Consider the following 288358-nt stretch of genomic DNA (forward strand, 5'->3'; position numbering starts at 1 on the left):
ACTAAGCTAATATTAGACATTAAACCAGGCTAGAATCAACATATAGGTCTAGTGAACGACAGTCTTCACATATAAATCCCTCAGGACCATATGGGTGTGCTCCTATGCGATTGAAAGTCCAAGTTTCCAGGACCTAAAATCTACTCAGCTTAAATTAAACATTAAAACAGGCTAGAATCAACATATAAATCGAGTGAAAAACAGTCTTCGCATAAATTCCCTCAGGAGCGGCAGTCATTGGCTTCCAGCAGTATCAAAACAGGTCACCTCCACCAGCACCCTTTGTGTGCCACTCACCCCTGTCCTAGACCAACCAATGGTCTATATGAGCCTTGGGACCGTTCCCGGGTCGTCCCCCACCACTCCAGCAACACAGTGTCCACCAATAGATGATAGATGATAATCTTCATATGATGAGTACCTCAGTAAGAAAAAGCTCCCATAGCATAATACTGTTAAAAACTATTTATTTATAAAAAGCAATTGCACTCACATGGTCTTCAGTTAAAATCAGCGTTTGAGTAATTTATAACACGGGCTCTCCCCCGTATGGTGGCCAGGCTGGCAGGCTTCTATCAGTGTTCCCCCTCCGTTTCCGCCGCGCGCACGGAAAAACGCTGGGATGGATACCACATGTGCCTCCTCGCCTCTGCTCACACTCAGGCTAGTTCCCACTTCCACATCAGGCTCCGCCCGATCGATTTCGTCACTCAGTGACTCATCAGGGGCATGGAGCCTGATGCCTATCGTGGGATTATATAGGCCAAAACCGGCCCCACTATACACACCCCCCTCCTCACATGCAAACTATCCATACTGCATTATTTCCCTTCCTGCTTCCTCACATGCAAACTATCCAAACTCCATTGCTTCCCTTTCTACTGCCATCTAGAGGTTTCAAGTGGCATAAGCTCCCAAAAAAAACTCCATACATAGCCGCATTATCCAGCCTGCAAGTCTGCCGCCATCTAGGGGTTACATTTAACATTGCATCCCACAAACATTCAACATTGAGAAAAAAATTATTACTCATCTATTGACCTATTTTTACACATAACCCATTTCCTTCCTCTGCAAGGTTACCAATTGTATGCATATTAACAATACCCATGTGCGTCCATTCATCCCCGCTCCACCTCCCCATAAATCTCCCTAACTTAATTTTCAATCCTCACCTCCCTAAACTAGGTCCCTCAGATCAATTCGACCCATTAGTTTTACCCACTTCCAGATTTAATTTTGTGGAGCAGGAGTAAATGGACACACATTTACAGATAGGTTATAGTTTCCATACCCTATACACCCCCCACCATCAGAAATTCCCTCCATGGCTTTTGTATATATGTAAATCCCACATTCCTTACCCAAATACATGGGAGTCCATGTTGGCCATACCAGCCTGGTGCTAGTCCAGGTTTCTGTCGGGATGCATGCACACACATCACACCCCTACTCCCCTAGAAAACATACCAGGTCTATGTCTATATTAAGACCGTCCGGTCTCAAGGTGCCCATCCTATGTATCCATCGGGTCTCCTCCTGTGAGACTCTCTTTACTTTATTACATCCCCTCCAGTTGGGAATAATTTTTTGGAGCCCACAAAAAGATAAATCATTGGGATTACAATCATGGTGGCTCCCAAAATGGGCTGAGACACCATGATTGGGGTATCCCTTTTTGATATTACGCACGTGCTCCCCCATCCTCTCCTTGAGAGTACGGGTAGTCCTACCTACATACTGCCATCCACATTTACACCAGGCAAGGTATATGACAAACCTATCATTGCATAATAATATATGTCTTAATATATGTCTATGTCTTAATATAGACATAGACCTGGTATGTTTTCTAGGGGAGTAGGGGTGTGATGTGTGTGCATGCATCCCGACAGAAACCTGGACTAGCACCAGGCTGGTATGGCCAACATGGACTCCCATGTATTTGGGTAAGGAATGTGGGATTTACATATATACAAAAGCCATGGAGGGAATTTCTGATGGTGGGGGGTGTATAGGGCATGGAAACTATAACCTATCTGTAAATGTGTGTCCATTTACTCCTGCTCCACAAAATTAAATCTGGAAGTGGGTAAAACTAATGGGTCGAATTGATCTGAGGGACCTAGTTTAGGGAGGTGAGGATTGAAAATTAAGTTAGGGAGATTTATGGGGAGGTGGAGCGGGGATGAATGGACGCACATGGGTATTGTTAATATGCATACAATTGGTAACCTTGCAGAGGAAGGAAATGGGTTATGTGTAAAAATAGGTCAATAGATGAGTAATAATTTTTTTCTCAATGTTGAATGTTTGTGGGATGCAATGTTAAATGTAACCCCTAGATGGCGGCAGACTTGCAGGCTGGATAATGCGGCTATGTATGGAGTTTTTTTTGGGAGCTTATGCCACTTGAAACCTCTAGATGGCAGTAGAAAGGGAAGCAATGGAGTTTGGATAGTTTGCATGTGAGGAAGCAGGAAGGGAAATAATGCAGTATGGATAGTTTGCATGTGAGGAGGGGGGTGTGTATAGTGGGGCCGGTTTTGGCCTATATAATCCCACGATAGGCATCAGGCTCCATGCCCCTGATGAGTCACTGAGTGACGAAATCGATCGGGCGGAGCCTGATGTGGAAGTGGGAACTAGCCTGAGTGTGAGCAGAGGCGAGGAGGCACATGTGGTATCCATCCCAGCGTTTTTCCGTGCGCGCGGCGGAAACGGAGGGGGAACACTGATAGAAGCCTGCCAGCCTGGCCACCATACGGGGGAGAGCCCGTGTTATAAATTACTCAAACGCTGATTTTAACTGAAGACCATGTGAGTGCAATTGCTTTTTATAAATAAATAGTTTTTAACAGTATTATGCTATGGGAGCTTTTTCTTACTGAGGTACTCATCATATGAAGATTATCATCTATCATCTATTGGTGGACACTGTGTTGCTGGAGTGGTGGGGGACGACCCGGGAACGGTCCCAAGGCTCATATAGACCATTGGTTGGTCTAGGACAGGGGTGAGTGGCACACAAAGGGTGCTGGTGGAGGTGACCTGTTTTGATACTGCTGGAAGCCAATGACTGCCGCTCCTGAGGGAATTTATGCGAAGACTGTTTTTCACTCGATTTATATGTTGATTCTAGCCTGTTTTAATGTTTAATTTAAGCTGAGTAGATTTTAGGTCCTGGAAACTTGGACTTTCAATCGCATAGGAGCACACCCATATGGTCCTGAGGGATTTATATGTGAAGACTGTCGTTCACTAGACCTATATGTTGATTCTAGCCTGGTTTAATGTCTAATATTAGCTTAGTAGATTTTAGGTCCTGAAAACTTGGACTTTCAACTGCATAGGATCATATTCATATGGTCCAGTTTTTTAGCATATCAAGGAATATATTGGACATTAATGATATCTACTGAGACCTAAGAGGACTTAATTGGTCTCTTTGCATTTGAGAGGATTGTAATTTTTATGGTTGTAATGTTCTTAATCCTGGTTTGCATGTAAGGGTATTCTGTCGAGTCCCTAATTTATCAGGGTGGGTTGATCGCATACCGTGAGCGCTACCTCTTGTGACACACATTTTTTACTCTTAAGAGGAGGCGAACAGGTGATAGAGGGTTGGGGGTTAAACTGTGAGCGCTGACCTCTTGTTTGAAATGAAGCCTATGACAGCTGATCACGGGGATTGGCTGGCGGGGAGAGGGAGGGAGGGGGGTGTAGAACAGTTAAGAAAAAACAATTTAAAAAAAAAAAAAAAAACACAAATAAACAAACATCTGGGGGGCGATTAGACCCAACAAAGAGCTCTGTTGGTGGGGAGAAAAAAAAAGGGGGGGGGGGGGGATCACTTGTGTGCTGAGTTGTGCGGTCCTGCAGCTTGGCCTTAAAGCTGCAGTGGCCAATTTAATGAAAAATGGCCTGGTCTTTAGGGGGGTTTAACCATGCGGTCCTCAAGTGGTTAAAGGGAAAGGGTGGGGGGGGAGGTCAAGGGTCAGGGGACTCAGGTAAGAACAACAAAAATCCGGATATTCAGATTCTTGCTTCACTGTGAGATATTCTGCGCCAGATTAGACACGTGAATGTTCTGCACATATCTAATATAGTGACATGTTGTTATATGCAATTGTATAGGTGTGTGTTGAAAAATAAACATGAACTGCACGACCTGAATACTCATTATTCATCGGTAATCCTCACTGTTATATTACACAATGCACCGGCTGATAATCCGGGCTGGGAGAGCAGTCTGTGGTGTGTGTGATTGTTTTCCTGTAAGAGAGAGCGAGAAGTGACATCACAGGGCTCACTGACACCTAAACCTGGTCCACAGAGTTCACCTGCATCATCCCAGCCTGACTCATCTACACAGCAATATACACATCATATAATAACATCACTGTATAGGAAGACACGTCACACCCAGAGACTGTCCCGCTGTGAACCCAAATCCCTCAGTCCCTCTGCTCTCTACCGATCTCCCGCTCTTAAAGGACCATTATCGCAAAAAATTGTAAAACTTAAAGAAAACCTGTAACGAGAAAAAGTTCCCCTGGAGGGTACTCACCTCAGGTGGGGGAAACCTCCGGATCCTATCGAGACTACCCCCGTCCTCCTGTGTCCCACGGCGGCGGGGAAAAAGCTCCTGGAACGGCGAGGATGTAAATATTTACCTTCCCGACTCCAGCGCAGGCGCAGTATCGGCTCTCCGCTCGGAGATAGAAGTCTCCTGCGCTTGTGTAGTAGAGCGGACCCGACAGAGATCGGCTATTTCTGCCTATCTCTGTGCTGAGAGCAGCAACAGCGCCACCCGCTGGAGCCAGGGAAGGTAAATAAATTCATCTTGTCAGGCTTGTCGAGCCAGGATTGCCGGAGACTTCGGGGAGCCAGTGCTGGATTGTCTGCAGCTACAGGGGAGGGGGAAGCCTCATTGGGACCCTAAGGCTTCCCCCTTCCAAGGTAAGTACCCCCCAGGGGACAATTTTTTTTTCAGTACAGGGTCTCTTTAAAAGACATAAGAACACATAAATAAAAAGTACATTTCTCCCAGAGTAAAAAGAGGTAGAAATTACTTTTCTCCTATGTTGCTGTCACTTACAGTAGGTCCATCTACTCATGGGGGATTCTCAGGGTTCTCCTAATCTTCCAAAATACTTCATGAACGGCAGTTTCTCGGTCGGTCCAACTGCCAAAATAGTGTGCAAACTGGTAGGAGGGATGGCCTGCATCTTTGTATAGATCACCTCCAGGCAGAGCAGGGACAAGGTCCTCCAGCACCCAAGGCTGAGACACCAAAGTGCGCCCCTCCATCCCTCCCACCTCAGCTGTCACACACTGATTACTATTAGACTAAGAGGGCCACAGGGCCCACAACCTCCCCAACACCTTAATCTCTAGTTATCTGGCTTGCAGTCACTGCCATGTATCCCCTTTTCTTATTTCTTTCTGCTTCATACACAATTAGAAATGACAGCTGAATGAATTGTGCGCCCCTCCTACACTGCGCCCTGAGGCTGGAGCCTCTCCAGCCTATGCCTCGGCCCGGCCCTGCCTCCAGGGAGTGCTTTTGTAAAGAATAAAGGAAATACTGAGAATCCCCCATGGGAAATGGAATCGTCAAAAATCTGTCCATTCCGTCAAATTTGTACTAACTACTGTGAGTGACAGCAAGATAGGAAAAAAGTAATTTATAGCGCATTTTACTCTGGAAGAAACATACAATACTTCTTATGTTTATGTATTTACATGATATTTTTTGTGATAGTGGTCCTTTAACCTCCTTGCCGGTTATCCCGAGCTCAGCTCGGGGTAACCTGCGCAGGAGGATTTCTCAGGCCCCGCTGGGCCGATTTGCATAATTTTTTTTCCCTACACGCAACTAGCACTTTGCTAGCTGCGTGTAGTACGCGATCGCCGCCGATTCGCCGCTACCCGCCGCGCCGAGCCGCCCCCCCCCGCCCCAGACCCCTGCGCAGCCTGGCCAATCAGTGCCAGGCAGCGCTAAGGGGCGGATCGGGGTTCCCTCTGACGTCACGACGTCTATGACGTCGGTGACGTCATCCCGCCCGGTCGCCATGGCGACCGGGGAAGCCCTGCAGGAAATCCCGTTCTCAACGGGATTCCCTGCATACTCTGATCGCCGAAGGCGATCGGAGTGGGTGGGGGGATGCCGCCGCTTAGCGGCTATCATGTAGCGAGCCCTGGGCTCGCTACATGATTTAGAAGAAAAAAAATTAAAAAAAAGTGCGGCGCTGCCTCCTTGCCGGATTTTTTAGACCGGCAAGGAGGTTAAGAGTGCATACACATGCAATTTTGATTGGAAGATCATTTGCTAATTTTACCATCTCCATATAGTATGAGGTCTAACAGATGTTGAACACTATAAACAGAATGTGTAGGTAAGCTCTCCTACTACATGGAGGTAAAATTAGCCATTTATAATTGGATGCCTGTACCAAGCTTCTTTTCAATCCAATTTAGCAATCCCCCACATCGGAGCCTCCATTGCAAGTGCAGCAGCATAATTCCATAATTACGCAGCACTGCGTGGTGCTGGAGGGCATTATATTGTCGGACTTTCTCTGGCGCTTTGACCCATATAGGTTGACATCGAGCCAGACTACATCCGGCAATGGCGCCCCTAGTGACAAGCCCAAATGCACCAACATATTAATGTTGCGCAGCGGCGGAGGATGGGACTGGCAGCAATAAAAGTGTCAGACTTATTCCAAAGCTTTGATCTAAATAGGCTAACACTGTGCTGCATGTCCGACATTGGGCCTGTGCTGGAAAAGGCCAACATAGAATTGTATGGATGTGTGTGCCAGGCTAAAAGCCTGGTGCTTACCTTCAATTTTGATTGGTCAATCACTGAGCAATTTTACCACTGCCGTGTAGTAGAAGAGCCTACCTACACAATCTGTTCATAACATTAAAAATCTGTTGACCTTCATGGTGGTAAAATTGGTCAGTGATTGTCTAATCAAAATTGAAAGTGTGTACCAGGCTTATGCTCTGTGGGTGTGGCTGCAGTTAGAACTTGGATTACATCAACCCTCTATTCAGACTGCAAGGGGGCTCTGCACAGACTGAATCTCTCAGAAAATTGCAGCATATAGCAATCCTCCATCCATTTCCTGTTCCAGTGACCACTAGACTTTATATTTACAGCACAGTGGCACTTGGACCAGGAAGAGAGGGTGCACAGACAGCTACATGATAGATGGTGTAACCCATCCCCATCCTATCCTTCGTTTTAGTTGAAAATGACAACAGAATGATCACCCTGACAGCAATAGGGGCAACAAGTAAAATCTAAGGCCTAGTGCACACCGAGCGGTTTCTGGAGCGATCCGCCGGCCGCATCCGCCTGGAAAAACGCTTGGCTAATGTATTGCAATGAGATGGTGCACACCGGCGGTTTGAGGTTTTTGCCAAGCCGCAAACGCGCCTCCTGCTGCATGTTTGCGGATTTCGGAAGCGTTTCGTCCTCAATGTAAAGTATAGGAAAAACGCAAACCACTCTGGAAAACGCTAGATCAGAGCGGTTTGCCAGGCATTTTTGTTACAGAAGCTGTTCAGTAACAGCTTTTACTGTAACAATATGTGTAATCTGCTACACAAAAACACTCCAAAAACCGATAGGTATGTTTAGAAAACCTCTCTAAACATGCCTAGAATCACTCTGAAATCAGCTCCCAAAACCGCTAGCGTATTGCGGATCTGCTAGCGGTTTTGGTGTGCACTGGGCCTAACAGAGGATCTTCTACTCTCAGGGCCGTTTTTAGGTATAGGCAAAACAAGCAGATGCCTGGGGTGACAGCTGTAGAAGGAGGCACCACATAGGTAGTCTTAGCACACTCTACTTAATGGAATTTGCAGTTGGCCATAATAATTCCATAACGTAAGGGATAGATGGTAATTTTAACCCCTGAAAGTGCACTGCCTTGTCAATTGTTGCAACTCTTTGATTTTCAGGAAAGACCCAGGCAGTACATGAACAGCATAATGTTTATAGTGAATACACACCCCTCAGAATCATTATTGAAAGGGTTTGTTATATGAGTTCAGCCGGGCGTTTGGGCCAGTGCAATGTATATGGCCTGTTATTAATTTGTAGCTCATATGCAATCCACTTTTTCACCTGAGTTTTCTCCTAGTTGATATTTTCGAAACTTGTTAATAAAATGCCTTTTAAGCCACCAGCAAGCAAGAAAATACTCAAAATAATTTTGACAGTATGTTTTTACCTACATTTTGGTACTTTTTCCATTGCAAAGTGGTAAGAGTTCATTTGAATTGAAGATGAAAAAATATATGTATCCTTTACAAATTTATTTTTGAGAAACGACAATATTTCTCTGAAAATTATCAATTTCTTGGCAACCAAGCCAGACTTGTACTTTTTACCGCCCAAGGCCACTGTCACCAGCCGCCCCCCCCCTTTCAGTATAGATACAGTGGGTTGCAAAAGTATTCGGCCCCCTTGAAGTTTTCCACATTTTGTCATATTACTGCCACAGACGTGAATCAATTTTATTGGAATTCCACATGAAAGACCAATACAAAGAGGTGTACACATGAGAAGTGGATCGAAAATCATACATCATTCCAAACATTTTTTACAAATAAATAACTTCAAAGTGGGGTGTGCGTAATTATTCAGCAGCCTTTGATCTGAGTGCAGTCAGTTGCCTATAGACATTGGCCTCAATTCACTAAGCTTATCTCCTGTCTTTAATAATGTTTCTAGAGTTGTTACCATGGTGATGAGGCATGTAGTATTCAGGAAACATTTTACCTCAGAAAAACCTAAAGTTAACTCTTCTGTCTTTAAGTTAACTCTCCAATCCTTAACATAACTCCAGAGTTAAAGACAGGCTGTTAATTAACTGCGTGTGAAAATAACTACAGAGGAGGTAAATTAACTACAGAGGAGGTAAATTAACTACAGAGGAGGTAACTTAAGGAATGAAGAGATAAGATAACTCTCTCACTGTGTGGTGGTAAGTTTTCTCTTGCCTTATTATCTCCAGCATGATCTTAGTGAATTGAGGCCATTGCCTGATGAGTGCTAATGACTAAATAGAGTGCACCTGTGTGTAATCTAATGTCAGTACAAATACAGCTGCTCTGTGACGGCCTCAGAGGTTGTCTAAGAGAATATTGGGAGCAACAACACCGTGAAGTCCAAAGAACACACAAGACAGGTCAGGGATAAAGTTATTGAGAAATTTAAGCAAGCTTAGGCTACAAAAAGATTTCCAAAGCCTTGAACATCCCACGGAGCACTGTTCAAGCGATCATTCAGAAATGGGATGAGTATGGCACAACTGTAAACCTACCAAGACAAGGCCGTCCACCTAAACTCACAGGCCGAACAAGGAGAGCGCTGATCAAAAATGCAGTCAAGAGGTCCATGGTGACTCTGGACGAGCTGCAGAGATCTACAGCTCAGGTGGGAGACTCTGTCCATAGGACAACTATTAGTCATGCACTGTACAGAGTTGGCCTTTATGGAAGAGTGGCAAGAAGAAAGCCATTGTTAACAGAAAAGCATAAGAAGTCCCGTTTGCAGTTTGCCACAAGCCATGTGGGGGACACAGCAACCGTGGGGAAGAAGGTGCTCTGGTCAGATGAGACCAAAATGGAACTTTTTGGCCAAAATGCAAATGCTATGTGTGGCAGAAAACTAACACTGCACATCACTCTGAACACACCATCCCGACTGTCAAATATGGTGGTGGCAGCATCATGCTCGGGGGTGCATCTCTTCAGCAGGGACAGGGAAGCTGGTCAGAGTTGATGGGAAACTTGGAAGAAAACCTCTTGGAGACTGCAAAAGACTTGAGACTGGGGCGGAGGTTCACTTTCCAGCAGGACAACGACCCTAAACATAAAGCCAGGGCAACAATGGAATGGTTTAAAACAAAACATATCTATGTGTTAGAATGGCCCAGTCAAAGTCCAGATCTAAATCCAATCGAGAATCCGTGGCAAGATCTGAAAACTGCTGTTCACAAACGCTGTCCATCTAATCTGACTGAGCTGGAGCTGTTTTGCAAAGAAGAATGGGCAAGGATTTCAGTCTCTAGATGTGCAAAGCTGGTAGAGACATACCCTAAAAGACTGGCAGCTGTAATTGCTGCAAAAGGTGGTTCTACAAAGTATTTACTCAGGGGGCCGAATAATTACCGAATAATTACGCACACCCCACTTTGCAGTTATTTATTTGTAAAAAATGTTTGGAATGATGTATGATTTTCGATCCACTTCTCACATGTACACCAATTTGTATTGGTCTTTCATGTGGAATTCCAATAAAATTGATGCATGTTTGTGGCAGTAATGTGACAAAATGTGGAAAACTTCAAGGGGGCCGAATACTTTTGCAACCCACTGTAGCTGGATGACCCCCCCCCCCCCCCAGTATAGGTAGGCAGATGACCCTTCCTCTACCCTCTAGTATAGATAGCCCGTTGACCCTCCCTCCACCCACCTCCAGTATAGGTAGCCACATAACCCTTCCCCCACCCACCTCCAGTATAGGTAGCCAGATGACCCTTCCCCCACCCAACTCCAGTATAGGTAGCCACATAACCCTTCCCCCACCCACCTCCAGTATAGGTAGCCAGATGACCCTTCCCCCACCCAACTCCAGTATAGGTAGCCAGATAACCCTCCCCCAGTTTACATTGCCTGATGATCCCCCCTTCCCTTTAGTATAAGAATCCAGATGACCCACCCCCCCTTTCCATGACCCCCCTTCTCCCTGTATATCCTGCTGCCCAACCACCCCCTTGATCCTGTGGTGCCCTAGGCCATGGCCTATGTGGCCTTGGCTTAAATCTAGCCCTGGTGGCAACAAAACTAAGTGATGTAGGTTATGATCTTCCTGTTGCCAAGGTTGGGGTAGGGAGACAGAGCCTTGCCTGGGGCGCCAACATGGCCAGAAACAGCCCCGTCTACCCGTTCCCACCTGTAACAAGAAGAAGCTTTCTCTAGAAACAGGTTTCAACAAAATGTTATTAAGCAAAACCACTTGAGTACCTCTGGCTGTTAAATACATTTTATTTATTTATTTTTATTAAAGACATCAGTGTTTTTTTTAATATTATTTATCAACAAGCAATATTTAAAAAGTACAAAAATAATTCACTGCTCATTTTTGTTGAACATTCAGGAGGTCAAACTTAAGGCTAGTTCACATGGCACCTCTCGCAGAGTGCTCTCCCATTGGCTGATGGGTTGTCCCGGCAGGAGGGCGACGGGAAGATGGCCGACGGGGGATTGTACTGCATAAGTCAATAGCCATAACCTAGCCGCTGCCTGACTGTGATGCGCGTCCCTCACAGAAGTCTGTGACAGCCGCTTTGCACAGTACTAACAGTCAAGTGCAAATAAAGGGATTTTAGCCAATCAGCTTAACATTTTCCTGCACTGGGAAGAGGGTGGGGGAACTATATGAGCAACAGAACCATCTCTATCAACTATCCATCTGAAGGAGGCCACACATTGAAAAATGAAGTGTTAGACTCAATATAAAAATCTATTAAAAAAAAAAAAAGGATATGTTGACCAATATTCTGTAATTGTATCAAGCAAACATTGATCTTGCATGTCCATTCCTTATCTAGTTTCTAGTGAGGGTAGGCGGAGTGGACAGCTGCTGTACAAGATTGAAATTCCTATAGTTTTGTGTGCTTTGGAAAGTAAGAATCCAGTGGCATTATTGGTATAAAAGGATACCAGAGGTGACATGTGACATGATGAGATAGACATGTGTATGAACAGTACATAGCACACAAATAACTGGGTTATGTTCCTTTTTTTCTTTCTCTGCCTGAAAGAGTTAAAAATCAGGTATGCAGTTTCTGTCTGGGTAGGACTATAGCATAACCCTCACTGATAAGGAATTACAGCCATAAAACACTTTCCTGTCAGAAAACGGCTTCTGAGAGAAGGAAAGAGATAAAAAAGGATCAATAGTTCATAGATTTTAGCTCTGGCATTCTTCAATGAATGTGTCATTGAGAAGAGGACATGAAACAGTAAAAAAAGAAAACCTTAAAAAGTAGGCTCATCAGATTATTTTCACCTCGTGTTTGCTTAAGGTGAGCCCATGGTGAAGAGGGAATCCTCTGGATCCTGCAGAGGCTCCCCGTGTCCTCCTCACCCTTCCCGCTGGGTCCCTCTGGGAGAGTCGGGCCTCGCCCCTCTTCATGCAAGAACGCAGCCATACAGCACGCTCACAAGCACAACCAGGCTTGCACAGTGGCACGGAACCTTTTGTACACAAGGGGCTCCGCCTCACTGTGCAGACGCGGCCGTACTCACGCAGGGGCAGTAAAGCCGCGCTTGTTCTTGTGGTCACGCTCAGAAATCCGACAAGCTCTTTTGGGGGTCAGCGAGTGTCAACGGTGGCCCCGAGGACGGTGTGGGAGGCCGATCCAGAGGTTGTCTTCTTCGTAGGTAAGTATTTGTTTATTGACAACCATCCCTCAAGTCCCCCCGGTCACAACGTGACGTTCATTTTACCAGCCAATTCGATGACTTTGATCGAGTTTGCAGGCCATCTGCTGCCCCCACCTATCAGCACAGTTTATTTTCGATTGATTGTGGGCTTTCAGTTAATTAATCAAAGTGTAATCAGATCTTTGGAAACTCTGCAAGCAGGCGGGAGAGGAACAGGCAGGGGATGGATGTTTGTATTGCATTGCACTGCATCGAGTTGTACAATGCTTGCCATCCAAACAGTGCTCAGTAGAGACCTGCAGCGGGTCGGGTACCCGCGGGTAACCCGAAATGCGGGTCGCGTTCCGGGTACCCGAATTAATTTAAGCTGCGGGTGCGAGTAGCGGTCTGCGGGTCACGGGTAGTGAAAGCAAGCTAAAAACCTTCTTTAGCTTTGGTTTGTGTATACAAATCGGTTTTATTAACTTTACAGCTCCACAATGTTACTTTAAATGTGCACTTTAGAAGAAAATGTAAAAAAGCGGGTCGCGGGCCTGCGGGTCGGGTGCGGGTAGCGGTTCTGCGGGTGCAGGTCGGGTATCAAATTCACCAGAAAGCGGGTCGCGGGTCGGGTGCGGGTATGAAAAAGGGGACCCGCGCAGGCCTCTAGTGCTCAGTAAATTTCTCCTGAAATCTATCATGTTTGACCTTTGCAGTCTGGTGTAGGAATCGATTACTATCCAATCAACTTCTGATCTGAGAGGGATCAGTTGGCTTGGCGTATCTGGTCGTAATCTGCCCACGTATGCCTAGCTTTAGTCAATACCTTGTGGTGCATTGATGGTAGACCAGTTAAATGTCAAGAGACATTAGGGCCAGGCCCGGATTTACCTTATAGGAGCCTATAGACACAGCTGTCCTGGCACCTCAGACTTCACCCTCTATGAACCTACAAACACCCGAACTGCACCGCAAGTGTGCTGGCTGTCCCAGCTGTCACTTTTCCCGTACTTCCCTTGCCTGTCAGAGGTAGCTACACGTGCCCCTTAGCATTAGGGGTCTAGAACGGTCCTCATCAGGACCCTGCATAGAGAATGAGGGAGGAAGGCACCCGGGGAGGGGAGTGAGCCGCCTTTCCATCATTAGGCACCTGTAGGCACATGCATATAGTGCCTTATGGTAAATCCAGCCCTAATTAGGGCCATCACTAACGAGGACCATGGCTCTATCCCACAGCTGGATCATCCACAAAACAATTCTAGGCAGTTGCCTAGGGCCTGGAGAGAGTCTAGGTGCCTAGTGGATGCTAGCTCCCACCAAATCTTACTAAAAAACAGTCAGGTGACCATCAGAGGTGGGTATAAACTGCTATCTTTCCTAGGGCACCATTTCATCTTAATCCATTTCTGCTCTTGCCTATCACAACTATGGAGTCTTCTCCATTCTTCCTGGCCTCAGTGTCCATACAGCTCCATCACTGCACAATACAGCATTAAATGTACAGCTATAACAACACGTCTGTACATCTCAGACAGATAATACTGTTCATGAATTAAAGGTAATTTTACAGATTCTTCCAGGCTTTGCATCATCACGATTCTGACTGCGATCATCTCAGTGCCAGAAGATCATAAATACAGATTTCCATCGTTGTGCGTTTACGGCGGCAAGGAACAGGTTCATTATACTCTGATAGACCACGGCTTAAAGGTTCCTGCTTCTGGAACTGGACACTGGTAAGCATGAAAAACAGAGAGTTATGTTATAATTTTCCTTCATTATCATCACTTTACCAGGTTAGGTAGCATAACGAGGCGGGTAGATGACAAACAAGAGTAGAACAATAACAAGAATGGTAGAGTAAGAATGGAAGAATAGGTACTTTCATGCTGCCCAGCCACACACGCTAAAATGATATTGGCCTCAATTCACTAAGCTTATCTCCTGTCTTTTATAACGTTTCTAGAGTTATCACCATGGTAATGAGGCATGTCGTATTCAGGAAACATTTTACCTCAGGTAAACCTAAAGTTAACTCTTCTGTCTTTAAGTTAACTCTTCAATCCTTAAAATAACTCCACAGTTAAAGACAGGCTGTTTATTAACTGCGTGAAAATAACTACAGAGGAGGTAAATTAACTACAGAGGAGGTAAATTAACTACAGAGGAGGTAACTTAAGGAATGAAGAGATAAGATAACTCTCTTACTGTGTGGTGGTAAGTTTTCTCCTGCGTTATTATCTCCAGCATGATCTTAGTGAATTGAGGCCATTGTGTAAGAAAGAAACTAGCAACGGTTATTTGGAATGCGCTAACACAACCTGAGCCATTTCCGTACCAGTTTGGTGAATTGGTCCACGCAGGCGTTACGTATCCTCTCCGGGGTGGCTGGACTGTCCAGCCTAAACCGGCCGGTAATACCGGACTCTGCCCTGGCCGCGGTGATGGCATCTTTGATGGCGTAGAATAAGGAGGCGGCCAAGAATAGCGGAGGCTCTCCAACGGCCTGGATCACAAACAGAAAAACAATGAGACTGGAAGGATTAAAGAGCATGGCTATTTGCTAAGGTTATTTACAAATGTGCCCATCTAGTTCCTGTACAGGGTAAATAGCGTATATGTACCAATGGTAAAGGACAACTGAAGTGAGAAGAATATGGAGGTTGCATTGAGTTCCTTTTGAACAATACCAGTTGCCTGGCAGCGCTGTTGATCTATTTGGCTGCAGAAGTGTCTGAATAACGCCAGAAACAAGCTGCATGCTTGTTCAGGGTCCGTGGCTAAAAGTATTGGAGGCAGAGGATCAGCAGGACAGCCAGGCAACTAGTATTGCTTAAAAGGAAATAAATATGGCAGCCTACATAGACCTTTCACTTCAGTTGTCCTTTAAGCTGAGATAACTGTATTTTTCCATCAAAACACAGGTCGTGGCTGGCTTTTCTTACACAGCTTCTATAGAAGTGCCTACCACACTGCAGTATGCAAACGCCTCCTCCTTCAGATATCTATTATGTAGTATAATTCCCTCCCCCAGCTGTCATGTGGGTCTTGTGGAGGAGGGGGGGGTGAATGGTGATGCAAGCTCAGTTCTCTTCACAAGGGTTTCTGTACACCCAAACAGATAAGGTAAGGTTATGATGTGTTCCACTGACCCGCTCATTTAGAGACTATGGAAGGAGTAGTTGGGGGTCAGAGACTGTAACATAGAACTTGTGTATAGTAGTCTTCAGAGAATAGTTGCAGGTTGTTTCGAAAACAACTGAATTTCATTATATGCTGTTTGATTTCAGAGTAGCCATACTTATTGCTGTACAGACTCTTTTCAGTTTATTCCACACCAATAGTATTCCGCTTATCAATAGTCCTGGAGACAAATATGAAGACAGCAAATGACGCAACCCACCAAACTCCACCAACCACTAAATCTCACTCTTATTTGGCCTGTCCTGATCGTTGAAAGGTGCCATCTCACCAGAGCTCACATACCTTGGAGGAGTAGATGGCTTTCTTGTTGGGACAATCCCGTAGAAGTGAGACGTTGAACTCTGCAGGGATGTCACCGAAGGCTGGGATTTTGTACATGCCAGGGCCTCGCGTGTAGAGGTTCCCTTCCGGGGAATACTTCAACTCTTCCAGGGTGAACAGTCCAAGGCCCTGCACAAAGGCTCCTTCCACCTGTCCAAATACGCAGACCATCACCATGAGGTCCATAATATCATAGGGGAGCATAAAACTTTTTTTTACTTCCAACTTAAAGGGACTCCGAGCAGTGCAGAAACTATGGAAAGTTGCATATCATTTTAAAGCTCTCTTTCTCCTCTTTCCAATGATATATAAATCACCGCCCTACGCCCTAGTTTTCGCTATTTTCACGATCGAAATTGCCGCGGCCGCAAATTTGAGCGCAAAAATAGAGAAAACTAAAAGGCGTAGGGCGACGATTTAGGAGTCGTCAGAAAGAGAGCTTTAAAATGATATCCATCTTCCCATAGTTACATTGTATTACACAGGGCGACTTTTCCCTGCTGAATGGAGCTGCTAACTTTGAGAAAAAGTCGCCCTGTGTAATACAATATAATTATGGAAAGATGGATATCATTTTAAAGCTCTCTTTCTCCTCTTTCTGACGACACCTAAATCGTCGCCCTACGCCTTTTAGTTTTCTCTACTTTCAAACGAAGTCGCGGCCGCGGCAATTTCGAAAACTAAAAGGCGTAGGGCGGCGGTTTATATATCATTGGAAAGAGGAGAAAGAGAGCTTTAAAATGATATGCATCTTTCCATACTTTCTGCACTGCTCGGAGTCCCTTTAAAGAGAACCCGAGGCGGGTATTTTAAATATTAAGAGAACACAGAGGCATGTTCTTTGCACAATGACATGCCTCTGTGTCTCGCTATTGCCGCCTCTATTCCCCCCCGGGGTCTGCTGTGTCCCCCTGTAAAAAGCGGCACGACAATCTGCTTGTCGCTAGCCTTGTACTTACCTGCAGCATGTCAATTAGTCAGCACTTCCCACCTCTGACCCCGCCGCTGCCCGCCTCCGTGACCTTCCTCCAATCCGAAGCTAAGCCACAACCTGGGAGGTACTTCTTGGGTCGCGGTTTAGCTTACAATTGGAGGAAGCTTACGAAGGCGGACAGAGGCGGGGGAGCACTGACTAATTGACAGGCTGCAGGTAAATACAAGGCTAGTGACAAGCAGTTTGTCACTAGCTTGGCGCTTGTCTGGAGGTGGCAATAGCGAGACACAGAGGCATGTCACTGTGCAAAGGACATGCCTGTGTTTTCTTAAAGAGAACCTGAACTGAAAATTAAAAGTCAAAATAAACATAAACACATCATACTTACCTCCTGTGTAGTCTACTCATCAATCTTCTTCTCCTCTCCTGCATCCTGTTTGTCCTCTGTGATCAATGGAATTCTCCGTCCTCCATTTTGAAAATGGCCATTACCCCCTAACAGCTTCCTAGTCAGCACACTGTTAAACTGTAATATCACCCACTTCAGCCATAGGGAAACATGGACATTACCTTGCACATTCAGTTGTAACTGACAGTTGCTGATATATAACTGACAGCAACTGGTATATTTCAGTTCTAACAAAATATTGTCACAACTGGAAGGGATCACTGTAGGAAGAAAATGATGAGCTTCTGAGAGGAACTGACGGCGAGGTTAGTATGTAATATTCATTTTCAGCTACATCATGTGTTTATTTTAAATAATTTTACTCAGTTCAGGTTCCCTTTAAGATTTAAAATACCCACCTCGGGTTCTCTATAAGGTTGATATGTACTGTCAGATATATTTTTATTTATATAGCGTCATCTTCCATAGCTCTGTACATAGTCAAAAAACAAACAGAGGGGAGCATAGATACATGATAGTTTAAAACGCTGTACAAGCAAGACATCCAGCAATACAAGTACAAATGCATACATAGTTGTTGTGGGATTTGAGATATAACCATTACTGGTACATGTTTGCATGATAACTAACAGCCGGATGAGAAACACTAGGAGGAGGTCCCAGCCCTTGCAACCTTGCATTCTAAAGCAGGCATGGGCAAATTTGGCCCTCCAGCTGTTACGGAACTACAAGTCCCACAATGCATTTGCCTTTATGAGTCATGACTGTGGCTGTCAGACTCCTGCAATGCATTGTGGGACTTGTAGTTCCATAACAGATGGAGGGCTAAGTTTGCCCATGCCTGTTCTAAAGTGTAGAGGGTTGAAGACATTAAAGAAGGAGACACAGGGGTTAGCGAATGAGACAGTGAATCGCTAAAGCTATTTATAGCCAACTAGCCAACCCGCGTCGTAGCATACGCCACATCTATCTATCTAATAGAGTATGTGCCTCAACCTTGAAGCAAGAAGAAGAAGTAGGCTTTCCATGATAAAATGTATGCGTGCTCAAACAGCAAGTTTAACCCTTTGCAAATCCGGCCTAATTGGCTATTCATGAGGCAATGCTCTTGCAAATATGCATTTGCCTTCGCATGCCAAACTATGCAGGGTCCAAAAACCAATACCGCAAAGCGATCGCCCTGCGGGAATTAGTTCATGCTACAATAGCACTACCCAGGAGCGCCACGGGGAGTCTTCCCAATGCCCCCATACAACCGGGGGGACCGCGGGGTCCCAGGCTCTCTCACTGCCTGGGAACCACAGCGGCACCCCGGAGGGGGAGGGCGCGCAGCCGACCCCCCCCCCAAGTGTGGTCAGCGCCGGGGAGAGCCGTCCGCACCCACCTCCCAATATTAAAACCAGGCACTTACCTTAACGTCCATTGCGTTCTGCTAATGCACATTAACTTGGGGGCACCACAGTAGAAAGGAGTGAAGCATGGGTCAGCCCAAGCTTTAGAGCTCAGGGCTGGCTCGCATACATACAACACTCCAGGGGGGGGGGGGGGCAGGGGAGAGGACAGGCGCAGACAACTGCAAAAAATGCTTTCCATGAGAAAATGTATGCGTGCTCAAACACCAAGTTTAACCCTAGCAAGTCTGGCTTTCCAAATCTGGCCTAATTGGCTATTCATGAAGCAATGCTCATGCAAATATGCGTTTGCTTTCGCACGCCAAACTATGCAGGGTCAAAAAACCAATACCGCGAAGCGGTCCCCTGCGGGGATTAGTTCATGCTACATTAGCACTATCCAGGAGCGCCACGGGGAGGATTCCCAATGCTCCCTTTTTATACAACCTGGGGGGACCGCGGGGTCCCAGGCTCTCCCGCCGCCTGGGAACCACAGCGGCACCCCGGAGGGGGAGGCTGGGTGGCGCAGCCGCCCCCCCCCCCCCCCCCCCCCAAGCGTGGCCAGCGCCGGGGAGAACCGTCCGCACCCACCTCCTAATATTAAAAACAGGCACTTACCTTAAAGGGAACCAGAGAGGAATGGTTTGATAAAATAGAAAAAAGATTTTATACATACCTGGGGCTTCTTCCAGCCCCATAAGCCTGGATCGCTCCCACACCGCCATCCTTCGCTTCCTGGATCCGCCGGTACCGGGCCGTCACTTCCGGCGGATGCGGCCAATTGTCCGCATCACAGGGGCTCCCTCCATACCCCTACGCATGCGACTGCGCAGTAAGCAGCCACATGCGTACCTGTATGGAGGGAGCCCCCTTTGATGCAGAGAATTGGCTGCGTCCGCCGGCCGACTCGCGGCAATGACGGGACCCGGTACCTGCGGATCCAGGCAGCAGAGGACGGCGGCGTGGGAGCGATCCAGGCGTATGGGGCTGGAGGAAGCCCCAGGTATGTATAAAAGCTTTTCGTCATCCTCTCTGGTTCCTTTTAACGTCCATTGCGTTCTTCTACATGCGCATTCATTTTCTCATGAAAAGCATTTTGTGCAGTTTGTATCCTTTGGAGGCAGGTGGTGGATGGCTTGCTCCGGTGGTGTGAACCCTGGAGTGAGTTGTCTGTGCCTGTCCTCCCCCTCCCCCTGGAGTATTGTATGTGAACCAGCCCTGAGCTCTAAAGCTTGGGGTGACCCATGCTTCTCTCCTTTCTCATGTGGTGCCCCCAAGTTAATGCGCATGTAGCAGAACGCAATGGACGTTAAGGTAAGTGCCTATTGGGAGGTGGGTGCGGACGGCTCTCCCCGGCGCTGGCCACACTTGGGGGGGGGGGTCGTCTGCGCCACCCAGCCTCCCCCTCCGGGGTGCCGCTGTGGTTCCCAGGCAGTGAGAGAGCGGTCCCCCCGGTTGTATAAAAAGGGGGCATTGGAATCCTCCCCGTGGCGCTCCTGGATAGTGCTAATGTAGCATGTAGCAGGGTGACCGCTTTGCGGTATTGGTTTGTGCATGCATTTGCAAGAGCATTGTCTCATGAATAGCCAATTAGGCCAGATTTGCAAAGCCAGACTTGCTAGGGTAAGGCCTCTTTTCCATGGACTGTTGATAGGCAGTGAAATGCCTCTCAAACTCTCACAACTGCTCAGTGCTGCCTGGTAACTGCTTGTTGCTGCCTGGTATCTGCTCACTGCTGCCTGGTAACTGCTTGCTGAGCACACAGCTCAACAGTCCATGGAAACGAGGCCTTAAACTTGGTGTTTGAGCACGCATAAATTTTCTCATGCAAAGTACTTCTTCGTCTGGCTTGAAGGTTGAGGCACGCCCTGGGGGCAGGGCACTACTTCTTCTTCTTGCTTGAAGGTTCAGGCACTTACTCTATTATATATATATAGATTATAGGCTAGTCTGAACAGGTGTGTTTTGAGAGCACATTTGAAGGTTTCCAGGCTCGGACTATGACGGACTGGCTGTGGGAGAGCATTCCAAAGGAGAGGTGATGCTCGTGAGAAGTCCTGGATGCAGGAGTGAGAGGAGATGACCAAGCTAGAGGACAAAACGTTCTCCTGGGAGGAGCAAATGTTCCCGGTCAGGGAGGCATCTGGAGATTAGTGAAGAAATGTATGAAGGTGACAACTTGTGTAGAGCTTTTGTATGATAGGGTGAGGCATTTAAACTGGATCATTTGGGTAATTGGTAACCAGTGGAGAGGTTGGCAGAGAAGAACTGCCTCAGAGGAGCGGTGGATGACATGGGCAACAGAGTTCAGTAGGGACTGGAGAGGTGCCAGTCTGGTTTTGTGACTCACCTGCCCTATATCAATGGCCGGATTCAGACTGGTGCCAACGTCCATCACGATATCTGTACGCAGGTTCTGGGTAGATAAAAGAATATTTCCTTACATAATCCATTGATTCTCCATAACACAAGCTTTTAGAACAAGTCACAGAGGGCGAGTCTGAGGCAGCTCGCTGTGCTAGGCCTCAACTGGGCCAAATAACAGATTCTCCGAGACAGAATCACTTTACCGGCAACAATCAGTAATTCTGCTACAGTTTATAAAGCAAGGACACATTTCATGCTTCACAACACAACAGAGAACACTGAATAACCCACATTGCTACATTCTCTTCCACATTCTGTGTGGGGGTGTTTTTTTTGTTTATTTCTGCGTTTTTTTATGGTCCAGAAACATGTTAAAACTGACAGCCCATGTAAATCAATTCACTTGTCAGATCTAAAGCCTGATACTTATATCCAAATTTGATTGGCCAATGTTACCTCTTCTGTGCAGTATGAGAGCTTATCTACACAATCAGTTCATAGTATTCAAAATCTGTTGGCCTTCATAGTACAGGGAGGTGGTAAAATTGGTTAGTGACTGGCCAATCATAACTGAAAGCGTGTTTCACCTTTACTGAACATAATACACTGAATGCATTAGGCTCTCAGAATTCGTATTCATGTCTAGTCTGTGACTGGAGATTTGCCCACCTCTCAGCACCAGGCTAAGCCTGCCCATTGGCGAGGATGAATTTATACTTTTTCTGTCCGTTGGCCAATTTTCTTGTTGCTTCATATTCAATTGCAACAGTGCCCATCCCTTTCCATGTGCAGCCCTCTATTCTCTAAGTAAAATACATGTACAGCAGCCCCTCCAATTCCACATGCTGTCCCCTCCTTCATGTGTATCATCCATGTACAGCAGCCCCTCTCATTCCATGTGCAGCCCCCTCTTCTATGTGTATCATCCATGTACAGCAGCCCCTCTCATTCCATGTGCCGCCCCCTCTTCTATGTGTATCATCCATGTACAGCAGCTCCCTCCCATTCCACGGGCAGCCTCCTCTTCCATGTGTAATATCCATGTACAGCAGCCCCCTCCCATTCCATGGGCAGCCTCCTCTTCCATGTGTATCATCCATGTGCAGCAGCCCCTCCCATTCCATGTGCAGCCCCCTATTCCACGTGTAACATCCATGTACAGCAGCCCCTCCCATTCCATGTGCAGCCCCCTCCTCCATGTGTAACATTCATGTACAGTAGTCCCCTCCCATTCCTGGTGCAGCCCCCTCTTCTCTGAGGAACATCCATGTACAGCAGCCCCTCCCATTCCATGTTCAGCCCCCTCTTCCATGTGTAACATCCATGTACAGCAGCCCCCTCCCATTCCAGGTGTAGCCCCCTCTTCTGTGTGTAACATCCATGTACAACAGCCCCCTCCCATTCCATGTGCAGCCCCCTCTTCCACATGTAACATCCATGTACAGCAGCTACCTCCCATTCCATGTGCAGCCCCCTCCTCCATGTGTAACATTCATGTACAGCAGTCCCCTCCCATTCCTGGTGCAGCCCCCTCTTCTCTGAGGAACATCCATGTACAGCAGCCCTTCTCTTTCATTTACAGCTCCATTGGGTAGCAGCCCCCCCCCCCCTTTCCATGAGTTGCTCCCAATTTGTAACCTTCCATTTCTATGCCCAGCCACCCCCTGGACAGATGCAGCCCAAGGCCTATGCTTTGTGGCCTTCCTAGAAATCCGTACAAGCCTATCAGTGCATTAATACAACTGCCTAATTTTACTAGTAAGGAATTTCAGGAGCATAACTCTTTTACTTTCATTTTATAGCCGGTATATGTGGATGTGGAGTTTCTGATCATTTTGACTCACAGAAGCCCCTGAAGATAAATTCTGATTCTGTATTGCACAATCACATTTTCAATTTCCATTGCCTATCATTAATTAGTCCACATTTCAAAACACTGGGAAGGTATTAAACTCCTGAATACGGCCGGCAGTGATACATCGCTCGGAGCTGCCGCCTGGGTGCTGCCGGCAGTGGAAAGAGCGGGCTGGTAGGAAATACCTTGTGGTCGCCTGTTAAGCAGTCAATCTCGACTTCGGAGCACGCCACCCCATAGCTGAAGTAGTTGCTGGGGTTGCCCTGATTCTTCTGAGGATCGTAGCCAATGCCGTCAATTCTGCAGGGAGTACAAATTGTTTAGTAGAAGCAAAATAATAAAAAAAAAATATTGTATTAGACGAACAATGAGATAACATGACAAAGTAATCTACCACCATCTAGTGGTGAGATATAGATGTTGCAACTCACAGAGCAGTGTTATCAATTAGTAGGGATAGTCAATGAGATGCAAATCATTCCGATTTGATGCCTATTTTATAAAAGAGGTGCTAATTTTTTTTTTTTTTGGGTGGGGGGGGGGGGTTGGCATATGAATAGATTTTTCACTTGATGAAGGTTGTTGTATTTACTTTAAACCCTATGAGAGAATGGGTAAGGGGTACTAACGCACTGAGGGGCAGATACCCCCCTAATTTTTAAAGGGGGCCTAGATAACACCCTAAGGCTGTGTACGTTTAGGTACACAGCCGATGAGCTGGGCGCCCCTGAACTGGGTGCATCATTTGGCTCTCCCTGCTGCCACTCAAATCAACGGCGACGTAAAATACTATTCCTCCTCCGAGCAGTAGCGACACAGAGGGAGAAATAAATTGGGGTCAGGCTATCGCTGGAACTCCGAATTACCCTTACGCACTCCCCCTCCCCCACACATTCCAGGGACATAACTAGAAATCACTGGCCCACTGAAAAACTTTGGATGCTCCCCCCCCCCAAAAAAAAAAGAACAGGCAGAATAGTAATAGCAATTAAAAAAAAAATCTTACAGTATAGGTGCCCCTAGTATAGCCAAGTATAAGTGCCCCCAGTATAGGTAGCCAGTTATAGGTGCCCCATATATAGATAGCCAGTTATTGGTGACCCCAGTATAGGTAGCCAGTTATAGGTGCCCCCTATATACATAGCCAGTTATTGGTGACCCCAGTAGAGGTAGCCAGCTTTAGGTGCCTCCAGTATAGGTAGTCTCTGCCCCCTCTACTGCATTGTGCCCCCTCCTGCACATGAAAAGCACCCTGGGTGGGCTCCCTTCCAGGCTCGGACCCACCTGCGACCACATCACTTGCAGGGGCTATTGCTACGCCCCCACCCCGCACTATAACATTACAGCTATAGCGGCGTCCAGAATTGTTGCACGGCGCTGAAACCACCTGTTTCTCTAAGGCTGCCCTCTCCCATTTTACGGTTACTCACTCCTCCTTTGTGAAGGTGAAACAATGGTGGGTAAAAGGTACTTGCCCAGCATTGGGAATGGTGTACTTTGTAAGGGGTAGTGGTCACTTTTGCTGACCTTCAGTGACAACGTACCCCCCTGCTAAATGTTGCAAGGCAGGTGGCCTAGTGTGTGACAAGAAGGTAAGTCTGCACACTCACTGTCCTCCCTCTTCTGGCCGTTAGTTAGTGCAGTTAGTACACAGGGTCTCTACTTTGAAGTGGTAAAATTGGCCAATCAAAATTGGATGTGTGTACCAGGCTTTACAATGGTCACATAAATTAACATACTTGTAAAATCCGGTTGCAGAGAGGCTGACTCTGTCCTGATAAGCCGATGTTATCTGTTACAAGAAAAAAAATAATTAACTGTATTGCTTTTGTGAGTCATTAAAAGCATGAAAAACACATAAGAAAGTAATTGCAGAAGTGATATACTCGGTACAAAGCATAAGCACTGTACTACACTGAATCTCCAGCAGATGGTGCACTCACCGTGTGTGTCTATGATATACAGTACAATTATATCCAGTAAAACAGTCATAGGGCTTGATTCACAAAAGGGTGCTAAGTTAGTTAGCACGCCTAAAAGCCTCTTAGCACGCCTAAAGCCCTTTAGGACGCGGAAACGTTGGACCGGGTGCGATCAAACCACTGCAACGGGTGCGCCCGAAACATCGCAGTTGCGATGCTTTGGGTGCACCCGGTGCAACGTTTTAGGTTTTGATCGCAGCCGGTGCGACATTTCGCGCGCACCGCTAAACGTAAAAGCTTTAATAAAAGCTTTGGGCGTGCTAACTGAGTTAGCACCCTTTTGTGAATTGAGCCCATAGTCTAACATTAGGCAGCCTTTACACTTGTCCCTGTAATATTCTGCCTTGTGTTTTTTCTATAGTTTTTCATATTTTTGATTCTGCTTGTTGTGATTTTTCTATTTCTGTGCATTGTTATGCTAAATTTTGGAACACAATGCTTGCATTGCCAATTTTTTCCTGCAGAAAATTGACACAACAATGCAAGTCAAATGCGATGCCATTGCATTGGGAATATAATATAGGTACTCACATATGTGCTATATTGCTTTTACAGGATTACCTCATGTACACCGTGCACAGGCACTTTTCTGATCACTTAAAGGGACACTTAAGTCAAACAAAAAAAATGAGTTTTACTCACCTGGGGCTTCCAATAGCCCCCTGAAGCTGTCCGGTGCCCTCGCTGTCTCCCTCCGATCCTCCTGGCCCCGCCGGCAGCCACTTCCTGTTTCGGTGACAGGAGCTGACAGGCTGGGGACGCGAGTGATTCTTCCCGTTCCTGGCCACAATAGCCTCTATGCTGCTATAACATATATCATATACCATATAGCAGCATAGAGGGTGCTAATGTGTCTGGGAACGGGAAGAATCACTCGCGTCCCCAGCCTGTCAGCTCCTGTCACCGAAACAGGAATTGGCTGCCGGCGGGGCCAGGAGGATCGGAGGGAGACGGCGAGGGTACCGGACAGCTGCAGGGGGCTATTGGACGCCCCAGGTGAGTAAAACTCATTTTTTTTGTTTGACTTAAGTGTCCCTTTAATCTTTATATCTTACTGTACTAAGTATATTATATATGTCACTACACTTGTGTTTTTAATTAATTGTATGCATACACCGCATGACTCGGGTTATACTCTTGCATGTGCTTTATTAGCACTTCCTGGAGAGGTTTGTTCTCTGTTTATTATATAATATATCTGTTGTCTGGATGATATGGGCCCTTGGTCCTTGTATCGTTTTTAATTGTTTTTATGGCTTGCTTATACCCTTTCTGGCTATGGTAAATAAACTTTTGCATTTTTGAATAGAAATGTATTGGTCTGGTCTGGATCATTCCTTTAATGATTTAGGATATGACAGTGGTGCCGTTTCCAGGGAATATTTTCTCTCTATTTGCATCTAACCTAATAGATATACATACAATAGACTGTTGTTGCTAAATAAACACTTTGTTTATACAGCAGATAAAACTGACGTTTGTTAGAAGGGATTTATCGGGGGCAGCCCTTATATTTCTAATAAGCTTCCTTTATTCAGTAAATGTTTAGGTTACGGAGTACAGTACACACAAGCAGAGAGCTTCCTTGTGAATGGAGGCCATAACCCCGATGCTGTCAGGCAAATCAGCTAAGGAGGATTCTGAAACCTAACGTACAGCAAAACAAGTCATGTGACATCTACCTACCCAGCTCTCCCATGAGCCCTTGGGGTTGGCTTTCTTGTATGGCTCCAGCCTCTCCAGCAGCGTCTGACAAGCGTTCTATAGAGAAACACCAGAATAAATCATCAGTACAGTTATCATGTAAGGAACCATTTACATAAAACAGGAACTCCGGGCTCAAAGTAAATCCCCTCCCCCATTCACAATATTGACCCTTATCTGATTAGGTTCACTTTAAATAAGATACTCACCTGAAGAGAGGGAAGCCTCAGGTTCCTATTGAGACTTTCTTTGGTGGTCCGGTGTCCCCCATTGCTCCGCATCGGGGCCGGGCAGCTTCTCTTCTTGCAGCATGGATGCACAGCAGACACGCGAGCACGACTGCGCATGCACAGCAGCACAGAGCCCGCTGCTCCGGCTTACTGCACATGTGTGGGCGGGCTTGCGCGGCCACGCTGCAAGAAGAGAAGCTGCGCGGCCCCGATGCCTTGTAGCTAATCTTCGCGCTCAGCGACGGGGGAGGGGGGGCATCAGAATACAGAGGGAAGCCTCAATAGGATTCTGAGGCTTTCCTTTCTTTAGGTAAGTATCTCAATTTGTACCTCAGCTTTGGCTCAGGTACACTTTACAATGGAAAAAGGCTGAGGATAACTTGAATAGTTCTGAATAATCTACAACATCATTCTTTTAGCCCCACTGCACTATCTTGGCAGCATGGCTATTGGGTTTATGCTGGATCAGGACATTTGGCAGGCACCTTATAGATGCCAGTGTAAATTATTGGTAATTGGGCGTACAAGCGATGAGTTGGCCGCCCAACACACATAGTAGCCAACCGGCTACTACATAGGAAATAATGGTTGAAGCCGATTGTAGATGATCAGGGATAGTTGGAAATGCCAATTTCCGATTCGGTGGAAATTCTTATTTCAGCAAATACCGATTTCCGTTACTGCGGATACTGCAGTGCTGCGTTTTCAGAATCTCCGATTTTCCACATTTTTGCGGTAAAACGGAAATACTATATAGTATTTGACTAATCGGAGAATGCAGTCAATTTCCCGTTTTCCATTTTACCACTAAAATTCAGAAAAATCGGAAATACATTGTAGTACTGAACCAATCAGAGATTGCGGTAATTTACTGCAAAAATCGATCAGAAGACTTGGTAGTATCCGAGTCGTTTGATTGGCCTATAATTACTATGGCAATCCGACTTCCGTTTTAAAAATTCTGCATTCTGTGATTGGTTGAATGATTCAGAGGGCTGTGATTGGTCTAAAATTACAGAGTTGCTGTAAATCGTATTTCCGCGGAAATCCAATTTCTGATTCTGTTTTCTGATTTTCCATCGGAACGAACATTTCCAGCCATCCTTATAGATGTTTGGTTAGAAGTGGTGGTAGCTGTTTTGAGTGTGGGGGGGTTAGTGTTGGGTATTAGGTGTGGGGTTGGATTTAGGCACTAGTAGGGAAGGGTTCATGTGAGAATGGGTGCCAGGTAAATGCATAGTAAAATATTGGTAATGTAAATGACAATGTTTTTTTCACATACTCCTTGATGCTGCCTCCTGTACCAAATGCCTGTTGGTCACAGGACTCCGTTTCCCATGATCCCTAGTGGTAAATGTAAACTGCTCATAACCCTCCCACAACACTGAACCTTTGCGGTTGGTGTGGTGTCAGTTTGCAGTTCTGTAGGCCGTCAGGTGGCATCAGTTGAATTGAGACTGTAGGTAACAAAAGCAGAAGCTTCACATTTGATCTTGGTAAGGGAGGGAGGGCAGCTGCATAGTGGACATCCAGGCCTCTGTGGGCACATCAGACCCTAGGCACCTGCCTGGGTTGCCTTGTAGATGATACGGCTCTGGTTTTAATCTCTTATTCTGAAATGTAATGAAGGCGTCTTACATAAATGGCCATGCCGTTGAGGTCGGAGCTGACGGAGGCGGCGGTCGGGGACGTGTTGGGGACAGTGTTGGTGCTCGTCTCACTGATGTGTATTTTGGAGGTTGGTATTCCCAGCGCTTTACTGGCCACCTGTAAAAAAGCAGAAAGTCACATTTATTCACAAGAGCACTGCGCTCATACGTTCAGCGTCCTGTATTACATAATGTGTATCTCTGGCTCAATCACAGGCAAGACTGCAATAACAGATTCAGCCCAATAACTCACTTCCAGGGGCGGGGACTCAATTTTGGGGGCGGAGACTCACTCAGAGCAGAGCTCAGTAAGCATGACTCCAGTGGACAGATCAGAAACCCAACTTAGACAGGGGTGTCCGGCACAGAAAGTACAGGAAATAGAGGAATATTGCCGTATATTTGTTAAAATATTTTTTTATGAAAGTGTTTTCAGTTCTTCAATAACTAAAATGTATTATTACTATTTTTGTTGTTGTTTTAATTATACAGCCCAACTTATAACATAGCGCCTAAAGGGATAGGATGAGTTGCCCAAAAAATGATAAAATGTTCTAAAAACATATTAATAACTTGTACTATCAGTCCTGCAAGTTTAGACATTTTTTTTTACCTACACTTAGTAGAAAATTATTTGAAATGAATTATATATCGTGTTTTTTTTTTTTGTTTTTGTTTTTTTTAATCCTCTGCAACCGTTGCAAAATAAAAAAAAGAGAACCAGTTTACAAATCCCAGTCAACTGGTAGCCCCAACTCAAAGCTAAGGACACTTATGATAGGTTATCAATCAGCAGGGAGGCGTGGCTTATACAGACAGATCAACCTCTACACCCCATTCCATGCATTACGGCTAAATGGGGAGTGCTTCAGACTAACTAGGAGTGAGAAGGAAGCTGTCACCGGCCAGGACATGAAAATCCAAGAACTGGTGCATCAGGTATTTAACTCTAATAATTTAGCAAAAACTACAATGTTTAAATACTATTTTAATGCATAATTAATTTTAAAAAGTTCCCTAAATGCATACAATTTATTGTTGGTTTGTTTTTTTGGGGGGAGGGGCAGTATGTAAACATGCAGCTATTTAAACTGCCCCCCCCCAACTCTTTTTAATATAAATGTAACAAATAAACAGATCATTTGATTGGCTCACTTCCGAGCTTCCAAGTGATTTGCATGCAAGCAGGATTTGTTAGCATCTCATTGGCTATCGTTAATAATAATAATTTATATTATTTATTACCTGAATCATCTTAGTGTGCAGCCCCTGACCCATCTCTGTCCCGCCGTGGGTCAGCAGAACCGAGCCGTCCGTGTAGACGTGGACCAGAGCCCCAGCCTGTGGCAATCACACAGAAATGGGGATGTTAAAATGCACAAAGAAACACAAAGTATCATTATTACAGATTTACAAAGAACCAAAATATTCTGCGGTGATGTGCAGAGTAAGGATGCGCACATCCTGACGAAGCTCGCAAGTGGGCGGGCGCAACACGTAGGTGGGCGGGTTCAAGTCCCGTGGCCTGCAAAAAAGATCGGAGTGCGTGTGTCTGCACTCGTGGCCGGACTGTCTGAGCTCCCTGTCTCTGTGCAACTGGCAGGGCGGGTTGAGCCGGCGACTGGGCCCGACGGCAAGGAACGGCCGCGACCGAAGATTAAGCTGCCAGCGTGAGAAGAGAGGATTTTCTGATGAACCAGGAGCACACTGTGATAGCGGAAGTGATGAGATCGTTCCTGACACGCATACTAATACGCAATCTGCATACCATAAGGGAAAACACCTCTCAATCTGCCAAAAATACAGTTTAAACCACTCTCCTCCTCTCTGAAGACCACTTTACCGATGGTACCGGAAGAGAGATGTGTATAGGGTGCAGTGTTCTCCCCAGAATTTTTTTCCAGCCGGGTGGCATGAAGTAGTAGCCGGGTGGCATGAAAAAGTAGCCGGGTGGGGAGAGATGAATATGCGGGGCAACTATGCTTACAGCATAGGAGGAGGTGAGGAGGTGAGCCGATGACAGCCGGGTGGTCACCAAATCTAGCCGGGTGGAGCACCCGGCTAAAAGAGTCTGGGGAGAACACTGGGGTGGCATGTATGGGCTATGTTAGAGTGTGTGTAAGTTCATTTATGGCCAATTTTAAATGTCTTTAATTGGTTGGTCTGTGTATGGCACAATTTTTTCATTAAAGCCAATATTTTTGTACTTTTCACTAAACCTATGAGCAACTTGCCTATTTATTTATTCATTATAGCCAATCAATTTTGTATATAGGGTTGCTCTCTCGTGTATACGAGATGAGGGCGGTGAAGATTAAGGTGGATGGTTGAGTCAGGCACGTTTTTGATCTATTTACGATGTGCAGAGTAAGAAACAAACATGGGGTACATCATCACACAGACAATGGTGTACACCATATAAAGACACTAATACATATTGCAATACAGAATTGGTAGACAGTAGGGATGATCATTGATCAATGAGATTCCAAGTTCATGCAGATTTATGTAAATTCTGGATGCAAATATATGTGGCTTGAAAGTGGACCTGAGACTAACATTTTCTCTGGTGTTATACCCACCTGGGGATTCCTCCAGCCCCCTTGAGGCCACTTGGTCCCTCACGTCTCCCCGGTCCCGCAGGTCGGTCCAGTACTCTGTCCCAGTCGCGCTTCGTCGTGCATGGGCACCCAGCCTGGCCGTGCGCCTACCTCGTCCCACGGACTGGATCGCTGTAATAGTTACTGCCCAGGTTCGACAAAGCGCGACTGGGACAGAGCACCAGGCCGTCCTGCGGGGGGCAAGTACCGCCCGAAGAGATGGTGAGGAACCAAGCGGCCCCGAGGTCTGGAGGAAGCCCTAGGTGAGAATAAAACCTGAGATGAAGTCTATCTCAAGTTCACTTTATTGGAGCGATGGTCGCCAACGGAATCTGTCATGATGGTCGCCAACGGGATCTGTCATGATGGTCGCCAACGGGATCTGTCATGATGGTCACAAATGCTGCACACTGTTAAAGGGGCACTATGACGAAAAATTGTAAAATTTAAAATACGTGCAAACATAGACAAATAAGAAGTATGTTTTTTCCAGAGAAAAATGAGCCATAAATTACTTTTCTCCTATGTTGCTGTCACTTACAGTAGGTAGTAGAAATCTCACAGAAGTGACAGGTTTTGGACTAGTCCATCTCTTTATAGGGGATTCTAAGCAAGGCTTTTATTCTTTATAAAGATATCCCCTCAAAAGGATTTAAACAATGATGCTGACCAGCTTCCCTGCTCGCTACACAATTTTTTGGTAATTGGACAGAGCAACCGCCATTCACTAAGTGCTTTTGAATATAAATAAATCCCTGAGAATCCCCCATGAAGAGATGGACTAGTCAAAAATCTTTCGCTTCTGTCAGATTTCTACTACTTACTGTAAGTGACAGCAACATAGGAGAAAAGTAATTTATGGCTCATTTTACTCTGTAAAAAAACATACTTCTTATTTGTATATGTTTGCACATATTTTAAATGTTAACATTTTTCGCCATAGTTCCCCTTTAAAGGTAGTTTAAGTTTAGTTACCGTACATGGTCATCATAAAAAAGTTGCCATGATATAATAATTTGTATGTGTAGTGCAGCTAAGAAATAGAACATTAGTAGCACAGATGGGGCTTGATTCACTAAGACAAATAGCATGTCTTATCCCGAGTTAACACGCCTTATCAGAGACAACTCGCCTTATCAAAGTTAACCGGCCTTATCAGAGTAGTATATTGAGTGCTATGAACCTGCAGGGGCTCAGGGCAGGACCAGTGGATTGCCAATTAACAGGCATAAGTTTGTAGCGCTTGCTATGGTATTCTGATAAGGCGTGTTAACTTGGATAAGGCGTGCTATTTGTCTTAGTGAATCAAGCCCATAGTCTCATATTGTTTCCAGTACAGAAAAAGGTTAAGAAACTTCAGTTGTTATCTATGCAAAAGAGCTTCTCTGAGCTCTCTGACTAAGCTTGGCGCTGTTTTCTGAAGCACTTATCTCAACTTGTCTTTCATTGTTTCTTGTTTGTTTAAGGTTTCACTGCAGGAAAGTTCAAAGGGTCATTAGCTCTGCTCTGTTTCATAGTTTAAAATACAGAGTGTAATTTGTAAACTGCAAATATTAGAGAATGATACAATGTTATCAAAATAAAGCTATATAACTGAAAATAAAACATGAGACTCTTTTCTTTGCTACTGATGTTCTATTAATTATCCGTACAATTCATTATACCATAAGGTTTTTTTTTTGCTTCAGTGTCACTTTAAATGGTAAGAAAACAGACTTATCTCAATACATGCTGTGAAGAGTATTGAAGTGCATACACGTTAATACTCTCCTGCACTGTATACTAGACCCTTGCTTGACACATTTTGGCAAGTTACAGGAAAAAAAAAATGTTATGAAAATTAATTGGATCACTTTGTGCACAGAAATCCTGGGGAAATTGAACACCAGGGAGGTTAGACACTGTTGTTTTTGATCTGAAGAAGCGGACTGTGATCAGCAAAACGCGTCCTCCTCAGTGATGAGCAGGAATTACGCCCATGCGTAATTACGCATCGTAATACGCAATTACGCATTGTAATCGTAATGCAAAATTTCGGAGGAATAGTGTAAGCAATTTCATAGTTAATTGTTCCCTTTCGTAATTACGCATTAATTTACGCGTAATTTATGCGTAATTTTGTCCGAGATTTGTCGGTGAATAGCAAAACCCCCACACATGCCATTGCTACCAAAATTGCTACACATGTTAAGAAGAATAGTGGGTACAAGTTACAAAAAGAATTGTTCAAAAAGACCTTGTAGTTTTTGAGAAAATCGATTTTAAAGCTACAAAAAAATGGTTTTTAATCTGATATTTTTCTAGGTTTAAAACCCATTTTTCTTTCCATTCTCTCAAAATGCTCAAGGTAAGGTCTTTTTGAAAAATTTTTATTTTTTGACTTGTACCCACTATTCTCCTTAACCTATGTAGTAATTTTGGTAGCAATAACATGTGTGGGGCTTTGCTATTCACCACCAAAGTCGGCACGAAATGATGCATAAATTACACGTCAATTCATGCGTAATTACAAATGATTACACAAAGTCAATTGAATTACGACTCTATAATTACGTGTATGCGTAACTGTGCAAATGTACGCGTAATTTCGCGTAATCGTAGTTAGCTGATTACAATCATCGCTAGTCATTCTACTGGTGTCTGGATTTGTTCATCTGAAGAAGCAGACTGTGATCCGGGAAACGCATTATCCTACTAGGGTCTGAACTGTATTATATTTTTTTACTATCTCATACAGGCTTTGTTCTTTTTTTGAGGTAAGCTTTTATAATTTGTTAACTTATTATTGGTTTAGCTACTATCACCATCAATTTTGGGGTGCCGCCTCCTCAGTTTTAGCTTTAACAGCCCTCCGGACTAAAAATCTACTCAGCAGAACTGCAAAGGCTTGGTGTTTCTTTAACAGTTTCACAGCATCAGAACTTTGTTTTTTTTACCAAAGCATCATTTTTAGCTAAGCTCCACCCATCAAAGAAAAAAAAGCCCGGGCTTTTTTTCCCTGATGCTGTGCAGAGCATGATGGGATTTCCTATGTTATTTACGTTGCCTAGCAACTGGGAGAGGTGCTCAGGACACAGGACAGTTGGAACTGTGTCTCATGCTCCCGGTCACCTCCTTCCAACTAAAAAGATGGCTGCCCTCATGAAATCAAACGTTTGCCTGTTCTTTTAAAACAGGGTGGGTAAGATATTATATTACCTATCTATTTTAATTAACATAACTAATGTAACTTAATGACAGTATGTTTGTCAGGGCCGGATTTGTGGGAAGGCCAATATAGGCCCGTTCCTAGGGCGGAGCTAAAGAAGGGGCGGGTTTACAAACAGGCAGTCAACCTGCCAACCAGTGTCCTCACAGCTGCCGACACCATTCCTCATAATAATGTAGTGCTGCCTTGTCTGCAGCCGCCCTCTGCTTAGCTCTTCACACAGGAGCATGTCTCTGTGTGTGCAGCAGCAGAGGCTACAGACAGGGTACAGAGCTGGCCGGGCAGCGAGCTTTACTAATCTGACTCTGAGTGTGACAGGAGCAGTGGCTGTATCACTGAAGCCATGCCCGCTGTCATTCTCTTAAGGCCCATACTCACGGGGGACGGCCGTCGCCGCAACCGCGTGGCACGCGCGTGTTGCGGCGACAGTTCCCCCGTGTGTATGATGCGCGCGCCCCGAACCGTCGCCCGTCGGAGCTGTCGCCAGGCGATTGACATGTTCAATCGCCGGCTACAGCCGTCGCCGCAACCTCGCCGGAACTGTCGCTAGCCCCGCATGTGTATGCGGGCTAGCGACAGCTACCCACACACACCACACGGAGCTTCCGGCGGGGGGGAGGAAACTCGGCGACAGCTTCCGCCGCATCGCTAATCCCTCTGCTGCCGTGTGGATGCAGAGGGATTTGGCGACGAGCTGTCGCCGAACTGCCGCCGAACTGTCGCGCACACGCTCCCGTGTGCGGCGACAGCTACAATTGTACCCCCGTGGGTACTTAGCTTTAGACATCAAATGTTAAGGCTGCCCCTCCCCTGCTTCCTCCCCCTTGCTTGTGTGCCCGGGCCATGTGAAGCATTCAGGAGCTCCTTGTTCAGCAGTTACGAAAGTGACAACAAGAGGCTCTACTCCTCAGCCTCTTTTCTACATGGCTGAACTGAAGGAATGTATGGCTGCCAGGGCACCTAGTCTCACATCCAGCGTTAAGGAAGTGAGAGAGCACGTCGTATTTCAGTGGAGAAGGGGACCAGGGCAGTGTGAGTTAATGAAGATGTACACGTTCCTGAGATTTCTTGCAGCTCCCCATAGTGTTCTTGTTCTTGCCACTTAGTTCCTTAGGACTCATATCTGTCATATTACTGTCACCCCTACTAAAAATCTGTGACACAGCTAAGCCACCTGCAAATGACCTGTGTGCACAACACCTCCTCAAGCTCTTCAGCATCTGTGCAAGACAGCCACAACCAGTAATGTTCTGTGCATGTGCGATTTAGATTATTTATGAACTACGCATGAGCAGAATACTCCGGGCCACAGCCGTCTTGCCGCTTGGAAGCATAATTTAGGAGATTGCATGCACCAATCACAGCTTTTTAGAGGACACATCCAGGCTAAAATCTAAATCCACTTACCTGGGGCTTCCTCCAGCCCCTGGCAGCTGTCCTGTGCCCTCACCGCAGCTCCGGTGGCTCCCGGTGTCTGCTGCAGAAGCCGACCTCACCAGATCGGCTTCTTTTGCGCTCCACGGCGTGTGTCACGTCAGTGTTTCTCAACATTTCATGGGTATGTACCCCTTTTGAAAGCCTGTGCTGGCCAAGTACCCCCTGATATGGTAAGAACTATCTCAAGTACCCCTTGATACAGATACACTGAATAGTAGTACTTGATGATTGTTTCTAAACCGTTTCCAAGCATTTGCTATTGTTTTTATATAGCTAAAATACTAGTTTGGCTGTTGTTTAAATAGGATTTGTTATTTTCTGAAACCAAACATTTTTTAAACTTAATTAAATACATCAAGCCCACGTACCCCCTGGACCCATCAGACGTACCCCCTGGGGTACGCGTACCGCATGTTGAGAACCTGAAGTCATCAGGTATGTACTGCGCAGGTGCAAAACTACTGCTCCTGCGCAGTACATAAATGATGACGTCGGCTAGACCACGTGACCCACGCCGTGGAGCGCAAAAGAAGCCGATCTGGTAAGGTCGGCTTCTGCAGCGGACACCGGGAGCCACCGGAGCTGCGGTGAGGGCACAGGACAGCTGCCAGGGGCTGGAGGAAGCCCCAGGTAAGTGGATTTAGATTTTGATTTTAGCCTGGAAGTGTCCTTTAAGTGTAGATGGAGAGGAGTCTAAAGGAACTGAGGGGCCAGAAGCAGTATCCTTCCCTGTGCCACTGGAAGACGTATGTGTAAATCCTGTTTTGTTTTTGCTTAGATCACATTTTTTTGGAATTGTCAGTTTTTTTTTAATTCTTTTAATCACACCTGAGCTGTGCTTTAAGTGATCCTAAGACAAATACTAATAAAAGATTTATACATACCTGGGGCTTCCTCCAGCCCCCTCCACACCGATCGCTCCCATACCATTTTCACCTACCTTCTTGTTCTCCCATTAGCAGCCCATAAGTTTGGCCAGTCAGCGCATGTGCTGTGTGGCTCCATGTGCCCAGCCCCATCTCGCAGTAGTACTGCGCAGGCTCAGAGTGCTTCCGGCCACAGAAGCATGGCAGGGTGCGCACAGAGCACCCCAATTCGCCAAGCTGTCAGGGCTGCTAACGGGAGAATAAGGAGGCGGAGGACGGTGGCGTGGAAGTGATCCGAATGGATGGGGCTGGAGGAAGCCCTGAGTATGTATACATTTTATTATTATTATTAATCTCGGGGTCATTTTAAAACTATACACTTTTACTTACCTGGGGCTTCTTCCAGCTCCCCGTAGTTTGTGTGGTCCCACAGCATTCTCTGGGCCCCCTTCATTCCCCCACTGGCAGCTCTGTAAGTTTGGCACTCTGACTGCACATGCAAATCCTATTTACACACCCTTCCCAAGTATGCCCCCATTCCATCCTGGTCTTTTAACCCACACTGTGGCCCCCAGTTCTGGTCCTCCCATCCCCTAATGCAGGGGTGGGAGGGGGTAATTTGGTTGCCTATACTAAGGGGAGGCAGTCATACTGCTGCCCAAGACCCTCTTCCTTCCCTGTGTGTACACGCATAACTGTACTGGGCATGTGCAAGTACATTCCCAGTAGCACAAAGCAGCTTGTGCAAAGAGGAAAAGGCCATGCACAAGTAGCTTTGTGCTACTGGGAATGTGCAGACCATACTAGTGCATGACCAGTACAATTAGGCTTATACACAAAGGGAAGTGCAGCCTCGAGGAAGAAGAGGGCGCCAAGCAGCAGTGGTGGGGTCTGAATATGCTCAGAGGGACCCAGCAATGGAACAGTGGGCCCCAGGAGGATCTACTATGGTGTTGTTCACTTTAAGGCTATATGTTTGGGGGACAAGTGTGTGTAAGTTGAGGGGTGGGGTTGGTTGAGATGATGTTGGTCAGATTAGTTAGGGGAGGGCGGCTGGTGACAGTGGGCCTTCGGCGGTAAAAAGTAGAAATCCGGCCCTGATGTTTGTTTAGGCTGAAGTTCCTCTTTAAAGTACTACGTTTGTTTTAGTTCTCCCACCTCTATTTTTCTTGTGCACGACACACCTGATCCAAGACCCAAGAACCCAAGTGAGGATGGGATTCCCTCGCTGGCGATTACACTGCGGTTGCTGATCTTGCAACCCTTGTTTGTGAGTATCACTCATATGTTTACTTTGCAAAGCATCATCCTAACATTCTACTCCATAAGGGGCTCCTGGTGTCTCTGTGTTTTTCTCATGTCTCTCTCAGAGGGTCCTCCTTGGATCCCCCAAAGCACAACACAACCCTTGATAGAAAAGTAAACTGTCACACCTGGTTGAGGAAGGAGAGGGTGAAACTGATGCCAAACTTGGTTGGTATGATGGCGATGCCTCTCTTCTTCCAGCGGTGCTGTCTGGGGGACGAGATACAGATACACGTCAGAGACACGAAGGATTAAAGCTATACAAGGACACAGGAGAGGCATGGTAGCTCAGTGGTCAGCAGGGCGTTACTAGGATCCGGGGCACCAACAGAGGGGCAACAGTGCGGGGCTCATAGAGTGCCACAGCAAAAAGGAGGCGAGGTCATGGGAGATTGTGGACATGACCTACCGTGTTTCCCTTAACCTCCCTGGCGGTAAGCCCGTGCTGAGCACGGGCTATGCCGCGCAGGGGGATTTCTCAGACCCTGCTGGGCCGATATTGATAATTTTTTTTTGCAGCACGCAGCTAGCACTTTGCTAGCTGCGTGTGCCCTCTGATCGCCGCCGCTCCGCACCGATCGCGCCGTGAGGCCCCCCCCCAGACCCCGTGCGCTGCCTGGCCAATCAGTGCCAGGCAGCGCTGAGTGGTAGATCGGGTCTCCCAATGACGTCGGTGACGTCATGCCGCCCGTCGCCATGGCGACGGGGGAAGCCCTCCAGGAGATTCTTTGAACGGGATCTCCTGATCTCCGATCGCCGGAGGCAATCGGAGGGCCTCTCATGTAGCGAGACTTTGTCTCGCTACATGAAAAAATAAAAAAAAAAATAAAAAAAAAATACTTTGCTGCCCCCTGGCGGATTTTTTATAAACCGTCAGGAGGGTTAAAATAAGACACCGTCTTATATAAATTTTTGCTCCAAAAGATGTGCTAGGGCTTATTTTCAGAGGATATCTTATTTTTTGGGGAAACACTGGTAGTTTTCCTATACAAAATGTATATACTGCATGCCATGCTGTAACACAAGCAGCATGCACAGAGCTTGTGGTTTGCAGATATTGGCTCTCACTTACAAGAAATTGATTCTGCTGATCATGCGGGTAAGAGTCTATTTCTTACAGGCAGAGAACTCTGTCAGGCTTCCCAGAGCTATGATAGGATAAGCTGTGTGTCCTGGGAAGAGGTGAAAGAGCTGAAGTGCTGCTGATGCTTATCACAGCAGATCAGGAGGGCTGGCTCCAACAAAAACACAAATTGCCAGACACACATATACAGTACAGGACTGTAGAACTCACATTATACTGCTGCTCTCCTGTATCCAGGCTTTGTATTGAGCGTGACTTGCTGGTGTCATGTGGGCTGCTGCTAGGGCTTACATTCGGGGGATGTCTTATATTTCAAGCATGCTAGGAATTCCTGCTAGGACTTATTCTCAGGGAATGTCTTACATTAGGGGAAACACGGTAATAATGTATGTGACCCTAGCAGGCAGGGATGCAACTACAAACCAGTGGCAACCCCACCCCCAGCAATGGTTTGGACAAAGCCACCTCTCCTCAAACAAAATATTTGGGCATAATTACTATAGAAACTGCCATACGAGGCATATTAAAATAGTGTTTGTACTATTTCTACCATAACCACCATAATGAAGCAGGCATATCCACAAAGCGACATAATTAGGCAGCATATCCCCCTAAACAACATAATTAGGCAGCACTAGTATTTAGTCAGGCAGTGCTGGACTCCCATGGCAGCAGCATTGTCTGTTATGGCTGTAACAAAGTCCTTCCCTGCGCCGCCCTCATCTCTTTCTGTATATGTACCATATTTTTTCACCTGTTGAACTTGTCGATGGCCAGCTTCCTCTCCTGGTAGTTGGAGCTCCTTAGACACTCCTCCCAGCACCTGTGCACGTTGAAGGCCTCCAGCTTCTGATTAAAGTGGGTCAGATCTCCCTCCTGATACATGTTCAGCTTCCTGACCTGAGCAGAAAAAGGCCATTTGTGACGACACAGAGGAAATACAAACATAAAACCAGGTATCTTTACAGAAACCAGTTACATCACAAAGAACACAGTAACTTTACATTACAGCTGCACAAAGGAGAATCTAGAAAACAGGATTGTGGATTAAACTTGAAATCCTATTCAGGGAACTACAGCCATAGCGCCTGCTATGAGGCCCAGGAGCCGGGGGGAGGGGGTGCGACTCCTGGGTGCCAGTGCTTATCAACTATCCCATAGACCGTAATGTTAACTGCAGCTATGGGGTACCGGAGAGGTAGTTTTTGGCGCAGGGACTCTGGTAGGTAGTGCGAATGTTCAGGAAGTGGCGCCAGCCATTGATGAGTGTTCGGCTAGAAATAGAAGTGATCGGTTAATGAAACCAGGCAACAAGCGTCAGGAGTATCGGTAGGAAGGTTAGTGTCAGGAGTATCGGTGGGAGGGTTAGTGTCAGGAGTATCGGAAGGAGGGTTAGTGTCAGGAGTATCGGTAGGAGGGTTAGTGTCAGAAGAATCGAAGGAGGGTTAGTGTCAGGAGTATCGCTTGGAGGGTTAGTGTCAGGAGTATCGGAAGGAGGGTTAGTGTCAGGAGTATCGGTAGGAGGGTTAGTGTCAGAAGAATCGAAGGAGGGTTAGTGTCAGGAGTATCGCTTGGAGGGTTAATGTCAGGAGTATCGGTAGGAGGTTTAGTGTCAGGAGTATCGGTAGGAAGGTTAGTGTTAGGTGTATCAGTAGGAGGGTTAGTGTTAGTAATATCGGTAGGAGGGTTAGTGTCAGGAGTATTGGTAGAAGGGTTAGTGTTAGATGTATCAGAAGGAGGGTTAGTGTCAGGAGTATCGGTAGAAGGGTTAGTGTCAGGAGTTTTGGTAGGAGGGTTAGTGTTAGGTGTATCAGTAGGAGGGTTAGTGTTAGTAGTATCGGTAGGAGGGTTAGTGTTAGGTTTATCAGTAGGAAGGTTAGTGTAAGACGTGTCGGTAGGAGGGTTAGTGTCAGAAGAATTGGTAGGAGGGTTAGTGTTAGGTGTATCAGTAGGAGGGTTAGTGTCAGTAGTATCTGTAGGAGGTTTAGTAATAGGTGTATCAGTAGGAAGGTTAGGTTAGTGTTAAGCCTATTGGTAGAAGAGTTAGTGTTAGGCATATCAGTAGGATAGTTACTGTTAGAGAATAGGGAAGGAATGGTTAGAAGGGTACTGTCAAGAACAAGAAGCACCACTTGGGATTAAAACAGATCAACACCAAATACAAATGTACACCTGATTTGCCTGCGACCTCCAGGCAAGTGTATTAAATCAGAGGAGCTCAGAGGAAGTGTTGTGTGTGATTCATGCATTATAGATATTGGGGAAATCTTAAATTACAGCAGACAAACACAACCTGCAGGAAATGTGTGCTGAATATTACAGAATCTCTTCTGATCATTCTAAGGCCTCTTGCACACTGCAAGTGATTCCGATTCAGATTCCGTTTTTTAATCAGTTTTTACATCCGATTCAGATTCCGATTTGCAGTTTGTTCCCTGCACACTGCAAATCGGAATCTGAATCGGATGTAAAAACTGATTAAAAAGCGGAATCTGAATCGGAATCACTTGCAGTGTGCAAGAGGCCTATTGCATGCAGGAAACTGGGAATTTCTAGGCATCCTATACTCCAAAGTGCTGTTGCCATGAAATGCAACAGTTCTAAAAATCCAAAGTCAGCTGTAAACTAAAATAAGACAGAAAATTTTAACAGAATTACATTCCAAAAAGAGCCCTACAGACAAAACAAAACTATATATATATATATATATATATATATATATATATATATATATATATATATATATGTATATGTATATATATATATATATATATATATATATATATATATATATATATTATTTTTTTTTAACAAAAGTGAAATTAACATTTAAAGGGAAGGTCCAAGCAAAATAAAAAAATGAGTTTCACTTATCTGGGGCTTCTACCAGCCCCATGCAGCCATCCTGTGCCCTCGTAGTCACTCACTGCTGCTCCAGTCCCCCGCTGGCAGCTTGCCGACCTCGGAGGTCGGCGGGCCGCATTGCGTACATTTTTACGCATTCCCACTAGTGCAGGAACATTAACACATACGTTTTTACGCATCACTGGTTCAATGCGTAAAAATGTATGTGTTAATGTTCCTGCACTAGCGGGAATGCGTAAAAACGTACGCAATGCGGCCCGCCGACCTCCGAGGTCGGAAAGCTGCCAGCAGGGGACTGGAGCAGCAGTGAGTGGCTACTAGGGCACACAGTGGCGTAGCTATGGAGCTCGGGGCCCCGGTGCGAGTTTTACATTGGGCCCCCCAAGCACTCTATACGTAACACTTGATACGGCGCAACAAGACCTGCCAAGGTCATCTACAGTGTTAGAGGTGCAATAAGGGGATGGGGAACAGTGTGTTAATGATTACTAACGTTCAAAGGATCTATAGAAGTGATTATTACCACCACAGGACCAATAAACAGCTTACACTTTGGTTTAGGAAAGGCCCCATGGGGCCCCTCTGCCTCAAGGGCCCCGATGCGGTCGCTACCTCTGCAACCCCTATTGCTACGCCCCTGAGGGCACAGGATGGCTGCATGGGGCTGGTAGAAGCCCCAGGTAAGTGAAACTCATTTTTTTATTTTGCTTGAACCTTCCCTTTAAGTATTGGGGTTTCAATATGGGCGGGGCTATGAGAAAAGTAACTACTCCCCCTACATACGTGTTCTGGTGGTAGCTGGCACACTTGGGCGATCTCGCTCATCCAGGCCTCGGCCACTATCATTCCCTGCGGACCCCCAAAGCCTCGGAATGCCGTATTGGAGGGCAGGTTGGTCTTGCACAGATATCCGCAACCCTTGATGTTTGGAATTTTGTAACAATTATCCATGTGGAATAAACATCTGTCAACTATCTGCAGGGATGAGATAACATCAGAAGATGGAAGAAAGAAATTAGAGTAGTTGGTTGTATAAGACAACTGTAGTGACACATAGTAGAATGCAGAAAATTATTTAGGACTAGGCGACCTAAGCCTGTTTAAAAATGGGCTCTAGGTCTGTCACCGGCGCAAGCGTCGCTTGCGCACACACCCACCCGCCCCTTGGCCCCGTCCTCCCCTGCAAGCCGCGTGTCACTCCCCCTCAGTGGGCCAGATTTATCAAGTGTGTCTGAGACAAAATATTAGTAGGTTTTTAGAAATCCATGCATAACTGTCTCAGGCATCTTAAGAAATCATTAGATAGTGCAGATTCCTTCTAAAACTTTTGTAAAATAGGAGGAGCTAGGAAGGTCTCTCAGACAGTGCAGTGTGTAAGGGGAATTGCTGTTGCTGAGGTAACCAACACACCTGCTGTACTGATAGCAGCAGGCTCTGAGGAGGAATTCAGCAGGGGGGAGGAGCACCTCACAAATCATGTATAGCCTACACTCTGCAATCATGTCTAGCCTGCAGTTCTACATTTGTAGAACTGCTATCAAGCACTTCCTAATCTGCACCAGTTTAGGGATGGATTTAAGAAGGTTCTTATTATCATGCAGGACTGTTCCACCTGCTGGTTAGAACAGATTAAGAAGAAAAAACTGTCGGTAATGCGTTGGTAAATCTCCCCTAGTGTCTCTACATCCCTGTACATGCGCACTACAGAAAAACACACACACACACACACAGGGACATGGGACGCAGAGACACCTTGGTTTTATTAGGTAGGATACTCACTTTTACGTCAGAAACACTTTCTATATCTATGTATTGCCAGAGCCGGTATTCTCATGAAGCAAGGAGAAACATTTGCTTTAGGCGCAGAGATTACAAGGACGGTATATTTGTACTGTGTGCAGTGGCGTAGCTAAGGAGCTATGGGTCCCAGTACAAGTTTAGCATTGCCCCCCCAAGCATGCTATCCATAACAATTGATACGGTACACCAAAACCAAAAACTGACAACCACAGTGTCAGAGGTGCAAGAAGGGGATGGGGAACAGCTTGTTAATGATTATTATCATTCAAATCATCTATAGAGGTGAATTTTTGACAGCACAGGACCTATAAAGAGCTAATACTGTGGTTGAGGGTGGGCCCCACGGGGCCCCTCTAGCCCAAGAGCCCCGATGCGATTGCTACCTCTGCACACCCTATTGCTATGCCACTGACTGTGTGTTTCCACTTACAGCATGCAGTCAGAGTAAGAGGAGAGTGAGATGAAGAGGTCATCATTGGGTAAAAGCAGCTTGTTGTGCTGTGTGAGGAGTCTGACAGTAAGTGAGGAGGCAGGAGAGCAGCAGTGTTTCATTTGACTTGCACAGCAGAAGGGTGGAAGTGGCACTGCTGTCCTGACTGGAATGGAGTGGCTGAGGGTGAGCAGTTTGTGTGTCACAGACTCGCAGCCAGCCAGTGTGCTGTGGTGTTGAGCTGCAGCATCTCATGTGAGAACATGAAATGAAGCAGAGTAAATTGCCGGGTGCTGTGCGATTATTCCAAATCTGGAGGGGGGGGGGGGGGTTCTCCCAGAGCATGGGAGATCAGACAATGCTTTCACTGGCTCCAGAATTCTCAGTAACTAAAATTCGGCAGAGATCACCTGAGAGACCTAAAGATGTCGCCACCTGTGATAAATTTCAGAATGTAAATTGGGGAGAGGAAAGACTTAACAATGGGTTAGGGCCTGTTTCCACTTGTGCCGCGCGCCGCGGCACTTCCTGGTCTGCGGGTCCCATTAGCCGTGCCATTCAGGACCCGTCGGCACCATTGTTTCCTAGGGCAGAGTTTCCCAGCACGATTTGCCTGCAGGGAAACTCTAAGGATTTGGCGCGGAAACCACGCTAGTGGAAACGGGCCCTAAATACTGACTAAATCATTTATAAATGAATATTTTTTCGCTACAGTTCCTCGTTTACCATACCTCCCAACTTTTTGAGATGAGAAAGAGGGACATGTAAGCCACGCCCCTGACACAACCCCGACCACGCCCCCATCACAACCCTCGTCACGCATACCATAAAGATTTCATAAGAAAAATATGTTGTTTTATAATACAAACCACACTGGTCCTTTCTAACCTGGTTCATTTTCCTTCATATTAACAATTTAAAATTAGTAATATGTCAATTTAAAGGATGGGAATAAAGTTTAGAGTCAAACACATTTTTAGTAGAGAAATATATATATTTACATAGAAAGAGGGACAAAGTCCTGAAAGAGGGACAAATGAGGGGGAAAGAGGGACAGAGGAACAGGGCTCCCAAAGAGGGACTGTCCCTCCAAAAGAGGGACAGTAGGGAGCTATGCTATGTATCTACTACACATTAGTTAGGCCCTTTCACAGTTCACACTAATATATTTTAGTTTTTGTTTAGACACGTTTCTACTCTTTCACACTATGGAGGGCATTCTGCTTTACATATTCATGCAATTTTGCAAAAAAATGTTTTTCATATGTTTTAATGTTACCAATAGGAGAAGAAATGCAAATGCTAACAAAAACGTGCACTAACATGGAAAGAAAAGTGTGACTTTTCTGCAAACATGAACGCACGTGCATTTGTGTCTGCTAATGTGAAATAAGCCTTGTAAAAAATCGCTCTCTCTTTTTTAAATTATGGATTTATGTTTTAAGTTAAATAGCTCACATTTACAAAAATAATAATAATGCCCAGTCATCTTTTTTCAGACTTCAAAAAATTGGTTACATGGCCCCTGTACCTGTTTCCAAAAAAGGAATTTGGATAACTATACAGGGGCCATACATCAGACTCTGATTAGAGAGGGATCTATGGCCTGATGAAACCTATTAGAAATCATCCTAGCTTTGAAACCCTCCCACCACCTTCAAAACTCCCTCCCCCACCACCATGTAAGGAACGTGTGTGTGTGTGTGTGTGTGTCTCATGGTGTTACATGGTACAGGTGCTTGTGGAGGCAATTCAACAAGACTCTGGACACATGAGGAGACCAGGAGTCGCACCAGGGTGACAGGTTATTATTATTATTTAGTATTTATATAGCGCCGACATCTTCCACTGCGCTATACAGAGTATGTATTGTCTTGTCACTAACTGTCCCTCAGAGGGGCTCACAATCTAATCCATGTGGACGATGTCAGTGCCACTGGCTAGACTGCCCTGCATTATTTATTAATTATTCTGATCAGGGTAGTCCAGGGCACTCTGGCTGCACATGGCTACTAATGACAGGCAACTTCTGAAGCACTAAACACATCCTGCCACCCAGAGCCGGGACAAGGTCCTCCAGCACCCAAGGCTGAGACACCAAAGTGCGCCCCTCCATCCCTGCCTCCCCAGCCGTCACACACTGATTGCTATTAGACTAAGAGGCGCCACAGGGCCCACAACCTCCCCAACACCTTAATATCTAGTTATCTGGCTTGCAGTCACTGCCATGTATCCCCTTTTCTTATTTCTTTCTGCTTCAAACACAATTAGGAATGACAGCTGAATGAATTCTGCGCCCCCTCCTACACTGCGCCCTGAGGCTGGAGCCTCTCCAGCCTATGCCTCGGCCCTGCTGCCACCTCTCCCTGCTAATGTCCCAGCTGCAGCACAGCAATCTTTCTCTCTACTCACCCTGCTGCTCTGCACATATACTCACTGCAGGCTGTGTGTAGCGAGCGAGGAGACCCATTGCCCACGGGACAGGAAGAGGGATGTGTGCTACATCTAGTGCAGGAAGTAGTACAGTCCCCTGCACTGCCTGCTGCTATTTTCCCGAATGTTGCTCAAACTATGAAAAAAGGTCCCAGGTGGAAGAACACAGTGACTGAGCACCACAGCGGCACCCATAGCCATGGCTACACCCGGTGCTGTGAGCACCTGCAGCCTTATGGTAGGTATGCCACTGCAGCCATCAGATTTGGCCCTCATGTGGTTTCCCACTTTGCATTATTTTGGCCCACTCTAGACCACCACAAGAAGCTATATTGGAGGGTAAGCCCTAGGTCCCCAGGGAAACCATATGGGAAGGATGAAAGCACTAGACACCAGGGAACTGTATAGGAGAGGGAAGGGGGCCACTAGACACCAACGAACTGGCCCACAGGCCACTTGTGGGGAGACTGTCTGGGCAGGGCCGGATTTAGGCCAAGGCCGCCTAGGCCATGCCCTAGGGCACAACAGGAGGAAAGGGCACCAAAGCAGCAGGCTAAACTGGTGTAGCATTTGCAAGCTTGCAAATGCTGCAATGCAGGGAGATCAGGCGAGCGCCTGACTATGGTACTCTGCTGTTAGCCACCTGTGCAACGGCCACCTCTGTGCACGTTTGCATTGTGGCTGGCGGCTATGGACTTGGGCAGCATTGGTGACGGAAAGGAAGAGGAAGCTTCTGCACTGGAGAAGAGCGGAGAAATGAGTGACACTGATGGATGCTGCGGTGTGAAGGCCAGCTGGCTACCTATACTGAAAGGGGGTGAGAAAAGGAGGGATTAAGGGAGTCATCTGGCTACCTATACTGGAAGGAAAGGGGAGGGAGGAGTCATCTGGCTACCTACACTAGAGGAACGGGGGAGGGGTCATCAGGCTACCTATACTGGAGGGAAAGGGGGAGGAGTCATCAGGCTACCTATACTAGAGGGAAGGGGTCATCTCGCTACCTTTACTGAAGGGGGGCAGATGGTGACAGTGGCCTAGGGCAGGAAAAAGTACAAATCTGGCCCTGTGTCTGGGGATCCCTCAGTTGTCAGGAACTCAAATGCAGTTGCCACTGTATTTTTCCAGCTTGCCAGATTGATTGTTTCGGCTAGAAATCGATCTCAACAATGGATCGGGTGGCCACATTACGGCATGGATCTCTGCCAGATTTGATCATTATGACTGAATCAGCCGGATATCAATGCTGAAAATCGAGTAATGTGCTGTGGCCTTCCCCCTCTAGTTAGAAGTTCTTTACTTCACCTATTTATGCATAGCAAAGCGAGTGAGGAGGAGGCAGCTCCAGTCTTCTCCCTCTATTTAAGAGGCGCATTTAATCAAATCCCATCTACAGAGCTAAGGGAGTAGAGGGGTTTTCTGACCCACTCTTTCAGCAGCTCTGCAAGCTATAATTTGGTGTCAGAGATCATAGCATGGGATGGGATGGGAGATGTTAGCAACACATTTCAGACAACATCTCAATAAACAAATAATGTAATAACAAGTCTACCTGGCTGTACTGAAGATTGCACAGCCTCCAATGTCTGATTATAATTATCATTATTTACTGTATATAGCATTGACATCTACCACAGCGCTTTACACAGTATATATAATCTTGTTACTGACTGTCCCTCACAGAGGCTCACAATCTAATTCCTACCATAGTCATGTGTCCAAGTCATGTAATGTCCATGTAATCTAGGGACAATTTTAAGGGGGAGCTAATGAATTTATCAGTATGTGTTTGGGATGTGGGAGGTTTGGTATGTGGGAGTGCCCGGAGGAAACCCGCGCAGACATGGGGACAACATACAGACTCCATGCAGATAGTGCACTGGCTAGGATTTGAACCGATGAGTGAAAATTCCCATATTCTTTTAACATGAATTTTCGCAAAAATAACTTAAAATTCAACATTCGAGCGAACATGTTATTGAAACTCCTTTTGTAATAGGTTTGGGATTATTTCCCCTTTTTTTCATGAATTTTCACGCTAAAATTCTTTGAGCTTTTCAAGAATCTTCAAATCGGAAAGAAACATTTGTTTGAAAATGACTTCACAATTCACAAGCAACACTGCAAGGCGAGACCGCGAGAGTGCTATCCACTGTGACTGCACCACTGTGCTGTGGTCTGATTGGACATACAATTCAAGTCACGGCCACTCAGGGGCGTAACTAGAAGTCCCTGGGCCCCCCTGCAAGAATTTGAGCGGGCCCCTGCCGCAGCGCGCGGGGGGGGGGGGGCGCTCATGGCCGTTTTGGGGTGGGCAGGAGGGCTCGCAGCATGAGGGGAGAACTTTGCACATCAGCGGAGAGGGGCAACAGTCCCCTCCCCCTCCCTCACCTCGGGCTTTCCCCTCTGCGCTCCCCCTCCTGCATCTGTGTAAGTGGCAGCAGCGGCGGCAGCAGCTATAATTGCCTCCATTCACCACGGAGGTTGCCGATCTGCAAGGGCTTCACATTACTTCCTGTTAAAACAGGAAGTAATGTAAAGCCCTTGCAGATCGGAGACCTCCGTGGTGAATGGAGGTAATTATAGCTGCCACCGCCGCTGCTGACACTTAGATATATGCAGGAGGGGAGCACAGAGGGGAGAGCCCGAGGTGAGGGAGGGGGGAGGGGGGGGACTGTTGCCCCTCCCCGCTGATGTGCAAAGCTCTCCCCTCATGCTGCGACCCCTCCTGTCACCCCAAAACGGCCATGAGCGGGCCCCCCCACAGCGGCAGGGGCTGCTTCCCCTATTGTTACGCTAGTGCGCCCACTAAAAGTTTGTTGAGAGGAGACTGAGCATTTAAAAACACTAGGGAGGTCTGTTTTATGAAAATGTAAGGAGTTCATTCCAGGGGGCATATTGCTGACATTTTCAACATATTCGCATTGCGTCATCTGTACGCAGTGCCCGGACAAGGTCCTCCAGCACCCAAGGCTGAAACACCAAAGAGCGCCCCTCCATCCCTCCCACCTCAAACATCACACACTGATTGCTATTACACTAAGAGGCTCCGCAGGGCCACCAACCCCTTAATCTCTAGTTATCTGGCTTGCAGCCACTGCCATGTATCTCCTTTTCTTATTTCTCTCTGTTTCAAACACAATAGGGGAATGATAGCTGAGTGAGTTGTGCGCCCCTCCTACACTGCGCCCTGAGGCTGGAGCCTCTCTTGCCTCTACCTCGGCCTGGCCCTGTCTGTAGGACTTTATCTGGTATTTTGTGGCATTCTTCTATAAATCAGAACATGCTACATATGAGTCATGTGATGCTGCTTACCGGATATGATAGGTCCGCAGAGTTCCCAGCGTTGGCATAGTAGGAAATGTCTAAGGCTGTTATGTGGCCACTTTTCTTGCACCCAACCTGCAATATTATGAATTGAGGCATTTAGTACAAATATTTCTAAAATAAACCATTAAAAGAGGCGAATTAAAGTGGGATTGTCACCATAAAAGTCAAATTTCAACAGCAACTGGTCTGAGTGTATTAAGTGATAAAGATGCTAATCCTGCATTCAAAACTTTTAAAACGTTTTCTGCTGTTATGGTTTGGAGTTATCACATACCTTAGGAGCACTGGCCCTTTAATAGCCATTGCCATTCAGTTGCATGCTGGGTGTTCTTTTTATCTATAATATATTTTTCCTCTTCTCTTTATTTCCCTGCCTAGCTGAAACATGATCCTCTGCTCACTTGCGTTTACAAGCAAGGCTGAGCGATTGGACTCAGCGATTGGAGGAGAAAAGAAAAAAACCTTAAGGGAAGAAATTACATCAGTATTTAGCCTCAAACTGAGGGTAAAAGACATGGTTCCCACCAGGAACAGGATTCTCTTTATTTACAATAAAAAAATTCACTGAAATCAAAACGTGGACAGTACAATACGTGTGTTATGTAAGTAGATCAATCTACTTATATATGTGGTTTTTTCCCTGACAAAGTATGGCTAATCCTACTGCTTTAAAGTCCAACCCTGCTTTACATCACAGCATATTATACACATGTAATGTAGAATTCATTTTAATTAACTAAAGATTAAAAATACATTTGTTAAAAAAACGTAAGCAAGGAAAAAATAAAAGGAGAATATCTGCAGCACCTGATCAGTCTCCTCATCTACGCCACAGCGACCTACATCCGCCTGCTTACTCCTAGTAGGTCTGAACTGTTCCCCATTTATCTACATGGACATTCTTGGGAAGAGAGATTGCTCTGTTACCAGAAGCCACGCCTCTATATAGATTGATGCAGCTCTTATATTTTGCAACAAATTTTACATTTTTATACATATTAAAAAATTGTCCCCAGCTCAGACTACAGCAGTGATGGGAGATTCCATTGGAGAGATGTTATATCATCAAGTTCATTTAGAAAGCCTTTCAGTGAGAGAAACTCTCTCTAATCTACTTACAGTCCCACTGAATCCCGCAGAGAAAAACCCTCTGCTGTGTTTGCTCAGTCTCATCTACTGCAATTTGTGATCAAACAACAGTCTGGAAAGCTTCTCCCAGTGGCAGCGTATCTGAAAAGACTTCCAGCAAACTGAAACACAGTCTATAAACCCTTTCAGTAACATTTTTTTAAATCAAATAATTATTTGTCCCTAGAGGCTCTTACAGTGTGGCCAATCTGCAGGTGTAAATTTTATTTCATCTGTAAGCCATGCAGTACATTGCAGGAATACCTAACCTTATATGTCCCCAGGAATGGGTGCCGCCCACCAGTGATCAGCATGTCCTCATCTCTGTCCAGCATACATCGTACCGGCCGACCCGTCCTATAGAAACAGGAATGTACTTCAAAGTCCTCAATCAGGTGTATATTTTAAATAAGCACTCATTAGACCTTAGGCTTTCAGAATGCAATACATGTAACCCAAAGGGCAAGTGTGTTATTATTATTATTTAGCATTTATATAGCGCCGACATATTACGCATGGCGGTACAGTGTATATATATATATATATATCTTGTCACTAACTGTCCCTCAAAGGCGCTCACAATCTAATCCCTACCATTGCCATATGTCTATATTATGTAGTGTAAGTACTGTAGTCTAGGGCCAATTTTTTTAGGGGGAGCCAATTAACTTATCCGTATGTTTTTGGAATGTGGGAGGAAACCGGAGGGCCCGGAGGAAACCCACGCAGACACGGAGAGAACATACAAACTCTTTGCAGATAGTGCTCTGGCTGGGATTCGAACCAGGGACCCAGCGCTGCAAGACGAGAGAGCTAACCACTACGCCTTCGTGCCACCGTGCCTGAGGTTAAACCTGCAAAAAAAAAACAGATACTTACCTAGGTAGTGGGAATCCTAGGTAGTGGAAATATGTAAACAAACCTAATTAAAGCTAGGTTCCTACTTGAGCCGTATCTCTAACCGCCAGCAGAAGTGGACAGTCTAGTGTCTGCTCTGAAGGTCCGTTGTGGTCTGGTTGGAGCAGATGCACTCTCACTATAGGTTATATGAGAAGCGCTTACGCTGGTCTAGGAAAAATCGCAGGCTGCACAAGAATGCATTTCGCTTACACCAACGGATCCGCTGCAGACTGATAAGTGTGAATGGATCCTACTAATAAACAGGATCCAGTCGACTTTGACACACAAAAAAATGACGGTTTTGCATTATAGTTGGAAACCAAGCCTAAGTTTTTTTGTCTATTTGCATAATGGAGGAATATCTTCTGAGCGAACCTTCTCATGAATAGGACATAATGATATAGGTATAATAAGATTTCTATTATACACAACGTGTTTCGCCAGTCGCCGCTTGCTTCATCAGGTGACAATCCTTAAAGCAAGTAGCAACATGTTCAGTGCCCTCTTGCTGCTACTTTGTATCTTACATGCTGTTACTTGCTTTATGGACTCCACCTTCTCCCCCTCTGTTATCCCATGTTATTATCTGAGGAGACATCATCTTTATGGGACGAGTGGGCTTTCTTTTCAGCATAGTAGAGCTGTATTACCAGCCTCGCTGTAGCGCTCATGCATAAAATCCATAACTTACACGTGGGCAGCCAGAGCCACAACCGTAGACAACACCGTGCTCCTGGATTCCTTCCCTCCGAACCCTCCGCCCATCCTCTTCACACGGGCCACAATCCTGTTGGATGGCACGCCGATTGCGTGGGCAGCGCTGACCTGAGGGGAGTGGAAAGAAGTTAATGGATTAAAGTTCTGTGTAGATTCTCATTACACTGCGACACACTAGATCCAAAGAAGAAATTCTTCTAATGAACACCTAGGGATGGTAAGGAATGACAATTTCCGATTTGGTGCAAAATCCAATTACCGCAAATGCCGATAAGTGATACCGCGGATTGCAAGGGAAAATGGAATTTCCAATTAGTGATTTCCGCTGCAAGGTTTTTTTTTTTGCCATTTTTGTTAATAAAGTTATGTTATTATAATTTTTTTTACGTTGTTTTTGTGGAATTCCCTACATCTTGCGGATGTTGGCTGCTATGCGGACATCCTTGATACACTACTGAATTTGATTGGCCAAATACTTCCAAGCATTGGTCCAATCACAGGATGCAGAATTTTTCCACAGAAATTTTAGACCAGATACTACCGAGTTTTAGGGCTTGTTCACACTGTGAGTGTTTTCGATTATTTTTAAGGGGATTTTAAAAATCGCTTTAAAAGTGCAATGTTGCTCTATGTGAGTGGTCTCACATGAGCGATGAGCTTTCTTTCCAATCGCAAACTTGGCTCCTGCACCATTTTCTGAGCATTTGAACTTCAGTACAAAGTATAAGGAAATCGCAAAGCGCTTGCAAAAAACACTTTGAAAAGCAATTTCCCAAGCGCTTTGTAGTGTCATCAGGAAGAAAAAATAATCGCTGGACAAAAGCGCATAGAAAAGTGCTTAAAGCACAAATCGCTCTAAAAACACAGGGAAAAGCACTTTAACCACCCTGGCGTTCTATTGATTGCGCCAGGGTGGCGGCGCAGCAGTATTTTTTGCATTTTTTTAAAAAATCATGTAGCTAGCCTAGCGCTTACTACATGATTCCCCCCTCCCTGCGGCATCCCTCCCACCCCTCCGATCGCCGCCGGCGATCAAGCCCATCCGGAAATCCCTTTCTAAACGGGATTTCCTTTAGGGCTTCCGCCGTCGCCATGGCGACGAACGGAATGATGTAATCGACGTTGTGACGCCACAGGGAGTTCCGATCGACCCGTCAGCGCTGCATGGCACTTAATGGCCAGGCTGAGCACAGGGTCTTGGGGGGGCCTGTTACACAGCGGGTAGCGATGGGACACTTAAGTCTCTGAAAAAAAAAAAGAGTTTTACTCACCCAGGGCTTCCAGCAGCACCCTGCAGCTGTATCGTGCCCACGCCGACTCCATCAGATGCTCCTGGCCCCGCCGGCAGCCACTTCCGGTTTCGGCGACAGGAGCCGACAGGCCGGGAACGCGAGTGATTCTTCGCGTTACTGGCCACAATAGCACCCTCTATGCTGCTATAGCATAAAGCATATAGCAGCATAGAGGGCGCTATTGTGGCTGGGAACGCGAAGAATCACTCGCGTTCCCGGCCTGTCGGCTCCTGTCGTCAAAACTGGAAGTGGCTGCCGGCGGGGCCAGGAGCATCTGATGGGAGTCGGCGTGGGCACTGGACAGCTGCAGGGGGCTGCTGGAAGCCCCAGGTGAGTAAAACTCATTTTTTTTCAGAGACTTAAAGAGAAACTCCGACCATGAATTGAACTTTATCCCAATCAGTAGCTGATACCCCCTTTTACATGAGAAATCTATTCCTTTTCACAAACAGACCATCAGGGGGCGCTGTATGACTGATATTGTGGTGACACCCCTCCCACAAGAAACTCTTGAGTACGTACTCCTGGCAGTTTCCTGTCTGTGAACCTTGCTGCATTGTGGAAAATAGCTGTTTACAGCTGATTCCAACTGCCAAAAAACCATGCAGCAGCTATATCACCTGCCAACAGTAAAAATGTCACCATGTAATAAATGTCAGAATGTAAATCAGGGATTTAAAAGATTATACAATGAGCAAACATTGACTAAATCATTTATACATAATGTAAAAATGAAGCACTTTTTTTATTACATTATTTTCACCGGAGTTCCACTTTAAGGGTCCCTTTAACATTTCCTATTTTAGGCCAATCACAAGACTAGGAATTTGGAAATACTCGGTAGTATTGGACCAATCAGAGAATTTTGAGGTTTACTGCAGGAATACCACAGAAATTTTAGGCCAATCACAAGACTCGATAAAACTCGGTATTATCCAAGTCTTGTGCTTGGCCTAAAATTTCTACAGTATTCAGATTTCCACAGAAAAATTCTGCAATCTTTGATTGGTCCAATGCTTCAGAGCTCTGGGATTGGGCTAAAATTTCCAAGATGCGGTGACGCAGCATTTCCGCTCAATACAGATTTCCAAGGCTGATTTCCAATTACTGCTCCAGAAGGACAATTTCTGAGAGATAAGCTTGATACTGTAGCAACAAAAATGCAACCAGACCAGGTAAGAAGGAAAAGAAGAGGGGGGGCCAAAAAGGGACCTATTTTAGGGGGACAAATGGGTTTACATATACTGTATTTGGGGGGCCCTAACTGTATTTTGGCAATATTTTATTTTTGGATGTTACAACCCCCTTTAAAGAGTAACTGTCAGGCTGCAGAAGCTAATTTAAACCTCTATTCTCCTGTGTTAAACAGTTTAGAAGGAAGCCATAAAGCAATTAGTGAAGATAAAAATCTCAGTTACCTTTGATGTGTGCTTATCAGAAAGGCTGTTATAGAACCATAAGGACGCAAGCCGCATACTAAACTGCAAAGCATTCTGGGGCCCTCCCCTCGGCTGCTAATGAGACGGTACAGGAGCTTCTAATCAGTCCAGCGCGTAGCACTGATAAATACCTGGGCAGAGTACACTGCAGGAGTCAGCTATTGTTCCTAGCCACATGGCTCATTAATATTCACTGCACACTGTGTTGTTCAAGTAGGAGCTTATCTGTGATCAGGAAGCAGGCAGGACATGACGACACATTTGACAGAAAAACATGGAGCCTGCCATGAGCTGTCAGGAGCATCTATCTCTGCATATACTATATACAAATTCTGTGAAATCCAAACGTGGACAGTGAAATGCATATGTAATGTAAGTACAGCCAATCTTTAGCTACTGATATATGTGTTTATTTTCTCTGAGACCTTATACCTAACAGCTCCTCTTTAAGCCATGATGACTTATCAGCTTTATCCTCCTGTAGGCCAGTCAGACTTGTGATGTAGGATTATTACCTGTGTCTCGGTCGTGTTTTGGGTGGAGGCAAACAGCTCCATCTCTCCATCCTCGCCTTTCGGCACCGCGATACAGCAGTTGGTTTCCAGGTAGAAGTGTTCCTGGCCCGCCATATACATGTCCCCTGTGAGGAGAAGCATTGCATGGACCTATGTTAGTGGAGATCTCATCTCATTACTTAAAGAGACACTTAAGCCAGGAAAAAAAAAAACGAGTTTTACTCACCTGGGGCTTCTACCAGCCCCCTGCAGCAGTCCTGTGCCCTCGCAGCCACTCACTAATCCTCTGGTCCCCCGCTGCCAGCTAGTTTCGTTTTTGCCGACAGGCCCGTCAGGACTGGCCACGCGTAGCTTTTTCCGCATTCCCGACTGTAATTAGCGCTATTGCCGTATACAAAAATACGCGTTGCCGCATTACACACGCATAGATATGCGGCAACGCGTATTTTTGTACGCGTTGCGGTCCGCAATAGCGCTAATGACAGTCGGGAATGCGGAAAAAGCTACGCGTGGCCAGTCCTGACGGGCCTGTCGGCAAAAACGAAACTAGCTGGCAGCGGGGGACCAGAGGATGAGTGAGTGGCTGCGAGGGCACAGGACTGCTGCAGGGGGCTGGTAGAAGCCCCAGGTGAGTAAAACTCATTTTTTTTTCTGGCTTAAGGTTCACTTTAAGTGTTCAGCGAAGCAATGTGCTACAAGGGGCCAGCCACCTTGTCAAATCTGGCTAAAATATGAATTACTGAGTTCCCAAAATAGGGGACATTCATTTCATTTTGGGGAACTTTACCCCATCAAATTCTGCTTCTTTTTAATAGCACAAAAAATGTGAGCAGAAATATAGATATTACATGTATACACTTAACATAATAAGTTTATAAACCATTACAGGTATACTGTACAGTCACATGACAAACATCACACCCATAGATGGATTAGGGTAATGTCAGATTAGGGTTTGGGATGGATTAGGGGAATTTCAGATTAGGGTGTGGGATGGATTAGGGAAATGTTAGATTAGGGTGAGATGTGCATTAGGGTAAGTGTTCGATTGCAGTATAGTTGGATTAGGGTGAAGTATGGATTAGGTTAAGGTTAGATTAGGGCAAGGGATGGATTAGGGTAAGTATTAGATTACAGTATAATTTGATTAGGGTGAGGGATGGATTAGGGTAATGATAGATCCCTAATCTATCATTACCCTAATCCATCCCTCACCCTAATCAAATTATACTGTAATCTAATACTTACCCTAATCCATCCCTTGCCCTAATCTAACCTTAACCTAATCCATACTAAGGGATGGATTAGGGTAAGGATAGATTAGGGTGAGGAATGGATTTGGGTAAGGTTTATATTATGGTATCGTTAGATTACGGTGAAGGATGGATTAGGGTAAAATTAGATTAGGGTGAGGTATGGATTAGTGTAAATATAGATTAGGGTAAGGATTAGCAAGGAGAACGCCAGCGCATACCACTAAGGCTGCATCTGAAATGACCACCAGCTCAGTGTGTAGCACCTATATAGACTTTCTGCACACTTCGCATTCAATTCAGATGCAAATCATATGCAAATCTGCTACTACTTATCATGCAAACAGGAAACTCAGGAGAAGGGGCTGGGAGCAGCTAACCTGACAGTTACATAGTTACAAAGTTAAGGAAAGGTGGGGGGGAAAGGCTGCGCATCCCTAAACACATGTTGCAATTGAATGGTTAATCGCACAGGCATTTTTTCAGTCTGGCAGAGGCGGTGTATGCCTGTGCGATTAACCATTCAATTGCAACATGTGTTTAGGGATGCGCAGCCTTTCCCCCCCACCTTTCCTTAACTAGGGTAAGGATTAGATTACAGTATAGTTAGATTAGGGTGAGAGGTGGATTATGGTAATGTTAGATTAGGGTGAGGAATGGATTAGGGTAAGGATTATTGTCACGGACGATTGCGGGGACGCAGGCGCGTCCTGGAACCGCCCGTGAAGAAAAGAACGATCGCACTCGATTCCTGCATCGATTGCGCTTCAAAACGGTACAATCTGGGTTGAGTGTGTAGGGACAGCTAAAGTCCTTTTCTTAGCAAAGAGAGTCCCTGGCTTCAAGCTGTGCTGATGGCCCATCCATCAGGTATAAGGTGACAAGCAGCTGGCAGGAAGACTGGCCCTGTGACTGCTGATCAAGCCAGAGGTGTAAACTCAAAGTTGTCTAAGCAGATTTCACATTCAGATGTTAATTGAAGGAGCCAACAGGGCCTTTCATAGACAAGAAGCAGACACAGCTGGACTCCAGTCAGGCTGACTCCGGCCTTAGCAGGAAGAAATGAATGTACAATATAATCTTTTGCCCATTTACAGAATACAATAAATAGGGTGGTTATGAGAGCGGTATCATTGGATCCGTAGGGTCATGCTGGATCTCTTGATACCAGTCGAGAGGGGCCCGGGGCCCCTACCACCCAGGTATGAATCTACTCAGGACCCTGATCTGATGCACTAGCCATGTCAGGTATCATATTAATCTGTATTTTCCTCCAAGTATGAAGCTGTTACCCCCCTAAATGTAACGTGTATGGTTCAGGAGTTACAGCAATTCATAAGATTAGCTCTAAAATCTCTCAGAGGGAATGAACTGTCATTTGCTGGTAGCTCAGAGGGGGCTGGCATTGCCACACCCCCAAACCAGCTTCATCAAAAGCACAGAGCCAGCAGGCGGGCGGGGTCCTCCACACTGAAACATCTTGCACTCATCAGATGCCAGCTTGAGGATATGCTGGCATCCACCTGGTCTGAACTCTGAACTCTGGACTTTGAAACCAAGGACTTTATGATTCTTCCCACAATAAGGACATCTTTCCAGGAACTAAGTATTTTTCTCCCTTCTTTTATTTTTCATACTGGCTATTACTGTTTTCATAATTGTTGATTTTCATAATTGTCTGTATATATTAATTATTTATATTGCGTGAATAAACGACTTTTCCCAAGTCATTCACTGTTTCGCTACCCTGCTTATCAGCACACACAGAAATGATCCCGGGTCTCTGAAGATACGCTACTGTTTGTTTGTTGTTGGCTAGACAGAATATCGTGTGTTTAACCGTTTTATTCGCAGGATTAGTCAGTCAGTTAGTGGGCCCCACGGTCCCATGATAACCGCGGTGGTGGCAGTTTACTCTGAACCAGTGGGTGAAGTGGTAATCACCCGTGTCTCACAGGCTCCCTTCTGAGTTGTCCGCGGCTAATTCTTAACGGTTCCTGCGCATTGACTGCGACCAGAGTTCGCACGATCTGTACGCTGGCACCGTTTAGAAGGCTAAGTGCGGTCAGCCACTGAGGGCTCCTGTGACAGTGGTGGCAGCGGTGGGATCTGTGTTGTGCTGAAAGTATCTGCGATAGCGCTAGCGCTATCGAGAAACGAACTAATTTGTTGGTGTAGCTGGAAGGCAATATATTTTTTATATATACAGAGAGACTGTGTAGCCAGTACCCCTTCCCCAAAGTTTTATTTTATTTGGCATGGAAATGTCCGGGAACTACCAGAACATGTGCCTAGCAGACCTGGAAAATCTTTGCGAAGAGAGGGGCATTGGCATCCTCCGCAAGACAAAACGGGACCTGATAGCAGACTTGTCCAGATGGGATGCCCAGCAACTGCGGGAGCCGGGAGTGTCCGCTGAGGTGGATACCAGCCCATCTGACAATCAAGGGGAACCAGAGGCTGAAGATCTTAGGCGTACAGAGGTTGAGCATCCTGCGGGCCCTGTTGCAACAGTTACGCCAGAGACTGTCAGTATGGACCCCAATCCCAGAGTTTCTGACATTACTCGCCCGGAACTGGCCAGTACTGGACTGTCCATGGGTGCTGACCCGGTAATGCAGCAGGCATTACAAAAGCTGATGGAGACTGACCTGGAAAAGTACATGCAGTACATGGAAGCACGAGAGGAACGGGAGCGCCAATCTGCAGAACGCAAGGCTGCTGCTGCTGAACGCCACGCAGAGAGGGAAGCCGCTGAGCCCCTCGCAGACGGGGCCGCTTTCAAGGTGTACTGGGAAGGTGGGAGACTGTACAGTGAGTCTGTACAGCCCCCTACAGGTAGATCCCACGCGAATACCAAATGGCTGGTGGTCCCGAGTGCGTTCAGGGGACATGTGCTGAAATCCGCACATGGTAATCCTCTGACAGGGCACTCAGGGGTCCGCAAGACACTTGCCGGTATTCGGAACCAGTTTTATTGGCCCCGGATGAACAGGGATGTAGCAAACTACTGCAGGGCATGTGCCGTCTGTCAGGAGCTGGGAAGGTCCAGGGATTCCCGCGGGGTTCCCTTAGGTCCACAGCCACTCAGCAGGGGAACCCTGCGTGGGCTGGCTGTTGACCTAACCAACCCACTGCCCGTTGTCAGCAGTCCCGGCAGGCACCACGTCCGACTGCAGTGGCGCAAACGCCCTGTCCAGAACGGTCCATGTTGGGTCAACCCTGCGGGTAGCAGACCGCGACCGGTCCAGGGGAACCGAGCCACAGGCTCCAATAGGTTTTCCCGCCGTACCGGCAACTCGAGGCCCGTCAGCCAGGTTAGCGGCGCCGCCACACATCTTGCGGATGAGTGGCTAAGCCACGGACAAGGGGGAGGGCTGTCACGGACGATTGCGGGGACGCAGGCGCGTCCTGGAACCGCCCGTGAAGAAAAGAACGATCGCACTCGATTCCTGCATCGATTGCGCTTCAAAACGGTACAATCTGGGTTGAGTGTGTAGGGACAGCTAAAGTCCTTTTCTTAGCAAAGAGAGTCCCTGGCTTCAAGCTGTGCTGATGGCCCATCCATCAGGTATAAGGTGACAAGCAGCTGGCAGGAAGACTGGCCCTGTGACTGCTGATCAAGCCAGAGGTGTAAACTCAAAGTTGTCTAAGCAGATTTCACATTCAGATGTTAATTGAAGGAGCCAACAGGGCCTTTCATAGACAAGAAGCAGACACAGCTGGACTCCAGTCAGGCTGACTCCGGCCTTAGCAGGAAGAAATGAATGTACAATATAATCTTTTGCCCATTTACAGAATACAATAAATAGGGTGGTTATGAGAGCGGTATCATTGGATCCGTAGGGTCATGCTGGATCTCTTGATACCAGTCGAGAGGGGCCCGGGGCCCCTACCACCCAGGTATGAATCTACTCAGGACCCTGATCTGATGCACTAGCCATGTCAGGTATCATATTAATCTGTATTTTCCTCCAAGTATGAAGCTGTTACCCCCCTAAATGTAACGTGTATGGTTCAGGAGTTACAGCAATTCATAAGTTTAGCTCTAAAATCTCTCAGAGGGAATGAACTGTCATTTGCTGGTAGCTCAGAGGGGGCTAGCATTGCCACACCCCCAAACCAGCTTCATCAAAAGCACAGAGCCAGCAGGCGGGCGGGGTCCTCCACACTGAAACATCTTGCACTCATCAGATGCCAGCTTGAGGATATGCTGGCATCCACCTGGTCTGAACTCTGAACTCTGGACTTTGAAACCAAGGACTTTATGATTCTTCCCACAATAAGGACATCTTTCCAGGAACTAAGTATTTTTCTCCCTTCTTTTATTTTTCATACTGGCTATTACTGTTTTCATAATTGTTGATTTTCATAATTGTCTGTATATATTAATTATTTATATTGCGTGAATAAACGACTTTTCCCAAGTCATTCACTGTTTCGCTACCCTGCTTATCAGCACACACAGAAATGATCCCGGGTCTCTGAAGATACGCTACTGTTTGTTTGTTGTTGGCTAGACAGAATATCGTGTGTTTAACCGTTTTATTCGCAGGATTAGTCAGTCAGTTAGTGGGCCCCACGGTCCCATGATAACCGCGGTGGTGGCAGTTTACTCTGAACCAGTGGGTGAAGTGGTAATCACCCGTGTCTCACAGGCTCCCTTCTGAGTTGTCCGCGGCTAATTCTTAACGGTTCCTGCGCATTGACTGCGACCAGAGTTCGCACGATCTGTGCGCTGGCACCGTTTAGAAGGCTAAGTGCGGTCAGCCACTGAGGGCTCCTGTGACAATTATATTATGGTATCGTTAGATTAGGGTGAGGGATGGATTAGGGTAAAAATAGATTAGGGTGAAGGGATGGATTAGGGTAAGGATTAGATTACAGTATAGTTAGATTAGGGTGAGGGATGGATTAGGGTAATGTTAGATTAGGGTCAGGGATGGATTAGGGTAAAGTTAAATTAGGGTGAGGCATGGATTAGGGTAAGGGTTAGATTACAGTATATTAGATTAGAGTGGGGTATGGATTAGGGTAAGATTAGGGTATAGCTAAATTAGGATGAGGGATGGATTAGTGTAATGCTAGATTACGGTTAGTGATGGATTAGGGTAAAGATTAGATTACAGTATAGTTAGATTAGAGCAAGGTATGGATTAGGGTAAGGATTAGAATATGATCAAATTAGATTAGGAAGAGGGATGGATTAGGGTAATGTTAGATTAGGGTCAGGGATGGATTAGGGTAAAGAGTAAGAGTAGTCAGATTAGAGTAAGGTATAGATTAGGGTATGTAACGATTGTGGAACTTTCTCCGTGATCAGCGCACAACGCGTGCGCTGACACGGCGGAAATCCTCCACAAGCGTATATTTGCAGGCACCCAGCAAAAGGTGCTACGCACCTGTAGAGGGAAATTCCTGTCGGCAGATGGCGCTGGGGAGTGCAGAGGAACCAATCCTCTGTACCTCCACAAGTGCCAGACAGGAATTGTACGAAGCGCAGAACGCAATCGAAAAGAGAGGCGATTGCGAATGAGATTGAGCAAAGGGACAGGTTGTATGTGTGTGCGCCAATCCAGTCGCCACCCCGCGACCGCGCACACACAACAGCAGATACGAAATAGGAACGCAATCGCGAGAGGTGCGATCGCCAGACGTGACACAAGGCAGAACAGAATAGAATACGAGGGTAGCAAAGGCACAGCAAATACTACAATAAGGAGATACGGAAAACAACAAACGCTAGCTAACCGCGAACACCGCACTCATTCGCAACAGTGCACGCGGTTATGCGCGATCTCCACGTGATAAGCACAATAGAGACAAGCACGCCTAACTAACCATTAACAGACAAACATGAAACAGAGGACACGAGCGCTTGCTCAACGGCTACCCCACCGAGCCTCCAGCAAGCGTAGCAGACGAGACAGACACACGAAAACAGGGACAAGCGAGAGATAGGATCCACAGCACTAGCGAAAAGTGGCTAGCGCAATCCAGGTACAGAGTAGCAGAACAGAAGGATCCCCAGCGCTAGCGAAAAGTAGCTAGCGCGATCCCAGAAGACAGAACAGAAGGATCCCCAGCGCTACCGAAAAGTAGCTAGCGTGATCCCAGGAGACAGAACAGAAGAGATAGCTGGTAGCAACCGCTGCACCAGCTACACTCCAAGAACAGAGATCAGAACCATTTCCTGTCGACCACCATTGGGACAGGACAATGGCAACAGGCAAGACAAGACAGAACAGGCAATACAGATAATACAACCTGACTGGGCTAGAAGGGGAGCCTAAAGCAACCCCCAGGAATTAACTATACGAGATAGCAATGGCTGACACTCCAGCAGTGTCAATAAGGAGCAGACCATGGAAGGGAAATGACCAGCAAAGCCTTCTGGGAAACATAAAGCTCTTATAGTGCCAGTCATCAAAGAAGGCAGGTAGGGGATTTGCATAACGAATGTATGCAAATTCCCCAGCAAGAGAACAAACCAGAAACTTGCAATGGAAAGACAGGTCTCTGTTCCAGAGACCTGCAGCCCACAGACTAGAGGAATGGACAAACAGCTGTCTGCCTGTGCAGCCAGCTGAGCGGATCATCACAGGGTAATGTTAGATTAGGGTGAGGTATGGATTAAGGTTAATAGTTAGATTATGGTATAGTCAGATTAGTGTGAGGTATGAATTAGGGTAATGTTAGATTAGGGTGAGGGATGGATTAGGGTAATGTTAGATTAGGGTGAGGGATGGATTAGGGTAATGTTAGATTAGGGTGAGGGATGGATTAGGGTAATGTTAGATTAGGGTGAGGGATGGATTAGGGTAATGTTAGATTAGGGTGAGGGATGGATTAGGGAAAGGGTTAGGGTGTAGTAGGGTTTGAGGTAGGGTGAAGGTTAGGCTACATTTTGGTTATAGCTAGGATAGACTTGAAGAAGGTTTTAGGTTATAGTGAAGATAAGAGTTAAACTAAGTATTGGGTTACATTTTGGGTAGGCTGAGGGGGAGGGTTTGGTGGGCGTGCCGCTGCATTTACCTTCAAAAATATGATCCGCCTCCTGGAAGCCTTTCTCAATGTTCCCCTTCTCAATCTTCTTGGTTGGTAGATAAAATGACTGCTTGTCTATAGCATCCTGAGAAGTCAGAGAGAGAAAAGACATAAATGAGTACGGTACCTTTGAGTGTTTGATACCTGCCAGTTCCACAGAGTATGAGAACAGTACTGGAAACAGCTGGACATGTAGCGCCATAGAAAGCATCCTCTTCCTGTGTCAGTTCCGCTACTCTCGACAATACAGGAAGTGATGATTATGCCACGTCCCTATTCCCGAGTTTACGGACCTGACAGGGACTCATTATGGATCACTTAGTATGTTAGAGCCACAAAGTCAGGGGGTAAAAAAAAAAATCTGAAGATACTTTTTGGTGCAGTTTTTTGAAGGGTAGAATTTACTTCCCCAACCATTTGCAATTTTCGCCCCCCCCCCCCCCCCAAAAAAACCCAGAAAATCTTCGGTTTTTCAACCGTGGCCCATTTTACGCACATGTATAGTAATAATGGGTTCCCGTTCTTCATATGCCACCTTCACAGCCTTCGCTGCCCGCTGTGCATTCTCCTGGGTGTCAGCAACTGCTGCGCCAACCACCTGACCAATACAAGTCACCTGTGGAGCAAAAGGACAGTGTAAAGCATTCCTCGACCTCACTGTTCATCGTCTAATATCAACAAACCATTATAGTGATATATAAATGGTTAATCACAGTATATGCAAAAGTTAGCAGAGAATCATCGTAAAAGCAGGAATCCTTTTCTATGTTATATTTCCGCCATAATGAGTAGATCTAATGGGTATGGACGCAGGATCACATTACTTTCAACAAACTGGCCCATCAGGGTCCTAAACTCTAAGGGCTCAATCACATTAGGGGCGTTTGTGACATTTTATAAGCGCTGGCGATTTTCACAAAGTGCTTGTGGAATGATTCTCAATGAGAAAGTTCACATCTGAGCGGTTTGTTTCCGATCCACTCAGAAAATCGGTGCATGGGCCATTTTTGAGGCGATTCTGCCTCAATGGAAGGTATAGGAAACCGCAAAAGGCTCACTAAATTGCTTTGTGCAGCGATTGCGTTAACGTTTTTAAGAATAAATACATTGTATTTATTATTTTCCGGATCAAAGAGTTCACTTCCTGACTGACGTCAGGAAGTAAAAAAATATAATCGCTCTGCAAAAGCGCATAGAAAAGCGTTTAACAAAAATGTCCAACGCACAGAAATAGAAAAAAAGCGTAAAAAAATGGCCAACACGGACGGCTATGCGAACGGAACGCAATGGGAACAAAGCCTACATAAAAATCCAATTTCCCATACTCGGAAATGATTATTCGGTTCCACTAACAGGGTAAAATGATAGGAATTCCAGTAAGACTAAAGGTGGCCACACATCAGACAACTTGGCGGCCAATCGACCATCTGATGCGGTTATTATAATATATCGATATTAGTCAATAAATGACCTTCCCCATTATAATCGAATTGGATGCCCGATCAATGAGGTGACCAATTTTGGCGGAAATTGGTCACATGTATCAATGAGACATGCTGCAAGATGTAGGGCCGACATGCTTGATCAGGTGTGCAGCCTCTAGATACGCCACTGCATCTCACTGACGTTCTCTGCGGTCAGGTGTTATGATCGTTTGCTTACCACCTTCTCAGCAAATATCTCCTCGTCATGCATGACCCCAGTGACGTTACTTCCCGGAATATCCTTGGCGAAGAGGAGGCGGACAAGTCCCGGGGTGTTCTGGGCGGCCGACACGTCAATGGAGCTGCAGAAATAGAAGTACAATGTTAAAAACCCTGTAAACATAGTTACCACTCTGGCTGTCTCTCTAACCCTAACTATGGTCATGCTAAACATACAGGCAGTTAGTTAAACTGGACTAAAACACAAAGGGGTTGGCTTACTGTAGCTTGTTTGCTTAGGAGAAGACTGAGAAATGAAGCAACCTTGGACTGGAGCTTTTAAAAAGCATCACCTGGTGCAAAGGATGTATGGGCAATTTCGACCAAGAGACAGATCTCTCTGATCACATCTGATTGGAGAGAGATCTGTTGCCTGCCCTGGGCTGCCCATACACTGCAGGCTAAACCTGGTAGATTTCAGCATGCAATATATGAGGAATTGGCCTAGGGATGCCACCTCCGCCACCTGCATCTACTTGCACACCTTTTTAGCAGAGCCTGGGACAAGGGCCTCCAGCACCCAAGGCTGAGACACTAAGGTACGCCCCTCCATCCCTCCCACCCCAGCCATCACACACTGATTGCTATTAGACTAAGAGGTGTCCCAAGGCCCCCAACACCTTCATCTCTAGCTATCTGGCTTGCAGTCACTGCCATGTATCCCCATTGGCAGCGCTTCAGTGTGGCATACTGGGGCACTGCACACTGCTAGGAATCACTTTGCCCCCCTGAGTGCCCGCCATGCTCAGTAACACATAGTTAACCAATTCCAGGCTCCAGCAGCATACAGTGAACCAGATTGTGTCTGTAAAAAACTCTCCATATCAGCCTGAGTCTATGTAGGCATCAAATAAACCAAGGCATGGCTCCCAACTGTCCCTCTTTTGGAGGGACAGCCCCTCTTTGGTAGCCAAGTCCCTCTTTCCTCCTCATTTGTCCCTCTTTCTATGTAAATATATATATATTATATATATATATATATATATATATATATATATATATATATATATTCATCTACTAAAAAATGTGTTTGATTGACTCTAAACTTTATTCCCATCCTTTAAATTGATATATTACTCATTTCAAAATGTTAATATGAAGGAAAATGAACCAAGATAGAAAGGACCAGTGTGGTTTGAATGATAAAACAACATATTTTTCTTATAAAATCTTTATGGTATGCGTGATCAGGGGTGTGGCTTAAGTGTCCCTCTTTCTCATCTCAAAAAGTTGGGAGGTATGCCAAGGGTCATAGTGGCTGGATGGTGTAATGGTTAAGGGCTCTGCCTCTGACATGGGAGACCAGGGTTCGAATCTTGGCTCTGCCTGTTCAGTAAGCCAGCACCTATTCAGTAGGAGACCTTTGGCAAGTCTCTCTAACACTGCTACTGCCTATAGAGCGCGTCCTAGTGGCTGCAGCTCTGGCGCTTTGAGTCCGCCAGGAGAAAAGCGCGATATAAATGTTCTGTGTTTGTTTGTTTGTTTGTTATCTATTTGACATAAATACTCCACAAACCTTGCAAGAACCCTTGTAATTAATGTATCTGGATGACACTAATAATTGCAAAAAAATAATTGCTAAACTAGTGAGCCTTAGTTTTATCACCTGAGTTAGGCAAAACATATCTAAAGCATGCCATACAAATATTGATTTTGATCACTCAAATGGGGCCCACCAGCCAGCCATTGTACGCCCCCCACCCCCCACAAATTTGAAGCTGGAGCCGCCACTGTGTATCCTTTTTCTTATTTCTTTCTGCTTCAAACACAATAGGGGAATGATAGCTAATTGAGTTGTGTGGCCCCTCCTACACTGCGCCCTGAGGCTGGAGCCTCTCTCACCTCTGCCTCGGCCCAGCCCTGCTTTTTAGAATCTAATTAATCTATTCCCTAGGCACCTCCACACATCCACCCGCTTCATACGTTCTATGTCAGCTGAACCCAGAAGCATGTAGTGTATACTGGGAAACTTGACATAATTAGTAGCTATAGGGTATTGTACCGTGTTAACCATCCCAAACGTTTTGTTTTGACATAATTAAACAATAACATCTCACTGCGGGTGCTTTGGCAGCCTTTAAGTTGTTCTGAAATGACCCAGGTGTGTACTGCAAACCTAATAACAGTTCGTTCACCTAATTCAGGCCAGATTTGCTGGCACACTTATGTCTGCCCATACTTAACCCTCCAATCCAATTTTTCTCATCACCCCCTCCCCAGCACTCATTTTTTTCCCACTGTGTGGGTGGACATGTGTGATCAGTGTGCGGTGTGGCAGGGATCTCAGAGGGTCTGTATCCCCTCACTCAAGTGAGCAAGGAGGGAACCAGACATCAGTGGTGGAGCCATTGCCAGCTACTGCACTGTAGCTCTGTCCCATTACACATGTGCCAGTGTAATTTCATAATTACGCAATGCAGCATGGTGCTGGAAGGGATGAAAGTGGCGGACCTTGGGTGACGGCGTGCCGAACTAGATCCAGCAATGGCCGGGCCCCACTAGCCTAAATGCGCCCCCATATTATCTCTATATTGCGTGGCGCAGCGGAGGCCCAGCAGCAATCAAAGTATCGGTCTTAGTCCAACACTTTAATCTAAAATGACTGACGCTTTGACAGAATGTATCAGGCAACAGCCCCCCCTAGTGACAGCCGCCATTTTCCTGTGCCCGACATAAAACTTATGCTGGAAAGGGCCAGTGTCGGACATAGTTAGACACAGCAGGGGCTTAACTAGGCCCCACCGGGCCCCCCTGCAGAAATTCTGAGCCCCCACCCCCCCCCCCCCCCGGGCCCGCTTGGGGGGGGGGGGGGGGGGGGCTGGAGGGGACGCAGCATGAGGGGAAAGCCATGGCCACAGTCCGCGGGGAGGGGGGACGTTCGCCCCCTCCCTCACCTCGGGGCTCTCCCCTCTGCGCTCCCCTCCAGCTAAAATGAGTGTCTGGGCAGCGGCGGCAGATACATACCTTCCGTGTGCTCCGGCGTGCATTCCTCTCTCTAGTCTCTGACGCGACTTCCTGTATAACAGGAAGTCGCATCAGAGACTAGCGAGAGGAACGCATGCTGGGGGGCACGGAGGGTATGTATCTGCCGCCGCTGCCCGCTGCTGCTCACGGACACTTAATGAAGCTGGAGGGGAGCGCATAGGGGAAAGCCCGAGGTGAGGGAGGGGCGGGACCGTCCCCCCTCCCCGTTGAACTGCAGCATAGCTTTCCCCTCATGCTGCGTCCCCTCCAGCCCCCCAAAACGGCCCCGAGCGGGACCCGGGGGGGGGGCAGCCGCCCCCCCCCCCCCCCCCCCCCCCGCGGGAGCAGGGGCTGCAGGCCCTATTGTTACGCCAGTGAGACACAGGATTGGAGAGGGTTGATAATTCTACCTCAGTGTAAGACTTTGAACATCGCTACTGCAGTGTCTCTGCTATATGCTGGAAGGATTTTTTCCCTTGATTTTAGTCTTGCTCCACTCCTATCAGTAGGAAAGCTGGTATTTGGCCAGAAGAAGACACATATATTCGTATTCCACGTGCCCATTGCGCTGCTTACGTTATTTTAGCGTGAGCCTTGGTGCTGGTTATCAGAGCCAGGTACAGCTCGTTCTCGTAATGCGGCACGTCGTCACAGTACACCGCCTCTCCTGTTGCTTGTTTCATGGCTGAGAGGTGCATGATGGGACGTCCCACATAGTCTTCCGGGTCCTGCCCTGCCGGAACTTCCTGCAAAACAAACAATTTTAGAAGGTGGGCATGGCATGGTTTACATAGCTTCACCAAGCACGTTATTAGGAACACTATAATTATAATGGGTAGGGCCTCCCTTTATTAGGGAGTTGTAAAAATCTGACAGGTACTGGACTAGTCCATCTCCTCATGTGGAAACCTCAATATCTCCATTATTCTTTACAAAAGCACTCCCTGAAAAGGATCTATACAAAGATGTCAGCAAACCCTCCCTTCTTGTTTGCACACTATTTGGGCAGTTTGACTGAACATCTACTTTTAAAAAATAAAGACAACTCTGAGAATCCCCCATGAGGAGATGGACTATGGACTATTCCAAAACCTGTCAGATATGTGAGATTTTTACTAACGACTGCAAGTGACAGTAACATAGGAAAAAAGTAATTTATAGTGCATTTTACAGTAGGGCAAATATACATTTTATACGTACAGTACAAATTTTACATTTTGAAGAATTGGGAAGCCTCTTGATAAGGGTGGAAGAGGAGACTGCAAAATTGGCCTAAGGTTCAACATTTAAAAAAAAAGTAAGATCTTGGCATCAGGACCAATCTCCTCCTGGCATATAGAGGGGGAAGACATGGACTGTGTTCTTGGGCTCAAACATCACTGCCAATGGAGAATTCAGTCATGAAATTAAGACGTTGATTCTTAGAAGGAAAGCAATGACAAACTTGGACAATGTAATAAAAAGCAGAGCAGTCACTCTGCCAACAAAAGGTTTGCCTAGTTAAAGCCATGTTTTTTTCAGTAGTAATGTATAGTTTGAGTTGGACCATAAGGAAGGCTAAGTGCAGAAGAATCAACGCCTTCGAATTGTGGTTCTGGAGAAGACTTTTGAGAGCCCCTTGGAATGCAAGCAGATCCAATTAGTCAATCTTTAAAGAAATGAGCCCTGACTGTTTACTGGAAGGAGCAATGCTGAAGATGAAACTACTGACATAAAAAGGTTGCGGCCTTAGAGGAGAAGGCGTGGAGCAGTGTGTTTTTCTCTCTGTTGGCTGGGGGCAGAGGGGGTGTGTGTATGGAGGCGGCGGTGAACTGCCTCGTCACCTGTACTGACAGGCTGGATTAACTGGCTCTCACACGTCCAGGTTTACCGTGGCGCCGCCCTCTAAATACAGACGCCGAGGGGACACGGTTCACCTTGTTGCATGTAAGATCCGGCACTTTAGATATTATTATGGAAGAAACAAACATGAGCTTGGACAAGCTTCGGGAGGCAGAAGAGGATAAAGGGGTCTGGCGTGCTGTGGTAAATAGGGTTTCAAAGAGTTGGACCAAAGGACCAAATAGTGACGAAATAACACATTTAAAATTGTTCAATTTTATGTGCTAGTGGTTCTTGAAATATAACATCATGTTTACACCTTCAAGGGAGGGACTCATGCAAAGGTTTAACCTTACCTGAAACAACTGCACACCGGTAGTCTCCGGTTTCTCAAACAGGTCTGTGGCACTCTCGTAATTCAGAGGTACTGTTTCATGGAGAGTGTTCTAAAACAGGAAAAAAACTGAAATGAAGTGAGAGTTATACTAATAACGGAGTAAGATCAAGTGAAACAATAAAAAGAAGGATTGATCATACTTTTTGGAGAATGGATTATTGATTGATTACTGGAGAGATAATCTCCCAGATAATACATAAAACAAACAAGAGCGCATCCTAGTGTCAAGTGCTGATTTGCTTGGGCTATACTGCAATGCCACACTCCACCTGCAGGTGGCTGTCTGTAGATTACTTGCATTTCTCGGTTTACCTTCAGGTGGTATCATGGACTCAGCATACTGTGGACTTGCACCTGTCACACACCCCCTAGTGGCCAGACCGCACAATGCCTTCCAATCGGTTTCAGCACACAGACCATGCAATCTCAAGGTCGCAATTGGTACGCAGAAACCACTGGAATTTGACATCAGGCCGGCTAGAAGGGAGCTTGTGTGGTACGGTAACACAAATTACACACTATTTCAGGGTAGGAAACTGCCACCATCCTGCAGAAGGGCAGGAGACCTAATCTCGCTGATACTAATACCTGCAAGTAAAACGGTTAAACACACTTTATTTTATCTACTTATCAACAGTAGTAGTGACTCTTCGGAACGCTAGGATTCTTTCTGTGTTGCTGAATAGTAGGTGTAGCTGAACAAATAAATGACTTTAGAGTCGTTTATTATAAATGCAATATAAATAATTATAATATACAGAAAATCATTAAAATCAACAATCATAGAGACAATAGTAGCGCAGTATGAAAATAAAAATAAGGGAAGAAATAAACGGATACTTTAGCTCAGAGTCAGACGACTCAGCGTCAAAGTCCAAACAAGCCTGATGCCAGCATGTCCTCAAGCTGGCAAGGATATAATCGGGATGATGTTTCACAGTGGAGGATATTGATTTTGGGTCCTCTGCTATTTTTATACCCCCCGACACAGTAAGGAGTGAGGGCGGGAACCACACATTCCCTTAGAACCTGAGATGAGCCCTCCTCCTTCTCCTGGGGACCAAAAATCATATCTAACCATATATTGGCTCTATCTCACAGAACCGTACAGGTCAGGGCAGATTTAATAACATTTTCAGGTCAGTCCAGATTTTTCGAGCACAATGATGCCAAACACGAGGGGTAGGACCCCTGTGGTATCACCAGGTTACTTTGGACCTGCCTAACTGACAGTGCATAACTCAGAATGTTGTGGAATCTTCTCAGTACCAGTGCCAGGCAAGGTCTGACACACTCTGTGAGTTTGAAGGGCCTGGCAGCTTTGCAACACAGGAAATATGACAAATATAGCAGTTTATAGATTATTTTTAGACATCTAAAGCTAAATCTACACGCAGCGATCCGGTGGCTCGATTAGCCGCCGGATCGCCTCTTCCGCGTCCCCGCTCGCCCGTGCGTGCACTGGATTCGATACCTGCTCGTCCTCGCGCAGCGCCGCTTATCTTCCGCTCGATTCCTTGCCATTGTCCACTCGCGGGGAACGAGCAGGGAATTAGCGGTAGCAAGATCCAACCTGTCGGATCTTATCAATCAAGCCGCATCAGCGGCTCGATTGATAACACACATCGGAGCCTCATCTACGCGTGTAGATGAGGATTAAGAGTTACAGCAGGTCAGTTCTAGCTGCTGGAGTTTATCAGATCAGATAAGGGTTTTTTTTTTAAGTCAGGCCACCAGGCTAAGTGTCAGACCCCCGCGGAGAGTCGGTGCCATGGGGTCTCAACTCTATCCTTGTTAAATTGGTTCTGTCAAGCTCCCATCTGATGGATGGGCCCTTAACACAGCTGTTTGCCTGGGAAACTTCCCTGAGAAGACTTCCTGCCATTTGGTGAAAGGAAAACAAGTTGTCTTTTAAAAGAAGAAATGTCATTCTGATCGCTGTAATGACTGTGCAGTCTAACCAGGAAGCGATCAAAAAAATCGACTGCGCGAATCGTCCTGATTCACCTGCGCTTCTCACGGATGCTCCCTGACAGCACCCCCATTTTTTTTTTCTTTTAATGTGGCCTGGGTGCCTTTGCCTAACTGCAGGAATTGTGCAGTGCTAGTGGGATCGTGGGAATATTTTTTTCTTTTTAGCTTCAGTAACAAGCTTTTCACAGCATGAAAATAACAGAAAGTTTCTTATTTCAGATAAGATAAGGACACTATGGCCAGAAGGTAGTTGAATTGTCCCCTCCTGGATAGTTTACAGTGATGTACCGTAAATGTAAGCCAGTTGTCTAGGTGATGTCTGCTGTGGGAGGGACAGTAAGCTGTGGCAGTAGGGAGCAGGTTTAAAAAGAGAAAAAAAAAGAAAAGGGCAGAAGTGATGTGACTTTTGGCATCACAGAGAAACAGTTTTTTTTTCTTTTTGTCCTTGAACACTAATAACAACAGCATAGGCAAGCTAAATAAGTAATTTCTTATTTTTTTTATCAGTTAATATGGAGTTTCATCACACTTTAAGTGTACCTGAGCCTTGTAAGGTTTTGGCAAATATAAGCTTTGGCTGTGCATTATCTTATATAGTGCTCAGCCACAGCCTGACCCTAATGCAGGGCCGGATCTTCCATAAGGCACTGTTGGCACGTGCCTACAGGCGCCTTATGTGGGAGAACCAGCCCCTCCTCCTCAGATCACTGACCTCACTGACGTCAGGAGCTTACATTCTAATCCCTGCCTCATATCACTGACCTCAGGCACTTACACTCAGGCACTTAATCCTTGTCTCATGTCATTAAAGGACCACTATCGTGAAAAAAGTAGGCAGTACAGAAGTGACAGAACCGACAGTCTTTGGACAGTCCATCTCCTCATGGGGGATTCTCAGGGTTTTCTTTGTTTTCAACAGTATTTCCTAAACAGCAGTTTAACTGCCTAAATAGTAAGATACCAGCCAGCCTCCATACTCCCTTGCACACTATTTTGTCAGTTAGACTTTGCAACTGCTGTTCAGGAAATGCTGTTGAGAACAAAGAAAACCCTGAGAATCCCCCATGAAGAGATGGACTGACCCAAAACCTGTCGGTTCGGTCAGATTTTAACTGCCTACTTTTTTCGCGATAGTGGTCCTTTAAGGATGACATCCGACGGTGATTGAGTGTAAGATTCTGAGGACAGTTAGTGACATAAGGCAGGAGCCCATCAGGCTCGCTCCCACCTTCAAAAAAGCACTCAAAACTCACTTCTTCAAGGAGGCCTACATCAACTCAACACTACCCTAATCCTTTCTGCCAATAACTTCTTGATGCACCCCCTCCTTTTGTGTTACCAGCCCCTCCCTCTAGATTGTAAGCCTTTGGCAGGGCCCTCTCCCCTTGTGTATTATACTTGACTGTGTGCACTTTACCCAGAATTTGGAACTGGTAATTTTTTACCACTACCATTCCAGTTTATGATCTGGCATTGTACTATTATCTGCATTGTGTTGTGTATCTTATTGCTATTACCTGTATTGTTGTATCTATGGTCTGTTACCTGTATAGTTCTGTCAACCCTGTTATCATTGTCTGTAATACTATTTATTGTACAGCGCTGCGTAATATGTTGGCGCTATATAAATCTAATAAATAATAATAATAATAATAATAATAATTACAGTTCAGAATATTTTTTTACTTGGGGGTGTGTCCTGTGTTCATGGACGGAGCATAGGAAGCCAGAATGCCTGTGCCTACAGGCCTCTGAGTTGTAAATCCAGCCCAGTCCTAGTGTCACCAAACTTTTGCACTCTACAAATATGTTTCAGAATTAAACTTTTTAGGTTAAAAACAAACATTTCGAGCCAATGTGACATGAATCTCGAGAGGTCGGTACTTACATTCCCATTAAAATCCCGTTCCATCTTCTTCAAGACGGTGAGATAAAATTTGAAGAAGAAGCTGAGGGTCAGCGTCTGCCGGAACTCCACCATACCGCCGGGAACGCCGGGATCCAGCGCCATCTCTGAGGACAGCGAGCGGCAGGCGTCTTGTAACAAACTGTCATTCCATTCCCTGTGCAGAGACAAGTGATTACACAAAAATAACTCTACCTCCCAACACCCTTCACCAGCTCCCAAGACCAAAGGGAAAAGGAATGTAGCAAGTGTGGTTATTCTGCATGGTATCAAAGGGGATCAACGTGCCGGACATCCACAAAAGCTGATACTGTGCCAGGCTAGATCCACCAACGGTGGAAATCCCAAATGCGCCCACTTAATATCGATATCGTAACACTGATAGTAGCTCCAGTTTAGTAAGGTAGTCCCTAGGTTGCGGCCAGTGTCGTAATTAAGGGGGAGTAGCACCTGCGATCACAGGGGGGCCCAGAGCTGTGGGAGGCCACAAATACTAACCTCCCTTTCTTGTGATACAGGGGTCAATCCTTCAGATCAGGTGTTTGTGTGGGTGGCTACACTTGTTATGGGTGTGACCATCATGATGGTGGGATGGGCCCCAAGGCCGTGACGGGCACGAAGGTGAGGCAAGGGAAGGGGTTTGAACATTGGGGGCCCCATCTAAGTTTTGCTGGGGAGCCCCATGATTTGTAGTTATGCCACTGAATAAGGCCATCTATCTCTAGCCGTTCAAGCCGAATTGATGGCCAGACTTGATGTTGCCTGATGGACCACATCTTACCTCACTCACTCCCAGTGGCGTAACAATAGGGGCTGCAAGCCATACAGTCATACCTCCATGTGTTCCACCGCGAAGGTTCGATCTCAAAGTACCACATGGAGTTCCTGCCCGCCGCAGCTGCCACCTATTAATGCTGAAGGGAGAGCACTGAGGGGAGCGCCCGAGGTGAGGGAGGGGGGGAGTGGCCTCCCTTCCCGCCGATGTAGGTGGCTAATGCTCTCCCCTCCTGCCCCCCAAAACAGCCCTGAGCGGGCCCCGGGGGGAGGCATCCACATTTTCGCAGGGGGGCCCAGTGATTTCTAGTTACGCCCATGTTCATTCCCATCTGTAAATTAGAGCTAAGATAAAACTATGTGCAGATTACGGCCCTCGAGGGCTGGATATTGGACAACCATGTTCTCTCTCATCTGATCAGCACTGTATTACCTCCCGACAAGCTCCTTGCAGGTCTCCATGGCCAAAACAGTGACGGGAGCCATTCCTCCGTAGCTAAGCCGGATCTTCTCCACCTGATGAGTGTCAGGCTTAAACTTCACCATCATCCCGCTGGTGACTATGGCGATATCATCCTCGCGCCGTGACGCTTGTTTGAAGGCAGAAAAGTATTCCCCCTATGATGACACCAACCAATCAGCTGTTACTCAGGTCTTACCACAGCAGTTAACTGTGTACAGTCAGTGACATGACTGTGTACTCTGTAAAGTGCTGCAGAAGATGTTAGTGTTATATAAATACATAGTAATAATATGGTAGGGCATCAGACTTTGACTAAGGTAGGATAAGATTGTGAGCTCCTCTGAGAACAGTCAGTGACATGATTATGTACTCTGTAAAGTGCTGCAGAAGATGTCAGTGCTATTTAAATAAATAAATAAATAAATAATATTAATATGGTAGAGACATTAACTATGACTATGATACTGTGAGCTACTCTGGGGACAGTCAGTGACATGCCTATGTAGTTTGTAAAGTGCTGCAGAAGATGGCAGTGCTATTTAAATACATAATTATAATAATAACTAGCCAACCCGCGTCGTAGCATACGCCGCATCTATCTATCTAATAGAGTACGTGCCTCAACCTTGAAGCAAGAAGAAGTAGGCTTTCCATGAGAAAATGTATGCGTGCAGCGTGCTCAAACACCAAGTTTAACCCTAGCAAGTCTGGCTTTGCAAATCCGGCCTAATTGGCTATTCATGAGGCAATGCTCATGCAAATATGCATTTGCTTTCGCATGCCAAACTATGCAGGGTCCAAAAACCAATACCGCAAAGCGATCGCCCTGCGGGTACTAGTTCATGCTACATTAGCACTATCCAGGAGCGCCACGGGGAGGATTCCGAATGCCCCCATACAACCGGGGGACTGCGGGGTCCCAGGCTCTCTTACTGCCTGGGAACCACAGCGGCACCCCGGAGGAGGAGGCTGGGTGGCGCAGCTGCCCCCCCCCCCCCCCAAGTGTGGTCAGCACCGGGGAGAGTCATCCGCACCCACCTCCCAATATTAAAAACAGGCACTTACCTTAACGTCCATTGCATTCTGCAACATGCACATTAACTTGGGGGCACCACATGAGAAAGGAGTGAAGCATGGGTCACCCCGAGCTTTAGAGCTCAGGGCTGGCTCACATACAACACTCCGGGGTGGGGGGAGGACAGGCGCAGACAACTCACTCTAGGGCTCACACCACCAGAGCAAGCCATCCACCACCTGCCTCCAAAGGATACAACTGCAAAAAATGCTTTCCATGAGAAAAATTTTGCGTGCTCAAACACCAAGTTTAACCCTAGCAAGTCTGGCTTTCCAAATCTGGCCTAATTGGCTATTCATGAGGCAATGCTCATGCAAATATGCATTTGCTTTCGCATGCCAAACTATGCAGGGTCAAAAAACCAATACTGCAAAGTGCTCTCTCGCTGCCTGGGAACCACAGCGGCACCCCGGAGTGGGAGGCTGGGTGGCGCAGCCGCCCCCCCCCCCCCCCCCAAGCGTGGCCAGCGCTGGGGAGAGCCGTCCGCACCCACCTCCTAATATTAAAAACAGCCACTTACCTTAACGTCCATTGGGTTCTGCTACATGCGCATTAATTTTCTCATGGAAAGCATTTTGTGCAGTTTGTATCCTTTGGAGGCAGGTGGTGGATGGCTTGCTCCGGTGGTGTGAACCCTGGAGTGAGTGCGCCTGTCCTCCCCCCCCCCCCCCTCTGGAGTGCTGTATGTGAGCCAGCCCTGAGCTCTAAAGCTCGGGGTGACCCATGCTTCTCTCCTTTCTCATGTGGTGCCCCCAAATTAATGCGCATGTAGCAGAACGCAATGGACGTTAAGGTAAGTGCCTGTTTTTAATATTGGGAGGTGGGTGCAGACGGCTCTCCCCGGCGCTGGCCACACTTGGGGGGGGGGGGTCGTCCACGCCACCCAGCCTCCCCCTCCGGGGTGCCGCTGTGGTTTCCAGGCAGTGAGAGAGCCTGGGACCCTGCGGTCCCCCCAGTTGTATAAAAAGGGGGCATTGGGAATCCTCCCCGTGGCGCTCCTGGAGGCCTGGAGCACACCAAAAACTGCTAGCAGATCCGCAAAATGCTAGCAGATTTTGAAACGCTTTTTCTTATTTTTCTGTAGCATTTCACCTAGCATTTTGCGGTTTTGTAAAGCGTTTTTGGTGTAGTAGATTTCATATATTGTTACAGTAAAGCTGTTACTGAACAGCTTCTGTAACAAAAACGCCTGCAAAACCGCTCTGAACTGCCGTTTTTCAGAGCGGTTTGCGTTTTTCCTATACTTTACATTGGAGGCAGAAACGCCTGCGCAATCCAAAAAATGCCTCACCTCGGGAGTATGCGTTTTAGAAAAAAACGCCTGCCGCTCTGGTGTGCACCAGCCCATTGAAATACATTACCCAAGCGTATCCGCAGCCGCAAGTGGATCGCAAAACGCTGCCAAACTGCTCTGGTGTGCACTAAGCCGGATAGTGCTAATGTAGCATGTAGCAGGGTGACTGCTTTGTGGTATTGGTTTGTGCATGCATTTGCATGAGCATTGCCTCATGAATAGCCAATTAGGCCAGATTTGCAATGTCAGACTTGCTAGGGTAAGGCCTCTTTTCCATGGACTGTGAATAGGCAGTGAAATGGCTCTCAAACTCTCACAACTGCTCACTGCTGCCTGGTAACTGCTCACTGCTGCCTGGTAACTGCTTGCTGCTGCCTGGTAACTGCTTGCTGCTGCCTGGTAACTGCTTGCTGCTGCCTGGTAACTGCTTGCTGCTGCCTGGTATCTGCTCACTGCTGCCTGGTAACTGCTTGTTGCTGCCTGGTAACTGCTTGTTGCTGCCTGGTATCTGCTCACTGCTGCCTGGTAACTGCTTGCTGCTGCCTGGTAACTGCTTGTTGCTGCCTGGTATCTGCTCACTGCTGCCTGGTAACTGCTTGCTGCTGCCTGGTAACTGCTTGTTGCTGCCTGGTATCTGCTCACTGCTGCCTGATAACTGCTTGCTGCTGCCTGGTAACTGCTTGTTGCTGCCTGGTATCTGCTCACTGCTGCCTGGTAACTGCTTGCTGAGCACACAGCTCAACAGTCCGTGGAAAAGAGGCCTTAAACTTGGTGTTTGAGCACGCATACATTTTCTCATGCAAAGTACTTCTTCTTCTTGTTTGAAGGTTGAGGCACTTAGTCTATTATATATATAGATAACGTAGAGACATTAGACTATGGGCATGATTCACAAAGCCGTGATAACTCTTATCACTGTTGCGCTACGCACGCGCTATAACGTGTGTAACGTTTTTTGCGCAAAATCACGTTTTAATATCACAGGAAATTAGACTATGACTATGGTAGGGATTAAATTGTGAGCTCCCTTTAGGACAGTCAGTGACATGACTATGTACTCTGTAAAGTGCTGCAGAAGATGTCAGTGCTATGTAAATACAAAATAATAATATAGTAGGCCATTTGACTATGACCAAGTTTGGATTAAAGGGATACTGTAGGGGGGTCGGGGGAAAATAAGCTGAACTTACCCGGGGCTTCTAATGGTCCCCCGTAGACATCCTGTGCCCGCGCAGCCACTCACCGATGCTCCGGCCCCGCCTCCGGTTCACTTCTGGAATTTCTGACTTTAAAGTCAGAAAACCACTGCGCCTGCGTTGCCGTGTCCTCGATCCTGCTGATGTCATCAAGAGCGCACAGCGCAGGCCCAGTATGGTCTGTGTCTGCACAGTACACTCCTGGTGACATCAGCGGGAGCGAGGACACTGCAACGCAGGAACAGTGGTTTTCTGACTTTAAAGTCAGAAATTCCAGAAGTGAACCGGAGGCGGGGCCGGAGCATTGGGGAGTGGCTGCGCCAACACAGGATGTCTGCGGGGGACCATTAGAAGCCCCGGGTAAGTTCAGCTCATTTTCCCCCGACCCCCCTACAGTATCCCTTTAAATTGTGAGGACAGTCAGTGACATGGCTATGTACTTTGTAAAGTGCTGCAGAAGATGCCAGTGTAGTTACAGTGGTATACAAGGGGCTTTAGTGGAAGCTATGCCGGTAGTATAAAGAACAGTTACAGAGCAATACACAGAACTAACCTCCTCTGAGAAGGGAATCTCTATGGACAGGAGAATCTCTTGCGGCTTTAATATTGTTTTTCTGTAACCCGTAAAGAAATGTTCATCCATCAGGACAGTGCGTCTGCTTTCTGCAAATGTTGCAAACATAATTCATAATTCAGAGATGTAAAAGCATGCTTGGAATCTGTATTCTGTAGCAGTTGCCCAGACATTCCCTTTATGCAGAGGCTTTCCCCACCCCCATCCTTGTCGCACTGCGCAGGAGCAGACAGCTTGCACCTCAGCATTAGAACGGAGCCGAACAGGCTCAACTTTTTCGAGCAAGCCCGAGCATCGACTCCGCGCTATTGTACGGGCATGAGCTGTCTTGCGTCTGGGTGGTGCGGCCATGCTCTCTCTCGTACAGGAGCGTGGCTGCGAACTACGGGGGTCCCAGTGCTGGAACAACAAGGTAGAGAGCATCAGGAAAAGCCTTTGGACGCGGACAGGATGTTATTTCCTCCCTTACTCTCCTCTGCCTGATTATGCATGCATTGCCCGCCCTCCACTATAGAAAGTACATTGTCTCAGCATGAGAAATATTGGCCAATCAGAGAGGAACAGAGGGGTGGGAGGGGAAACAGGAGGGAAACAGGCTTCAGCCAATCAGGCTGCATTAGTTAAGTCTGAGGGGAAGTAGAGAAGCAAAAAAAGACAACCCAGCATGCCCTGCAACTTCCTTTTAGTGTACCACATTTTGTGTGTACCAAATAAGAGTCAGGTAAACTGGGGAATGATCATTTATCAACAAGAAAAGTAATAATGATTTTAACTTTTGGATTGCCTGGTTAGCATCCTTATTACTTGTTTACCATGTAAAAATAAGGATTGATTTTTGATTTTATGCCCGACAGTTACACTTTAATATTTAATTATTTTGTGCACAATTTCATACCCACATGAACTCAGGCCCCCTGTGTCACACGCCCGCTGGTGGCTGGACCGCAAAAATGCCTTCCAATTGGCTTCAGCACACATCCAATCTCGGGATGCAATCAATGAGCTAAAACCGTTGGAATTTTGGCAGCAGATAGACTAGAAGGCGTGCGAACTATAAAACCAAAATATAGGGCATAGCGGAGTGGGATACATGCCAAAAGTCCGGGGGAAAAATACGGATTTGACGCACAGCAGCGTTTTAAGGGCAGAAATCACATTGCATTGCTAAATTCGAGGCCTAAAGTGCTTTAAAACATATTGCATGTGTATACATCAATCAGGTAGTGTAATTAGTGTACTGCTTCACACTGACACACCAAACTCACTGTGTAACGCATCGCAAAAAGCTGTTTGTGTAGTGACGGCCATGCTGGACTGGTGCGCACCATGGCCAGAGTGCAGGCCATGGCGGTTTTCAAGCCCATATGGTCGCCGGGCTGTGGTAGCTCAATGACAGAACAACATTGACTGTCCAGCTGATCGAATCTGGTCTGACCACAATGAAGCAACGACCTTATTATCTTTGGTGTGCCACCCCCCCCCCCCCCCCCCCCGAGGCACTCATATAGCCGGCAGTCATTGCTTCATTGTGGTACGCAAGCCACTTCACCGCGGCAAGGTAACCATCACGAAGGGGCATTAACACATGTACATGCCTATGTACATGCCACTAAAATTAGGCAGGCATGTACACACACCAGAAAAATTATTATAGCATCCTTCAAAATCTGGAGTCCTGGACCCTGTTGGTGGTGGCGGAGACGGCAGTCAAGCAGCCTGCAGGCAGAGATGCTGTGTGGGAACCGACTTAGTCTAATGCTGGATACACACCATGCATTTCCGCGTTCGATGCGTCTGCCGATACGCATTAATTCGATTATTTCCGACATGTCCGATTCAAGCTGCGATGGATCGTTAGGTCGATTTGCCATACTTTACATGGCAATCGACCTAAAAATCATCGAAATGCGTTCCGAAATGCTCGTAAATAATCGAATCGATGCGTATCGACGGACACATTCGACGCGGAAACGCATGGTGTGTATTCAGCATTAGGGCAGGCAGTCACACGGCGTGCAGGCAGAGATGCTGTGTGTGGGGACTGACTTAGTCTTCGGGCAGGCCTGACCGTGCTTTGCAGACCACGTGGTCAGATGGACCCTTGACCCAACGCTGTACCAGAGATGACACCACTTGCCTTTCAACATCACGGTACAGTTTGGGTATCTCCTTTTTTGAGAAATAATTGCGGCCTGGTATCTTACACTGTGGTGTGTGGCTTTGCTTTTTTGTGCTGCTTTTCCTCAGGTGGTCATCCCATTGCAGTTTGTGCTTTGCAATCATGTGCCTTCGTAAGGTAGTTGTCCCTACACGGGTCTTGGTCTTTCCACAGCTCAATTTTCGGTGGCAGAAAGTACAGATAGCACTGCTCTCATTTGGGGCAGACACACAAAAAATTTCCACACCGCTGAGCCCTGGGATGATGGCACTTTGGTGATGGCTGCCGACTGAGTGTTAAGTGGGGTGCCAGAATCAGAGCAGGAGAAGGAAGACATGTCACGCTTCCGTGCGGAAGCTGAGGAAGATAAGGTGTTCTGAGTTAAATAGTCAACTACGTCCTGACAATAATGGGGGTTGATGGCACGTGCCTTCTTCTGAACACTGTACTTTGGTCCAGGGCTGCACGAAATCACGACCTCGAACAGACCTGCCGGGTGGCCTGCCTCTGGCTCTGCCTCTTGTTTTGTCCATATTGAGGGGATGAAGTGAAAGGTATGCACTGACTTGACTAATACAATGTACAGTTACACAGGTGCAGTGAACAGGTTGCAGTGACTGCTGGTACAACAATGTGTGGTTACATAGGTGCAGTTAACAGGTATGCACGGACTGGTATATAAAACAGCGTGCGGTCACACAGGTGCAGTGAACAGGTATGCAGTAACTGGTATTACAAATGTGCAGCTGTCAAACACACACACACACACACAGGTACCGTGAACAGGTGCAGTGACTAGTATATAACACTGCGTGCGGTCACGTATGTAGGTGCACTTCACACAGGTATGCAGGGATTGGTATTGCAAATGTGCAGCTGTCACACACACACACACACACACACACACACACACACACACACACACGTACCGTGAACAGGTAGTCACTGAATGTGCTGGGCCTGGCAGTGGCACAGTAGGAATTAGCAAGGGGCCAAGGGCCAGCTGCGACTGACTGACAGGACTGTATATAATGCAGATGGGCCACACACAAAAAAAAAAATAGATCACAAGAACAACATTAGCTCTCAAAAGAGCTGTTGAGGGATGCTTTTTAGCAATAAAATCAGCAAGGAGCAAGCCAACAAGCCTAACTAAGCTTTCCCTATGTCTACAGCAAGTTCCTCTCCCTTCTCTAATTACTGCAGGTACACGAGTGAGTGAAATGGCTGACGCTGCCTGCCTTTTATAAGGGGGGGCTCGAGGAGGGAGTGTAGCCTGATTGGCTACCATGTGCCTGCTGACTGTGATGTAGAGGGTCAAAATTGACCCTAATGATGTAGTATAGGAGGAGGGTCGAACTCGCATAAAGTTCGCGGGTCGAACACGCGAACACTGAAGTTCGCGTGTTCGCGTTCACATGCGAACCATTCGGGCCATCTCTACTTCACAGGCGAACGGCTCAATGCGGAGCTGCAGCGAGGGACATGCTGGGAGCTTGGGCTGGGCGAAGCCCCGAATAAGTAGCACTTATTGTCCTCATATCCCCCTGATGGCTCCTTTAAGTCAGGTGAAAATGTCCCTTTTGGGGAAAAACGATAACAGCCATATTTGTGCGGATAACAGATTAATACACAGTGGATCCGGAGAGTGGATACAGAGATCATGAATCATCAGTCTAACCGAACTGGTTGCACTAAAATTAATAACTCGGCTTAGGAAAGAGCTAGGAACTCCCACGATATCTAAAAACGTGTTCAATTTCAACTGCGTCTAAATGTGTTATTTTCGTAGAGATAGTCAGTGGCATTCTGCTACAATCTTACCAAAAAAATGACTGGCTATATTTCCACTTTGTGCTGTGCATACTAGGGTGTCATGCTGGGCCGCTGCCGTGATGTCCGCAGTACTGTAGTTTTTGAATAGGCCCCACCTGCTGTGGGTTTTCTGGCTATTCCTGTGTAAGAGGCCCTGATGGTGTGTATGCTGTCTTTCACAGGTAACTGTGACGAGGTTAATTACCTGGTCTGAGTTGTCACAGGTACGTGTGAAAATGTCTTCTGGGCTACACAACTTGAATAGCCAAGCTTCAAAGACACAAGTTACCCAAAGCTCTGCTGCTTGCTGGGAACACACATACAATTCAGATAACCTTAACCGCAATCAGTGTAGAAAACCGATTGCAATTGCATTTTCTCACGGGTATTCCGTGACACCCTGTGCACTAGTGTGGCGGAGGCCTAACATGGGACTTCCTGTCCTCTGGCATCAGATGATCCAGTTCCATAATTCATCTCATGTGAAGTGTTGTATAACCTGCTGTTAATTTCACACAAGAGAATTAGGGGTGATAAAAGTGATTGAGACGTGTTGCATAAAGATAAGATCTGCTTACAAAACACACTCCTACCCTTTAAACCGAAGATAAGATTTAAAGCTTGACCAAATCCTAATCTGAGTAACTAAAGGAAAATAAGAGTTTCTCATGTGATTGAATGATCACACTGTCATGTGACTAAATAATCACACTGTCATGTGACTGAATGATCACACAGTCATGTGACTGAATAATCACACTGTCATGTGACTGAATAATCAGTGGTCCAGGCTCCCTGCTCTTTGATGCCCTTTCTATTTACCCTCTTAAAGCGAACCTGAACTCAGAATTTCCTCTCTGCTCTAAAAGATAAGCAACTGCATAATAACCTTTACAGAAAAACATTTCCTTGTTACAGCTTATAGAGCTCCTTCAGAAATGCTGCAGTGTGGTTACCTCCTGGTTCTCTTGGAGCCCAGAAAGGGTTAAACACCTGTGTTTACATATTAGTGCTCAACTCAACAGACTGGGCAGATAGCTGGGAGCTCAAATTACATTAGCTCATTACTTGCTGAGAAGGGAGAATTAAACACATGCAGGGTGGACACAGGGTGTATTTCTCTGTGTTCTCCTTCTCTGCTGTGTTAGGTCCGCTTTAAAAGAACAACATAGAGAAAAATCTCATTGTTTGCAACTCCTAAAGTCATACGTGTAACACAATTATTTCATATTTAGACATGTAAGTATAACATACTCTGTATGGGTACCTTGGGAGAGGAGGCGGAGTCTGCTTCCACTTGCCAAGAACACCGGATTCAGGTCTGAGATCGGACTGGCTGTCATGATATTCCCTCCGATAGCCTAAAATTAACCCCACCAATGCCAGTGAGTCAATACAAATACAACGTAACCAGCCATGACCTATTTTAAAATCATAAACTTTTAAAGGGCCACAATCACAAAAAAAATGTAATAATTAAACTACCGGTAGATACATTTACCATGTACATTTCTCCCAGAGTAAAATATACTATACATCTCTTTATTCCTATGTTGCTGTCACTTACAGTAGGAAGCAAAAATCCGACTAATCCATATCCCTCATGGAGGATTCTCAGGTATTTTTTTTTTATTTTCAAAAGTACTTACTGAACGTCAATAATTCAGTCCAGTTGCCTGAAAACTCTGCAGGGAGTAAGGAGGCATCTTTGTATAGATCCTGTCCAGTGAGTGCTTTTGTAAAGAATAAAGAAAATCCTGAGCACCCCCCTCCCCCCGAGAAGATGAACTAGTCCAAAACCTGTCAGATTTTTACTACCTATTCTTAGTGCCAGCGACATAGGAAAAAAAGGTGATTTATACTGCATTTTACTCCGGGAGAAATGGACAGTATGTCTTTTATGTGTGTGTTCACGTGTATTATAATTTAATAATTTTTTGCAATAGTGTCCCTTTAAGTGGCATCATACACAATTCAAGAATTACTCTAAGATGTCTACATTCAAAGTTATATCTCTCACTGCAATGAATCCCTGCTTAAAGGACTCACGAGTAGAGATGTACCGTTCGCCTGTGAATCTCTATGGGCCGTTACTACTTCCGGGCCGCTATGACTCGGAGTAGTACGGCTGCGCTGGACCAGCGGTGCGCGTCTTTGATCACGCGCCTGTTGCTGGGAGTCCCCGCATGGTGATTGGTTGGCTGCAGGACTTTCAAACTAAACAGGAAGTGGAGAGAAGACGGGATCGCCGGGACCAGGTAATGTATCACAGATGCCGGTAATTACATCTTATTGCTAAGGTTATTTAACGTTTTAGGACACTTATAAAATGTCAAATAACCTTAGTAGCAAGATGCCATTATCGTCATCAACCTGCGCCATTTTATCCCGGTGCCTCTTTGGTATGTACGCCCCAACAGGACCCCGGAGACGGTCGGAGCTGCGCCAAGGGATCAAAATGACTTCTAGGGGCTGGAAGACACCCCAGGTAAATAAAAAACCCTTTACTGTCTCTGTAATGTGTTATAATTCTGACTGATGCTTTGCACTATGCCAACGGTGGAAAGAAATTTCTCCTTGGCAGTTCCTACCCTTTCCACTGTCTATAAAGCTATGTCTGTTGTCTATGGAGCTACCACTCAAGCATTTGACTACATCCGCCTAATTCCCAGGGAACTAGTCAGAGAGGAGAACAGGGCGTATTTGTCAGATGATTTGGATACCTTTTCTACAATAAGACTGGGAAGGAGAAGGCGCCACAAAAATAATCATGGATGTAATAAATATAAAATGGCTTACCTCTAAGAAGAGGCAACGCCAAAATAAGAAAAAAACGTTAATATTTAGACACAAAAACGATAACACGTTTCGCGGAGCGCAATCCGCTTCCTCGGATCAAATAAAGCTAAAAGCTTTTAGGCACTCCAAGCTCTGCACCTTGGCTACCCAGACACTGCTTTATTTGATCCGAGGAAGTGGGCTGTGCTTTGCAAAATGCATTATCCTTTTTGTGTCTGCTAATTAAAATTTCTTTCTTATATTGGCGTTGCCCCTTCTTCTTAAGCCATTTTATATTTATTACATCCATCATGGTTATTTTTTGGGGCGCCTTCTCCTTCTCAGTGATATTGTTTACAGCCCCCTAGCTATTAGAGGTTTCTGTCAATTGTTTGTTTTGTGTAACCGAACAATCGCTTTTTCTGGAGTGTAACCACACATATGAAGACAAAGAACCAAAGTGGGGACGGGATTTCCTCACTGGTTTTTATACTGTGGTTGCTGGTCTTGCAACCCACCTTTGTGAATACCCTTTGTATTTATCCAGAACTTGACATTAATATACTACACCTTAAGGTGATCCTGGTCTCTCTCTGTGTTTTTCCTGTATCTGTAGGAAGTCTTGGGACCCCTCTGGACTACACACCTCCCCACATATCTACAATAAGGCTTCTTTTCCACAGACACCTCAGCTGCTCATTTGTTGAGCAGTGCAGCTGCCCGGTTGCCGGTCACAAGTGCCATTCGGCTGCAATTACATGACATCTTTTGTGTACAGTAGTTTTTGGACAATAATGCCCAGATCTAATCAAAACAATGACATAGAATAACAGCTATGAATTAGGCTATTGGATTTTAGCCTGGCCAGTCTGAGAGCTGGTTAGGCAGTTTAGTCCCTGCAGTTACACTTTAAGTTATGAACAGACTTCTTACAGCGACATTGCGGATCTGCTGTCCGGCGAACCATCTCAGCTGCTCCAGCACCGCTCGAAAAACGTCTGTTTTCTGTGATGGGAACTCCTCAACTGCTTTCTGGAGAACGTCGCCCATCATGGCCAACGTGCAGGACGCCCCAAAGCAAATGCCTGAAGAAGAAAAAAAGACTAATCAATATGCAATTACCATATTTCACAAGTTAGTACACCTCTCACATCTTTATGAATATTAAATGATATCTTTTCATGGGACAAGACTGAAGATATGACAATTTTATACCATGTAAATTAGTCAGTGTACAGCTTGTATAACAGTGTAAATTTATTGTCCATCAAAATAACTCAACACACAGCCATAAATGTCTGAATCACTGGAAACTAAAGTGAGTACACCCCTAAGTGAAGAAATAAAAAAATTCTGCCCAATTGGACATTTTCCCTCCTGGGGGTCATGTGACTCGTTAGTGTTACAAGGTCTCAGGTGTGATTGGGGAGCAGGTGTGGTAAATTTGGTGTTATCACTTTCACCCTCCTCTCATACCGGTCACTGGAAATTCAACATGGCATGGCACCTCACTTTTTTATTTTATGTATTTCTAATTATACACATCTACAGACAGAGAATGGGATGAATAAAAAAGGCATAAAAATTATGGACTTTTTAACATGTAGAATGTTTAGAATTATAATTTTCATGTTTTGTTTAAAATAAATTTTCAGCACTCTGCGATTCACAAAATCCAAGAAAGTAGGTAAAAAAAGTACTGTATATACTCGAGTATAAGTCTAGAAATTTAGGTCTGAGTCACTTCATAAAAGTATAGGGGTCGGCTTATACATGAGTCACGGGCAACACTTAGGACAGAGTAATGTGTATACTAGTAGCGATATTCCCATTTACAGCAATTAACCCTGTGGTAGGTGACACTTTCCTGATAAAGGAAATGCCAAGAAAACACAGGTTTGAAAGTCCTGGCCACAGCAATTAACAAGGAAAGGGGCGGGGGGGGGGGGGGGGACTTGAGCAGCATAAAAGGGAGTGAATAATTGCAGCACATTGGGGCCTGGAGGAGGTATTGGCTGAGCTTAGGGGACAGGAGGGGTTAATGGCTGTAATACTGTATGCAGTGCAGTCATTAACCCCTCCTGAGCCTCAAGTGCAGCCATTAACTTCGCTGGGTAGACTTATACTTGAGTCAATAAAAAATGTATTCGAGTATATAAGGGTAGTTTCTTGCTTCTGGTGGCTTAAAAAATCATTTTATCTATAAGGTGTAAAAATATCACCTAGGAGAAAGCTTAGGAGAAGAAGCAACTTGAATAAGGGCCAGAGTTTCCCTGAGCATGTTCTGAGTGTGGGAATATGTTTTATGGTTTACATTTTGGTCTACGTGCAGTTAACTTTTTCTCCTGAGTTGTCTCCTAGGAGATAGTTTTCCATATTCTCTTTAAAATCATTTAGCACTTTGCAATTGAAAATGCACCAAAAAGTAGGTGAAAAGGTACTATTGAAATTATATTGAGTATTTTCTTGTTTGCTGGTGGTTTAAAAGGCATTTAATTGACAAGTTGTGAAAATGTCATCGAGAAGAAAAGTCAGGAGAAAAAGTTTATTGCATATGGACCATATATGTGTAAAGTGTGGGAAATGTTTAGAAAACACAATTTAAAAAAAAAAAAAAAAATAGGTATATGTTCAGAGTGTGGGAAATGTATAGAAAACATCACTTTTTAAATAGGTATATGTTCAGAGTGTGGGAAATATTTAGAAAACATTGCTTTTTTTAAAATAGGCATGTGTTCAGGGTGTGGGAAATGATAATCCTTGTAAAGGTTTAAAGAGATTATTATCAACCTAAAGGTGGCCATACAAGATTCAACCAAATCGATCGAATTTCCCATTTTTAGTCAATAAAAATGATTGCTTGTGTTGAATAATTCAAAATATTTTATTTGGACATCTAGAATAAAAAGATTGACTTTTTCTATATTTTTAAAATTTGGGGAAAAATTGTGTATGGTATATTGGTTTCATTTTTCAAATTCTTCGTCCAAGCAGAAAAACTATTGGATTTCTCCTGTCAAATGAAAAAACAAAAACATGAATTGTATATGGTCACCTTTAAAGGGACCCTGAGACGGAGTGATAGAATAAATTTATACATGTTTTGGGCTACCTCCAGCCTCCTTCAGCCTGATTCGTCCCTCACTGCCGTCCTTCGTCTCCTGGATTCTCCATAAAGGCTCCCGTAAGTTCGGCCACTCTGGGCTTACATGCGCGGCCCCCCCATTGCACTCCCATGGCTGGGAGCGTTCCGCCCCTGCGCGGGCGTAGAATGCTCCCAGCATTTTGCGTATTCCAAGAATTTACAGCACAACGAGTTCTGTCGACTGTAATCAAAAGCCAAACACTTGCCTCAAATGAGATAACTATTAAAGGTTACGTCCAAGAACATTACAAATACAAAATTCACTTACTTGGGGCTTCCTCCAGCCCCTTGTAGCCATCCTGTTCCCTCGCCGCCGCTCTGCTCCTCACCAGTGGCCCGGGATCCCCTTCCCCGGTAAAAGGCCTAAGGCCTACTTGCGCTCCAACGTGCGTCTCACCTGGTCGTGCTGATGTCATCCGGACTGTACTGAACAGGCAGTCCAGATGACGTCAGTGAGACGCACACTGGAGCGCAAGTAGATGCCGACCTGGCGAGGTTGGCATCTGCACCAGAGGAAAGCGGGAGCCACTGGAGCTGTGGCAAGGAAACAGGGCGGCTGCCTGGGGCTGGAGGAAGCCCCAAGTGAGTGGATTTTTTATTTTTAGGCTCCTCGGACCTTCCCTTTAAGGTGGCCAAACACCATAATATTTTTTAAATATCTGTTCAATTCAAGAATTGTATTCAATTTTTCTGACTGATTGTAACATTTCAAAAGTATGACCAATGTATCACACACATATGGTCAACTTTTCCCCAATTATGATAAAAATGATTGAAAACTCTGAGAACATTTTTAGGGTGTGTGTATTAATAAATTGACAATCTAACACACACCATACAATCTTTAGAAAAATGTAAGAAAAATTTCCAGCATTCTGGATCGATAAAAATCGTAAAAAACTGGAAATCCGATCGGATATTTCAGTTGAATGAAAAAAAGCTTTCGATTTTTTCAGGAGATCCGATCATATTTATCGAATTGCCATAAAATCTGATCACTTTTTTGTATTGTGTGTGTGGCCATTACTTATGGGTTAGTACTCGTAAAATTGCTGTGTGCTGCCCCTTATCTGTTTATCTTATGAATTATCTCTCCTTATAGTTGAGATGTGAAATAACCAAGGTTGAGAAATTCCATGAGATAATTTTGGCAATTCTGCCATCCTGCAGGGAAGGAGATCCTGGCGTCTTACCCTCCTGGGTGTGCTCCACTGAGTTCAGCTCTGGAATCCAGCTGGGGGCGATGATGACCGGGTAACGCATGTTTTTAAACTTTGTCTCGATTCCTAAAAGAAGGAAAACAGACAAATTTTAAAGGAGTGCTCCAAGGTGCATTAAAGAAAGCTACAGTATATCATTCCCAGGGTTACATCACTTATTGGCATGAAACATTGAATATTGTGCTTCTGTTTACTCATCATCTACATTGAAAGATGGATAAAACCTGCATTTTAGCTCCGTCACATACTGTTGGTCATGTTCCTGAATAAAGGTGGCAGGAACTTTAAAGCAGATCCGAGATGAAAAACTAACTATAACAAATAACTCTTATCTAAAGTTTACACAGCAAATCTAGCTGCAAACAGCTTCAGCAGTATATGATTATTTCTTCATGTGAAACAATGAGAGCGGACATGTTCTGTTTGTAATCATTACACACAGGCAAAGCTGATCTGCATCTCCAGCCCTCAGCCTGTGAAAACTTCACTCCCCTCTCCTCCTCCCTCCTCCCCTCTGCCTATGAAATTTCTGGCTAGTAACACCTCCTCCTCTCCCTGCTCAGACTGAGCTCCCATAAGTCCTTGCTACTAAGGCTGAGAGTGCCAAGGCACTGGAGAAACTGTGGGCGAGGCTTGTTTAGTTTACAGGGAATTAGAGTATTAAAAAAAATGTATTTGGCTTGAGGAATGCCCTATAAACTATATGAAAAGAACACAATTATTGAATGAGTAAAAGTTTAGCTCGGATCCACTTTAAGGCCCCTTTTACACTAGGCCGTTTTTCATTGCATTGTGTTACCCTTTCTGCATGCAGGGTAACAGAACAGCAAATTAAAGTCTATGGGGCCTAGTACATTTCCCCCATCGCATTGCGCTGGAAGTGCTCGATTCGCGGCCAAGCTATCGCAAAGTCAACAGCGCGTTATCGTTGGACTTCCATGGCAACACAGCGGCAGAGGAAGTAATGTCAATGGGCGATGCATACATTTTAAACACTTGGTGGCAGTGGTGAGATGCGCATTAGCGGAACGACACAAATACGACGAACCCGGGAATCCCAGTGCCGTAATTTCTGTCCAGCAGGGAGCACGTCACTGGGTGAGAGGTGGCGAAATGCATATGACCCTGTTGGCACACTGTGCTGTAGGGTCATATGAATGGCGATTGGTGCGTTGCAGTGTGATGCTTGCGAGGCAGCCACTAGAGCGCACTCAGTAGGCACTAGCGGTGTTAGGGAGACTTGCCCAAGAAACTCCTTACTGAATAGGTGCTGGCTTACTGAACAGGCAGAGCCGAGATGCAGGAAACAAAGTCTTCTATGGTAGTGCCTAAGTGGGAATTTGGTACTGAGGAAGAAGGTTCAGCAAGAGGGGATGGACACATGCAACTGACAAGAACAAACTAGTGGTGACAACTGTTGAAGATCCACTACCGGTCCTACGCCCTGACAGTGTGGAGATGCTCAAGTTGCCTGGACACATAACCAGGTCACTATGGCAATATTTTAGGCTGGAAGCAGCAGTTAGCCAGACAGCATCGGGGAGATATAAAGTCTTATGAAAATATAAGACAACCCCATTAAATATTTGGTTCTTTAGAAATGTGCACATATCAGGTCTAATCATGATTAGACTGAGCAATTGCCCAGTTTGACCCTATGGAAGGACCAGCTCTGCATTCTGGGATCCAACAAAATCAATGAAAGACGGCAGCATAAGACACCCCCAACCCTTTCATGGAGATGCGCCCAAAGCTAGCGCCTATGTGGCCTCCACCTTGGCCTGGCCATGTTCACATTAACCATCCTGTAACCTCTGATTGGTGAAGAAGGCTTGGGCATCACTCACCCACTTCTGTGTTGCCCACCACCAGTTTGGCATCCGGGTACTGAGCTTTGAGGGTCAGCAGTTCATCCAGGCTGGAGGGCTGAATCCATGTCACGCCGTCCCCCCTAAAGCACAGCTGTTTCCGAGGGACGTCCTTGTGTAGCTGTGAACAGAATTCATAACATGCGTGTTCAGGGGGAGGAGACAAGCAGGTGCACAGGATCAGTTCCATGTGTTCATAAAAAATATTGTGGTAGAATTATATAGGAGTATTTAAAGCCCTTTTAAAGAGGAACCATAACCCAGGATTGAACTTCATCCCAATCAGTAGCTGATACCCCCTTTCCCATGAGAAAGCTTTACCTTTTCTCAAATAGATCATCAGGGGGGTCTGTATGGCTGATATTGTGGTGAAACTCCTCCCACAGTGTGATGTCATGACCATGGTCCTGACAGTTTCCTCTCTGTGAACCTCACTGCATTGTGGGAAATAATGGCTTTTTTCAACTTATTTTATTTGTTTTTCTATACTGACAGTAGGGGGCAGGGAACACACAACAACATTTCTGAGAACAGGGGTGTAACTACAGAGGAGAGGCTCCTGTGAAAGCATAGGAGCCCAGTGCTCTAAGGGGTCCCCAACTACTAATTCGCTCCCTCTGATAAAGGGGTCCATCCTTCAGATCAGGTGTTTTTGTGGCTACACTTGTTATAGGTGTGAAGATCACGATGTCCACACTTGTTTTATGACCCTAGTGAGATGGGCCCCCAGGCCGTGAGGGTCACCAAAATAGGGGGGGGGGACATGATTTGAAGCCACGCCCCTGCCTGAGAAGATCACAGCCTGCAGGTGTCTGTGCTGCACAGAGTGGCTGTACAAGGCCCTCTGCTCAGGTAATTTGAAGGGTTATTTCATTTTAGTACAAAATACAGCATCAACATCACTAAGAAAGTCATTTTTTTTTTCAACCGATTGAGAATGTAGATTCAGCGTAATGTAAATGCCTACATGTGACTTGTATATATCGCCCCCTCCCTTCCCCCGTCTCACCAGCAGCTCCGGAGGAAATATCGGCTCTTGTGTCGGGTCTAAAGGCTTGAATTCCGATGGGTCGAACAAGGCTGCCGGTGTGTGAACCTATACAGAACAAAGACGCGTCTTAGAGGGTAACGGCAGATTTTCCGCTCGCTGTGTCACACGGCTTTCTGCAACCAATAACATTTAATGGCAAAATGCTACAGTTAACTCTACGAATTACGTGCTACATAAAGTACACCTGACCCAACACAAAGGTACCTCAGTTAAGCACAGAGATGTGTTCGTGAGAGATCCACATCTTTCTTTGTGATGTCATTTCCTCTCCTCCCCTGGTCTCCATAAAAAAAAAAAAATGAACTTTTGGCTATGGTAAAATTTTCAGAAGAGAAGAGGCACGCTGGCTGTGGTGTTTCTTAATCTCCTGTCGATCCGTCCGTGAAGAAGATTTTCCTCAATCGCCGGTGGGTCGGGAGTGCGTCGATAGCGGCGTTCGAATGCCCGTCGACCGACGCAATACAGCGGGTATACATTACCTGTTCCGGCCGGCGCGAGTCCCCTGGTCCCCGCTGTCTTCTTTCCGCGCTGGGTTCCGGACCGGCTGCAGCTACACAGAACTTCCTGTCCCGGCAGGAAGTTTACACAGTAGAGCGCCCTCTACTGTTTAAACTTCCCCTGGACAGGAAGTTCAGTAGTTGCAGGAACGGTCTGAAGCCCGGAGCGGAAAAGAAGACAGTGGGGACCAGGGGACTCGCGCCGGCCGGAACAGGTAATGTATGCAGGGGGGGGGGGGGGTTCAGGCTGAAATCGATTCACAATCTGTTTGCAGTAAAGGTGGCCATACGATCCCTCTCTGATCAGATTCGATCAGAGAGGGATCTATCTGTTGGTCGAATCAGATGGCAAATCGACCAGTGTATGGCTACCTTAAGAAATAGAACATTAGTAGCAAATACATGAGAAGATGTTTCCAGTACAGGAAGAGTTAAGAAACTTCAGTTGTTATCTCTGCAAACGAGCTTCTCTGAGCTCTCAGACTAATTTAGTCGGAGAGCAGTGTTATTTTATGATATTTTACTACCGGGAAGTTCAAAGGGCATTAGCTCTGCTAGTTTAAAATGCAGAGTGTAGTTTGTAAACTGCAAATATTAGAGAATGATGCAATGTTATAAAAAAAAAGCTATATAGCTAAAAATAAAAATATGGGACTCTTTTCTTTGCTACTAATTTTCTATTAATTATCTGTACTACACATACGTCATAAGCTTTTTTCACTTTTCGCTTCAGTGTCACATTAAAGTGTAACAGAGACGAAGCACCCTCATGTCTTTTACCATATATATCAGTGGGAACATTAGAGAAAACACCTACCCTGCTCTCTGTTTCATTCCTCACTGCTCAACCTGCTCGTTATCAGCCCTGATAATATCACCGACTGAGCATTCGTCTGGCTTTGCTATAATGACTGAGCTATAATTATTCCTGAGCAGAGCCACAAGGGGGCAGACTTGGGTTTGAAAAGATATCAGAGAAGACAGACTCAGCAATAAAAAATTCCTGAGCAAAGCCAGACTGAATGCTCAGTCAGGGATTTTATCAGGGCTGATTAGAAGCAAGCTGTGCAGTGAAGAATGAAACAGAGAGCAGGGTAGGTGTTTTTTCTAATGTTCCCACTGATATATATGGTAAAATACATGAGGGTGCTTCGTCTCTGGTTCACTTTAAAGGACACATCCGAGCACTATAGAAGTAAAAAAATCCACTTACCTGGGGCTTCCTCCAGCCCCAGCCCACTGACATCATCCGGACTGTACTGCGCAGGCAAAGTAGTTCCGCCCCTGCGCAGTACAGTCCGGATGACGTCAGCGCGACCCTGAGAGCCGCTCCCGCAGGCGCAGTGGACATCCTGCACTGGAGGGGACACCGGGTCACAGGCGGGGAGCGGAGCTGCGGCGAGGGCACAGGACGGATGCAAGGGACTGAAGGAAGCCCCAGGTAAGTGGACTTTTATTTTTATAGTGCTCGGACACATAGGCGAAAAGTCTCAGGCCCCTTTCACATTGGCGCGTTTTTAGTGTGTTGCATTACTCAATTTTAATGCAGGGTGGCGCTAAAGCAATGAAAGTCTATGGGACATTTCAGATCAGATGCGGTGCAATGCGCCAGAAGTATCTAATTTGACGCTAGGTCAACAGCACGTTATGGGACAGTATCTGCGGTGATGCACGTTGCCTGGAAGTCATGTAAGTCAATGGTGAAAATCGAAAGAGGGATCCACGCACAGACTTATCTGGAACAATGTAGCTTTTATTGTTTCAATGCACACATAAATGGCATCTGACCTGCCAAGCCGATGATCGTTTTGGGGCCTATCCAGTCCCCTTTATCAAGGCATAGGCAGACAAAATATGTTCAAAACAAGTCTTATGCCTTGATAAAGTGGACCGGATAGGCCCTGAAACGATCATCGGCTTGGATGGTCAATGCCATTTATGTGTGCAATGAAACAATAAAGGCTACATTGTTCCAGATAAGTCTGTGTGCGGATCCCTCTTTTGATTTTCTGAATTACGTTGCTACAGGGTCCCAGCACCAGCAACTACTCTATGGCAGGTGTGCGGTTCTTTCTATTGAATGTAAGTCAATAGTGATGCAGATATTTTAATATTTTAAAGTGATTGGCATTAGCGTTGCGGTGCGCATCCACAGATGTCAATTTTATCTTGACGCGCATCCTGTTTGCGGAACATATTGATTGCAATGCGTATTTATGCCACAGGAAGTCAGCAGTAGAGATACCGCAGGTATCTACGAAGCTTGTTTTTTTGCGATGCGGCAGTCTAATCGCACCGCAATTAAAACGCTGGTTGCCGATGTGAAACCGGCCTCAGGGAAAAACAGAACACCAATAGGTCCCGTCACTTGCACAATCACATACCGCGTTGGTCGTTTTCTTCTGAGCGGCTCACTCAGCTGGTAATTTGGTCCAGTAAAGGCTGCGACCAGAGCAAAGTTGGTGACCTTTAAAGGTGCCTATTAACGGTACAATTTTTCACTAAATGCAATCTTTCGATGCGATTTGAACGATCGTAAGTAATCTGAAGGCAATTATCGAATGTTCACATTTACTGAATATTCTTTCTTCAAATGCGATCATACTTTTCAACTTTCAAGAGATCGATTTTATCCTATAAAGCAATCGACCAAAGAATCATTCACTATTGATTGCCCTCAAAAACTGCGAACTTTCTATATAACGTAAAAATCGGTTCAAAAGATCTAATTCAGTAAAAAAATTGTACTGTTAATAGGCACCTTTAACCAGATGTAACCAGATGTAATTGGCTGTGCATGCGCAGTAGCTCTCTCCGCACTCCCGGAGTCATATTGCGATCGCAAGAGAGCATTCTTTGCTTACCACATATTAAACTGTTTTTTCCCCCCCTGTTCACCACAATAAATCAAAAGGAAGGCCAGGAGCGGCCTGGGTCAGTGGCTATTGGGCCACCAGATCACTGAGGGTTGAAGGATATAGCAGTGTATGCAGCAGGGAAGTGTGCTGGAAGCAGGGGCGTAACTAGAAATAACTGGGCCCCCCTGCAAAACTTTGGATAAGGGCCCCCTCCCTCCAGACACCCTCCTCCCTCCCTAAACAGAGCTGTACACCCTGCTGAACAGTGAACACTGAATAAGGACTGTCTACGAAACTTTGTATGATTCCCTATCTGTGGCTGAGCAGATGCAGTCATTAGAACAATTGTGGGAAAGCAGAAAGTTTTTTCTCTCCTTGCTCTTAGTTGTCAGTCTCTCAGGACGGGGCCCCCTGTGGCTTCTGGGCCTCCCTGCAGCTGCATCCCTTGCAGGGTCTATTGTTACGCCCCTGGCTGGAAGGTAAAACTAACCTACAGGAAAATTCCTTCCTTCTCTGATCGGCGACCCCATCTCCATGGCTCCCCAGGCTGAAGCCATGTCACGCTACCCACCATGCGTGTGACATCAACTTGTTACATGCTGGCAAGAAGATGCCGGGGGAGAGAGGAGACTCGGGTGCCAATCAGAGGAGGTAGAAGTGCAGTAATGTGACACTTGATTTACTCCCTTGATCTGCTGCTACATACTCTGCATGGGGCGGACAGCTCTTTGCCATACCGCCACTTGCATCATTTAAAGTGGACCTGACCTCAGAACTTCTCTCTGCTCTAAAAGATACACAACAGCATAAAAACCTTTAAACAAAGGTTTAAAGGTTAACTGTAAACTGTTACAGCTGATACAAATCCTAAAATAAATCTGCAGTGCGTCTTACTTCCTGATTCATGGAAGCAGACATATTGTTAACAGCCTGTGCTTTCACATGAGCTTATCTGCTTATCTGCTATAGGCAGTCATGTGACACGGGGGAGGACAAATTACAACTTGTGATTAGCAGAGCCGGAACAAGGTCCTCCAGCACCCAAGGCTGAGACACCAAAGTCCTCCCCCCATCCCACCCACCTCAGCCGTCACACACTGATTGCTATTAGACTAAGATGCGCCCCAGGGCTCCCAAACCCCCCTAACACCTTACTCTCTAGTTATCTGGCTTGCAGTCACTGCCATGTACTCCCTTTTCTTATTTGTCTCTGCTTCAAACACAATAGGGGAATGATAGCTGAGTGAGTTGTGCTCCCCCTCTTACACTGCGCCCTGAGGCTAGAGCTTCTCTTGCCTCCGCCTTGGCCCGGCCCTGATGATTAGACACAAATGAGGGGGAATTAGACAGGCTAAACTCTCTATATACATACAGGGTGCATTTGTTATGTTTTCCTTCTGTCCTGTGCAAGAGTTCAGGTCCAATTTAAAGGGACACTTAATTCAAACAAAAAAAATGAGTTTTACTCACCTGGGGCTTCCAATAGCCCCCTGCAGCTGTCCGGTGCCCTCGCCGTCTCCCGCCGATCCTCCTGGTCCCGCCGGCAGCCACTTCCTGTTTCGGTGACAGGAGCTGACAGGCTGGGGACGCGAGTGATTCTTCGCGTTCCCAGACACATTAGCACCCTCTATGCTGCTATATGGTATATGATATATGCTATAGCAGCATAGATGGCGCTATTGTGGTCAGGAACGCGAAGAATCACTCGCGTCCCCAGCCTGTCAGCTCCTGTCACCAAAACAGGAAGTGGCTGCCGGCGGGACCAGGAGGATCGGAGGGAGATAGCGAGGGCACCGGACAGCTGCAGCGGGCTATTGGAAGCCCCAGGTGAGTAAAACTCATTTTTTTTGTTTGACTTAAGTGTCCCTTTAACCACTTGCCGACCGCCCACAGCCCATGGGCGGCAGCAAAGTGGATCCCCTAAGGACTGCAATACGCCTTAAGGCGGTGCGTCCTTTTGCTACGCCGGGGGAGCGATCGTGTCATTGATGACGCGCGCTTCCCCCGGCAACTGGCTCCGCCCACCCGGCGTAACATCCCGCCGGCCATACGGAAGCGCCGGCGGGATGTTAACCCCGCGATCGCCGCTACAAAGTGTATAATACACTTTGTAATGTATACAAAGTGTATTATACAGGCTGCCTCCTGCCCTGGTGGTCCCAGTGTCCGAGGGACCACCAGGGCAGGCTGCAGCCACCCTAGTCTGCACCCAAACACACTGATCTGTACTGATCGCCCACAGCACCCCTCAGACCCCCCCCTTGCCCACCCCCCAGACCCCTGTTTGCACCCAATCACCCCCCTAATAACCCATCAATCACTCCCTGTCACTATCTGTCAACGCTAATTTTTTTTTTATCCCCCCCCCCCTGCCCCCTCCTGATCACCCCCCACCCCTCAGATTCTCCCCAGGACCCCCCCCAGACCCCCCCCCCTGTGTACTGTATGCATCTATCCCCCCTGATAACCTGTCAATCACCTGTCAATCACCCATCAATCACCCCCTGTCACTGCCACCCAACAATCAGCCCCTAACCTGCCCCTTGCGGGCAATCTGATCACCCACCCACACCAATAGATCGCCCGCAGATCCGACATCAGATCACCTCCCAAATCCATTGTTTACATCTATTCTCTCCTCTAAACACCCACTAATTACCCATCAATCACCCATCAATCACCCCCTATCACCACCTGTCACTTTTACCTATCAGATCAGACCCTAATCTGCCCCTTGCGGGCACCCGCCAACACGCTCAGATTGCCCTCTGACCCCCCCTTATCAATTCGCCAGTGCATTAATTACATCTGTTCTTCCCTGTAATAACCCACTGATCACCTGTCAATCACCTGCCAATCACCTATCACCCATCAATCACCCCCTGTCACTGCCACCCATCAATCAGCTCCTAACCTGCCCCTTGCGGGCAATCTGATCACCCACCCACACCAATAGATCGCCCGCAGATCCGACATCAGATCACCTCCCAAATCCATTGTTTACATCTATTCTCTCCTCTAAACACCCACTAATTACCCATCAATCACCCCCTATCACCACCTGTCACTGTTACCTATCAGATCAGACCCTAATCTGCCCCTTGCGGGCACCCAATCACCCGCCCACACGCTCAGATTGCCCTCAGACCCCCCCCCCCCCCCCCCTTATCAATTCGCCAGTGCATTAATTACATCTGTTCTTTCCTGTAATAACCCACTGATCACCTGTCAATCACCTACCAATCACCTATCACCCATCAATCACCCCCTGTCACTGCCACCCATCAATCAGCCCCTAACCTGCCCCTTGCGGGCAATCTGATCACCCACCCACACCAATAGATCGCCCGCAGATCCGACATCAGATCACCTCCCAAATCCATTGTTTACATCTATTCTCTCCTCTAAACACCCACTAATTACCCATCAATCACCCCCTATCACCACCTGTCACTGTTACCTATCAGATCAGACCCTAATCTGCCCCTTGCGGGCACCCAATCACCCGCCCACACGCTCAGATTGCCCTCTGACCCCCCCTTATCAATTCGCCAGTGCATTAATTACATCTGTTCTTCCCTGTAATAACCCACTGATCACCTGTCAATCACCTGCCAATCACCTATCACCCATCAATCACCCCCTGTCACCTCCTGTCACTGCCACCCATCAATCAGCCCCTAACCTGCCCCTTGCGGGCAATCTGATCACCCATCCACACCAATAGATCGCCCGCAGATCCGACATCAGATCACCTCCCAAATCCATTGTTTACATCTATTCTCTCCTCTAAACACCCACTAATTACCCATCAATCACCCCCTATCACCACCTGTCACTTTTACCTATCAGATCAGACCCTAATCTGCCCCTTGCGGGCACCCAATCACCCGCCAACACGCTCAGATTGCCCTCTGACCCCCCCCTTATCAATTCACCAGTGCATTAATTACATCTGTTCTTCCCTGTAATAACCCACTGATCACCTGTCAATCACCTGCCAATCACCTATCACCCATCAATCACCCCCTGTCACCCCCTGTCACTGCCACCCATCAATCAGCCCCTGTCACTGCCACCCATCAATCACCCCCTGTCACTGCCACCCATCAATCAGTCCCTAACCTGCCCCTTGCGGGCAATCTGATCACCCACCCACACCATCCGATCGCCTGCAGACCCGCAGTCAGATCACCTCCCAAGTGCATTGCATCTGTTCTCTCCTCTAAACACCCACTAATTACCCATCAATCACCCCCTGTCACTGCTACCCATCAGATTAGACCCCCATCTGCCCCTAGGGCACCCAATCACCCGCCCACACCCTCAGACCCCAGCCCTGATCACCTCGCCATTGCATTACTTGCATCTATTCCCCCCACTAATCACACCTTGAGACACCCATCAATCACCTCCTGTCACCCCCTAGCACACCTACCCATCAGATCAGGCCCTAATTTGCCCCGTGTGGGCTCCTGATCACTCGGCCAAACCCTCAGATCCCCCTCAGACCCCCTTCCGATCACCTCCCCAGTGCATTGAGTGCATCTATTTTCCCCTCTAATCACCCCCTGAGACACCCATCAATCACCTCCTGTCACCCCCCTAGCACTCCTATCCATCAGATCAGGCCCAATACAACCGGTCATCTAAAAGGCCACCCTGCTTATGACCGGTTCCACAAAATTCGGCCCCTCATAGACCACCTGTCATCAAAATTTGCAGATGCTTATACCCCTGAACAGTCATTTTGAGACATTTGGTTTCCAGACTACTCACGGTTTTGGGCCCGTAAAATGCCAGGGCGGTATAGGAACCCCACAAGTGACCCCATTTTAGAAAAAAGACACCCCAAGGTATTCTGTTAGGTGTATGACGAGTTCATAGAAGATTTTATTTTTTGTCAAAAGTTAGCGGAAATTGATTTTTATTGGTTTTTTTTCACAAAGTGTTATTTTTCACTAACTTGTGACTAAAAATAAAATCTTCTATGACCTCGCCATACACCTAACGGAATACCTTGGGGTGTCTTCTTTCTAAAATGGGGTCACTTGTGGGGTTCCTATACTGCCCTGGCATTTTAGGGGCCCTAAACCGTGAGGAGTAGTCTAGAAAACAAATGCCTCAAAATGACCTGTGAATAGGACGTTGGGCCCCTTAGCGCACCTAGGCTGCAAAAAAAGTGTCACACATGTGGTATTGCCGTACTCAGGAGAAGTAGTATATTGTGTTTTGGGGTGTATTTTTACACATACCCATGCTGGGTGGGAGAAATCTCTCTGTAAATGGACAATTGTGTGTAAAAAAAATCAAACAATTGTACAGAGATATTTCTACCACCCAGCATGGGTATGTGTAAAAATACACCACAAAACACATTATACTACTTCTCCTGAGTACGGCGGTACCACATGTGTGGCACTTTTTTACACCCTAAGTGCGCTAAGGGGCCCAAAGTCCAATGAGTACCTTTAGGATTTCACAGGTCATTTTGCGACATTTGGTTTCAAGACTACTCCTCACGGTTTAGGGCCCCTAAAATGCCAGGGCAGTATAGGAACCCCACAAATGACCCCATTCTAGAAAGGAGAAACCCAAAGGTATTCCGTTAGGAGTATGGTGAGTTCATAGAAGATTTTTTTTTTTTTGTCACAAGTTAGCGGAATATGACACTTTGTGAAGAAAAACAATTCAAATCAATTTCCGCTAACTTGTGGCAAAAAATAAAATCTTCTATGAACTCACCATACTCCTAACGGAATACCTTGGGGTGTCTACTTTGTAAAATGGGGTCATTAGTGGGGTTCCTATACTGCCCTGGCATTTTAGGGGCCCTAAACCGTGAGGAGTAGTCTTGAAACAAAAATGACCTGTAAAATCCTAAAGGTACTCATTGGACTTTGGGCCCTTTAGCGCAGTTAGGGTGCAAAAAAGTGCCACACATGTGGTATTGCCGTACTCAGGAGAAGTAGTATAATGTGTTTTGGGGTGTATTTTTACACATACCCATGCTGGGTGGGAGAAATATCTCTGTAAATGACAATCTTTTGATTTTTTTACACACAATTGTCCATTTACAGAGTTATTTCTCCCGTCCAGCATGGGTATGTGTAAAAATACACCCCAAAACACATTGTACTACTTCTCCCGAGTACGGCGATACCACATGTGTGGCACTTTTTTGCACCCTAACTGCGCTAAAGGGCCCAAAGTCCAATGAGTACCTTTAGGATTTCACAGGTCATTTTGCGGAATTTGATTTCCAGACTACTCCTCATGGTTTAGGGCCCCTAAAATGCCAGGGCAGTATGGGAACCCCACAAATGACCCCATTTTAGAAAGAAGACACCCAAAGGTATTCCGTTAGGAGTATGGTGAGTTCATAGAAGTTTTTATTTTTTTGTCACAAGTTAGCGGAAATTGATTTTAATTGTTTTTTTCACAAAGTGTCATGTTCCGCTAACTTGTGACAAAAAATAAAATCTTCTATGAACTCACCATACTCCTAACGGAATACCTTGGGGTGTCTTCTGTCTAAAATGGGGTCATTTGTGGGGTTCCTATACTGCCCTGGCATTTTAGGGGCCCTAAACCATGAGGAGTAGTCTTGAAACCAAATGTCGCAAAATGACCTGTGAAATCCTAAAGGTACTCATTGGACTTTGGGCCCTTTAGCGCAGTTAGGGTGCAAAAAAGTGCCACACATGTGGTATCGCCGTACTCAGGAGAAGTAGTATAATGTGTTTTGTGGTGTATTTTTACACATACCCATGCTGGGTGGGAGGAATAACTCTGTAAATGGACAATTGTGTGTAAAAAAAATGAAAACATTGTCATTTACAGAGATATTTCTCCCACCCAGCATGGGTATGTGTAAAAATACACCCCAAAACACATTATAGTACTTCTACTGAGTATGGCAATACCACATGTGTGGCACTTTTTTGCAGCCTAGGTGCGCTAAGGGGTCCAAAGTCCAATGAGCACCTGTAGGCTTTACAGGGGTGCTTACAATTTAGCACCCCCCAAAATGTCAGGACAGTAAACACACCCCACAAATGACCCCATTTTGGAAAGAAGACACTTCAAGGTATTCAGAGAGGGGCATGGTGAGTCCGTGGCAGATTTCATTTTTTTTGTCGCAAGTTAGCAGAAATGGAAACTTTTTTTTTTTTTGTCACAAAGTGTCATTTTCCGCTTACTTGTGACAAAAAATAATATCTTCTATGAACTCACTATGCCTCTCAGTGAATACTTTGGGATGTCTTCTTTCCAAAATGGGGTCATTTGGGGGGTATTTATACTATCCTGGAATTCTAGCCCCTCATGAAACATGACAGGGGGTCAGAAAAGTCATAGATGCTTGAAAATGGGAAAATTCACTTTTTGCACCATAGTTTGTAAACGCTATAACTTTTACCCAAACCAATAAATATACACTGAATGGGTTTTTTTTAATCAAAAACATGTTTGTCCACATTTTTCGCGCTGCATGTATACAGAAATTTTACTTTATTTGAAAAATGTCAGCACAGAAAGTTAAAAAAATCATTTTTTTGCCAAAATTCATGTCTTTTTTGATGAATATAATAAAAAGTAAAAATCGCAGGAGCAATCAAATAGCACCAAAAGAAAGCTTTATTAGTGACAAGAAAAGGAGCCAAAATTCATTTAGGTGGTAGGTTGTATGAGCGAGCAATAAACCGTGAAAGCTGCAGTGGTCTGAATGGAAAAAAAGTGCCTGGTCCTTAAGGGGTAGAAGGACTGTGGTCCTCAAGTGGTTAAGCTGGTTCTGGTTTGGAAAATTACATGTTTTTTTTTCTTGTTAGCAAATTTATTTTAAAAGATAAACGTAAAAGGAAAGCCACCCAAAAAATGCATTCCAGGATTCTCACCTCATTGTCCTCTTTTTCGCTCATACAGCAGCCGTTCGCACTCCTTTTGCCGCAGCATCCTTCCTAGGTGAATTAGACATGCGTGAAACAATAGGATTATTATTATTATTATTATTATTATTATTATTATTTAGTATTTATATAGCGCCGACATATTACGCAGCGCTGTACAGTGTATATCTATCTTGTCACTAACTGTCCCTCAAAGGAGCTCACAATCTAATCCCTACCATTGCCATATGTCTATATTATGTATTGTAAGTACTGTAGTCTAGGGCCAATTTTTAGGGGGAGCTAATTAACTTATCCGTATGTTTTTGGAATGTGGGAGGAAACCGGAGTGCCCGGAGGAAACCCACGCAGACACGGAGAGAACATACAAACTCTTTGCAGATAGTGCCCTGGCCGGGATTCAAACCAGGGACCCAGCGCTGCAAGGCGAGAGAGCTAACCACTACACCACCGTGCTGCCCCATTACCATCTTAAGAGAAATTTGCAGTCTAATCAAAGGGGTTTTTTGTTTGTATTTTTTTAAATCTCTTTATTTTGCAAATATAGTATTGTTTGTATTTTTAAATGTCACCTGGGTTCCGATCCCTCGGGTGACATCGCTGACCGGAGGCTGTAGAGACGCATAGTCAGATGTGCTGGAGCAGAGGGCCGATTTCATGCGGCGGGCAGGATAAATGGCACCAACAAATGTATCGGCCGTCACTTGAGCAGGTTGATCAGCCTTACAGATCACTTACAGTCAGTGGCCATTGTACACACACCAGATTATCGGCTGAGGGGGTCGGTTTTGGCCGCCTGAGTCAATTTTAATCTAGTGTGTGTACGGGGCGTTAGGTATGAACAACCGTATTTCCCCCAAAAAAGTTTAATTGAATAAATGCACAAAGACAACTTCCCATGCTTTAATACTAAATTGATTTGTTACCGAGGTCTGTCATGAGGGGGCTGTCATGCCACATTTCAGGGAGAACACGCCCTCTTCAAGCTGTGGTTTTGTCACCATCCCTACAGAGCCACTACATAAGGCAGCAACAGGCAACTGATCACGTTTTGTTCAAATACACTTGAAGTACTAATTGATAAAGGCCACCGATTGGTGACGGTCGGAATGTTCTGCAGTCTTGCTGTTGTGACACTGCAACAAATAAGCTATAATTGCATTCTCTTTTTATGCCCAGTCATGTTACTGTCAGGGCTGGAGCTACCATAGCAAAAAATGGGCAATTGCCCCAGGGCCCCAGAGCCTGTAGGGGCCCCAAAGTTGTCCCTCCCCCATCTTAACTGTTGCTCCCCAGGGACTCTGCAGAGTCTGTTAAGTTGGGAGGTGATTGGGGGAGGGTCAGCAGCCAGCTCAGGGGCCCAGGAAGGAAATTTGGCTGCAACACAGGGCCTCTAATTACGCTTTTTGGTTCGGGGGTGTCTGTTGGGGGGCCCCCAGGATAATTTTGCCCTAGGGCCCAATTGTTACTTGAACCGGCCCTGGTTACTGTTGCCAATTATTCTAATTAGTTGTGATATTTTCCACCAGCAGTCCTTTTTTTACCTTCCATTTTTTGCCATTACACAAATTTTGCAGTCTTTCGAATCCTCATCTTTTTTTCCGCAATGTTGGATTGTTGTGGCTCTGAACAATTAACAAGCTGACAAAGCTGACACATCATTGCATTCCAGCGTTTCTGGAGGTGTGGCTAGTTTACAGGGACAACAAAGAATGATTTGCATATTCAGCAGTGATGCATTGTGGGAGACATCTCAGAGCTCACTCCAACCAGAATTATGGCAAATACCTTCTGTTTTAGGAAGGCAAACTTTTGTTTGGTATAGCATTTTAGTAAGAGGGCTTTTTGGTCCTTTGTAGCCCCTTACACACTCCTGGGAGTTCTGATTCACCCTGAGCTTGCTGGGCAATCTGTAACTATGAAATTCAAAATGAGCTCATGTATTTAATGAAAGTGTAAAATTTCTGGTTTTTAAAATCTAATACGTGATCTCATATGTCTCTCATGCTTTTTGAATTGAGCCCTAATGGCCCTTCCTTAGGTGTAAACTGGGCAATTGTCCTGGGTCCTGAGACCTCCAGTGTCCCTCAAGTCAGTTATTGTGGTGGTGCTAGCAACCCTATGTTCAGTACAGTACTGAAATGTAAAGGTGCGTACACACCGGTGAGAGTGTCGTTGTTGGCATCAGGACCAGATATCCTTGGGTGACATCGCTGGGTCAGGGTGCCACCCATTGTGTAGCTAACGATGTGCGCGGGGGGTGGGGAAGGGGGAACGTCGCCGTTGCCTGCATGATGTCACATGGTGGGCGGGAGAGCAGTGTGAACAATAGAATCGGCTATCACTGAGGATGAGTTGATCTGACGGGTGAATCGCTTGCGTGTCGGGGGCCGCTGTACACATGCCCGGTTATCAGCTGAGGCGCTTTTTATTGGCCGCCTCACCAGACTTTGAGACAGGGGTGTATACGAGGCTTTAAAGGGGAACTGAAGTAAGAGGTATACGGAGGCTGACATATTTATTTCCTTTTAATCAATACCAGTTTCCTGGCAGCCCTGCTGGTCTATTTCTCTGCAGTAGTATCTGAATAACACCAGAAACAAGCATGCAGCTAGTCTTGTCAGATCTGACTTTAAAGTCTGAAACACCTGATCTGCTGCATGCTTGTTCAGGAGCTATGGCTAATAGTATTAGAGGCAGAGGATCAGCAGGGCTGCCAGGCAACTGGTATTGCTTAAAAGGAAATAAATATGGCAGCCTCCGTATCCCTCTTACTTCAGTTCCCCTTTAAGAGACTCTTTTTTTTATTTTTAGCCCAGCGATCCGCAACCCTCTCTGCCCTTTTATATGATGATTTCTCTGAACGGACGGTATAAATATCGTCCAGTGATATAGCTGTATGCAGCTGGCTTGACTCACTTTGGCGAACGTCTTGAAGCCCTGGAGAATGGGGCGATATCCGGTACAGCGACACAGGTTCCCTGTTTAGATCACAAAAATGTATACACATAGGTTATATATATATATGTGTTGGTGGCAATACAAGAAATCACTACATTTTTATTCCGATTATTTTTTATAGGCAAAGCACTAACATCCTACCTGGCGCAATAACTCCTGCCTGAAAATGCTGCATTATTCGCTACGTAAACTCTGTAAAATCCCAGCAAACTTAAAGAGCAACCGTAACCAAGAATTGAACTTCATCCCAATCAGTAGCTGATACCCCCTTTCCCATGAGAAATATTTTCCTTTTCACAAACGGATCATCAGGGGGCTCTGTATGGCTGATATTGTGGTGAAACCCCTCCCACAAGAAACTGTGAGGACCCTGGTCCTGGCAGTTTCCTGTCTGTGAACCTTGTTGCATTGTGGGAAATTGCTGTTCACAGCTGCCAAAAAAGCAAGCAGCAGCAGCTACTTCCAGTGACATCACCTGCCAGCAGTAAAAATGTCACCATGTGATAAATGTCAGAATGTAAATCAGGGAGAGGAAAGCTTTTACAATGGGCAAACACTGACTAAATAATTTATACATAATTATTGTAAAAATGAAGCACTTACCGGTATTTTTATTACATTATTTTCACTGGAGCTCTTTAAAGTGGACCTGAACTCTTGCACAGGGCAGAAGGAAATTCCCCCTCGTCTGTGTCTAATCACCACTAATTTTATCTTTCAGCTAAGTCAGATCAGGAATCTCCTCTGCCATGGCAGAGCAGCTAATTTGTAAACACAGGATGTTAACACTATGTCTGCTTCCATGAAAGCAGGAAGTAGACACACTGCAGATTTATTGTAAGATTTGTATCAGCTGTAACAAAGAAATGTTTTGCTTTAAAGGTTATTATGCCGGTGCTTATCTTTTAGAGCAGAGAGGAAGTTCTGAGTTAAGGTCCACCTTAAAAAGACCACTATGAAGTACATTTCTCCAAGAGCAAAATGCACTATAAATTACCTGACAGATCTGATAGATTTTTTGGATTAGTCCATCTACTCATGGGGGATTCCCTGGATTTTCTTCATCTTCAAAAGCTCTTACTGAATGGCATGGCAGTTGCTCAGTTCAACTACCAAAATAGCCTACAAGCAAGTATGGGAATCTGGACAACATTTTGGTATAAATCCTTTTCCAGGGAGTGCTTTTGTAAAGAATAAAGGAAATATTAAGAATCCCCCACTGAGAGATGGACTAGTCCAACACCTGTCAGATCTGTCAGATATTTACCGTACTACCTACTGTAAACGACAGGAACATAGGAGAAAAGTAATTTAAAGCAAATTTTACTCTGGGAGAAATGTACTACTGTATGTGTACACATGTATTTTAGATTTTACAGGTTCTTGCGTTAGTGGTTCTTTAACTGCACTATCTGTTTACATTTAGGGTGGCCATTAACGATACAATCCTGCAGACAATCAATCGCCTCAATCAGAAACGATTGGTTCTGCCCAATAACGGCTGAAAACCTGCTAAACAATTTAACCTCCCTAGCGTTCTGGACGAGCTGAGCTCGTCCAGAGATGCTGGAGGGTGCCGCTCAGGCCCCGCTGGGCCGATTTTAATAATTTTTTTTTAAAACACGCAGCAAGCACTTTGCTTGCTGCGTGTTGGAGACGATCGCCGCCGCTCGCCACCGATGCGCCGCTATCTGTCTCGTAACGAGCGCCCCCCACAGACCCCGTGCACTGCCTGGCCAATCAGTGCCAGGCAGCGCTGAGGGGTGGATCGGGTCTCCCTGTGACGTCACGACGTCGCTAATGTCAATGACGTCACGACGTGCGTCGCCATGGCGACGGGGGAAGCCCTCCTGGAAATCCTGTTCAAAACGGGATTTCCGGACGGGCCATTGCGCCGGCACCGATCGGAGGGGTGGGAGGGACGCCACAAAGAGGGGGCAATCATGCAGCTAGCGCTAGGCTAGCTACATGAAAAAAAAAAAAAAAAAAAAGTGCAAAAAACGTAACGCCAGGCAGGTTAAAAAAAAAAGATCAATTCCATTAACCACTTGAGGACCGCCCCCAGCCGATGGGCGGCGGCAAAGACCGGGCCCAAACGACCGCAATACGCCCATCGGCGGGGGCAGCATCAGCGGTGGCTGTGCAGCGATCGTGTCATCAATGACGCGATCGCCGCCGGCAATAGGCTCCGCCCACCCTGCTCGGAAACCCGCCGGCCAATTAGCAGCGCCGGCGGGTTTCAAATGCGGCGATCCGGCCAATCAGAGGAGTATAATACACTTTGTTATTGTAACAAAGTGTATTATACTGGCTGCCTCCTCCGCTGATGGTCACTCGTCGTGCGACCATCAGAGAGGACAGGCAGCCTTCAGATAAGTCACAAAACACCCGTTTTTCGCCACACAGACCCCCCGATCGCCCACCCCAGCCCTCAGAACCCCCCCTGACCACCCCAGCACACCCCTGCTAGCACCCCACCACCCACCTAAGAACCCATCGATCACTCCCTGTCATTATCTAGGGACGCTATCCCCTAGGTTAGGTCCCTAACTGCCCCTAGGGTCCCCTGATCACCCCCCCTACCCTCAGATCCCCCCAGACCCCCCTCCCAGACCACCCCCCTGTATGCTGTATACAGCTATATAGCTGCCTTACCCACTGATCACCTGTCTATCACCCATCTATCACCTGTCTATCACCCCTTGTCACCACCACCCATCAGCGCAGACCCTAAACTGTCCCTTGGGGGCACCTGATCACCCACCCAGACCCTCAGATTGCCCTCAGACCCCCCCCCCCCCCCTCCTGATAACCTCCACAGTGCATTGTTTACATCTATTCTCCCCTGTAATCCCTCACTGATCTCCTATCGTCACCCCCTGTGTCTGCCACCCACCAGATCAGGACCCAATCTGCCCCGTGCGGGCACCTAATCAACCCCCCACACCCTTAGATCGCCCTCAGCCCCCCCCCCCCCCCCACCCCCAATCACCTTCCCAGTGCATTGTATTTGATTGTGCTGCAATTGTATTTGATTGTGCTGACATTCAATTTCATTGTGCTGACATACAATTTGATTGTGCTGTAATTGTATTTGATTGTCCCGTGATTGGCTTTGATTGTCCCGTGATTGCCCTGTGATTGCCCTTTGATTGGCCTGTGATCGGCTTTGATTGTCCCGTGATCGGCTTTGATTGTCCCGTGATCGGCTTTGATTGTCCCGTGATCGGCTTTAATTGTGCCGTGATTGGTTTGATTGCCCTGTGATTGCCCTGTGATTTGCTTTGATTGTGTCGTGATTGGTTTGATTGCCCTGTGATTGGCCTGTGATTTGCTTTGATTGGCCTGTGATCGGCTTTGATTGTGTCGTGATTGGTTTGATAGCCCTGGGATTGACTTTGATTGTCCCGGGAATTGAGTGCCCTGTGATTGGCCTGCGATTGCATTGTGATTGCCTTTGATTGTCCTGTGATTGTTTCTGATTGCCTCCGATTCCCCACTCGCCACCACCCCCCTGTCACTATCCAAGTGATCTAAAAACAGTGCAAACTGTCACTTTTTTAGTATCACTAGTGTTAGCAGTTAGGCCAGTTAGCTAGGCCCCTTTGTAAGTGTCAGTTAGTGCTCAGCCCACTGCACCACAGTCACTAATTAGCGTCATCACTGTCGCTAATCAACATTAGTACTATATAGTATCTGTAAGTGATCATTACTGATCGCAGCCAGATCTATTAGGGTCACTAGGATCCACAAAAAAACGCAGTGTTTGCCCGATCAGGCCTGATCGTTCGCCTGCACTTGCGTTCAGCCCGCCCCACCGCAGTGACAGAATTTTTTTTTTCTGATCACTGCAAAAAACACTGTACAATAGCTGTGGCACTGTTAACATCAGTTTTGATTTTTTTATCAAAACTCAGTGACCACAGCTTTCTACCTCTCAAATACTCCCTTTTGCTAGGTAGGTGCTCTTTTTTTTCTAGGTAGTCTCAGAGGAATACCCACTAAATTTAGCAGCCCACCATGGCAAGAAAGGGGTATTCCGATGATGAGGTTCTCAGGTACATGGCCCAGTCGGATAAGGACGATTGGGACGCCTCATTCGACGAATCTTCCGGGTCAGAGTTTGAACCTGAATTGAGCAGTGGCTCACTGACCGATAGTGATGACGAGGTTGAGGTAACGGCTAAAGCCAGGCGTACCACACCCCATGTTGGACCGCAGGTGGCGCAGGATCGGCCTCAAGGGCAGCAGAGTGGTGTTCGTGCTGGTCTGAGATTTAATGGTGGGGCAGGCACCAGCAGCACAACATCTTCTGGACCTAGCACCAGTACTTCTGTAGACCCTGGTGAAGTGGCGAGCACCAGCATGGAAGTTGAAACTGGTTCGGTGGCAGGTGCAGTAAGTTCCCAGTCGCAGCCACCAAGAAGACGGGCCCGTACTACCCCTAGTTTACCAGAGGTGCTGGCAAACCCAAATTGGCAATCCCCTGATTCCGCCGCACCCGTACTTCCCCCTTTCACCGCCCAGTCTGGAGTCCAGGTGGAGACAGATAATCTGGGATCTCTTAGACTTAATTGTGGCAGAGACCAACCGTAAGGCCACACAATATATAACCGCCAATCCGGAAAAGTTCCTTGCCCAGCCTTTTCGGTGGAAACCAGTCCAAGTTTCCGAAATGAAATTTTTTTTGGGCCTTCTCCTTCACACGGGACTAGTAAAGCAGAATGTGTTGCGGTCTTATTGGTCTACGGACCCAGCATATCATGTTCCCCTGTACTCTGCTGCCATGTCCAGGACACGATTTGAGAACATCCTGCGCTTCCTGCACTTCAATAACAACGAAACCTGTCATCGAAGTGACCACTCTGCTTTTGACCGGCTCCACAAAATTCGACCCCTCATAGACCACCTGTCATCCAGATTTGCAGATGCTTATACCCCTGACCAGGACATCTGCGTAGACGAGTCCCTCATACGCTTTACCGGGCGCCTTCGCATCAAACAGTACATCCCAAGCAAGCGCGCCCGGTATGGGGTGAAACTGTATAAGCTCTGTGAAAGGGCCACAGGCTATACATCTTATTTTATGGTCTATGAGGGAAAAGACTCAAAATTGGAGCCGGTCGGATGCCCTGACTACCTGGGGAGCAGTGGAAAGGTTGTGTGGGACTTGGTGTCACCCTTGTTCCAGAAAGGGTACCATCTTTTTGTGGACAATTATTACACAAGTGTGGCCCTCTTTCAGCACTTAAAAATAGAAAAAATCCGATGCTGTGGCACCGTGCGGCCTAGTCGCCAGGGCTTCCCCCAACGGCTCATTACCACCAGACTTGAACGGGGGCAGAGGGCCGCCTTGTGTGCTGACGACCTGCTCGCGGTGAAATGGAAGGACAAGAGGGAGGTTTACTTCCTGTCCACCATTCACGCAGACACGACAGTTGAAATTCAACGGCGAACTGAGGTCATTGAAAAACCCCTAGTCGTCCATGAGTATAATACTAACATGGGAGGGGTGGACTTCAATGACCAGAGGTTAGCGCCCTAATTAGTTGCCCGAAAAACAAGACGCTGGTATAAAAAAGTGTCTTTTCACCTCATTCAATTGGCAATTTACAACAGCTTTGTTCTCTACAGTAAGGCTGGGAGAACTGGATCGTTTATTCAATTTCATAAACAGATCGTGATGGAACTCCTGTATCCAGGAGGTGCCGTGGCCCAACCCCAAGATGCAACCAGCCGGCTGCATGGAAGGCATTACGCCTATCCAATTCCGAGTACCCCAGGTCACCGAATCCGAAGAAAACGTTGTCATGTCTGCAGCAGGGCTGGAATAAGGCGTGACACCACTGTTTATTGTCCCACCTGTCCTGACCAGCCTGGCCTATGCCTAGGGGAGTGTTTTGAGAGGTACCACGAGCAGGTACACTATTAGAGTCTAGGGAACTCCACACACAGCGGTAGGCACACAAGGGTCTCTCAGTGCTATTTCACACTGCTGCGATGCGTTAGGGCAAAATGCCTAGCAAAAGTCACACTTTGCGGTCCCCCCCTACGCCGGAAGTGCTTGACTCAACGCTAGTGCATGCCTACGTTACTGCGTGGCTTCTGTGGCAATATCGATCGGCCCGGAAGTCATGTTAGTCTATGGCGACGCAGTTCATTACTAGGCCGAATGCTACTCTTGTGGTATTGCCTAAAGGTCTGTTTTGGATGATACGGTGCGGCGGGCTCGACCCACCGGATATGTCAATATGCAGTGTGAAACCAAACATCGGGTTTCCAGAGACCCTAATACACAGGGCTGCCAGAAACCTCTCCTTTCACTTGGGACAAATTGCGTAATGTACTTCGCCACAACTCTGTGCGATTTGCACTTCGCACATTGTTCCATGGGGGAGGAGAGGTTTGTCCTCGGGAGGTAAGTTAAAAAAAAACAAAAACAAAAACAAAAAACAGGTAAGCAATGTAGTTAATGTTTGGTTTGCAATGTTAAGGTTTTTATTAAAAAAGTTCAAAGTTTATTAATGTTAATGAAGCAATTGCTTTGCTGCTTGCTTGTTTTTCGGTTTTTTTTGTATTTTTTTTCTCTTTTTCCATCCAATAACCTTCCAGGTGGACCGAGCGAACGACTAACCAGCTGCAGCACTGATGGTGCATCCTGACAGAACATTGCGCGTCTGTCAGCTTACACACAAGTCGGTGCATGCAGCGCTGCAGGACGAGATTTCTCCTCCGCAGTCAAAAAGATACGTTTGCCGAGGCATATGGGCCGAGGAGTGGTGTTGGGGATTCATATGCTTTGGCAAGCACTTTGTATCAAAAAAGAACTCTGGCAATGATTTGTTCATCCACATCGATCGGTGTGAATGGATAAATCAGGTTTGCCAGGGCATACGAGCTGGTGGGTTTGGATTTTTGGGGCCGCAGCTCCTATGTCCTGGCAGACGTCTTCCCTTCCTTTTTGTATTGTTTTGTCTTTTTTCTTCTCTCTTTTTTCTATCCAGACCGACCAATCAGCTGCAGCACTGATGGTGCATCCTGACAGAACATTGCGCGTCTGTCAGCTTACACACAAGTCGGTGCATGCAGCGCTGCAGGATGAGATTTCTCCTCCGCAGTCAAAAAGATACGTTTGCCGAGGCATATGGGCCGAGGAGTGGTGTTGGGGTTTCATATGCTTTGGCAAGCACTTTGTATCAAAAAAGAACTCTGGCAATGATTTGTTCATCCACATCGATCGGTGTGAATGGATAAATCAGGTTTGCCAGGGCATACGAGCTGGTGGGTTTGGATTTTGGGGCGGCAGCTCCTATGTCCTGGCAGACGCCTTCCCCTCTTTATTTTTTTCAAAATTTTTTGGCAGATATTTTTTCATCCACATTGATTGATTGATTGTTTGACGTTCATTTTTCCTTTCAGCCCAGAGTGCATTAACCTTATGCCCAATATAAGGAGTATAGCAGAAACTCCTAATACTGGCCATACATGTAATGATTGCAGAGACCCTAAAATGCCAGGACAGACCCCACGAATGATGCCATTTTGGAAAGAGGACACCCCAAAGTATTCCGTTAGGTGCATGGTGAGTTCATAGAATATTTTATTTTTTGTCACAAGTTAGCAGAAATTGTGGTTTTTTTTTTTTCACAAAATGTCATTTTCCGCTAACTTGTGACAAAAAATAAAATTTTCTATGAACTCACCATGGCCCTCATGGAATACCTTAGCGTGTATTCTTTGCAAAATTGGGTCATTTGTGGGGTTTGTTAACTGTCCTGGCAAGTGGGGGGGTGCTAAATTGTAAGTACCTCTGTAAAGCCTGAAGGTGCTCATTGGACTTTGGGCCCCTAAGCGCAGTTAGGGTGCAAAAAAATGCCACACATGTGGTATCGCCGCACTCGGGAGAAGTAGTTTAATGTGTTTTGGGGTGTATTTTTACACATACCCATGCTGGGTGGGAGAAATATCTCTGTAAATGACAATCTTTTGATTTTTTTAAACACAATTGTCCATTTACAGAGATATTTCTCCCACCCAGCATGAGTATGTGTAAAAATACACCCCAAAACATATTAAACTACTTCTCCTGAGTACGGCGATACCACATGTGTGGCACTTTTTTGCACCCTAACTGCGCTAAGGGGCCCAAAGTCCAATGAGTACCTTTAGGATTTCACAGGTCATTTGCGACATTTGGTTTCAATACTACTCCTCACGGTTTAGGGCCCCTAAAATGCCCGGACAGTATAGGAACCCCACAAATGACCCCATTTTAGAAAGAAGACACCCCAAGGTATTCCGTTAGTAGTACGGTGAGTTCATAGAAGATTTTATTTTTTGTCACAAGTTAGCGGAAATTGATTTTTATTGTTTTTTTTCACAAAGTGTCATTTTCCGCTAACTTGTGACAAAAAATAAAATCTTTTATGAACTCACCGTACTCCTAACAGAATACCTTGGGGTGTCTTCTTTCTAAAATGGGGTCATTTGTGGGGTTCCTATACTGTCCGGGCATTTTAGGGGCCCTAAACCGTGAGGAGTAGTCTTGAAACGAAATTTCTCAAAATGACCTGTGAAATCCTAAAGGTACTCATTGGACTTTGGGCCCCTTAGCGCAGTTAGGGTGCAAAAAAGTGCCACACATGTAGTATTGTCGTACTCAGGAGAAGTAGTACAATGTGTTTTGGGGTGTATTTTTACACATACCCATGCTGGGTGGGAGAAATATCTCTGTAAATGGACAATTGTGTGTAAAAAAATCAAAAGATTGTCATTTACAGAGATATTTCTCCCACCCAGCATGGGTATGTGTAAAAATACACCCCAAAACACATTAAACTACTTCTCCCGAGTGCGGCAATACCACATGTGTAACACTTTTTTTGCACCCTAACTGCGCTAAGGGGCCCAAAGTCCAATGAGTACCTTTAGGATTTCAAGGGTCATTTTGAGACATTTGTTTTCAAGACTACTCCTCACGGTTTAGGGCCCCTAAAATGCCCGGACAGTATAGGAACCCCACAAATGACCCCATTTTAGAAAGAAGACACCCCAAGGTATTCCGTTAGGAGTACAGTGAGTTCATAGAAGATTTTATTTTTTGTCACAAGTTGGCGGAAATTGATTTTTATTGGATTTTTCACAAAGTGTCATTTTCCGCCAACTTGTGACAAAAAATAAAATCTTCTATGAACTCACCGTACTCCTAACGGAATACCTTGGGATGTCTTCTTTCTAAAATGGGGTCATTTGTGGGGTTCCTATACTGTCCGGGCATTTTTGGGGCCCTAAACCGTGAGGAGTAGTCTTGAAACGAAATTTCTCAAAATGACCTGTGAAATCCTAAAGGTACTCATTGGACTTTGGGCCCCTTAGCGCAGTTAGGTGCAAAAAAGTGCCACACATGTGGTATTGCCGTACTCAGGAGAAGTAGTACAATATGTTTTGGGGTGTATTTTTACACATACCCATGCTGGGTGGGAGAAATATCTCTGTAAATGGACAATTGTGTGTAAAAAAAATCAAAAGATTGTCATTTACAGAGATATTTCTCCCACCCAGCATGGGTATGTGTAAAAATACACCCCAAAACACATTATACTACTTCTCCTGAGTACGGCAATACCACATGTGTGACCCCTTTTTGCAGCCTAGGTGCGCTAAGGGGCCCAATGTCCAATGAGCACCTTTAGGCTTTACAGGGGTGCTTACAATTTTGAACCCCCCAAAATGCCAGGACAGTAAATACACCCCACAAATGACCCCATTTTGGAAAGTAGTGTTGTGAAATACCACAAATCGATGTCTTGGAAGTAAAGTATTGGTTTATTTACTGTACAGGAGACGAAATTTTAGTCTACTGAGTAAGGCTCGTAACAGAAGTTATATACCCCAAATTACACATTACAATCATTCCTCCTACCAATAACCTGATTGGATCCTCACAAAATCTCTGAGTTAACTATTGGAATACAGAATACAGCATAAATGAATACATGAATACATATTAATATTTAAGTGGATGAGATCAGTCAGTCGTTAATTATTATTAGAGGTACATATTTCATCAGTAGCTTGTTTAATTTAAGGCTAGTTTGACTGGTGAGATTCACACAGCGCCATCCTTATCTACAAGACAGACAAATCTCCTAGTAGCACATTCCAAACCCCTGAGACCATGTGAAAAAAGAGAACTAGTCTTATGCTGTATAGAACAAAGGGAGTATGGCAAAATGGCTTACAGGTGGCCATTTTATTTATCAATTTTACTTCAGTAGACACTTCAAGGTATTCAGAGAGGGCTATGGTGAGTCCGTGGCTGATTTCTTTTTTTTTTTGTCACAAGTTGGCAGAAATGGATTTTTTTTTTTTTTTCACAAAGTGTCATTTTCCGCTAACTTGTGACAAAAAATAAAATCTTCTATGAACTCACCATGCCTCTCAGTGAATACTTTGGGATGTCTTCTTTCCAAAATGGGGTCATTTGGGGGGTATTTATACTATCCTGGAATTTTAGCACCTCATGAAACATAACAGGTGCTCAGAAAAGGCAGAGATGCTTGAAAATGGGAAAATTCACTTTTGGCACCATAGTTTGTAAATGCTATAACTTTTACCCAAACCAATAAATATAGGCTGAATGCTTTTTTTTTTAATCAAAAACATGTTTGTCCACATTTTTCGCGCTGCATGTATACAGAAATTTTACTTTATTTGAAAAATGTCAGCACAGAAAGTTAAAAAAATCATTTTTTTGCCAAAATTCATGTCTTTTTTGCTGAATATAATAAAAAGTAAAAATCGCAGGAGCAATCAAATAGCACCAAAAGAAAGCTTTATTAGTGACAAGAAAAGGAGCCAAAATTCATTTAGGTGGTAGGTTGTATGAGCGAGCAATAAACCGTGAAAGCTGCAGTGGTCTGAATGGAGAAAAAGGCTCTGGTCCTTAAGGGGCGAAAAGACTGTAGTCCTCAAGTGGTTAATCAGATCTAATCGGTTGGAAGGTTTTCGACCCTTAGTGGGCACAACTAATAGTTTCCAATCGATTGGTGAACGGAAACGATTAATCGTTTTAGTTTTTTGAATATTCCTGATGATCCCCAAAATAATCTCATAAATTGCTCAGACACCCCGTATTTGTGACTAAACCCCACCTTGGAAAGCGTTCTCTATTTCCTCCATGCTGGGCTGGGGCGTGGTACGCAGGAGGGCGTACAGCGACATGACGATCCCGGGCGTGCAGAATCCGCACTGCGACCCGTGGCTCTTCGCTATCCTCTCCTACACGAATAAAAAATGAAATAGATAAACAAGAACGGTCAATAAGACGCTAATAATAATTCCGGCTTGCAAAGCAAATTTAATCTAACTATGCAGTTTGGAATTCTGCCAATCAATGCAGGAGACCTGGGTTCAAATTTCAGCTCTTATTGTTCAGTAAGGAGACCCTAGGCAAGACTCCCTAACACTGCTACTGCCTACAGAGCGTGCCCTAGTGGCTACAGCTCTGGTGCTTTGAGTCCGTCAGGAGAAGAGCGCGAAATAAATGTTCTGTGTCTGTCTGCCTATTTGCATTGAAATTGGACATACACGGTAAGCATCTCATTGACCAGCTGCCAATAAGTCAACAATATAATGGCAGAACTGAGAGTACGTCGCAAATATTCCACCTACTTTTCTTAAAGGACACACAAGGTGAAAATAAAGTGATGAGATAAACAATTGTACCTATCCTGCTTCTCCTAAAAATGATTTTTTTTTTTAGATATCCAACAGTTTTATTTTATTTTTAAATCTACTTTTTAAGTTTTTACTGTTTCATTGCCTCTGTTCAATGACACATGCATTGCCACAACTAAAATCCATGAATTATTGATGCTTTTTATCTCTTTCATGCTCCATTTTCTGCCAGGAAAGTGTTTTATGGCTGTAATTTCTTATCAGGGAGTGTCTGACCCGGTTGCGACCCAGACAAAAACTGTCACTGGCATTCCTGATTTTTAGCTCTTTCAGGCAGAGAAAGAAAAAAAGGAACACAGCATTGTTATTTTTGGCACTGTACATATCCATGTGTATCTCATTATGTCCCATGTTACCTCGTGTGTCCTTTAAAGGGAATCTGAAGTGGAAATAAACTTATGATATAATGATTTGTATGTGTAGTACAGCTAAGAAATAGATCATTAGCAGCAGAGATATGAGTCTAATATTGTCTCCAGTACAGGAGGTTAAGAAACTCCAGTTGTTATCTATGCAAAAAAGCAACTGAGCTCCACGACTTTCAAAGTCGCAGAGAGCTCTGTCTTCTGAAGCTTATTATCTCAACTGTCTGCCACTGTATTTTTCTTTTTCTCTCCAGAGGACAGTTGAAAAGTTCACTAGCCTGCTCTGTAAAATCATTTAGAATGCTGGGTAGTATGTAAAACGCAAATATTAGAGAATAATGCAATGTTATAAAAAACACCATATAACTGAAAATAAAACTATGAGAATATTTTCTTTGCTACTAATGTTCTAGTAATTATCCATACTACACAACCAATTCATGATATCATCAATTTTTTTCTCCCTTCACTGTCTCTAATTCCAGAAAATAAACTTACATATTGGGCCATAGGCATAAAAACAGTGGTAAAGTGTCAATGCGCTGATAGCATTAACTAGACTGATAAGGTAGTGTGAGGTGCGCTATCAGTGTGACCCACATTACCTACATAACGCGAGCCTTCTAAGGCCTCTTTCGGATGTGCAGCTGACAGGCGGTGAATTTACTGCAATGGAGCCACATCTGAGCTCAGCCACAGTCGTTCTCTCTGCCACCTTGTAACTATACCGTTAGGCAGCGCTTGACACGTGTGGTGTTACAACCGCTGCAATTCAGCAACTCAGCAGCATTTAACCCATTTCAGCTGTTATTTCATTTGAGATAAGTGCACAGCTTTTGACCTTAGTCGGCAGAACTCATTGTGCTGTAAATTCTTGGAATTATTTGATCTCTCTCTCTACTGGCAGAAAACTGGACTGAAAGCAGAAGTCCTCTGTTATTGTCTTACACTGCCTCCTAGTGACAAATGGCCATAAATACACATTACAGTAGTACTAATTAGAAGCAGGAAAATGTGACAAATAAGAAATAGAAAAAAAATGCTAAAATAAATTGGCCTGGTGCACTTGCAAGCCTGTAAATAAATTGGCTACTAAAGGGGTAAATTGAACCTGAATTCCACTGGCGAGCGGTAGATGGAAACTGCTCGGCAAGTTGCGCAGTTCAGCGGTCTGTCTTAGGTTCCCTGCACACTGCATGCGATTCTGATTTTTTATCGGTTTTTACATCCGATTCCGATTTTTAATCGTTACTGCATGATGCGGTTTTTCCTGTTTTTCTGTTGATTGCATACAGAGAAAACCGGAATTGAAAATCAGAATCGGAAATGGAATCGCAAAACGGATTTGCAGTGTGCAGGGAGCCTGAAAGTGGCCTAAAGGTGCCCATTAAAGGTGCAATAATTTCCTCAGATGCAATCTTTCGATCAGAGTTTTTACGACTAAATTGTACAGTAATATGGAGAAAATTGTTGTAAAACAATTCTATGGTTGATTGGAATAGAAAATGTAATTGAATTAAAAAAAAAATCAGCTGAAATGAGCCAAAGTTTAGGTTACACAAATGTAGTGTAATTCTCCTGACACTGCCGCAGCAGCCGCACACACATTATTATTATTATTTTTTATTTGCATAGCGCCAACATCTTCCGTAGCGCTGTTCATAGTACAAACAAATAATGGGAAACAAATATACATAAGCGTTACAAGACACTGTACAGTCATGACATTGAATAGAATAAATACAGGTACATACATAGTTGATGTGTAGTTGGTACATGTACATATGTATAGCTAGGGATGATCCTGATCGAATCGGAAACGGCGTTCTCCCGCCAACCACGTTCTAACCTACGATGGTAATGGTTTTTATTTCCCTTTTATTTTGCAAATTGTCCTGTTGTGTATCCTTGTAACTTTTATTTTGTAACTTTTTACAATGAGCGCAGAAGTGCCCCATACACACAATGCAATTACAATCTTATACGGTAGTGTTGCTCAATCATACAATCAGGCATGGACTTATACACAGTTACACATACATGAATAGCAGCTGCCATTTCTAAATGATCAATGCAGCTTGCTTTGTCATAGGTCCAATTTTGTGGTCACATGAACCCTTTAGAGGAAGCAGGTGGGTGGTAGCCCAGGCACTTTTAGTGCTGGATTTATGTCTGCCTATCGAGCTCCCATTAACTTCAGTGGTGCCCTGAAACTCATGGCCCCCCACACAACATAAACTGGGCTTCTCTACAACTTGTGTCCAGAGTCTGCAGACTGACTTACCTGAATGGGATGAAGTCTTGTCTTAGTGCTTCCGATTCCTTCCACTGTAGTGATGGACGTGTGGTGCAGAGAGCACACAGGAGCCAAGCAAGCATTCACTGAGTAATGTCTGAGCCTCGCTGCATAGGAAACTACAGGCTTCATACATAGGGGAGGATAAAGAGTTCATTAGAAGACAATTATCTTACTTATACAAGTCATTCTAAACTGATGTCACCACAGAGCAGGATTATCCACCAGGCAACTTAGGCAGGTGCTTGGGGCCTAGTGGGTGTCAAGGGGCCCAAAAGCCACCTTCTCTGACCTCTCTCCGCTTCAGTTTACCAAAAGGACCACAAGGGGGCCCAAAATCTACTACCTTGCCTAATAAGGTGGCATGGTCAGATTCTCCCGAGAGAAAGATCTCTCCCTGATCGAATCTGATTAGAGAGAGATCTGTCGGCTGTCCATACACTGCAGGCCGATTCCCGATCAATTTCAGCATGAAGTCTTTGGGGAATCGGCCTTGTGATAATGCATCTGCCACCTCCGTCGCTGCCCCCCAAATGTAAATGTGCCCCTCGCACATTAAAATACTTTACCTGCCCGCTGTCGCCCTCCACAGTGCCCATACATCTCTCGCATTGCTCCCCTTCCCCACAGATGTATGAGCACTGCAACAGTGGACAGGTAAAATATGTACATTTACCATTTAGGGGCACACGCCCAGGTGTTCCACTGCGTTCGTCATTCGGGATTATCGCACAGTGTTCACAACGCACACCTAAATGACCGCGTCGGCCCGAGATCTCCCAGCATGTCCAATCGATACATTTGACCAATTTCAGCCCGAAATCAGTGAAATTCTCGATCGGCATTGCTTGTAGCCAGGGGAGTAGCAATACGGGGTGCAGAGGTAGCGACCGCATTAGGGCCCTTGGGTCAGAGGGGCCCCAAGGGGCCCTCCCTCAACCGCAGTATTAGCTCTCTATTGGTCCTGTGCTCATAATAATCACTTCTATAGATACTTTGAATAGTGGTAATCACTAACAAACTGTTCCCCATCCCCTTTTTGCACCTCTGACACTGTAATTGCCATTGGCAGGTTTTGTTGTGCCGTATCAATTATGTATCGAGTGGTATAGAGTGCTTGAGGGGGGCCCCAGTGTAAAACTTGCATGGGAGCCCACAGCGCCTTTGCTATGCCACTGAATTGAATTGGAGGATCGATTGGCCGCCTTTAGGTGGATGCTGTAGAGACAAACCATCTGATGATTTTTTCTGTCCTCTCTCTGTGTGTCGCGGTGGACTTGCAGCGCTGGAGTCTGGCCAGGACGCTATCTGCATGGAGTATGTATCATCTCACTGTGTTTGTGTGAGTCCTCCAATACCACATCCTAAAAATATACTACTAATAATCATAGGTGTCAATTTTGCCTTATTCAGAAACGTTAGTGGTTCTCGTGTATGCGTATTACGCGTACATACAAAAAAGGCGCCCAGTAATGCCGATAGTACAATGTCAGTATTTAAAGGGAGTCTGAAGTGAGTTTTAAAATTAAGAACAGATATTCACTTACGAAGAGGGAAGGCTCTGGGTCCTATAGAGCCTGCCCGTTTTACTGCCAGTCTCCTCGTTCCCCCGCAGGCTGCTCCGTTCCGCTGCGGGAGACTTCGGCAATTTTCATAAGCACTTGGGCTCCCGAAGACCAGCGGCTCTGTACTGTGCATGCGCAAGTGCACAGTACGCATGCACAGTACAGCACGGCCCATCTTCGTAAGCCTGAGTGCTCCTGAAGACTGCTGAAGTCTCCCTAACCCGCAATAGAGCAGTCCATGACCAAATTTGTCATGGACTGCTAATAGGGGAGCCTGCGGGGGAATGCGGAGTCCAGCAGGAGAACGGGAAGGATCTATTGGACCTAGAGCCTTCCCTCTCCTTAGGTATCTGTTTTTTTTATTTTAAAATTCGCTTCAAAGTCACATTAATACTGATATTGTACTATTAAAGTGTAAAATATATCGGTATTAAACACTGATATTTTAGTATGGCTAAACCTGACCCTCGCCCACATTACCTACCAAATGGCTAAACCTAACCCCCCCCCACCTAACACCCCACCTCCCCCCGCACACACTACCTACCTAATGCCAAAACCGAACACTGCTATTTACCTGGTGACCAAATACCAATAAAATACATTGGCGCCTATGGCAGCACCAAATTAGTCCACTTGCCACTTGAGCCCAAATTCACTACTTAGGCGTATTACATTGTACATCTCAGCACAACATCGCAGGAATCCATAAAGTCACTTGGAAAAGGATACAGGATTTTCTGCTGGAATAGGCAGAATCTGGAGACCATCACCGTACAGGCGCCGCAGCCGCCTTCTCCGCAGCCCAGCTTGGTTCCTGGTAAGCCCACTGGACATTGGGAGGTCAAGGAAAAGGTGGCACTCTGCAGCACTCAAAGTGTTAATATGCTTTTTCTTACTTTTCAAATAACTGATGACCCGTCATGTTTGTTTCAGATTAAAATGTCAAAACTGGGTTGGCCGTCACTCCACCGACAACTGTCCCTTTTTCAGAGGGGTAGTCCCTCTTTGGGAACTAAATCCCTCTTCCTTCCTCATTTGTCCCTTTTTCAGGACTCATGTACAGATCTGTGTAAATATATGTATTTTATCTACTGAAAAATGTGTTTAATAGACTCTAAATATTATTTCTATTATTTAAATTGATACTGTATATTTCTTATTTGTAAATGTTAATATGAAAGAAAACTAAGGATGATAGAGAGGTTCCTTTTGGTTCGAATTTTAAAACTTGTCTTTTGCTTATTCTTTCTGGTATCAGTGACTAGGGGTGTGTGGTGGGGGCGTGATTAGGGGGTGTGGCAGGGGTGTGTCTTAAAGCATCCATCTTTCTTGCCTCAAAAAGTTGGGAGTTCTGCTTAACCTTATTTAAAACTGGATAGTGCAACTCATAACGATAACCTCTATAAATAATATTTATCATCTGATTTGTTCTGTGATGCCTGCAAAAGCTCCTGGAACATTGATTGTTTCTTGTATAAATGTCCCGGACACCGGTATAGTACTAAAGCCCTGCTTCAATCTCCTATTTACAGTAATGCATTTCATAAAAATGACCAAGATTAGTATATTGCCAATTCTGTACTTTTTGCAATAAATATATTTACATTACCTGGCTGGTTGGCTCCTGTAGCTCCTTGCCGACAGCAGTTGCTTTTCCAGCACAGAGCAGATCACCTGAGCCAGCCTGCCTCCTCCCATTGATGTTTTGGAATTCTGCCATGTGTACTTCTCATCAGCATACCCTGTCCAGAATACGACCCCCCCAACCTGCTCTACAAACCCCCCTAGCTTTTTACAAATGGAGGGAGCAGGCATGTATGGGCAGGAGTCCTCATGCCCAGAGCTTCCTCCATTCACCTCCATCCTCCTTCATTCTCTTGTTAAAGGTCCAGGAAGTTGCGCCAAGTCACACACTACCGCGCAAGCGCTGGCCCAGTACATGCATCCTTGATTGTGTTTCAAGGCTGGGGGCACTGCGCACGCACACTATGTAACGTGGCGTGGGCGGGGCTTTGACAAGGGGACGGAGATGAACGGGGGTAACGGTGGTCATGAGGACTCCTCCCCATCTATGCCTGCTCCCTCTGTTTGCACAAAGCAAGCCGCCTCAGGTATACTTTAACCCTCCTGGCGGTCTAATGTTTTCCGCCAGGAGGCAGTGCAGCATTTTTTTTTTAAATCATGATAGCCGCTGCTCAGCGGCATCCCCCCGCCCGCTTCGATCAGGAAATCCCGTTCAAAGAACGGGATTTCCTGGAGGGCTTCCCCCGTCGCCATGCCATCTTTGGGAGTCCCGATCCACCCCTCAGCGCTGCCTGGCACTGATTGGCCAGGCAGCGCACGGGGTCTGGGGGGGGGGGGGGCGGCGCGGCGGAGCGCATAGCGGCGATCGAGCGCGGGCCAGCGGCGATCGGTGTGCTGACGCAGCTAGCAAAGTACTAGCTGCGTTCAGCAAAAAAAAAATTAAGCAAATCGGCCCAACAGGGCCTGAGAAAACCTCCTGCGCGGCTTACCGCCAGGAAGGTTAAAGAGGAACTTTACTGAAAAGGGGAAAAAATGTATATCAACACATAGCATAGTGAAAAGTTAAAAATAGAAGATCAAAAAATGCTCGATAATCGCCATGTAATTTGTTCATATTGTTTGATCCACAATTAGCCTGCTGGTCATCATCGTTACTACTGGCAGACATGAAAAAACAGACAGCACCAACTGCCATTATATATAACCACTCCCACTGTGATAGACTAAACGGTTGTTTTTTTATAGATATACATATGCACAGAGGGAGATACTGGTTGTTTGGCAGTTGGAAACAGCTGTTATTTCCCACAATGCAACAAGGTTCACAGACAGGAAACTGTCCTGACATCACCATGTGGGAGGGGTTTCACCACAACATTAGCCATATTGACCCGCCTGATGACCTGTTTGAAAAAAAAAAGGTAAAGATTTCTCATGGGAAAGCTACTGATTGGGATGAAGTTGAATCCGTTCTCTTTAAGACTTTGCCTCGGGTTCTCTTTAACGTACCATTTCCAACATGGTTATTTCACTCTCTTCACATTCTGACTGGTTATGAAAGGTTATTATGGGGCAACAGCGATCTACAAGTTCAGCTGCAATAACAGCAATTCATTGCTACTGCTGCTTTCTTATCACAGGCATTAAGGACAATGAGTCCTGCAATGGGTTTTGTAATAACAACATTTCTGGCAGGGCTTTCATCTATCCAGCCTGTGCTGCAGGTCAGAGGCAGACCAGGACTGAGTAAGGCAACTCTGCAGGTCCTGGGACTGTATGTGACATGTTTAGAGAGGTATAAAACCCATAATATTCAATAAAAATATGTTTTCCTACTTGTTATATGCCATACGGTTATCATATTTGCTTTTGTGCATAAGTATTATTATTCATTTAGAAATTACAAGTTTCCAAAGTACACTTTTATCTCTGAGAGCTGACTTTGCATTTTATTCATAACTATTTTTTTTCGTCTAGAAATATAAGCAGAAATGCTTTCTGCCTGTCTGTGTTCAAGAGAGTCTGCAGTGTCAGAGAAGTGTTTATTTACATTCCTCACTTGATACAATTAAACACAAGATAACATTATCTCCAGTTTGGATGCCTCCAGCTTTCCCAGCATTATTATTATTATTTAGTATTTATATAGCACCGACATATTACGCAGCGCTGTACAGAGTATATATATATATATTGTCTTGTCACTAACTGTCCCTCAAAGGAGCTCACAATCTAATCCCTGCCATTGCCATATGTCTATATTATGTAGTGTAAGTACTGTAGTCTAGGGCCAATTTAGCATTGAGCTTTTCTGTCCTGTGTTTAACCCTTTGAATGTTGTTCTAGTAAAAAAAAAAAATGCTGGTACTACATAATATGCTGTAAATAATGTTTTAGAGCAAAGAAGAATTGCTGAGGTTCATTCTGCTTTAAAGATCAACTATCAAAGTTAACTAAAACTCTAAATGCCTCATATATTTCCAGTAATTACTAGTGAATAGAAACACAAAGGCTTTTTTCATCTTTTCATGTTTTATGTGAAGAAAATATGACCTTTACGGTTTTCACTGTGAGCATTACAATGGAGGACAGTGTCCAGCACATCCAGCATACAAAAACCATCTTCACTGGCTGTAATACTGTGACTGGGATCTGTTCAGAATGATAGGAAGCAGAAATATAGCTTCAAATGTGTGTAAATAACATCAGCTGCAGCTCTGTGCACTTGATCCTGTCTCTCTCTCTCTCTGCCTCCCAGTGTAAAGTCTACAGCCAGGGAGATCTCATTCTTAATGGGGGAGGGGGGGGGAGCATCCATGTAAGGAACAAAGTACAGGTCCTTTATTTAAGATCTTTCTCTGTATCTAAAAATCCCTCAGCTGTTCTCATATAATGTGTGAAAAAGCAGTGTGTGTGTGAGCAGGACAGAAAAAATAGTAAATCTAGTAAATTATTCCTCTGTGAATAGTAACAGAAAAGTGTAACCTAGCTACATGGTATGGCTCTAGCCTCTACCCCAATGACGACACAAATTGTTACAAACAGCTGGTGAACAAGGCATTTTTTTTCACACAGGCTGTGATGAGAGACCTCTGAAAAGCTTTCTAGTGTTGCTGGCTAAAAGCTCTATAGGTACAGTATGTAGGGTTCACAGAAGAACTGTTTCTTTGATAGCTGTTCTTTAACCTTATACTTTACTATAATACTAAATACTGGAATAAAAAACAGACCACACCATGGCCGTGGTACCTATATTATTTGCGGTTATAACATTATTTAATAAATAAACATTATAATAGAATTGCTACATAGCCAGCAAACTCAAGTAGTAGAACCAGCCACAACAATGAACATTTGCATTCCACGGTTTTTACCCCTTAAGGTTCCTGACATTTTTTACACTTTAGCTGTGTCGTTTTGATACAGCACTAACTTTTTAATTACCTATACCATCTTAGTGATATGTATTTAGTTTTTTTTTTCAGTAAAATCTAGGCTTTCTTTTTTCCACCCAAAACTATTTTATTTTATAGTCCTTTTATGGGGAAAAATTAGGCAAAAATTCTGAAAATACTATTTTTTTTTTTCATTTTTTTCACCCTTCCTAATTTTCACATGACATGCCCCACAGTTATAAAACACATACAATTATTTATTTGGCCCTTATTAATAATGATGTTTATCACTGTTATTGCTTACAGAGCTCCTGCAATGCATCTGCAGTATCTACTTCCTGGTTTGCTGGGAGCACACAGAGAGTTAACCTCCTGTGTATACATATTAGCACACAGTCAGCACAAATGTCTCTGCCCCATATGCAATTAACTTTTTCTCTAGAGTTTCCTAGGAGATAATTTTTCATCTTCTCTTTAAAATAACTTTCAGCCCTTTGCATTTAAAAAAGTACCAAAATTTGGTAAAAAAAAGTACTGTCAAAATCATTCTGCGTATTTTCTTGCTTGTTGGTGGTTTTAAAGAAAAACTGGAACCAGAAAAACGTCCCGGGGGGGGGGGTACTCACCTCGGGTGGGGAAAGCCTTCAGATCCTATTGAGGCTTCCCCCGTCCTCCTGTGTCCCACGGCGGCAGCGAAAAAGCTCCCGGAACGGCGGGATGTAAATATTTACCTTCCCGGCTCCAGCGCAGGCGCAGTATCGGCTCTCCGCTCGGAGATAGGCAGAAATAGCCGATCGCTGTCGGGCCGCTCTACTGCGCAGGCGCAAGTCTCCTGCACCTGCTTAGTAGAGCGGACCCAACGGAGATCGGCTATTTCCGTCTATCTCCATGCTGAGAGCCGCAACAGCGCCCCCGCTGGAGCCAGGAAAGGTAAATATAACAAGCCTTGTCAGGCTTGTCGAGCTTGATTTGCAGGAGACTTTGGGGGAGCCAGCGCTGGATTGCCTGCAGCTACAGGGATGGGGGAAGCCTCATTGGGACCCTGAGGCTTCCCCCTACCGAGGTGAGTACCCCCCAGGGGAACTTTATTTTTGTTACAGGTTCTCTTTAAAGGCATTTTAATGACAAGTTGTGAAAATATCACCTAGGAGAAAACTCAGGATAAAAAGTGAATTGCATATGGCCCTCTGTGTTTTACTTGTCTTTTGTGCAAGAGTTTAGGCTCACTTTAATCCTGTGTACTGTAAACAGTGCTGCGTTCTACTTTCACTTTGTGAATGACCGCAGGTAACTGACTGATGCCAGTGATCATTTGTTACTTCGATCCGTTGTGGGAACACATGCTTCCATTATGCGTGCCAGTGAAAATGCAGAGCTATGTATATAAAAACGCCCCTGATCCGCAATTGAAGTTTTAAGGGTTATGCGCGTATACCATATACTGTACAGTATATATATATATATATATATATATATATATATATATATATATATATACAGTGGGTTGCAAAAGTATTCGGCCCCCTTGAAGTTTTCCACATTTTGTCACATTACTGCCACAAACATGCATCAATTTTATTGGAATTCCACATGAAAGACCAACACAAAGTGGTGTACACGTGAGAAGTGGATGGAAAATCATACATGATTCCAAACATTTATTACAAATAAATAACTGCAAAGTGGTGTGTGCATAATTATTCTGCCCCCTTTGATATGAGTGCAGTCAGTTGCCTATAGACATTGCCTGATGAGTGCTAATGACTAAATAGAGTGCACCTGTGTGTAATCTAATGTCAGTACAAATACAGCTGCTCTGTGAGGGCCTCAGAGAATGTCTAAGAGAATATTGGGAGCAACAACACAGTGAAGTCCAAAGAACACACAAGACAGGTCAGGGATCAAGTTTTCGAGAAATTTAAAGGGACTCCGAGCTCACGAAAAAAAGAAAAGTTGTACTCACCAGGGGCTTTCTCCAGCCCAGTGCTGGTCGGGAGATCCCACTTCCGCGTATGACGCGGATTACGTCACACGCCGGCCGCCTCGCGTCATCACGGCGGCCGGCGTGAAAGTACTGCGCATGCGCGATTAAAGCGCGCATGCGCAGTACTTTCACGCCGGCCGCCGTGATGACGCGAGGCGGCCGGCGTGTGACGTAATCCGCGTCATACGCGGAAGCTGCAGCCCGACACTCCACCGAGTGTCGCCCGGGCTGCGGCCTGTCAGCTATACCGGAGCGGGGAGAAGGAGAGGAGCCAGGACGCCGGCGTGGGACCTCCCGACCAGCACTGGGCTGGAGAAAGCCCCTGGTGAGTACAACTTTTCTTTTTTTCGTGAGCTCAGAGTCCCTTTAAAGCAGGCTTAGGCTACAAAAAGATTTCCAAAGCCTTGAACATCCCACGGAGCACTGTTCAAGCGATCATTCAGAAATAGAAGGAGTATGGCACAACTGTAACCCTACCAAGACAAGGCCGTCCACCAAAACTCACAGGCCGAACAAGGAGAGCGCTCATCAGAAATGCAGTCAAGAGGCTCATGGGGACTATGGACGAGCTGCAGAGATCTACAGCTTAGATAGGAGACTCTGTCCATAGGACAACTATAGTCGTGTACTGCACAAAGTTGGCTCTTATGGAAGAGTGACAAGAAGAAAGGCATTGTTAACAGAAAAGCATAAGAAGTCCTGTTTGCAGTTTGCCACAAGCCATGTGGGGGACACAGCAACCATGTGGAAGAAGGTGCTCTAGTCAGATGAGACCAAAATGGAACTTTTTGGCCAAAATGCAAAACGCTGTTTGGCAGAAAACTAACACTGCACACCACTCTGAACACACCATCCCCACTGTCAAATATGGTGGTGGCAGCATCATGCTCGGGGGGTGCATCTCTTCGGCAGGGACAGGGAAGCTGGTCAGAGTTGATGGGAAGATGGATGGAGCCAAATACAGGGCAAACTTGGAAGAAAACCTCTTGGAGACTGCAAAAGACTTGAGACTGGGGCGGATGTTCACCTTCCAGCAGGACAATGACCCTAAACATAAAGCCAGGGCAACAACGGAATGGTTTAAAACAAAACATATCCGTGTGTTAGAATGGCCCAGTCAAAGTCCAGATCTAAATCCAATCGAGAATTGGTGGCAAGATCTGAAAACTGCTGTTCACAAACGCTGTCCATCTAATCTGACTGAGCTGGAGCTGTTTTGCAAAGAAGAATGGGCAAGGATTTTAGTCTCTAGATGTGCAAAGCTGGTAGAGACATACCCTAAAAGACTGGCAGCTGTAATTGCAGCAAAAGGTGGTTCTACAAAGTATTGACTCAGGGGGCCGAATAATTACGCACACCCCACTTTGCAGTTATTGATTTGTAAAAAAATGTTTGGAATGATGTATGATTTTCGATCCACTTCTCACATGTGCACCACTTTGTATTGGTCTTTCACGTGGAATTCCAATAAAATTGATTTATGTTTGTGGCAGTAATGTGACAAAATGTGGAATACTTCAGGGGGGCCGAATACTTTTGCAAGCCACTGTATATGTACCAGAGATCCGAAGCTGGCCAAGTATTAAAGAGAGTCTGAAGCCATATAAATTACCTCTTCTCTTTTTACTGCCCAGTTATGTTAAGCATAAAGATCAAAGCTCATTTGCCACATCCCCAGCACAGCAGAACGAGGTATTTATCCCCCTGACATCCCCGGGGCAAAATTCTGTGTTCGCTTCCTGGTAGAGGCAGAGCTTTACACGAGAACTCTGCCTCTGCTCCAGTCAATCTCCATCGATCTCTGCCTCTCCCCGCCCCTTTCATTCTTCTTTCACTAAGAGGGGCAGGGAGAGACGGAGATCAGCGGAGATTAACTTGACTGGAGGCAGAGCTACAGCGCAAAGATCTGCCTCCCCCGGGCAGCAAAATCCGCGACCTTGGAATTTTGCCCCAGAATTTTGAGGGGGTAAATACCTCATTTTGCCGTGGGAATGCTGCGAATCAGCTTTGATGTTAAGGCTTAACATAACTGGGCAATAAAAAGAGGTAATTTATATGGCTTCAGACTCTTTTTAAGTTTCATTCAGCAAAGTTCCTCTTTGAGTTTTGGAAAGGGGGAGGAAAAGTTACATCTGTGCATCTGTATCGGAGAATTCTGCAAAAAGGATACATTTTCTGCGCAGGTAGGTCAATAATGTCATTTTTGGATCAGCATTTTTCTCAATCACCTACAAGGAAAAATAAGAAATAACATAAAGTTATGTAGAGAGTAACTGGTAATAATGCTTTTGTAAGGGATCCTTTGTGTACAGGAGGCCTGTTTGTGATCCACTACAACACAGATTTATTCGGTGGGAGCCTCAGTTTCATGCTATTTCATGCTACTCCATATTAGGGTCTTTGTTTTTTCAGAAGGCACATATTGTAAATCTACTTTACATTCTTAATGCAAATAATATGTTATGAAGAAAAAAAAAAGTTTTCGTTTTTGGACAACTGTAAAATACCTGTTGCAGCAGTTGATTGTTGCTGATCTCAGATTCGCTGATGCCAGACACTTCCCCTTCCCCTCTCCCCCCCCCCCGGCTGTAATATACGGTAAGTAACTGGGCAGTGGTGCTGCTGGGAGGAGGGTGCCAATGCTTGGCAAAGCAGTCGCCTGCTTCCTCTGGTAATCAAGTCACTACAGGAGGGGGGATTAAGACCGACAGAGAGACTGAGGAAAGAACCAGCATCAACTGCTGCACCAGATACTTCACTTTCTTAATGTAAAAACTACAACATATTAAAATAACATTTCATAGTATAAGTCCAAATTCTAATAACACTGAAGACAATAAGTTGCTACATGATCACAAGGGAAGTGCTTCAAAGAAAGTCTGTATTTACCCTTTCTTTTGCATATTCAACAAGCCTGTACATAGAAAAGAGTAAATATATGCTTTGTTTGGAGTAGTTCCCTTGTGATCATCATGTATCATATTATTGGTTGTTTTTGTACAGTGTTCTGACTGTGGTGTTTTTTTTTAATATCTTTTTAGATATCTTTTTAGATTCATGTAGTCGTTTTTACGTGTAATGTAAGGTAGTGTATGCCTCTGAAGAAGTGACTGTTAACCACTTAAAGAGAACCTGAACTGAAGATTAAAAGTCAAAATAAACAAACACATCATACTTACCTACAGTGTAGTCTACTCGGCAATCTCTTTCTCCTCTCCTGCATCCTGTTTATCATCTGTGATCAATAAAATTCTTTATCCTCTATTTTGAAAATGGCCGTTACCCCATAACCCCATAACAGCACACTGTTAAACTGTAATATTGTCCACTTGAGCCATAGAGAAACATGGATATTGCCTTGCACATTCAGTTGTAACTGACAGCTGCTGATATATAACTGACAGCAACTGGTATATCTCAGTTCTGACAAAATATTGTCAGAACTGGAAGGGATCACTGTAAGAAGAAAATGGTGAGCCTCTGAGAGGAACTGACGGTGAGGTTAGTATGTAATATTCATTCGCAGCTATGTCATGTGTTTATTTTAAATAATTTTACTCAGTTCATGTTCCCTTTAAGGACCACAGGCTTACACCCCCCGAGTGACCAGGCAATTTTTTTTACAAATAAGTGCTCTGCAGCTTTAATGGCTCGCTGCAGAGCCATACTACTGAGCACACAAATGAATCCATCCCCCCTTTTTCTGCCCACCAACAGAGATTTCTGTTGGTGGGCTGTTATCCCGGCTGCAGGGTTTGTTTATTTTTTTATTTGTATTTTTTTTTATTTTTTATAAATTTGTCTATTTTGTTTTTATTTTTTTCCCCCTCCCTCCCTTCCCCGCCAGCCAATCACAGCAATCAGCTCTCATAGGCATCAGCACGATCCCCTGCAAAACCCCACCCCAGGACTTGACGTCTTTTGGCGTTAGGCAGTCCTTGGGCTGTCACCTTCCCGACGCCTATCAGCGATAGGCAGGTGGGAAGGAGATAAGGTTACGTTAATAAGGTTACATTAAGGTTAGTGACTGTTAGGTTTCACACCTGTACCGTAGAGCAGACCCAATCAGGCTCAGCTATTTTTGCCAGAGCCTGAAGGGGACGCTGGTACTGCACCTGCACTGAAGCTCAGAGGTAAATATCGCCGCGAGCTGCAGCCACTACTACACCTGCGCGCATCCACCAACAAGCTTGCTGGTGGATTTTCGAAGGCTGCCAGAGCTGGATCGGGGCTATGCAGGAGGATGGGGAAACTTCCTCCTCCCAAGGTAAGTACCCCCCCCCCCCCCCCCGGAGCATTGTTTTTTCATTACAGGTTCACTTTAAAATACCAAATGAAATACTGTATGAGGTTACATTCTAAGTGAATCATATTTCAGCAAATTACCAAACTATTACCGCATGTGTGAAAATCTTCGGGGAAAAAAAAAGTGTAAAACACCAAATGAGAGTTTCATGCTGGGAACACATGATGTAATTTCCCGTCTGATCGAACAAGAAGTTGTATTGTGTGTACATGTCCAAACTGCTCCCGATCGAGAGAGCCAGGAAAGCCAACTCCTCTATGGGCGCCGCGCATCACATGGTGGTGACGGGATGATGACTTGACATCTGATGCAGGCAGCCCAGGAGTCAAGGAAGTTGATCGAGCTGGTAATTATGTCCTTCTGCGTGCACCCTCCTTCTTCTACTTGCCGGTCTGCGCCCCCCTGTGACATCCCATATATATCTATCTATATATATCTATCTATATATATCTATATATATATATATACACACACACACACACACACTGTATGGAGAGGGGCAGGGAGAGGATGACTGGGGTAGCATGAGCCAAGGATTACACTACAGGGGACACGGGAAAACTACAAGACAACACAGGGGCACTGCAAAAGCTGGAAAATGCCATGCTGTGCTCTGCAGACTGTCTCACACAGAATTTCAATACTACAGAGATTGCAGTACTCCACCGTGTACACTAGGTGCGCCCCACACCTCTGCCTGGATGGCCTTTGCCCAGAAACGGCTATGTTCCATCTGGACAGTTGCCATTGTCACAAGTTAGTCAATGTTATTTCCTTCACAGCTGTTGGAGCTTCTGAAATGCTTTATGCTATAAACTTGCCTCTGCATTTTACATGCTGATTACTTTGCAGACTTGTAGGAAAGTTTGGCAAGGTTTATCTATCAGCAATGCTAAGGTCAGCATGAAGAGAGAAGTTTGGATTTCTATCTGCAGGGTGGCCTGCCTGAAGGTTCACTGACCTGATTATCACATTACAGGGATTACACTGTTCTCTTTGTGCTTGTAGACCAGGCATGTTGCAGTCATTATATTTACCGTACTTTAGCTTGTTCATAAGCTAGGTCCTTTTGATGTTATGACTGTATGTAAATATTTTGCTGAGAGTCTTCTTTTCTTTTAAGCGTCGTATACACATACTAGGCATGTCACCCAATGGGTATCGGGACTAGATGCCTTGGGTGACATTGAAGGCCAAGGCTGTACAGATGCACTGCTAGCTTGCAGGCTAGCGCCATGTCCTGTTGCTATGCAAGGGGGCCGAAGGCCGGTAAAGTCGGATCGTGAGTGATGTCACGCATCAGGAAGCATCATGGGCCACTGTATACACACTAGATTCTCAGCAGAGATGGTCGTTCGCAGGGCTTTATTTTCAACCTCTGCTTCGGGGGCAGTGGGTTCACCTAACCTGGAATACAGCCAGGACCAGATTTTCTTTACCGCCCAAGTCCACTGTCACTATCTGCCAGTATAGGTAGCGAGATGACCCTTTCCCCTTCCCTCCAGTATAGGTAGCCAGATGACCCCTCCACCCTTTCGCTCCAGTATAGGTAGCCAGATGACTCACTTAATCCCTCCTTTTCCCATCCTCCTTTCAGTATAGGTAGCCAGCTCACCTTCACACTGCAGCAACCATCAGTGTCACTAATTTCTCCGCTCAATTCCAGTGCAGAAGCTTCCTTTCCGTCTCCATTGCTGCCCGAGTCCATAGCCACTGGCCACAATGCAAACATCCAGAGAGAGCAAGGTGGCTGCTACACAGGTGGTTAATAGCAGAGTACTGCAGTCAGGCGCTCGCCTGATCTTTCTGCATTGCAGAATTTGCAAGCTTGCAAATGCTGCACCAGTGGAGCCTGCTGCTTTGGTGCCCTTGCTCCTGTGGTACCCTAGGCCATGGCCTAAATCCGTCCCTGAATACAGCATATCTGAGGTGCGTACACTCGCACTTCAGCATTCTATACACGCTAGTCTGTTCAGAATATAGCGTCGCTAATTAATGATTGCTTGTGCTGCAATTGGCTGCCAAGTCCATTCGATTGTGAGCTCCTCTGAGGACATGACTATGTAGTCTGTAACGTACTGCAGAAAATGTCAGTGCTATATAAATACATCATCATCATCATCATCATATGGTAGGACATTAGACTATGTCTATGGCAGGGATTAAAGAGTGAGCTCCTCTGAGGGCAGTCAGTGACATGACTATCTATTCTGTAAAGTGCTGCAGAAGATGTCAGTGCTGTTTAAATACATAATAATAATATGGTAGGACATTAGACTATGACTATGGCAGGATTAGATTGTGAGCTTCTCAGAGGACAGTCAGTGACATGACTACATACTCTGTAAACTGCTACAGGAGCTTAACTTTTCCAGATAACCAAACCTCAGTTGGAGCAGATTTTATTAAAAAAAACAAAAAAAAACCTCCACAAGTTTTGCAGTTGAAATACACAGAACACGCCTCCCATTCCTAGAAGCTAATGCGTAACTTACACTGGAAGAGAGCCGGGGGAGAGAAAGCAAATTGTAAAGTGTAAATAGTTGTTGCATCACAGAGATTACTAAGGAGCAACGGCAGTGCAGAAACTTGCTGATTTCGATCTTTGATCCTAAAAGTTTATAGGCAGTTTCTACCTTGGCTTAACCCTCTCTTACATAAATCCCTGCAGCTCAGCTTGGTACACAGTTGCAATTAAAAGTGAACCTGAAGGAAGAGGTATTTAGAGGCTGCCATATTTATTTCCTTTTAAAGAGACTCTCTAAAAAAAAAAACTTCCCCTGGGGGGTACTCACCTCGGGAGGGGGAAGCCTCAGGGTCCCAATGAGGCTTCCTCTCTGCTGTAGCTGCAGGCAATCCAGTGCTGGCTCCCCCGAAGCGTCCCACAAGCCCGACAAGGCTTGCTATATTTACTTTCCCTGGCTCCAGCGGGGGCGCTGTTGCGGCTCTCAGCGCGGAGATAGGCAGAAATAGCCGATCTCTGTCGAGTTCGCTCTACTACGCAGGTACAGGAGACTTGTGCCTGAGCAGTAGAGCGGAACGACAGCGATCGGCTATTTCCGCCTATCTCCGAGCGGAGAGCCGATACTGCACTGGAGCCAGGAAGGTAAATATTTACATCCCCTTCAAAGCTTTTTTGCTGCCGCCGTGGGACACAGGAGGGCGGGGGAAGCGTCGATAGGATCCGGAGGCTTCCCCCACCCGAGGTGAGTACCCCCAGGGGAGCTTTTCTTCGTTACAGGTTTTCTTTAAACAATACCAGTTGCCTGGCAGTCCACCTGATCTCTTTGGCATCTGTAGTGTCTGAATCTCACACCTGAAACAAGCATGCAGCAAATTCAGCCAGACTTCAGTCAGAGCACCTGATCTGCATGCTTGTTCCAGGTCTATGGATAAAAGACTTAGAGGCAGGGGAGCAGCAGGACAGCCAGGCAACTGATATTGGTTAAAAGGAAATAAATATGGCAATCGGCGAGGGGAATGCGATCCATGATGTGCCCTGCCAGGGATAGGGCTTGCACACTGCTGCCGACCTGGCCGAACCGCAAGCAGCTTCTGCTGGCTTTTAGGAGAGAACAGAGGGGGGCTTCTTCACCTCGGATATCCTTTAAAGAGACTCTGAAGTGAGAATAAATCTCGCTTCAGAGCTCATACTTAGCAGGGGCATGTGTGCCCCTGCTAAACCGCCGCTATCGCGCCGCTAAACGTCCCTTCACCCCCAAACCCACCCCCGCAAGACTTGGTCGTAGTCTTGGTCGTAAATCTTCCCTTCCTGGAGGCAGGGCTAACGGCTGCAGCCCTGCCTCCAGTCGCGTCTATCAGACGCACATCGCCGCCTCTCCCCCGCCCCTCTCAGTGAAGGAAGACTGAGAGGGGCGGGGGAGAGGCGGAGATTAGCCCTGCCCCAATGCGGAAGCGCTCCCCCACTTTACGGAGGGGATTTGGGGGTGAAGGGACCCCCTTTAAGCCGCGGGATAGCGGCGGTTTAGCAGGGGCACACATGCCCCTGCTATCTATGAGGTCTGAAGCAAGATTTATTCTCGCTTCAGACTCTCTTTAAAGGGAACCTAATGCAAGAGGGATATGAAGGTTGCCATACTTAGTTTCTTTTAAACAATACCAGTTGCCTGGCGGCCCTGCTAATCATTCTGGCATCAGTAGTATCTGAATCACACACCTGAAGCAAGCATGCAGCAAATGCAGTCAAATTTTCAGCCAAACACCTGTTTTGCTGCATGCTTGTTCAGGGTCTATGGATAAAAGTATTAGCGGCAGAGGATCAGCGAGGCAGCCAGGCAACTGGTATTGTTTAAAAGGAAATAAATATGGCAGCCTCCATATCCCTCTCACTTTAGTTGTACTTTAATTTTTAGCTTTGTCAGTGATGGCCAACCCGTAGGCCACCGACAGCCCACCGTAGGCTCGGTCCCACTTATGGCTCGGTTACCGGCCACTTTGGGGCTGAGGGTCGGCAGTACACTTCCTGGATGGGCACTGACAGTCCTGCGCATGCACGGTTCAGAGTTAGAAAACCGCGCATGCACAGGACTGACACGCCGGCCGGCGTGATGACACGTAGAGTGCCGGTCCAGGAAGTGTATTGCCGACCTTCAGCCCAAATGTCGCCGGTAATGGAGCTGCCAGCGGGACCGGGAGAGGAGCCAGGAGGACGCCGGGGGACCTCGCAGCCTACAGTGGGTTGGAGGAAGCCCCATGTAAGTACCAATTTAATTTTATTGACAGCTCAGGGTCCCTTTTAATTGCATAAACACCAAACCAATATATGTTTGCAACACATTTTTAGCGAAAGCGGAGTTTCTCTTTAAGAGCTTTGTCTAATTCTAGACAGCTCACTAAACAGACCACTTACAGAGTATCAAAAAATTCTAATTAGTTCTTAAAAGCAAAACATTTAAAGTGTACCGAGGCGACATGTGACATGATGAGATAAACATGTGTATGTACAGTGCAAAACATATTAATAACCAGCCTGTTTTACTTTATTACAGTCTCTAACCTTCCCTTTCTGGGTAAGATAATTGAAAAAGCTGTATACCTCCAGCTAGAAGCCAAAATCCTACAAAACAACAGTTATGACCCATTCCAGTCTGGCTTCAGGAAACACCACAGCATGGAAACTGCCCTCATCCAAATATGCAACCACCTGCTCATGGCAAGAGACAGAGGAGAGTGCTCGATCCTCATACTGCTAGACCTTTCTGCAGCCTTTGATACAGTTGACCATGACATCTTGATAAACAGGCTACAGGAATACTGCGGCATTGATGCCATAGTTCTTCAGTGGTTCCAATCCTTCTTGAGTGGCAGAACCCAAAAAGTGTCTATGGGGCCCTTCCTGTCCGCCCCTGTACCACTTAGGTATGGGGTGCCCCAGGGCTCAATCCTCTCTCCCCTGCTTTTCACGATTTACATGTTACCGCTTGGAAAACGAATCCAAAAACATGGCCTGACATACCACTGCTATGCAGACGACACCCAACTATATCTTTCCTTCAAGCCTGGTGTGACAGACCCAACTCGAACTATAAACGCCTGCTTACTTGAACTACAGCAATGGATGAATGACAACTGGCTGAAACTAAATGCAGACAAAACTGAAGTCCTTCTGATTGGAGGGCAGAGCATGATAACAAAACAACTTAACTTGCAGTCTTCACCACTGGGAATAGGAGGCACGGATCTACGCAGCTCTGATCATGTGCGTAGCCTGGGAGTTCTAATTGATGGGGATTTAAACTTCAGAACTCAAATCTCTGCTGTGGTGAAATCATCCTATTTTCACCTGAAGAACATTGCAAAAACCAAGCACCTCATCCCCTCAGAAGATCTGCCAACCTTAGTCCATGCCTTTATTACATCCCAACTGGACTACTGCAATGCTCTCTACACTGGCCTTCCAAAAAAGGTCTTGTACCGCCTACAGCTGATACAGAATACTGCTGCCAGACTGGTAACCAACCAATCCCGTCACTGCCACATAACGCCAGTCCTGCACTCCCTTCACTGGCTACCTATAGAATGGAGGGTCCTATTCAAGATCGGCCTACTGACATTTAAATCCCTGAATAATCTGGGCCCTGGATACATGAAAGACATGTTGCAGCTGCGTAGCAATCCCTGCATTCTCAGATCCACAGGTTCTAATAATCTAGTCATACCCAGAGTCCACTTGGAAACTTTTGGTCCCAGAGCCTTCTGTCATGCTGCCCCTACGTTTTGGAACTCCTTACCTCAACAGATCAGGACAGCTCCATCCCCGGACGTGTTTAAATCCAGACTGAAAACCCACCTGTTCAGCTTGGCATTTGCAGAAATATAACTTTTGTTGTATGAATACTTCATCCTACTACCAATTACTGAATCTGAGAGAGCCTAAGCGCTTTGAGTCCTATGGAAGAAAAGCGCTATAGAAATGTTATTGTATTGTATATTTATTTTGCTGCTTGAAATAGTTTTTAGGCATAGAAGTGACAGCTTCTGTCTTGTGGGTACCTTGTCTACATTTCTTGTGGGTACCTTGTCTACATTGTCGGGAATATGGTAAACATCATTGATAAGGAGATTACAGCCATAAAAGTTTTCCTGGCAGAATACAATTTCTGAGGGCAGGGGAGAGATAGAAAAAAGGTCAATAGTTCATGTATTTTTTTTAGGGACACTTAATAGGCTGCCATTGGGCAGAGACAACAAAAACATTCAATCTACTGTGTAATGCTAGGTACACACCAGATATACCTGCCAGATTGATTACTTCCAACATGCTCGATCTGATTTTTAATAGATTTTTCAATTTTCCAATAATTTTTAAAATATTTTTTCGATTGTTTTTTCAATCGATTTTCGTTCAATCTATGAAAAACGATTTAGTAAAAACGATTTTTAAAAAATTGAAAAATCTATCAAAATTCAGACCGGACATGTTGGAAATAATTGATCTGGCAGGTAAATCTGCCAGAAAATTGTATAGTGTGCACCACTACCTAGCATAAATGTTTAAATATAAAATTAAAACCATGGGATATCTAAAAAAAAAGTCATTTTTGGAAGTAGGAGGATAAATACAGTTGTTTATCTCATCAGTGTATTTTTACCTTGGGTTTACTTTAAAAATGTACAACTTACAAAAATGATTGTAAGTACCATTCTGGGATTTCTTGTTCGTTTAAAGTAATCCTGTAAAGAAAAAAACTGCCTCTGGGGGTACTTACTCCGGGAGGGGAAAGCCTCTGGATCCTAATGAGATGGAAATAGCAGAGCCTGATCGGGTCCACTTTACTGCACATGCAAGAGTCGCGGCGCAATAGTGTGGATTTGATTGGTCTCTGCTATTTCCGCCAGAGCCCGAGCCTGTGCAGGAGTACAGACAGGTAAACATTGCCGCACGCTGTTCTGGGGCTGCCAGCGCTGGATCCCTGAGGCTGAAGAGGACGGGGGAAGCCTCATTAGGATCCAGCGGCTTCCCCCTCCCAAAGGTAAGTACCCCATAGGATCAAATTTTTTCCTTACAGGTTCTCTTTAAAATTCATCTTTCTACCTTAGAGATCCTATTGTCAAAAATGTAGATACTTCCCTCAGTAGATCCTGCAGAGTCTTCCACCATCCCCTTCTGTCCCACTGCTGGGACCCACGAAGCCTGCACTGCACAGGTGAACAAGACGCCTGCACAGTACCACTGAGCTCGCCTGCACTGCACAGGTGAACAGGATGCCTGCACTGCACAAGTGAACCTGCTCCGTACCACTGAGCTCGCCTGCACTGCACAGGTGAACAGGATGCCTGCACTGCACAAGTGAACAGGACGCCTGCGCAGTACCACTGAGCTCGCCTGCACTGCGCAGGTGAACAGGACGCCTGCACAGTACCACTGAGCTCGCCTGCACTGCGCAGGTGAACAGGACGCCTGCACAGTACCACTGAGCTCGCCTGCAGAGGATGCCTGCACTGCACAAGTGAACAAGACGCCTGCACAGTACCACTGAGCTCGCCTGCACTGCACAAGTGAACAGGACGCCTGCGCAGTACCACTGAGCTCGCCTGCACTGCACAAGTGAACAGGATGCCTGCGCAGTACCACTGAGCTGGCCTGCACTGTACAGGTGAACAGGACACCTGCGCAGTACCACTGAGCTCGTCTGCACTGTACAGGTGAACAGGGCGCCTGCGCAGTACCACTGTGCTCGCCTGCACTGCACAGGTGAACAAGATGTCTGCGCAGTACCACTGACCTCACCTGCACAGGATGCCTGCGCATTACCACTGAGCTTGCCTTCACTGCACAGGTGAACAAGACGCCTGCGCAGTACCACTGAGCTCGCCTGCACAGGAGGAATGCACAGTACCACTGAGCTCGCCTGCACTGCACAGGTGAACAAGATGCCTGCGCAGTACCACTGACCTCACCTGCACAGGATGCCTGCGCAGTACCACTGAGCTAGCCTGCACACTGTACAGGTGAACAAGACGCCTGCACAGTACCACTGAGCTCGCCTGCACTGCACAAGTGAACAGGATGTCTGCGCAGTACCACTGAGCTCGCCTGCACTGCACAGATGCACAGGACGCCTAGGCAGTACTACTGAGCTCCTCCTGCACTGCACAGGTGAACAGGAGGCCTGCGCAGTACCACTGAGCTCACCTGCACTGCACAGGTGAACAGGAGGCCTGCGCAGTACCACTGAGCTCACCTGCACTGCACAGGTCAACAGGAGGCATGCAGTACCACTGAGCTCGCCTGCACTGCACAAGTGAACAGGATGCTTGCACAGTACCACAGAGCCACCTCGTGGGCTCAGCCGAAAAAGCTGAACCAGCTCAGCACTGTGCTAGTGTGCAGGTCCGAGCAAGCTCGGTTGACAAGCCCTTGTCGACGGGCTTGTGGCATGGGCGGCGCTACACTTGGGCACTGGCCACACCCTGGGAATTACTGCCCCCCCTCAGTGCCCCCCCCCCCATCCCCCATGCTCAGTAACATACAGTTAATTTTTTCCAGGCTCTAGCAGCATACAATGAACAGGATGGGGTCTGTAAGAAACTCTCCATGTCAGCCTGAGTTTATGTAGGTGTTAAGTAAAATGAAGGTCTTATCTATTTACCATAAATATCTTACTATCCTTACAAGATCCCTTGTAATTAATGCATCTACATGACACTTATATTTGCAAAAAAAAAACAACCCAAAATCTCTCTACCTCCTTCTGATTATATGTTCTAACATTGTCATTCAACAGGAATAGAGTCTGAAGAAGTCTTACAAGCTGAAAGCTTACTGATTTTCATTTAAATTATCCAATAAATTAACGCTTGTATTATAAAGACAGGACGTTTTTAGCCAATTACATCTGTAGGTAACATTTCTCCAATAATAGCACCATCATTTGGACAATCTGCTCAGCTCAAAAGAGTTTTTTTTGTGATGTTTACATTTGGTTCCTATCATTGCTGAACTAGTTAGCCTTAATTTTAGGCAAACAATATCTAAAGCTCACCATACAAACATCAATTGTGATCACCCAAATGGCCCCCACCAGCCAGCCATCGTGCCGCCCCCCCAAAAAAAATTTAAGCTGGAACCGCCACTGCTTGTGGGGGTCTCAGCGCTGGAACCTGAGAGATTTTTTCCTTTCAGGTTGTCTTTAATTTTTAAAATAGGATAGAAAATGAAAAGTTTCATATTACAAAAAAAAAAAAAAAAACGCTTTACCTTTCTCCCATTCACAAAAAATATGAGCACATCCTGAGAGACTGCCTCCTCCGTGAGTCGAACCATTGCTGCTGCTAATGATAATAATGATAGGTTTTCCTCTTTCCCTAAATTGGCTGCTTGCGTTGCCTCAGGCTCGTCTCTCTCGTTCAGCCTCCACTGACAGCTCTGTGACAACTGGTGCTCCTCTCCTGTTATTAATTCAACGTAATTTTGTCATGGGAGGAGAAGTGCCAGCCCTCAGCAGCAGGCAGGGATCTGACATAGGTTACAAAGTACGTTTCTATCTGGCAGGAGCTGCAGTCTTGATATCTCAAACAATTTGAGATGCTCTTTAGTCAGCTACAGTCAAAGATTGCCTCGTCACGGGAGGACCAGACCGTGGAGTCATTCGATTTTATGTTTGTTTTGTAAGCCAAAAACACCAACTCAACAATCCTTTATGGCCGTCCTGGCTGCAGCCCTAAATACAGAAATACCTTTGTGGTTTTGCTGGGTTAAATTAGACACAATTCCGAATGCACAAAATATCAGATGATTTACTGAGGTGGAGGCCGGAAAATATCAATGGGTCAGGGACTACGAAGGCGTGAGGGGGGTGTTAGATAAGATCTAGCCTGATGACTAGTTAGAGACTTTTTACCAAAATACACACACTCCCCTACTTACAAACAACTTGTGTTACAACATTCCGGAGATACAAACTTGACTTCATAGTTACATAGTTATTTTGGTTGAAAAAAGACATACGTCCATCGAGTTCAACCAGTATAAAGTAGTATGTATAAATCTATATATAATAGAGTAAGTGCCTCAACCTTCAAGCAAGAAGAAGAAGTAGCGCCCTGCCCCCAGGGCGTGCCTCAACCTTCAAGCCAGAAAAAGAAGTACTTTCCATGAGAAAATGTATGCGTGCTCAAACACCAAGCTTAACCCTAGCAAGTCTGACTTTGCAAATCTGGCCTAATTGGCTATTCATGAAGCAATGCTCATGCAAATATGCATTTGCTTTCGCATGCAAAACTATGCAGGGTCAAAAAACCAATACAGCAAAGCGGTCGCCCTGCGGGAATTAGTTCATGCTACATTAGCACTATTCAGGAGCGCCACGGGGAGGCTTCCCAATGCCCCCATACAACGGGGGGAACCACGGGGTCCCAGGCTCTCTCACTGCCTGGGAACCACAGCGGCACCCCGGAGAGGGAGGCTGGGCGGCACAGCCGACCCCCCCCCCCCTCCCAAGTGAGGCAAGCGCCGGCGAGAGCCGTATGCACCCACCTCCCAATATTAAAAACAGGCACTTACCTTAACGTACCTTGTGTTTTGCTACATGCGCATTAATTTTCTCAAGGAAAGCATTTTTTGCAGTTTCTATCCTTTGGAGGCAAGTGGTGGATGGCTTGCTCCGGTGGTGTGAGCCCTGGAGCAAGTTGTCTGTGCCTGTCCTCCCCCCCCCCCTCTGGAGTGTTGTATGTGGACCAGCCCTGAGCTCTAAAGCTTGGGGTGACCCATGCTTCACTCTTTTCTCATGTGGTGCCCCCAAGTTAATGCGCATGTAGCAGAATGCAATGGACGTTAAGGTAAGTGCCTGTTTTTAATATTGGGAGGTGGGTGCGGACGGCTCTCCCCAGTGCTGGCCACGCTTGGGGGGGGTCGCCTGCACTGCCCAGCCTCCCCCTCCGGGGTGCCCCTGTGGTTCCCAGGCAGTGAGAGAGCCTGGGACCCCGCGGTCCCCCCGGTTGTATGGGGGCATTGGAAAGCCTCCCCGTGGCGCTCCTGGATAGTGCTAATGTAGCAAATTAGGGATGGTCATAGTCAGCCAACTTCGCTACGCTGTAACTACGCGTAGTTTTACGCAATTACGCTTCAACCTAACTACGGCTTCAAAATCAAATATTCACTTCGTATGCATTTCGTAAACTATGCGTTAAAATATGCAATTACGCATAGTGTGAAGCATAATCTATGCGTACATTCCCCTTTCCAATTCGTAAATTTGTAAGCACACAATTGCACGCGAAAAATTAGATACGAGCAACGCATTCGTAGTTCACTACGCAATACACATGTTAGCTACCCATAGTGGGCCTAAGCTACATGTAGCGGTACTTCGCTACGCGTAAATTCCCAAGCGTAGTTTTGAAACTAGAGAAACACAAGAGGTCAGCGCTCTAACCACACAAATCTTCCACACCAATACCAGTTCGCCTCCTCTTATGAAAATCAACATACAATGCAAGAGGTAGCGCTCACGGTAAATACAGGCTCCAAATAATTTCAGTTATTAAAAACTAATAAAATAAAAATAAAAAAATGAAACAACTGGTCAAATGTCCATGTGCTCATAAAAAGCCCTAAAAAGTCCACGTTAATTAAAACTTTGGAGGCTTCTTCATCTAAGTACTCATGGCCTGCTGCTGTTCCTGACACCATTGGACACAAATGGACCTCCACCAACACCCTCTGTGTGCCACTCACCGCTGTAACAGACCAACCAATGGTCTATTTGCGCCTTAGGACCTTTCCCGGGTCGTCCCCCACCTCTCAGGCAGAACCACTTTCCTAGTCCAGATATCTCTTCTTAACCTCCTTGCCGGTTATCCCGAGCTGAGCTCAGGGTAACTCGCGCAGGAGGATTGCTCAGGCCCCGCTGGGACGATTTTCACAATTTTTTTTATTGCACCTTGCTAGCTGCGTGCATATCTCGATCGCCGCCGCTCGCCACCGCATCCCCCCCCCGACCCCTTGCGCAGCTTGGCCAATCAGTGGCAGGCAGCGCTGAGGGGTGGATCGGGCCTCCCTCTGACGTCCCAACGTCAATGATGTTGGTGACGTCATCGCGATCGACGCCATGGCGACGGGGAAGCCAAGCAGGAAATTCGTTCTGAATGGGATTTCCTGCTTGCGCAGATCGCCGGAGGCGATCGGAGGGGGTGGGCGCTAGGCTAGCTACATGATTATTAAAAAAAAAAAAAATTTAAAAAGTGCTGTGCTGCCCCCTTGCCGCAATAATTGGAACGACAAGACTTCATGTTATATACCTCAATGAGAGAGGCTCCACATAGCAGAATACTGCTAAAACGATTTATTTGTAAAAAGCAATTGCACTTACATATCCCATAGATGAATCTGCGCATAGAGTAATTTAGTCACGGGCTCTCCCCCGTATTGGTGGCCAGGCTGGCAGGCTCCACTGTGCACGTCCTGCTGTCCCTCCGTCGCGCGCACGGTGAACGCTGGAACGCCGTCTGTGCCCATCCTCGCCGCTGCACACCCTTCCGTCGGCTAGATCCGCTTCCGCATCAGGCTCCGCCCGTGACTAAATTACTCTATGTGCAGATTCATCTATGGGATATGTAAGTGCAATTGCTTTTTACACATAAATCGTTTTAGCAGTATTATGCTATGTGGAGTCTCTCTCATTGAGGTATATAACATGTCTGCTGCTTAAAAAGAGATATCTGGATTAGGAATTGTGACAAAGTGGTTCTGCCTGAGAGGTGGGGGGCGACCCGGGAACGGTCCACAAAGGGTGTTGGTGGAGGTCCATTTGTGTCCAATCGTCTCAGGAACAGCAGCAGACCATGAGTACTTAGATGAAGAAGCCTCCAAAGTTTTAATTAATGTGGACTTTTTAGGGCTTTTTATGAGCACATGGACATTTGACCAATTGTTTAATTTTTTTATTTTCATTTTATTAGTTTTTAATAACTGAGATTATTTGGAGCCTGTATTTACCGTGAGCGCTACCTCTTGCATTGTATTTCTGAAACTACACCTACAAACTACGATGCGTAGATGCGAACTACGATGCGTAAATTCGCACTGGCGTAGTTTCTGCTCATCCCTGTGTAGCATGAACTAATTCCCGCAGGGCGACCGCTTTGCGGAAGTGGTTTTTGGACCCTGCATAGTTTAGCATGCGAAAGCAAATGCATATTTGCACGAGCATTGCCTCATGAATAGCCAATTATGGCAGATTTGCAAAGCTAGACTTTCTAGGGTTAAACTTGGTGTTTGAGCACGCATACATTTTCTCATGGAAAGCCTACTTCTTCTTCTTGCTTCAAGGTTGTGGCACATACTCTATTAGATAGATAGATAGATAGATAGATAGATAGATAGATAGATAGATAGATAGATAGATAGCAGGGGCGTAACTAGACATCACTGGGCCAACCTGCGAAACTTTGGATGGGGCCCCCCACCTCCCTCGCTTTCTGCACAAGAAAAGGACCAATGTGTTTTCCCCATGCAGAGAAAAACACTTAGACTTAAAGGATATGTCAGGCAATGTATGCTAACCCCAGATCTACTTACCCGGGGCTTCCTCCAGCCCCTTGCAGCCGATAAGGACTTGTCGCAGCTCTGCTCCCAGTACATACATACCCACACAGCTGTATTATTTTACTACATGAGAGCACATGCTATATGGAGGAACAACAATGACATGCTGAACATAAGATATATTCACTGTAACTTTGGCAAAACGTTCACAATGTCACTGATTGATACTGTTATTAGGGGATCTCAGATTCAGTATGAGACAACAAGCTCTCAATGAGGCAGCCAGTCAGACATCAATCTTTCCCATTCCACTGTGTCCAGAAATCAGACACCATAAGGTCAGGTTACTAGCATGTGTGTGATAAGAATCTAGGAATCTTCTGAGGGAAGGTCTACAACTTTTTTCCAACCGTGACTCCTTTGTTTGTAACGTTGTACATGAAGTCATCAGAACTGCTGCAGTGTGAGACAGATGTTTTTTTACGAACCCTAGGGAGCAGGGACAGTGTACAAATTCCAAAGTGTGTAGGATTCCTTATCTGTGTGGTGGACACATGCAGTCAACATAACAATGGTACGAGAGTAGAAAACATTTTCTCTCCATGCCCTTAGTTGCTTGTCAGTCTCTCAAACTTTTCCCCCCACTGGGCCCCCTGTGGCTTCTGCCCCCCCCCCTGCTGAGGCATCCCTTGCAGGGTCTTTTGTTACGCCCCTGATAGATAGATAGAAGAATGCCGCTGCTTTACATGTATTTCTTGGAAACAACGTTTCCTTCAACGTTATACAAATTATAACTGTTTGTTTCTACCGGTCGCATACTTCTGGAAAAATGTCATTGAGGAAACTGTTGCTCTCGAACTTCGCAACATGGCTGTGAACTATGTTAACCAACATTGGGATTACTTTGGTGATGTGCTGTCCGTTGTTCTTAAACACGGAAACATAGTCATACAGAAATTGTTGCTATGTCCCAAATACTTCCCGCAACTATCACCATTCACTTCAGAGAACATCCTCTTGCCTCTCCTCCAGTTTACAATCCCGGCCAACGTCTCTCCATCTCCCTGCTCTTTAGCGGCCAGTTGGATCATGGCCATTACGATGTTCTCTTGCCTCTTACAATCACACGTGATGATATTCTGCTGTCCCGAAATTACTGTGATCATATCAGGGAATACAACTCTGCTTTAGCTTTTGCTTTAATGGGCGCCCACATTGCTCAACCACCTGGCCACGGACCGTATGTTTTCAGAATCCACGGTCAAATTTATCACCAAGTCTCCCCTTCATATACCAATCCCAACACGTCACCACAATACGGTCAGTTATATATCTGCAATTCCGCTGAGGCTACCACTCAATGTTTGCAAAACGAATGTCACAGCGCTTGCAAGAACATTTTCTTGATGAAACTAGATAAAATGATACGACAGGTTAATTCCTTCGCTAGGTCTTACATGCAAATGCATGACATTATCAGTCACAGTAACTCTGTTGCTGCTGTACGAATGGTATTCATGGAAAAACCAAGTATGGATATCAGAAGGTATAACGCCCCATCCTGTCAAACTGATGTTGCTACTATCTTTGTAGGGGAAGACGGGGAAACTCCTGCCCAATGCAACATTTGCATATACCCAACAGGAGACGCTTGCAAGCGTATCTCTGTACTCAATATGAACTGCGATCCCATGGTTTATCCGCTTCTATTCCCTCACGGAGATCCAGGCTGGCACATACAATTGATCCATGTTGAGCACAAGAAAACCGCTAAACGAACACGAGTCACACAACTACAATATTATGTTTCCATGCTTGCCATGCGATCTGCATTTTCCACCTTGCATTCCAGTGGCAAACTCTTCCAGCAATACGTTGTTGACGCGTATGTCCAAACAGAAGGCGCGCGTTTACATTACCTACGCTCCCATCAACAAGATTTGTGTGTAGAGCAATACAGGGGACTGCTTGATGCTGTCGCTGCTAAAAGCACAAGACCATAACCTCCGCCCTGAACAATTGATCATTCTTCCCTCTACCTTTCAAGGAGGGGTGAAGCACCAGAAGGAGGGGACCCAGGTGAGGGAGGTGGGGGACCTGGCCCCCCTCCCCGCCGCTTTCCCTGCCACCCCTCCTTTCTGTGTTGCGTCCCCCTCCTGCAGTGCACAGGCCTCTGTGGGAGGCCTTGATGACACCCCCTGGGGAGTCCAAGGTGCATGCAACAGAACTACCAAGATGCAATTATTGTCCGCAAATGTGGAAAGCCTGACTTATTTCTAACCTTCACCTGCAATCCTACTTGGCCAGAAATCTCCAACGCCATTTCTCCTCATGACCGACCAGAACACAGACCCGACATTGTTGTCTGCGTCTTTCATATCAAACTGCGAGAATTCCTAACAGACATTCCTGAAAAGAATATTTTTGGCAATGTTATCGCTTACATACAGTGGAGGAAATAATTATTTGACCCCTCACTGATTTTGTAAGTTTGTCCAATGACAAAGAAATGAAAAGTCTCAGAGCAGTATCATTTCAATGGTAGGTTTATTTTAACAGTGGCAGATAGCACATCAAAAGGAAAATCGAAAAAATAACCTTAAATAAAAGATAGCAACTAATTTGCATTTCATTGAGTGAAATAAGTTTTTGAACCCCTACCAACCATTAAGAGTTCTGGCTCCCACAGAGTGGTTAGACACTTCTACCCAATTAGTCACCCTCTTTAAGGACACCTGTCTTAACTAGTCACCTGTATAAAAGACACCTGTCCACAGAATCAATCAATCAAGCAGATTTCAAACTCTCCAACATGGGAAAGACCAAAGAGCTGTCCAAGGATGTCAGAGACAAAATTGTAGACCTGCACAAGGCTGGAATGGGCTACAAAACCATTAGCAAGAAGCTGGGAGAGAAGGTGACAACTATTGGTGCGATTGTTCGAAAATGGAAGGAGCACAAAATGACCATCAATCGACCTCGCTCTGGGGCTCCACGCAAGATCTCACCTCGTGGGGTGTCAATGGTTCTGAGAAAGGTGAAAAAAGCATCCTAGAACTACACGAGAGGAGTTAGTGAATGACCTCAAATTAGCAGGGACCACAGTCACCAAGAAAACCATTGGAAACACATTACACCGCAATGGATTAAAATCCTGCAGGGCTCGCAAGGTCCCCCTGCTCAAGAAGGCACATGTGCAGGCCCATCTGAAGTTTGCCAATGAACACCTGAATGATTCTGTGAGTGACTGGGAGAAGGTGCTGTGGTCTGATGAGACCAAAATAGAGCTCTTTGGCATTAACTCAACTCGCTGTGTTTGGAGGAAGAAAAATGCTGCCTATGACCCCCAAAACACCGTCCCCACCGTCAAGCATGGGGGTGGAAACATTTTGCTTTGGGGGTGTTTTTCTGCTAAGGGCACAGGACAACTTAATCGCATTAACGGGAAAATGGACGGAGCCATGTATCGTGAAATCCTGAACGATAACCTCCTTCCCTCTGCCAGAAAACTGAAAATGGGTCATGGATGGGTGTTCCAGCACGACAATGACCCAAAACATACAGCAAAGGCAACAAAGGAGTGGCTCTCGAAGAAGCACATTAAGGTCATGGAGTGGCCTAGTCAGTCTCCGGACCTTAATCCAATAGAAAACCTATGGAGGGAGCTCAAGCTCAGAGTTGCACAGAGACAGCCTCGAAACCTTAGGGATTTAGAGATGATCTGCAAAGAGGAGTGGACCAATATTCCTCCTAAAATGTGTGCAAACTTGGTCATCAATTACAAGAACCGTTTGACCTCTGTGCTTGCAAACAAGGGTTTTTCCACTAAGTATTAAGTCTTTTATTGTTAGGGGGGTAAAAATGTATTTCACTCAATGAAATGCAAATCAGTTGCTATCTTTTATTTAAGGTTATTTTTTCGATTTTCCTGTTGATGTGCTATCTGCCACTGTTAAAATAAACCTACCATTGAAATGATACAGTTCTGAGACTTTTCATTTCTTTGTCATTGGACAAACTTACAAAATCAGTGAGGGGTCAAATAATTATTTCCTCCACTGTATACGTCATTCAGTGGCATTCCTATCATAGGGCGGCAAGGGGCGCCCCGGGTGTCGGGCACCCCAGGGGGTGTCATCAAGGCCTCCCACAGAGGCCTGTGCACTGCAGGAGAGGGACGCAACACAGAAAGGAGGGGTGGCGGGGAAAGCGGCAGGGAGGGGGGCCGGACCCCCCACCTCCCTCACCTGGGTCCCCTCCTTCTGGTGCTTCACCCCTCCTAATTAGTAGCAGCGGGCAGGAGCGGGCCGAGAGGACATACTCACCTACTTCCTGCGTTCCAGGCGATGGCGCACAGCGTCATCGTCACGTGACGCTGGTCTCCGCCTTCTCCACCGCTCACTGTGCTTCCTGATTAGCGGAAGCACAGTGAGCGACAGAGAAGTCGGAGACCAGCGTCACGTGAGGATGACGCTGTGCGCCATCGCCAGGAGCAGGTGAGTAAGTCCTCTCGGCCCGCTCCTGCCCGCTGCTACTAATTAGGAGGGGGAAGCGCCAGAAGGAGGGGACCCAGGTGAGGGAGGTGGGGGGTCCGGCCCCCCTCCCCGCCACCCCTCCTTCCAAGCTTCCCCCATACCGGGGGCAACTATATTACCTACACTGGGGGCAACTATACTAGCTATTCTGGGGGCAGCTATATTACCTACACTGGGGGCAACTATATTACCTACACTGGGGCAACTATACTAGCTATTCTGGGGGCAACTATACTAGCTATACTGGGGGAAACTATATTACCTACACTGGGGGCAACTATATTACCTATTCTGGGGGCAACTATACTAGCTATACTGGGGGTAACTATATTACCTACACTGGGGGCAACTATATTACCTATTCCCGGGGGCAACTATACTAGCTATTGTGGGGGCAACTATACTAGCTATACTGGGGGCAACTATACTAACTTCATCAGGGCAACTATATTACCTACACTGGGGGCAACTATACTAGCTATTCTGGGGGCAACTATATAACCTACACTGAGGGCAACTATATTACCTACACTGAGGGCAACTATACTAGCTATACTGGGGCAGTGGCAGCGCCAGGGGTGTGCTTTGGCTGCTGAAGCACCCCCTAAAATTCTCTAAGCACCCCTAAAGCACCCCCCAGCGTGAACTGACTTTCAGCGTCTAATAGACGCCGTGTCAGTTCACTGACAGCAGCAGACCACAGCTCCGATAGCGGCAGAGCACGGCTACAGTAAAATGGCGCCCGAAGCCCTGCTCTGGAGACTTTGAGTCTGCAGTGCAGGGCTTCGGGCGCCATTTTCCCGTAGCCCTGCTCTCAGCGCGGGAGTTTCAGTTGCTGGCTGGCTGCAGAGGATCGTGGGAGCTGCACGCCGGACGGAGGCTGGGACAGGAGGTCTGCTGCTGCTTCAGGTGAGTAAAACATTTATTTATTTATATTAGAAGGTGTTTCGACTGTTCTGGCCAGGTCTGCTACATGATTGAAGTGTTTTCTGGCCAGGTCGGCCACATGATTGCATGTATTTTCTGGTCAAATCTTCCACATGATTGTATGTATTTTCTGGTCAGGTCTGCCACATGATTGCACGTATTTTCTGGTCAAATCATCCACATGATTGCATGTATTTTCTGGTCAAATCTTCCGCATGATTGCATGTATTTTCTGGTCAAATCTTCCACATGATTGCATGTATTTTCTGGGCAAATCTGCCGACATGATTGCACGTATTTTCTGGGCAAATCTGCCGACATGATTGCATGTATTTTCTGGGCAAATCTGCCACATGATTGAACGTATATAATATGTATATATTCATGAGAAAAATAACTTAGGACAAGTGTACCATTAAAAAGGCTTTTAAATAAAGGGCTTCTAAATAAAAAATATAAAAATTATTTTTTATTTAGAAGCCCTTTATTTAAAAGCCTTTTTAATGGTACACTTGTCCTAAGTTATTTTTCTCATGAATATATACATATTCCATATGTCCAACTGTCTACACTGAGTTTTTAAAAAAACTTCCCACTTTGGATGCTTTTTAGCATAGGAGTTGCCACCTGGCTCCTGTGCTAGTTTGAGGATATACCCCACATACAATATATATCAGCTTACAATACCCTTAAACGTATGTTTGTTTGTATGCAGCCACAGGGAGGGTATAGGATGATTTTAGCTTTTAGATGTGTTATGTTTAATATTGTATATTACAATCGAGATAAGGTCCTGCCTCCTATTGTCCCATATGTCAATTTTTTAAAAGGCATGACACTTGCCATAGATAAGCTACATTTATGATTATAATAGGATGATTTTAAATTATATTATGTTTTATGTTTTATACTGTACATTGTCTTAGAGTGAATGTCCCGCCTCATAGTGCCTTGTCTGTTGTTTTCTCAAAAGGCACGATACTCGACCTGATGTCGCGGTTGTTACCGCGAAACGCGTTGTCAATCTAAAAGTGCCCTATTAAAGTACTCTTTTCATGATATCCTGAGTGAACACTTTATAAGGTAGGATCCGTCCATACCTTTTGTTTTTTGTTTTATTAGATATATGCCCCTATAGGGGTTTCACTAACCAGTGTTACAGAGTTACATAGTTATTTTGGTTGAAAAAAGACATACGTCCATCGAGTTCAACCACAGAACAAAGTACAACACCAGCCTGCTCCCTCGCATATCTCTGTTGATCCAGAGGAAGGCGAAAAAAACCCTTACAAGGCATGGTCCAATTAGCCCCAAAAGGGAAAAATTCCTTCCCGACTAGAGATGGCAATCAGATAAAATCCCTGGATCAACATCATTAGGCATAACCTAGTAATTGTAGCCATGGATGTCATTCAACGCAAGGAAAGCATCTAAGCCCCCTTTAAATGCAGGTATAGAGTTTGCCATAACGACTTCCTGTGGCAATGCATTCCACATCTTAATCACTCTTACTGTAAAGAACCCTTTCCTAAATAAATGGCTAAAACGTTTTTCCTCCATGCGCCGATCATGTCCTCTAGTCCTTTGAGAAGGCCTAGGGACAAAAAGCTCATCCGCCAAGCTATTATATTGCCCTCTGATGTATTTATACATGTTAATTAGATCTCCTCTAAGGCGTCTTTTCTCTAGACTAAATAAACCCAGTTTATCTAACCTTTCTTGGTAAGCGAGACCTTCCATCCCATGTATCAATTTTGTTGCTCGTCTCTGCACCTGCTCTAAAACTGCAATATCTTTTTTGTAATGTGGTGCCCAGAACTGAATTCCATATTCCAGATGTGGCCTTACTAGAGAGTTAAACAGGGGCAATATTATGCTCGCATCTCAAGTTTTTATTTCCCTTTTAATGCATCCCAAAATTTTGTTAGCTTTAGCTGCAGCGGCTTGGCATTGAGTACGATTATTTAACTTGTTGTCGATGAGTACTCCTAAGTCCGTCTCCAAGTTTGATGTCCCCAACTGTCTCCCATTTATTTTGTATAGTGCTAGACCATTGGTTCGACCAAAATGCATGACTTTACATTTTTCAACATTGAATTTCATCTGCCATTTATGTGCCCATATAGCCATCCTATCCAGATCCTGTTGCAATATGACACTATCTTCCTGAGAATTGATGATTCTGCACAATTTTGTATCATCTGCAAAAATAGCAACATTGCTCACTACTGCATCTACTAGGTCATTAATAAATAAATTGAAGAGCACTGGACCTAGTACAGACCCCTGTGGGACCCCACTGCTAACAGTCTCCCATTTTGAGTATGATCCATTGACCACAACTCTTTGTTTTCTGTCCATTAGCCAGTTCCCTATCCAAGCACACAGACTCTTCCCCAGTCCTTGCATCCTCAACTTTTGCACCAGACTTTTGTGGGGAACAGTGTCGAAGTGTAATGATCTGTGCCCGTGTCATCCTGCTGGTGGCAGCACTAAAGAACTTGAGGTGAACTTCAGCTGTCGACCAGCAGATGGCTCTCGTATTGCTGGGAGCAGTGCAATTCCTCGGCTCACCAGCAGATGGAACTGTGAAAGACTCTGGTCAGTCACCTGAGCAATGTGCTGCATATATAAGGCCGGACTTCCTAGCAGCACATTGCTAGGTCATTTTGCTTGTTCCCTTGCAGGGTTGTGACTCTGGCCAATCTTCCTGTACTCCTGAAACTCTGTTCCTGTATCCTGAGCTCCTGGTATTTTGACTCCTGCCTGTTCGACCAATCTCTTGCCTCCTGATTCTGTACTTCTTATCCATTCTGATTTCCCGGTATTTGATCCTTGCTAGTCTGACGATTCTTCTGTGTGCTGATTGTATTGAGACGTGTTTGTATATATTGTGTTACTGTATATATTGTGTGACCTGTGCCCTTGCATATTCACTGTATATATTAGTTAGTTAGTTAGTCAGGGTGATATTGGGTCACAGTGGTCACCTGGTACGATTGCATGCATTGGTTGTATGTGTATGTGCATCCTTGTAAATAAACACATTTATTATTCTATTCTGTTGTGCAGACGTCAGTATTTCTATTGTGATCCTCCAGTTTGTTTAACCAAAACGATTGCCATGCAGAGATCGTGGATTTGCCAGTCTGGTTCCAGTCACGACCACGATCTGCATGACCAATCGTTACAGAATGACCTAGCCCACCCATATATTGATCACAGAAATACTGCAGATTCATCTATCTGTACAAAGAGTTGGAATTTTGATGATGTGTACTACCATGTCTTGCTCGCTGAGGATAGCAAAAGTTATTCCTTCATGTATTTTGCAGCTCACTCCAGAAAGCAGCTTCAGCAGTTATTGGAGTTAGTGCAAAACTATGTTAATCAGAAAATCTTGTCTGCAGAAGAGGTGCAGGACTTGCTGCAAGTCCTTCAATGGTTGCTGAAAAGTAAATTATCCAAGGATAATTTTCTTGATCCTCCATTTAGCCCATCTGATGTTACCGTTTTGATGTCTATTTTGAAAAACGACAGGGAATCTTTCTTTAAGTTCTACTCCAAGAAAGACAAAAATATTATGCAAGCTTGTGTCCAATCCCTTCAATCATTGATTGATTTAAGAGTATGCAAATTTGAAAAAACCTCCTTGTTAATGTCTGCCTGGGAAGAGATGTTAATTTCCCAATGCAAACCTTGTTCTGTGACAGCAGAGAATAAAATACAAACTGGTTCTTTGTCTGTTACAATCCAGTCCAGTCTTGATTCTGTTTCTGATGTAGTTCAGTCAAGTTCTATTAATAGACAAATAAATTCCCTGCCAGCTAGGAACCAATCTCGTTTAGAGCCTGTCTTTTGTGCAGCAGATATTAACTATCTATTTGATCATTTAAAGAAGGATAGGAAAAGTTTTTTAAACCACTATTCTAAAATGGAAAGTTCTTGTCTGCTGAAATATGTGCATGCTGTGAAAAGGATGAGTGGTTACAAATTGTGTCAGCAGAAAGCCGCCTCTGCCCTGATCCAAGTTTGGGAGGAAATCTTGTCATCTGATGCAGATGCATGCATGCATGTGATTGAGGAGTCAAATGAGTGGAGAGATTGCAGCAATCAAGTCAGTTTTGATTTTACTGCAGAAGAGATCAATGCTTATTATGGCTATTTGAAGAATGATAGGGAACAGTTTATGTCATTCTATTCGCAACAAAATGAGGAGTTTATTAGGAATTGTATCTGTGGAGTAAGATCTCTGATGGTTAATGCCTTGTGTGAGAATGAATCTGCCTCTGCTTTGATTGCCATCTGGCAAGAAATTCTTTCCTCTAAATTTCAATCTCATCCTCTCTCTGATAACCCTTATGTCCAGAGTTCAAAACCTGCATGTCAGTTATCTGTACAAACTCCATTGCAAACTGCAGTCAGAACCACACCTTGGTCCTGGCAAAAATCATTAGAAAACAAGTCATCATCCAAAAAGAAAAAGAAATTCTTTCCTACCAACTCCATTCAGCATGTGCAGCCTCCAGCCGATTCCAGTCGTGTGCAGCCTCCAGCCAATTCCAGTCGTGTGCAGCCTCCAGCCGATTCCAGTCGTGTGCAGCCTCCAGCCGATTCCAGTCGTGTGCAGACTCCATCCAAGTCGGTGCAGACTCTATCCAAGTCGGTGCAGACTCCATCCAAGTCGGTGCAGACTCCATGCAGGTCGGTGCAGACTCCTTGCAGCTCCATACAAACATCATCCAGCTCCGTGCAGACTTCACCCCGATCCGTGCAGACTTCAACCATGTCCATGCAGACTTCAACCATGTCCATGCAGACTTCAACCAAGTCCATGCAGACTCCAGGTGATTTGTGTCCTCAGCAATCTCCAGTCTGTCCTGAGCAGTCCTTCGCCTTTCTTTGTGGACTCTTTCATGGACTAGGCTTGCTGACAGTGGGTCAGCCTCCCAGGCCCGCAGAGTGTTGCATCCAGCCCGCAGAGTGTTGCATCCAGCCCGCAGAGTGTTGCATCCAGCCCGCAGAGTGTTGCATCCAGCCCGCAGAGTGTTGCATCCAGCCCGCAGAGTGTTGCATCCAGCCCGCAGAGTGTTGCATCCAGCCCGCAGAGTGTTGCATCCAGCCCGCAGAGTGTTGCATCCAGCCCGCAGAGTGTTGCTCTTTGCCTGCGGAACTGTGCTCTTTGCCTGCGGAACTGTGCTCTTTGCCTGCGGAACTGTGCTCTTTGCCTGCGGAACTGTGCTCTTTGCCTGCGGAACTGTGCTCTTTGCCTGCGGAACTGTGCTCTTTGCCTGCGGAACTGTGCTCTTTGCCTGCGGAACTTTGCTCTTTGCCTGCGGAACTTTGCTCCCAGTCCGCACAGGCTCAGTTCACACCGTTTCAGTGCCAGTCCGCACAAACTGTATCGGGATCTCAGCCAACGGTCCAGCCAAGCGCTCAACCAACGGTCCAGCCAAGCGCTCAACCAACGGTCCAGCCAAGCGCTCAACCAACGGTCCAGCCAAGCGCTCAACCAACGGTCCAGCCAAGCGCTCAACCAACGGTCCAGCCAAGCGCTCAACCAACGGTCCAGCCAAGCGCTCAACCAACGGTCCAGCCAAGCGCTCAACCAACGGTCCAGCCAAGCGCTCAGCCAACGGTCCAGCCAAGCGCTCAACCAAAGGTCCAGATCCATGAGGTTACACAGGCTGCTGTCCTGTCTGAAACTACTGAGCCTGCTGTCCTGTCTGAAGCATCCCAACCTGTTAACTTGCCTAAAGTTATCCCGTCTTCTGTTTTGCCTGAGGGTATGCAAGCTGCTGCCCAGCCTTCATAGACTTTTGTTGCTGCTGTTCCTGTAGGTGCCAAGTCTGTTGATGATCCTGCTCCTAATGGTGCTCAGACTGATGTTCCTGATGGTGCCCGGCCTGCTACTGTTCTTGCTTCTCCTGGTAGTGCCTGGTCTGCTGGACTACTTGAGGGCACCCAGTTTACCATCCAGCCTGTTGCTGCTCTGCCCGTGACTATTCAGTCTGTTGCTAATCTGCCTGCAGCACTACCTGAAGTTTTCCAGTTTACTGCTCAGATATCACAGGACTCTGCTGTTTCTTCCAAGTCTGGGGACTCTGCTGTTTCTTCCAAGTCTGGGGACTCTGCTGTTTCTTTCAGGTCTGGTGACTTTGCTGCTGCTTCCAAGGTTGGTGAGTCTGCTGCCGCTTCTGAGGGTATCCAGTCTGCTGCCGCTTCTGAGGGTATCCAGTCTGCTGCCGCTTCTGAGGGTATCCAGTCTGCTGCCGCTTCTGAGGGTATCCAGTCTGCTGCCGCTTCTGAGGATATCCAGTCTGCTGCCGCTTCTGGGGGTATCCAGTCTTCGGTTCCAGTTGTTGCTTCCAAGTCTTCGGTTCCAGTTGTTGCTTCCAAGTCTTCGGTTCCAGTTGTTGCTTCCAAGTCTTCGGTTCCAGTTGTTGCTTCCAAGTCCGCGGTTCCAGTTGTTGCTTCCAAGTACGGTGTTCCTGCGGATCTCAAGACTGCTCCGGCTCTTCTTGATCCTGATGGGTTCCAGTCTGTTCCTGCTCCTTCGGATCCTGATGATCTCCACGCTGCTGATATCTCTGCTTCCCAATCTATGTTTCTGCGTGACTCTTTCCAGTCACATAATGTCCAGGTTCTCCAGCATCTTTGGGTCCAGCCTCCAAAGACTCTTGTGTACCACCCATATCTGTTAATGTCTTTTGAATTTTTTCCCTCCCTGCCCACCCAATCTTGGCTCCTCTATTGGGACCCAGGTGGGGGTAATACTGGAGATCGTGTGGAGCGTTCGGAGTCCGCTCCTAAAAGAGGGGGGTACTGTAATGATCTGTGCCCGTGTCATCCTGCTGGTGGCAGCACTAAAGAACTTGAGGTGAACTTCAGCTGTCGACCAGCAGATGGCTCTCGTATTGCTGGGAGCAGTGCAATTCCTCGGCTCACCAGCAGATGGAACTGTGAAAGACTCTGGTCAGTCACCTGAGCAATGTGCTGCATATATAAGGCCGGACTTCCTAGCAGCACATTGCTAGGTCATTTTGCTTGTTCCCTTGCAGGGTTGTGACTCTGGCCAATCTTCCTGTACTCCTGAAACTCTGTTCCTGTATCCTGAGCTCCTGGTATTTTGACTCCTGCCTGTTCGACCAATCTCTTGCCTCCTGATTCTGTACTTCTTATCCATTCTGATTTCCCGGTATTTGATCCTTGCTAGTCTGACGATTCTTCTGTGTGCTGATTGTATTGAGACGTGTTTGTATATATTGTGTTACTGTATATATTGTGTGACCTGTGCCCTTGCATATTCACTGTATATATTAGTTAGTCAGGGTGATATTGGGTCACAGTGGTCACCTGGTACGATTGCATGCATTGGTTGTATGTGTATGTGCATCCTTGTAAATAAACACATTTATTATTCTATTCTGTTGTGCAGACGTCAGTATTTCTATTGTGATCCTCCAGTTTGTTTAACCAAAACGATTGCCATGCAGAGATCGTGGATTTGCCAGTCTGGTTCCAGTCACGACCACGATCTGCATGACCAATCGTTACACGAAGGCCTTAGCAAAGTCCAAGTATATCACATCTACAGCATTCCCAATATCCATATTAGCATTCACTACCTCATAAAAGCTGAGCATGTTAGTCAAACAGGACCTGTCTTTAGTAAACCCATGTTGATGTAGTGGTATACTAACTATCTTATAAGTACCCCAAGGGCGCCTCCTACCTCTTTTCATTGTCCTACCCCCTCCAGTTTGAGGGCTATCACCCAGGCGGGTGTTTCTTTCTTAAGGAGTTGCGACCAACGAAGCGAAACCACAAGGCCGAGTGGGGACGGTACTTCCCCACATGCAAATTTACTTGGTTGCTTTATGTGCAACCCAGCTTTGTGAGTATATCTGAATACTTATTTATACTTACCTTTTATATCTGCGATAATACACCAGATCGGGCTCCCGGTGTCCTCCCGTTCCTTTTCTCTATTTCTTCAGCATCCAGTTTTTTTCAGTACAGGTTTTCTTTAAATGTTAAGCAAATCTGAGATGTTTGAACAGCCTTGGATACTCTTATGTTTTGTTTGAAGGCTGATGATACGCGTTTGTCATCCTAGTTCACAGCTTCCAAAGATTGAGCAAGTCGAGAGCTGAGCGGTGAGAGATCCGAAAGTACTGATTAAGGATGAAAGTAAAGATTAGTTATGTATAGAGATATTTATGCTATGCCATGCCTATCTATACTACCTTTTTTTTCTCATTATCCTTCATCTCACCTATGAAAAGACCTGCTCTGTTATAGGAAACCACTCAATCTGAAAATATATGATGATGCTACAATGTTTTTCCACAGTAGCTAGTATGTGCACTTAATGGGGTATTTTCATACATTACAGGCGCAAAGAAGACATAAAAAATGTTTGCCATCATCTTCGCTGTTTTAATCTTCGGAAAACCGCTGCATGCCGAGCCGATTGCTGTGCCAGGTCCATCACCCGGAATAATGCTCTAGGAAACAGCTGAGTTCATCATGACCAATAAGAGAATTCTTTCCCAGAAGGACTATATGAGCTTGGATCCATGTTGTGTCATCGAAAGAAAAGTCAATGTGTCCGAGATCCGATCACCAGAGATTCAAACCTGGTACCAACTCCATATTAAATACTCCCAAGTGCGAATTACTCAGATCTTGGAACAACCCCAGAAAACCTTGACCAGGGAACCATTTTCTTCAAACCAAAGGCCAAAAGCGATTTATCTTTGCTATAGTTGCTGTTGTTATCTTTGCAGCAAGAGGAACTATATTTGTTTGCAACCGGAGTATCAACTGCCAATTCTATTCTCCTTTAAATGTCGGAACATGAAATTAATTCCTTAAAGTTTAATCTACAACGTCTTCAAGCAAAGTTGGAACTTGGTTTATTCGTTTTCACCCTAGGATGGTTAACTATAATCACCATCCTGATGTTACGCTGGATAAAATTTACAAAAAAAATAAAATTTTAAATCAGCTATAGCTAAAATCTTGTAGACCAAATATTCACAAACTTGAATATGATGAAGGAAGAGTTTGAAAACCTCAATATTCTTCTGAATTCTTCACCCTATAAAGGGGGAAGAATTAAAAAGAAAGGGGGATTATGTCGCATTTTACTCAATTAATAATTAATTAAATAGAGGTTATAGGTTAATAAAAACATATAATCAATTTCTATTATAACATCAGATTTTATGATTCATCATAATCTTTAGTAATGTGATTATATTAAGATGAAATGAATATATGATGATCATAGCTATGGATAATAGATGTTTTTATATTGCTTGATACAACTTAATAATGAGTAAGTCTATCCAGTTCTGGTTTTAGCTAGCAGATAGTCAGTGAAACAGAGAGACAGTGTAGTTTATTTGAGATGTAGCAATAGTCTTAAATGTTAAGCAAATCTGAGATGTTGTTAAAGCCTTGGATACTCTTATGTTTTGATTGAATGCTGATGATACGCGTTTGTCATCCTAGTTCACAGCTTCCAAAGATTGAGCAAGTCGAAAGCTGAGCGGTGAGAGATCCGAAAGTACTGATTGAGGATGAAAGTAAAGATTAGGTATGTATAGAGATATATATGCTACGCCATGCCTATGTATACTTCCTCTTTTTTCTCATTATCCTTCATCTCCTATGAAAAGACCTGCTCTGTTATAGGAAACCACCCAATCTGAAAATATATGATGATGCTACAATGTTTTTCCACAGTATCTAGTATATGTACTTAATGGGGTATTTTCATACATTACAGGCGTCAAACACAGAAGTGGAGGAGCACTCTTCCATAGGGGGGAATTGCTGCGTGCCCAAGCCTCAGACCCCAGTATCCTCGGGGTCCATGTAAAGTATTGTAGAAAAAGGCTGGCACCACACAAAAGTAGCAAAAATAAACAATTAGCTCTTTATTAGTTCGTCATTAAAATTACAACATTGTCAAAAAAGTAGGCTTTGGCTGCGACAGTCTGCTGTTTCAAGCTGCTATAGCTCTTTTTCAAGCCACTCAGCCCATAACATAAGCATCAGTCAGCACAAGCTTATATAGTACTATACCTCACAGTCAGCCAATCAATTCAAAATAGCGGGAGCCTATCAGTGCACTGGGACACCCAAACGGACCTGATGGGGAACTGCATGATGTCACAAAGTACATACCTCCCCTGTAACAGATCCAGGAAAGCCCGCAGCGGCATAGTCCCGCATACACTTCCGCATACAGAGGACCGATGACGTCAGGCGGGGGAGGAAGAAAATTCCCGTGCACCAGTAAAAAACGGCGCTTGCCGCCGCCAAATCCGCATACAGTAAGCGTCCATGTGAACAAAGGGTCGCATTGTACGGCGTAGCGTCATGGCTTAACTCCTCCCCTGGTCGCCATGGTGACCGAAAAACAAAAAACAAAAGCTAGTATGTGTACTTAATGGGGTATTTACATACATTACAGGCGCAAAGATGACATCAAAAATGTTTGCCATTATCTTCGCTGTTTTAATCTTCGGGAAACCGATGCATGCCGATTCGATTGCTGTGCCAGGTCCGTCACCCGGAATCATGCTCTAGGAAACAGCCGAGTTCATCATGACCAATAAGAGAAGCTCATATAGACCTTCTTTCCCAGAAGGTCTATATGAGCTTGGATCCATGTTGTGTCATCGAAAGAAAAGTCAATGTGTCCGAGATCCGATCACCAGAGATTCAAACCTGGTACCAACTCCATATTAAATACTCCCAAGTGCGGATTACTCAGATCTTGGAACAAGCCCAGAAAACCTTGACCAGGGAACCATTTTCTTCAAACCAAAGGCCAAAAGCAATTTATCTCTGCCATAGTTGCTATTGTTATCTTTGCAGCAAGAGGAACTATGTTTGTTTGCAACCGGAGTATCAACTGCCAAATCTATCCTCCTTTAAACCTCGGAACATGAGATGAATTCCTTAAAGTTTAACCTACAACGTATTCACGCAAAGATGGAACTTTGTTTATTCGCTGTCACCCTAGGATGGTTAACTATAATCACGGTCCTGATGTTACGCTGGATAAAATTTACAAAAAAAATAAAATTTTAAATCAGCTAAGGCTAAAATCTTGTAGACCAAATATTCACAAACTTGAATATGATGAAGGAAGAGTTTGAAAACCTCAATATTCTTCTGAATTCTTCACCCTATAAAGGGGGAAGAATACATAAGAAAGGGGGATTATGTCGCATTTTACTCAATGTATAATTAGAGGTTATAGGTCAATAAAAACATATAATCAATTTCTTTTATAACATCAGATTTTATGATTCATCATAGTCTTTGGTAATGTCGTGATTATATTTAGATGAAATGCATATATGATGATCATAGCTATAGATAATAGATGTTTTTATATCGCTTGATACAACTAAATAATAAGTAAGTCTACCCAGTTCTGGTTTTAGCTAGCAGATAGTCAGTGAAACAGAGAGACAGTGTAGTTTATTTGAAGTGTAGCAATAGTCCTAAATGTTAAGCAAATCTGAGATGTTTTAACAACCATGGATACTCTTATGTTTTGTTTGAATGCTGATGATACGTGTTTGTCATCCTAGTTCACAGCTTCCAAAGATTGAGTAAGTCGAGAGCTGAGCGGTGAGAGATCCGAAAGTACTGATTAAAGCGGAACTGTAGATATAAAATAAACACATTTTTTCACTTACCTGGGGTTTCACCAAGCCCCCAGCAGCTGTCCTGTCCCGCGCTGCTCCTCAACGAGCCTCCGTTTTCCCGTAGCAGCTACTTTCGGTTTCGCCGCCAGGCCACTGTGCCTGCGTGGCTCTGGCCACGCGTATCCTTTCTTCGCATTGCCCGCTATTGCAGAGGGGAACGCGAAGAAAGGATACGCTTGGCAGGGCTGCGCTGGCCTCGACTTGCAAGTCGAGGTACGGGACCGAGTGGCGGCGGGGGAACGGAGACACGTGGAGATTCGTCGCGGGACAGGACAGCTGCTGGGGGCTTGGGGAAGCCCCAGGTAAGTAAAACAATGCGTTTATTTTATATCTACAGTTCCGCTTTAAAGAGAACCCGAGGTGTGTTTAAAGAATGTTATCTGCATACAGATGCTGGATCTGCCTATGCAGCCCAGCCTCTGTTGCTATCCCAAACCCCACTAAGGTCCCTCTGCACTCTGCAATCCCTCATAAATCACAGCCGTGCTGTGAGGCTGTGTTTACATCTGTAGTGTCAGTCTCAGCTGCTCCCCCGCCTCCTGCATAGCTCCGGTCCCTGCCCCCGTCCCTTCCCTCCAATCAACAGGGAGGGAAGGGATCCAGGCAGGGACTGGAGTTCTGCAGGAGGCGGGGAGAGCAGTAGACTGACACTATAGAGATAAACACAGCCAGCTCTGACAAGCTGTTTGTCAGCAGCGTGGCTGTGATTTATGAGGGATTGCAGAGTGCAGGGGGACCTTAGGGGGGTTTGGGATAGCAACAGAGGCTGGGCTGTATAGGCAGATCCAGCCTCTGTATGCAGATAATATTCTTCAAACCCACCTCGGGTTCTCTTTAAGGATGAAAGTAAAGATGATTTATGTATAGAGATATACTGTATATGCTATGCCATGCCTATGTATACTTCCTCTTTTTTCTCACTATCCTTCATCTCACCTATGAAAAGACCTGCTCTGTTATAGGAAACCGCCCAATCTGAAAATATATGATGATGCTACAATGTTTTTCCACAGCAGCTAGTATTTGTACTTAATGGGGTATTTTCAAAAATTACAGGCGCAAAGATGACATCAAAAAAGTTTGCCATCATGTACGCTGTTTTAATCTTCAGGAAAACGCTGCATGCCGAGCCGATTGCTGTGCCAGGTCCGTCACCCGGAATAATGCTCTAGGAAACAGCCGAGTTCATCATGACCAATAAGAGAAGCTCATATAGACCTTCTTTCCCAGAAGGTCTATATGAGCTTGGATCCACATTGTGTCATCGAAAGACAAGTCAATGGCCTCAATTCACTAAGCTTAACTCCTGTCTTTAATAACTCTTCTGAGCTGTTTTACAGTTAACACAATTATATCACCATGGTGATAACTGTAAAACAGCTCAGAAGAGTTATTAAAGACAGGAGTTAAGCTTAAATGTGTCCGAGATCCGATCACCAGAGATACAAACCTGGCACCAACTCCATATTAAATACTTCCAAGTGCGGATTACTCAGATCTTGGAACATACCCAGAAAACCGTGACCAGGGAACCATTTTCTTCAAACCAAAGGCCAGAAGCGATTTATCTCTGCTATAGTTGCTATTGTTATCTTTGCAGCAAGAGGAACTATGTTTGTTTGCAACCGGAGTATCAACTGCCAATTCTATCCTCCTTTAAACGTCGGAACATGAGATTAATTCCTTAAAGTTTAACCTACAACGTATTCACGCAAAGATGGAACTTGGTTTATTCGCTTTCACCCTAGGATGGTTAACTATAATCACCATCCTGATGTTACGCTGGATAAAATTTACAAAAAAAAATAAAATTTTAAATCAGCTATAGCTAAAATCTTGTAGACCAAATATACACAAACTTGAATATGATGAAGGAAGAGTTTGAAACCTCAATATTCTTCTGAATTCTTCACCCTATAAAGGGGGAAGAATTCATAAGAAAGGGGGATTATGTCGCATTTTACTCAATTAATAATTAATTAAATAGATGTTATAGGTTAATAAAAACATATAATCAATTTCTTTTATAACGTCAGATTTTATGATTCATCATAGTCTTTAGTAATGTGATTATATTTAGATGAAATGCATATATGATGATCATAGCTATGGATAATAGATGTTTTTATATCACTTGATACAACTTAATAATGAGTAAGTCTATCCTGTTCTGGTTTTAGCTAGCAGATAGTCAGTGAAACAGAGAGACAGTGTAGTTTATTTGAAGTGTAGCAATAGTCTTAAAGTGGATCCGAAATGAACTTTTACTCATTGCATAATTGTGTTCCTTTCCTAGTTTATAGGGCATTCCTCAAGCCAAATACTTTTTTGTTTTTGTTTTAATACTCTAATTCCCTATAAACTAAATAAGCGCCACCCACAGTTTTCAGAGAGCCTTGGCAGTAGCAAGGGCTCATGGGAGCTCAGTCTGGGCAGGAGAGGGGGAGATATTACTAGCCAGAGATTTCAGAGGCAGAGGGGAGGAGGGAGGATTAGGTTTTTTTTCAGTCTGAGTGCTGATGGTGCAGATAAGCCTGCCTCTGTGTAATGTTTACAAACAACATGGCTGCTGTCATTGTATCACAGGAAGAAATAATCATATTCTATTACCCACTTGATGACCCACCCTTTACCCCCCCTTAAAGGACTTCCGAAGCCAAATGTTTAAAAAAAAACATAAAAAAAGTTATACACCTATACCTAAAAGTTATATAACCTCATAGCCCCCCCGGACGGCTCCCGACCCCACGGCCAGGGTCGGGCTCTCTGCCTGTATCAAGATGGCCGCCGGCCCTGGCCACGGCTGCGCACTCCGCATTGCCGCTAGTGCGGCTGCGCAGCTCCAGGGCCAGCCCTCCAATCCACGCATCCTGTTGCAATCTTGATACAGGCAGAGAGCTCGACCCTGGCCGTGGGGTCGGGAGCCGTCCGGGGGGGCTATGAGCGGCGGGGACCCGGCGGAACGGCACGGAGGGCGCGGACGGCGTCCTCTGTGTCCTACAAAGTTACACAGGTATATAACTTTTTAAATGTTTTTTTTAAACATTTAGCCTCGGAAGCAGCGCCGTACAATGTAAACAAAGGAGACATATGTCTCCTACGTTTACATTTAGTCTGCGAGCCGCAATCAGCGGCTCGCAGGCTATTCACGGAGACCCGCTCCGTGGTCTAACAGGAAACGGCCGCTCGCGCAAGCGGCCTTTCCTGATTAATTAGGGAGGCACCTGGCGACGCAGATCTGCGTCGCTGGTCCTCCAGCTACCACTTTGCCGCCGCACGGTATGAGTGTGCGGTCGGCAAGTGGTTAAAGCAGTATGCAGACAGATTTGCTGTTTAAACCATCTAAACTGTACATAAGATATATAGACAAGTTATTTGTTATAGTTAGTTTTTTATCTCGGATCCGCTTTAAATGTTAAGCAAATCTGAGATGTTTGAACAGCCTTGGATACTCTTAAGGCTTGTACACACTTCGGATTTTTTCGACCAGCTGTCGTTCAAACCAGTCGTTTGAACGTCCAGTCGGGTATGTGGACGACACGTGCAGTCCCAGACGATCCGCCGGCGGATCCACTGGACCAGCTGTCTTTAAAACGAATGCGTGGTCAGTGCGTGTGTACAAACGAACTCCAGACTGAGGGGATCTTTGACCGACCAAATAAGTCGACGCCTGCGCGTCAGTACTTATTCAGTGTCTTATGTCTGCGTGTTTAAGGATTGAATGTTTTAAAGCAATGGCCTCAATTCACTAAGATCATGCTGGAGATAATAAGGCAAGAGAAAACGCATCACCACACATTGATCTTGCCTTATTAAGGTGTAGAGATTAGTTTTCAGTTTTTCACAGTGAGAGTTATCTTATCTCTTCATTCCTTAAGTTACCTCCTCTGCAGTTAAGTTACCTCCTCTGTAGTTATTTTCACATGCAGTCAATTAACAGTATGTCTTTAATGTTAGAATTCTTTAGTTATTTTAAGGATTGAAATGTTAACTTTAGAGATCTCTCCTTAACTTAAAGACAGAAGAGTTAACTTTAAGTTTGCCTGAGGTATAATGTTTCCTGAATACTACATGCCTTATCACCATGGTGATAACTGTAGAAACGTTATTAACCACTTCGCATTCAGTCGTTTTCACTTTATGCATCCGTGCAATGTTCACCTCCCATTCATAAGCCTATAACTTTATCACTACTTATCACAATGAAATGATCTATATCTTGTTTTTTCCTCCACCAATTAGGCTTTCTTTGGGGAGTACATTTTGCTAAGAGCCACTTTACTGTAAATGCATTTTAACAGGAAGAATAAAAAAAAAAAGGAAAAAATTCATTATTTCTCAGTTTTCAGCCATTATAGTTTTAAAATAATACATGCCTCCATAATTAAAACCCACGTATTGTATTTGCCTATTTGTCCCGGGTATTACACAATTTAAATTATGTCCCTATCACAATGTATGGCGACAATATTTTATTTGTAAATAAAAGTGCATTTTTACCGTTTTGCATCCATCACTATTTACAAGCTTATAATTTAAGAAAAAAAAAAATAGAAATATTTCATCTTTACTTTGACATTTAAAAAGTTTAGACCCTTAGGTAAATATTTACATGTTTTTTTTTTATTGTAATGTTTTTTGTTTTTTTTATTAAACATTTTATGTGGGTATTTTTTGGAGGGTGGGATATAAATTGTAATTTTTAAATGTAAATATATGATTATTTTTATATTTTTTTACATTTAGGTGTAGTTTTACTTTTTGGCCGCAAGATGGCAGCCATGAGTTTGTTTAGTGATGTCACTCTAAGCGTAATATGTACGCTTAGAGTCGACGCTAGAGCCAGAAAAAGCGTAGCTTCCGAGAGAAGCTGTCGCTTTTTCTGCTGGGGAGAGGAATCAGTGATCGGGCACCATAGCCCGATTCACTGATTGCCTGGCTACTGAACCGTGGGCCGGGAGCGCGCGTTAGCGCACATGGCCTCCTGGACGTAAAAGTTACGTCCAGGAAGGTTATTTGGTTAAAGACAGGAGATAAACTTAGTGAATTGAGGTCAATGTTTTGTTTGAAGGCTGATGAAGAAAGATAGTTTGAAGTTAAAGGGAACCTTAACTGAGAGGGATATGGCTGTTTCCTTTTAAACAATACCAGTTGCCTGGCAGTCCTGCTGATCTCTTTGGCTGCAGTAGTGGTTGAATCACAGACCTGAAACAAGCATGCAGCTAATCCAGTCTGACTTCAGTCAGGGCACCTGATCTGCATGCTTGTTCAGGGGCTGTAGCTAAAAGTATTAGAGACACCGGATCAGCAGGAGAGTCAGGCAACTAGTATTATTTTAAAAGGAAAAATCCATATTCTTCTCAGTTTAGGTTCCCTTTAAAGAATGTGTATTTGAATGGAGACAGGCATATGTGAATCTACTTATTATTATAAATATACATATCCCTATTCATGGAATGTCTCATATGTGTAGTGTTGAGAAAAAAAACCCATTTCATATATGTTCTTCCCATAGCTAGACTAATTGTATGTGGAATGTTTGTTCAACACTTTATATGGGAGAAGACTTCATGTCTCTTATTCTAACAAAAGGCCTAACCTGTTTTTAAAGCTTGCTACAGAGTATTGAGAAATAGGTAGTTCCAACTGATTATGTACTAGAGGATTATATGATTGCATACAGAAATCTGTCTTATATTTAAGAAAGGTATTAAGAAATTAGGGACCTATTGTTTATTCATAAAGCAAATGTCAATATTACATGTGGCTTACAAGTTATCGGCTGAATCTTGGTTGATTAGATACAGTTACACATATTTATTCTCCAATGGGTGTTTCTAGCATTGCAAATCAGAAATATCCGAAGATTTGAGAATATAGTCGTTTTAGATATTGTTATTATTTATATATATAAATATAACATCGGATGTATGTATAGTAGTAGCAGTAGGGTATTGTATCGTGTTAGCCATCAGTAAAAGCAAGACGTTTTGTATCAGGATGATACAATTTATTGGCTAACTTAAAAGAATAAGAGTAAGAAAGCTTTCGGCTCTAGAGCCTTCATCAGGCTTCAATCCTGTTTGCTTGCAAGCTGATGGAACAGACAGCTATATACAAGCAACATCAAAAGGGGATACATAGATTTTTTTCAAGCATAAATACATGTCATTAAGATTCCTTAAAAGAGTTATCAGGCAAATAAAAGAAAATAAGTGCTACTTACTTTGGGCTTCCTCCAGCCCCAAGCTCCCAGCATGTCCCTCGCCGCAGCTCTCCCTTCAGCTGTTCGCCGCAGTTCCGTCCCGGTCCCCGGCGATGACGTCGGGGCGACCTCCAGGTCGGCCTGTACTGCGCCTGCGCGAGCGGCGCTGTCAATCACCACCACGTGGGCCGGAGTGGACTCTTATTTGCCTGATAACTCCTTTAAGTGAAACAGAACATCTAAATGGGGTGGGAAGTTGTTAGCTGAGATAACACTCACAGACTTGGGTCTCAGACTGTCACAGAGGCATCGTAAATTCTGAATTCACAAGTTTAGCTATATAGGCTGAGAAAGAGTTTTGGCATTAAATATCATCAGCCTTATACCAATATAAAAAGTTTTTGTCCTTATTGAAGCCTTTGGCCACCGCTTTGAACCAATCTATAAATCTTGTTTCTGTTATTAATCTATCTTTTGATGTTTTGAAGCCATCCTTCAGGGCAGTGACACGAAGATCATACATGCTGTGTCAGTTGGAACGAAAGTGTGTAGCAACAGGGAATTCAGATTTGGTATCGTTAATACTGTGCCAGTGTCCGTTTATACGTTTGCGCAGAGTTTGTCCAGTTTCTCCCACATACATAACATTGGGGCATTTTTAGCACACATGAACGGATATACCAGATTGGTGGACTTACAGGAAAATGTGCCTTGTACTCTGTACTCCTGTTGTGAACCTGGTATCGTTAACCTTTCACTGTTAGTTGTGTCTGCAGGTCCCACACCTTTTTTGTCGGCAGGATGATGTTCCTTTTTGTTGTGGCCTATTCAAAGCACTCCTGACAATCATCTGCTTTAGATTGGGTGGTTGCCGATATGACAGGAGGGGAGGTTTAGGGACTATCTTTCTCAGTCTGCGATCCTTGCGTAAAATGGGATGAAGTTCCTTAGCAATCCTCCTTAAGATTTCCAGATGTGGGGTTTTGCTTATATTTCAGGAGTTCAGTCCTGGCGATGATGTCGGCTTTCCTGATTTGGGCCTCAGTCAAAGGAGGACTGTAACCTTGTTTAATGTAAGTGTTCTTAAGGCGATCGAGGTGCTTGTCTCTGTCCATCCTGTCTGAACAAATCCAGTTGTACCTTATAGCTTGGCTGTAAATTAAAGAGTTCTTAATTTGCTTGGGATGGAAACTTTCATACCTTAGGTATGTGGGACGGTCTGTTGGTTTGCAATACACAGAGGTTTGCAGGTCGTTTCCCCTGATGTATACGGTGGTATCCAGAAAGTTAATCTCCGTGTGAGAGTAGGTAAGTTTCAATTTGATTGTAGGATGGAAGGCATTGAAGTTACTGTGGAACTGGAGAAGATCATCCTCATTTGCGGACCAGATGATTAAAATATCAATGAAATGGAAATACTGTAGCATACATGTAATGCGACATGCATTGAGGTATTCCTCTTCGATTTTTGCCATGAATAAATTTGCAGCCACCCTGTTTTCCTTGACCGATTTGAACAAAACTTGGTATACAGATCCTTACTACCTTGGATGATATGCTCTGGGGGTCTCGCGTCCCCCCTGCACATTTGGGCGGAGCTACAAACAGCCAATCAGATTTCACATATTCATGTCAATGGAAAAAATGTAAAAGGCTGCCATTCTCACAGTAATCAAGCCAGCGTCCCCACACTTGGCACAATTGATTACTTGGTGACAGAGGTTACAAATTCAGAAACAAAAAGGGCAGAGCATAAAACAGCCAATCAAATTATAGCCAATCATTTTAAATGATAAACTGTAAATGGCAGGGTTTTCTAACTTGCCACACTTGGTCACTGGATGACTAGAATTAATATTCAGTGGGTGGAGCCTACAATAGCCAATCAAAATTCACTTATTGATTTTCAAGGCGAATATTTAAACTGCTGCCATTCTTACACTGTTAATGGCAGAGGCTTCAAACTTGCTACAGTCGGTCATTGGGTGACTGAGGTTCAAATTCACTAAAGGGACGGAGCCACAAACAGCCGATCAGATTTCCTTGGTTAATAAACTGCTTCCATTCACACATTTTTGATGCCAAGAACCCGAAAGCTCACAAACTTGGTCATTGAGTGACTGTGTGTCAAGGTAAAAAAAAAGTGGGTGGAGCCAAATACAAATTTCCCTGGGAAAACATAAACTGCAGCCATTCTTACACTGTTAATAGCAGGGTTCTGAAACTTGACACAATTGGTCACTGGGTGACTGGGATTAATATTCAGAAATGTGGGTGGAGCCTACAACAGCTACTCAAAATTCACCTATTGATTTTCAAGGGGAATATTTATGTTGCTGCCATTCTTACACTGTCAATAGCAGATGCCTCAAACCTGGTACAGTTGGTCACTGAAATATTGTAGAGAGGGTCACAGACTTTCGGTTTTTAGGAGTTACTATTAACCTCCTTAGCGGTAACCCCGTGCTGGACACGGGGTAAGCCGCCGGAGGGTGCCGCTCAGGCCCTGCTGGGCCGATTTACATAATTAATTTTTTGCTACACGCAGCTAGCACTTTGCTAGCTGCGTGTGCATAACGATCGCCGCCACCCGCCGATTCGCCGCTATCCGCCGCGCCACCTCCCCCCCCCCACGAGACCCCTGCGCTGCCTGGCCAATTAGTGCCAGGCAGCGCTGAGGGGTGGATCGGGACACCCGCTGACGTCAGGACGTCGATGACGTCCGTGACGTCATCGCGATCGTCGCCATGGCGACGGGGAAGCCCATACAGGGAATCCCGTTCAGAACGGGATTTCCTGCAGGGTAAAAGCGCCAGCGGCGATCGGAGGGGTGGGAGGGATAGCGAAGGAAGGGGGGAAGAATGTAGCTAGCGCTAGGCTAGCTACATGCTTTAAAAAAATAAAAATTTTTTTTAAAAAAGTGCTGTGCTGCCCCCTGGCGGATTTATTGTACCGCCAAGGGGGTTAAAGAGCACCTGACTTGGGGGTCACATATTGCTGAAGTAGTGCAAAAAGGCACAGAAGAGGCTATATTTTTTAAGGATGCTTAGGAAGAATAATATTCCTGAGAAATTGTTGGTGTCTTTTTACTGCAGTACAGTGGAGAGTGTCCTAGTCTACTGTCTCTGTGCGTGGTTTTCAAGCTGCACAGTAGCACAAAAAAAGCAGCTTCATAGGGTAATTAAGGTTGCCCAAAGGATAGTTGGCTGTCCTCTTCTTCCATTTGAAGAATGATATACTTCTTATTGTTTCAGGAATATTAAGAACATTTTAAGCGATGCCTCACATCCAGGACATGTGCTATTTGAACATCTGCCTACTGGAAAAAGTTTTAGACTTATAAAAACTAAGACAAATAGATTAAAGAACAGTTTTTATCCTTCAGCCATTTCTATGTTAAATGCTGCTTGAAAAGGGGTGTGTGCAATGCAATGTATGTAGGAATGGAATGTTGTTATGCTGTTTTTGCTTTTGCTGGAAAATTGCACTTTAGAATTTCGTTGTACAAGTTCGGTTGTTACAATGACAATAAAGATTTTCTATTCTATTTCTATTCTTCCATTAATTCACCAATAACTTTATCACTACTTATCATAACTAAATGAACAATAGTTTCTTGTTTTCAACACCAATTAGGCTTCCTTTGGGTGGTACATTTTGCTAAGAATTATTTTATTCTAAATGCATTTAAATGGGACTAATAAGGAAAAAACATGGAAAAAAAATAATTATTTCTCAGTTTCTGACCATTATATTTTTAAAATAAAACATGCTTTTGTGGATAAAATCAGTGCAATGTATACAAATCCAGTCTGGGCTCAGCCATTAAGGTGGAGATATTCCTCCAGGAATTTATTATATTTTCAGCAGTTATACAACATATATAGACCAGCACAACGTTTCGGGTAACACCCTTTGTCAAGTGCTTGATCACCTGGTGCAAACTTAAAGAGACTCTGAAGCGAACAAAAATTGCTATTTTTACCTGGCAGTTCACTTCAGTAGTCTCAGTAGATGTAAACTGCCACATCCCCGCCGCAAAGCGAGGGGTTTAGACCCCCCGTAATCCCGGGGCAAAATCCCACGACTTTTTTGGTCATGGATCTTGCTGCCCGGGAGGCAGAGCTTTTAGCTGCAGCTAGGCCTCTACTGATGTCAATTGCCGTGTGGACCTCTGCCTCTCCCCGCCCCTCTCTGTGAAGGAAGAGTGAGTGGGGCGGGGAGAGGTGGCGATTGACATCAGTAGAGGCAGAGCTGCAGCTGAAAGCTCTGCCTCTTTCTGGAAGCGCTGCCCAGATTACCCCCTGGGGATTTGGGGGGTCTAAAGCCCTAGTTTTTTTGGCAGGGATGCGTCGGTTTACATTTACTGAGAGTACTGAAGCAAACTAGAAGGTAAAAATAGCAATTTTTGTTCACTTCAGTCTCTCTTTAACAAACATATAGAACTCAACGAGGATTTTAGTCTGAGATGTTTTCTATGATGTTATGTTTGAGCTGTTTTCTACTCAAAAAGGTTAATATGTGAACTAAAGGTTGTGCCCGCCCACTGATCATTGATATTGTTATCGTCGCACCCTATGCGCCGTTATGGTCGCACTGGGTGCGACGTTTCCAGGGCACCGGGTGTCACTTTTCACGCGAAGGATGCGGCGTTAACGGCGCACCGCTCGATCTTTTCGGCACACCGCAAACTGCGTGATCTCTGGACGTGCTAACTGGTTAGCACCCTAGTTAGCACGCCCAAACTCTTTAGGCGTGCTAACTAGGTTTACACCAGTTAGTGAATCAAATCAAATCCCTAAAAATGTATATTAATTATCGAGGTATCATAAATAACAACAAATCTCACCTTTCAAAATGCATAAATTGTGTGAGTCCCATCCAACACCAGGTAAAGACAGTGTGGCTGCCATCCACACTGAAAAATGGCTGCCGACCAGATTGCACATATGTTGAAAAAACACAACTGAATGCAAATTCATCCAGATGAATAATGATTGTTTGCCCCTTGACAAAGGCAATGGTAATTATTCAATGCATGAAAATTCAAAGCTGCTAAATGCACCCATAGGACTGATCCCAAGTAAATCCAGCATAAGCACAGAAGGTCACTGAGAATATAGTGAGATCCCAGAGTGGAATCTGGGCGGCAGCCATTTTTCAGTGTGGACTGCAGCCACACTGTCTTTACCTGGTGTTGGATGGGACTCGCACAATTTTAGCATTTTAAATGGTGAGATTTGTTGTGATTTATGGCTTCGATAACTAATATACATTTTTAATGTTTCAGTAAAATCTATATGTTTATACCGACATGCACCCAAGAGCCAATTCTTTCTTTATGATTTTTATATTTATTGAAATTAGACTCACTTCTCAAACATACCTTACATAACAACATTTAGAACAGCAAACTCTTCTGAGTTGGCCACAATGAGACCTATTGGAGATGGAAAAAGAATCTTAACCTCCTTATCGGTAATCCTGAGTCAGGTTCGGGATGGAAATCTGCAGCTCAGAGTGGTAATCCTGTGCCTGAGTGAGTTATAAGCAAGAGCTGCTGCAGATCTCTCTGTGGTATGTTTTTTTTTCTTGTTTTTAGGGTCTAAAAGCTTGGGAAAAAATGTCACAGCTTGTGGACCCTAAATCTGGAAATAATCATAACGCCAGTGAGGTTAACCCTCCTGGCGGTTTATTGAAATCCGCCAGGGGGCAGCTGCGCAACGGATAGCGGCGGATCGGCGGGGAGCGGCGGCGATCGGATTGCTTATACTCGGGCTTACCGCCAGGAAGGTTAAATAGGAACTGGAACCAAGGATTGTACTTAATTTTAGTCAGTAGCTGATACCCCTTTTACCATGTGAAATGTTTACCTGTTCTCGAATAGATCATCAGGGACGTCTGTATAGCTGATATCGTGGTGAAACCCCTCCCTCGGTATGATGTGTTGCATTGTGGGAAAAAGTGCCAAGCAACCTCTTCCTCTGTGCATATGTATATCTATTAAAAAAAAAAAACCTTTTAGCCTATTGCAATGTTAGTGGGTGTGGTTATAGATAATGGCAGTTGCTGCTGTCTGTATTTTTTCCATGTCTGCCAGTAGTAAAGATGACCAGCAGGCTGATTGTGGATCAAACAATATGAACAAATTACATGGCGCATATCAAACATTTCTTGATCTCTCTTCTACTTTTTACGTTCTCGCTTTGCAATGTATTTATTTATTTATTTTTTCCCTTTTTGTTAAAGTTTCTCTTTACGTTTTAACACCACAAGTTGCGTAGTCTGGGATTACATAAAAAAATCAAATTAATAGACCCTTTCAGCTCATGAAGATTATATAAAAAAATATAATTACTCCTGAAACCACCTGTGTGAGTTATGTGATTAGTTCACCCTTGTGGGCATCAATATTTTGGCAGAACAACTCAGCATGTTAGAGCTGGTTAGGAGAACATCGCTGTAATGTCATAAAGAAATGATTGAACCACAGAATGCCTAGGCACAACTCATAGGCCCTTATCCAAGGACTTTGGGCCTGATCCAATTCACTTTTTCTAAGTTTTTCCTAGGCAATCTTTATCTTCTGTTTAAAATAACTTTTCAGCACTCTGCAATTGAAAAGGTACCAAAAAGTAAAGTAAAAAGTACTGTCAAAATTCTGAGTATTTTCTTGCTTGCTGGTGGCTTAAAGTGGATCCGAGATGAACTTTTACTCATTCCATAATTGTGTTCCTTTCCTATTGTTTATAGGGCATTCTTCAAGCCAAATACTTTTTTGTTGTTGTTTTAATACTCTAATTCCCTTTAAACTAAACAAGCCACGCCCACAGGTTTTCAGAGAGCCAAGGCACTTTCAGACAGTAGCAAGGGCTCATGGGAGCTCAGTCTGGGCAGGAGGAGGGGGAGGTATTACTAGACAAAGATTTCAGAGGCAGAGGGGAGGAGGGATGAGGAGGGGGGATTAGGTTTTTTGCACAGGCTGAGTGCTCAAGATGCAGATAAGCCTGCCTCTGTGTAATGTTTACAAACAACATGGCTGCTGTCATTGTATCACAGGGATAATCAATCATATTCTATTGAAGCTGTATGCAGCTAGATTTGCTGTGTAAACTATCTAAACTTTAGATATATAGACAAGTTACTTGTTATAGCTAGTTTTTCATCTCGGATCCGCTTTAAAGTGGCGGTGTGGGAGCGATCCAGGCTTATGGGGCTGGAGGAAACCCCAGGTATGTATAACATCTTTTTTTCATTTTTCAACTAGCCTTCGTCACTGGTTCCCTTTATTTGTGCCTAAAGGGGCACTATGGTGAAAAATTGTAAAATTTAAAATATGTGCAAACATATACAAATAAGAAGTACATTTTTCCCAGAGTAAAATGAGCTATAAATTACTTTTCTCCTTTGTTGCTGTCACTTACAGTAGGTAGTAGAAATCTTACAGAAGTGACATGAATAAGCTAATTAGGCCTTATCTGCAAAGCCAGGCATATAAGGGTTCACTTGGTGTTTGATGCACACACCCTTTTTGAAATACGTTTTCAGTTCCTTTTTTCTGGAGGCAGGTGGTGGATGACCCTCTTTACATGGGCTGTCTGCAGCCTGCTTCCCCATTGGGGTGTGGAGCTGTAGAGTCACCCTTGAGCTTTACTAGGCTTGGGGTGACCTATGCTTCACTCCCCCCCTGTCGTAGTGCTCCCAAGTCGCGCACATTTGGCCTGACATAATGATGCACTTGGACGCAATACGAAATAAGGTAGGTCCTATCCTTTGGGAGGTGGGTGCGGCCGGCACTCCCTGGTGGTGGCAGCGCTTGGGGGGGCGCCCCGCACTTCTTAACCTCCCCCCCAGGGGGGCGGCTACAGAGTCTCTGAGCAGGGAGTGTGCTTGGAGTGCCCTGTTGACCCCCCTTTTCCTGGGATCCTGGGGGGGCCTCCACGTGGCGATCCTGGATAAGTGCTAAATGTTGCGCGAACTAATCCCCGCAGGGCAAAAATTTTGCGGTTAGTTGGCAAAACTCTGCATATCCTGGCATGCGAATGCAGATTTGCTTGAGCAGTGTCTCATGAATAAGATAATTAGGCCTTATCTGCATAGCCAGGTATATAAAAGTGTGTTTGATGTTTGTTTGTTTGATGCACACACCCTTTTTGAAATACTAGTGTATACTGAACCCGGGTTCTCCCACTGTTGGGCTCAATATTGAGCCTACTGTGGGGTATTATATCTGACAGCAGCATTGTGTCATTATACAATATATTGCATTTCGAGTTATTGTTTCATATGCAGCAGGCATCATGTTGGAATATTTGCTTGTTTTTTAAATGGTTTTATTTTTTATTGAATCATCAATATTGTGATTATTATTATACCTAATGTTGAATAAAGACTTTTTCAAATTTTGCTGTGGGAGGTGCTATTTTTTAAGGGCTTTCTTCTTCTACCATATGATTGCTCTTGTTTTGAGCCCTAGCACCAGGGCTGTGGAGTCGGTACAAAAATCTTCCAACTCCAACTCCGGGTACCCAAAATTTCTCAGACTCCGACTCCTTAGTCTAATACTTAAAGGATACCACAACTGACATGTGGCATAATGAGATAGACATGGGTATGTACAGTGCCTAGCACACAAATAACTATGCTGTGTTCCTTTTTTTCTTTTTCTGCCTGAAAGAGGTAAATATCAGGTATGTAAGTGGCTGACTCAGTCCTGACTCAGACAGGAAGTGACTACAGTGTGACCCTCACTGATAAGAATTTCCCCCTTTTTTATCTCTTTCTTGCTCTCAGAAGCCATTTTCTTCTAGGAAAGTGTTTTATAGTTGGAATTTCTTATCAGTGAAGGTCACACTGTAGTCACTTCCTGTCTGAGTCAGGACTGAGTCAGCCACTTACATACCTGATATTTACCTCTTTCAGGCAGAGAAAGAAAAAAAGGAACACAGCATAGTTAGTTGTGTGCTAGGCACTATACATACCCATGTCTATCTCATTATGCCACATGTCAGTTGTGGTATCCTTTAACAGGACTGTGGATTTTGTACAAAAATCATGCGACTCCGACTCTTGACTCCGACTCCTCAGTTTCTAAAACCACGACTCCGACTCCAACTCCGACTCCGGGTGCCCAAAATTGCCCTGACTCCTCGACCCCGACTCCAACTCCGACTCCACAGCCCTGTCTAGCACACACAGTTATTTGGTTGAGGTGTTGCAGACACTTTCCAGAAACTATTTTTTAGACATCCCAGGATTTTATTTTACATTTAAAGTGTACCAGAGATGACATGTGACATGATGACATAGACATGTGCATGTACAGTGACAAGAATACAGACACTTATGTGCGCCTTTTCTTTTCTCCCTGCCTGAAAGAGTTTATGATTAGCTATGGAACTGATAGTTTTTTTTCTCCAGTCAGGACTCAGTCGACTCACCTAAAGGGAACCTTAAAGTAAACCTCCAGACTAAAAATCTACTCAGCAGAACTGAAAAGGCTTGGTGTTTCTTTAACAGTTTCACAGCATCAGAACTTTGTTTTTCTTACCAAAGCATCATTTTTATCTGCATTTTTAGCTAAGCTCCACCCATCAAAGAAAACTGCCCGGGATTTTTTTCCCTGATGCTGTGCAAAGCATGATGGGATTTCCTATGTTGTTATTCACGTTGCCTAGCAACTGGGAGGGGTGATCAACACACAGGACAGTTGGAACTGTGTCTCATGCTCCCCCTGTCACCTACTTTCAACCAAAAAGATGGCTGCCCTCATGAAATCAAACATTTGCCTGTTCTTTTAAAACAGGGTGGGTAAGAGATTATATTACCTATCTATTTTAATTAACATACCTAATGTAACTTAATGACAGTATGTTTGTTTAGGCTGAAGTTCCTCTTTAACTGAGAGAGATATGGATGTTTCCTTATGAAACAATACCAGTTGCCTGGCAAGCCTGCTGATCTTTGGCTGCAGTAGTGTATGAATCACACACCTGAAACCAGCATGCAGTTAATCCAGTCTGACTTCAGTCAGAGCACCTGATCTGCATGCTTGTTGAGGGGCTGTGGCTAAAAGTATTAAAAACACAGCCTAAGCAGGAGAATCAAGCAACTGGTATTTTAAAAAAGGAAAAAGACACATCCGAGATGAAAAACTAAACTATAACAAGTAACTTGTCTATATATCTTATCTAAAGTTTAGACAGCAAATCTAGCTGCAAACAGCTTTAATAGAAAATTATTATTTCTTCCTGTGATACAATGACAGCAGCCATGTTGTTTGTAAACATTACACAGAGGCAGGCTTATCTGTATCTTGAGCACTAAGCCTGTGAAAAAAAACGAATCCCCCCTCCTCCCTCCTCCCCCTGAAATCAATGGCTAGTAACACCTCCTCCTCCTCCTGCCCAGACTGAGCTCCCATGAGCCCTTGCTACTGCCAAGGCTCTCTGAAAACCTGTGGGCGTGGTTTATTTAGTTTATAGGGAATTAGAGTATTAAAACAAAAACATAAAAGTATTTGACTTGAGGAATGCCTTATAAACAATAGGAAAGGAACACAATCATGCAATGAGTAAAAGTTCACCTCGGATCCACTTTAAGTTCCCTTTAAAACAAATTACAGCTATAAAACACTTTTCTAAGCAGATACCTGGGCGTTTTACTGTGAGAGGTAAAGATAAAAAGATCAATAGTTCATGTATTTTCACTCTGGGACTCCTGACACTGCAATTGAACAGAGACTATGAAACATTAGATCTGCTTTGTAAATGTTTATACATAAAATAAAATCTTGACATATCTAAAAGAGTCATTTTTAGGAGTAGAAGGACAGATCCATTTGTTTATCTCATTAGTTTATTTTCTTCTCTGGTTCACGTTAAACATTTACAAAGTAGATTGAATGTTTTGTTGACTCTGCTCAGTTGCAGTCTATTAAGTGTCCCTAAATGGAAAAAAAAAGCATGCACTATATTGACTCTTTTATCTCTCCCTCTGCTCTCAGAAATATGTAGAAAAATGTATTCTGCCAGGAAAACGTTTATGACTGTAATTTGCTTATCAGTGATGATTACTATATTGCTGACAAGGTACCGACAAGACAGAAGCTGCCACTTCCATACTTTAAATATTAACTCTTTCAGGCAGCAAAGTAAGTCTTTGTGTCTCGGCCGGCAGTGGAGGAAAAAACTATCGAGGCACCAGCCGCTGAGGTGTAATCCGGGGAGGGAGGCTGACATCGCTCCTCCCTCACTCTCCATCAAGTGCCCCCTCCCGAGTCCCCTTGCAGAGAACGCGCAGCGGGCGTTTAGTTTACTGGTTTGTGCGCTCCGGTGGCTGGCTTCATTTTATTTCCTGTTTTCCATGACGCGAAACAGGAAATAGAAAGAAGCAGCCGGCTGGAGCGCACAGACAGGTAAACTAAACGCCCGCTGCGTATTCTCTGCAAGGGGACTCGGGAGGGGGCACTTGATGGAGAGGGAGGGAGGAGTGATGTCGGCCTCCCTCCCTGCATTACACTTTGGCGGCTGGTGCCTCGATCTTCTCTCTTTCTCACCGACACCCTTCAGTCCACCCCCACAGAGTAGCACCCGCCTTCCTCCTCTCCCCCCAGAGTGGTACCCTTCTCCCACCCAAAGTGGCACCCTACCACACACCCATGTTGGCACCTTCCTCTCCCCACAGAGTGGCACCCTCCTTCCTCCTCTCCCCCCAGAGTGGCACCCTTCTCCCACCCAAAGTGGCACCCTACCACCCACCCATGTTGGCACCCTCCTTCCTCCTCTTCCTCCACAATGGCACCCTCCTACCCACCCACTCCTACCCACCCAGAGTGGCATGCGCGGTAGTGTGCGGCTTGCCGAAAGAGACCTTTCAGGAATCCCCCCCTTGAAAATCCTAGGTTTGTCCCTGAAAACAGGCTGGTTACTAATATGTTTAGTACTGTACATAAACATGTTTATCTCATCATGTCACATGTCGTCCTCGGGTACACTTTAAAGGAAATTATTTACATTGACTGCAGATTTGACACGCCTTCTGGGAAAAGCACACAAATAAACAGGTATTTACCTGGAATCGCAGGCACAGACTTCAGAGGTGCTGCCAGACGTGTCATTCAACAGAAGCTCATTTTGGAGATGTTCAAACTTTTATCCAGTACTGGATTTGGCAGAAAACTTGTGAGAACGGTATTATGCTGGAACAAGACTGCACAGGATGGCTGCTTCCTCTGAAATAATGTGAACCTTGGCTTTCAAGAAAAATAAGAACAAATTCCTGCAGGAGAAATACATACACGGTCAAGATTTTCAAAAACATTTTAACTGTAGTGACATATACAGTAGTAGAATACAGTGAATTATTATGGTAGTTTTTGTGGTTTCTCCATCAGAAACATTTCCTATATCTATATTTCTGTGTATTGGTATGTAGCACCGCCCTCCCAGTGATGTTTAGCTTAGGCTGTTTATCCACGTGGATTTCACCTCCCAGAGCATTCTGGGAGACCAGGCATTATTCAGAGGGCCCAACCGTCCCGATCTCGTCGGGATAGTCACGATTTGGGGGGGCTCTCCCGCTATCATGGTATGAGCCCTCCAAGTCCCGGGCGGCAGGGGGCAGCAAGTTAAAAAAAATGATTGAGGCGCCAGCCGCGCCTAAGTGGGATGCGGCCATAGCATTACTACCTCCCTCCCTCTTTCCCTTGAGATCTGCCCCTGTGTCCCCCGTTAGCGAGTGCGTGAATGGGAAAGGATTGAGATCAATGAATGGAAACAACGCTCCCATTCATTGATTCCTGGGCTAATGGACGGCTGCACGGGAGCGCGCAGGTGTACGCCATTCGGCCGCAGGACCGCGCAGCAGCCTTTTGGACGCAGCAGCTACGTCCAAAAGGCTGCTGCGCGGTCCTGCGGCCGAATGGCGTACACCTGCGCGCTCCCGTGCAGCCGTCCATTAGCCCAGGAATCAATGAATGGGAGCGTTGTTTCCATTCATTGATCTCAGTCCTTTCCCATTCATTGATCCCTGTCCGCATTAGGAAGACCGACGGCTATGAGAAGGCGCAATCTTTCTGAGCAAATAAATAAATAAAAATTCACATCCTCCCTACACTTCCTGTAAGTTAGAGCCCCTGCTTACAGGATGGAAAAAATAAATGACTGACCATCTTGTGGCCAAATAGTAAAACTACATCTACATACATTTTTTTTTTAATAAACACAAAAAATTACAGTTTACCTTCCACACTAAAAAAATACCCAAATAAAATTTTGAACTAAAAAAAAAAAATAAAAAAACTACAATGAAAAAAAAAGCAAAACAAATAGTTACTTAAGGGTCTGAACTTTTTTTTAATGTCAAGAGGGTATATTATTAATATTATAAGCTTGTAAATAGTGATGGATGCAAAACTGAAAAAATGCACCTTATTTCCAAATAAAATATTGGCGCCATACATTGTGATAGGAACATAATTTAAATGGTGTAATAACTGGGACAAATAAAATACGTAGGTTTTAATTATGGTAGTATGTATTATTTTAAAGCTATAATGGCCGAAAACTAAGAAATAATGAATTTCATTTTTTTTAATATTCCTGTTTAAAAAGCATTTAGAAAAAAATAATTCTTAGCAAAATGTACCACCCAAAGAAAGCCTAATTGGTGGTGAAAAAACAAGCTATAGATCAATTTATTTTGATAAGCAGCAGGGCCTGTTTAAGCAACAATGGGGCCCTCCCATAAACCTGGGGGCCCCCCTCCAACAGATACCCCGGAGCAAAAATTGGCATTAAGGGACCTTTTTTGCAGCTGGTATAGTCAGGGTTTGAAGCCCCAATCGGTCGGAGCTCCACATTCTGGCTACCCCAGCCTGCATGGGGCACAAGGGGTTAAAAAGTTTCAGGAGGGGGGACCCCACATAATTTAAAAAAAAAAAAATTCCCACACTCTAAACATAAAAAAAAGGGAAAATAGGAAAATAATGCTAGGGATCTTCATACAGCCATATTGCAGCTGTATAGCGATCCCTGGCCAAAGCGCTGTGGCTGCGTATAGACCCCCTGGAAACCCTGTCAGGAAAGCTCTTTCTTTTGATACATGTAAAATTACACTACCGTTAGGTACTAAAAGTGACATTTACCGCATTTAAAAGTAAAATACTTTTTTCCTTCGAAATTTTAAAATCGATTTTCGCAAAAACTATAAGGCCTTTTTGAAAAATTGTTTTTCCTCTTATTCCCAATGATCTCCTTAACATATCCTGCAAATTTAGGGTTTCTAGAATGTAAGATGGATTTGCTATTAACCATTAAAGTCGGCTGGTTTTTAAATGCGTATTTTTTTTCCTTTGAAACTTTAAAATCGATTTTCTCAGGAACTATAAGGTCGATTTGAAAAAAAAAAAATTTCCTCTTGTAGCCACTGGGGGCCCCTACAAGCTCTGGGGCCCTGGGGCAGCTGCCTCCTTTGCCTCTATGGTAGCGCCAGCCCTGATAAGCAGTGATAAAGTTATTGGCGAATGAATGACAGGTGAAAATTGCTCGGATGCATAAGGTAAAAAACAACTGAAGGCTGAAGTGGTTAAAGTATACCTGAGATGAATCAAATAAAAAGATATATATATATATAACTGAAGCTTCCTCCAGCCTCCATCAGGCTGGTCAGCCCCTCGCCATCTTCCCATGCTGCTTGGATCTTCCGCTAAGCGGGACAGTAATTCTGCCGGTCGAGTCATAGTCTTTCCTATAACTGCTTAAAGATGTCCCCACCTGTGATACATTTCAGAATGTAAATCAGGATGAAGAAAGAGTTTACAATTGGCAAACACTGACTAAATAATTTATAAACGAATATAGTAAAAAAAATAAACAATTTTATTCATTACGTTATTTTCTGTACAGGTTCTCTTTAACTCCTTCCCGATGGGCGTCAGGAAGGTGGCAGCCCCAGGGCCGCCTAACACCAAAAGGCGTCAAGTCCTACGGCGGGGTTTTGCAGGAGATTGCGCGCTCCAATGCGTTCTGCTGCGTCATCAGTCCACCAGCGGGGGGCGTCTATTTACATTGTACAGTGATGTGATCTGCGGCAGCGCTGTACTGGGGACAGCCGTGTCACTCAGCTGTCCCCTGGAGAGGCTCAGAGAGCGATCGGCTTTCATAGGCTGATACCTATGAGAGCTGAGCGCTGTGATTGGCTGGCGGGGGGAATCAGGGATAAGAAAATAATAGTAAAATACACAAATTTATTTAAAAAAGGGTGGGAATAAAGCCTGTGGTCCTTAAATGGTTAATAGGACACTGTAGTGAGAGGGATATAGAAGCTGTCATATTTAATATTTATTTTCTTTTAAAGAATACAAGTTGCCTGGCTACCTTGCTGATCTCTCTGGCTGCAGTAGTGTCTGAATCAAACACCTGAAACAAAGTGTGTGACTTATATGGGCAGACTTTAATCGGAGCACCTGCTGTTCACTCTTGTTCTGGGTAACTGTCTGAAAGTAATAAGATACACCGGACCAACAGAACAGCCAGGAAAATGGCACCCTTGCAAAGAAAAAGGCAGCCGTCACATCCCTCTGACTACAATGTCCCTTTGAAGTGAACTTGTTTTCTGCAGTTTATAGCGCAAAACTCAAGCCTAAGTTTTAAGGTGCCTATACAAGTAGTGATGTATGGGCAGGCTGACTAGAGACAGATGAAAGGATAGAGATCTGCTGGTTGCCCATACACCACAGACCGATACCCAATAGATTTCAGCATGCAATCTATCAGGAATCAGCCTCGCACCGCCTGGCCGCCCCAACAAATGATGTAACACCCCCCATGCAGTGTATATCTCACCTGTCCAACTGCACCTACTCCTGCACTGTCTCACCCGAGCACCACCGCCACACGGCGCCACCGCTTGGTGAGTGCGCGATGTCACACACGCTCCTGTGCCACATGGGGAGGCTGCAGGAGACCGGGAGTCATGGCAGCAGGACAGGTGAAATTTTACAGCACATGGGCACTGGGGGAGACAGTTACACTTTAGTGGTGGCAGGGCAGGTGGTGTCGAAATTATCAATCGGACAGGACAAAAGATCTCGGCTGAATGAGGGCGGGGCAGATCGAAAGCCCATAGTGCTGCACTGCGTCCAACAATGCAATGCTGCAATTCGATCTATTTTCAATATACTGTATTCCCTACTTTAATCTAGGTTTAGTTTTGATCAAAATTCTCTTTGATCGCTGAATGAGCCGCCACCGCTGCTACAATTATAGTACAATGCTACACAACTATCAGTTCTCCACACTAATAAAATATGTCCGTCCTTCCTGATCATCACTCAGTTGATAATTAATTTGATATCCACCTCCTGAAGGTTTTATTTGTCCGTCAGTCCTAATTTAGTACTAACTTTTGTTCAGTTTGGTACTTATCACATTGAATGTTTGATCCACTGTACAAGGGAGTATGGTAAAGCGTTAATTATCACCCGGAAGTTATTATGGTGTACTGATGATATTTTTTTATTTCTAAAAGCATGATGTTGAGAAAATCATCTCATTGTATCCTTCATTTCTTTTACTAAAGTGTCTAAAGTGTGAGATGGAAAAGATTGAGGCCAGCAGCCTGATAAAGTTCCTGCATTGGAAGGGTAATCATGCCTGACCAAAAAATCCTCTTCATCATGTTCCAACTGCATCATCATCTGTCTTGAAAGATGATGCCGTGTTTGTTTCTGGAAAGGGGTTAGCAAACGTGGAACCCAGTAGACACCTCAGATGTGCAGTTTGTCATGAATGATTTTCCACACACGGCCATAACTGAGGCCAGTTTCATTCATGATGATTTGGGTGGTTGTTTGTCTGTCTTCCAGGATTAAACACTCCACTTTCTTCACTAAGGCCGCATTGTCCATCAGCGATGGTCTTCCTGGTCTTGGCTCCTCTGTCAGGGACATGTGACCACTTTGGAAATTCCCTTTCATCCTCACAATAGTGTCATAAGAGTGTCAATAGTGTCATAAGATGAGCAAAAGTTTCCATAAACTGCCATTATCTCGTCATGAATTTGCTGGAGACTATTATCCAACAAATGCAGGAACTTTATCACGCTGCAAGCCTCAATCTTTTCCATCTTATACTTTAGTCACTTCTGGCACAGCTTCTAAACGAAATGAAGTGATTTTCTCAACATCATAAACTTAGGGACCAATAATGACACTCTGACAAAATGTCATCAATATACCATAATAAATTCTGAGTGATAATTAAAACGTTACCATACCCCCTCATGTAACAACATGCAGTGTGTGGGCAGAAAACATCCTATGTCTAATCTGACAGGTTATTTTGGCAGCTGCAGATCAGGAGAACTCCAGTGGCCTGTAAATAACAGAATACTGGACTGTTTGTTCTACGCTCAGAGTTGACCCACTGAACTAACAAAAGGTTAATGTACACCAGAAGTCATCACAAAATGTACCACACGAGATGGTAATAGATAGCGATTGGGTGTTACTGATTTTGGCTTAAGAGCGAAGAGTAGAGTTTACAGCATGGATGAGAGCTGTCATTCAGTAACTCCTTCTGTGAAATAACTGTATTACAGGAAATCACAAATTAAAATCACTACATTTAAAGTGATATTCCGAAATCCGAGCTTGACTACAAAATAAATCAATTATAGAGAGAAAATCCACATGCTCACCTCCGCTTGACTCTTTTCGCTGTGACATCAGAGAAGATCCAATATGGATGCCACGTTGAACATGGTAGATGCTACCATGGGGTGATGAGGGCACTGCATACTGGTGCCAGCACTGGAGGCACCTGCAAATTCAAGAAGAGAAGACATTTATCAAGATGGAGTGGACAATTTAGGGTGCTCTTTCTCTTCGTCCTCAATTGTGAAAAGATGAAGACATTTATCAAGATGGAGTGGACAATTTAGGGTGCTCTTTCCCTTCATCCTCAACTGTGAAAAGATAAGTTCAAGCTTGTGGGGGAGTCTTGTGAAAATGTCCCACATCCTGGTCACCAAAGGAGAGTAAAAACCGATGAAGAGGTCAACATGGTCCTGGACATACATGGTTATGGCTGGCTAGAGAAATTAAATATACAGAAAATAGCAGAGTGGTGTCATTTAAAGAGACACTGAAGCGAAAAAATATATATGATATAATGAATTGGTTGTGTACTATGAATAATTACTAGAAGATTATCAGCAAAGAAAATATTCTCATATTTTTATTTTCAGGTATATAGTGTTTTTTCTAACATTGCATCATTCTGTAATATGTGCAAATTACACAACACTCAGCATTCAAAATGATTCTTTCAGAGCAGTCTGTGAACTAATGACCTCTCCTCTGCCAGAGGAAAAGTAAATAGTTAACTAACAGTTGAGATAATAAAAGTCAGAAAACAGCCCTCTCCACCGACTTTGAAAGTCGTAAAGATAATGGCTTTTTTGTATAGAGATAACAACTGGAGTTTCTTAACTCTTCCTGTACTGGAAACAATTAGACTGATGTATCTGATCTTAATGTTTTATTTCTTAGCTGTACTACACATACAAATCATAATATCATAGTTTTTTTTTTCGCTTCAGTGTCTCTTTAACACAAGAAAAGTTTGGTTGACATTGTGGACAAAGTTGACATGATGGCGCTACAAATCTTGACAACTAATCAGAAGAGACAGTGGCTGGTTTGTAGCCACATGTACCCCCAAGTATTAGGCAGTCAGATGTGTCTCCTATGCATGTGAAGTGTTGAATGGAGGGGTGACGTTACTCAACTGGCCATGCTCCAGCGAAACAATCCGCGTTCTTCCAGAGTCCACATCTTTATGGCTCCAGTGGTGTGTCTCATCATGTAACATGCCAGTATATGCTGGCGGGTCATGAGACGTGCTGCAGGCATCATGGAGATGAACAAGGCACATCGCAATGCTGGAGCACGGACAGGTCAGTTATCTCTCTGCAGATTCGACTCACCACTCAGTAGTTCAGAAAGCTGGTGGCGTGGCGGGACCTCTTATCAACAGACAGTCCTCTACCAATTCTCCCGTGTTAGGACTGGGCACCCCTCGGCTACGAGCTCCATAGCACCTGCCTACATTACTGGTTGGTTCACTAATAATCGGCCTCTGTTACTCTTGAGAGAATTTCATCATAAATTACCACTACAGGGTGCCTCTCGATCTCTCCCCATGCATGTAAGTCCAAGCTGTGCCATCCGTGACTCCAAATCATGAGCAATAGGTGCAATGGCACCAGTTTGTTTCAGATCCAGAAGACAGATCCTCTCTCAAGCATGTGTGTCAGTAAATTTATGGTGGAGTCACTGGTGGCATTAAAAAAAAGTGGATGCAGAGGCTGGGACTGAACCAGGGTCACTGTACTGTAAATAGAGGTAATCATTAAACTGTTCTCTTCCCCTGCTTACACTTATCTGACACTGCGGTTGTCCCTTCCCCTGCTTACATCCCTTTGACACTGTGGCTGTCCCTTCCCCTGCTTACACCTCTCCGAGACTGTGGCTATCCTCCCCTCCCCTGCTTACACCTCTCTGACACTGCGGCTGTCCCCTCCCCTGCTTACACCTCTCTGACACTGCGGCTGTCCCCTCCCTGCATACACCTCTCTGGCACTGCGGCTGTCCCCTCCCCTGCTTACACTTCTCTGATACTGCAGTTGTCCCACCCCTGCTTACACCTCTCTGACACTATGGCTTTCCCCTCCCGTTTATACACCTCTGACATTGCGGCTATCTCCTTCCCTGCTTACACCTCTATGACACTGCGGATGTCCCCTCCCCTGCTTACACCTCTCTGATACTGCGGCTGTCACCTCCCCTGCCTACACCTCTCTGGCACTGCGGCTGTCACCTCCCCTGCATACACCTCTATGACACTGCGGCTGTCCCCTCCCCTGCTTACACCTCTCTGACACTGTGGCTGTCCCCTCTCCTGCTTACACCTCTCTGAAACTGGGGTTGTCCCCTCTCCTGCTTACACCTCTCTGATACTGCGGCTGTCCCCTTCCCTGCTTACACCTTACACTGTGGTTGTTCCCTCTCCTGCTTACACCTCTCTGACACTGCAGTTGCCCCTTCCCCTGCTTACACCTCTCTGACACTGCAGCTATCCCCTTCCCTGCTTACACCACTCTGACACTGCGGCTGTCACCTCCCCTGCTTACACCTCTCTGACACAGCAGCTATCCCCTCCTCTGCTTACACCTCTTTGACACTGCAGCTGTCCCCTACCCTGCTTACACCTCCCTGACACTGCGGCTGTCCCCTCCCCTGCTTACACCTCTCTGACATGGCAGCTATCCCCTCCTCTGCTTACACCTCTTTGACACTGCAGCTGTCCCCTCCCCTGCTTACACCTCCCTGACACTGCAGCTGTCCCCACCCCTGCTTACACCTCTCTGACACTGCAGCTGTCCCCTCCCATGCTTACACCTCTGACACTGCAGCTATCCCCTCCCCTGCTTACACCTCTCTGACACTGCAGCTGTCCCCTCCCCTGCTTACACCTCTCTGACACTGCAGCTGTCCCCTCCCCTGCTTACACCTCTCTGACACTGCGGCTATACCCTCCCCCACTTACACCTCTCTGACACTGCAGCTATTCCCTCCCCTGCTTACACCTCTCTGACACTGCAGCTGTACTTTGCAGGTTTAGGTGCAACAGTATATATCAATTGTTATATAAACAAATCCCAATATAAACCCGCCAAAAGGGTCCATAGCTTCTTAGCTACACAACTGAGTATGGCAGCGTATGTAGCTCCAAAAGCATATATAAGGGGGGGGGGGGGGAAACAACACATAGCAGATAGCTAAGTAGTGCATCAGTACAGAGATCACCACAAAACTGCCATTTTAAAATAAGTTGTTTTAGGAAACAGAATTTGAGGCACTGTGGTGACATATAGCACAATGCAGTAAATTATGCAGGACATCCATTTTTATGTTAACTTTCCCGGTTTCAGCATCAGAACTATATCAATATATTGCTGTATATTGATAAGTAAGCCACCATCCCAGTGATGCTTAGCCTAGGCTGTTTAGCTTTGCGGAATTCTCCCAGAGTATTTTGGAAGACCAGGTATATTTTGTAGTGGCTTCGTAACTCTCAGTAGACAAACATTCCACAGAGCTGCACCTGACAGGACTAAACACGTCGCCATCTGTGATAAATTCCTCGAGGAGAGGAAAAATTTGACAATGGGCAAACACTGACTAAATCATTTATAAATGAATATTATAAAAAATAAGGAATTTTATTAATTACGTTATTTTCACTACAGGTCCTCTTTAATTTACTGCCTATCCTCACCTAACCCACACACTTCCTACTTGGCAATACGCAGAAGAAAACTGCATGTTCCTGTATGTTCAGGACAGGGGAACGGTCATACATTCTACGCACTGCTGTCAGGTTGCCAGTAGCTGTCCTCCCATTTTACATAAGGTACTTTCTTCCAGGGCGTTTCATAACTTAATCTGTGCATTTCGTTCTACGACCATTTCTGTATCAAAGTGTGAAGATTTCCCCCCGAGATAATGAATGGATGTGTTGTTCTTTATACTCCCCGATTGACACGTCAGTGCGGCTGACAGCCTTGGCATGTGACACACAGCGTTCCAGTACCTCTTCCACATCACATGACCTTGCCCTGGCCAGCCTATGCTGCTACATCCCTGCACAGGGAGACCAATGTTACAAAAGGAAGGATCTGCAGGATTCAGCTCTGACACAATGGTAAATGTTCATACAAAGTTAAAGTGAAACTCCACCTTCCCCGGGGAAATCCCCACAAAATCCCTTCCTTCCACTCTGTAGCCGATATCCAATTCACTTTTTCAGCTAAGTTTTCTCCTAAGTGTTAATTTTCACACCTTATCAATTAAATGCATTTTAAGTCATTTGAGCTTGTTACATTAATTCTTTTCTTTTTTGTTACATAATCTCTTCTTTTCTCATTCGTTTAGTCGAATCCTATTCTTCCTGACCATATGTACTTTTGCAGGCCAGATGTGTCTGTCAATCACTGCATCTTTCAGGTGTTGCAATGTCTATCCATCTTAGTCTAGTGGTCCCTCTTCCCCTTTAGGCTGGTTTTATATATATTTGTTTAGTTAGTGTGGGGATATGAAGCTCCTGCCGCATCCCCACCGCAGCGTAAAAAATTACAAACATATAACCCTGTGGCAGTGTGCGCCGACAGTGAGATATGCATAGTGTCACCTATACCCTAACCCACCCCCCCCCCCTCCCCCCCGAGTGTCGTAGTACTTCACGGCACTGGAATTTCCTTGGATTTACCCTAAATGAAGATCAGGTACAAAATCACATACTTACCTAAGAAGAGGATCCAGAGGCTTCCCATGGCGTCCTCTGGTTCCCTGTCACCAGTTCAAGCACATGTGTGAATCTGCGCAAGTACGACCACTACTGTGCAGGCCGAGCCATGCTCGCATAATTGCAGCACTCGTGTTAGAAGAGGAGATATTTACCGCGCACAAGTCAGCAATTTTCCTCAGTAGTCGGTAATGCTACCGTGCCAACAGGTGGAGGAGCATCTGTTAAAGTTACTCACCCGCCCTCCTGTTGGGAAGGGGTGTGGCTTGAGGGCTGGGGGTTTTGGAAAGTTCTGTGAGGATTTATGTGCTGCACGGCACAACAGTTATTCATGAAAGCGCTGGGGAAAACACTTTACAATTTCCCTATACCTTCCATTGAGGCAAATCGGCCCAAAAATGGTACAGACAGCGCTTTGCTGAGTGGATCAGAATCAAACCGCTCAGCTGTGAACTCTATCATAGGGAATCATTGCACAAGCGCTGTTAAGGCGATTTTTTAAATCAACCGGTGCTTAAAAAAAAAGGTGAAAATGCCCTAGGTGTGAACAAGTTCTAATACAGGAAACCTTTCTAGATACAGATCCCTGTTCAAATTGGAAGTGGCGCTGATAGAAAACAAAATATGAATAGGTAATATAATATTTCATGTTTTTCTGCTTGAAAAAAAAAACAATTTTTAATGCTTATAGGGGGGGGGGGGGGGGGGGGGGAGGGGTTCGATTGGTGTCAGGGGGGGGGGGCTGTCTGTGTGGCTAATATTGTGGTGAAACCCCTCCCACAGTGTGATGTCATGACCATGGTCCTGATAGTTTGCTATCTGCAAACCTCCACTGCAAAGAAAGCAGTATCTCTCTCTGGGCATTGAATTCTGTTCAACTAACATTCCGTACAGATCACCTGACAGGACTTAAGATGTCACCACCAGTGATACATTTCAGAATGTAAATCAGGGAGAGGAAAGATTTTACAATGGGCAAACACTGACTAAATAATCTATAAATGATTATTGTAAAAAATAAGCAAATTTTTTCATTATGTTATTTTCACTACAGTTCCTCTTTAAAGAGAATCTGTATTGTTAAAATCGCACAAAAGTAAACATACCAGTGCGTTAGGGGACATCTCCTATTACCCTCTGTCACAATTTCGCCGCTCCTCGCCGCATTAAAAGTGGTTAAAAACAGTTTTAAAAAGTTTGTTTATAAACAAACAAAATGGCCGCCAAAACAGGAAGTAGGTTGATGTACAGCATGTCCACACATAGAAAATACATTCATACACAAGCAGGCTGTATACACCCTTCCTTTTGAATCTCAAGAGATCATTTGTGTGTTTCTTTCCCCCTGCAGCTATCTTCCACTGAAGTGTCAGGCTGTTTCTTCCTGCAGACAGCTCTGCCTGTATGTAGTTCCTCAGTATGTGAAAGCCCAGCCAGCTCAGAGGAGGATTTATCCAGCTTGTAAAAGATAATAGAGCAGAGAGAAGCTGCACTAATCTAAATAACACACAACAGTGTGCAGAGAGGGGCCTGGAGGGGGGAGATGCATCACAGAACCACAACACTGAAGAACTTGGCAGCCTTCCAGACACAGGCTGACAAGTCTGACAAGAGAGAGATACGTTGATTTATTACAGAGATGGTGATAGTAGAACGTGCTGCAGTAAGCCAGAACACATTAGAATAGCTTTTGGAACTTGTAGGATGATAAAAAAACAGGATGCAATTTTTGTTACGGAGTCTCTTTAAGATCCTCGGTTGGCCTCATACACTCTGTCCTTAGAAAACAACATTCCCTTGGTGTAATCGTTAATTAAGAAGTTCTAATTTTAATCCGTATAACAAATAAATCATCCTTTTCTAAAGCGTCCTGAGCAGGAACGTCACACAGCATTCCTGCTAGTTTACAGATAAAAGTCTTCAGGAAGCAAAACTAAATTCTACTAAAAAGCCAACAGGACCGATTAGAAGTGTGGAAAGTTATACAGTATAATCTCGATATAGTGAACTCCAAGCGACCAGGATTTTTACATCATTAACACATAAAAAAATCACTGGAATCGGCACAGCTTCCTGACTCTCCCACCTCTCTCTTGCATACTATGCAATTCACCAAAGATATTTGGCATTACTGTGCATCTAAGTACCCATTTACCACTAAACCATCATCTTTGGTTAATATAATCTTCAACCCATGGATTCCCAATAACTCCTCTTCTGTAGTTGTCAAGGGTTGGTTGGAAGGTGAGATTTTTCAATTTAGGCATATTATTAATCCAATATCTAAAAAGTTTCTATCTGTCGAGTAACTTTCTCAACGAGTCAAGTTGTCCCTCACTTTACGTTTCAACTTTTATCAAGTCAAACACTATGCTAAATCTTGGGGGATGCAGACTTCACACTTTCACCCACCGTGTTTGAAAATCTGTGTACTAATGGGCCTACGTTTATAAGATTCTCTGTGCTTTCCCAGTTGACACCGTGCCTACCTTACAACAAAGAAAAAATGTGTGCATCAACCAAGTTAAAACATGATAAATCTGGCTTTGCAAATTTGGACTAATCGGCTTATCACGAGACATTGCTCAAGCAAATATGCATTTGCTTTCGCATGTCAAAATATGCAGGGTCTAAAACTAACCCTGCAAAGCGGTTGCCCTGCGGGGATTAGTTCATGCTACATCAGCACTATCCAGGAGCGCCGCAAGGAGGCTTCTCAATGCCCCCATACAACCGGGGGGCCGCAGGGCCCTCTCACCGCTCGGAAACCACACAGCGGCACCCCGGAGGGGGAGGCTGGGGGGTGCAGGCGACCCTCCCAAGTGTGGCCAGCGTTAAGAACAGCCACCCGCACCCACCTACCAGAATTAAAAACAGGCGCTTACCGTAACGTCCATTGCGTTCTGCTTCATGTGCATGACCTGGGTGCGACACATTGGAAAGGAGTGTAGCATGGGCCCCCCAAGCTTGTAGGGCTCAGGGGTAGCTCTCACGCAACACTCCAGAGAAGGGGGAGGACAGGCGCAAACAGTCTTCTCCACAGCTCTCACCTCCTAGAACAAGCCATCCATCCCCCGCCTCCAAAGGATAGAAATGCAAACTGCTTACAACAAAGAAAAAATGTGTGCATCGACCAAGTTAAAACCTGATAAATCTGGCTTAGCAAATTTGGCTTATCACGAGACATTGCTCATGCAAATATGCATTTGCTTTCGCATGCCAAAATATGCAGGGTCTAAAACTAACACCGCAAAGCGGTTGCCCTGCGGGGATTAATTCATGCTACATTAGCAGGAGCGCCGTGAGGAGGCTCCCCAATGCCCCGGTGCCTACCCACAGGTATATGAAGTACTGGTCTCAGGCGCTCTCCATGGACATCACAGCTCCAATGTAGTATAAGATTTGCCATTCTATTGCAAAGTCAACATCATGCACGGTTCATAAAGTAAATCACTCTAAAATTCTTATGCTATGGTATAGAACCCCAGAGAAACTACATAGCTGGTATCCAAAGGTATCCCCAAATTGTTGGTGATGTAATGATGAGGGAATGCATATTTTTGTTGGGATTGTCCCCTAATTAAAGTGTTTTGGAAAACTGTTTCATCGATTATACTGTATATCGGAAATTTTCAAGAGTCAGACCCATATGCATCCACTTAATTTCCTTCTTGGCCTTCCCTTTAAGAATATTCCTCGTCAACGGTGGAAGCTCATGCTTCCTATTTTGTCTGCTGCCAAGAGGTCAATTGTTTAACTGTGGAAGTCCACAAAGGCCCCCAGTAAATCTTTGTTAATAGACTGACAGGATCTGATGATTATTTCCAACATGTCCAATCTGCTCTTGATCGACAATGGGATCAATGAAGAGCAGTTTGGATACAGATAATAATGAGGACAGCCGACATTCTTAATGAAGGGGAATGAGAAGCATTCACCCAGCAAGGGCACAGGGCTGTGCTCATACCGCTGTGCTCATACCTGGCTCTGTTAAGTTCCCCAGAGCTGCTCCATGCTCTGTATACACACTGCTGCTACATTCAAAGTCAACTGTAGCACGAAAAGAAAGGGGGAAGTGCTGTGAGCTGCAGGATACTTGCAGAAATGCTGGTGTCTCAACCAGGGCTGTGGAGTTGGTACAAAAATCATCAGACTCCAACTCCGACTCCTCAGTTTATGAAACCACCGACTCCAGGTATCCAAAATAGCTCTGACTCCGACTCCTCGACTCTTTAGTTTAATACTTACCAGGGCTGTGGATTTGGTAGAAAAATCCTCAGACACCGAGTCCTCAGTTTATGAAACTTCCGACTCCAGGTACCCAAAATTACTTCAACTCCTCGACTCCAACTCCGACTCCACATGTGCCTGTCCCCAGACACTGCATCAGCCCTGGCCTGAGGGGGGATTCTGGGCAGATGTAATCTTCCTCTGCATTTGCCTATGACCTATATGCTGAAAGCAACGTGGGGTGGCAATGCGTAAGATGCATGGACACTGCAGCAGGTGACAGCAGACAGGTAAAAGTATTTTTAATTTCATGCTAAAATCAATCAGGAAAGGCCTGCGGTGTATGGGCAGCCAACAGAGCCAATTAAAATCTCCCCAGTGTGGACACAAACAGTAATAAAATCCTCACACATTTCATAACTCTTCTCTGTGTTATCTAAAAAAAATGTTTTTTGCAAAGACTTATATAATGCTTTAATGTGGCCCTGTACCTTTGGCTCCAGGGGGCGTTCTCAAACATTTCCCAATGAAAATATCAGCCTTGGTGGGTGGTAACATGTTACTGCAGCAAAAGCCATACAGGCAGATAGATGGTGGCTTCATCTGGACTTTGCATCTCTGTCCCTGACTTTCCTACTTTTCAGCTTATTTTTCATCTCTCTGATCGATCAGTTTGCAACACAGAAAACAGAGGAGTTCAGGGGTTACGGGCCGTGTACACAACTGTGACAGTGTCAGGAGGGAGGAGCTAAGCCACATACAAGATTATCATTGCTTTCAAGTGCCCACATACTACCTCCTAACTTTCTAGCACTCTTCAAATCCCCCCCCCCCCCCTCCAAACTATACCCCAGCTTTCCAGTTCCACACATAAGAGGATCCTCAAATTTTCAGAACAGTGTACCCCAATTTCCAGTGTCCCGCCCACTGAGCCCCCTACATTCAAAATATACCCCAGCTTTCCGATGCCACACAAAAGAGGACCCTGAACTTTTTAGAGCCCCCTGTATGATGTACTCCAGTTTCCAATGCACTCTTTAGTGTGTCTCCAGCTTTACAGTAACCCCCATTCATCAAAGCTGTTTTATTTGGCACGCCGATTCTTGCAGTCTGTTGGTTGTTCTTGGGGCTGCCATAGACCGTGATGTAAATTAATGACTATGGGGCGCTGGATGCTTATTGGCACTGCACTGGTACTCAGCTATTCAACAGCAAGTGCTTAGCTCCAGTGTAGTCAGGTGGCGGCTATCAGTTAGGTGGTGTTGGGGCTCTGCTATTATATAGCAGAGCACCAGATATTGGCTAAATAGCTCAGCTCAGTGGGTTAGTGTTAGGGGATGGGACAGAGTCAAATAAAAAGAGGTATGATAGGGGTGAGGTGTTAGTGTTAGGTGTACAGATACGATTTTGCTTAGGGAAATGAACCTGTGTGAAAGGGCGTCCCGTAATTTGGGCACCGGAACTTACTGATAGTAGAATATCTGTTTTGTTACTGATATTCTACTATTGATTTCCCCAACACATCTCTGACAGTAACCCTCTGCTACCTACATCTAACAATAAGCTCCCCCTACCTATCACTAACATTCCCCCTACCTATGCATAACACTACTCTCCCTCCCTACACTAATATTCCATCACCTTCGTCTCAGGGCCCTTTTACACTGAGGTGTTGCTGGGTGGTAAATTTACTGCAATACGCCCTCGGGCAATGAAAGTCTATGGGGGAGTTCCCTCTCCCAACTTTGCGGTATGCTGCGCCGGAAGTTCCCTATCTAACGCGAGCGCATACCTACATTACCGTGCAAAAACGTTGGTGGCGGTGTGCATGCACAGAAGCGTATTTGTTAAGCTTCCATGCACTTCCGTATACCCGAAATAGGAAGTGACCGCAAATGAGCTTCACTTACTGTTGGATGCAGGCCAGATGGGGATTATCACGTACCATCGTGATAATCCCCAAAGACCTGTTTTGGCGGTGCGGAGTGCAGCCCGCACTGCATTGCCAAACTGCAGTGTGAAGCCGGCCTAACACTAACATTCCCTCTACCTACACCTAATACTAACATTTACCCACCTTCGTCTAACACTAACCTGCCCCTACCTACGCCTAACGCTAACCTCCCCCTACTTACACCTAAGACTACCATTCCTCTGCCTTCACCTAACCTCTCCATGTTTGCTGTAACAAAAACCTGGCACCCAAAGTACCCCCCTGGCACTCGGCTATACTAAAATCAAGTGCCCAGCGCCCGATGTAGTTGAAACCCCAGGGCCAAAAGGAACTCAATTTGCTCAATAACAAACACAGAAGCCTAACATCATTCAGCTATACTATAGTTTAGCGCCTAATTCCGAGACACTGCCTCTACACACTAGCCTAAGTTCGGTTATACATTAGCCAACTCATCGCCGTGACCCCTCCTTCAGTCATGTGCACACCTCCGGATAGGCGTCACGTGATTCTGGTCATGTGTGCGCATTCACACTGCTACTTCAAATAATTTTAAAATTGTTTCTGGTGACTTCCATTGCATCGTGTACTGCACGCACCGCTTGCAAACACGCTGCAGGCCTGAAGCCTCTGCGTCGGCCGGGCCGCTTCCTTCACATCAAGTCGCACCATAGGTACTGTGGCCTTTCTTATAGACAAGAATGGCCACAGCGATTAAATGAGGTGGAGGAGCGGTGAGGGAGAGTTCCATGACGCAACATCAATCAAGTATGAAAAGGGCCTGAAAGTGAAAAAGAATTAAAAAAAAGCAGAAGGGTAGGAGTAAACAGCCTGCGATGAGTAGGAGATTGCCAATGAGGTGGAAATTAAGTACTATAAAATAGAATAGTCGTTAGACACATATCAAATGTTTTACTATTTAAAAGATCAATTAAAAAAAAACAAATTTGTACAAATGACACAGAGTAAGACAGGTACTATTCCGTTAGCCGTGCGCAACTGAGCTAAGTAATGTACCAATTCATGTTTTTACTGGCCGTCTCGCTGCGGCCAAATGTATCAAAAGGAAGTAAAGTAGGCACTCCATCCAGTTCTAGGGGCTTGTAACAATTCACAGCAGCGCCTCTGGAATGAGAATCTGTGCAGCGTTAAACCTGTATCAAGATAAAAATGCGCATATAGCGGGTAACCTCCAAAACACTTGTACACCCTGTGCATAAATCAACACACAATGTGCTCGGGATAACGGCCACCGCATGCAGGACAAGGGGTCACGCTCCCCCCCTCAATCCCCTGCTCACCAGATCACTGCTTGATAATCAGGCACATAGACAAATGCTGCAGCAGACAACTAGAATAAAAATAGAAATTCGCCTTGCATAGCATAAAATCTTTTTAATATGGGTCTAGCCCCCAGTAAAAATAAACGTACCAAATATAAGATCAATAAAAGCACATCTCACATAGCCGACTCAACCGGCATAGGCGCCCTCCAGGTTTCCCCGTCTCAGCGCTGGAGAAGACCTTCTTCCGTGTTCCGTGTTTGGACTAGTGACAGCGTGCGTATCCAGGCTCCTGCATTTTATTGTGCACTATTCCACATGGTAAACCAACAATTGTTTCGGGGGCTTTGCAGGGTCCTCCTTTCTACCACATTGCCTTGAGAAAGGGGGACCCTGCAAAGCCCCCGAAACAATTGTCGGTTTACCATGTGGAATAGTGCACAATAAAATGTGCGTTGCATTTTGAATAAGAGACTGGTGTGCTGATGTATCCTGCTATGCAAATGTATGAAAAGTGAGTTGATTTAGGCTGGTTTCACAGTGGGACGTTAAAGTCCCACGTTACAGCAGCCAGTAACGCAGCCTAACTCACAGCACTGTAAAATCAATGTGCTGTTCACAGTGCCCACGTTGCGTTACATTGTAATGCAGCACGTTAAAAACAAAGTGCTGCATGCTGTACGTTATACTGGGCTAAGCCACGTTAGACTGTTTGCACATGCTCAGTAATGTTGGAGGAGGAGGTCTCCCCTCCTCCTCAGCGGCCAGCTACATGGCTAATTAATATTCACTGCACTGCAGAGACTCGTGGTGGGACTGTAGTGTTGTCCGGATCATGAAAGAATCGTTCATTTGATCCGGATCTTTTTTATGAGTCGAATCATCTGGATCATCACAATGAAAGATTCGGTTCACAGTGGATGTCTGTCTGAAAGAAACAGGAACATACAGAATGTACAGTGCAGGGAAAGTCCTGTCCTGCTAATCATTTCACCCAGTCTGCTTCCCTAGTAAAATGATTCAAATGATTTGGTTCAAAGATCCGGATCTTTTCAATGATCCGATTCAAATGATCCAAATCCTTAAAAAGATCCAGACTTCCTATAACTAACCTGGAGCGGCTGCTTTGAGAGCTGCATTAACGCAGCTCAATCTGACGTCCAACTTCAACACCACCATACGTTGCGTTAGGGGCATGTTATGCGACCATAACGTCACCTAAAACGCAACGTCTTGGTGTGTAAGTAGCCTTAATTAAATTAAGCCAGCGGCAATGTAACAGATGAAGCCGCCGGCTTCAGCTCTCTCTCCTCCCCCTGCCGCTCTCCTATACAATACTGGCAGCCGGGGACATTCATGTCCCCCCAGAGTCGTTCGTCGCGGCAGGGAATCCTGCCGATCGTTCTTGCAGAGCGGGTGCTGGCAGAAGCAATGTCTGCAGCCTCCCTGCTCTGCTTGTTTCTTACGACGAATGACTCTCGGGGACACACGGGGTGTCCCCCGGCTGCCAGTGTTCTATAGGAGAGAGGCGGTTGGAGGAGAGGAGGCAAAGCCGAAGCCCGCGGCTTCATCTGTTACATTGACTTAATTTAATTAAATTAACTCACTTTTGATACATACCATAAAGATTTCATAAGAAAAATATGTTGTTTTATAATTCAAACCACACTGGCCCTTTCTATCCTGGTTCATTTTCCTTCATATTAACATTAGAAAATAAGAAATATATCAATTTAAAGGATGGGAATAAAGTTTAGAGTCAATCAAAAACATTTAGTAGAGAAATACATATATTTACATACAAAGAGGGACAAATGGGGAGGACAGAGGGACAGGGCTCCCAAAGAGGGACTGTCCCTCCAAAAGAGGGACAGCTGGGAGCTATGTAGTCGTAAAACACATCAAATGTTTTACTATTACTACTACGGATTATTTAGAAGATCAATAATAAAAAAAACTAATTTGTACAAATAATACAGAAAAATTTCATTCTGGACCTAAAGAAGCTCTGTGCTCCACCCTAGAGCCCCTTCAGTATACTTTCTTTTATAGCTCTCTATTAGTTTACCTCCAGTCAATTAGTCAAAGAGCCTTCCTTTATAATGTCTTACTAATCTATGAGTGATATCAATCAAATTTCCATAGGTAAAGATGGCCACCGGCTACTTCTGCCCTCACCGGATATTGCGTAACGAAGTAGGCCAGAAGCTCCGGTAGAGCAGGGCCAATGGAATCTAGTCCCGCCCCCCGCTGGATCTGTCAGCCCAGAAGGAAGTGCAGGCGGCCAATCGGAATGAAGATGCGGAATAAGGCCAATGAGGAGATGCGAGGAGTGTCACATGACATGACTATTGTGTCCGGTTTGCTTGGGGTGGTGTGTGAAGCCGGCCCGGGAGATGGTGGGTGGCAGCCAGCTGGAGAACGCCAATCCGCTCATCTATCAGCGCAGCGGGGACCGGCAGATCACCGCCCAGGACGAGGATGAGGAGCAGCCCGACAAGATCGACGACCGGGAGATCTTCGATATCCTTCCTGGGCATTCATAGCACCCCCACAGCTGTGTTCCCCTACAGCTGTGTGGCTACTAGGCATCCCCAGCAGTGCTCCCCCACAGCTGCGTGACTACTAGGCATCCCCAGCAGTGCTCCCCCACAGCTATGTGGCTACTAGGCATCCCCAGCAGTGCTCCCCCACAGCTGTGTGACTAGGCAGCCCCAGCAGTGCTCCCCCACAGCTGCGTGACTAGGCATCCCCAGCAGTGCTCCTCCACAGCTGCGTGACTACTAGGCATCCCCAGCAGTGCTCCCCACAGCTGTGTGACTAGGCATCCCCAGCAGTGCTCCCCACAGCTGTGTGACTACTAGGCATCCCCAGCAGTGCTTAGGGTTGCCAGGTCGGCTGATGGAGAAAACCGGACAGGGGGTGGAGTTAGGGGCGGAGTCAGAAGCGCACTTTTATGTAGAGTGGGGCTAAGCAATGGGCTTTTTAAAAAAATGTTTTTTACAGTATTTATATCGCACTGACATCTTCTGCAGCACATTACAGAGTACATAGCCATGTCACTAACTGTCCTCACCAGTACATGCACATAAGAGACCACTTTTCACCAGTAAATGCACATAATAAGAGACCGCTTTTCACCAGTAAATGCACAAAAGAGACAGCTTTTCACCACTAAATGCACATAATGACAAACAGCCAGTGTTCCCAGTATATGTAGCCAGGGATATATGTGCCCAGTATATGTAGCCAGGGGGTATATATGTCCCAGTATATGTAGGCAGGGGTGTAAATGTCCCAGTATACGTAGGCAGGGGTATATATGTCCCAGTATATGTAGCCAGGGGGTATATGTGCCCAGAATAGGTAGCCAGGGGGTATATGTGCCCAGAATAGGTAGCCAGGGGCTATATGTGCCCAGAATAGGTAGCCAGGGGCTATATGTGCCCAGAATAGGTAGCCAGGGGCTATATGTGCCCGGAATAGGTAGCCAGGGGCTATATGTGCCCGGAATAGGTAGCCAGGGGCTATATGTGCCCGGAATAGGTAGCCAGGGGCTATATGTGCCCGGAATAGGTAGCCAGGGGCTATATGTGCCCGGAATAGGTAGCCAGGGGCTATATGTGCCCGGAATAGGTAGCCAGGGGGTATATGTGCCCGGAATAGGTAGCCAGGGGTGGGGGGAAGGGGGGCAATCCCCCCCCCCCTTCTTCCCTTACCTTAGGGTGCTGTCTCTCTCCCCTGCTGTCTCCTCCAATATTGATGTGCAGGCTGGCGGGTGGCTGCGGGCGGAACTTACCTCTGTGTCGCAGGCGCCGGAAGTTCGGGTCCCGCAGCCGCTGAGTTTCGACTCAAAAAAGATCCGGATCAAAGATCCGAATAATTCATGAGCCGGACAACACTATTCAGACTGATAGTGTTGTCCGGCTCATGAATGAGATTCTCAGCGGCTGCGGGACCCGAACTTCCGGCGCTGGAGCGACACAGAGGTAAGTTCCGCCTGCAGCCACTCGCCAGCCCTGCACATCATATTGGAGGAGACAGCGGGGGAGAGAGAGCACCCTCTCTCTGCTGCACTGTTCTCCTGCGCTGCGGGGGGGCTCTAAAACCGGACAACTTAATTGTCCGGTTTAGCATGTTTTTTTACACTGGACACAGCGCACAAAAACCGGACTGTCCGGTTTAAAACCGGACACCTGGCAACCCTAGCAGTGCTCCCCCACAGCTGTGTGACTAGGCATCCCCAGCAGTGCTCCCCCTCAGCTGTGTGGCTACTAGGCATCCCCAGAAGTGCTCCCCCTCAGCTGTGTGACTACTAGGCATCCCCAGCAGTGCTCCTCACAGCTGTGTGACTAGGCATCCCCAGCAGTGCTCCCCACAGCTTTGTGACTAGGCATCCCCAGCAGTGCTCCCCCACAGCTGTGTGGCTACTAGGCATCCCCAGCAGTGCTCCCCCACAGCTGTGTGGCTACTAGGCATCCCCAGCAGTGCTCTCCACAGCTGTGTGACTAGGCATCCCCAGCAGTGCTCCCCCACAGCTGTGTGGCTACTAGGCATCCCCAGCAGTGCTCTCCACAGCTGTGTGACTACTAGGCATCCCCAGCAGTGGTCGTCCACAGCTGTGTGACTACTAGGCATCCCCAGCAGTGGTCGTCCACAGCTGTGTGACTACTAGGCATCCCCAGGAGTGAGGGCATTGCGAGGCATCCTGACATCCCTTTAGATGTACATGTTTTGTTATACTGCCTCTGCTTGCTCTGAATCTGTCTATTAGTCTTTCCTAATATTCTATTTAATTGCCACAGCTTAGAAGAACTTCAAGAAACTTTACACATGCCATGCTTAGGTGAATTTCAGTTCTAGCTCTTAACTAGATAGCTCCATATCTTCAAACAGGTACCCAAGAGGTTAAACAGATGCAGTCTAAAGGTACACAATACAATAAAATGATCCGATTTTACGGCATTTCGATAAAAACGATCGGAACTCCCGAAAAAAATCAATTTTATTTATTTTATTTTTTTTTCCATTCGACTGAAAAATCCGATCGGATTTCCCGTTTTCTTCGATTTTTATCAATCCGGAATGCCTGATATTTTTTTCCAGTAACCTCCAGGACAGGTCCACCACCATGAGACGACATAGGCTCCTCCCAGGAACAGGAAACGCCCAAATTAGAGCACTCTATAAATTTTAATCCAACCCCTCCATCACCAGTTGACGTTTCCTGTTCCAGGAAAGAGTACTCTATGTCGCTCGCCGGTCCGTCTAGCCAGGTGTGCTGGGGACCTTGGTTGGCGGCGCATGGGGACCTGCCTGGAGAGGATGGGGGTCCTGTGGAAGGAGGAGGAGAACACTATACCTTCTCCAAGGCGTCATGGCTGCCCGGGTAGTGGTGGTTCCGAGGACGCCTACGGCGTCCATGATTCCCTGATGGCGGAGGCTGTGGCGCACCGGAAGTGACGAGGGGAAGCCTGGGCCTCCGGAGGGCTGGCGAAGGTTTTGCCCTCAATGGCGGCGCTCGTTGGCGTACTTCCGCCCTTAAGTGACGTCACTTCCGGAAGCATAGGTGAAGAGACGCCGGAAGCCTGCATTGCTCGGCATTTCGTGTTGCGAGCGGAGCAGGATGGACGCTAAGCAGGAGCCGGGAAAGGTAAGGTGGCGGAAGGCTTGGGGACCTTTACGGTATGAGCCTAAACGCCCTGCTCCGCGTCTACGCTGAGGTCTGTTTTGATTGGTGTCAGTTTTAAAGAAACAGTTTCCTGGCCACTTAGCGTCTGATCTGAGGTCTCTATATAGACACAAAGTTTTTACATATTATGTCTGTCTGAGGTCTGTAATGTTATATAGCAATATAGGAAGCTATGTTATACTATACTATTATGATTTATATTCTGGATTAAGGTGGTCTCTGCAGCAATGTGTTTAAAGGGACATCTTTTCTAACTTATTGGCTCACATGTATCAGTGATGATTATTTGAGGTCATTTGTATAGTCTGCTGAAATACAAGTACCTTTTTTATTCTCCCAACTGGTGTAGGGAAGCTTCTTTCCTCACGTTCTGGCATTTGATCACAGGGGTGTTGCTTTACAATTGTCTCAGTTAACAGACAGGTGACACTTGGTTTCTTTATGTTTTATTATAGGGCACAGAGTCTACTGACCCTTCAAGGCCGAGGAGGCGTTGCCCGCTCTGTGACACAAAACTTGCCCATACTTATAATAAGCAGTTTTGCCAACCCTGTTTTGTGAAACTGATTCAGGAACAATCAGGGGGATTAAAAGAGGAAATTATGTCAGCCGTTAAGCAGGAGATGTCTGATACAATTAAATCATTGAAAGAGGTTTTTTTCTGCTGCCATGACCTCGCCTACAGATACTAGCAATGCAGGCCCTAGTAATACAGCACCTGTAACCCCTACACCTGATAGTGATGCTATTCATCCCATACAGCCTGCAAAAAGCAAAAGTAAAAGTAAATCCTCCAGTAAAAGACCTATTATTTCTTCCTCGGAAGAGGAAATGGAAGAAGAAGGGGAGGAGGATGACGGAGATAATTCCGATGCATCTTCAGTTAAAAGTATTGACAGTCAGTCAGATATAAAGAAAGTTTCTAGGTTCAGATTTCCGGCTGATGAAACTGACCAGCTTATCTTGGCAATTAATAATACCTTAAAGATTGAGACAAAGAAATCTGAGGAGGTGTCACTACATGATAAATTGTACCAAGGAATGGAACCAGATGAGACTCTCACTTTCCCTGTACATAAGTCTACAAAAAATACTATTCTTAGTCAATGGAAATACCCGGATAGAAAGTTATTCATGTCTAAAGGGTTTATTAAAAGATTTCCGTTTACTGAAACAGATGCCAAGATATGGGACCGATGTCCTAGGCTGGACGCAGTTTTTTCTCAAGTAAATAAAGACAACGAATTAGCATTTGAGGACCTCGGATACCTTAAGGATCCACAGGATAAAAGGGTGGAATTCGCTCTGAAGAAAGCATGGACTTCAGCAGGAGCAAATTTTCGCCCGGCAGCTGCAACAACATGTGTATCGAGAGTATTAGCTTTATGGGTTAAAAAAGTAGAAGAAAAGGTAGAAAAAGGGGCATCTAAGGAAGAGATCTTAGAGTCACTTGAGGTAGTTTCAAAGGCCACAGACTACATAACTGATGCGGCTGCAGAAAACATAAGGGTAAATGCTAGAACTACAGCCCTAATTAATTCCGCCAGACGTAATTTATGGATAAAAAATTGGGATGGCAGTCAGGCTTCTAAAGCTAGAGTATGTAACATACCTTTCGATGGGGAACTTTTATTTGGGGCCCAGCTAGACGAAATATTAGAAACTAGCGATAGAAAGGGGTTCCCGAAGAAGAAGAAATATATTCAAAATAAAAGATTCTTTAGAAGAAATAGGCAAGAAAACAGGGAAAAACCTCAGCAGAGAAGGAAACCCTGGGCCATCAACAGAGAGGGAACGAGAAAGAATTTTCTTTTTCGGAACCCAGAAGGCCAAGAGAAAAAGTGACGCCAAAGAAAGAGTTGGGGGTCGTCTAACAGGATTTTATTCCCAATGGACGAACATAACCAAAAACTATTTCATCCTGAATCTTATAAGTCACGGGTACAAAATTCAGTTTCAAGCGCTTCCGGGAAACAGATTTATTTCCACTCCTCTTCCAAAAGACAGACAAAGACGTCAGGCTTTGCAAAGCATTGTAAAGGGCATGACAGAGGAAGGAGTGGTAGCTCCTGTGCCGTGCGATCAACGGCGCATGGGTTTTTACTCGACCATATTCATGGTAAAGAAACCGACCGGGAAATTCAGGTTGATTCTGAACCTGAAGCCATTAAACCCTTTTGTGACTTATCAAAGATTCAGGATGGAATCAATCTTCTCTGTGAGAAACTTACTAACCCCCAACTGTGTAATGACGAATATAGATCTAAGAGATGCGTATTGGCACATTCCAATAAGAGAGTAGTCACAAAAGTTTCTGAGGTTTGCAATAAAAGAAAAGGAGTCAGTTCAACACTTTCAGTTCAAAGTCCTTCCCTTCGGGATTTCATCAGCCCCTCGAATCTTTACAAAGATAATGGGAGAAGTGATAAAGGACTTACATGTGAAGGGAATCATAGTGATTCCCTATCTAGACGACGTATTAGTAGTAGCAGACTCTTATCAACAAGCAGAAAAAGACACGAAGAGGGTACTAGATCAGCTACAGACTCTCGGATGGATAATAAATTGGGAAAAGTCGGTGCTGGAACCGAAATCAAGGATACAGTTTCTAGGAGTGGTAATAGACTCAGAAAAAGGAAGACTGTACTTGACAGAACAGAAGGTAACCAAGCTAAAGAAAATAATACAGGACTTTATAAGAAGCCCGGTTCTGACAATACGAGAAGTCATGAGGATACTAGGGTTTCTGACATCAACATCTCCTGCCATCCAGTGGGCACTGTTACACACAAGAGAGCTCCAGAGTTGGATGATGGGAGTATGGAGCAAGAAGCAGGAAGATCTAGAGAGGGAAGTAAGATGCCCAGACACAATACTAGACTCGTTACAGTGGTGGATATCGGAAAAGATCCTAACAGAAGGAAGATTATGGACAATCCCAACACAAAGATACATTACCACAGATGCAAGTCTCCTAGGATGGGGAGCCTATGTAGAGGGGAAGTTGTTTCAGGGTCTCTGGCCAAAGCTAGTAAGAGATCAGTCATCAAATTACAGAGAGCTAAGGGCAGTGAGAGAAGTGCTAGTGCAGGTAGTACAATCACTGAAGGGGCAACATGTTCAACTAAGGACAGACCATACCACGACAGTGGCCTACATAAATCGTCAAGGGGGAACAAGATCAAGGAAACTTCTAGACCTGACGATGGAAATTCTATTGATAGCGGAGGAAAACTTCCTCTCGTTGACCGCAGTCCACCTGAAAGGATCTTTGAATACCATGGCGGATTTCCTGAGCAGACACAGACTATCAAACTCAGAGATGGAGATATCCAACAAAGTCTTCAGGAGTCTGGTCAAAAGATGGGGCCGACCTCAGCTCGACATCTTTGCGAACAGAGCAAATACGAAATGCAAGAGGTTCTATTCCCTGAATCCAAGGGAGGGAGCAGAGGCGGTAGATGCGCTCAGTCAAAAATGGACATTCAGGAAGGCATATGCGTTTCCTCCAATCCAGCTAATACCTCGGGTTTTGCAAAAGTTAATGCAGACCAGAGCAACTTTGATCATGATAACTCCAGATTGGCCAGGAAGGAGCTGGTATCCGATTCTTCTAAAGATGAGACTAGAAGGTCCGATAAGGCTGCCTCACAGAAAGATACTATCGCAGGTAGAGAGAGGAAGTATAAGTTATATACCAAATCTAAACCTGTGTGCCTGGCTTCTGAGAGGTCTCCTTTAAGAAAGAGAGGGGTCTCTGAGAGAGTTATTAGTACCCTCCTCGACTGTAGGAAGAAGGTAACTAGAAAAATATATTTAAAGTACTGGAAGACTTTCAATTTGTGGAAAGAAGAGTCAGGATTTTCCGGAGAGACAATACCAACTGTATTAGAATTCCTACAAGACGGCGTAGAAAAGAACATTGCCCTCAGTACCTTGAAGGTACAGGTTACAGCGTTATCTACTTATTTAGATCAGAAGTTAGCGAATGACCCCCTGATCATACAGTTTTTCAGATCCATAGAAAGAAGAAAGCCTATAATTAATAAGAAAATTCCGAGTTGGGATCTCTCTTTGGTATTAAGGATCTTGAAGGGAGACCAATTTGAGCCAATATCAGAGATTCCATTAAGGCAGTTAACAATGAAAATTGTGTTCCTAGTAGCAGTTACTTCAGCCAGGAGAGTGAGCGAATTGGAGTCTTTATGTTGTGATGAACCCTTTTGTCTAATATTTAATGATAGGGTTATATTAAAGACATGTGAAGAATTCCTTCCTAAGGTAGCTACGAAATTTCATAGATCTCAGGAAATTGTATTACCTTCCTTCAACGAAGAACCAACCTTAGATGTTAGAAGGTGTCTCATTGCTTATCTGGACAGAGTAGCAGACTTTAGGAAATCAAGAGCTCTATTTATCAATTCATCTGGAGCTACTAAGGGCATGAAGATGTCAAAGAGAACTATAGGCAAGTGGATAAGACTATGTATAGAAGAAGCCTATAAGTTGGCAGGTTCTACTTTACTAGGTGCAGTTAGGGCTCATTCAACTAGGGCAGCTGCTACATCATGGGCCTACAGAGCGGGTGCTACGCCAGAAGAAATTTGTAGAGCCGCTACGTGGACAAGTATGTGCACCTTTTCAAGACATTACAGGGTGAATCTGATGACTGCAAGACAACAATCCTTTGGGAGAAAGGTTCTGCAGGCAGTCGGCCCACCCTAAAATTGGTAAGATTTCTTGCTCATCTTCTCATGGTGGACCTGTCCTGGAGGTTACTGGAAAAACCAGTGTTAGTTACCTGGTAACATCCTTTTTAGTAACCTCCAGGACAGGTCCGTAACCCACCCGGATAACGGGATATATCTATAGATGAATGTGTATAATAATATGAGTATGCCTCTTTAAGCGGTTAACAGTTCTTATAGTTGACTGGTGATGGAGGGGTTGGATTAAAATTTATAGAGTGCTCTAATTTGGGCGTTTCCTGTTCCTGGGAGGAGCCTATGTCGTCTCATGGTGGTGGACCTGTCCTGGAGGTTACTAAAAAGGATGTTACCAGGTAACTAACACTGGTTTCTTCCTACTTTCTAAAGATTGTATGGGGTGTGTTAGATTGTCAATTTATTAATATACACACCCTAGCAATTTTGCCAGTTTCCAATCTTTTTTATCATAATTGGGGAAAAATTGAACATGTGTGTGGTACATTGGGCATATTTTTTGTAAATGTTACAATCAGTCAGAAAAATTGATTGCAATTCTTAAATTGAACATATGTGTAAAAAAATTGTATGGTGTGTGGCCACCTTTAGGCAGTGTTCCCCAACCCTGTCCTCAAGGCCCACCAATAGTGCATGTTTTGTAGAAATCCACAGAGGTAGTTAATCAGCTCTGCTGAGACACTAATTACCCCACCTGTGCATGTTTGTGGTCTTCTGCAAAACATGTACTGTTTATGGGCCTTGAGGACAGGGTTGGGGAACTAAGGTATTCAGGGAGTGCCTGTTTTGTTCTGTTTCACTCTGCTGCTGCCTTTCGGGGTTGCAACTCCCTCAAGTGGTTTCCCCACTTTGCATTATGTGTGGCCCACTCTGGACTCCCAGGGAAGATATATTGGAGGTGAAGCCCCAGAGCACCAGGGAAGCCATATGGGGGAGGTAGGAGGAAAGCACTGAACACTAGGGAACTGTATAGCAGGGAGGGGGTTCTAGACATCAGGGAACTGCACAGGGGTTGGAGGGTTGGTCATTAGACACCTGGGAACTTTATAAGGGAGGGAGGTGGCCAGTAGACCTTGAGGTTGGTGACTAGGTCCCAGTTTTGTCTATGTATTTGACACCCCTGCACTAGAGATAGAATGGACTGTGTAGCTATGTCATTTGTGTAGCTATGTTATTTCCTTAGCTTGTTACATCTCATCCGATCCATCAATGACCCAGAACATCCGCTGAGCCTGGAGGAGCTGAATGTGGTGGAGAAGATCCGAGTGAAGGTACCGCACACACCTCCCTGTGTACTCAGCAATTTTCTAAGAGGAAGTCGCAACTGAGGGGTCCCCCATGTGGGAAGGGAGTTGGGCTTGGTAGGAGAGAGCAAAGTTTTACACCAGAGGAGGATCAAATTATAGTTTCTTCCATCAGTAAAGGATACTTTAGCAATAAATATTTTTTTTAAAAAAGGACTCCTAATGTGTGTGGAGAGTTGTGCAGATGCTTACCGCACCTCCCGTGCCCTGGCATCTCCCTCTCTTCTCCGGTAATTATCCAAATTCTTCACTTCTTGGTTGGTGCCCTCTGACCTGGACATGCTACGCATGCATGCAGTACTCGAGTAGCACAAGCATTGCTTAGACTTTAAGAGGAGCTCCAGTGAACATAATGTGATTTTAAAAAAGTGCTTAATTTTTACAATTATGTGTTGGTTTTTTTAACCAAGAAAAGGTTTATTGAACAAGGATACCATTACATTACAAGTATAGGTACAGTTTACATTGATATCAAGCTATACATAGTACAAAGCAAATAGAGGAGCAGCCTATTAGATGCACACAATTGCATATTACATATCTCATAGTAGATATAGTGGTGTCAGTTTAAGGTAGAAGTGTACCAAGATCTGAGGGTGCTTCATCTCTGGTTCACTTTATCCATAAGAACCCTGCCACAAGTGTGTGTAGTATGTCATTCTTAATTAGGTTATGTATCTGAGAGTGAAATTAAACATAATTAAGAATGACATACTACACACACTTGTGGCAGGGTTCTTATGGATAAAGTTAACCAGAGACGAAGCACCCTCATGTATTTTACCATATATATCATTGGGAACATTAAAGAAAACACCTACCCTGCACTCTGCTTCACACTTCACTGCTCAGCCTGCTTATCAGCCCTGATAAAATCAGACTTAGGCCTCGCTCACATCTGCTGCGCTGAAAAACGTGTGAAAGCGCGTGGTAAAAAACGCATGTGCTTTAGTGCGCGTTTCTGTGCGTTGCGCTGCGCTTCTTTAAAGCACGTTTTGCTTGTTGTACCAGCAGCAGTTGTCAATAAAACTTTGTTTTTGTATGTAAATGTATTTTTTTTTCTCCAATTAGGGGTAAAAAACGCATGCGCTTCTATGCGCTTGTACGCGCTTCTATGCGCTTGTACGCGCTTCTATGCGCTAAAAAAGCGCACCCATTCACTTGCATTGATGTGCGCTTTCCAGCTCAACGCACAGAAATGCATGCAACCCTACGTTTCTGTAACGCTGCTCAGCGCAGCGCATAGATGTGAACCAGCTACATTTAGTTACATGGGAAAGTAAATACCTTGCTGATCGCACAGGGCAGTGCGCTGTAAAAAGCGCACAGAAACTGCCCTGATGTGAACGAGGCCTAAGCATTCAGTCTGGCTTTGCTCAGGAATCATTATAGCGGAGTCTGTCTTTTCTGATGTCTTTTCAAGCCCAAGCCTGCCCCCTTCTGGTTCTGCTTTCCCCTTCTGTATACTTGCAACATCACAGAGAGCTGTTCTGAGATGGGAGGAGCTGCTAACGTAAATGGTATATTGAAAAACTTTTATCTAGATTGGTCATAAGAGGTTTTTAGAAATTGTGATTTCATTTTGCACACAGCCCACTAAATAATATGCTTTTCTGATGAACTGTTTTTTTGCGTGGAGTTTTAGTAAAAAAACAAAAACGGCACACCAGAGTGGCGAAAATACCAGGTGTAGTATTTATTCTGTAAAATCTATTGGGGGATTTATTTTGTGCCAAAGCATTTATCTCTGGTTTCCTTTAAGCGACATTATAGAAATTTCTGGGTTCAGGTCCTATGCTTCCAACCATTCCAGATTAAGTGAAATTGTTGGGTGCAACCTCTATGAATATAAACTAGTTTAAGGCTAGAGCATTGTCTAGTCTCTTCTTCCAGCACATCAGTGTTGGAGATTCAACAGCAAGCCATCTCAGGGCAATCTCCTCTCAGCGTACAGGGTGTCTCTCTCATCAATTACTTGGTACAGGCCCGTATACCCTCATCTCGCATCACTACAATAATTATGTATAAATGATTTAGTCAGTGTTTTTCCATTGTAAAATCTTTCCTCTCCCTGATTTACATTGACATTTATCACATGGTGACATTTTTACTGCTGGCAGGTAGAGTTGGGCGAACTGTTAGCGCAACTGCAGCCAAACTGTTCGGCTGCCCAACCTGTCATGTGGCTGTGGCTCTTACTACTTCCGGGTCGCAATGACCCGGAGTAGTACGTCTGCGCTGGCCCGGCGGAGCGCGTCCTAGATCGCGCTCCCGTTGCCGGGCACTCTCTGCGCATGTGTGTGACGTCATAAGTGACGTCACACACATGCGCAGAGAGTGCCCGGCAACGGGAGCGCGATCTAGGACGCGCTCCGCCGGGCCAGCGCAGACGTACTACTCCGGGTCATTGCGACCCGGAAGTAGTAAGAGCCACAGCCACATGACAGGTTGGGCAGCCGAACAGTTCGGCTGCAGTTGCGCTAACAGTTCGCCCAACTCTACTGGCAGGTGATGTCACTGGAGGGAGATGCTGCTTGCTTTTTTGCCAGTTGGAAACAGCTGTTATTTCCCACAATGCAGTGTGATATCAGGACCTCAGTTGTGAGGCGCTGACGTTACACTGTGGGAGGGGTTTCATCACAAAATCAGCCATACAGAGGCCCCTGATGATCCGTTTGTGAAAAGGAAAAGCTTTCTCATGGGAAATGGGGTATCAGGTACTGATTGGGATGAAGTCCAATTATTGGTTACGGTTTCTCTTTAAGTGGGTTTTACTGTGTTTTTTGTGTTGTGCGATACAGGTGGATGATGACCAGAGCACCGTGTCGGTAGAGTTCACTCCCACCATCCCCCACTGCAGTATGGCCACCCTCATCGGACTCTCTATAAAAGTGAAGTTGCTGAGGTCTCTACCAGAGAGGTTTAAGGTGAGTCGCGAAGAACACCTGTGGTTTTAGTTATGGCAGCATAGTTTCACAGCCTTGTGCTGTTTGTATGTAAACTTGTAAGGGGATCACTCCGGTTTGATTTTTATGGTGGTTGAAAGCAATTGCACTATCTAATCCCGGAAATGGTAAGTTGATGCTGGGCATACACGGTACGTTTTCTACCGTGTAATCGAGCCGTTGGCTTGATTCCGGCTCGTCCCCGCTGGCGCTTCCTTCCGCTCGTTTCTTCTTTTGTCCTGCCCGCCGGTATCGAGCGTGGAATCGATCCGGCGGGGTATCGGACACGTCGGAAATTATCAATCGAGCCATCAGCGGCTCGATTACACGGTAGAAAACGTACTGTGTATGCCCAGCCTTGCATCTGATTTGCTTTTGTTAGTTTGTAACCCGTGGAAAAAAGTTTAAAATGCTTACCAGGCCATCCTAAGGCTCATTTCCACAGAACTCCTGTGGTAGTCCCGCCCCAAGCACAAAAGGTCATAGGCGTGTCTGAACCACTTAAGGACCACAGGTTTACACCCCCCTAGTCACCAGGCTATTTTTTTACAATTCAGGCCGCTGCAGCTTTAAAGGGACACTTAAGTAAAAAAAAAAAAATTAATTAGTTTTACTCACCTGGGGCTTCCAATAGCCCCCTGCAGCTGTCCGGTGCCCTCGCCGTCTCCCTCCGATCCTCCTGGCCCCGCCGGCAGCCACTTCCTGTTTCGGTGACAGGAGCTGACAGGCTGGGGACGTGAGTGATTCTTCGCGTTCCTGGCCACAATAGCGCCATCTATGCTGCTATAGCATATATCATATACTATATAGCAGCATAGAGGGTGCTAATGTGTCTGGGAACGCGAAGAATCACTCGCGTCCCCAGCCTGTCGGCTCCTGTCACCGAAACAGGAAGTGGCTGCCGGCGGGGTCAGGAGGATCGGAGGGAGACGGCGAGGGCACCGGACAGCTGCAGGGGGCTTTTGGAAGCCCTAGGTGAGTAAAACTCATTTTTTTTTTTTGTTTGACTTAAGTGTCCCTTTAACCTCCCTGGCGGTAAGCCCGATTTTGCATACCTTTTTTTTTTTTTTTTTTTTTTTGTTACACGCAGCTAGCACAGACCCCTTACGCAGCCTGGCTGATCACCGCCAGGCAGCGCTAAGGGGTGGATCGGGACTCCCTCCGATGCCACGACGTCATCCCGATCGTCGCCATGGTGAAGGGGAAGCCAAACAGGAAATCCCCTTCTGAACGGGATTTCCTGTTTGCTCTGATCGCTGGAGGCGATCGGAAGGGGTGGGGGATGCCGCTGCACAGCACTAGGCTAGCTACATGATTTAAACAAAAAAAATAAAAATTAAATTAAGTGCTGCGCTGCCCCCTGGCGGTTTTTAATAGACCGCCAGGGAGGTGAAAGGGGCACTACAGTGAAAAACTGTAAAATTAAAAACATATACAAATGAGAAGTACATTTTTCCAGCGTAAAATGAGCCATAAATTACTTTTCTCCTATGTTGCTGTCACTTACAGTAGGCAGTAGAAATCTGACAGAAGTGACAGGTTTTGAACTAGTCCATCTCTTCATCGGGGATTCTCAGCAAGGCTTTTATTCTGTATAAAGATATTCCCAAAAAAGGATTTAAACAATGATGCTGGCCAGCTTCCCTGCTCCCTACAGTTTTTTGGCAGTTGGACAGGGCAACTGCCATTCACTAAGTGCTTTAGAAAATAAATATATCCCTGAGAATCCCCTATAAAGAGATGGACTAGTCCAAAACCTGTCACTTCTGTCAGATTTCTACTACCTACTGTAAGTGACAGCAATATAGGAGAAAAGTAATTTATGGCTCATTTTACTCTGGAAAAAATGTACTTCTTATTTGTATATGTTTGCACATATTTAAAATTTTGCAGTTTTTGCTGTAGTTCTGCATGGCCATACAACTTACCACCTTAAACAATCTGTTCCCCTTTTCTGCCAACCAACAGAGATTTCTGTTGGAGGGCTCTGATCACTGCTGCAGGCTGTTTCTTTTTTTTTTCATAATTTTTTTTTTTTTTTTTTTTTTTCCTCTCCCACCCTCCCCCTGAGAGATTATCAGCAAGATCGTCTCTCATAAGCATCAGCTTTCTTTCCTTTCCAAGGGACAACCAAGTGACAGGGCTGTCCCCAGTACAGCGAACATGCTGAAACCAGCACAGGAGATTTGGGCGCAGCGCAGGAGATTTGGGTGCAGCCGGCGCCACCATAGGCCGTAATAGGAATTACAGCTATAGCAGGCACAAGGGAGTAACTTCAGCGCCGTCAGACAGCTGAAGTTACTTTTAAAACATAATAATTCGGCTTCCAGCTATTGCTGGAAGCCAAATTATTTCATTCCCCACTAGCCATGGCGGCCTGGAGGGGGAATAGTATTTAATACGGCCCAGACTTGTGCTGCAGCAGGATCAGCCATATATCGGCTGTATCCTGCGCCCAAGTCTCCTGTGCCGTTATCTCTCGTACGCCGGTACAGCATTGCAGTAGATTGCAGCACTGTACAACGAAGAACAGTGTTTTCTTTTGTTTTCAGTCTGCTCCGTCACTCGTGGGGAAGCGCGCGCATCGGCGCTGATCTTCTCCCCCAGGATTTGACGCTAGTCGGAGATAGGGGGTCCTGAGGGAAGCTACCTTGCAGCTGCCAATCGGCGTAAGGCAGTTAATCTACAGTTACAGGAGGGTCGATGACCTCTTGGGGTAAGGGGTGGGGATACATGCTGAAAGCCAGACCGCGGTAGACTCCGAGTAATTTAAACTATTTAAATAAGGTAATCACCTATAACGTTGCTGTGAAACGTTTTTGAAAAGCGATTGTGCAGCTCTCCTATCTTTGTATTGGAGCACAATCGCTGCCAAAATGCTGAATGCTCCACGTTTGCGGTTTGGTCAAATAACCTCCATTAACTTGCATCAGCATATCGCTTTTTGTGATCGGCTCAGCTGAAAGCACTCTAGTCCATTTTAGGGGACCCAGCAGGACACCTCATAGGGAAATTCAGCTAACGTAATTGGGTGGACGGTATCCTCTCGAACTGCTAGGTATCCAAAAGGTTTAGTAAACTACACCCACACTATTCGGCCAATCACATCGCTTCGTGCTGTAAGAGACTTGTGATTGGATAACGGTTTCCTATGAGTTTTTTTGCTAAGTTTCCGGAAGTAGACTAGTGCTGGTCGTAGGCCATACTGTTTCTTGTGGTTTGGGACAGACACTTGTTAGCATTGATGCACTGTATGCGGTGTTTCCATGCCTCTGACCTTCACACGCTGAGGAGTGCTCAATGTAAAGTAATACGTTTTTTTGTACAGGTGGATGTCCACATCACCCCGGGGACACACGCCTCTGAGCACGCAGGTGAGTGCTGGACAGAGTCCTGTTATTTTTTCCTGAGCTTCTCCCTGTCTCTTCGCTCTTGGGGAGCCTGTGTGTCATGTGACCAGGACTATTGGCCAAATACTAGAGACCTTTAGTGGTCATGTAAGGTACATGCCAAGGTGCCCCAGTGCAGGGGTGTCAAACTCGATCACGTAAGGGTCCAAAATCTAATACCATGGTCAGTCGCGGGCCAAATTGTTGGAGAACCCGAGGCAGAATTTTTAAATCTTAATAGAACCCAGAGGCATGTAATGTGCACAATGACATGCCATTGTGTCCTTCTATTGCTGCTGCTAGTTGTCGTTGTCCACTCCCCCCCCCCCCACCCGCTCTGCTGATCCCCTGAAAATATCGCCAGGGTGGTGACAATCTGCTTTACCTGAGGCTTGTCAATCAGCCTCTTCCACATTGCCGCCTCCATTACAGGCTCCCCTCGTGATATTTTCAGGGGGGGGGGGGGGACAGTAGAGCGTAGGGGGGACTGGCAGCAGCGATAGGACACACATTTTGCACAACATGCATCTGAGTCCTATTAAGATGTAAAAATCCTGCCCCGGGTTCTCCTTAAGATTTAATGTTTACTGTATAGTCTTCTATAATGTGGCATAAATATAGTGTCCATGTGCATGTGAGTAGAGCAGTGGGGCAGTTTAATATTTACCTGCTCCAGTCTGCTTTAGGTCGCCTCTGATCTTCCCGACAGCCACGCATTTTATGCTGCATACCTCTGGCTCCCATGCATGTCGTGATCAGGAGCTGGAGGTTAAGAAGTATGGAGCGTGCAGCTGCTGGGAAGAACAGAAGAAACATGACACAGCGCTGGAGCAGGGAGGTAGTATACTGCTCCGCTACTCTGGTGTGTGCGTGCGTGCGCGTGTGTGTGTGTGCGCACAATCAGCCACATGGGGGTCTGTGCGTCCAAGAAGGGAGTTGCATGCTAATTTTGCAGGGGGCAGGCAGTGCAGTGCATGCAGATTTTTGCAGTGCAGTGCATGCAGGACAGGGCAGGCAGTGCATGCAGATTTTTAATAGATTGCATGTTGAAATCTATTGAAAATCTGTGTATAGTTTGTGGAGAGATTCAAACAGATCCCTCTCTGATCAGATATCTGCTGGCCACAACGACCAGTGTACAGCCAATTTTACACCTGCGGTGTAATTTTACAGTGAGGTGTACACCTTAAAGTGGATCAGAGATGAACTTTTACTTATTGCATAATTGTGTTCCTTTCCTATTGTTTATAGGGCATTCCTCAAGCCAAATACTTTTTTGTTTTAATACTCTAATTCCCTATAAACTAAACGAGCCTCGCCCACAGCTTTTCAGAGAGCCTTGGCATTTTCAGACAGTAGCAAGGGCTCATGGGAGCTCACTCTGGGCAGGAGGAGGGGGAGGTGTTACTAGCCAGAAATTTCAGAGGCAGAGAGGAGGAGGAGGGGGGGGGATTAGGCTTTTTTCACAGGCTGAGTGCTGAAGATGCAGATAAGCTTGCCTGTGTGTAATATTTACAAACATGGCTGCTGTCATTGTATCACAGGAAGAAATAATCACATTCTATTGAAGCTGTTTGCAGCTAGATTTGCTGTGTAAACTATCTAAACTTTAGATTAGATATATTGACAAGTTACTTGTTGTTGTTAGTTTTTCATCTCGGATCCACTTTAATCAAGCCAGGTCAAGTAGTTAATTATATCAGAAATTGCCACACTCAGGCTCATAAAGTATATTATAGCGCTGTATCTAATTCAGTTAATAATTGGGAGTCCTATTTTCTTTTCAATGCTTCAGTGAGCAGAGACAGTGTCTAAGCTAGATAACAATGCACAGTGCTCAGTATGCAGGGATTTGCATGCAACAGCTGGCACAGGAAGCATAGGTCTCAGCAGTTAATGCGGGTATAGTACTGATAGTGTGCTCCTCTGCCCACATTTCTGTGTAGCCTGGTTGGTACTGTGTTGCACAAGCAAATACTATACTATACATACTAGCAAACATGCACAAGCAAGTCACAGGTGATAGGCAATTCCCTCAGTAATCAGCAGCTTACACAGGAAGGTTGGGGGGCTACCGATACTGGGGGCAGAAGTGGGGTGTCTTACACCCCTGCCCTCGGGTTATGTAGCCTGGAAACTGCAAGTAGGTCAGTGCAGATTTGTATATTTGATTTACCTTACATGTGAGTGACCCAGTAAATCAGTCCTGTCCATATTCCTTTGATGGAGAAAATTGTCTCCTGTGTGAGTGTAATCTATAGCCGTGGAGCGTTATGGCTTTTATCATTTCCATTCTTACTTTGTTGAGTATAATTAGTGATCATATCAGAAGTGACTGTGCCTCCATATCTCTGTCTCTCCTCCAGTGAATAAGCAACTTGCGGACAAGGAACGCGTGGCCGCTGCGCTAGAGAATTCACACTTGCTGGAGGTGGTGAACCAGTGCTTGTCTGCCAGGTCCTGACTCCGCCTTCATCTGAACATGGATTGCCTCTAGGTGTCCACGTATTGCTTCCAGCCTCCAGTGTTTACTATAGCCTGCTGCTAAAATCTCCTGTAACACAGCCCCTCCCCCTTCTAAATGGTCCCTTCTCCTTGCTGCTGTTTTTGTGTCTTTATGTATATTTTTAATGATCAACAATGAGTTTTTAGATTATGTATTGAATAAAAGTACATATTGTTTCTGGAATATTTAGTCAAGTGATTTGTACTTCACTTTTTAAATATTACTCAAGTCTTACCTTGTGCACAATATATATATATTTTAAATGCATTTAAAATGACCTTATTTTAAATTAATGTGCAAGATACCATATTGGGCCACATTCACAAAGCTTTACTGCATGTGGTAATGCAGAAAACAGCTGATTTTACTGTTCATTTAGGGAAATATCAATTCATTAATGCTGTTACTAGCGGTGGGCTCACGAATCCATAACCATTTAAGCACCACAGTCTTAAACCCCCCTAGTGACCCGGTCATTTTTTTTTTAACAAAATAGGCCACTGCAGCTTTAAAGCCTCGCTGCTGGACTGTGATCGCTCCCCCCCTATATGTTTATTTTTTTTACAAATATTTTAAAGACTCTGTAACATCAAAAAGATCCCCTGGGGGGTACTCACCTCGGGTGGGGGAAGCCTCGAGATCCTAATGAAGCTTCCCACGCCGTCCTCCGTCCCTCAGGGGTCTCGCTGCAGCCCTCCGAAACAGCCAGCGACAGGCCCGACTGTCAGTTCAATATTTACCTTTGCAGGCTCCAGCGGGGGCGCTGTGGCTGCTCTCGGCTCCGAACTACACGGAAATACCCGATCTCAGTCAGGTCCGCTCTACTGCGCAGGCGCCGGAAGCAGTAGAGCAGACCCGACGGGGATCAGGTATTTCCGTGTAGTTCGGAGCCGTCAGAGCGCCTGCGCAGGAGCCAGGAAGGTAAATATTGACGTCATCTTTCTCGAAGGGCTGCAGCGAGACCCCTGAGGGACGGAGGACGGCGTGGGAAGCCTCATTAGGATCCGGAGACTTCCCCCACCCGAGGTGAGTACCCCCCAGGGGATCTTTTGACGTTACAGATCCTCTGTTTGTTTTTTATAATTTTTTTTTTAAATAAATTTACATACCTCCCTCTGCCAGCCTATGACAGCGATCGGCTGTCATAGGCTTCAGCCAATGAGAGCTGATAGCTCTCCTGCATCCCAGGGGACAGCCGTGTCACATGACTGTCCCCATTACAGAGCTGCCGTAGATCCCAGCGCTGTACAGACTAAATAGATGGCGGTTTGACCATCGAACAGCCTCCTAGCAGCGATCGCCGTTGAGAGACTGATGATGGAGCAGAGATGCGTGCTCCTGCAAATCCCCGCCCCAGGACTTTACGCCAATTGGTGTTAGGCGGTCCTGGGCTGTCGCGCCAATTGGCGTGACGCGGTCGGCTAAAGGTTGAGGATTTGTGATTTAATGAATTTGTGATTTAAATGAGGCTTAATTACCTCAGCTGTGCGCTGGGAGAGAGGGGGTTAGTTACCCGTAAGTCCATCATCTTCTCTGCGTTCCAAACGTCTTGCACGCGTCCTATGGGATGTGTTGCAAGAATACTACCACGCACTTCCTCCTTCAAGCTGGAAGGAGGAAGTGCGCGGTAGTGATTTTTGCAACGCGTCCTATAGGACACGTGCAAGACGTGTGCAGAGAAGATGACGGACTTATGGGTAACTAACCCCCTCTCTACCAGCCGCACAGCTGAGGCAATTAAGACCTATTTGAATCACAAATTCGAGCCCTCATGGATTCGTGAGCCCATCGCTAGCTGTTATTGTACGGCAAGATGAAATTACAGAGCAGTGAGGAAAATTAGCGCTTTTGTGCAGTAGACCTCCAATAAATGCCAGCAAATGTCAATTCACGTAGACTGAGCATGCAGTAAAGCCAAGAGGATGTTCGCTGATTACTGGCAGCTTTCAGGTGTAGTAAACCAACCTCCACAATGCATCAGAGTGAATATCCCATGACTGGAGTGAGCATAGAGCCAATAATAACAGCCTCTGTCTCCTGCAAGTCCCTGTGATAGGATCGGAAGCCTTCAGCTTTTCTACCCCCCAGGCAGCAGAGGTGTGAAAGCAGAACAAAAGAGGTTTCCCATGCAGCCCTTCAGATGTTTAACTCATTAGGTTCCTGATGCGGAGGAGCAAGTGGGGAAATAGCCTAAGCATGGCATGTGTAATGGCTCAGAGGGAGCATAGGATCTATAGCAAACATATACATCCTAAATGGATGTTGGGGATGCCTTTTACTTTTGCAATGCCATCACTGCACGGAACAGCATGCAACAAAAGAGAGACAGCTCCACACTCTTCTGCTGTGTTGACTTGAAGACCATTTTTTTGGGGTAAATTACTGAACTTCTACCGCACCTGTGAAAATCTTTGTGAATTAGGAGGGAAAAAAAAGTCTGAAATACTGAATGGGCTATTTTACTGAGCCGCTTTTTTTAATTGATCAGCCCTTTGTGAATGCTACCCATTGTGGGGTTTTTCTTTGTTTCGTTTTTTTCGTGTGTTTTTATTTTTTTTGCCGTGCCAATTCACAGATCCTCATCTTGTCAGCAGATTTATAGTGCCTGCTCACTCCTCTGCATTCAGTCTTAACCAAGCCCACTTTAGTCACATGGGGAGGTGTGTCTTCCTCCTGACAAACTTATGAATGGCAGTCTCTTGTAGGGAGGTGTAGCTTTACTCACTAGGAGTGAATGGGCAGCTGCAGATTGCTGAGTGAACATTTGTACATAGCCCAGTAAGTATTTTCTTATTTTGCAGCTTTTCATATAATTTTTTTTTCTTCTGCATAATGGTTTTGCTAAAAACATACAAATATGTGGCTAAAAAAAATAAGGCCTTAACCTAAAACAATTCCAGTTGTCTGGCTGTCCTGCTGATCCTCTGCAGGCAGATCAGGTGTTTCTGACTGATGCCTGACTGGTTTAGCTGCATGCTTGTTTCTGGTGTGATTCTGACACTACTGTAGCCAGAGATCAGCAGGGCTGCCAGGCAACTAGTATTGTTTAACCACTTGCCGACCGCCCACTACCTATGGGCGTCTGTAAAGTGGCATCCCCAGGACCGCGTAACAACGATCGGCGGCGGCGGCTCCTGGGGGACTGAATTGCCAGGGATCTGCTGGCATTAGGCTCTGCCCACCCGTGATGTCAACCCGCCGGCCAATTAGCAGCGCCGGCAGGTTGTTAACCCCCGATCTGCCACATAGCGTATAATACGCTTTGTAATGTATACAAAGCGTATTATACAGGCTACCTCCTGCCCTGGTGATCTAGGGACCACCAGGGCTGATTCTGCCCCCCCCCGATTGCCCACAGCACCCCTCAGACCCACCCCCCCCCCTCAGGCCACTGTTTGCACTCAATCACCCCCTGTCACTATCTGTCAACGCTATATTTTAGATTAGGTCCTAATCTGCCCCCTGGGGGCTCCTGATCACCCCCCCATGTATTGTATACATCTATCCTCCCCTGTAATCACCCACTGATCACCTGTCACTGCCACCCATCAGATCAGACCCTAACCTGCCCCTTGCGGGCACCTGATCACCTGCCCACACCCTCAGATCGCCTCCCAAGTGCATTGTTTACATCTGTTCTCCCCTCTAATCACCCATCAATCACCCCGTCACTGCTACCCATCAGATCAGACCCTAATCTGCCCCTTGCGGGCACCTAATTACCCGCCCACACCCTCAGACCCCCCTCCGATCACCTCGCCAGTGCATTGCTTGCATCTATTCTCCCCTCTAATCACACCCTGATCACCTATCAATCACCCAGTCACTGCTACCCATCAGCTCAGATCCTAATCTGCCCCTTGCGGGCACCCAAACACCCGCCCACACCCTCAGATTGCCCTCAGACCCCCTCTTGTCACCTTCCCAGTGCATTATTTACATCTGTTCTCCCCTCTAATCACCCCATCACTGCTACCCATCAGACCCTGAGACACCTATCAATCACCTCCTGTCACCCCCTAGCACACCTACCCATCAGATCAGGCCCTAATTTGCCCCGTGTGGTCTCCTGATCACTCGGCCAAACCCTCAGATCCCCCTCAAACCCCCTTCCGATCACCTCCCCAGTGCATTGATTGCATCTATTCTCCCCTCTAATAACCCCCTGAGACACCCATCAATCACCTCCCGTTACCCCCTGCGGGCACCCAAATACCCACCCACACCCTCAGACCACCCGATCACCTCCCCAGTGCATTATTTACATCTGTTCTCCCCTCTAATCACCCATCAATCACCCCCTGCCACCCATCAGATCAGACCCTAATCTGCCCCTTGCAGGCACCCAATTACCCACCCTCAGGCATGCCCCTCCCGAACACCTCCCCAGTGCATTGCTTGCATCTATTCCCCCCTCTAATCACACCCTGAGACACCCATCAATCACCTCCTGTCAGACGGGACCGCGCCTGCCCAGACTGTGTATGCATCAACTGGCCCCGACTGACAGACATTTTGAGGCCAGCACCGGGTCAAATGGAGAAGAAGACGACGCCAATGGGATCTATCAGGCCGGAGATAGCCCCAGGTATGTATATTTTATTGGGAGTCATTCATTTCTTGTACACTTTAAGATAGTTGCACCTGAAAGATCCATTTACTAGTTCATCAAGGTGAAAGGTTGTTCCGAAGTATACCCAAGGTGCTAAAAAATAACCCCCAGATACGAAAGGGCGAAGTCTGGATCCTACAGAGCTTTCCCATGTCCTGACCCCCCACCATTTGCTAAGAGCTTGTCGGAAATGTTATGTGGCCATCGTCTTAATGCATAAGTGCAGCTTACTGCACCTACCCGACTACGGCCACACCTGCCCAGTAAGCTAGAGCTGCTTGTCCATGCGTGGGTGCAGCGCGGATGTGCTCGTGCCTGAAGAGAAGCGCAGGTTCATGATTTACAAAAGGGTCCCAGGCTGTGGCGGTAGTCTCAAGAAGGACATGGGCAGCCCCTGGAGGATCCTCCTCTCAGGTAAATATTGGGGGGGGGTTTCACCTTTGGTTTACTGTTGAGATGTCCAAGAGTGTCCAGTAAGTACAAGGACTGACTCCCGAGAAGTCAGCTACAGAATTGTATTGTGTGGCCACCAGTGCAGTGCTTGCTCCATGTTGGTAGCAGGTGGGTGTGAGGGTATCTCCATGCATGGTGAGGTGAAGACATGTCGACAATGGCCTTGGGTCAAGAAAGGCTGGAAAGAAGCTTCTTCTTACTAAGACAAAAATCAAGGACAAACTGAAATTCTGCAGGAAGTATTAGAATAGGTCTGCAGAACACTGGCACAATGTTATGTTCTCTGATGGATCATCCTTCCAGCTGTGACATCAGGAAAATTGATCTGAAAAAGAAAAGACACATTTCAATTTAAATCCTGCAACATGCCAACAGTGAAGCATCCTGGGAGAATCCATGTGGGGGGTTTTGCTTCTCATCCAAGGGAGTGAGTTTACTCACTAAGAAAATGATCATAAAAAAAGAATGGTGGTAAAACATCCTCCAAGAGCAACTTCTCCCTACAATTAATTTGGTGATTGCCTTTGCATCCTCAAGCATGATGGAGCATTGTGTCACAAGACAAAAGCTATAAAGTGGCTCAGAGATCATTATACTGAAATTTGGGATCTGTGTCCAAGAAACATCACAGGTTGTAAAGGAAACTGTACATTTAAAAAATTAAAAGTTACAAACTTACCCATGTAAAGGGAAGCCTCTGGTTGAACCAGAGGCTTCCCGATCCACCTTGGAGCCCACAACTGCTGGGTAGGTCCTTGCGAACATATCCAGCTAGGGCTTCTCAAACATGTTCCTGTGGCCCCAGTCATACACGGAGGGGCTTCATTCCTGAGTCGCTTCGTGCTACTGTCTAGGCGTGGCTATACTTGCGCTTGCAAAGAAGAGGATCCCGACCAGCAGCGGTGGGATTGAGGGCACAAGAAGACTGAGTTATGTGCATGAATAAGAGGGACAAGGAAAAATGGGCGCGGGCGGAAGATGAAACGCTATATTTCGTGGCTAACTGGGCATGGGTTGAAACTGAAAACATGTAAATAAGTACCATTGTAGCCCCTTGAGGACCACTGTCTTAAACCCACCTAGTGACCAGACTATTTTTAACAAAATAGGCCACTGCAGCTCGTTGCAGGGCCGCACAACTCGGCACACAAGTGATTTCCCCCTCCCACCCCCCTTTTCTCCCCACCAACAGAGCTCTCTGTTGGTGGGGTCTGATCTCTCCCCAAATGTTTTTTTTATATATTTATTGTATTTCATTTTTAATAAATTTGATCATTTTCTATTTATTTCTTATTCTCCCTTACCCCGCCAGCCAATCAGCGTGATTGGCTGTCATAGGCTTCAGCATAGCGTCGTCATCCATGCGGAGATACGCACGCATCGTTGCGCGATCTCCTGCAAACCTCATTCCCATCCATTCACGCCAATCGCCGTGGAGCGGTCAGCAAGTAATTAAAACAGACGGAAAATGAAAACAAAAATAATTTACTTTAAAAACCAATTCATAATTCAAAAATATAGCTTAACCTAACCCTACTCTCACATAGAACCCTCCCCTGGTGGTGCCTAACCCTAAGACCCACCCTGATGGTGCCTAACCCTAAGACCCCCCTGGTGGTGCCTAACACAGGCTCAAAATGCAATGCGACGATGAACCAAATGGAAATAATGGCAAATGCTCTGTGGCAGAAAAGCATTTGAGCATGCTGAAATGGGTCACTGGCAGCCAGCAACTGGCCCTTATAAGCAATGTCTCCTCTGAAACTCACTCCCCAGCTGTCTACTCCCCTCTGCAGGCAGGATCCTCAATATCACCAGCGGTGACAGGAGGGAGACTTCCCTAAGCAAGGCTGGTTCTAGAAACAATGGGGCCCCTGGGCAATATTATCCCGGGGTCCCCCAACAGACACCCCAACCAAAAAGTGGCATTGGGTGCCCTTTGTTGAAGTCAAACACCATGGGGGCTACAACAGGCTCTGGGGCCCTGGGCCAACTGCCCCCTTTGCCTCTATGGTAGCGCCAGCCCAGTTCCTCAGCTTGCCCCTCTGCCAAGCTGCTCCTTTGGGACACAGGAGCTTCCCCACAACTCTTAAAAAAGCGTCTTGACCGCCACGATACCGATGGAGCTGTCTGCCGAGGGCTCCATCTTCCTGTTGTTGGCTGCCTCCTCCATTGTTTGGGTACAGTATTGATTCTTTTTGCTTGCACGGCCTAGTTTCCTGGGATCATAGTCACCTATATGCACAGCACTTTTCACATATTTTCTATATAGTCCTGGGGCGGGATTTGCAGGAGATCACGCGCGCCGAGCAAACGCACCACTTCCACTCTGTCGTCAGTTTCCCAATGGCAATCGCCGCTTAGGAGACTCTTAGACAGCGAAGCCACCCTCTATTTACACTGTGTAGCGCTGCAATCTACAGCAGCACTGTACTGGGGTCAGCCTTGTCCTTGGGAGGCAGAGAAGCGATCCGCTGTCATTGGCTGGCTGGGAAAGGGAGTGACGATGGCTAAAAAAAAATAAAACAAATAGGTAAATTTACTCAAAAAATAAACAAATTATTAAAAAAAAAAAAAAAAAAAAAAAAAAAAAGAGGAAGGGAAATCAATTGTGTGCAGAGTTGTATGGCCTTGCAGCGAGCCCTTAAAGCTGCAGTGGCTTAAATTGTAAAAAATAGCCTGGTCACTAGGGGGGTGTAAGCATACGGTCCTCAAGTGGTTAGATTGCCTATTGCACTGCACTTTTTTGCTTTTTGGTCTGTTGGGCCCTTATATACTTCACTATATTGATCAATACTTGAGAACCCGGGTTCTATACCCCATGGTACCTCAATTTATGAGCACCCTGGGGAATCAGTTATTATACATATTCATTGATATATAGCAGTTACCTAAAGCATATGACCTATTGCAGTATTTAGTTGTTGAGATACCAATTTTGTGTATTCATAATTGAACTAAAATTTGAATATTCTGCCTAATCATAGTGTAATGCTGTTCAATGGGCTGATATACAGTAGTTTATGCTCCTTGAGGGGGCTAATGTAAACGTGCAGACTGTCACTCACAGGCTGATAGACTACACGCGATACATGATAGAATGGAAGGGTAAGGAGAGGAACAATGCTCTCGCCCAAGAGGATCCGGCACTCCAGCTCTTTTCAGGGGGATGGAGGCGCTTAGGCCTCTAAAAACACACGCCTAATAAGGTCGCAACTATTCATCAAGCCAAGCCAGATCATAACACTTGTCAGCATTCCCCATTGCTGTCTATGATTTAGGCCTAGTGCACACCAAAAAACGCTAGCAGATCCGCAAAATGCTAGCAGATTTTGAAACGCTTTTTCTTCTTTTTCTGTAGCGTTTCAGCTAGCATTTTGCGGTTTTGGGAAGCGTTTTTGGTGTAGTAGATTTCATGTATGGTTACAGTAAAGCTGTTACTGAACAGCTACTGTAACAAAACCGCCTGGCAAACCGCTCTGACGTGCCGTTTTTCAGAGCGGTTTGCGTTTTTCCTATACTTAACATTGAGGCAGAAACGCATCCGCAATCCAAAATCTGCAGCAGCCCGGGAGTATGCGTTTCTGCAAAACGGCTGCCGCTCTGGTGTGCACCAGCCCATTGAAATACATTACCCTAGCGGATCCGCACCCGCAAGCGGATCGCAAACCGCAGCAGAACCGCTCTGTCGTGCACTAGGCCATACTGCTTATTGTATGAAGACTGATAATGTGGAATTTAAGAAACTATTTCTAATATTTTTTTATCACTTTATGTGTGTTAATAAAGTTTTCTAAAGCGTTTTTGTACTGCAAGACTGCATTCTAGTTTCTCTTTTTTCGCCAATATAAAGGCCTTTCTCTAAACTAAAGTAACAGAAAGGCACTTAGGCACTCGGCAGAGTGAAGCAACAGTTAAGTCCACAATGAAATGGCTGCAATGCATGCCCTGAGCACATGGTGGTGTTCAAGGTATATGCTTAGGTGGCCTATGATTAGGCATGTCTGTATCACTAAGCTTTAGAGTTTTAGGGCTCAAACCCAATCGAGCAATTTTGTGAGAGTTTAGAGAGCGATTCAAAACGCTAGCAATTTCCCTAAACGCTCAGCTAATGTTAATGGATGGGCCCAATTTCACTGGAGCGATTACCAAAATCGCAAGCTCAGGACATGCAGCATTTTTAGCATTAAGCGATTAGCGTTTCTGCAATGTGAAGTATATAAACGCTGGCGTAATCGCTCATCAAAACCTACAAAGAGCGATTTTGCTAGTGTATTTACATTACTACACACTGTAAAAAAAAATATTAATTGAAAGGACCAATCAGAATGAAATCGCTAATGGATACACAATTGCTGTCAAAAAGCTGACACTTTTAAAACGCTACCAAAATTGCCAGCAATCACTCATGAAATCGCTTACAAACCGCTCATTAAAAACACTAGCGATTGCGATTAGCGTTTTGTAGTGGGTTCCAGGCCTAATGCTGGGAATGCACCATGAGTTTTTTTGGCAGATAGATGGTTCGATAGATAATTTCTGACAGGTCCGATCTGATTTTCTAATCGATTTCTCATAGATGTGAATGGAAATCGATCGGAAAAACGATTGGAAAATTGACCAGACAGTAAATCTGTTAAAAAAATCTCATTGAGTAGTCCCAGCAGAAGTGAATGGAAATCGATCAGAAAATCGATTGGAAAAACGATCGGACAGTAAATCTACTGAAAAATCTCATTGTGTACTCCCAGCATTATGGTGGTAACATTTACCATTGAGTGTGCTTCTTATGGCAGTAATCACTAATCATCCTGACAATAGCATTCTACCACCCCACCCCTCTTTAACCATTTCGGCCGCCCGGACGTGGAGCTCACATCCGGGCGGCTGCTCTGCTGCGCTCGCGGGTGCGCCCCCGTGGTGTCCCCCGGTAGCCCTGTATCAGTGAATGGGAACATGGTTCCCGATCACCGATCCCTATCCCCCGCAGAAAAACTGAAGCGCTCTCACAAGAGGCTTCAGTTCTTCTGCCCGGAAATATTTCGCATCCCCCTTGTACTTCCGCTTAGCGAGAAGTACAAGGAGGGAAAACAAAAATGAAGGTGGCCATCTTGTGGCCAAATAGTAAAACTACATCTACATATTTTTTACATTACAATTTACACATATAACAACACTAAAAATTAATTGTATGTCCCACACCAAAATATTACCCAAATAAAATTTATTGGAAAAAAAAATTACAATAAAAAAAAAAGAAAAAAAAAAAAAAAGACCTAAGGGTCTGAACTTTTTAAATATGCATTTGAAGGGGGTATACTACAAACATTTTTTAAATTATAAGCTTGTGAATAGTGATGGACGCAAAACGGAAAAAAGGCACCTTTATTTCCAAATAAAATATTGGCGCCATACATTGTGATAGGGACAAAATTTATATGGTGTCATAACCGAGACAAACGGGTAAATAAAATACATAGGTTTTAATTATGGTAGCTTGGATTATTTTAAAACTATAAAGGCCAAAAACTGAGAAATAATGATTTTTTTCCATTTTTTTCTTATTAATCCTGTTAAAATGCATTTATAAATAAATAATTCTTAGCAAAATGTACCACCCAAAGAAAGCCTGATTAGTGGCAGAAAAAACAAGATATAGATAAATAAATTGTGATAAGTAGTGATAAAGTTATTAGCGAATGAATGGAGGTGAAAATTGCTCTGATGCATAAGGTGAAAAATCCCTGCGGGCTGAAATGGTTAAAGGACAAATGACCTGAGAAGGATATAGAGGCTGCCATATGTATTTGTTTTTAAACAATACCAGTTGCCTGGCTGTCCTGCTGATCTTCCATAAGCCTGGTACACACCATGCAATTTCCCGTCAGATGGGTCGAAAAGATAATTTCCAACAGGACCGATTTCCGATCGCTTTTCCGACCAATTTGCATAGCGTAGAAGTGATCAGAAAATCAATCAGAAAAACGATTGGAAATCCGATCGAATCTGTCGGAAATTATCTATCGACCCATCTATCTGTCGGGAAATTGCATGGTGTGTACCAGGCATTACATTAATAGTGTCTGAATCACACACCTGTAACAAGCATGTGGCAATTGCAGTCAAACTTAAAAGGAAACCGAAAAATCGGCCATATTTATTTGCTTTTAAAAAATACTAGTTGCCGGGCAGTCTTGCTGAACTATCTGGTCAGGACTCAGTAGGGTCTAAATCACACACCTGAAACAAGCATGCCACTAATCTTGTCAGACTTGTCATGATCTGCATGCTTGTTCGGGATCTATGGCTTAAAGTATTAGAAACAGAGGATCAGCAGGACAGCCAGGCAATGTGCATTATAGTAAATATGGCAGCCTCCATATCCCTCTCAGGTCAGCCTGTAAATAGAGGGGGGGGAAAAATCAGATATTTACCACTGTAAATGGAAGCCTTTGGATCATCGAGAGGCTTCCACAATCCTCCACGACCCCCCTGCCTCCTGGCTGAAACCCTCTTCATCTTTGTGGCCACATTTCCCTCTGCGCACAAGCGTGGCCGTACTGCGCAGGTGCCAGAGGGTTTGCACCTGCACAGTAGCAGTAAGCCGTTCGTGAACAGAGGAAAAAAAAAAGCTGTGTACAAGCAGCTCCATACTACTGTAAAGACATGTGCTATACCAGGAATGGGCAAACTTGGCCCTCCAGCTGTTAAGGAACTACAAATCCCACAATGCATTTGCCTTTATGAGTCATGACTGTGGCTGTCAGACTCCTGCACTGCATTGTGGGACTTGTAGTTCTTCAATAGATGGAGGGGCAAGTTTGCTCATGCCTGTGCTATACTTTGCGTCTGCACAATGTAGCCGGGCTCCTACACGGAAGGTAATGCTGCTGTGGGCAATACGGTTTTGTAATCAAAGTCGAATAGTGTGAAGAGGAACAGAAGGGCTTACTGGGGAAGCCTCTGGACCATCTAGAGGCTTCCCCTACTGAGGTAAGTATCTACACTAACTCTTTTTTAATACTAATTACTGGTCTGCTTTAATAAACATTTAATAAAAACTTGTTTTGGATAGATCCACTTTACTGCTTTGGCTGCTGTGAAAGGGCCTCTAGGTTGTGTTTTTCCCCCCAGGCTAAAAGGTCCTAGTCGTCCTCTGCATAGAGCTACGCCCCACTCTAGATGTAAACACATTGTAGTCCCACTAATCCTCTCAGCAGTTACTATCATAGCTGTGTGATTAGGTACCTGTGATTGACTGGCTTGACATAGCTCCCAAGCAGTGGCTATCGCTAATGCATAGGTTCAGTACATGCCTTACCGTACAGTTGTGACATCATTATGTAATTCTAGCTGCAATGCTGCATGCGGATTGCCATTAGGTCGAAAAAAAAGGCACACTATCTGCACTGCAAGAGATTCGCTGACACGTTTGGCAACGCACAGCCCACACTGAGATTTGCTCAATAAAACAGACATTGGTGTCTGCAATATAATGCACAATAACAATAAATTGCATGCACCGCGCACTGTACTGTGAATGTTAGCATGGAATTCTGTGGAAGCTGCTCACTTATGATCCAATGCCCTGTCTGACTTATGCCTTTACTTCGGTAAGTACCCATTTGGGGCACTTTTTTTTTCACTACAGGTGCATTTTAACAAACTGTTTCAACCTCCTGCTTTAAGGACCCATTCACACTTGCAAATGCAATACGCTAGTGATTAGCACCAGCCCTCCAGCAATTTTTTACGCGACTAAGGCGTAAATTTAATTGTACACTTTTGCAATCTTTGAGAAATCGCTATTAGCGCTTTTTTAGCATTGTGATCGCACTAAAGTCGCAAAAAACGCATGCAGCGCGTTTTGCAATAACCGCTAATTGCTGGCGATCACGGCAGTGAGCTTACTGCCATTTAGTTAACAGTGCGCCAGCGCATTAAAAAGCGCTAGCGATCCCTGGTGATTTGGCAATTAGCGGTAAATGCCTGCTAATCGCCCGAGTGAGAACGGGCCCAAAGTGAGCCTAAAGGGAAAAAAGTGCCCCGGGGGATACTTATTTCAGGAGAAGGAAGCCTCTAGATCTTAATGGAGGCATTAAGAAGGACGGCGAGGGACACATCCATGCTTATGGGGCTTGAGGAAGCCCCAGGTAAGTAAAAAATAAAAAAAACCACAACATGACTCATCTGAGTCTCTTTAAAGAGAACCTATACAGAAAACATAGATATCTAAGTAGAGGGAAGCCTCCAAACTTCCCAATTCATCCACAAAGCCACCATTCATGTACAGGGTCCATCTGAACATATTTGACAAGAGATTGTTGGACATGTTCTCCTGGCTGAGTTCCCCACTGTGTATGAGCCGTATGGCCGTACTGTGCATGCAGTACAGGCCACACCTGCACTGTAGCACGAAGGAACAGAGGAAAAAAAAGCTGCGCATAGGACTCAATTTGGTGACAGATCAGGGTCCAGGCTGTAGAGATGCATCACTAGCCTGGAGGGCTCCCGTACATGCACTAGATTCTCTCTTGATGCAGTCTTTATAAGCTGAGCCTACAGAGATTAAAAGGACACCTCAAGTGAGAGGGATATGGAGGCTGCCAGTCTTTAACCTCCTGAGTGGTATGCACGACACTGTGTTCAGCATGCCACTCTAGGGGTTTTAATAGGCTCAGGAGTCCTGCGCTATAAGAATAGGGGGCCAGCTCCCCCCCACCCCCCAATCAGTCCGCTTATACATTACCCAGCCAGAATCCAGCGATCACCGCAGCCTCGCCGAACAGCTCCACTCTTCTCTATGGGGAGGATCGGATCTGCGCATGACGTCATGTATGATCCTCCCCATAGAGAAGAGTGCAGCTGTCCGGGGGAGGCTGCGGCGATGGCTGGATCCTGGCTGGGTAATGTATAAGCGGACTGATCGGGGGGTATTCTAGGCAATCAGGGGGAGCCAGCCACCTATTCTAGCTAGCTTAGTGCTAGCTAATATGTACTCATCGTATGTAATCTAATAGTTTTTTAGCGTGGGCTACAAAACCTCCCGAGCAGCATAACACTCAGAAGGTTAACCTCCTTGGCGGTAACCCCGTGTGTGACACGGGGTAAGCCGCCGGAGGGTGCCGCTCAGGCCCTGCTGGGCCGATTTACTTAATTTTTTTTTTGCTGGACGCAGCTAGCACTTTGCTAGCTGCGCCAGCACCCCGATCGCCGCCGCCGCGCGCCCGATCGCCGCTATCCGGTGCGGCGCGCGGCCCCCCCCCCCCAGACCCCGAGCGCTGCCTGGCCAATCAGTGCCAGGCAGCGCCGAGGGGTGGATCGGGTCTCCCAATGACGTCCCGACGTCGCTGACGTCATCCCGCCCCGTCGCCATGGCGACGGGGGAAGCCCTCCAGGAAATCCCGTTCTTTGAACGGGATTTCCTGATCGCCTATCGCCGGAGGCGATCGGCGGGGCTGGGGGGATGCCGCTGAGCAGCGGCTATCATGTAGCGAGCCCTCGGCTCGCTACATGATAAAAAAAAAAAAAAAAAAAAAAATTTAAAAAAAACTGTTGCGCTTCCCCCTGGCGGTATTTTTCATACCGCCAAGGGGGTTAATGCAACAATGGTGTCTGAACTGAACTCCTGAAACAAGCATGTGGCGAATCTAGTAAAACTTCAGCCAAACATCTGATCTGCATGCTTGTCAAAGGCTTAAAGCCAATGGGTACCGCTATACAAATAAAACAAAGTCAGATACTCACCTAAGGAGAGGGAAGGTTTGGTCCTAATGAGCCTTTCCTCTCCTCTCCCGGTGCCCTCGGTGCTGCGCTGGCTCCCCCGTTCGCGTCCGCCGCCGCAGGGACTTCGGAGGTCTTCGGGAGCACTCGGGCTTCCGAAGACGGGCCGCTCCATACTAAGTACGCATGAGTGCGTCATAGAAGGTGCTCGCGCATGCGTACTATGGAGCGGCCCCGTCCTCGGGAGCCCGAGTGCTCCCGAAACATCCCTTCGGCTGCGGAAGTGGCAGTATTTGACCGAACTGGTTGAATACTGCCACGGGGGATCCTGCGCGGGACCAGGCACCGAGAGAAGAGAGGGAAGGCTCATTAGGACCGAGCCTTCCCTCTCCTTAGGTGAGTATCTGACTTTTTTTTTTTTTTTTTTTAATGGTAAACATTCACTTTAAAGCGGATCAGAGATGAAAAACTAACTATAACAAGTAACACACAAACACACACACACATCTTATCTAAAGTTTAGATACTTTACACAGCAAATATAGCTAGAAAATGATTATTTTTTCCTGTAATACTATGACAGCAGCTATGTTGTTTGTAAACATTACACAGAGGCAGGCTTATCTGTATCTTGATCACTAAGCCTGTGAAAAAAAAAAACGAATCTCCCCCTCCTCTGAAATCAATGGCTAGTAACACCTCCTCCTCCTCCTGCCCAGACTGAGCTCCCATGAGCCCTTGCTACTGCCAAGGCTCTCTGAAAACCTGTGGACATGGTTTATTTAGTTTATAGCAAATTAGAGTATTAAAACAATTTGCAGCGTATTTACACCAGAAAGGGTGTTTGCCTTAATTAACAGTCTGCACTATCATTTGTTTTGTGTTCTTTTTATTGTCTGAGGTGTATCTGTGCCCAGGAGAGAAAACTTTAGGAACAAGTTAACTCCCGGTTGTATGGAATGAGCGCAAGCTATCTTTGGAAATATATCTTACACTGGACTGGTAACTGTATATAGCGCGCCCCACCTAACACTCTAGTTTTGATCCTTAGCGCTGTACTACTGTGTGTTGGATATTGGGGGCAGCCACAGAGGGCCCAGCAGATTCCCTAAAGATTTCACGCTGAAATCAGATAGGAAGCGGCCCGCAGTATTTGGGCAGCTTCAACAAAGAGACAAATTTATCTCTAATCAGATTTGATTAGAGATAAAAAAAATATATACATCTTTGTCGAATCTGCCCATGCTCTTCAGCTGTATGGCTACCTTTAGGCTCAACAGTAAATCACAGTTCCAACTTGATCTCAAATATGCATCAGGACCGTTCCATCAAAGTCATCAATACATCTCTGTACCAGTAACAATTGAATACAAGTAGGGCATGATATTGGATCCTTACTGGGTGCAACAGAGAATAACAATTTGTAATGTAAAAACAAAAGGCAATCCATCAACCGCTTCCTAAACAACAAGATCATTCAGGACACTGGAGACAACAGATCTCTGGCAGACTCTGATCAAATCTGCAGAGAAAATTGACACATGTATGGCCATAAGATTTTTACATTTGAATTGAAAAGCTTAAAGTTAGCAAACAAACTACATCTGATCTGATAACAAAATACGTCCGATCTGATAATTGTGATCGGAAGCCAATGACCATACCCATAAATGGGATAAAAAGTCACCAATCCAATAATATCAAATGGAATCGATTGATCAGTTGTAGATTGCCATTATCAACGTTATCCAATCGGACTAATCGGAAGGTCAATAGCTTGCCAAATCTTATGCTGGGTACACGATACAATTTTCTCAGATTTACTGTCCGATTGATTATTTCACACAGGCAGGGCCGGCCCTAGACTTTTTGCCGCCTGAGGCAAATTTTTAAAACATTGCCGCCCCTCCCCCGTGGGGGCCGCCGAGCTGGAGGGGTAGCGGGCAGGACGGGGGTATTGGGCCTAGTGGTGGGGAGGGGGGGTTGGACCCCCCTCCCTCGCCTGGGTCCCCCGATCTGCGCTCCCCTCCAGCTTTAAATAGTGAGTAAGCAGCCGACAGTAAGAGGCACGTGCGGGGGATCACTCACCACTTCCTCGTTCCAACGTGCGCTCCACTGACATCACTTCCTGCAACGCCGGCCACTTACAATACAGTGGGCGGCGTTGCAGGAAGTGACCGCTAGGCCCAATACCCCGTCCTGCCCGCTACCCCTCCAGCTCGGCGCCCGCCGCCCCCCCCGCACCCACGGACGGGCGGATGCCGCCCCTAGAAGTTTGCCGCCTGAGGCAAAAGTTTCACCCCGCCTCATGAGCGGGCTGGCCCTGCACACAGGTCAGATATGATTTCCGATCGATTTTCCGTTTACTTCTATGGAAAAATCGATTGAAAATCAGAATGGACCTGTTGGAAATAATCTGACAGCAAGTCTGCCAGACAATTGTATGGTGTGTACATAGCAATATTGTTGATGGGCGCCTTCACTGACACTTTCCCGAAGGGCATTCCCTATCAGCGTTCTATGGGAAGGAGCTGGGACGCCTCATCCAGCTGTCACAACACTGATCCAGCTGTCATAACACTGAGCACGTGTGACAGCAGCAGCCTGCCTGGCGGCACCGCTCTGCAATGTCACGGGCAGCTGAGCGCGGAAATCCAGCAGCCTCGCAGACACTGACCGGGCGCTCCTCTCTGCACGGCACTGATCAGCAGCTCAGTAACAGGGAGGCCGGAGTGCGAGCCCTCCGCCACACCGCCTCTGCTGCCTCCATCCCGACCCGCATCCCGCACTGATGATATCTGTCTGATGATGATGAAGTGACACACATACTAGTAAGCGCTGCACGAAGATCTGGGGGCGGAGTCAGGGGCTGAGCAAAGCGCCACAATTTTCAGGGCTGCCGAACCAGAGGCTGAGGGCGTGGACCCCTACTTTAGGGATGGTGAGTTAGTAACGAGGGGGCGTGGCCAGCAAGTAGAACACGTGCAGCCTCATTGTGCTAAAGTAAACCGTTGAAGGAGAGGGAGTCTCTCGGACATGTCTCGTGGGCGTGACCAAGAAGCAGCGTTGTTTTGGGGCGTGGACAGAAATGAGGGCGGGGTTTGGTAATAAGGTAATGCACGTGGCCATAGCAACCGTTTAACTGATCTCCGGAAACCGGCGCCATTTTGACAGCGTCGAACTTGTAATCTGACTGCCAGATTTATGTGTGCTGTGCGCCCCCTGGCGGGCACCTGGCGGGCCTGCCCTCTGTTCGTTGTATTGCGACGGCAGTTGTGTTATATTCCTTCATTCATCCGTTCCTGGCTGGCAGCAGTGATATTGCTGACAGTGGCCGTTTGTCTTGTTCTGATGGCCAGTAATCTTCACCCCTGGCCACCGACCAGTATCTGGCAGTAATCATTCACCTCTGCTCATCTGTTTTATCCAGCTCCTGGCTGCCAGTAAAAGCCCCACCTGCCTTTTGTCAGATATGCTATCCTTGCACACTGTGTAATGGTAAAATTATACCCATACTCTAGCTAAGGCTACTTCCCACGAATCCCACCCCTTGGCTGGCAACAATATTATACCCACTTCCTGATTGTAAATATAACCTCATCTCCTGGCTGGAAGTAAAATCCCCAGAGCTGGTCTACTTTCCACCTCCCTAGTGAAATCTAAAGGTGCCCATATAATTAATATATATATATATATATATATATATATATATATAATGTGCAGATTCAACCATGAGGCAAATCTCTGATCGGTGAGAGATCGAATCCCGATTGTGTTGAGGAAGAAATCTCTCGGAACAGCTTTGTTCCTCTTCCCTAATGTATAAATGTGCATGTATGTATGCGTTTATACATTACCTTTCTTGTGTCATGGTGCCCGTCTGTCTTCTGTATCCGCCCGTTATTCATTAATCGCATACACGCTGCTGGCGTGGCACATGTGTGATGTCAAACACGGCCGAGCGAGCTATGTGCCGGTGGAGTGTATGACTGTATGGGGCTAATAGAAGAGTGGAGGATTAGGAAGATCAGGGATTTCGTCACTTGTCCCGATATCGCTTGCAGTTACAGCCTCACACCTGATAGAGGAAGTAGGCCCTACATCTTGTAGCATGTCTGACCAATTCATGCAACCAATTTTGGCCTGAAATTGGACGCATCGACAATCAGGCAAGCATTTGGCTGCACCGATTTTCATCCGTTTCAATTATAATAATGAAATCGGATGGTTGATCAGCCGCCAAGTTGCCTAATGTTTGGCAACTTTTAGGATTTATCCTTGTTCACTGGTTAGCAATAATGTTTTTCCCAGGGCTGGATTTGTGCAAAGGTGAAATTGATCATGGTCTAGGGAGGCTGCTGCCCAAATTGGCAGCTGGATATGGAAGTGTGAGTTGAAGTGCCCATACACCTGTCGATCTGCTACCAAATCAACTATCAGATCTCTCACAAATTTCGAGTAGATGCAGCAGTGTTGTGAGGAACATGAGCTCATGGCGAATCCACTAGATGAGGACAGGAATCGCGCCGGCGGAGAGGTGAGCCTTTAACACTTTGTTTCTTAAATGTATATGTGTTTTATACATGCTAATGCAAAGAAATTGTTAAAAACGAGAGAAATAGGGGTTGCTGTGCATTTAAACATAGACCTGTGGGCTGCATGTGGAATGAAATGTGAGCTCCTGCACATGTTAGGCGTGTTCTATACAGAAGTGGAGCTGAATATGGAAGGTTACCCAAAGGATAGAGGAAAAAGTATGAATTTAGCATTATTTTATTATTATTTAGTATTTATATAGCGCCAACATCTTCCGCAGCGCTGTACATCGTATATAGTCTAGTCACTAACTGTCCCTCAAATGAGCTCACAATCTAATCCCTACCAGAGTCTTATGTCTATGTATGTATCGTGTGGTGTATGTATTATAGTGTAGGGTCAATTTTTTTTAGGGAGGAGCCAATTAACTTATCTGTATGTTTTTGAGGATGTGGGAGGAAACCAGAGTGCCCGGAGGAATCCCACACAGATACGGGGAGAACATACAAACTCCTTGCAGATGTTGACCTGGCTGGGATTTGAACCGGGGACCCAGCACTACAAGGCGAGAGCGCTAACCACTATGCCGCCGTGCTCTCCCTAAGGAGGGAGATGGCTCTGGGTCCTATATAGCCTTCCCGTTCCTCCTATGGTCCCTTCGTTCTAGCGATGTGTCCCCGTTAGTCTCCAACCGATGGGTCAGAGACTTCTCCTGCCGTTGCAGAAGGCTTCGGCAATCTTCGGGAGCCCGAGTGTTCCCAGAGGCGGGCTTGCTCCGCACTGCCCATGCACACATTCCTCTCACACATGCGCAGTACAGAGCCGCTCATCTACAGGAGCACTCAGGCTCCCAAAGACCTCCAAAGCCTGGCGCAGCGGGGGATGTGAACAGGGGAGCCGCTGGAACAAGCGGACTGTTTTTGTCAGATCTGACAAGGTTAGTTGCATGCTTGTTTCTGGTGCTATTCAGGTACTTCTGAGCCTAATAGACCAGCAGGGCTGCCAGGCAACTGGTATTGATTAAAATGAAATAAGTATGGCAACCTCCATGCACCTCTTACCTCAGTTGCCCTTTAATAAAGTGCACTAGTCCTCCCAGCAAATGTGTTAGTGTGACAGTTTGTACTTGACTCCAGCCTTCAAACAATCTACACCTGGATTTCCAAAGATAAGGTATTCACTACATTAACCCCAGCCTGAACCATGGCAGTAAATGATGGGAGGAGAAACAGGCCAGGACACCTTTTCAATAAAATCTCATCAATGTAATGCAACCATGGATTTTTAAAAGGACTGGGGGGTGTCAGTACGTATAAACACAACATTACAAGAGCAACCTGTCACTAACACACTTCATCAGGTGGACTTGTCTCTACAATCATTGTGTGTTAAGTATAGTTATTAATAATGTGCCTAGTTGGCATCTCCTCACCCTGGCAACCACTAAGAGCCGGTTTACACTGCACGGATGAAAAACTGATCCATATAACGGATCGTTTTTTATTGGGCATCAGTTTTTCATCTGTGACTTCTATTCTGTTAGCAATCTGTTAATGCAATGCATTAGTCAATCCGGAATTACCATAGGTGTAAGAATCTATATGTTGGCTGCTATGGGCAACAACACTACACCTTCATTCGGCACCATATCACAGGAAGTGTGATAACTCGACTCTCATCACAGCAACAGCATAGGAGATAGAACTTCTTACACGTCGACAACGTTTCAGGAGTTTATTCAGTAAACAGATATACAGATGGTTATCTCTACATGTTTGTTACACCTCAGCGAAGCAATTGGTCTGTAGTAAGTCCTCTTTGCGTTATAGGCTCTTGATCCATTCTGTTTGAATGGCAACCAGGCTTTCTCTTATGTTACATCTATACTATGTTGTACTTAGGCCTATATACAGCATACAGTTAGATAAGATGACAAGACATTACAAAGAGTAGAAAGTGGAAGTCATCAGCCAGAAGTATAGCAACGCAGGGATTTTAAAAATGTTGGCGGCGTTGCAACGACGATACGATGCACAGAAGTGTATTTTTACAATACGCTTCCGTGCTCTTCCGGAGACCCGAAACAGGAAGTGACTGTGCGCTAGCAGTCACTTCCTGCTTGGCCATATGCCAGAAAGGGAATACCGTGCACTAACGCGAATTCCCTGAAGGCCTGTTTTTGGTGGTGCAGATTTAGTCCATGCCTTTTGGCATTTAGGATTATCCAGCTCCTTCCTGATCCTAAAGTGGACCTGAGCCAGTGGCATGACTTAAAAAAAAAAAGCATACTGCCTGATCCGGGGAGCAAGCCGCATCAAGTAGTGCTGCTTACAGCGGCTTCTGGATTGTTAAATCAATTAGTTTTGCTTTAAAAAAAAAAACGGGCTATCCCATTATGACCCCCCCCCAGTGTCCCGGGCGGCTGGGGGGTCAGATGTGCAAAGGAAATGATCGAGGCCCCAGCCAGCGGATGCGGTGTGTGGGATGTGGGTCTGGGATAGTATTGTCCCCCCCCCTCCGTCCCGAATGTGCCCTGTATGCAGAGATAAGAGCGCAGCGGAGGGGGCAGTCTTACCATTCCTTCTCGCGTACGGGCATCTCTTGCTTCAATCTACTTCCTGTGACGTCACAGGAAGCGGAGAAACCAGATGCCCGTACGCGAGAAGGAATGGTAAGACTGCCCGCTCCGTTGCACTCTTATCTCTGCATAGAGGGGGGCACATTCGGAGGGAGGGAGTGACAATACTATCCCAGACCCGCACACCGCATCCGCCGGCTGGGGCCTCGATCATTTCTTTTACAATATATATATATATATATATATATATATATATATATATATATATATATATATATATATATATATATATATATATATATATATATATATATATATATATATATATAATGATTGACTAGGGGTGTGTCGGGGGCATGGCTTAAGTGTCCCGCTGTCTCATCTCAAAAAGTTGGGAGGTATGTGAACACCTGAGGATTCATGTTCTGAATACTGAGTGAGCTTCTCTCCTAAAAAATGCCCCTTCGATTCTCAAGCTGCCGACAAGCTCTTATGTATGCCTCCCTGGCTGTTACTAAGGTTTTGCATTGTTGGCACCTTACTTCCCTTGTCAGCAGCCTCTGATTGGCAGTAATGATCTACATAAAGTAACCCTACCCTCTGGTTGGCAGTCATTTTTTCTTCTTAGCAGACACTAAGGCCTCATTTCCACAGGCAGCTGAAGGCACTAAATTCACAGCTGCTCCAATCCACCGGCAGGGTGCATGCTAGTGCTCGGAACAGGTGGTGTATAGGCACCCCCCGTGTGGTTGCATCTGAGCACGACCCTTGCCGTGCTCAGACGCACCACGAGATGGTTTAATGCCACCATGTGTCATACATGACACCTAGTGTTACTGATCACTTCCACTCAGTTGCATGTAATTACAGCCGAATGGCGCTTGTGACCGGCAATATGTAAGATAAATGCCACAGCGCTAGGTGATCCAATGTAGGCAATGGAAGCAAACAGATGTATTCCACCTCCAGAGATCCCTTCTCCTCCAATAAATGGACCTGTTAGTGCAAGCTCAGTGCACAAGAAGATAAAGGGATGCTTTCAGTGGATTTATCCAAAGATTTCTCTTTTATTTAGCATAAATAAAGACCTGCATAGGACCCTAGGGACGAGAGCGGGCAAAGCTGTCCTATGCAAGTATTCATTGGAGTACCACTATAGTGGAAAGTGCTGTTACCCGGAAGGGGTCCTAATTGGAATAGGACCATCCAGATGTGAGTTGAGATGCTATGTTTTATTATTGACTTTTATGCTAAATCAAGAAATCTTTGGACAAATCCACTAAGAGCATCCCTTTATCTTCTTGTGCACTGAGCTTGCACTAACAGGTCCATTTATTGGAGGAGAAGGGGTCTCTGGAGGTGGAATACATCCGTTTGCTTCCATTGCCTACATTGGATCACCTAGCACTGTGGCATTCTTGGCACGGCAGCGGTGACATACAGTACAGTGAATGTGCACATTGGGCATACTGGGGTGCTTCTACATCTGATGCATGCTTGTGACCGGCATCTGGGAAAAAGAAGTCATTAGGCTGGAAGCACACTTGTCATTTTTCTACGCATGTTTATTAAGATGCATTTTCTGCACACTGTGGGCTTGCTTCACTAAGACAAATAGCATGCCTTATCAGAGTTAACGCGCGGTATCAAAGTTAACATGCCTTATCAGGGTAGCCTAGTGAGCGCTACGAATCCGCAGGGGCTCAGGGCAGGATGAGTGGAGCTCTCGTCATTGCCGATTAGCAGGCATAAGTTCTTAGCGCTCGTTATGCTACTTTGATAAGGCGTGTTATCTCTGATAAGGCATGCTATTTGTCTTAGTGAATCAAGCCCCGTGGGTCTGTTTGTGAGTAAATACCTGCTCTTTTTTACATGGGTCCCCCTCTAGCCTTTCTGTCACTCCAGGTGGGAAAATCTGTGGCACCCCCCTCCCCCCAACATAAAAACTGCTAGGATAGCTGTGGGGTGAAGAGCACCATTGAACTTTGCCAAAATGCCCAATAGCCTCTTTTTTGCCAATGTGTGTCCTAGAGAGCAAATACTGAAAGATCCACGTTTGGATGGGCTCTCCACCCTGGCACTGCTCTGCCCCCTGTTCTGGGCTGTGACTAAAGGCTGCTGGACTGAATCTGAGAGAGAGTGTAGCATGCTCTGTATACTCCGCTCTACCTAAATGTCAGTGTTTCCGCCCGGCTATGCACAGAAGCTGACATAACAGGGACCATGGAATGGAAGGGATAGCAGCCTCCAGTCAGAGCTACATGGGAATAAAGTAGCACCAGGGAGGGGAGTCTATCCAACAGGACCCCAGAGAACATACCTTAGATAATAAAGGGTTATTGGGTATAAGGTCCAAATACTGTAAGGTCTCCATTTAAATGGCCTCCCCAACTCAGACTGGAGGCAGTTGAACGGAGGCCGAGATAGCATGGCATGTCCCCTACTCTCTCCCTGTATGTGAGCCCTCCCACCTGCTTGTGCACAAGTTGCTGTTGGGAGCATTTAGTGCTGATTCTGAAGTATGCACGGCCCGGTTGCAGCTGCTGTACACAGCCGGGTGGGAGTGCTGAAATACAAGGAAATGCAAGGAGCGTGGAGTGGATGGAGTGGACATAACATGCCACGCTCTCTAGGCTTCTATATAACTGTCTCTAGTCACAGCTGTTGAGGGGGTGGGTGGGGGGCTGAATGATGCTAGGAAGGGAAGCCCAACCAAATGGGGACCTTTAAAGTGTGCCTGAGACAGCGAGGGAAAGAAAAATGATACATACTGAGGCTTCCTCCATGCTAATCGCTCCCTCACCGTCCTTCTCCGCCTGGAATGCCCGAAAGTCCTAGTCAGAGCAGATGCAGTCCGGCCACATGTCACCTTCCTGTCGTTGGAAGTGTTCTGCACCTCCGCAGTAGTACTGCCCAGACGCAGAATGGCGACAGGAACGTGACAGGGTCACACATACGTAGAACACATCAGACCGGAGGACTTTTGGAGCCAGATTCCAGGCAGCAGAGGAGGGTCAGCGAGGGACCACTCAGCCTGTGAGGGGCTGGAGGAAGCCCCAGGTATGTATAATTTTCCTCTCCCTTGCTATCTCATGTTCACTTCAAGTATTTGGACCCCACAAGGACAGAGATAGAGGTGAGAGAACACAGACCTTTGGCACTGAAGAGGTTAACACATTCCACTAGGAAAGCCGGAGGGAGGAAGCTTACAATACATTTTGCATTAAATATATTTGCAAGCAGAAGTGCTTCCCTATTTTTATCACTGTTGTTCTGGGGTCATTACCTGTATGATGAAATGTTTTTTGTTCTTGTTAGACAAACAGCGGCGCTGTATGGCGTGTCACTTGGGCTCATCCAGACTTCAGCCAGGATTTGGCTTCCTGCTCTTTTGACAGAACAGCTGCAGTATGGGAGGAAATAGAAGGCGAATCAAATGACAAACCTCGTGGGCAGACTCATTGAGTTATACCTACTGTATGTTGGCTTGCTGATATGAATTTATGATCTAAATCTGTGTTTCTCAACATTAACAAATCACTGATAAGGTTCCCAGCTCTGTTAGCAATATGATTTTAAGTACCAATTGATGCACATATATGGTATTTGTTAGTACTCCAGCTGTGCATAAATGCTTTAAAAACATTATTGGATGTTTTTTTTTTTTAATCTAAATACTGATTGATGATTGTTCATATAGGATTTGAACTCCCCTCTTCAACCTCCAAATAGTGTTGGGCGAACAGTGTTCGCCACTGTTCGGGTTCTGCAGAACATCACCCTGTTCGGGTGATGTTCGAGTTCGGCCGAACACCTGACGGTGCTCGGCCAAACCGTTCGGCCATATGGCCGAACTAAGAGCGCATGGCCGAACGTTCCCCGAACGTTCGGCTAGCGCTGTGATTGGCCGAACGGGTCACGTGGTTCGGACCCGAACGCGCTCTGATTGGCCGAACGGTCACGTGGTTCGGGTAAATAAATACCCGAACCACGTCATATCTCCGCCATTTGTCTGTGGGTTTAGCTTTGGGTAGGCAGGCAGGGTAGTTCGCGCTCCAGCCACGCTAGCCAGGGTCCCCCCTGTCATTGTGTCACTGCTGGGAACAGTAGTACACCGCTTGCTCAGCCACACTATATAGCATTCTGTTTACTGCCACTCTGTGTACCTCGCTCAGCCACACTATATAGCATTCTGTTTACTGCCACTCTGTGTCTGCTGGGAATAGTAGTACACCGCTTGCTCAGCCACACTATATAGCATTCTGTTTACTGCCACTCTGTGTACCTCGCTCAGCCACACTATATAGCATTCTGTTTACTGCCACTCTGTGTCTGCTGGGAATAGTGGTACACCGCTCGCTCAGCCACACTATATAGCATTCTGTTCACTGTTCTGTGTCTGCTTGGAATAGTGGTACACCGCTCGCTCAGCCACACTATATAGCATTCTGTTTACTGTTCTGTGTCTGCTGGGAATAGTGGTACACCGCTCGCTCAGCCACACTATATAGCATTCTGTTTACTGTTCTGTGTCTGCTGGGAATAGTGGTACACCGCTCGCTCAGCCACACTATATAGCATTCTGTTCACTGTTCTGTGTCTGCTGGGAATAGTGGTACACCGCTCGCTCAGCCACACTATATAGCATTCTGTTCACTGTTCTGTGTCTGCTGGGAATAGTGGTACACCGCTCGCTCAGCCACACTATATAGCATTCTGTTTACTGTTCTGTGTCTGCTGGGAATAGTGGTACACCGCTCGCTCATCCACACTATATAGCATTCTGTTCACTGTTCTGTGTCTGCTGGGAATAGTGGTACACCGCTCGCTCAGCCACACTATATAGCATTCTGTTCACTGTTCTGTGTCTGCTGGGAATAGTGGTACACCGCTCGCTCAGCCACACTATATAGCATTCTGTTCACTGTTCTGTGTCTGCTGGGAATAGTGGTACACCGCTCGCTCAGCCACACTATATAGCATTCTGTTCACTGTTCTGTGTCTGCTGGGAATAGTGGTACACCGCTCGCTCAGCCACACTATATAGCATTCTGTTTACTGTTCTGTGTCTGCTGGGAATAGTGGTACACCGCTCGCTCAGCCACACTATATAGCATTCTGTTTACTGTTCTGTGTCTGCTGGGAACAGTAGTACACCGCTCGCTCAGCCAGAGTATTTAGCATTGTGTTTACTGCCACTCTGTGTACACCGCTCAGCCAGACTATATACCATTGTTTACTGACACTCTGTGTACACCGCTCAGCCAGACTATATACCATTGTTTACTGACACTCTGTGTACACCGCTCAGCCAGACTATATACCATTGTTTACTGCCACTCTGATTCTGCTGGGAACAGTAGTACACCGCTCGCTCAGCCAGACTATATAGCATTGTGTTTACTGCCACTCTGTGTACACCGCTCAGCCAGACTATATACCATTGTTTACTGACACTCTGTGTACACCGCTCAGCCAGACTATATACCATTGTTTACTGAAACTCTGTGTACACCGCTCAGCCAGACTATATACCATTGTTTACTGCCACTCTGATTCTGCTGGGAACAGTAGTACACCGCTCGCTCAGCCAGACTATATACCATTGTTTACTGACACTATATAGCAGACTATATAGCATTGTGTGTACACCGCTCAGCCAGACTATATACCATTGTTTACTGCCACTCTGATTCTGCTGGGAACAGTAGTACACCGCTCGCTCAGCCAGACTATATACCATTGTTTACTGACACTCTGTGTACACCGCTCAGCCAGACTATATACCATTGTTTACTGCCACTCTGATTCTGCTGGGAACAGTAGTACACCGCTCGCTCAGCCAGACTATATACCATTGTTTACTGACACTATATAGCAGACTATATAGCATTGTGTGTACACCGCTCAGCCAGACTATATACCATTGTTTACTGACACTCTGTGTACACCGCTCAGCCAGACTATATACCATTGTTTACTGCCACTCTGATTCTGCTGGGAACAGTAGTACACCGCTCGCTCAGCCAGACTATATACCATTGTTTACTGACACTCTGTGTACACCGCTCAGCCAGACTATATACCATGGTTTACTGCCACTCTGATTCTGCTGGGAACAGTAGTACACCGCTCGCTCAGCCAGACTATATACCATTGTTTACTGACACTCTGTGTACACCGCTCAGCCAGACTATATACCATTGTTTACTGCCACTCTGATTCTGCTGGGAACAGTAGTACACCGCTCGCTCAGCCAGACTATATACCATTGTTTACTGACACTATATAGCAGACTATATAGCATTGTGTGTACACCGCTCAGCCAGACTATATACCATTGTTTACTGACACTCTGTGTACACCGCTCAGCCAGACTATATACCATTGTTTACTGCCACTCTGATTCTGCTGGGAACAGTAGTACACCGCTCGCTCAGCCAGACTATATACCATTGTTTACTGACACTCTGTGTACACCGCTCAGCCAGACTATATACCATGGTTTACTGCCACTCTGATTCTGCTGGGAACAGTAGTACACCGCTCGCTCAGCCAGACTATATAGCATTGTGTTTACTGCCACTCTGTGTACACCGCTCAGCCACACTATATAGCATTGCGTACTCTGCCAGTCAGTGTGTATATTGCTGGGATCAGTAATACTCCACTCACCGTCAACCACTATATGAGCTCAACATGAGTTCCCCAGAGACCTCCGCTGTGAGCAGCACTCCCAACAACAGCAACAGCCAACGCCCCACGCAAGCTATAACATCCACCCCAGCAGCCAGTGGTCAGCAGCAGCCCTCCCCGGAGGAGAACGTTGTGTCCATCAGTCCGTCGCCAGAGCGATTAATGAGGGCTGCCATTGAGGAGATGGTGGGGCCTGATGTGGAGGAGGAGGTCTGGCTCAGGCCAGCATCCCAAGTTAATGTTGAGGACGATGAGGGGTCTGTGTCTGGGGATGTTGGGGTGGCAGAGGTGGTGGGTGGGTCAGACTCAGGAGAAGGAGTTGTATGATGAGGATGATGATCGGGACCATCTGTATGTGCCTCAGAGTCCGACCCCGGAAAACATGTTGTATCGTGTGTTTAGGTACTAAAATCTGCGTTCCCTCCCAGTAGTGTTGGGCGAACAGTGTTTGCCACTGTTCGGGTTCTGCAGAACATCACCCTGTTCGGGGTGACTATATAGCAGACTATATAGCATTGTGTTTAATGCCACTCTGTGTACACGGCTCAGCCACACTATATAGCATTGTGTTTACTTCCACTCTGTGTTTGCTGGGAACAGTAGTACACCGCTCACCCGCCACTGTATAGCATTGTGCTCTGTGTCACTGCTGACAATAGTGGTACACCGCTCACCCACCACTGTATAGCATTTCTGTACTGCCACTGTACTGCTGCCAGTCAGCGTGTACTTTAAGGATAAGTGAAATGAGGAAGAAATCCGGTGAAAGAGGGAGGGGCAAGGGAAGAGGTGTTTCCCCTGACGGTTCACGTACAGGCCACAGGGGAGCACCCAAGAAAACCCACTCAATACTGCCCATGTTGTCCAGGACAACAACCCTCACAGATCCAAAAGAACAGGACCAGATAATTACTTGGATGACCTCTCAAGCGTCCAGCAGTGGGTTAAGCAGCACCAGCACATCGCGCACGAGGTCCGAGTCCTCAGCCAGTTAAAGTCTGGGCTTTCTTTGAAGACTGCACTGAGGATGTTACCATGGCGATTTGCAAGGTGTGCAAGACCCGCCTGAGCAGGGGGAAAAGTATTAACAACCTCTCCACCACCAGCATGAGCCGCCACATTCTATCCAAACATCCCACTCTGTGGGCAAACGCGGCAGGACAGGGTACCACCAGCAACACTGCCTCCCTTGGGTTCACCAGACTCACCACCAGACCCGCCTCAGCAGCAGCAGTAGCCCAGCCATTGCGTGGTTCACAACATTCACAAACATCAGACGATGCTGACACTGTCACTTTCCGGACTAGTGCTCTTGAGGTCTCCCAGTGTTCATCAAACACAACAACCAACAGCCCTTCGGTGTGCAGCGCTACGGTTGAGTTGTCTGTCTCTGAGATGTTTGAGCACAAGAGGAAATTGCCAGCAAATGACCCCCGGGCCGTGGCAGTAACAGCCAGCCAGCATAGCCAAGCTTCTGGCCTGCGAAATGCTGCCATATCGAGTGGTGGAGACAAACAGCTTCAAGGGCATGATGTCAGTGGCCATCCCACGTTACGTGGTTCCCAGCCGCTACCACTTTGCGCGCTCTGCAGTGCCTGAGTTGCATGAGCACGTGGTCAGCTAAATAACCCGAAGCTTGAAGAATGCCGTTGCCTGCAAGGTTCACCTCACCACTGACACCTGGACGAGTGCGTTCGGCCAGGGTCGATACATCTCCCTTACCGCGCACTGGGTGAACCTTGTGGAGCCTGGCAGCGATTCCTCACCTGCTACGGCGCGGGTGTTGCCCACGCCGCAAACAGCTGGATAACAACAGCAGCACCTACCTCTCTGACTCCTTCTCCTCCAACGCATCTCAAAGCTGTACCTCATCCGGAAATGCTAACCCAGCACCAGCAGCAGTAGGATCGTGGAAGCAGTGCAGCACAGCTGTTGGCATGCGTCAGCAAGCGTTGCTGAAGCTGATCTGCCTTGGGGATAAGCAGCACACAGGGGAGGAAATTTGGAGGGGAATAAAGGAACAGACGGATTTGTGGCTGGCACCGCTGGACCTGAAACCGGGCATGAAGCTAGACACCTGGCACGAACTGGCAATGTACGCAATAGAGGTGCTGGCTTGCCCGGCAGCCAGCGTTATGTCGGAACGCTGTTTCAGTGCTGCCGGAGGCATCATCACAGATCGGCGTATCCGCCTCTCCACAGAAAATGCAGACCGTCTGACTCAAATTAAAATGAATCAATCCTGGATTGGAAACGACTACGCAACACTCCTGGACCCCAACCAAGTAACATGACCGATGAACATCTGGGATGGTTTAGCGTTTCCGGTCCCTGTTTATTGAACCTCTCATCTGTATTACATTTATGACTGCATGGCGGCAAAAAGCATTGCTGCTATATCCGCACGCTTTTTGTCCTCATGCAAGGCCTGGGTTGTTGTGTCTCACAAAGCGTGGCCTTCTCCTCCTGCGCCTCCTCCTGTTCCATCACGTGTGCTGCTGCTGCTGCTGCTGCTGCTGGGTTACCGTTGCCGGTCCCTGTTTATGGAACCTCTTATCTTTATTACATTTATGACTACATGGCGGTACAAAGCATGCTATCCGCACGCTTTTTGTCCTCATGCAAGGCCTGGGTTGTTGTGTCTCACAAAGCGTGGCCTTCTCCTCCTGCGCCTCCTCCTGTTCCATCACGTGTGCTGCTGCTGCTGCTGGGTTACCGTTGCCGGTCCCTGTTTATGGAACCTCTTATCTTTATTACATTTATGACTACATGGCGGTACAAAGCATGCTATCCGCACGCTTTTTGTCCTCATGCAAGGCCTGGGTTGTTGTGTCTCACAAAGCGTGGCCTTCTCCTCCTGCGCCTCCTCCTGTTCCATCACGTGTGCTGCTGCTGCTGCTGCTGCTGCTGGGTTACCGTTGCCGGTCCCTGTTTATGGAACCTCTTATCTTTATTACATTTATGACTACATGGCGGTACAAAGCATGCTATCCGCACGCTTTTTGTCCTCATGCAAGGCCTGGGTTGTTGTGTCTCACAAAGCGTGGCCTTCTCCTCCTGCGCCTCCTCCTGTTCCATCACGTGTGCTGCTGCTGCTGCTGCTGCTGGGTTAGCGTTGCCGCGTGGTCCCTGTTTATTGAACCTCTTATCTTTATTACATTTATGACTACATGGCGGTACAAAGCATGCTATCCGCACGCTTTTTGTCCTCATGCAAGGCCTGGGTTGTTGTGTCTCACAAAGCGTGGCCTTCTCCTCCTGCGCCTCCTCCTGTTCCATCACGTGTGCTGCTGCTGGGTTAGCGTTGCCGCGTGGTCCCTGTTTATTGAACCACTTATCTTTATTACATTTATGACTGCATGGTGGTACAAAGCATGCTATCCGCACGCTTCTTGTCCTCATGCAAGGCCTGGGTTGTTGTGTCTCAAAGCGTGGCCTTCTCCTCCTGCGCCACCCTCCTCCTGTTCCATCACGTGTGCTGCTGCTGGGTTAGCATTACCGGTCCCTTTTCCTGGAACCTCTTATATGTATTACATTTATGACTGCATGCCGACAAAAAGCATGTTACCTGTGCAAAGAAAACAGACATTTCCCGCATTTAAAAGACAGTTTTCCCTTTGAAACTTTAAAATCGATTTTCTCAAAAACTATAAGCTCTTTTTGCTAAATTTTTTTTCCTCTTGTACCCACTCCCAAGGTGCACATACCCTGTAAATTTGGGGTATGTAGCATGTAAGGAGGCTTTACAAACCACAAAAGTTCGGGTCCCCATTGACTTCCATTATGTTCGGAGTTCGGGTCGAACACCCGAACATCGCGGCCATGTTCGGCCTGTTCGGCCCGAACCCGAACAGCTAGATGTTCGCCCAACACTACCTCCAAACTTACCATAATGGGTTGACTATGACAAGTGCAAGTGACCCCCTGAGCCCAACTAAAGTGCCCCCTGGGATATGGGTACCATGTGTTCAGAACCCAGGATCTAAAATATTCACAGTTTTTTGATTCTAAAGAAAGGAGTCGTGTTTTAAGGCCTCACCCCTGTCAGTGTTGTTATGTATGTTGTGACACCTAAGAATCTCCCCATTAACCTCCTTAGTGGTAATCCCACATCAGGCTCAGGATGGAAATCCGCAGCTCAGGGCGGTAATCCTGTGCCTAAGTAAGATATATGCTGCTGCCGATCACTTTGTAGGATGTCTTTTTTTGTTGTTTTTAGGGTCTAAAAGCTTGTAAAAAAAAATTGCACGGCTTTTAGACCCTAAATCTGGAAATAATCTTAACACCAGGGAGGTTCAGTGCTGGTAAACATTTTTTTCAATTTATTGGCAGGTATATAAGGACCGAAAACAGTGAATCCAGCGCAGGAGACTTGGGCGCAGCCATAGACCGCAATAGGAATTACGGCTATAGCACAGGGAGTAATTTTGGCGCCGTCAGAAGACGGAGCTGAAGTTACTTTTAAAACACAAAAATTCGGCTTCCAGCAATTGCTGAAAGCAGAATTATTTCATTCCCCACTATCCATGGCGGCCTGGAGGGGGAATAGTATTTAACACGGCCGGCAACTTGTGCAACAGCAGGATCAGCCATATACCGGCTGTATCCTGCGCCCAAGTCTCCTGCGCTCCCCAGACAGCAAAATCCACGACTAAGAAAGTTGTGGATTTTTTGCCCCAGTGTTGGAGGGGGGGGGGGGGGGAGGGTTAAACAGCGTTTTGCCACAGGATAGTGGCGTTTTAGATGAGGTGATAGTGTAGAAAGAAAGAGATTGTTAAATAAAAAGATGAATTTTAGGAGGCTTCAGAGGCTGGTGCACCCCTAAAAGCACTAGTATAACCGCAAATGCTCAGAGCGATACATTAGGGGGGCAGCCGCGGCAGGCCCAGCAGATTCCCTGAAGATTTCATGCTGAAATCAGATAGGAATCGGCCTGCAGTATTTGGGCAGCTTCGACAAAGAGACAAATTTATCTCTAATCAGATTCGATTAGAGATAATGTCAAATCTGCCCATACTCTTCACATGTATGGGTACCTTTAGGCTCAACAGTAAATCACAGTTCCAACTTGATCTCAAATATGCGTCAGGACCGCTCCATCAAAGTCATCAATACATCTCTGTACCAGTAACAATTGAATAAGTATGGCGTGATATTGGATCCTTACTGGGTGCAATAGAGAATAACAATTTGCAATGTAAAAAAAGGCAATCCATCAACAGCTTACTAAACAAGATCATTCAGGACACTGGAGACAACAGATCTCTGGCAGACTCTGATCAAATCTGCAGAGAAAAGTGACACATGTATGGCCATAAGTTTTTTACATTTGTATAGAAAAGCTTAAAGTTAGCAAACAAACTACACCTGATCTGATAACAAAATACATCCGATCTGATAATTGTGATCGGAAGGCAATGATCATACCCATGAATGGGATAAAAGTCACCAATCCAATAATATCAAATGGAATCACTAAATTGATCGGTTGTCGTCAATTGCCATTATCAACTCTATCCAATCTGACTGATCGGAAGGTCAATAGCTTGCCAAATCTTATGCTGGGTACACAATACAATTTTCTCACAGATTTACTGTCAGATCGGTTATTTGCAACAGGTCAGATCTGATTTCCAATCGATTTTCCATTTACTTCTATGGAAAAAAATCGATCAAAAATCAGATTAGACCTGTTGGAAATAATCTGACAGCAAATCTGCCAGACAATTGTATGGTGTGTACATAGCATTATTGTTGATGGGCGCCTTCACTGACACTTTCCCGAAGGGCATTCCCCATCAGCATGCTATGGGAAGGAGCTGGGACGCCTCATCCAGCTGTCACAACACTGATCCAGCTGTCATAACACTGGGCACGTGTGACAGCAGCAGCCTGCCTGGCGGCACCGCTCTGCAATGTCACGGGCAGCTGAGCGCGAAAATCCAGCAGCCTCGCAGACACTGACCGGGCGCTCCTCTCTGCACGGCTCTAATCAGCAGCTCCAGGAACAGAGGGGCCGGAGCCCTCCGCCATAGCGTCTCTGATGCCTCCTCCATCCCGCACTCACTGACGTCTGATGACACATACATACTAGTAAGCGCTGCACGAAGATCTGGGGGCGGAGTCAGGGGCTGAGCAAGCGCCACAGTTTTCAGGGCTGCCTAACCAGATGCTGAGCGCGTGGACCCCTACTTTAGGGGAGGCAATTGAGGTAGTAAAGAGGGGGCGTGGCCAGCAAGTAGACACGTGCAGCCTCATTGTGCTAAACCGTCGAAGGAGAGGGAGTCTCTCGGGCATGTCTGGTGGGCGTGACCAAGAAGCAGCGTGTGTTTTGGGGCGCGGCCAGAGATGAGGGCGGGATTTGGTGATAATGTAATGCGCGTGGCTATAGCAACCGTTTAACTGATCTCCGGAAACCGGCGCCATTTTGACAGCGTCGAACTTGTGATCTGCCGGCCAGATTTATGTGTGCTGTGCGCCCCCTGGCGGGCACCAAGGTATTTGCCTGCCCTCTGTTAGTTGTATTGCGACGGCAGTTGTGTTATATTCCTTCATTCATCCGTTCCTGGCTGGCAGCAGTGATATTGCTGACAGTGGCCGTTTGTCTTGTTCTGATGGCCAGTAATCTTCACCCCTGGCCACCGACCAGTATCTGGCAGTAATCTTTCACCTCTGCTCAGCAATAATGGTTTATCCAGCTCTTGGCTGCCAGTAAAAGCTCCACCTGCCTTTTGTCAGATATGCTATCCTTGCACACTGTGTAATGGTAATATTATGCTCATACTCTAGCCGAGGCTACATCCCACGAATTCCATCCCTTGGCTGGCAACGATAACCTCATCTCCTGGCTGGCAGTAAAATCCCCACCTCCCCAGTGAAATCTAAAGGTGCCCATATATCATATATATATATATATATATATATATGAAGTGAAGATTCGACTAAGAGGCAAATCTCTGATCGAATTCGATCGGAGAGAGATCGAATCCTGATTGAGTTCAGGATGAAATCTCTCGGGAATCGGCAGGATCCGCCCCTTTGTCGCTCTTCCCTAATGTATAAATGTGCATGTATGTATGCGTTTATACATTACCTGTCCTGTGTCGTGGTGCCCGTCTGTCTTCTGTATCCGCCCGTTATTCATTAATCGCATACACGCTGCTGGCGTGGCACATGTGTGATGTCAAACACGGCCGAGCGAGCTATGTGCCGGTGGAGTGTATGACTGTATGGGGCTAATAGAAGAGTGGAGGATTTGGAAGACCAGGGATTTCGTCACTTGTCCCGATATCGCTTGCAGTTACAGCCTCACACCTGATAGAGGAAGTAGGCCCTACATCTTGTAGCATGTCTGACCAATTCATGCGACCAATTTTGGCCTGAAATTGGACGCATCGACAATCAGGCAAGCATTTGGCTGCACCGATTTTCATCCGTTTCAATTATAATAATGAAATCGGATGGTTGATCAGCTGCCAAGTTTCCTAATGTATGGCAACTTTTAGGATTTATCCTTGTTTACTGGTTGGCAATAATGTTATTCCCAGGGCTGAATTTGTGCAAAGGTGAAATTGATCATGGTCTAGGGAGGCTGCTGCCCAAATTGGCAGCTGGATATGGAAGTGTGAGTTGAAGTTCCCATACACCTGTCAATCTGCTACCAAATCAACTATCAGATCTCTCACAGATTTCGATTAGATGCAGCAGTGTTGTGAGGAACATGAGCTCATGGCAAATCCACTGGAGGAGGACAGGAATCGCGCCGGCGGACAGGTGAGCCTTTAACACTTTGTTTCTTAAAAGTTCCTTTAATGTATATGTGTTTTATACATGCTAATGCAAAGAAATTGTTAAAAACGAGAGAAATAGGGGTTGCTGTGCATTTAAACATGGACCTGGGGGCTGCATGTGGAATGGGATGTGAGCTCCTGCACATGTTAGGCGTGTTATATACAGAAGTGGAGCTGCACTACTAAGAGCCGGTTTACACTCTACAGATGAAAAACTGATCCATCAAACGGATCGGTTTTTATTGGGCATCAGTTTTTCATGTGTGACTCATGACGTCACGCACATGCACAGAGAGTGCCCGGCAACAGGAGCGCGATCTAGGACGTGCTCCGCCGGGCAGCGCAGGCGTACTACTCTGGGTCATTGCGACCCGGAAGTAGTAAGAGGCCCATGGATTTAGAGATGTTCGCCGGCGACCGGTTCGGGAACCGTTCGCCACATCTCTAATCTCCACCTGTGGCTGGCACTAAATAGTTAACCTCAGCCTCTGATTGGCAGTAATGATCTACATAAATAACCCTATCCTCTGGTTGACAGTCATTTTTTACCTTTTTACCCCCCCCCCCCCCCCCCAAAAAAAAGAAAAAAAAATTGGCTGTCAATTAGTATTGTCAATTGGCACTTTGCATTTGGCACTTGGCACATGTGAAGTATTTAGCAATGAGTGTAACTGAGGAAGGCTCTCTCCTTACATGACAGCGTACGCTACTATGTAAGGCGTGCATAGCACGCACTACAGAGCATTAAGCTGATTAATCAAGCCTGTAATGTATAATACTTAACAATCTAGGTTATCTTTCATTCACAGAAGTTTTCGGTTTTAAATTCATGTAATATTGTGTGTACTAGTGACTGGTATAATAAAGAATAATTAATAGGAACCAGAGCTTCACCCACTTTCATCTTACTTTGGAGAAGGTTATACGTTTCAACAGGCATGGGCTTAAATTTGGATTCGGGTGATCCGGATAGTTACTATCCGGATTTCACCCCAGTAATGCTGTGCGGGCTGGGCAAGGGGGTCAAGCTTACCAAGCTTACCCGTCTGACGTTTTTTTCGTTCGTCCCTCGGCGCCTTGCACGATGCGATCCAGTGCGCCGTCACGTGATTACAAACACTTCCTCCTTCCAGGAGGATCTGTTTGCAATCACGTGATGGCGCATTGGAACGCATCGTGGGAGGCGCCAAGGGACGAGCGAAGAAGACGTCAGACGGGTAAGCTTGACCCCCCTGCCCAGCCCGCACAGCATTACTGGGTGAAATCCAGATAGTAACTATCCAGATCACCTGAATCCGAATTTAAGCCCATGCCTGCATTTCAATGCGGCTTCAAGCAGAAGTGCTTCCCTATTTTTATGACTGTTGTTCTGGGGTCATTACCTGTATGATTAAATGTTTTTTGTTCTTGTTAGACACACAGCAGCGCTGTATGGCGTGTCACTTGGGCTCATCCAGACTTCAGCCAGGATTTGGCTTCCTGCTCTTTTGACAGAACAGCTGCAGTATGGGAGGAAATAGAAGGCGAATCAAATGACAAACCTCGTGGGCAGACTCATTGATCTATACCTACTGTATGTTGGCTTGCTGATATGAATTTATGATCTAAATCTGTGTTTCTCAACATTAACAAATCGCTGATAAGGTGCCCAGCTCTGTTAGCAATATGATTTTAAGTACCAGTTGATGCACATATATGGTATTTGTTAGTACTCCAGCTGTGCATAAATGCTTTAAAACATTATTGGATGTTTTTTAACTAAATACTGATTGATGATTGTTCATATAGGATTTGAATTCTCCTCTCTTAAACCTCAAAGCTTACCATAATGGGTTGACTATGACAAGTGCAAGTGACCCCTTGAGTCCAGCTAAAGTGCCCCCTGGGATATGGGTACCATGTGTTCAGAACCCAGGATCTAAAATATTCACCGTTTTTTTATTCTAAAGAAAGGAGTCGTGTTTTAAGGCCTCACCCCTGTCAGTGTTGTCATGTATGTTGTGACGCCTAAGAATCTCCCCATTAAACCTCAATGCTGGTAAAAAAATGTTTAATTTATTTTAGTTTTGGTGAGAAACAGACACAGGGTATATAAGGACTGTCCACGGATTAAAACTGAATCCTTATCTATTGGACATACCTTTACAAGACACTGTGAATATTAATGGAGTCCTGAGAAAATGGGTTCTTGTGATAGCTGTCCTTTAAATATGTTCCAAACTGGAGTTCAGCAGCAATTATTGGGGACCTGGAGTTGTTTAAAATGTACTGACTTCAACTCTGACTTCTAATAAACTTACACTGTCAATAAAAAAAAAATCCTAAAATGTTAAATTTCATAAATACTGTAAATGTCATAATAAATAACTTGTTTATACAGCAGTAGTAGCACTCAATCCACAGAAACTAAAATGTGAAACAAACAAAAACATTCACTTTAAAGAGGAACTGTCGTGAAAATCTTAAAGAGAACCCGAGGTGGGTTCTAAGAATCCTAAAAGCACACAGAGGCTGGGTCTGCATATAATGCCCAGCCTCTGTTGCTATACAGTACCCCCTACAGACCCTCCTGCCCTCTGCTGTGCCCCCATAAATCAAACGCCATGCTAGCGACACACAGCGTTTCGATAGCCGGCTGTTTACATCTGAAGTGTCAGTCTCGCCGCTCCCCCGCCTCCTCTATATCTCCGCTCCCCACATGCGTCTCTTCCCTCCAATCAGCGGAGAGGGAAGGGATGCAGATGCGGAGCGGCGACAGAGGAGGCGGGGGAGCGGCGAGAGTGACACATCAATAGGTAAACAGCAAGCTAGCGATATCGCTAGCACGACGTTTGATTTATGGGGACAGCAGAGCGCAGAGGGGGGCCTAAGGGGTACGCTGTATAAGCAACAGAGGCTGGGTATTATATGCAGACCCAGCCTCTGTGTGCTATTAGGATTCTTAGAACCCACCTCGGTTCTCTTTAAAATTTAAAACATACACAAATAATAAGTACATTTCTTCCAGAGTACAACGAGCCATACATTACTTTTCTCCTATGTTGCTGTCACTTACAGTAAGTAGTAGAAATCTGACATTACCGACAGGTTTTCGCTTAGTCCATCTCTTCACGGTGGATTCTCAGCATGGCCTTTATTTTTTATAAAGACATTCCTTGAAAAAGATTGATACAAAGATGCTGGCCAGCCTCCCTGCTCGCTGCACACTTTTTTGGCAGTTGGATGGAGCAACTGCCATTCACTAAGTGCTTTTAAAAATAAAGAAAACCCTGAGAACCCCCCATGAGGAGATGGGCTAGTCCAAAGTCTGTCGGTAATGTCAGATTTCTACTACTTTATGTAAGTGACAGCAACATAGTAATTTATGGCTCATTTAACTCTGGAAGAAACATACTTCTTATTTGTATATGTTTACATGTATTTTAAATTTCAAGATTTTCGCGACAGAGGTCCTTTAAGTGTACCTGAGACTAAAGCCTCCTTAGGTACCATACTTACCTGGGCTTCCTTAAAGAGACTATGAAGTCTCTTTTTTACCTTATTTTGTTATAAAGTCTTCAGCATTCACTTCTAAGTGGAATCACCGCATCCCTGCGGCAGATGTTTTATTACCAAAAAATATCCCTGCAAAGTTCCAGGACTTACAGGGCTTTTCTTCCTGGAAGAGGCATTGCTTTGCGCATTAGCTCTGCCTCGTCCGCAGTCAATCTCCACCTCTCCGGGGAGGGCGGGGAGGAGGCGGAGATTGATTGTGGAGAGGCAAAGTTACTGCGCAAAGCTCTGTCTCCCCAGGGCAGCATAATCTGCGACCTGGAAAGTTGTGGAACTTTGCAGGTCTATGTCTCAGTAATTAATCACTCATCTGCCGTGGGGATGCGGCGATTCCACGTAGAATTTAATGCTAAAGAGGATTTCATAAGAAAATAAGGTAAAAAAAGGAGATTTCAGTGTCTCATTAAAGAAGCCCCAGGTAAGTATAGAACCTGAGATGGCTTAATTTCAGGATCACTTTTAGCTCCTGTAATAAAGCAGTCACTGAATGTTCTAAACTAGATATACAAACATATCTGATTGTGACTGTATTTCTGATGTGTGCATAGAAATATGTTATGTATAATAAATGACAACTCTGCATTAAAAATAAATCCCAGTGTGTGCTTGTGTCACTAATGCAATGTCCAGCTGAGCTACTGTGCAGAAATGAGAAACTCTTACTGCTGTAGTAGAGATGGCTCGAACCGTTCATCGGGCGAATCTCTATGTGGCCTGTACTACTACCGGGTCACTAGGACCCGGAGTAGTACGCCTGCGCTGGCCCGGCGGTGCGCGTCTTAGATCGCGCTCCTGTTGCCGGGCACTCTCTGCGCATGAGCGTGACGTCACTCATGACGTCACTCAAAAGCGCAGAAAGTGCCCGGCAACAGGAGCGCGATCTAGGACGCGCACCGCCGGGCCAGCGCAGGCGTACTACTCTGGGTCATAGCGACCTGGAAGTAGTACATGGCACATAGAGACAGAGATGTTCGGGAACCATTCGCGACATCTCTACTGCTGAGCAGTAATAGCAGGAGCTTGTTTTGCCACGGGAAAGCGGCGTTTTAGCACTAGCTATAGTGCTTAACATTAATACAAGTGAAAATCATTGATTTAATCTCGCTTCAGAGTCTCAAAAACAAGATATAGATCATTTCATTGTTATTAGTAGTGATTAAGCTATTGGCAAATGAAAGGGATGAGCACTGAAAGGTTAAAATAACTCTTGTCCGCTAGGGCGACAACCGCTTTGGGGTGAGGTGGTTAAAGGGATGCTTAAACCTGAAAAACACAGTTTTGCTCACCTGGGGCTTCTACCAGCCCCCTGCAGCCATCCTGTGCCCTCACAGTCTCGATCGGATCCTCCTGTCCCCCGCCGCCAGCTATTCTGTTTTTGGCTACAGGCCTGGCCACGCGTCTGCTTCTACGCATTCCTGTCTGCAATAGCACCCTGCGCAGGCGCTGTGCACAAGGCTGATTCCGGATCAATTTCAGCATTAATTGATCAGGAATCGGCCTCTGGTGTAAGGCAGCTGACAAATCTCTCTCTTATCAGATTTGATTAGAGAGAGATTTTTCCCTTGATCGAATCTTGCGCTTTCAAGATTGAACCTTGCAGTGCTGGGTCCCTGGTTTGAATCCCAGCCAGGTCATCATTTGCAAGGAGTTTGTATGTTCTCCCTGTGTCTGTGTGGGTTTCCTACCATATCCCAAAAACATACAGATAAGTTAATTGGCTTCCTGCTAAATTGGCAATAGGGCCTAGACTATGATACATGCACTTCCCAATACATATGTAGACATATGACTATGGTAGCGATTGGATTGTGAGCCCCTCTGAGGGACAGTGACAATACACTCTGTACAGCGCTGCGTAATATGTCAGTGCTATATAATTACATAAAGCAAACCCAGCCCCTGGCAAGCTCGTAACTGGTCAAGTGTGCATAAGCTTGGAGCCATGCTGCCGTCACTCTCACAGAAGTCACAGACACCCAGTTTTACGCCTATATTTACGGAGTCAGTAAATATATGGGTGGTTGGCAACAATGCCCTGTCTTGGCAAGTGCGCAACTGGTCAACGCACGCAGCCACCGAATATTTGTATGGATCTCCATATCAAAAACCAAAGACGTCAAAATACCACATCAGACATTAATGCAAATCAATGCAAGAGTTTTATTAATTCATAAATGCACGGGAGGAGAAAAAAAACATAAAACCTGTAAAAAAAAACAAAAAACCTCTGGGGGATACTTACCTCGGGACGGGGAAGCCTCTGGATCCTAACACGACTTCCTCATCCCCCTCGGTCCCAGCAATCTAGCGCTGCAATCCCCCCCAAACTGCGGGGAGTTAAATATTTACCTACCATGAACCAGCACAGGCTCAGTGGCAGCTCTTTGTTCAGGCTAAGGTGGAAATAGCTGAGCCCGATCATATCCGCTCTACTGCTCAGGATCGAGTCCTTTGCGCCTGCGCAGTAGAGCGGATCGATCCTGCTCCGCTATTTCCGCCTTAGCCTGAACGAAGAGTCGCTACTGCGCCTGCGCTGGTTCATGGTAGGTTGTCAGCCTTTGTCGAGGAAGTTTTGGGGGAGCCAACGATTCCCCCAGGCTATAGAGGACAGGGAAGCCTCATTTAAACCCTGAGGCTTCCTCCTCCCGGGGGTTTTTCCCAGAGGGAGATTTTTTACCGTTATAGGTGTTCTTTAAAATCAATCTTAGCATTAGATGAGGAAATCATTTATCAAAACGGATATAGTTATAGTTTGCAAGGTAAATAACACATAATCAAATGAATTTAAAGACATCTAACAGTCCCATAGGGAGATCAGAGGCTCAATGAGGCCGTGAACGAGATAAACCTGCTAAAGAACAGGAGTGCAGAAGACCAGAGTCTGCTCCTCTGTCTTGTGCTGGGGGCGGGGCTCAGGCTAATAAAGCTGTAGGCTAATGTATCTTATCTCTAGCCTCTCTGTGGCTCTCAATTTCTCAAATACTGAGCTGAGCAAAGCGGAGAGGTAAGCTAAACAAGCAGTAAGGAAGTGATGCGTGGTGATCTGAGGGTGGAGTCAGGGACTGAGCAAGCTGGACAATGTTTAGGGCTGCCTAACCAGAGGTTGGGGCGTGGCCCGCACGCAGTAATGAGGGTGTGTGGCCGCAAGTATAACACGTGCAGCCTCACCTGCTTCACCAATTAGGGAAGAGGGAGGCTCTCGGACAAATCTGCGGGCGTGGCCAGGAAGAAGCAGTGTGCTGTCTGAGGGCGTGGCCAGTGAGGAGGGCGGGGTTTGCGGGTAAGCCAGTGAGTGTGGCTATAACAGCTGTTGTAACCGATCTCCGGAAGCCGGTGCCATTTTGACAACATCAGTTTGTAATCTGCCAGCAAGGTGTATGTGTGCTCCCTCTAGCGGCCACCAAGGTATTTGCCGCCCTCTGTTCGTAATATTGAGATGGCAGTTATGTTATTCCCTCATTCATCTGTTCCTTGCTGGCAGCTATGATATTATTGAAGGTGGCCGTTTTTCTTGTTGGACAGTAATATTCACCCCTGCCTCCTCACGTGGCACTAAGTATTTAAACCCACCTCCCTGGTTTGCAGAATGATGTGCTAGCCACTGACCAGTATCTGGCAGTAATCTTCACCCCTGGCCACCGACCAGTATCTGGCAGTAATCTTCACCCCTGGCCACTGATCTTCACCCCTGGCCACTGACCAGTATCTGGCAGTAATCTTCACCCCTGGCCACCGACCAGTATCTGGCAGTAATCTTCACCCCTGGCCACCGACCAGTATTTGGCAGTAATCTTCACCCCTGGCCACCGACCAGTATCTGGCAGTAATCTTCACCCCTGGCCACCGACCAGTATCTGGCAGTAATCTTCACCCCTGGCCACTGACCAGTATCTGGCAGTAATCTTCACCCCTGGCCACCGACCAGTATCTGGCAGTAATCTTTCACCTCTGCTCAGCAATAATGTTTTATCCAGCTCCTGGCTGCCAGTAAAAGCCCCACCGGCCTTTTGTCAAATATGCTATCCTTGCACACTGTGTAATGGTAATATTATAGCCATACTCTAGTCTAAGAAAGGGACACTGCACTCTGACCCTCAGTGTGTGCTAGAGATCCCCTCGCACTCTGTTGAAGAAGCGGCGTGACGGCCACGGAACCGGTGGAGCAGTCCACCGAGGGTCTCTATCGCCACCACAACCTCCCTACGGTCTATACTATACCGGCTAAGAATTCCTCCTCACTTTGCTCACTGTATACATGCCTTCCTGCCTGTCTGTCTCCCTCAAACACACACTTTATATATATATATATAAGCATCTAGGTATTGGTCTCACTATGTTACAGTTGTGTGTACATGATTATTATGCAATTGCCTTATGAATGATCATTTGCATTTCACATGATTTTGCACTATATATGCACTTTATATTCTTTATTGGAGGAACTGAACCCAGGTTCATATGGTGTTGGTGTGCTCATTCCTGAGCACCCACACCTATTACTATCCTATATATTAGTTCAAATATGCGACAGATTGTTTTTGGATATGATGGGACTGTTGTGGTGTTTGCTGTTTTTAGTTTTTTAATGGTTATATTGGAAGTATTATACTAAATAAAGTGTTATATATATTTATACCTATACATATGTGTGGTGCTGTTTCTATGAGCTAAATCTTTTTCTATCATACTCTAGCTGAGGCTACTTCCCGCGAATCGCACCCATTGGCCGGCAACAATATTATCTATCCACTTCCTCACTGGAAGTAAGGATAACCTTGTCTCCTGGCTGCCAGTAAAATCCCCACCTCACTAGTGAAATCTAAAGGTGCCCGTACATCAGGCGATGATGTGCAGATTCGACCAAGAGACAAATCTCAGTCTGATCAAATCCGATTGGAGAGAGATCTGTCAGCTGCCCATACACTGCATACCGATTCGCAATTGAGTTCAGGATGAAATCTCTTGGGAATCGGTAGAGTCCGCCACTTCGTTGCTCTTCCCTAATGTATAAACGTGCATGTATGTATGCGTTTATACATTACCTGTTCAGTGTCGCGGTGTCCGTCTGTCTTCTGTGTCTGCCGTTTTTTATGAACCGTAGATATGCTGCTGGCGTGATGCATGTGTGATGTCACACACATGGCCGAGCACGCTATGTGCCGGTGGAGTCTCTGCCTATATGAGGCTAATAGAAGAGTAGAGTATTTGGAAGACCTGGGATTTCTTCGCCTGTCTCAATATTGCTCACTGCTACAGCTGCAAACCCAATAGAGAAAGTCGGCCCTACATCTTGTAGCATGTCGAAACAATTCATGTGACCAATTTTAGCCCAAAATTGGTCACATCGATGATCAGGCATTCACTTGGTGGCACTGATTTTCATCCGATTCAGTTATAATAATTGAATCGGATGGTTGATCAGCCGCCAAGTTGCCTAAATGTATGGCCACTTTTAGGATTTATTCTTTTTCACTGGTTGGCAATAATATTATCCTCAGGGCTGAATTTGTGCAAAGGTGAAATTGGGCATGGTCTAGGGAGGCTGCTGCCCAAATTGGCAGCTGGATATGGAAGTGGGAGTTCAAGTGCCCATACACCTGTTGATCTGCCACCAAATTGTCTATCAGCTCTCTGATTGAATCTGATCTGAGAGGGCCCACACACTGCAGACAGATTTCAAATAGATGCATCAGTGTCAGGTGGAACATGAGCTCATGGGAAATCCACTGGAGGGGGACAGGAGTCGCGCCGGCGGACAGGTGAGCCTTTAACACTTTATTTCTTAAAAAGTAAAATGCACTACTCAGGTTTCTTGAATGCATATGTGTTTTGTACAGGCTAATGCAAAGAAATTGTTAAAAACGAGAGAAACTGGTTGCTGTACAATATTGCTAAACATGGACCTCGGGGCTGCATGTGGAATGGGATGTGAGCTCCTGCACATGTTAGGAGTGTTAAATACAGAAGTGGAGCTGCACGTGGATGGTTAGCCAAAAGAAAGTTGGCTTAGAAGGGCAAAAAGTATGAATTTGGCATTAGTGGGCATCTCCTCACCCTGGCAACTACTAAGAGCCAGTTTACACTGCACGGATGAAAAACTGATCCAGGCAAAATCCATAGAACGGATCAGTTTTTATTAAGCATCAGTTTTTCATCTATTCGTTAGCGATCTGTCAATGCAATGCATTCATTAATCCAGAATTATCGTAGGCTCCCTATATTTTCAGTCCATTTGGCAGAATGGACAGAATCAATCCTTTTGAAATAGACTGAAGATCTGTGCATCCCGGAAACAGGACAGTGGGAACTGGCCCTGGGGGCCCTTTCACACTGGGGCAGTGCTATGCATCCAACTGACACACTGCTACCGTTCTCCAGTGATAACCTATGAGGGAATCACATTAGCTGCGTCGTGTTGCTGGAAGTCCTCAACGACGCAGGGATTTTACAAAATATTGGCTGCAGTGATGCGACGACACACATGTACATAAGCTTATTTTTACAATACGTTTCCATGCACTTCTGCATAACCAAAACAGTAACTAGCCCCAAGCACGCATAACTTCCTGCTTGGCCATATGCCAAACAGGGAATACCGTGTACTAACGCGGTATTCCCTACATGCCTGGGCTTCTGCCAGCTCTCTGCAGTTGTCCTTTGCCCACGCATACCTGGAACAATCTTCCTGTCCCCGTTGTGGCTCACTTTCTCTTTGGCCAGTGGCCGTCCACTGCGCCTAGGCGGACTTTGTCACGTGCGTTTTGTTTGCGCTTCTAATGCCAGGAGCATTCTGGGCAGGCACAGTAGAGATTTTCTCATACTGCGACTGTGCAGAATGCTCCCAGCAAGGAAAGTGCAAATGAGGACACCACAGTGTACGTCGACTTCCAAGTCGGCAAAAGAGAATGTGAGCCCCTGTGAAGGAACGGAGTATTGTTTCAGGATGGTGCGGGCACACAACAGCTGCAGGGGGCTGGCAGAAGCCCCAGGTAAGTGAAACTCTTTTTAGATATCTTTAGGTCTGCTTTAAGGTTGCTGTACAGTAATCAATCAATCTACCAATCAGGTGAGGTGTGGCATGGCTATGAGGGGAAATGGAGGAGGCCATGCATGTGAAGGATGATTTTTGACATAATAAAGTAAACATAAAATCTAAAGCTGCAACAGTGGGGTGTGAAACTGCTGGTCAACTTTTTGCCAGTTTTCACAAGACTCTTGTGTGAAAAATGAAATATCCCTTCTATTTATACTTTTTTCACTGTTCAAATTTCCTCCTTCACATACAATTAGCAAAAACAGCAGCAGATACCTATTTCTTTAGTGTAAATTTACAAAAGTATGGTTTTCTTTCTTTTATATCTTTTAGGTTTTTGTTTATTTTTGTTAATTACTATAGATTTGTAACTGTGAGGTTATATTGTCTGCTGTCTCTGTATTACAGACCTAAAAATAGCAAAACAAAAAAAGATTTTTACTTACGTGAGGCTTCTGCTAGCCCTCTGCAGTTGTCCTTTGCCTACGCATACCTGGAACAATCCTCCTGTCCCCCTCCGTGGCTCACTTTCTCTTTGGCCGGTAGCCATCCACTGCACCAACGCGGCCTTTGCCACGTGCGTTCTTGTTCACGCTTACCTTGCCAGGAGCGACCTGGGCAGGCACAGTAGAGATTTTCTCATACTGCGACTGTGCAGAATGCTCCCAGCAAGGAAAGTGCGAAGAAGGACACCGCAGTGTACGTCGACTTCTAAGTTGGCGAAGGAGAATTTGAGCCCCTGCGGAGGACCGGAGTATTATTTCAGAATGGTGTGGGCACACAACAGCTGCAGGGGGCTGGCAGAAGCCCCAGGTAAGTGAAACTCTTTTTTTTAGATATCTTTAGGTCTGCTTTAAGGTTGCTGTACAATAATCATTCAATCTACCAATCAGGTGAGGTGTGGCATGGCTATGAGGGGAAACGGAGGAGGCCATGCATGTGAAGGATGAATTTGACATAATAAAGTAAAAAAAAAATCTAAAGCTGCAACAGTGGGGTGTGAAACTGCTGGTCAACTTTTTGCCAGTTTTCACAAGACTCTTGTGTGAAAAATGAAATATCCCTTCTATTTATACTTTTTTCACTGTTCAAATTTCCTCCTTCACATACAATTAGCAAAAACAGCAGCAGATACCTATTTCTTTAGTGTAAGTTTACAAAAGTATGGTTTTCTTTCTTTTATGTCTTTTAGGTTTTTGTTCATTTTTGTTAATTACTATAGATTTGTATCTGTGAGGTTATATTGTCTGCTGTCTCTGTATTACAGACCTAAAAATAGCAAAACAAAAAAGATTTTTACTTACGTGAGGCTTCTGCTAGCCCTCTGCAGTTGTCTTTTGCCTACGCATACCTGGAACAATCCTCCTGTCCCCCTCCGTGGCTCACTTTCTCTTTGGCCGGTAGCCATCCACTGCGCCAACGTGGCCTTTGCCACGTGCGTTCTTGTTCATGCTTCCATTGCCAGGAGTGTCCTGGGCAGGCACAGTAGAGAGTTTCTCATACTGCGACTGTGCAGAATGCTCCCAGCAAGGAAAGTGCGAAGAAGGACACCGCAGTGTACGTCGACTTCTAAGTTGGCGAAGGAGAATTTGAGCCCCTGCGGAGGACCGGAGTGTTATTTCAGAATGGTGCGGGCACACAACAGTTGCAGGGGGCTGGCAGAAGCCCCAGGGAAGTGAAACTCTTTTTTTTAGATATCTTTAGGTCTGCTTTAAGGTTGCTGTACAGTAATCATTCAATCTACCAATCAGGTGAGGTGTGGCATGGCTATGAGGGGAAACGGAGGAGGCCATGCATGTGAAGGATGATTTTTGACATAATAAAGTAAAAATAAAATCTAAAGCTGCAACAGTGGGGTGTGAAACTGCTGGTCAACTTTTTACCAGTTTTCACAAGACTCTTGTGTGAAAAATGAAATATCCCTTCTATTTATACTTTTTTCACTGTTCAAATTTCCTCCTTTACATACAATTAGCAAAAACAGCAGCAGATACCTATTTCTTTAGTGTAAGTTTACAAAAGTATGGTTTTCTTTCTTTTATGTCTTTTAGGTTTTTGTTAATTTTTGTTAATTACTATAGATTTGTAACTGTGAGGTTATATTGTCTGCTGTCTCTGTATTACAGACCTAAAAATAGCAAAAAAAAAGATTTTTACTTACGTGAGGCTTTTGCTAGCCCTCTGCAGTTGTCCTTTGCCTACGCATACCTGGAACAATCCTCCTGTCCCCCTCCGTGGCTCACTTTCTCTTTGACCGGTAACCATCCACTGCGCCAACGCGGCCTTTGCCACGTGCGTTCTTGTTCACGCTTCCATTGCCAGGAGTGTCCTGGGCAGGCACAGTAGAGATTTTCTCATACTGCGACTGTGCAGAATGCTCCCAGCAAGGAAAGTGCGAAGAAGGACACCGCAGTGTACGTCGACTTCTAAGTTGGCGAAGGAGAATTTGAGCCCATGCGGAGGACCAGAGTATTGTTTCAGGATGGTGCGGGCACACAACAGCTGCAGGGGGCTGGCAGAAGCCCCAGGTAAGTGAAACTCTTTTTTTTAGATATCTTTAGGTCTGCTTTAAGGTTGCTGTACAGTAATCATTCAATCTACCAATCAGGTGAGGTGTGGCATGGCTATGAGGGGAAACGGAGGAGGCCATGCATGTGAAGGATGATTTTTGACATAATAAAGTAAAAATAAAATCTAAAGCTGCAACAGTGGGGTGTGAAACTGCTGGTCAACTTTTTGCCAGTTTTCACAAGACTCTTGTGTGAAAAATGAAATATCCCTTCTATTTATACTTTTTTCACTGTTCAAATTTCCTCCTTCACATACAATTAGCAAAAACAGCAGCAGATACCTATTTCTTTAGTGTAAGTTTACAAAAGTATGGTTTTCTTTCTTTTATGTCTTTTAGGTTTTTGTTCATTTTTGTTAATTACTATAGATTTGTATCTGTGAGGTTATATTGTCTGCTGTCTCTGTATTACAGACCTAAAAATAGCAAAACAAAAAAGATTTTTACTTACGTGAGGCTTCTGCTAGCCCTCTGCAGTTGTCTTTTGCCTACGCATACCTGGAACAATCCTCCTGTCCCCCTCCGTGGCTCACTTTCTCTTTGGCCGGTAGCCATCCACTGCGCCAACGCAGCCTTTGCCACGTGCGTTCTTGTTCACGCATCCCTTGCCAGGAGCGTCCTGGGCAGGCACAGTAGAGATTTTCTCATACTGCGACTGTGCAGAATGCTCCCAGCAAGGAAAGTGCGAAGAAGGACACCGCAGTGTACGTCGACTTCTACGTTGGCGAAGGAGAATTTGAGCCCCTGTGGAGGATCGGAGTATTGTTTCAGGATGGTGCGGGCACACAACGGCTGAAGGGGGCTGGCAGAAGCCCCAGGTAAGTGAAACTCTTTTTAGATATCTTTAGGTCTGCTTTAAGGTTGCTGTACAGTAATCATTCAATCTACCAATCAGGTGAGGTGTGGCATGGCTATGAGGGGAAAAGGAGGAGGCCATGCATGTGAAGGATGATTTTTGACATAATAAGGTAAAAAAAAAATCTAAAGCTGCAACAGTGGGGTGTGAAACTGCTGGTCAACTTTTTGCCAGTTTTCACAAGACTCTTGTGTGAAAAATGAAATATCCCTTCTATTTATACTTTTTTCACTGTTCAAATTTCCTCCTTCACATACAATTAGCAAAAACAGCAGCAGATACCTATTTCTTTAGTGTAAGTTTACAAAAGTATGGTTTTCTTTCTTTTATGTCTTTTAGGTTTTTGTTAATTTTTGTTAATTACTATAGATTTGTAACTGTGAGGTTATATTGTCTGCTGTCTCTGTATTACAGACCTAAAAATAGCAAAAAAAAAGATTTTTACTTACGTGAGGCTTCTGCTAGCCCTCTGCAGTTGTCCTTTGCCTACGCATACCTGGAACAATCCTCCTGTCCCCCTCCGTGGCTCACTTTCTCTTTGACCGGTAGCCATCCACTGCGCCAACGCGGCCTTTGCCACGTGCGTTCTTGTTCACGCTTCCATTGCCAGGAGTGTCCTGGGCAGGCACAGTAGAGATTTTCTCATACTGCGACTGTGCAGAATGCTCCCAGCAAGGAAAGTGCGAAGAAGGACACCGCAGTGTACGTCGACTTCTAAGTTGGCGAAGGAGAATTTGAGCCCATGCGGAGGACCAGAGTATTGTTTCAGGATGGTGCGGGCACACAACAGCTGCAGGGGGCTGGCAGAAGCCCCAGGTAAGTGAAACTCTTTTTTTAGATATCTTTAGGTCTGCTTTAAGGTTGCTGTACAGTAATCATTCAATCTACCAATCAGGTGAGGTGTGGCATGGCTATGAGGGGAAAAGGAGGAGGCCATGCATGTGAAGGATGAATTTGACATAATAAAGTAAAAAAAAAAATCTAAAGCTGCAACAGTGGGGTGTGAAACTGCTGGTCAACTTTTTGCCAGTTTTCACAAGACTCTTGTGTGAAAAATGAAATATCCCTTCTATTTATACTTTTTTCACTGTTCAAATTTCCTCCTTCACATACAATTAGCAAAAACAGCAGCAGATACCTATTTCTTTAGTGTAAGTTTACAAAAGTATGGTTTTCTTTCTTTTATGTCTTTTAGGTTTTTGTTAATTTTTGTTAATTACTATAGATTTGTAACTGTGAGGTTATATTGTCTGCTGTCTCTGTATTACAGACCTAAAAATAGCAAAAAAAAAGATTTTTACTTACGTGAGGCTTCTGCTAGCCCTCTGCAGTTGTCCTTTGTCTACGCATACCTGGAACAATCCTCCTGTCCCCCTCCCTGGCTCACTTTCTCTTTGGCCGGTAGCCATCCACTGCGCCAACGCGGCCTTTGCCACGTGCGTTCTTGTTCACGCATCCCTTGCCAGGAGCGTCCTGGGTAGGCACAGTAGAGATTTTCTCATACTGCGACTGTGCAGAATGCTCCCAGCAAGGAAAGTGCGAAGAAGGACACCGCAGTGTACGTCGACTTCTACGTTGGCGAAGGAGAATTTGAGCCCCTGTGGAGGATCGGAGTATTGTTTCAGGATGGTGCGGGCACACAACAGCTGCAGGGGGCTGGCAGAAGCCCCAGGTAAGTGAAACTCTTTTTTTAGATATCTTAAGGTCTGTTTTAAGGTTGCTGTACAATAATCATTCAATCTACCAATCAGGTGAGGTGTGGCATGGCTATGAGGGGAAACGGAGGAGGCCATGCATGTGAAGGATGATTTTTGAAATAATATAGTAAAAATAAAATCTAAAGCTGCAACAGTGGGGTGTGAAACTGCTGGTCAACTTTTTGCCAGTTTTCACAAGACTCTTGTGTGAAAAATGAAATATCCCTTCTATTTATACTTTTTTCACTATTCAAATTTCCTCCTTCACATACAATTAGCAAAAACAGCAGCATATACCTATTTCTTTAGTGTAAGTTTACAAAAGTATGGTTTTCTTTCTTTTATGTCTGTTAGGTTTTTGTTCATTTTTGGTAATTACTATAGATTTGTAACTGTGAGGTTATATTGTCTGCTGTCTCTGTATTACAGACCTAAAAATAGCAAAAAAGGGTTTTTTTTACTTACGTGAGGCTTCTGCTAGCCCTCTGCAGTTGTCTTTTGCCTACGCATACCTGGAACAATTCTCCTGTCCCCCTCCGTGGCTCACTTTCTCTTTGACCGGTAGCCATCCACTGCGCCAACGCGGCCTTTGCCACGTGCGTTCTTGTTCATGCTTCCATTGCCAGGAGTGTCCTGGGCAGGCACAGTAGAGAGTTTCTCATACTGCGACTGCAGAATGCTCCCAGCAAGGAAAGTGCGAAGAAGGACACCGCAGTGTACGTCGACTTCTAAGTTGGCGAAGGAGAATTTGAGCCCCTGCGGAGGACCGGAGTATTTTTTCAGAATGGTGCGGGCACACAACAGCTGCAGGGGGCTGGCAGAAGCCCCAGGTAAGTGAAACTCTTTTTTTTAGATATCTTTAGGTCTGCTTTAAGGTTGCTGTACAGTAATCATTCAATCTACCAATCAGGTGAGGTGTGGCATGGCTATGAGGGGAAACGGAGGAGGCCATGCATGTGAAGGATGATTTTTGACATAATAAAGTAAAAATAAAATCTAAAGCTGCAACAGTGGGGTGTGAAACTGCTGGTCAACTTTTTACCAGTTTTCACAAGACTCTTGTGTGAAAAATGAAATATCCCTTCTATTTATACTTTTTTCACGGTTCAAATTTCCTCCTTTACATACAATTAGCAAAAACAGCAGCAGATACCTATTTCTTTAGTGTAAGTTTACAAAAGTATGGTTTTCTTTCTTTTATGTCTTTTAGGTTTTTGTTAATTTTTGTTAATTACTATAGATTTGTAACTGTGAGGTTATATTATCTGCTGTCTCTGTATTACAGACCTAAAAATGGCAAAAAAAAAGATTTTTACTTACGTGAGGCTTCTGCTAGCCCTCTGCAGTTGTCCTTTGCCTACGCATACCTGGAACAATCCTCCTGTCCCCCTCCGTGGCTCACTTTCTCTTTGACCGGTAACCATCCACTGCGCCAACGCGGCCTTTGCCACGTGCGTTCTTGTTCACGCTTCCATTGCCAGGAGTGTCCTGGGCAGGCACAGTAGAGATTTTCTCATACTGCGACTGTGCAGAATGCTCCCAGCAAGGAAAGTGCGAAGAAGGACACCGCAGTGTACGTCGACTTCTACGTTGGCGAAGGAGAATTTGAGCCCCTGTGGAGGATCGGAGTATTGTTTCAGGATGGTGCGGGCACACAACAGCTGCAGGGGGCTGGCAGAAGCCCCAGGTAAGTGAAACTTTTTAGATATCTTTAGGTCTGCTTTAAGGTTGCTGTACAGTAATCATTCAATCTACCAATCAGGTGAGGTGTGGCATGGCTATGAGGGGAAACGGAGGAGGCCATGCATGTGAAGGATGATTTTTGACATAATAAAGTAAAAAAAAATCTAAAGCTGCAACAGTGGGGTGTGAAACTGCTGGTCAACTTTTTGCCAGTTTTCACAAGACTCTTGTGTGAAAAATGAAATATCCCATCTATTTATACTTTTTTCACTGTTCAAATTTCCTCCTTCACATACAATTAGCAAAAACAGCAGCAGATACCTATTTCTTTAGTGTAAGTTTACAAAAGTATGGTTTTCTTTCTTTTATGTCTGTTAGGTTTTTGTTCATTTTTGTTAATTACTATAGATTTGTAACTGTGAGGTTATATTGTCTGCTGTCTCTGTATTACAGACCTAAAAATAGCAAAAAAAAAGATTTTTACTTACGTGAGGCTTCTGCTAGCCCTCTGCAGTTGTCATTTGCCTACGCATACCTGGAACAATCCTCCTGTCCCCCTCCGTGGCTCACTTTCTCTTTGACCGGTAGCCATCCACTGCGCCAACGCGGCCTTTGCCACGTGCGTTCTTGTTCATGCTTCCATTGCCAGGAGTGTCCTGGGCAGGCACAGTAGAGATTTTCTCATACTGCGACTGTGCAGAATGCTCCCAGCAAGGAAAGTGCGAAGAAGGACACCGCAGTGTACGTCGACTTCTAAGTTGGCGAAGGAGAATTTGAGCCCATGCGGAGGACCAGAGTATTGTTTCAGGATGGTGCGGGCACACAACAGTTGCAGGGGGCTGGCAGAATCCCCAGGTAAGTGAAACTCTTTTTTTAGATATCTTTAGGTCTGCCTTAAGGTTGCTGTACAGTAATCATTCAATCTACCAATCAGGTGAGGTGTGGCATGGCTATGAGGGGAAACGGAGGAGGCCATGCATGTGAAGGATGATTTTTGACATAATAAAGTAAAAAAAAAAATCTAAAGCTGCAACAGTGGGGTGTGAAACTGCTGGTCAACTTTTTGCCAGTTTTCACAAAACTCTTGTGTGAAAAATGAAATATCCCTTCTATTTATACTTTTTTCACTATTCAAATTTCCTCCTTCACATACAATTAGCAAAAACAGCAGCATATACCTATTTCTTTAGTGTAAGTTTACAAAAGTATGGTTTTCTTTCTTTTATGTCTGTTAGGTTTTTGTTCATTTTTGGTAATTACTATAGATTTGTAACTGTGAGGTTATATTGTCTGCTGTCTCTGTATTACAGACCTAAAAATAGCAAAAAAAAAGATTTTTACTTACGTGAGGCTTCTGCTAGCCCTCTGCAGTTGTCCTTTGCCTACGCATACCTGGAACAATCCTCCTGTCCCCCTCCGTGGCTCACTTTCTCTTTGACCGGTAGCCATCCACTGCGCCAACGCGGCCTTTGCCACGTGCGTTCTTGTTCACGCTTCCATTGCCAGGAGTGTCCTGGGCAGGCACAGTAGAGATTTTCTCATACTGCGACTGTGCAGAATGCTCCCAGCAAGGAAAGTGCGAAGAAGGACACCGCAGTGTACGTCGACTTCTAAGTTGGCAAAGGAGAATTTGAGCCCATGCGGAGGACCAGAGTATTGTTTCAGGATGGTGCGGGCACACAACAGCTGCAGGGGGCTGGCAGAAGCCCCAGGTAAGTGAAACTCTTTTTTTTAGATATCTTTAGGTCTGCTTTAAGGTTGCTGTACAGTAATCATTCAATCTACCAATCAGGTGAGGTGTGGCATGGCTATGAGGGGAAACGGAGGAGGCCATGCATGTGAAGGATGAATTTGACATAATAAAGTAAAAAAAAAAATCTAAAGCTGCAACAGTGGGGTGTGAAACTGCTGGTCAACTTTTTGCCAGTTTTCACAAGACTCTTGTGTGAAAAATGAAATATCCCTTCTATTTATACTTTTTTCACTGTTCAAATTTCCTCCTTCACATACAATTAGCAAAAACAGCAGCAGATACCTATTTCTTTAGTGTAAGTTTACAAAAGTATGGTTTTCTTTCTTTTATGTCTTTTAGGTTTTTGTTAATTTTTGTTAATTACTATAGATTTGTAACTGTGAGGTTATATTGTCTGCTGTCTCTGTATTACAGACCTAAAAATAGCAAAAAAAAAGATTTTTACTTACGTGAGGCTTCTGCTAGCCCTCTGCAGTTGTCCTTTGCCTACGCATACCTGGAACAATCCTCCTGTCCCCCTCCCTGGCTCACTTTCTCTTTGGCCGGTAGCCATCCACTGCGCCAACGCGGCCTTTGCCACGTGCGTTCTTGTTCACGCATCCCTTGCCAGGAGCGTCCTGGGCAGGCACAGTAGAGATTTTCTCATACTGCGACTGTGCAGAATGCTCCCAGCAAGGAAAGTGCGAAGAAGGACACCGCAGTGTACGTCGACTTCTACGTTGGCGAAGGAGAATTTGAGCCCCTGTGGAGGATCGGAGTATTGTTTCAGGATGGTGCGGGCACACAACAGCTGCAGGGGGCTGGCAGAAGCCCCAGGTAAGTGAAACTCTTTTTTTAGATATCTTAAGGTCTGCTTTAAGGTTGCTGTACAATAATCATTCAATCTACCAATCAGGTGAGGTGTGGCATGGCTATGAGGGGAAACGGAGGAGGCCATGCATGTGAAGGATGATTTTTGAAATAATATAGTAAAAATAAAATCTAAAGCTGCAACAGTGGGGTGTGAAACTGCTGGTCAACTTTTTGCCAGTTTTCACAAGACTCTTGTGTGAAAAATGAAATATCCCTTCCATTTATACTTTTTTCACTATTCAAATTTCCTCCTTCACATACAATTAGCAAAAACAGCAGCATATACCTATTTCTTTAGTGTAAGTTTACAAAAGTATGGTTTTCTTTCTTTTATGTCTGTTAGGTTTTTGTTCATTTTTGTTAATTACTATAGATTTGTAACTGTGAGGTTATATTGTCTGCTGTCTCTGTATTACAGACCTAAAAATAGCAAAAAAAAAGATTTTTACTTACGTGAGGCTTCTGCTAGCCCTCTGCAGTTGTCTTTTGCCTACGCATACCTGGAACAATCCTCCTGTCCCCCTCCCTGGCTCACTTTCTCTTTGGCCGGTAGCCATCCACTGCGCCAATGCGGCCTTTGCCACGTGCGTTCTTGTTCACGCATCCCTTGCCAGGAGCGTCCTGGGCAGGCACAGTAGAGATTTTCTCATACTGCGACTGTGCAGAATGCTCCCAGCAAGGAAAGTGCGAAGAAGGACACCGCAGTGTATGTCGACTTCTACGTTGGCGAAGGAGAATTTGAGCCCCTGTGGAGGAACGGAGTATTGTTTCAGGATGGTGCGGGCACACAACAGCTGCAGGGGGCTGGCAGAAGCCCCAGGTAAGTGAAACTCATTTTTTAGATATCTTAAGGTCTGCTTTAAGGTTGCTGTACAATAATCATTCAATCTACCAATCAGGTGAGGTGTGGCATGGCTATGAGGGGAAACGGAGGAGGCCATGCATGTGACGGATGATTTTTGAAATAATATAGTAAAAATAAAATCTAAAGCTGCAACAGTGGGGTGTGAAACTGCTGGTCAACTTTTTGCCAGTTTTCACATGACTCTTGTGTGAAAAATGAAATATCCCTTCTATTTATACTTTTTTCACTATTCAAATTTCCTCCTTCACATACAATTAGCAAAAACAGCAGCATATACCTATTTATTTAGTGTAAGTTTACAAAAGTATGGTTTTCTTTCTTTTATGTCTGTTAGGTTTTTGTTCATTTTTGGTAATTACTAAAGATTTGTAACTGTGAGGTTATATTGTCTGCTGTCTCTGTATTACAGACCTAAAAATAGCAAAAAAGGGTTTTTTTTACTTACGTGAGGCTTCTGCTAGCCCTCTGCAGTTGTCTTTTGCCTACGCATACCTGGAACAATTCTCCTGTCCCCCTCCGTGGCTCACTTTCTCTTTGACCGGTAGCCATCCACTGCGCCAACGCGGCCTTTGCCACGTGCATTCTTGTTCATGCTTCCATTGCCAGGAGTGTCCTGGGCAGGCACAGTAGAGAGTTTCTCATACTGCGACTGCAGAATGCTCCCAGCAAGGAAAGTGCGAAGAAGGACACCGCAGTGTACGTCGACTTCTAAGTTGGCGAAGGAGAATTTGAGCCCCTGCGGAGGACCGGAGTATTTTTTCAGAATGGTGCGGGCACACAACAGCTGCAGGGGGCTGGCAGAAGCCCCAGGTAAGTGAAACTCTTTTTTTTAGATATCTTTAGGTCTGCTTTAAGGTTGCTGTACAGTAATCATTCAATCTACCAATCAGGTGAGGTGTGGCATGGCTATGAGGGGAAACGGAGGAGGCCATGCATGTGAAGGATGATTTTTGACATAATAAAGTAAAAATAAAATCTAAAGCTGCAACAGTGGGGTGTTAAACTGCTGGTCAACTTTTTACCAGTTTTCACAAGACTCTTGTGTGAAAAATGAAATATCCCTTCTATTTATACTTTTTTCACGGTTCAAATTTCCTCCTTTACATACAATTAGCAAAAACAGCAGCAGATACCTATTTCTTTAGTGTAAGTTTACAAAAGTATGGTTTTCTTTCTTTTATGTCTTTTAGGTTTTTGTTAATTTTTGTTAATTACTATAGATTTGTAACTGTGAGGTTATATTATCTGCTGTCTCTGTATTACAGACCTAAAAATGGCAAAAAAAAAGATTTTTACTTACGTGAGGCTTCTGCTAGCCCTCTGCAGTTGTCCTTTGCCTACGCATACCTGGAACAATCCTCCTGTCCCCCTCCGTGGCTCACTTTCTCTTTGACCGGTAACCATCCACTGCGCCAACGCGGCCTTTGCCACGTGCGTTCTTGTTCACGCTTCCATTGCCAGGAGTGTCCTGGGCAGGCACAGTAGAGATTTTCTCATACTGCGACTGTGCAGAATGCTCCCAGCAAGGAAAGTGCGAAGAAGGACACCGCAGTGTACGTCGACTTCTACGTTGGCGAAGGAGAATTTGAGCCCCTGTGGAGGATCGGAGTATTGTTTCAGGATGGTGCGGGCACACAACAGCTGCAGGGGGCTGGCAGAAGCCCCAGGTAAGTGAAACTTTTTAGATATCTTTAGGTCTGCTTTAAGGTTGCTGTACAGTAATCATTCAATCTACCAATCAGGTGAGGTGTGGCATGGCTATGAGGGGAAACGGAGGAGGCCATGCATGTGAAGGATGATTTTTGACATAATAAAGTAAAAAAAAAAATCTAAAGCTGCAACAGTGGGGTGTGAAACTGCTGGTCAACTTTTTGCCAGTTTTCACAAAACTCTTGTGTGAAAAATGAAATATCCCTTCTATTTATACTTTTTTCACTATTCAAATTTCCTCCTTCACATACAATTAGCAAAAACAGCAGCATATACCTATTTCTTTAGTGTAAGTTTACAAAAGTATGGTTTTCTTTCTTTTATGTCTGTTAGGTTTTTGTTCATTTTTGTTAATTACTATAGATTTATAACTGTGAGGTTATATTGTCTGCTGTCTCTGTATTACAGACCTAAAAATAGCAAAAAAAAAGATTTTTACTTACGTGAGGCTTCTGCTAGCCCTCTGCAGTTGTCCTTTGCCTACGCATACCTGGAACAATCCTCCTGTCCCCCTCCGTGGCTCACTTTCTCTTTGAGTGGTAGCCATCCACTGCGCCAACGCGGCCTTTGCCACGTGCGTTCTTGTTCACGCTTCCATTGCCAGGAGTGTCCTGGGCAGGCACAGTAGAGATTTTCTCATACTGCGACTGTGCAGAATGCTCCCAGCAAGGAAAGTGCGAAGAAGGACACCGCAGTGTACGTCGACTTCTAAGTTGGCGAAGGAGAATTTGAGCCCATGCGGAGGACCAGAGTATTGTTTCAGGATGGTGCGGGCACACAACAGCTGCAGGGGGCTGGCAGAAGCCCCAGGTAAGTGAAACTCTTTTTTTTAGATATCTTTAGGTCTGCTTTAAGGTTGCTGTACAGTAATCATTCAATCTACCAATCAGGTGAGGTGTGGCATGGCTATGAGGGGAAACGGAGGAGGCCATGCATGTGAAGGATGAATTTGACATAATAAAGTAAAAAAAAAAATCTAAAGCTGCAACAGTGGGGTGTGAAACTGCTGGTCAACTTTTTGCCAGTTTTCACAAGACTCTTGTGTGAAAAATGAAATATCCCTTCTATTTATACTTTTTTCACTGTTCAAATTTCCTCCTTCACATACAATTAGCAAAAACAGCAGCAGATACCTATTTCTTTAGTGTAAGTTTACAAAAGTATGGTTTTCTTTCTTTTATGTCTGTTAGGTTTTTGTTCATTTTTGTTAATTACTATAGATTTGTAACTGTGAGGTTATATTGTCTGCTGTCTCTGTATTACAGACCTAAAAATAGCAAAAAAAAAGATTTTTACTTACGTAAGGCTTCTGCTAGCCCTCTGCAGTTGTCCTTTGCCTACGCATACCTGAAACAATCCTCCTGTCCCCCTCCGTGGCTCACTTTCTCTTTGACCGGTAGCCATCCACTGCGCCAACGCGGCCTTTGCCACGTGCGTTCTTGTTCATGCTTCCATTGCCAGGAGTGTCCTGGGCAGGCACAGTAGAGATTTTCTCATACTGCGACTGTGCAGAATGCTCCCAGCAAGGAAAGTGCGAAGAAGGACACCGCAGTGTACGTCGACTTCTAAGTTGGCGAAGGAGAATTTGAGCCCATGCGGAGGACCAGAGTATTGTTTCAGGATGGTGCGGGCACACAACAGCTGCAGGGGGCTGGCAGAAGCCCCAGGTAAGTGAAACTCTTTTTTTAGATATCTTTAGGTCTGCTTTAAGGTTGCTGTACAGTAATCATTCAATCTACCAATCAGGTGAGGTGTGGCATGGCTATGAGGGGAAACGGAGGAGGCCATGCATGTGAAGGATGAATTTGACATAATAAAGTAAAAAAAAAAATCTAAAGCTGCAACAGTGGGGTGTGAAACTGCTGGTCAACTTTTTGCCAGTTTTCACAAGACTCTTGTGTGAAAAATGAAATATCCCTTCTATTTATACTTTTTTCACTGTTCAAATTTCCTCCTTCACATACAATTAGCAAAAACAGCAGCAGATACCTATTTCTTTAGTGTAAGTTTACAAAAGTATGGTTTTCTTTCTTTTATGTCTTTTAGGTTTTTGTTAATTTTTGTTAATTACTATAGATTTGTAACTGTGAGGTTATATTGTCTGCTGTCTCTGTATTACAGACCTAAAAATAGCAAAAAAAAGATTTTTACTTACGTGAGGCTTCTGCTAGCCCTCTGCAGTTGTCCTTTGCCTACGCATACCTGGAACAATCCTCCTGTCCCCCTCCCTGGCTCACTTTCTCTTTGGCCGGTAGCCATCCACTGCGCCAACGCGGCCTTTGCCACGTGCGTTCTTGTTCACGCATCCCTTGCCAGGAGCGTCCTGGGCAGGCACAGTAGAGATTTTCTCATACTGCGACTGTGCAGAATGCTCCCAGCAAGGAAAGTGCGAAGAAGGACACCGCAGTGTACGTCGACTTCTACGTTGGCGAAAGAGAATTTGAGCCCCTGTGGAGGATCGGAGTATTGTTTCAGGATGGTGCGGGCACACAACAGCTGCAGGGGGCTGGCAGAAGCCCCAGGTAAGTGAAACTCTTTTTTTAGATATCTTAAGGTCTGCTTTAAGGTTGCTGTACAATAATCATTCAATCTACCAATCAGGTGAGGTGTGGCATGGCTATGAGGGGAAACGGAGGAGGCCATGCATGTGAAGGATGATTTTTGAAATAATATAGTAAAAATAAAATCTAAAGCTGCAACAGTGGGGTGTGAAACTGCTGGTCAACTTTTTGCCAGTTTTCACAAGACTCTTGTGTGAAAAATGAAATATCCCTTCTATTTATACTTTTTTCACTATTCAAATTTCCTCCTTCACATACAATTAGCAAAAACAGCAGCATATACCTATTTCTTTAGTGTAAGTTTACAAAAGTATGGTTTTCTTTCTTTTATGTCTGTTAGGTTTTTGTTCATTTTTGGTAATTACTATAGATTTGTAACTGTGAGGTTATATTGTCTGCTGTCTCTGTATTACAGACCTAAAAATAGCAAAAAAGGGTTTTTTTTACTTACGTGAGGCTTCTGCTAGCCCTCTGCAGTTGTCTTTTGCCTACGCATACCTGGAACAATTCTCTTGTCCCCCTCCGTGGCTCACTTTCTCTTTGACCGGTAGCCATCCACTGCGCCAACGCGGCCTTTGCCACGTGCGTTCTTGTTCATGCTTCCATTGCCAGGAGTGTCCTGGGCAGGCACAGTAGAGAGTTTCTCATACTGCGACTGCAGAATGCTCCCAGCAAGGAAAGTGCGAAGAAGGACACCGCAGTGTACGTCGACTTCTAAGTTGGCGAAGGAGAATTTGAGCCCCTGCGGAGGACCGGAGTATTTTTTCAGAATGGTGCGGGCACACAACAGCTGCAGGGGGCTGGCAGAAGCCCCAGGTAAGTGAAACTCTTTTTTTTAGATATCTTTAGGTCTGCTTTAAGGTTGCTGTACAGTAATCATTCAATCTACCAATCAGGTGAGGTGTGGCATGGCTATGAGGGGAAACGGAGGAGGCCATGCATGTGAAGGATGATTTTTGACATAATAAAGTAAAAATAAAATCTAAAGCTGCAACAGTGGGGTGTGAAACTGCTGGTCAACTTTTTACCTGTTTTCACAAGACTCTTGTGTGAAAAATGAAATATCCCTTCTATTTATACTTTTTTCACGGTTCAAATTTCCTCCTTTACATACAATTAGCAAAAACAGCAGCAGATACCTATTTCTTTAGTGTAAGTTTACAAAAGTATGGTTTTCTTTCTTTTATGTCTTTTAGGTTTTTGTTAATTTTTGTTAATTACTATAGATTTGTAACTGTGAGGTTATATTATTTGCTGTCTCTGTATTACAGACCTAAAAATGGCAAAAAAAAAGATTTTTACTTACGTGAGGCTTCTGCTAGCCCTCTGCAGTTGTCCTTTGCCTACGCATACCTGGAACAATCCTCCTGTCCCCCTCCGTGGCTCACTTTCTCTTTGACCGGTAACCATCCACTGCGCCAACGCGGCCTTTGCCACGTGCGTTCTTGTTCACGCTTCCATTGCCAGGAGTGTCCTGGGCAGGCACAGTAGAGATTTTCTCATACTGCGACTGTGCAGAATGCTCCCAGCAAGGAAAGTGCGAAGAAGGACACCGCAGTGTACGTCGACTTCTACGTTGGCGAAGGAGAATTTGAGCCCCTGTGGAGGATCGGAGTATTGTTTCAGGATGGTTCGGGCACACAACAGCTGCAGGGGGCTGGCAGAAGCCCCAGGTAAGTGAAACTTTTTAGATATCTTTAGGTCTGCTTTAAGGTTGCTGTACAGTAATCATTCAATCTACCAATCAGGTGAGGTGTGGCATGGCTATGAGGGGAAACGGAGGAGGCCATGCATGTGAAGGATGATTTTTGACATAATAAAGTAAAAAAAAATCTAAAGCTGCAACAGTGGGGTGTGAAACTGCTGGTCAACTTTTTGCCAGTTTTCACAAGACTCTTGTGTGAAAAATGAAATATCCCATCTATTTATACTTTTTTCACTGTTCAAATTTCCTCCTTCACATACAATTAGCAAAAACAGCAGCAGATACCTATTTCTTTAGTGTAAGTTTACAAAAGTATGGTTTTCTTTCTTTTATGTCTGTTAGGTTTTTGTTCATTTTTGTTAATTACTATAGATTTGTAACTGTGAGGTTATATTGTCTGCTGTCTCTGTATTACAGACCTAAAAATAGCAAAAAAAAAGATTTTTACTTACGTGAGGCTTCTGCTAGCCCTCTGCAGTTGTCCTTTGCCTACGCATACCTGGAACAATCCTCCTGTCCCCCTCCGTGGCTCACTTTCTCTTTGACCGGTAGCCATCCACTGCGCCAACGCGGCCTTTGCCACGTGCGTTCTTGTTCATGCTTCCATTGCCAGGAGTGTCCTGGGCAGGCACAGTAGAGATTTTCTCATACTGCGACTGTGCAGAATGCTCCCAGCAAGGAAAGTGCGAAGAAGGACACCGCAGTGTACGTCGACTTCTAAGTTGGTGAAGGAGAATTTGAGCCCATGCGGAGGACCAGAGTATTGTTTCAGGATGGTGCGGGCACACAACAGTTGCAGGGGGCTGGCAGAATCCCCAGGTAAGTGAAACTCTTTTTTTAGATATCTTTAGGTCTGCCTTAAGGTTGCTGTACAGTAATCATTCAATCTACCAATCAGGTGAGGTGTGGCATGGCTATGAGGGGAAACGGAGGAGGCCATGCATGTGAAGGATGATTTTTGACATAATAAAGTAAAAAAAAAAATCTAAAGCTGCAACAGTGGGGTGTGAAACTGCTGGTCAACTTTTTGCCAGTTTTCACAAAACTCTTGTGTGAAAAATGAAATATCCCTTCTATTTATACTTTTTTCACTGTTCAAATTTCCTCCTTCACATACAATTAGCAAAAACAGCAGCATATACCTATTTCTTTAGTGTAAGTTTACAAAAGTATGGTTTTCTTTCTTTTATGTCTGTTAGGTTTTTGTTCATTTTTGTTAATTACTATAGATTTGTAACTGTGAGGTTATATTGTCTGCTGTCTCTGTATTACAGACCTAAAAATAGCAAAAAAAAAGATTTTTACTTACGTGAGGCTTCTGCTAGCCCTCTGCAGTTGTCCTTTGCCTACGCATACCTGGAACAATCCTCCTGTCCCCCTCCGTGGCTCACTTTCTCTTTGACCGGTAGCCATCCACTGCGCCAACGCGGCCTTTGCCACGTGCGTTCTTGTTCACGCTTCCATTGCCAGGAGTGTCCTGGGCAGGCACAGTAGAGATTTTCTCATACTGCGACTGTGCAGAATGCTCCCAGCAAGGAAAGTGCGAAGAAGGACACCGCAGTGTACGTCGACTTCTAAGTTGGCGAAGGAGAATTTGAGC

At 45.5% G+C, this 288358-nt stretch overlaps 2 protein-coding genes and 2 long non-coding RNA genes across 6 annotated transcripts; 2 read left to right on the forward strand and 2 right to left on the reverse strand.

Annotated features, from left to right (window-relative positions):
- Positions 1 to 11055: 11055 nt before the first annotated feature.
- XDH (xanthine dehydrogenase) lies at positions 11056 to 205125 on the reverse strand. 3 transcript variants are annotated; one of them, XM_068232795.1, is made up of 39 exons: positions 205043 to 205125; positions 190838 to 190959; positions 185210 to 185416; positions 179011 to 179137; positions 133589 to 133646; positions 125245 to 125341; positions 122936 to 123044; positions 119701 to 119827; positions 108506 to 108567; positions 105575 to 105637; positions 94283 to 94369; positions 93253 to 93394; positions 91379 to 91471; positions 87974 to 88125; positions 85530 to 85623; positions 80269 to 80378; positions 76121 to 76305; positions 74896 to 75070; positions 70993 to 71082; positions 69392 to 69561; positions 65811 to 65934; positions 64645 to 64764; positions 64137 to 64233; positions 55849 to 55973; positions 52577 to 52710; positions 51255 to 51342; positions 49843 to 49929; positions 42651 to 42842; positions 39757 to 39902; positions 38047 to 38128; positions 29748 to 29843; positions 28492 to 28620; positions 26606 to 26680; positions 24677 to 24729; positions 23123 to 23237; positions 21066 to 21131; positions 15943 to 16131; positions 14795 to 14962; positions 11056 to 14189 (listed from the first exon to the last, which is right to left on the reverse strand). In XM_068232795.1, the coding sequence occupies exons 5-39, from the start codon at positions 133617 to 133619 to the stop codon at positions 14139 to 14141; spliced, it is 3924 nt and encodes a 1307-aa protein (XP_068088896.1). In that variant the 5' UTR covers positions 133620 to 133646; positions 179011 to 179137; positions 185210 to 185416; positions 190838 to 190959; positions 205043 to 205125; the 3' UTR covers positions 11056 to 14138. The 3 variants fall into 3 exon arrangements, with proteins under 3 accessions (XP_068088896.1, XP_068088895.1, XP_068088897.1); XM_068232794.1 differs by lacking the exons at positions 179011 to 179137; positions 185210 to 185416; positions 190838 to 190959; positions 205043 to 205125 and adding an exon at positions 145446 to 145597; XM_068232796.1 differs by lacking the exons at positions 179011 to 179137; positions 185210 to 185416; positions 190838 to 190959; positions 205043 to 205125 and adding an exon at positions 138520 to 138598.
- A 181-nt stretch (positions 205126 to 205306) lies between these two features.
- On the forward strand, positions 205307 to 223717 carry CIAO2B (cytosolic iron-sulfur assembly component 2B). Its single transcript, XM_068232797.1, has 5 exons — positions 205307 to 205497; positions 214582 to 214661; positions 217496 to 217621; positions 220968 to 221013; positions 223395 to 223717. The coding sequence occupies exons 1-5, from the start codon at positions 205371 to 205373 to the stop codon at positions 223490 to 223492; spliced, it is 477 nt and encodes a 158-aa protein (XP_068088898.1). The 5' UTR covers positions 205307 to 205370; the 3' UTR covers positions 223493 to 223717.
- Positions 223718 to 228099: 4382 nt separating this feature from the next.
- Positions 228100 to 258229, reverse strand: LOC137570972 (uncharacterized). The gene is made up of 3 exons (XR_011031261.1): positions 258098 to 258229; positions 248723 to 248839; positions 228100 to 228924 (listed from the first exon to the last, which is right to left on the reverse strand). It is a non-coding gene; the product is annotated as an uncharacterized lncRNA (long non-coding RNA).
- A 275-nt stretch (positions 258230 to 258504) lies between these two features.
- LOC137570973 (uncharacterized) lies at positions 258505 to 261660 on the forward strand. Its single transcript, XR_011031262.1, has 3 exons — positions 258505 to 258629; positions 259820 to 259905; positions 261337 to 261660. It is a non-coding gene; the product is annotated as an uncharacterized lncRNA (long non-coding RNA).
- Positions 261661 to 288358: the final 26698 nt, after the last annotated feature.

Source organism: Hyperolius riggenbachi, chromosome 4, assembly GCF_040937935.1.
Source record: "Hyperolius riggenbachi isolate aHypRig1 chromosome 4, aHypRig1.pri, whole genome shotgun sequence".
In the NCBI taxonomy this organism is placed as follows: domain Eukaryota; kingdom Metazoa; phylum Chordata; class Amphibia; order Anura; family Hyperoliidae; genus Hyperolius; species Hyperolius riggenbachi.

What these genes read in the sequence shown, in the direction of transcription:
- XDH (XM_068232794.1), bottom strand. Translation starts at nt 145,511, where the DNA reads ATGGTTCGACTCACGGAGGAGGCAGTCTCTCAGGATGTGCTCATATTT. An exon ending in GGTGGGCAACACAGAAGTGG is followed by an intron (nt 91,472 to 93,252) that starts GTGAGTGATGCC and finishes TCCTTCTTTTAG; the next exon opens with GAATCGAGACAAAGTTTAAA. An exon ending in CGGCCATTGATATAGGGCAG is followed by an intron (nt 16,132 to 21,065) that starts GTGAGTCACAAA and finishes GTATTTGGACAG; the next exon opens with GTGGAAGGAGCCTTTGTGCA.
- CIAO2B (XM_068232797.1), top strand. Translation starts at nt 205,371, where the DNA reads ATGGTGGGTGGCAGCCAGCTGGAGAACGCCAATCCGCTCATCTATCAG. An exon ending in CGACGACCGGGAGATCTTCG is followed by an intron (nt 205,498 to 214,581) that starts ATATCCTTCCTG and finishes TTAGCTTGTTAC; the next exon opens with ATCTCATCCGATCCATCAAT. An exon ending in ACACGCCTCTGAGCACGCAG is followed by an intron (nt 221,014 to 223,394) that starts GTGAGTGCTGGA and finishes TCTCTCCTCCAG; the next exon opens with TGAATAAGCAACTTGCGGAC.